This window comes from Mesoplodon bidens (genome assembly GCF_964165515.1).
Source record: "Mesoplodon bidens genome assembly, chromosome: 18".
Taxonomy (NCBI): domain Eukaryota; kingdom Metazoa; phylum Chordata; class Mammalia; order Artiodactyla; family Ziphiidae; genus Mesoplodon; species Mesoplodon bidens.
Window position 1 is genome coordinate 13936067 of NC_138175.1, and position 282554 is coordinate 14218620.

Sequence of the window (282554 nt, forward strand, 5' to 3'; positions counted from 1 at the left end):
ACAGTTGTTTATTGTGTCTCTGCTATGGGCGAAATGCTCGGGATCAAGAGGTAAGGTCCCTGCCAATGGGACATACAATTCACTGATATAGACGAAATCATGTGATCCGGCACTTCCAAACTAGGCGCAGTGCAAGCTCACTCAGTCAGCATCTAAGCCGGGATTCGGGCCCAAAGGGCCAGTTAGAAAGTGCCCGGGGCAGGGCTATTGCCCACCTCTGATTGGCTGGAGCGCCCGGCCTCGGCCAATCGGATACCGTCACGGCTCGAAACTTGGAAGTAAAGAGGTCCCAGGAAAGCCGGCCCCTCACTCCGCCCTTGGTTTTGGGTTTTGTCGCCTGAGAGTTTTCTGGAATTCGGTTGCCCAAATTTGCCGCTTATTAAGCCATATGGTCTTGGAAAGTCAACTTCTCTGAAAGTCAATTTCCTTATTTGTAAAATGGAGAAAACAGGATTGTTGTGAAAATTCAAGTAAATCATGTAGGATGCATTTTTTAAAATGTTAGCTCTTGTTGTCATCTGCCCAGTTTAACTGAATACGACTCAGGGCAGGCTGTCGAGTTCGCAGCTTCATGAGAACGTGCCCTTCTCGTTGGTCTCAGATCTGAAGAGGAATGGGATTCTCAGTGGCTACCAGCGGGATGCTGTCCTTTAGGGATATAAACCTCAGCTGACGAGGGTATTAGCATCCTTGGCAGAGGGTTCCCTGTTGCCCAGAGCTGCTCCAAACAGGCTGGCTGGTTTCACTGTCCCAGCTGGAGCCTCAGCCTGCACCTCCCTGAGAACACTCACCTGGATCAAACAAATGCCAATCACCCTTCCAGTAGGTGCAGGCAGTGAAATAAATTTTAAAAATTTTTAGTAAGCACCCTGAAATCAAATGGAAGGAAAAATCCTATCCTCAATTCCCCCAGAGACCACGTTTATCTCTAGGAATTGTGTTTCAGTGGAAGCAATGTAGGAATCACCCTCTCAGTGCTAGAGCAGCTGCACTTCGTAATGAAACAGCAGTGGAAAGAGGGTAGTGGGCACCCAGACTTCAATATTTGCTCTAAGCAAGATCCTCTGCCTCCATAATAACTTTAAATGGAGTCTTGATACTGCTGCTTTTGACTGTCATGAAAAGTTTTGCTGTGTCTGAGATTAAAAAGAGGGATAGTTGCCTCAAGATCTACATTTTTTTAAAGCGATTGTTATAACAGTAAGACAGAAGGAGCATTTTTCCCTTAGATAACCAACTAGCAGTCTCCCTCAGTGTTGCTGCCCTACGTGGAGTTAGACTGTGGCGCTGTCTCCTAACAAACAATGTAGTCTCTAAGCAGTAACTCCATTGGTGATGTGCTGGGAATTAGACTAGTCACTTGGGAAGACAATATGGCATTCGGCATTCTTACTTCTGTTAGCATAATGTATGCATGCCCTCTGTTTTGATCAGTAGTTAAGAACTGAGAAAACATTCTTACCCTCCCCCCACTTTTTAAAAGTAAAAATAAATGTATTACTACCTCTATTTTTTACACTTTTTCTCATTACATTGCTTTGTTTTATTTTTAATTGACATATACATAGACGTGCAATGCACAAATATTAGGTGTATAATTCTGAGTTTTGACAATTGTATACACGTGTGTAACCACCGCTCCAATTAAGATACAGAACATTATAAAAAAATACAGAACATTTTCATTGTTATCAAATGGGGGTCCTGCTGCTTGCTGCTTACAAAATCAATACTCACAAATGGTAAAAAGGAAAAGTGCCTTTAATCAGAATGCCAGCAATCTGGGGAGATGGTGGACTCAACATACCCCAAAAACCACCTCCGAAGATTCTGCTCATGAAACTTTTAAAGGGAAGGAGGGAAGTAATCTCAGTTCATCATTGAGTTGGGGGTCTGAGCCGTCGCCATCCCCCACTGTGTGCAGGCTCCTCAACTTCTTGTGATCTTCCTCTAGATGTGATCATGTTCACACAGTTTGATCACAGAGTTTATTTGGGAGATTACTGAAGGGGAAGCTAGGGAAGAGATCTGGTCATCTGTTCATCACTTATTCTTCTCTTCTACTTCTTTCATCTGCGGAAAGGACCAACAAATTAGGCAAGGCTTTGTGTGACTAAAAGATTTGAAAGGTGTGCTTGGGCCGTTGATGAGTAGAACATGGGGGTGCTGGGCTTAAAAGTTAGTTACTATACAGCTTTACTGAAGTGACAAGAAAAGGGGCCTCCTGCTGAGGGCGGTCTCCTGCAAGGAGCTGCTTACATTGACTCTCATACAAATGGATTATACAGTATGCATCTCTTGTGTCTGGCATCTTTCCTTCAACATAATGTCTGTAAGATTCATCTATTTCATCATGTGTATCAGTAGTTTGTTCCTTTTCATTGCTGAGAAGTATTCCATTTAATAAATATACCAAAATTTATTTATCCATTCTCCTGTTATTTATTTATTTATTTATTTATTTTTGGCTGTGTTGGGTCTTCGTTGCTGCGCACGGGCTTTCTCTAGCTGCAGCGAGTGGGGGCTACTCTTCGTTGCGGTGCACGGGCTTCTCATTGCAGTGGCTTCTCTTGTTGTGGAGCATGGGCTCTAGGCGTGCGGGCTTCAGTAGTTGTGGCTCATGGGCTCTAGAGCACAGGCTCCGTAGTTGTGGTGCACGGGCTTAGTTGCTCTGCGGCATGTGGGGTCTTCCCGGACCAGGGCTCGAACCCGTGTCCCCTGCATTGGCAGGTGGATTCTTAACCACTGCACCACCAGGGAAGCCCCTATCCATTCTCCTGCTGATGAACATTTGGGTTGTTTCCAGTTTGGGACTATTATGAGTAAATCTGCTGTGAACATTTGTGTACAAGTCTTTATGTTACATTTCTCTTGGATAGTAACTAGGAGTAGAACTGCTGGATCACAGAGTAAGTATAGGTTTAACTTCTTGAGAAACTGCAGAACAGTTATACAAAACCATTATACCATTTTACCTTCTCTCCAGAGGCTTAAGAGAGTTCCAGTTGCTCCTGACAGTTTCCTTGCTTGACCAACATTTAGTCAGGCTCCTGAACCGTCTCCTAGGACCACCTGTGCACTTGTAAAATCTAGTTTTAACAAGAACTGCCCACCCTTGATATCTGACCGCCCTCACTACCTGGTCAGGTTCTTCATCCTCCACCATCTCCCAGGTGTTGTCTGATCATCCTGGCCTGTCTTCAGCAAGAATCCTGTTACATCAGTTTAACAAAAACTCTCCTTAACCCTGATGTTGCCTCTTAGTAATTTTCCATCCACTCCCCTGTTCCTTGGCTATAAATTCCCACTTGCACATGCTGTATTTGGAATTGAGCCAAATTTTTCTCCTCTGGTGCAAAATCCCATTGCAGTCATCCCTGTACTTATGGCGATGGTCCTAAGTAAAGTTTGCGTTATCATCTTTAACAAGTGCCTTTGATTTTTTTTTTTAACATTCCACAACCTTACCAACACATGGTGGGTCAATCTTTAATTTTAGCCATTCTATCCAGTGTGCAGTGGTATCTCATTGTGACTTTGATTTGCATTTCCTTAATAACTAATGATTTTTAATGAGCTCTTTTTCTTGTGCTTACTGACCATTTACCCTTTTTTTTTTTTTTTTTTTTTTGCGGTACGCGGGCTTCTCACTGTTGTGGCCTCTCCCATTGTGGAGCACAGGCTTTGGACGCGCAGGCTCAGTGGCCATGGCTCACGGGCCTAGCTGCTCCGCGGCACGTGGGATCCTGCCAAATCGGGGCACGAATCCGTGTCCCCTGCATCGGCAGGCGGACTCTCAACCACTGCGCCACCAGGGAAGCCCAATCCTTTTTTTTTTTTTTTTTAATATTTATTTACTTATTTATTTTAGCTGCGCCAGGTTTTAGTTGTGGCATGTGGGATCTTTGTTGCAGCATGCGGGATCTTTTTTTTTTTTTTTTAGCTGCGGCATGCATGTGGGATCTAGTTCCCCGACCAGGGATCAAACCCTGGCCCCCTGAATTGGGAGCTCGGAGTCTTAGCCACTGGACCAGCAGGGAAGTCCCTCATTCATACATTTTGACATAAATGTTGCAATGCTTAGAAATGTGTCCTAGAGTAACACATTTTAACTAAAATCTTCATTAGTCTATTCAGCCATACATTAAAAAATATTTATTGGGTGTCTACCATGTGCCATGAACTTTTCTAGGTGCTTTAATCAACTGTGATTAAGACAGATAAAGTCTTTGCTCTTGTTTGAAGAGTTAATATTTTAGTGGGGAGAGACAAAAAGTAAACTGGAGGCAAACAAGTAATATGATTTTTGATAGGATGGAAATGCTCACTGAAGTGTTATCAATTAATAATAAAACATGGAAAAAACCTATATCCCTAACGGCGGGGGAGAAAGGGGACTTAGATAATTTACGTGATATGAGACTGACGGACTACAATGACATTAAATCGACAACTGACTTTAAAAAATACTTAGCCGTATAAAAAGTCAAATTTAAAATTGTATGTGTACTTTGTTTAGGACTATGTAAAACACCTGTGCTACGATGCATATGTACAGAAATTAGAAGGACCCAGAAGGTAAAGAAAACGCTGGGGGCTTTTTTGGTTTTGTTTTTGGTTTTTGTGGTGGAATTATGGGGGTTTAGGGCGTTTGGTTTCGCTTTCTTTTTTGCTGTCTTACACGTTATCTCGTTCGTTAACAGCAGAAACTGGAATCATATAGTTTTCTCCTAGGACTTTCCTTTGCGCAAGGCTTTACAGCTCAGAGACTTACACATTTATTATGAGACGTGGCAGACGTAAAAATAAAATTTAGGTTACTTCAGAGTGACGTAAGGCAAAGAAGTGAGGTCTACGAGTTTCACCCCACAGAACTTACGGATTTCCAGGCACGATGAGGTGGCTCCTAGGGAAGTCCGCGGAAAAAGCGGGTGTGGGCACGAAGAGTGGAAGCGAAACCAGGTGTTAAGCCCTGCGTGGCGCCGCGCGGACGGTGACGTCTCGCCCCGGACGGAAACTGACGTCACCTTCGCGCATCGCCACTTCCGGTCCGCGTGAGTGTGATTCTTGCGCCTGCAGAGAGTTCGGGGCTGGTGTTGCCGTGCGTGCGGTTGTGTTTTTCGCCAGTCGGCCTTCCTCCTCCGGGACCATGGCCACCGATTCGTGGGCCCTGGCAGTGGACGAGCAGGAAGCGGCTGTCAAGTCGGTCAGTGGCTTCAGCTCCAGGCGGGGCGAGCGTAGTAGGAGGGCCCAAGCCGACCCTGCTTGGAGTCCAGGGAGCTCCCTGGGTTGGGCAGGCCGTGGCCCACACACCCCTAAAGGTTTGCTGGGAGGAATCTCTTAGCCTTGATTTGCGGCTAAGGCAGAAGAGACCAGTATGGAGTCTTTTCCTTTGATCTGGGCCAGTTAAAGACTTTTATCCTGTGGCAAATCTGTCCCTGCTATATATGCTGTCTTTTCTGCACTGCACCTCCTCCTCAGTGGGGATTGTAAGAAAAGGCGCAGTGCTGATTCTCTTTTTCATCTGGTTTCTGAGTGATTCTCTGCTACTCTTATTTTACCATTTTTTAGATGCATGCTTAACATGGTTGGCGGTTTGTAGCAATTTGCAGAATAACAGATTCAGGTTTATATTTAGTGTTTCAATCTACTGCAAACGGGGGGAGGCACTACAAATTGTTTCATGTGTGTTTAAAGAGACATTTAATTTCATATACTGGTTCTTTGATTAATGAAGATCCATTCAGTGGGAAGTTAACTATAGTGTAAACTGTGACTCCCCGTTCTTTAAGTTACCTTTGGTGGTAATGGACCATTGATTTTAAGAATATAGGGTTTTTCTGTAGTCAGAAGTCTCTCCCCCCACCCCCCTCGGTGCGGCACCGGGGATCGACCTGTGCCCCCTGCGGTGGAAGCGTGGAGTCTTAACCACTGGACCGCTAGGGAAGTCCCATGTAGTCTGAAGTCTTATGTAACCTTTTAATGCCTAAATTACATTTCTTCTCCAGTCACCTTTTATTGCTTTGGGAGGATTGTCAGTTTCTCAGCAGATAGTTGAAATGGGCTAAATCCAGGGAAGTTTAGGAAGAAGCTTTACAATCTAGTTAGGAAGCTTAGAATGTGGGAGGTGCTGTGAAAATGGTAAGAATAATGTGAGAAATGAACTTTGAATGGGGAGAGGATGTTTATGAGTAGGAAAGTCAGGGAAATTCCTTGTGAAGAAGTTTATATTTGTGCTGGATATTAGAAAATAATCATTTAAGATAGAGATGAAGGTGAACGGCATTTTAGAATAGAATGCACAGAAGTGCTGGACTTGCCTAGAGAACAGGAATCAGAACTCATTTTTGCCACAGCTTAAGGTCATCGGGCTGTAGTAGGAGTAGTACTGAAAATATCGTAGGAATGTCCTTTGGCCCTTAACAAAGAACTTGAATATGAAAAGCTTTATTTGGCTGGTTTGGGGGTTTTTAAGAAGGATACTGACAAGATTAGATCTGAGAGCTAGCAAGATTTATTGGACCGCAGAGAACAGAATATATTAGGAGTGATGTCTAAAGGAAAGGAGATCAATGTGGAAGTTACTCTCATAGCCCAGAGATAGGGGGCCTATGTTGAATGATGAAAGTGAAGATGAGGGGATGGATTCAAGAGATAATTGTGGAGGTATGAAGATTTAAAAAAAAGAAGAGAAGGGAGATGAAGGCAAAGATGACTGTTTTCAACCTGGATCCCACAAGGTGGTATTAATATAGTGCTAATAACAGGGTTAGGGGAGTGGGAGGAACAGCAGATTTGATATGTAGGGTGATGAGTTCATGTTTGGCTGTTCTGAATTTGAGGTAAGGAGGACAACTTGGTAAGTACCTGTGTTGGGAATCACCAAGAGGTGTCCAGGTTCAATGATTTCCTGGGAGAACTCATAGGACTCAGCATATGATTGTACTCACAGCTGTGATGTATTACAATGAAAAGCAAAATTAGCAAAAGGAAAAGGCCTGTGTTGCAAAGTCCAGAGGAAACCAGGCACAAGCTTCCAAGAATCTTCTCCCAGAGGAGTCACAAGCTCCACTTAATTCCTGCTTAATTCCTCTAGCCACAGATTGTAACAACACATATGAAGTGTTGTCAGAGAAGCTCGTTGGAGACTCAGTGCTCAGGGTTTTTATTAGGGGTCTATGACATCGTCATTCTTTGCCTAGCAGGTACCAAAATTCCAGACCCCTGGAAGGAAACCAGGTGTTATCATAAACCACATGTTTTTAGAAAGATAGTTAGTGAACCCCTCAGTGGTTCTGGGAATGGTGGGAACTCTCTCCAAATCCAAGTTTCCAGATGCCAACCAGGGGCCAACTTTGCAAGCTGGCTTTCCTAAGGATAGCAGTCAGACCTGCTGTGTTAACTCTTTTCTATCCAGTGCCCATCAAGCATTTGGAAACGTGGCACTGGAGTTCAGGAGGAATCAGGTCAGAAGTATAAAATTGACAGCCACAAATAAATCAAAAAGTATTATAAAGGATATGATTCTGTACTCCAGAATTTAAATCTAGTATTTAGCATCAGCTATTCCCTAAAAGGCAGTTACTGAGAATTGGTTTCAAATCTTTTTTTAACCTACAACCCTAATGTAGCTGTGTTATTATGAATAACACAAATATAGACCTAAAGATACTTGGTATCTAGTTTCAACCACTCTGCTTATTGGGTGGCTGATATAAGTAAATGTTTTAAAATGTTGCTTCCTGGGAATTCCCTGGCGGTCCAGTGGTTGGGACTCCGCACTTCAACTGCAGGGGGCACAGGTTTGATCCCTGGTCGGGGAACTAAGATCCCACAATGTAGCATGGCCAAAAAAATAAAATTAAAATTAAAAATAAGTAAATATTGCTTCCTAACAATTGGGTAAGACCCTCCCCCCTTTTTTGTTTTACCATTTAGACTTGTGTACATGAGCTTAATAAATGTAGTTAACCATTGAACAACTTGGGGGTTATGAGCCCCCAACCCTCCCTGCAGTTGAAAATCCCCAAATAACTAACACTGTCCTTCCGTATATGTGGTTCCACATCTTTGGATTCAACCAACCATGGGTTGAGTAATACAGTAGCATTTATCCTTGAATAAGTGAACCCTTGAAGTTCAAACCTGTGTTTAATGGTCAATTGTGTAATTCATGGTATTTGGTTATCAGGTGTCTCTACTCTTAAGTGTTTCCTTTTATTCCCATTCAGATGACTAATTTGCAGATCAAGGAGGAGAAAGTCAAACCAGATACCAATGGTGAGTCACTAGTAACTACAAGTTACATGTGCACTTCTGCTTTGCACCCATAGGTGCAACGTGGAAAGGAGCTTTCATTTAGCACATTTGGCAAATGTCAGCACTGGATTTGAGAACCAGTAAATTCGGTTTCATTAATGATGGAGATAGATTCGTTTTCCACATTTTATCTAGCTTCTGACTCCTTAAAATCAAGAATCACTATTGGATTGTACAGTCACTGTTCACTTGATAATGTTTCCTTAAGTTTTTTTTTAGTTTAATTTTTTGAAAGGTTAATCTGGGTTCAAAATTCAGAAAGTATAAGTAAGTGAAAGGCCTCCTTCCCATCCTGGACCACCATTTACCCAGATCCCACTCCCCACCTATATTACTTTGCTAGGGCTCCCACAACAAAGTATCACAAACTAGGTGGTTTAACAACAGAAATTTATTGTCTCAGATCTGGAGGCCAGAAATGTGAGATCAAGGTGTCAGCTGGTTTAGTTCCTCCTAAAGGCTGTGAGGAAGAATCTATTCCATGTCTCTTCCTAGCTTCTGATGGTTTGCTGGCTATCTTTGGCATTCCTTGGCTTATAGGCATTTCTGCCATCATCACCCCAGTCTCTGCCTTCATGGTGTTGTGCATGTCTACATCCAGAATTTCCCTTTTTAATAAGAACATGGGTCATACTGGATTAGGGCCCATCCTAACAACCTCATCTTAACTAATTACATCTGCAGTGAACCTATCTCAAAAGGAGATCACATTCTGAGATACTGGGAGGTTAGGACTTGATCATATGAATTTTGAGGGGGACAGAGTTCAACCCATATACCACCCTATGCCATAAGTAACCACTGTTTTTGGATTTTTAATATTCTTCCAAAGTTTCTTTTTTTTTAATTGAAGTATAGTTGACTTACAATGTTGTGTTCATTTCTGCTATACAGCAAAGTGATTCAGTTATACATACATACACATCCTTTTTTTATATATTCTTTTCCATTATGGTTTATCATAGGATATTGAATATAGTTCTCTGTGCTATACAGTAGGACCTTGTTGTTTATCCATTCTATGTATAATAGCTTACATCTGCTAACCTCAACCTCCCACTCCATTCTTCCCCCAGCCCCCTCCCCCTTGGCAACCACCAGTCTGTTCTCTATGTCTGTGACTCTGTTTCTGTTTCATAGATAGCTTCATTTGTGTCATATTTTAGATTCCACATATAAGTGATCTCATATGGTATTTGTCTTTCTCTTTCTGACTTACTTCACTTAGTATGATAATCTCAGTTGCACTTCCAATGTTTCTTTATGCAAAACAAATACAGATTTTTCTCCCTCTCTCCCTCTCTCTCTCTCTCACCAAAAGATGGCAGAGTATACACAGTGTACTTACTTTTTTTCATTCAACAACATACCTTGGCAAGCTTTCCTTACCAGTAAATGGAGTTTCCTCACTCAGTTTTGTAACTGCATAGTATTACATTGTGTTGATAGACCATAATTTATTTAACCAGTCATCTTTTGATAGATACTTGGGTTGGTCACATTCTTTCGGTGTTATAAAGTGTTTCATGGAATAACCATGAACTTAATTCTTTTTACATGTATGCAAATACGTTTGTAGAATAAATTCCCCCAAAATGGATATCCATGGTCAAAGGCATATGCAATTGTACTTTTTATCAGTATTTTTCAAGGTACCCTCCATAAGTATTATACTAATTTATATTTCTATCAGTAAAGCATGAAAGTGTTTCCCTACAGCCCCACCACAGAATTTTTAGTCAAAAACTTGAAATTTTGCTAATCTGACAGGTAAAACATGGTGGATCAGTGTAATACATTTTGTATTTCATTAATAAGGTTGAATATTTTCATAAGTATAAAGGAATTTGTGTTTCCTTTTCTACTGAGCTTTTTATCTTTTTTCTAAATATGAAGAACTTCATATTTTAAGATTGTGATAGAAGTTGCTAATACTTCAGTCAGTTTTGTCTTTTGACTTTTTTCTTGTGTATTTTTGCTCTGCAAACTTTTTTTTTATTATTAATTATTTATTTATTTGGCTGCGCTGGGTCTTAGTTTCGGCATGCAGGATCTTCGTTGCAGCACATGGGATCTTTAGTTGCTGCATTCGGGATCTAGTTCCCTGACCAAGGATGGAACCTGGGCCCCCTGCATTGGGAGCATGGAGTCTTAACCACTGGACCACCAGGGAAGTCCCTCTGCAAACATTTTTATGTAGTCAGACATATCAGTCTTTTACATTATTATTTCTGGAATTTGAGTCAGTTTTCGTAGTTCAGTCTTTGATCCTTTTGGAATTTTTCCTGGTGTGGATTGCGAGGTATGGATCCAAAGTGTTTTCTCTAGTGTGTTTCACCTTTTTAATTTCAAGATGGCTACAGATTTGTTTCAGTGCCACTTTTGTAATAGTCCATTCTTCCTCTCTAGTTTGAGATCCCACCTGTATTATATACCAAATTCTGCATTTTCTCATCTATCCTATCAAGTTTATTTTGCATATTCATGTACCAGGATCATATTCCTGATTGCTGGAGCATTATGACATGCTTTAATATCTGTGAGTGCTGGTCCCCATTCATTGATTTTTTTTTTTTTTTTTTTTTTTTTTTGGCTGTGCCGCACAGCATGTGGGATTTTAGGTCCCCGACCAGGGATCAAACCCATGCCCCCTGCAGTGGAAGCGCAGAGTCTTAACCACTGGACCGCCAGGGAAGTCCCCATTGATCTTTTTTTAGAGTGTTTCTGGCTATTCTTATTTTCCATACGTATTCTGTTATAGTCAACTTGACTAGTTCTAAGAAGACAAAGAATCTTTTAGTATTTCTCCTAGGACCATGTTACATTTATAACTTAACATCTATATGCTATTAAGTCTTTTTATAAAACCTATGATTAAGTCTTTCCATTTTTTTCACATCCCTTTTTGTGTCCTTTAGGAATGTTTTAATGACTGTAGCATATATGATGTCCCCTCTTTCATTTCTATTACTGGTGGTATGTGTTTGTTCTCTTTTGTTTGTTTGTTTTTTTATTTTTGTTTTTTGTAGTACGTGGGCCTCTCACTGTTGTGGCCTCTCCCATTGCGGAGCACAGGCTCCGGACGCGCAGGCCCAGCGGCCATGGCCCACGGGCCCAGCCGCTCCGCGGCATGCGGGACCCTCCCAGACCAGGGCACGAACCCGTGTCCCCTGCATCGGCAGGCGGACTCTCAACCACTGCGCCACCAGGGAAGCCCTGTTCTCTTTTTTTTGATGAGTCTACCTAGAGACTTATCAGTTTTTTTAATCTTTTCAAAGAGCTGGGCTTCGGCAATGTTAATTTTCTTGAATGTTTGTCTTTTATTTCATCGATTTCTACTCTGTATTTTTTTCCTTCTACTTACTTTGGGTTTACTTTCCTCTTCTTTTTTATCATACACTTCAAATAGTTTCAGTTTCCCTTTTGATTTCTTCATTGGCCCATGGATAATTTAGAAGTGTGTTGTTTGATTTCCAGATATTTGGGGGGTTTCTAGATATCTTATTAATTTCTAATTTAACTCCATTTTGATCAGAAACCATTAAATATGATCCTGCAGTTACTGGATATAGTGTCCTCTAAATGTCAATTAGGCCACCGTTGTTGATAGTGTTAACTCAGATCTTCTATGTCTTAACTGTTTTTTGTTTGTTTGCTTTTTGGTCTAGTTCTTCCAGTTGTTGAAAGAGAAGTGTTAAAATTTCCAACAACAGTTGTGGAATAGTCTTATTTCTCCCTTTAATTTTGTCAGTTTTGGCCTCCTGTGTTTTGCAGATCTGTTGCCAGGTACATTCACATTTATGTCTTCCTGATGAATGGACCTCTTATTAGAAATATCCTCCTTTATCTCTGGTGGTGATTTTGGTCTTAAAATCTGCATTACCTGAGCCACTCCAGCCTTCATATGCTTACTGGTTGCGTGATGTATCTCTTTCCATCCACTGACTTTCAACTTATTTGTGTCTTTATATTTAAAGTGTGTCTCTTGTAGGAGTATAATCTATAAAAATTTTGAATCACTATGTTGTACACCTGAAACTAATACAATATTGTAAATTAACTATACCTCAATTTTAAAAAATTTTAAAATAAAATGTGGCGCTTCCCTGGTGGCGCAGTGGTTGAGAGTCCGCCTGCTGATGCAGGGGACACGGGTTCGTGCCCTGGTCCAGGAAGATCCCACATGCCGTGGAGTGGCTAGGCCCGTGAGCCATGGCCGCTGAGCCTGCACCTCCGGAGCCTGTGCTCTGCAACGGGAGAGGCCACAACAGTGAGAGGCCCAGGTACCGCAAAAAAATAAAATAAAATAAATAAATAAAGTGTGCCTCTTGTAGACAGCTGACAGTTGGATCTTGCTTTTTTATCCATTCTAATAATCTCTGTCTTTAATTGGAGTATTTTATCCATTTGCATTTAATGTAATTATTGATGTGGTTGGGTTTAGGTTAGCAATTTTACTGTTTGTTTGTCCCCTTATATTTTGTTTCTCTGGCTCTTTTCCTGCTTTCTTTTGGGTTAATTGAATATCTTAGAGTTCCATTTTAATTTATTTATGAGCTTTTTAGCTTTATCTCTTTGCATTAGTTTATGAGTGTTTTAAAGTTTTCTTCATATAAGTCTCACATATTTTTTGTTAATTTTATTTCTAGGTGCAATATTTTATCTTTTTAGTTGGTGTTATAAAGAGGATCTTTTCAATAATATCTCTATTTATAAAAGCTACTGATTTCTATTTATTTATTTTGTACCTAGCTCTTTTATCTTTTACTGAGATATCTTATTTTGTAGTCATTTTTAAGTTGATACTCTTAGTCCTGCAAGTTTACAATCTTTTGTAATCTAAAAAAGTGATCATTTTACCTCTTCCTTTTAATTTTTAATAACTTTATTTTCTTTCTCATGTCTAATTGTGTCTGCTAACATAATGCTATATTTTAAATATAGTTATACTAATGCTCTATTTTAATAAGTAAGTCAGAGGTGACATATCTGATCACTCTGAAGTCAGCCAGCATTGCTAGAAATTTGAAATTTTCTTATGCACTAAACTTCCTAGGAATAAAAATCCATTAAACGTATAGAAACACCAACTATTTAAATTTTGATCACTTAAATAAGGTTTGATATTTATATTGTCCCACCTTTTGAGTGGATTTTTAAAAAAAATAAATTTATTTATTTATATATATTTTTGGCTGTGTTGGGTCTTCGTTGCTGTGCACAGCCTTTCTCTAGTTGCAGTGAGTGGGGGCTACTCTTCATTGCATTGTGCGTGCTTCTCATTGTGGTGACTTCTCTTGTTGTGCAGCACAGGTTCTAGGCACGCGGGCTTCAATAGTCGTGGCTCGCAGGCTCTAGAGCGCAGGCTCAGTAGTTGTGGCACACCACTTTAATTGCTTCACCACATGTGCGATCTTCCTGGACCAGGGCTTGAACCCGTGTGCCCTGCATTGGCAGGCAGATTCTTAACCACTGCACCACTAGGGAGGTCCCCTTTTGAGTGGATTTGATACTTGCCTTTCTGATTATGGTAACTTTTCTTGTGTAGGTGTTATCAAAACTAATGCCACTCCAGAGAAAACAGATGAAGAAGATAAAGGTAACTAATCTTTGAAACCCTGTAGCAAGAGACATAGTATCACCTAAGACGTGCCTCTCTGGAGCCAGAGGCATTCTGAGTTATAAGATCAAGGAGATGAGGGGAATCAGCCAAGGAAATTGAAAACAGTGAGATAGAAGAAGAACCAAAAGAGAGTGGTATCCCAGAAACCAAAAGAAGGAAGTGTTTCAAAAGTAGGGAGTCATATATAGGTAATAAGTTGGTTAAGAGAACTAAAAATTGTTCAGTTGATTTAGAGTGTAGAGTCATTGATGAGCTTGACAAGGGCTGTTGAGGTCAGGTGGGGAGGTTAAGTTAAAAAAACCTCTTCAGTAAAGAGAAAGTGAAGACATGAGTATAGACAGCCCTGTCAGGGAATGTTCCATAAAAGGGAGCAGAGAACTGGGACAGTAACTGGATGGGGATGTGGGATAAAGGAGGAAGCACATTTATGATGAAAGGTGTTACAACGTGTATACATGCTGGTGGGAATGATCCATTAGAGGGAGAAACTGATCATGCGAGAGAGAAGGTCACTGCTGGGAGAAATGCCCTTGTCTGAAAGACGGAATGGGACCCATTGTATAAGTAGAGGGGCTAGCCTCAGGAGCATGGCGGTGCATCCATAGTTACAGCAGGGAAGGTGGAAAGGACGCTCACAAACGCAAGTGGGTGTGTGGGTTGTCACGGCAGCGCTTGGAGGCGCTTCTGATTACGTTCACTTCTCAGGGAAGTGAGTAGCAGGGTCATTAGATGAGTGAGAGTGTGGAGAGGTTAGAAGTTGAAGAGAGAAGAGTGAATAACTGGCGTATAGAAACATAAAGTCTTGCTGGGCAGCTCAGCCCACTTGAGTCTAGCAGTCAGGAGTTTAAAGTGAGAGCTTTTGGTGTGATTATGTTTTTCTCCCACCTTGCTGGGCCATTCAGGTGTGATGCAGACATGGGGAGAGAGGTTTCACAAGGGTGGGGTTTGCCCAGTGAGTATGAGGAAGATCTACTGGTTTTTTCCTACAGAGGACAGAGCCGCCCAGTCCTTACTCAACAAGCTGATCAGAAGCAACCTTGTCGATAACACCAACCAAGTGGAAGTCCTGCAGCGAGATCCAAACTCCCCACTCTACTCGGTGAAGTCCTTCGAGGAGCTTCGGCTGTGAGTATCCGTTCCTTTGAACAACTGTTCCTTGCTAGTCCCTCCTTTATAAGACTTAGCATATCAGAGATCTTGTGGGAATTTTACTTTCTACTTTTTTTTTTTTTAAATCTTAGTATATTTACTTTCTTTGACTAATTAATAAATTCACATGATTCAAAAGTTTAAAAGTATGAAAAAGTGATGGTCTCCCTCCACCCTTGTCTCTTGGCTACCCAGTTCTTCTCCTTAGGGATTTTTAAATGCCACAGATTTATTCATCATAGCTGAAAGTCTTTTTTCTTTTATGCTCTTAGAACTTTCAATAAAATATTGGCTGACAGGTGATTTCTGGATGTCAGGAACATTTCTTATTAGGTAAGCCCTTTTGTTAGACTATAGGGTTTACAGTGTTAAGAACAGTTTATCTGCTTTCATAAAATCTGTCCAAGAAGCCTGTGCAGGATTCCCAGTAACTGCAGTGGAAATCAGCCTTCAGTGTTCCAGAATTTTTTAAAAAATCCAGAACCCAGAATTAAGCCTCAAGTGTGCACACTTATGCACTGTGGTGAGAATGACTTCTAACATGTCCTTGTTTTAAAGGCAGAGAATTATGTAATGTTATGACAAGTTTTGCGTTTCCTTCAGTAAGTTAGTAAAGAGGTATTTAGGGTCGTTGGTTTATGTACATGACACTGTGCTGGGTGTTACGAGTAACACAAGACATAGCTACCATTCTTGCTGCCTGCCAGGACTCCAATCATCGACAGAAAATAGCTAGTGAATAAGAAAGTGGTGGAATGCATGGATTCTTTGCCTTGGTTCAGCAAAATCTATCATATGCCCACTGGAGGCAAATAGGGGCCACGTTTCTGCCAACTATTGCCACCACTTTAGAGTAAGGGACACTTAAAATAAGAGAGCTAACTAGAACCAAATCAAGTTGTTAATGCAGCAATAGCTAAGAGCAAGGTTTTTAAAGTGTGGCCTTTTTTTGTGAATATTTTCAGGACATTATACTTTTCTGTGTGTATTTTCTCTGTCAAAGGCTTTTTTCAGCAAGTCTGTCATCTCTGCTTCCATTCATAAATTCTGTCCGAGCAGCTAGTTGCTTTTCCAAGTATCACTGGTCTCTTTAAGTTCCTTTCATTTAAAGGACTGGAGTTCTCAGGTCAACCAGTGATGAACTGTCCTCTTTGAAAAGGCAAGTTCTTTCTGATTTAATTGTTAGTAGCCAAAGGAAACAGAGAATAGAACCTAGGTCACCTAATACACTTGGTCTACTTTTTACTGAGAAGATCTGCAAAATAAAAGAAAAATAACGAGCCACTGAAAGTTCTTGGATCACTTGAGTCCTCTTTCAGTAGTGACTTTGTTTCCTTGGCAACCAAATCAGAATCTGCGAAGCTTCACAACCTTTTCTTCCAAATGGATGTTACTTTTCAAAGTTCTTTGTGTCTGAGAACCACCATATGCCAGAAGAATTGCCTTTTAGAGAGCCTGTTAAACTCTAAGGGAGGCCTAGAGAACACTCTTGACTTGGTTTGACTTTTCTTTAAAAACAGTGTGGTGGGATTTTTGTCAAACACCCTGTCAATTTAGAGGTAGCAGAGAGCTTATTATAAATGTACTACAAAAGTAGCTTTATTTGATATTTGTTGTGTGGCTACTTATGTAAAAAGTTGGTGCTTTTCTAGTTTTGATTTTGACTAGACATAATAAGTAAATCTAATCACTTGTAAAGTTCAGTATGATAACTGAACTCCCTTTACCTATTTACTAGAAACTGGCTGAATCAATTTTCTTACCTCTCAATTGTCCCGAGTTCTTGAACAGCTGGCTTTGGAAGGCCCATGGAACACAAAATGACTGTGGTTCAGTGGAGCATCTGCACTGAGAAATGAAAACTGAAATCTCATCCCCTAAAGGGACTTCTGTATCTTAGCGGCATAGTAAGCAGTGTTTATTTTTAGATATGTCTTTTATAATTTATTTTCTACTATGAATTAATAAGTACCATTCTTCCAGTATCCTGGGAATGTTTGTCATCCAAGGCCAACCAAATTTGTGGGTCTCCTGAAAGATGAATTTCTCCAAGAAAGGAAACTAGCCCAGATTTTATAAATTGCATAATAGTTTCAGATTAAGATTTACTAGGGAAAGATTTTGGTTTGGTTTTGTTTTAGTTAGTATTTTTTAAGGCACAGGAAAATATGTCTGACAGGAAGTATCATTCTTTGCTAGATATAGGGAAAAATAAAATTCTAGGCTTTTAAAACAGTTTCAACAACCAGGAATCCATCTTTCTCTCCCTGGCCTCCTAGGAAACCACAGCTTCTGCAGGGAGTCTATGCCATGGGGTTCAATCGACCATCCAAGATACAAGAGAATGCGTTACCCATGATGCTTGCTGAGCCGTAAGTATATGGACCCTGGTACACCTCTTCAGAACTGGGTTCAACGTCTTCCACCAAGAGCTGTAGTGTTCCTGAGCACAAGATGGGCTGTTCAGAGCAACGTGCTTCTTCAGGGGAACAGCTTAGACAGGTGCAGAGAGAGTCAGATGCAATTCAATACAGTTTCTGCCTTTTCCACTTAATAAAAACTGATAGAAAAAGTTAGTGCTGTTATTCTATGCAGTTTTAAAAACTGTTTTTTTTGTTGTTGTTGTTGTTGCTATTGTTTTTTAATAATTTTGAAAATTTTGAGACCTGCAAAAAATATCAGGAGCAATACCAGGAACATCTCCGTAACCCCATCCTGCCAAGAAATAAAGCTGCCATTAATCTAGTTGGCAGTTGTAGCCCCCATGTAACTCCCTCCATTCACAGCCCCTCCCCCTCCCCCTCCCCCTCCCAAGTGAGCATCACTGATATGGGTCATTATTCTCTCATGTTTCTTTATCCTTTTACTACGTAGTTTGCTTTCATTGTTTTTTTTTTTTTTTTTTTTTTTTTTTGGGCCACGCTGCGTGGCTTGTGAGATCTTAGTTCCCTGACCAGGGATTGAACCCAGACCCCGGCCCTCGGTAGTGAAAGCGCCAAGTCCTAACCACTGAACTGCCAGGGAATTCCAAGTTTGCATATTTTTAAACCTTACATAAATGGTATCATACTTTTTTAGCAACTTTTTTCATTCAACTGTATTATTTTTGTTTGTTTGTTTATATTTTGGCTGCACTACACAGCATGTGGGATTTTAGTTCCCAGACCAGGGATCAAACCTGTGCCCCCTGCAGTGGAAGCTCGGAGTCTTAACTACTGGACCACCAGAGAAGTCCCTCTTTTTTAATGATAAAAATGCCACCTAGGACTTCCCTGGTGGCTTAGTGGTTAAGAATCCGCCTGCCAATTCAGGGGACACGGGTTCGAGCCCTGGTCTGGGAAGATCCCACATGCCGTGGAGCAACTAAGCCTGTGCGCCACAACTACTGAGCCTGCGCTCTAGGGCCCGTGAGCCACAACTCCTGAGTCCGCATGCCACAACTACCGAAGCCCACACACCTAGAGCCCATGCTCCACAACAAGAGAAGCCACCGCAATGAGAAGCCCGCGCACCACAACAAAGAGTAGCCCCTGCTCACCGCAACTAGAGAAAGCCCACACGCGGCAACAAAGACCCAACGCAACCAAAAATAAATAAATTAAAAAAAAAAAAAGCCACCTATTCCCATGACATTGGGTTACCTGAAGTGAAATGTGAAAGTTCCCTCTAAAGCATCTGACTTGTTCTCTTAAATTTTCTGTAAAGATGAGAAAAGGGAGCACATAGTAGGGGCCGAGTCCTGAAGACACATGGCTCAGGGATTTGTCTGGGCACAGATGTTACTCTGCAGTCTTTATTTCCACAGGCCCCTTGGGGTATAAAACTAGGGCACTCTAGCTGTGCTAGAGTCTAGAATGAAGATTTCTTAGTGTGAGCCCATCTAAAATAATCATCATTTCACTTAATATTTAAGCAGGGTTTTTTTAACAACATATAAAAAGTTTATCATTGTACTCAGTGCAGAAAACCTGGATAATAGAAGCATGAAGGGGGAAAATCCCTATTCCTACCACCCAGAAAGAACGTTTGGACACTTGTTTTTTGTTTTGTTTTTAATAAATTTGTTTATTTATTTTTGACTGTATTGGGTCTTCGTTGCTGCGCACAGGCTTTTTCTAGTTGCAGCGAGCAGGGGCTACTCTTTGTTGTGGTGCGCAGGCTTCTCATTGCCGTGGCTTCTCTTGTTGCAGAGCATGGGCTCTAGAACGCAGGCTCAGTAGTTGTGGCACACTGGCTTAGTTGCTCCACAGCATGTGGGATCTTCCCAGACCAGGGCTCGAACCTGTATCCCCTGCATTGGCAGGCGGATTCTTAACCACTACGCCACCAGGGAAGTCCCAACACTTGATTGTTATTAACCAATATTATTTTCATCTCTGTTCTTCCTTCATCCAGCCCACAGAACCTGATTGCCCAGTCTCAGTCTGGTACTGGTAAAACAGCTGCCTTCGTCCTGGCCATGCTCACCCGAGTGGAACCAGCAGAGAGATACCCCCAGGTGAGGGGGTGGAATCCTGGGGCCCCTGGCTTGCTCATCCTGGGAATGGCTGCGCCATCTGGGGGGGTTGTCTAACGAGGGTGCCCCTGGTACAGTCTGAATGCGTCTGATGCCTCAGACTGTTGCTCAGGCAGAGCCCAATGGTGCACCAGGCCCTTACCTGGGTAGAATTGATTTGGAAGCAGCAGCCCTAAACAGTGGCTTCTGAAGGCATCTGCCAAGACAGGGCTCCCTATTGAAGGCTTCTGTCTACAGCTGAAATGTGGGCCTGGTTGACAAGGATGTGGTTTCCTACACTGTTCAAGTGGTAATGACATCAGTGTACTTGTTGCTTTAGAGCCTGTTGTCTGTTACTACAAGCCTCTCCTAAACTCGTCTTCTATGATCTGCCCATTAGTGTCTGTGCCTCTCCCCAACATATGAGCTGGCGCTTCAGACAGGAAAAGTGATTGAGCAGATGGGCAGATTTCATCCAGAACTAAAGCTTGCTTATGCTGTTCGAGGCAATAAATGTGAGTATAAAGGGGCAAGACCTAAGCCGTGAGTTGGGGCGGGTGGTTGGGTATCTGAATTTTGAAGATGAGGTGATGATATTCAACTTTCTAGTTCAGTCTGACCTTGGAGCCCAGTGTTGCCTTTAGCATATCTACTTAAATACTTGCTGATTTGTTAACAATTCTCTCCACTCCTAAAATAAGATTTTAAGTTGTTAAAAAAAAAAAATCCCTGCATGAGTCATGGGGTTCTTAAAGTGTGGAGTATTTCACTGAGGAGCCAGGGTTTGAATTCAGCATCCAGAGTGCTGGAAGGTGCTTACAAGGGAGGGATGAGCACTGAAGATGGTAGGTTGGGTCAGTTCCCTTTCCTTAAAAGTAAAGCACAGCTTTAGTAAGAGTAATCTAAGAGCACGTACAGCTCACTTGCTTTTACCAAATCAGAAATCCTTGCACCAATTCTTTTTTCATGTGTTCTGCAGAATGTAGAAAATATGGGTTAAAATGGGAGGAGGGGCAGGTAGAAAATGGGTAATGGAGAAGTTATCAGAATATATAAAACTACAAATCAATTAGAAAAAAGTAAGCATTCCAATAGGAAAATGGATGAGAGAGGCCCAGTTGAACAGACGCTTCACAAAAGAAGGAATTCAGACGGCCAGTAAACATGAAAAGATGATGGGCTTCATTACTCATCAGGGAAACGTCAGGTGAAACCACTGTATGCCTCTCAGGTGGTAGAAATGAGGAAGTCTGACAAACGAAGTGTTGACCAAGATGTAGAAGAACTGGAAGGCTCATGTGCTCCAGTGGGGAGTATACATTGGCACACTGACTTCCAGAAGCAGTTGGCATTACCTAGAAAAATGGAAAAGAGAGACATCCCTTCAACCCAGCAGTTTATAATCGCCTAGAGCAGCGGTTCTTAAACTTTTTACTCTCTTACACTCTTAAACATTATTGAGGACCCCAAGTACTTACTTTGGAAGGATATGAAGAAAATCTAGCCTTTCTTATAATTTTAGATATTGTTTTTTTGGATGCCATACCAAAATTATTAACAAATGGTAATTACTTAAAAGTTAGTTGCCATGTGATATTTGAAATCATATTAATGAATTCTTCGTACTGTTACATTAAAATTCCTTGGTCTCCCTTGCACTTTGAATGCATCTTTTGCCCAACTGTGATTTTCTAACATCATACCTTGGTCATTTGGAAAATACTGTCTTATTGAGTTACGCTGATCTTCCAAATGTTGACATATTTCATAATACAGAATTTTAAATGCATTTAAAGTGCATTAATATCACCACCAACCAACTCAGAGGAGTTTATACACGGAGAAACTCTCAAACCTACAGCAGCACATAGAAGTGTTCCAAAATTCTAATTTTCCCTTAAGCTGAAACGTTATCATGACAACAAGTAACAGTCAGTTGTTTTCATTTAGAGATAGGCTCTCTTTGTTCATTTTCAACAAAGTGTATATCAAATTCCCTACTTGATTTTCTTTCTTCTTTTTTTTTTGGCTGCACTGTGCGGCTTGTGGGACTTCAGTTCCCCGACCAGGGGTCGAATTTGGGCCCTCGGCAGTGAGAGCGCAGAGTCCTAACCAATGGACCGCCAGGGAACTCCCCCTGTTTGATTTTCTGTAGTTTGTCTGTCAGTCAACAAACAAAAACGGCTAGTACAGTTACCACACAAGGGCTTTTCCTGGAGGAAACCATCATGTTTCAGCATGCAGAAAGAGTACTTTAACCAGAAATTATTAGTATTTTTGTGTGTGTTTGATGTCTTACACTGATAGGTGCAGCTAAGTGTAGTGTACCAGAATCTTGTGACAACATGGATCTTCTCTAGATTGTTTTATAATAACAGGGGACTTCACTGTGTGAAGGATTAGTATATTAACTATTTAAGGTATCATTTTTTTTAAAGTTCAATTTAGATTGATGGGCAGTGGACAGTGAGAACCACAGTGTATTGAAGAGTTCATTTAAAACTTTTCCAATGGAGTTAATGAACTCCTGACCGAAGTCCCTTTCTCCTCGAACTTTAAATTTTGTTTTGAAAATAATTGACATTCACATGTTTCAAAATTGAAAAGGATATATGGTAGAAACTCTTCTTTTCCCATACCCTTCAACCGCCTGGTTCTGCCTGCCTAAAGGCACCCAGTACTAACCCGTTCCTCACATGTCCTACCAGAGATAGTCTGTGTGGCCACAGGCAAGTGATAATGTGATAACGTGTAGGGACTTCCCTGACAGTCCAGTGGTTAAGACTCTGCGCTTCCATTGCAGGGGGCACGGGTTCGATCCCTGGTCGGGGAACTAAGATCCTGCATCCTTCATGGCACGGCAATAGAGATAGATGAGATAGAACACTCACACGCGCATGTACCTATATTACATGTATTCTTTTTTGCCCCTATTGGTATACAAATTGCTCTGCAACCTCTTTTTCACATTTAATAATGTATTTTGGAGATTGTTCCACATCAGTTCCTAAACAGTTTTATACTTTTTTTTTTTTTTTTTTTTTTTGTGGTACGCGGGCCTCTCACTGTTGTGGCCTCTCCCGTTGCGGAGCACAGGCTCTGGACGCTCAGGCTCAGCGGCCATGGCTCACGTGCCCAGCTGCTCCGCGGCATGTGGGATCTTCCGGGATCGGGGCACGAACCCGTGTCCCCTGAATCGGCAGGCGGACTCTCAACCACTGCGCCACCAGGGAAGCCCCCAGTTTTATACTTTCATTGGTGTCATGCATTCGGTGTGTCGTATTTTGCTTAGTTATGTTTTAATGCATGCATATCCTTGCATATATGTTATTTCACACATATTCATGTACATACAGGATTGATTTGTAATAGTGGAAGCACTGGTCAAAGGCTACATGCATTAGTAATTTTGATAGATGGTTATATCAGTTTCAACTCCCACCAGCTATAGTTTGAGAGTAATGTGTTTTTTTCAATCAAAGAGAATTTGTACTTAGGAAAACTGTCTGCACAATTAGAATGTCTAACAAAGCAAAAAATCACTGGGCCAGGATCCTAGGACTCAAAACTACCAATTTACAAGGAAATCAATGAACCATGAGTGAAGGGATGGTATAAAAAGAATAAGTGTTATGCTAAAGAAAAAGAATTGGGTGATGGGGAATTACAGGAGAAAGTAGAAAAAGGGAAACTAACACTCATGGAGGGCTGACTGTGTAGGATTTAATCCTGACCACAGTGCAGTGAGATAGGTGTCATTATGCCCATTTTATAGTAGAAGAACACAAAACTTTTGGGTAACACTCCTGTGTTTTGAAATCTGGAATTAACTTGTTCTAGCTCTGGAAGGATGGGCAAGGAGGCTTTCATTTCGAAAGCAGGTTTAGCCATGGAAATACCCACAGAACACATCTTGTCTCCACAGTGGAAAGAGGTCAGAAGATCAGTGAGCACATTGTCATTGGCACCCCTGGGACCGTTCTGGACTGGTGCTCCAAGCTCAAGTTCATTGACCCCAAGAAGATCAAGGTGTTTGTTCTGGATGAGGCTGACGTGATGATAGCTACTCAGGGCCACCAAGATCAGAGCATCCGCATCCAGAGGTAGGAACTCTTGAGCCAGGAGGAACTTCTCGGCCTCCTGATCTGCAGCGTCATCTCCTTTTCCTTCACCCTCCTCTTCTTGCCCCTGCCAGGTTCTTTACTCTGCAGCTTTCAGAGGCATTTGTTTGGTGGGCCGTTTCCATGTCGCACTGACCATACCCCCAGCCTGCGTTGAGGAAGGAGACTTAGGGACTCTACCACCACCCGTCCCTGCCCCACGTCTGCTCCTCCCTCCTCCCTGCAGTGCTCCTCCCTGCTTTGCCACCTTCCTGGGGACGCAGGTCATCCAAGCCTGGGGAGGCTGTGCTTCTGTTCCTTCCAGTGAAACACTCGGTCGGGGTCATGTCGAACACCTGGGCCTTCCCTTGCAGGATGCTTCCCAGGAACTGCCAGATGCTGCTTTTCTCTGCCACCTTTGAAGACTCTGTCTGGAAATTTGCCCAGAAAGTGGTCCCAGACCCAAACATCATCAAACTGAAGCGCGAGGAGGAGACATTGGACACCATCAAGCAGTATTATGTCCTGTGCAACAGCAGAGATGAGAAGTTCCAGGCCTTGTGTAATATCTACGGGGCCATCACCATTGCTCAAGCCATGATCTTCTGCCATGTGAGTAGCAGCAGCAGCAGGAGGAGGCCTGCGGGGGAGGAGCTCCACTGGAGGGTGTGGCCCCGCGCCCTCCCTTTCAGCCAGCGCCACGTAGTGCTGGGGCACCAGGTTCCTTCCCTGTGGCTGGAAAGGAAGTGGTTTGTGAAGATGTAAGAAACAATTTCTTCTTAGTATCCTGAGGCATATATATAGTCTAAGCATAGAGTCTCCTGAACTTTATATCATTTGTAGGTGATACATTAGAAAACCCAAGTAAATCAACTGATGTTTGTAGGAAAAATAAGAAACTAAACAGGATGGTTGGTTAGAAAATTACTAGAAAATAAGTAGTTTTCCAGTGTCAAACACAAACACTTAGAAAATGGAAGGATAGACCCCATTTATAATAGCCAAAATAATTTTTCAGGAATAGTTAAGATCGCTGAAGAAAACATCAAAATTCTGTTAACTGATGTAAGAATAAGAGAACTCTTACTCTATTATTGGAATACTTGTAGATTAAAAAAAAAATTTTTTTAGAGTGGCATTGTTTTCCCAAACTCAAATGGAAACTTTCAAACCTACAGAAAAGATGAAGAAAATACGAAATGAGCACTTTCATGCCCTTCACCTATTGTCAACATTTGCTTTATCCATAAGCTTTTGTGTGTGAGATATCTGTACTTTTTCCTGAATCTTTTTTTTTTTTTTTTTTTTTTTTTGGCTGCGTTGGGTCTTCGTTGCTGCATGCCAGCTTTCTCTAGTTGTGGCGAGTGGGGGCTACTCTTCGTTTTGCTGCGCAGGCTTCTCATTGCAGTGGCTTCTCTTGTTGCGGAGCACAGGCTTTTGGCGCATGGGCTCAGTAGTTGTGGCACATGGACTCTAGAGCGCAGGTTCAGTAGTTGTGGCGCACGGGCTTAGTTGCTCTGCAGCATGTGGGATCTTCCCGGACTAGGGCTTGAACCCATGTCCCCTGCGTTAGCAGGCGGATTCTTTTTTTTTTATTTAATAAAATACTTTCAGTTATTTTGCTTTGGGATATATATCTAATGCCATATATGGTAGAAAACTGCAGTATAGATCCTTTTGATTCACTGTTTTATTCCAGACATAATGTAACTCAGTATATTTAGAAAGTATGAGTGTATATAAATACTTACTATAAAAAAAACCTTTTGTAAGCATGTTATTTGTCTACTGAAATGTAATTCGATAGAAGCCATGCCTTACATTATTAAATTATCAGGTGATTTGCACCATGTAGCACTCATGATTTTCCATCAAAGAAATTAATCATTTCTCATTTTGTGAAAGTATCGATAAAGCACCTGACAGTTTTAAACAGTAAGAATTAGAAATTCAATATAAACAAATCTTGCCTAATGTAATTATTTTAAATTTGTTGTGTCCCTTTCTAGGGTAAGGGTTTTATGCACATTTTATTATTTTTTAACATCTTTATTGGAGTATAATTGCTTTACAGTGGTGTGTCAGTTTCTGGCAGGTGGATTCTTAACCACTGCGCCACCAGGGAAGTCCCTTGCTGAAGCATTTTAAAGTCAGTTGTAGATATCAGGACATTTCCCACCTAAATGCTTCCTGAGAATGAGACGTGCTCCTGCATGAGCACAGGGCCACTGTCACACCTTTCACAATGATGCAGCGAGTGTCCTCTCTGTAGTCCATCATATGCCACTTTCCCCATGTGTACCAAAAGGGCCTTTATTGCTTTTGGCTGCTGCTGTTAAACCTAAGAGCCAATCAGAGATTGTCTGTTGCATTTAGTCTCTCTTGAGACTCCCTTAATCTATAACAGTTTCTCCACGTTTCATGACATGGACATCTTGAAGAGTCCAGGCTAGGGACTTCCCTGGCAGTCCAGTGGTTGAGACTTCGCCTTCCAGTGTAGGGGGTGCCGGTTCGATCCTTGGTCAGGGAGCTGGGATCCCACATGCCTCGGGGCCAAGGGGCCAGGGCACGGAACAGAAGCAATGCTGTAACGGGTTCAATAGAGACTTCGGAAATGGTCCACATCAAAAAATCTTAAAAAAAAAAAAAAAGAGTTCAGACTAGTAAGTAGTCTTTAGAATGTCTCTGATTTCCCCCCCCTTGTGATTATATTAAGATTAAATATTTTTCTAAGATTAGCACCCAGGTGACATGGTTACTTCTTTATACCCCATCATGTTAACAATTTTAAGACATTTAATGCTTAACTGCTAAGTTTTAGTAGTCTTCCATATCAAGAATATTCTCTTAAGGTACTTGCATTTCTGAAATGTTTTCTTCCTTCCAGACCCGCAAAACAGCTAGTTGGCTGGCAGCAGAGCTCTCAAAGGAAGGCCACCAGGTGGCTCTGCTGAGTGGTGAGATGGTGGTAGAGCAGAGGGCTGCAGTGATCGAGCGCTTCCGAGAGGGCAAAGAGAAGGTGCTGGTCACCACCAACGTGTGTGCCCGCGGTGAGCAGAGACTGTGTCCTGGTCTGCAGGCTCAGGGTAGCGAGAGGGATCCTCGTCTGGGGCACACTCCGGTGGTTTGCGGGAGATCCTGTTCTCTAGGAGAGCCTGTTTGGATTCCCTAGGCAGAGGAGAACTTTCACAGAAGCCAGGAGTCCTGACTTGGTGGCTTAGAACGGCGCCTGCTCTTCTTGGGGCCCCCCGTGAGGCTTTAGCTGCTTCTCCAGATACTGGTATCCAGCAGAGGCTCTCTGGAGCCTGATGGCTGATTTCATAATTTGGTCAGCACCTGCCACAGTTCTGTTTTCTCCCTCTGGGTTCTGCTACCTGCCCCTTTGTCTGAATCCCAGAGCTGGCCCATCCCAGACTGTTCCTTCCACCTGAGGTTGGTGTGTGTAGGCCTGACTGTGGACGACAGTGATTTCTGTCTCCCATCCTTACTCCTGTCCAACTCTCCTTCATGCAGGTATCGATGTGGAACAGGTGTCTGTCGTCATCAACTTTGACCTTCCCGTGGACAAGGATGGGAACCCGGACAACGAGACCTACCTGCACCGGATCGGGCGCACCGGCCGCTTTGGCAAGAGGGGCCTGGCCGTGAACATGGTGGACAGCAAGCACAGCATGAACATCCTGAACAGAATCCAGGAGCATTTCAGTGAGTCCCTGGGAGTGTCCCCTGCTGGGCCCTTCCCTTACAGGGGCAAGTCCAGGGGGGGAGGGGAGGATGAAGGGTAGGTTTTCCTGTGGCCCCGAGAGAGGCCTTTGTCTCTGTCCCATTCCCCTCCTTCCCTACAATGTGGAAGTTCTCAAATGCACACCTGGAGAGCTCAGGGCTCAGGGACTTGAATGACAGTCCCCCCTGGCCAGGCTGAGGGGCCTGCGGCTCTGGCTGTTGCTGTCCGTGTCCCTTGCTCAGTCACTGGAAGCCTTTGGGGTTCAGTGAAGGATCTCTGTGGCCAGAGGCACAGCACGTTCCTAGGCAGCAGAGACCTGTGTTTCCTCCCTCCCTGCTGTGCTGTTCCTTCCCTGAGTGTGTGTCTCTGTAACCCCATGTTGGTCTCTTTGAATTCTCTTTTCCTTCCCCCAGATAAGAAGATAGAAAGACTGGACACAGATGACTTGGACGAGATTGAGAAAATAGCCAACTGAGAAGCTTCTGCAGTCACTGGTGCCACCCTTGGTGCTCCCCCTGCACGGGACACGAGTGCTTTCACGGCACAGGCCTCAACAGTCAAGACAAAGATGAAGGCACGAGGAGAGAGAAACTACCTACCTCATTTTAAATTACGTTTGGACTTGACAGAAATTGCGCAAATGATGGGGGAAGGTAGAAGAAAAAATTTGCATTTTGGAAAATTTAGTCCTTTTCCCCCCATCCCTTTTCAAAGCCACGGTTTCCTCCGTCTTTATAATAACGTGCTCACTATTGGTAATCGCTGGCCCCAGGATCCCCTGCCTGTTTTCTGGCTAGGGGTGTTGAGACCAGCCTCTAGCCGCTGAAGAAACGATAGAGGTATAGGCAGAGGACAGGAAAGGCCCGGGCAGCTCAGCCGTGTGAGCCCTGTGCGTGGGTGGAGCGTGCGGGCGGCGGCAGAGAGGCCTGTGAGCAGCACCCGCATCCCTGACTGAGACTCGTCACGAATGTCTCTTGCCCTTGGCCGCCTTCCTTCTCCTCAAATCCAGAGACGTCCCAGCTGATCCCTTTTACCTCTGTTCTCTGTGCAGAGTATATCCTTCTCTCTCCCTGTGTGAGCATCTTGGCTACCTTGTAAACCCTAGATTTGGGGAGAACCACGGAAGCCAGTGAATCTTCAGAGGGGCTGCTCTGGCAAGAGTGCATGACCTGGGGCTGCCTTCTCCTCCCACAGTTGTTCTGTCTGCTCAGGTACCTGGTGTCACAGAAGCCAAGGGACACCGGGTGGTTTTCTGACACACGTCTGGCCGAGAGAGTTGATTCTCACCCATGGATGTCACACTGTGCCTGGAGTCGAGCAGCAGAGTTTGGAAAGGAAGTTATGATCAAGTGAAAACTCTGATTATGCTGTTCCTCCATAACAGTAGATGAACTTTAATTCATCATTGTCTGTATGAATAAGGATGGAAAATTAGAGCTATACCCATCATTCATCATGTTAAGAAATTTAAAAATAATTATGAAATGCTTTCCTAATCATGATTTGTTTTTACTTGTATTTTTCTGCTTATTAGACTAATATATGCTCATTAAAAAATGTGTGTATGTGTATATATATAAAGTGTAAGTGCTCATCCCCACCTCTCTGGGATCACCATTGCTAGCAGCTTGGTGAACATTCAGTATATTGCCTTCTGTTTGCATATATCACCCCACTTTTCTTTTACAAAAATGAACATTCTACTCACGCTCTTGTGCAACCTGCCTTTTCACTTACCCGTGTATCTTGGACATGTGACATGGATGTGCCTCACTCTCAACAAGCATATTTCCAGTGTGTAGCTGCCCCAGCATTACATCATGGCTCCTAGTGATAGGCACATGGGGGCTTCCACTGTGTTGCTGCCCACGGTGAAAATACCAGTCCCGCTCCTCTCTGAGCCCAGCTGAGACTCACTCAGGATGTATACCTGGAAGTAGAGTTGTTGGGTCAGAGTGGGGACCCTTAACATTTTAACACATTGTTAATATAGCCTGCTGAGAAGTTTTTACCACTTTTTGTTACTGCAGTGATAACAAAGATACCTAGTACGTGCTTACCAACCCCCTCTATTATCAATTTTTAAAATTGCCAGTCTGAGTAGCAAAAATAGATTATATAACTGCTTTTTTTTTTAAATTTAGTGATGTTTGGCAAATTTTCAGTTTATTGGTATTTGTATTTTCTGTTTTGGCGTGTTGCCCATTCCTATCTCACCATTTTGCTACTGGCTTGTTAGTCTTCATTGAATTTTAGCCACCTTTCTATTTTAGGAAAATTAGACTGTCTTGAGTAGTGGACGTTTTCCTTTTTGTTTGTCTTTACAAAAGTTTGTCTTTACAAAATCATTTTTTCTTAATACTGCACAAAAGTTTAATATTGGTCAGAATGGCCATCATTAAAAAGTCTATAAACAATAAATGCTGGAGAGGGTGTGGAGAAAAGGGAACCCTCTTGCACTGTTGGTGGTAATGTAAACTGATGCAGCCACTATGGAGAACAGTATGGAGGTTCCTTAAAAAAACTAAAAGAACTACCATACGACCCAGCAATCGCATTACTGGGCATATGCCCGGAGAAAACCATAATTCAAAGAGTCATGTACCACAATGTTCACTGCAGCACTATTTACAATAGGCAGGACATGGAAGCAACCTAAGTGTCCATCGACAGATGAATGGATAAAGATGTGGCACATATATACAGTGGCATATTACTCAGCCATAAAAAGAAACGAAATTGAGTTACCTGTAGTGAGGTGGATGGGCCTAGAGTCTGTCACACAGAGTGAGATAAGTCAGAAAGAGAAAAAGAAATACTGTATGCTAACACATATATATGGAATCTAAACAAAAAAAATTCAATTCTGAAGAACCTAGGGGCAGGACAGGAATAAAGACGCAGATGTGGAGAATGGAATTAAGGACACGGGGAGGGAGAAGGGTAAGCTGGGACAAAATGAGAGAGTGGCATGGACATACATACAGTACCAAATGTAAAACAGCTAGTGGGAAGCAGCAGCATAGCACAGAGAGATCAGCTCCGTGCTATGTGACCACCTAGAGGAGTGGGATAGGGAGGGTGGGAGGGAGACGCAAGAGGGAGGAGATAACGGGGTTATATGCATATGTATAGCTGATTCACTTTGTTATACAGCAGAAACTAACCATTGTAAAGCAATTACACTCCAATAAAGATGTTAAACAACAACAACAAAAAGTTTAATATTGCTCAGACTTCATTATTAAGAAATCTGGATTTCATGCCATGGCTAGAAAACTTTTCCTCATCTCAGTATTATAAATTATTTACTCATGTTTTTGTAGGTTTTGAAGTGTCGTTTTGCCTGCCTGATTTGCTGTGAGCGATTACGGTTACCTGCGGGTGAGTAGGTGTGTGGGCTGGAGCCAAGACTGAGCGACAGGGTCCAGCTGGGATCGGGTGTGAGAGAAAGTGAGATTGATTGTCCTGGGGGTGCAGCAGGTACGGTGACTGCAGGTGTGTCGGGGGCGCATGCAAGCCACTGGTGCGGGAAGGGGTTCTGAGAAGAAAAGTGGGAGCGAGAAGTGGAGCAAGTTTCCAGAGAGGCCGGGACAAGGCGAGGTGGGGTAGAGAGGAAGCAGTGCGAGGGGTGCTCGGGAGACAGGCAAAGAGGGAGAGGAGGTCGTGTGCAGTGCCAGCATTCCAGATAAGCGACACCCACTTTGACCCCAAAACACAATAGTGATACAGAAAAGGTAAAACTAGAAAACAAAACATCGCCTGACCTGAAAAACAAGATGAATACTTCTGTGGACCAGTAATGGGGAAAAATGCAAAGCTGCGAGCAGGGCTGAAGCCAAAGCTTGCTGGGCTCCCGTCCGGGGACCGAGCAGCTGCAGGCTGTTAGGTCCCGCTCAGCAGAGGGGCCGGGAAGCGAAGCGCTGCACACAAGACCAGAACTCAAGGCAGCCTCGTCGCTTGGAGGGCGCTGGATTGGAGCTTCGCCTGCACACCAGCTGGACAGAGACTTTCATCAAGACGCAGGCCCAGAAAGAAGACAGGAGGATGCGGATCCCCCTGCAACCGGTAACCCACACCATCCTGTCAACTGCCTGCCTGGTCTGATATCCTCTGATCTCACTGAATCAGCACACTTGGCTCTAGAATAAGGGAGAGAGGGGCGGGGAGCTGGATGGAGCCAATTGCTAAATCCACCTGTGGGGCTTCCCTGGTGGCACAGCGATTAAGAATCCGCCTGCCAATGCAGGGTACACGGGTTCGAGCCCTGGTCCGGGAGGATCCCACATGCCGCGGAGCAACTAAGTCCGTGAGCCACAACTACTGAGCCTGTGGTCTAGAGCCCGCAAGCCACAACTACTGAGCCTGCGCGCCTAGAGCCCGTGCTCTGCAACAAGAGAAGCCACCACAATGAGAAGCCTGCTCACCGCAACGAAGAGTAGCCCCGGCTCGCTGCAACTAGAGAAAGCCTGCACGCAGCAACGAAGACCCAATGCAGCCAAAATAAATAAATAAATAATTTTTAAAAAGCAAACCCACCTGTGGATTGTGGGGAGAGAAGAAATTGAATGCAAAGAAAGACGCAAACAATAGAGGGAGGGTGGGGAGGGGCAAGATAGGGGTATGGGATTAAGAGATACAAACTACTAGGTATAACATAAATAAGCAGCCAGGATATATCGTACAGCACAGGGAAATACTTTAAATGGAGTATGATCTATAAAAACATTGAATCACTGTGTTGTACACCTGAAACTAATATTGTAAATCAACTATACTTAAAAAAAAGGTATCAAATTCACCCCAAATAAAATTTATTTTATGGAATGGCCTCATAAAACGCTTAGAGTATGTTTGGATGCTCAAAGAGAAAGCGAAATGATTACATTTCACTGAAAAGAGCAAGAAACTATGAAGTAAATTTGGACAGAACAGTGGTGTGCTGAAACTCACACAAGCTGGCTGGTAAATCACTGGCAGATTGAAACTGGCTGTGCTGGGAATATTTATACCACAGAAATCAGCAACACTATAAATCAGGGGTTTTAGTTTGTTTTCAGAGACAGTTTACCAGCATACCACTGGGCAGAAATAAAACAAGATTAGAAATTTTAGAAATGAGAAAGTTAGTCATTGAAATAAACTCAATAAATGGGAATCCTAGATTTTAAATCCTAATTATACTCTCACTTCAAGGACAAGAATAAGAACACAACCGAATTTCAGTAGATTCACACAATAAAACTATTTCTTGCTCCCATAAACTCTAAACTGGATGTTTCTGATTGGTTGGCTCTTCTGGACACTTTCTCCTGACTCTTTCCATTGAAAAGAGTGGGTTTTTTTTTTTTTTAATAGAATTGATTTTTTAAGAACAGTTTTAAGTTTATAGAAAGAAAAGGCAAAGTTACCTCATAGCAATAGAAGGATTGAACTCAGATCCTTCTGAATGCAGACACCATATGTTCTTTCTACGTCACCAAGCCTTCTCCCTGGAGAGAAGCCATGTTGCCAGAAAGAGCCTGTATTATTCTCAGGAGCAGAAACAGCTGTTAGATGAAAGGTGTTGTTTCTATATTCACGGGGAGCAGGCTGGTCCTGATACCCACAGTTCAGCAAGTGTAAGGGGAGGGGCCATCTTGCATTTTTGTGCGTTAGTTGTCACACAGACAAACTCACCGCAGAAGCTGTGATTTTTCTGGAAGGGTAGTGACAAGGAGCATTGATTCCTAATTCACTCAGAAAGGAATAATTTGATTTTTTAAAGTGTTTTAGGATTTCACCCTTCCCCTCACCAAGCCAGGAATGATGTTTTCCTACTTTGCCAAATATGTCACAGGCAGCAGTTCCTTGACTGCTGAATGGCAGCCCTCAGCCGTTCATTCCTCTGATGGGTAAAATATTTAATTGCTTCCTGCCCTTCCTCTAGCATCCAGCCAGAGTGCCAGCCAAGTGTGTATCCACCACCCCTGGTCAGGCCATAAATCGAAATGTTTCTCTCCAAAGAGCCCTCTGTGTTCAGACTGTATTACTGCTCACTCAAACATGGTGCCTCTTCCAGAGGAACACGCATCCCTGCTAGCCTGAGGCATGGACGTGGGACTTCTCTGACATCAAGGAAATGTGAACTTCTTGACAGAAGCATTCAGAGTCAGCCTGTGGCTCACCAGATATTCTTTTCCTGGCCCTGAAACAACAGATCCACCACAGACGGCACTCCTTTCTGTCTGGGTCCCAGAGTGACCATGATGAGCACAGCCCGTGATGGAAAAGTGGCTTGAGTGAGAAACAAATTTTGTTGTTTTAAGCCACTGCGAGTTTGAAGGGTGTTTGTTACTGTAGCACAACCTAGCTTATCCTGACCACCCTCCCTGCCTTGGAACGGCTGGTTCCCTGTCCCGTCACCCTAAGGTCAACCCAGATCATAGATACGCTCCATCTAGGTACACAAAATTCCCAAGCAGCTTCTTGATCCACTATTTCAGAGGAGAGAACAATTTCCAATTCCCAATTATTTTAAAAGCCTGCATCATGACAGAGAAGGGTTAAATAAACAACCACAAAAAATCAGCTCTGTGGAGACAGAGGAAAACAGAGGAAGAAAAAGGTGTCTGCTAGTATGTGATTAAACACCACACTTACCTAACTTTCCTTTCCAAGAGCTCACTGAATTTATAGGGAAGGAAGGAAAAAGGTATAAACTCACATGGACAAATAAAATGGAAGCAGTTACATTGGAAGAGGGAATTTAACAAAATGTTTAGAACACACAGAAAAATGAATGAAAAATCTCCAATGTTTAGTAATACAGGGAACTATATAGAGCATGAAAAAAATTCCAATCCAAAAACCAGCTACAAAGCTGATAATATTCTGTTTGAATATATCAAAGAACTACTACTTTTAGGGTTTTATTTTTAACATTTAGCTCTGTTCACTTGGCATTTTGGTGAATGGTTTAGGCTATGGATCTAATTTCATCTTTTTCCAGATGGTTATCTAGTTATCCCAATAAAATTTATTTAAATAATCATCTTTTCCTAAGTGATTTGAGAGACCATCTCTATTATAAACCAAATTTCCATGCAGACTTGGGTCTAGGTAATCAGACTAATGAAAGAGAATTGAGTATCCAGAAATACTCAAGTGAATATGGAATGTCACTTGACAGGGTGGTGGTCACCTTCAGGGGAAGGAAGGGGGCTGTGCTTGGCAAGGAAGATGGAACAGGGAGGCCTCTGGGGTGCTTGCACAACCTGAGTGGTGGCTACATGAGTGTTCATCTTAAATTAAGGAACCGCCATACTGTTTTTCATAGTGGCTGCATCAATTTCAATTTCCCCCAACAGGGCACAAGGGTTCCCTTTGTTCCACATCCTCACCGGCGCTTGTTATCTCTTGTCTTTCTGATAACAGCTGTTCTAACAGGAGTGTGGTGATATCTCATTATGGCTTTGATTTGCATTTCCCTGATGATTAATGATGTTGCATATCTTTTCATGTACCTGGTGACCATCTGTATGTCTTCATTGGAGATATTCATATCTGCCTATTTTTTAATCAGATTGGGGTTTTTTTGCTATTGAGTTATATGAGTTCTTTATATATTTTGGTTTCAGGTTTTACATTTAAGTCTAATCCATTTGGAGTTAATTTTTTTGAGTGGTGTGAGATAGGGGTCCAGTTTCATTCTTTTGCATGTGCATATAGAACTACCATATGATCCGACAATTCCACTTCTGGGTACACATCCAAAAGAATAAAATCACTGTCTTGAAGAGACATCTACACCCCCATGTTCACTGCAGCATTATTTACAATAGCCAAGACATGGAAATAATCTAAATGTCCATCAACACATGAATTAATAAAGAAAATGTCGTGCACATATACACAATGAAATATTCAGCCATAAAAAAGGAAATCCTGCCTTTTGCAACAACATGGATGGACACTGAGGGCATTATGCTAACTGAAATAAGTCAGATGGAGAAAGACAAATACTGTATGGTCTCACTTTTACATGGAACCTAAAAAAACTAAATTCACAGAAACAGAGAGCAGATTGGTGCTTGCCAGGGTGGGGGAACGGGTGAAGGTGGTCAAAAGGTATAAACTTCTAGTTACAAGATAAATAAGCTCTGGGGATGTAATGTACAGTGTGGTGATTATAGTTAACAATATTTTACTGTATGTTTGAAAGTTGCTAAGAGAGTAGATATTGAAAGTTCTCATCACACACACAAATATTTTAACTATATGATGTGATGTGTTAACTAATCTTATTGTGGTAATCATTTTGCAATATACACACACATAAAATCATTATGTGTATACCTTACATACATATATAAATTTCTATGTCAATTGTATCTCAATAAAGCTGGAAAAATAAAATTCTAGCTTTTCCAGTTCTTCCATATAACATGTTCAGTCACCTCTTTTTTCTTCAGTCCATTTTGATATCCAAATGCCAGTGGAAATTGCTTTTCCTTTACCACAGGAATTATATAATTCTATCTATTTATAATCTATAATCTATATGTATTATATAATATTCCATCTTTGCTTTACGAAATAAATGTCCATTATGGAGCTTTTAAAAAATAATAATTCATGAAGCTATATATTTTTGTACATTTATTCTTATGCTCTTTTCTGTTTATGCATTATATCCCACAACAAAAATAGTTTTAAAAAATTAATTTAAAAATGTATTAGTCAGGGGCTTCCCTGGTGGCACAGTGGTTGAGAGTCCACCTGCCAATGCAGGGGACAGAGGTTCGTGCCCCAGTGCGGGAGGATCCCGCATGCCGCGGAGCGGCTGGGCCCGTGAGCCATGGCCGCTGAGCCTGCGCGTCCGGAGCCTGTGCTCCGCAACGGGAGAGGCCACAACAGTGAGAGGCCCGCGAACCGCAAACAAAACAAAACAAAACAAACAAACAAAAAATGTATTAGTCGGGGGACTTCCCTGGTGGCGCAGTGGTTGAGAATCCACCTGCCAATGCAGGCGACACGGGTTCGATACCTGGTCCGGGAAGATCCCACATGCCACAGAGTAACTAAGCCCATGCGCCACAACTACTGAGCCTGTGCTCTAGAGCCCGTGAGCCACAACTACTGAGTCTGCACTCTAGAGCCTGCATGCTGCAACTACTGAGCCCACATGCCACAACTACTGAAGCCCGCACGCTCTAGAGCCCATGCTCTGCAACGAGAAGCCACTGCAATGAGAAGGCTGTGCACTGCAACGAAGAGTAGCGCCCACTTGCCACAACTAGAGAAAGCCCACATGCAGCAACGAAGACCCAATGCAGCCAAAAAACAAAAATTTAAAAAACCCCCATCATTTCAAAACAATGTCTTTAAAAAAAAAATGTATTAGTCATGCACCTCTATGCTTCAGAGCAGCACTATTGACAATAGCCAAGACCTGGAAACAACCTGAATCTCCATCGACAGATGAATGGATAAAGAAAATGTGGTACATACAGTGGAATATTACTCAGCCACGAAAAAGAATGAAATGCCATTTGCAGCAACATGGATGCAACTAGAGATTATCATACTAAGTGAAGTAAATCAGAAAGAGCAAGACATATACCGTATGATATCACTTATATGTGGAAGCTACAATGTGACAAAAATGAACATATCTACGAAACAGAAACAGACTCACAGACGTAGAGAACAGACTTGTGGTTGCCAAGGGGGAGGTGGGGTGCGAGGAAGGAAGGATTGGGAGTTCGGGATTAGCAGGTACGAACTATTATATATATAGAATGGATAAACAACAAGGTCCTACTGTATAGTACAGGGAACTATATTCAATATCCTGTGATAAATCATAATGGAAAAGAATATGAACAAGAATATATATGTAGGGCTTCCCTGGTGTCGTAGTGGTTGAGAATCCGCCTGCCAATGCAGGGGACACAGGTTCAAGCCCTGGTCCGGGAAGATCCCACATGCCACGGAGCAACTAAGCAAGTGTGCCACAACTACTGAGCCCATGTGCCTAGAGCCCATGCTCCGCAATGAGAAGCCCGTGCACCGCAATGAAGAGTAGCCCCCGCTCACTGCAACTAAAGAAAGCCCATGCACAGTAACAAAGACCCAAAAGCAGCCAAAAAACAAAAAATGTTAAAAAAAGAATATATATGTATAACTGAATCACTTTGCTGTATAGCAGAAATTAACACAATATTGTAAATCAACTATACTTCAATAAAAAATTTTTTTAATGTAGTAGTGATTGGGGCACCATCTTTAAAGAATTCTGGTGGCTGTTATGTGAGGGTCAGAAAAGAATGGATCTCAGTCTGACAAAGACGAGAAAGCCGTGCCTCCCCACCTGACACAGGGAGGCACATTTACCACAACAATCCAGTTTGGCAATTAGAGTTCTGACCTATAAACATTTGGGACAACAGTTAATCGACCATTAAGGTCCCCAGAAGTAAAACAGATGCTGGGCAGCCTACTAAGGTACAGCTTGATGTGTATGGGAGGGAACATTCTAGGAGTGCCGAGAAGAAACCTGAGTCACAGTGATGGGAATTTTTGGCTTCTTACCCAGTTCCCAGACCAAATCAGGTCACAGGCCTGGAGTCTTTTTCAAGGCGATCTCAGGGTCCTTTGAGGAACTATTCTCTGATGTAGCAGGTATGTAGTGTGGCTCATCCCCCAAGCTTTTCCAGAGGAACCTATTTCCTGGAGTGACAGTGCACTGGGGAAAGGAAAATACCCAGACCATCAGGAGTTATCAGACACTGGCTCTGAGACCCACATGCCAACGTAGTCCACCTTATTATGAGAGTTGGAGCTTACTCTGCCTAATGATAGATGGAGCTCTGGTCCAAGTCCATTTAATGGTGGGTCCAATGAGACCACAGACCCATTTTAAGGTAATTTCCTTAGTTTCAAAAGGAAAGAGAGATATTTACTACCTGGCAAAATCACTGTATTGACAACCAGACCCGTGGAGGGAAGGTGATTATGATGGGATGGGCCTAATAGAAGTTCCTGGAACTATCTCCAACATGGTAAGTCAAACTCAATACCACATTCCAGCAGGATTTGCAGAGATTGGTGCTGCCATCCAAACTGAGCTATGGAAGGGTGGGTGACTTCTTCCTCGGTTCATTCACTCACCATCTGAATCATGGAGAATGACAGTAGCTTATTGCAAAGGTAAACAAGTGGCAATGCTAACCTATGGTTCCAGATGTGATATCTTTGCTGAATCAAAGCAACACAGTCCTTGGCCAACATTAAAAAAAAAAAAAAAAAGACACATGATTTGGTGAGACTCCTGATTCTGGAGGTAACAGGTACAACATCTGGAGTGCTGCTCCCACAAAGTGTGGTGACCCACAACCCATAAGACTGGGGCCCAGATAAGAAACAGTTCTCGGAAGCCCAGGCTATGTGCACGTCATCTGGACGCTGGACCTTAGCACTCAGCCAACCAAATGCTATTGGAGAGTGTCTGTGGCAAAGAGAGATGTCATATGCAGCCTATGGTAACTCCAAATAAGAGAATTACAGCCCAGAGTCCTAGGGTTTTAGAAAAAGACCTACGCCCTCCTCCACCAAAAAGTATTCTCCATTTGAAAAGCAACTCTGGGCTTGCTCTTGAGCATTGACAGAAACTGGATTGCAGGACACCAAGTGACTACAGACTCTAAGAGAGGTCCATCGTGAGGCCCACATTATCTGATCCACCAGACTATGAAATTGTACATTCAGTGGCATTCCGTTGCATGATGGAAGTGGGCTTGAGTGGGTCCAGACAGCCCAGTTAACAGCACAGGCAGTTACCACAGAGCCCTGTGGCACCAGCTCCTACCATTCTGCCAATTCCCTGCCAACCCACACCTATGGCATCATGGTAAGTTCCACAGAACCTGGAAAAGGAGGGGGGAAAAGCCCCATCTTGGTGCCTGCTGGATCTGCATGCTGTGCTGGCGCCTTGCAGTGGACAGTGTCTGCCCTGCTGATCGACTCAGGGGCCCTGAAGGACAGTGGTGAAGGCCACCTTCCCAGAAGGCATAGCTGGCAGCTGGGGGTTGGGAAGCCTCACGTATAAGGAAAGGGTGGGAGTCGTGCCCTCCCCTCTTCACATCCACCCACAACAGTCTTAGCCATTACGTGATCACAACTTCCCACTGACAGATACACCTTTTCACCAGCAAACACATTTCAGAACAAACAAACGACTATATAGTTTCTTTGCTCTTTTTAATTCAGAAAGAGAAAGGGCAGAAAATAAAACAACATTTGTTTAAATAATTGTTGTAGAAAAGAAGATCTGGGCCGGATGCTGGGACCTACCTCTTCCAGAATGGGGATTTATTAATGTTTTAAACAAAACAAAATCCAAACAAAAGGAGAAAAAGGAACAGAAAAGAAATAAATTATTCTGCTCAATACTGTTTGGCATATTGCATTGTTTTTTCATCTTTGAAACACTCAAAAGAGCCTCTTCAGGAAGCACTGAGATGAGACTGGCAAGAATACCTGGTACCTTGACTCTACAATGACAGCGGGAGGTGGTGAGAGAGGCGTTCCGCTAAAGGCCCCCCTAACCCACCCGCATTCTTTACTCCTCCTACTTCTGGAATTGGGAAGGGACAGACTCAAGCTAAGTTCTCAATATATTAACTTTTGGGGGTGCCCAGTGCCCTGCCCATACCCTCTAATACACTCCCCCGCTGGCTACTGTTCCCCCAGCCAGCTGCAGGAACTACACCAATGGCCAGGAGGCTGCCGGGTGGTATCAACTCACCAAGAAAAAAGGGTGCTTTTTGTGTTCGTCACTGTTGGGAAGGGGGATCCTTTTAGTGGTTTGGAAGCTTCACAGAAGCCCTTTCACTTCCCCAACCTTGAAAGGTGAGAACACCTTCAGCAGCCTCCTCTAGGGACTTAAGCTGGGTTCAGTCATGCAAGTAGCTTCCAGCTGTAACCTCTGGTTGTTAGCTTCGCAGCCCTTCTAGAGCTGGAAATGGAAAGTGGGTTAGAGGAAAAAGGCAGCAGGTGAGCAAGGGGGAAGGGATGTGTGGGCAGGGGAGGAGGCATGCAGGGGCAAGTCTACTCCTCCCCAGCTATTTGCATGGCCAGCTTACTATTTGCAAAGAATCTGTTGGCCAGCCACCCCTAGTAACTTCAGGTTAGCTAAATCATGAGCCCAAAGCATCTCCAGCCTTCTTTCCTACGTGTTGCTCCCTCTCCCTAAAGCCAGACAAAGGGGGAAGGGCAGGGAGCAGCAGTGCCCCAATCACAGGGCAAGTTTTGATTTTTTTTTTCCCCCAGAGCAACAAGTAGGCTGGTGAGGGGGCCCAGGGCCTAGGGAGAGACACTTTAAAAAGGTTGTGGGCGAACAACAGGGACCGAGGGTACTCGTGAGTGTACCTTACATCTGATGTGACGGGGCTTCCTTGTCTCCTGCCCTATTCTTACACCTGTGCTCCAGAGTTAAGCCCTAAGCGAATTCCGCCCCCAGCAAGACGTGAAAACAATTCTAGTTTTCTGGTGAGACACTAAATGCCATGGTCAGAAAGGCCATTCCATAGGGTGGCCAAAGGCGGGAGGGGAGGAGGCAGGAGGAGGGGACCCACGTACCCTCTGGATTCTCACCGCATTTCTTTGGTGGGTTTGCACTCACCCATCTGCGCCTGACCAATAAAGGAAATGTAGGGTCTAGTTCTCTCGGAGGTCCAGAGCGGTTTGGGAGGGCTCTAACTTTTCCCCTGGGGAAAAACGCGCTCCTTGGAAACCACCTGACCACCCGCCGACCACCCGCAAGCCTCCGCGAACGCCCCTCCGCCCGCCCCGAGGCCATGAGGGACCCCCGGGAAGGGGAGGCCGGGCCGCTACTGTCCCGCACCTTCCCCACCGTTTCCTCCTCCGCGCCCCCTGCGGGGTCAGGCCGGCCGGCGACTGAGCCGCCTCCGGCCGAGCCTGAGGAAAGTACTTCTTGGGGCCGGAACAAACTTTGAAAGCGTGAACTATCGATAAAATCCTACCCAAAAGCATACGGGAGTGGGGATTGATCGGCCGCCGGCCCGCCTCCGAAGGCCATTGATTGGAGGAGACGGGCCCCAGCGCCGGAAGTTCTCCTTGAGTCGCATGATTGGCTGGGAGAAACAGAGGCTCCGGCCGGTGGCAGCGCTGATTGATGCTAGGCCCAGGCAGCGCCGAGTCTCGTGATTGGCGGAGGATAGCCGGCGCTCGCTAGACTGAAGCATGATTGGTCCAACTGCGGCGGCGTCGCTCCCGATTGCCTGCTGACGCCCAATAGGGCGCCGCGCCCGCGCTTAGGCCACCACCCCCGGGCTGACCCTGAGTCCCGGCTGGAGCGCTCCCCGGCGCCTCGCGGTAGGGCCGGAAGAGTCACGGCTGGGTCTGGCTCAGTTCCCTCGGTAGACCTCGATCTTGCTGGCCTTGGCCAGCATGTCGATGATGTGGGCCTCGAAGTCGGCGTCATGCACGCCCGTCTTCCGGAACTCGCCCGCGTACCGGTTATTCTCCCAGTAGTGGTGCCAGTTGCCCCGGCTGTCGGCCCCGAACCCGTACACGTTCACCTGCGGGGGAGGGCGGCGCGGGTCACCCCAAGTCGGGGACCAGGGAGCAGAGGGCGCGGGAGAGCCTCGGGTCGTGGTGCGGAAGGAGAGGGGAGCCGCGACGAGCCGCCCCCAGCCAGAGGCCGGCAGCTCATCAATTTACAGCGCGCGGTTAGACCGGGAACACCCAGCCCTGAAGCTAAGGACACTGTCCCAGAGGGAGACTGCTGCTCCCTTCCGCTTCTCCTTCCACCCACCCTCTGATTACATCAAGAACACCTCAGTTTGGGGCTAGTCTGTGACAGCTCTCCAACCCTTGCTAACTGTTTTTTTAAAATTTAATGGAGTACTTTTATTGAAAGCTGGTCAAGTACCCAGTACCATACACTGAAGAGTTTACTGGCAAAAGTGGGTGTGCTGGGCATGAACACTACCGTGTATGGCACAGTAGCTCCCCCTGCTAGGAGAGATGGTCTCCTTGAATGACTGACCTACATTTTTAACACAGAGTAGGCCTGGGGGGTCCACAGCTGTGGAAGACACCATCCTGCTGAAACTTAACTACGTTGTTTCCATTCCACTTACGTTTATGCTTATTGTTTACGGCAAGTAATATCAATTATGGTAGTAGTATTCAATTTCCTTTTTAAATAAATTTAACGTTTCAATTAAATGGTTTCAGACTTGGTAAGATCATGAAAGTAGTTAAGTCTGGGAAATGCAGATCTATACCTTACAACCTAGAGATTGGGGGAATGAAAGCCACTTTGTTTTTCCCTGCAAAAACACATTCCCCTTGAGGCACTGCTAAGCCCCGACAAGGGCTGACTCCCTCTCGTCTATGAGTCCCGCTATTTTATCAACTACCCACCTCATCACACACATGCAGAGCAAAGAAGAGTACCAGCATCCCAGTGGAAGGGTACCGCCCATGATGCTCTGTCCACCTGTCGTGGATGTACTTGAAGAAGGCTGGGTTGTAGATCTGGACCTGGGAGGAGAAGATGGAATGAGCACATGAGGGCTTCTGGGGCCTGGAGGCTCAGGCCAGGCTCTGAGCAGCTTTTGCTGGTCCCTCCATGCTTGCCAGTGGACCTGTTCATCAGGGTTCTCTGGTTCCCGCAGCCTCTGTGTGGGGTCAGGCATACCAGCAGATGGGGACTCTGAAGGTTCTAGAAGGGTTTTGGGGGGTATCTGAACCACAAGGCCGGTCTGCACTGTTTCCTCTGGGGTGGGGATGAAGAAGGGGGAGGAGGAAACTTACCTTTTCTTTGTCCACTCGAAGGAAGGACTTCACTGGGGCATAGGTGCTGAAAGCAGAAAGAAAAATAACACTGAGATGGATCCGTGGACCCAGGGATGCCTTTTCTCCCACTGAGGCCCAAGTGATGACAGCCTCACGACAGGCTCCCCTGCTTCCAGACTGCTGTCCCATAGCACATCACTGCAGTTCCTTGCTCAGAAACCTTCAGTGGCTCCCTATGTCCTTCAAGATGAAATAAAGATGTTTTAGACAAGCACTGGGGCCTTCCATAACCCAGACCCAACTTTTCTTCCCACAAGGCTCTGCTGTGATCATCTCACACCCACCATGTTTGTGCTCTTACCTCTGCCCACAATAGCCCTCTTGCTACTCTCCTCATATTTGGCACAAAGCCCTCCTTCCCTATTAGTCAGCCATGGTGCCTGTAACCTACACTCCCATTTCTGAGTATCCACGGGACTTAAACTCTACAGCACTTATTTTAGCCCTTATGACTCGCAAACGTAAGATAAAGTCAGAAAACTTTATACTTTATACTTATACTTCCATGTTTAAAAAATACGTGGTGACAACAGGCAAAAGGTGGCAACAATCCAATTGTCCATTGACAGATGAATGGATAAACAAATCTGGTATATCCATACACTAGAATACTATGCAGCCTTTAAAAGGGATGAAATCCTGACACAGGCTACAACATGAATGAACCTTGAAAACATTATGCTACTGAAATAAGCCAGACGCAAAAGGACAAACACTGTATCATTCCACTTGTATGAAGTACCTAGAATAGTCAAATCATAGAAACAGAAAGAATAGTGGTTATCAGAGGCTGGTGGGAGGGGGGAATGGGGAGTTACTGTTTAGTGTGTGTAGAGTTTTCATTTGAGATAATGAAAAAGTTCTGGAGATGGGCTGTGGTGAGGTTTGCCCAGCCATGTGAATGTACTTAATGCTAATGAACTGTGTGGTTAAAAGGGTGTATTTTGTTACACGCATACATTTTTACACACACACACAAACCTTGGTGAGACAAGAGAGTAGATTAGTGGTTGCCTAGGGCTGGGGCAGGGAGGAGGGAGTGGGGGAGATGGCTAAGGGGTACAGGAGTACCTTCAGATTATCTTCATCTTTAGAACATGCATGTATTCTAAAATTAATTGTGGTGATGGTTACACAACTCTGTAGACATACTAAAAGCCCCTGAACTGTACATCTTCAATGTGTGAATTGTATGGTATGTGAATTATATCTCAATAAAGCTGTTAAAAAAAAAACTACTTGGTGAATTGAATTTCCTGAGGTTCCCAGCTGTGATTGGGCAACTGCCTCCAAAGAAAGTTCTCAGAAGGCAGAGCTCCCACAGTAGGAGCTACCTCCTAGAAAGGAGATCTGGAAAAGTGTCCTTCTCCACCTTTCTACCATCAGTGTGCTGGCTGCCACCATGCAGGGAGTGACCCAAAACAAGCTGTGGCCTCGGCTAACCACCGTTTTGGGCCCTCCCTACCACTGCTTCTCTCCTCACCTGCCCCTCTTGGCCAAAATATTCAATTAAAGGAATTCTAAGATCCGTTCCCTGGACAACTCCTCCCAAGGTGGGCCTGTCACCCATATCCCACTTCTAGCCAGCAGAGGAGCTCACAATCGGATCTGCCCCGTGGACAGGGCGCTGGCGATCCACAGTAGGTCCAGGGCTTTGAAGGGCACCAGCACGAAGCTGACGTTGGCGGGCAGGTTCTTGGCACTCTCGGGGTACATGAAATGGTGGGTGGTTCGGCTGCCGACATCCTGCTCAAAGCCCACGGTTGGCGCCTGATTCATCCTGCAGGGACAAGAGGGTGGCATGAGAAGACACCACTGTGGAAAACTGGTACAAGAGTTTTAGAGGACAGTTTGTTGCTGGCCACCAAACATGTAAATAGGTGTGCACTTACCCAGCAATTCCATTCTTAAAATTTATCCTATAAAAATGGCTGCATAAGTGTGCAAAGGATATCCACTGCAGTATTATTTACAATAGTGAAAAGGAAAACCAATCAAACACTAGAGAACTGGTTAATACATTTTGGTACATTCATGTAACAGAATAGCATGTAGTCATCAGAATGAACAAAGTAGATTTACATGTGCTGGTAAGAAATATGTCCTAGAGCTATTGAGTGAAAAAAACCAAGTGGCGTGAGGAATCTCACTTCTTTCCTTTTAACACATATCTTTTGAATACCTGTGCAGTCAGAGGAAATTACAACACAGAAAAGGAAAACTGAAAATTAGATAGTGTGATTCCATTTTTTGTGAAAGAAAAAAAAGAAAAAGAAAGGATAGAAGGAGAGGGGTAGAGAGAGAGAGAGAGAAAGGAAGGAAGAAAGGAAGGAGGGAAGGGAGGAAGAAAACTAACTTTTGTAAATGAATAGAAAAAAAATGGAAGAGTATTAAAATTTTAACAATGGTTACTCTTAGGGAATGGGATAATTCACTTTTTAAAAGTGTATGTTTTATTTTTAGCTGCGTTGGGTCTTTGTTGCTGCGTGCAGGCTTTCTCTAGTTGCGGTGAGCGGGGGCTACTCTTTGCTGTGGTGCGCTGGCTTCTCACTGCGGTGGCTTCTCTTGTTGTGGAGCACAGGCTCTAGGTGCGCGGGCTTCAGTAGTTGTGGCACGTGGGCTCAGCAGTTGTGGCTCGTGGGCTCTAGAGCACAGGCTCAGTAGTTGTGGCGCACGGGCTTAGTTGCTCCATGGCATGTGGGATCTTCCCAGACCAGGGCTCAAACCCATGTCCCCTGCATGGGCAGGCGGATTCTTAACCACTGCGCCACCAGGGAAGTCCTGGATAATTCACTTTTTAGTGCGTACATTTCTGGGTTTTTTTTTCCCAATAACAAGCACATATTACTTTTATAATTTTTTTTTAAAAGAAAAGACAGCCTTTCACAGCTTACAGCTCACCTGGCTGTTCTGTCCTCTTTCCTAGAAGATATGGAAGCAAGACAAGAAGCTGAAGCACCCCTTCGGCCCCCGGGCGGATGGCTCAGTTCTGCCCGTCTCAGCCACCCTGTCCCTGCACTTTAAGTTCTTGTCTCCCTTTCCACTCCAAGGCCAAGAGGGATGCCTGCGTTCTCACAGAGCCCGCCCTCAGCTGTCCCGGGCAGACGTGCAGTGTGGGGCTGTCTCTCCTCTGCTGTCTTAGAAGAACCTGGAACCCCAGAGCAATCCCCCCCTGCCCATTCCCCAGGCTGTGACACACCAAGAAGGCTTCTAACTCCTTTCAAGTGGTGCAAAACAGGATCAAAGCTCCCTTTTTTTTTGGTGAGCATCTTAAAAACAAGTGATCCAGCTTTAAACACAAAACTGTTGGCCTTTTCTGCTGTGACGCATTCTGAGGACATTCCTATCTTGTGTGGATCCCAATTCAGAATCATACCACCTAGGCGGGTGACTGTAACCTGGGCCTCCACTGGGGACACAGGGATCTGGGAGAGAGGGAGCAAAGTCTCCTCCACGTGCTCTCCCAGCTTTTTATGCCCGTTCGAACGTTCCCTGTCCATAAAGTGGCCAGCACCCCCTAGCTGGGCCCTGTGTCACAGGGGTCCCCCTACTGGCTCCCTTCTGCCCATCTCCCATTGATGGCATGATGTGGTGACAGTGTGTCCAGGATGCCTGCCCCACCCCCCCCCGCCACTGGTCGATGTGCTGTACCTCATGCCTCTCTGGTTCCCTTCCCTTGAGGGACTGGAGGGTACTTTGGGCTGGGAAACCAGGAGTGGCCTGATTTGGAACTAGAGAGTGAGTCTTTGTTCTCAGCCACTTCAGCTGCAGTCTGCTTCAAGCAGAAGCCTAGAAACTTTCCTGCAGCACCAACTGTGCTCTGGCCCCCGAACAGGGATTAAGATCCTGCCTCTCTTCTCCCAAATCCATTTCTTTAGAACTGCCAGTCTGCCTACCGTCTGGGTACTCCTCTGATGTCTTGGTCTTTAGGATTCAGAAATACTGTCTCCTAGAGGGGATGAGAAGTATTTTTCCCATTCATTAATAACAGTTTGCTGGGACTGCTACAGCTCCACACACAGCATTGGTCCTATTGTCACCAAAGCCACGGTCTGGATCTGCCTCTGCCATGACAGCCCTGGGGTCTGTGAGCAGGAACAGAGCAGCTGGAGAGGAAGCGTTAATGGGGATGGTGTTTCTCAGCTGGTGGCTGTGGGTGCCTGGATTTGGCCTAGCATCCCCCTCTCCCCCCACCCCTCAACCATTCTCAACATGAGAAAGGTTCTGCAAGGAATGTTGAAAGCCTCAGAGACATATTGCTGCCTTGGTGTTGCTATGGAGACAGCAACAGTTTCTAAGACAAAGCCCTTCCCCCTGCCTCCTGGGAAACCTGGTCTTTCTGCAGTGCTCATCTTAAAGAGATGCTTAGTGAAAACTGGGCATTTTCAGTATCTTTACTCTTAGGGCTCTTCCTCCACCAAGGAGTGGGATGGAAGGATCCCCACTGTGGCATTTCCTGCCGCAAGTCTAGGGAGGTAAGTCAGAAAACAAGGAAGTTCAGAAGCAGAATGAGCAGCCCATGTCCGGGTCACAAATCTACCTCTTGTCCCTGCTCACACTCGGGCTCCCTGCTCCTGTCTTCGTCTGGAATGAGTGCCCTCCCGGCCCTTCTCTGTTCCTCAACGCTGGGCACAGATGTTTGTAGAATGAATGAGCCCCTGCACAATCGAAATGCTATGAGGTAAAGGTAAGGGATGGGAGCCCAAAGCAGGCACCGACAGCTCCTTTTTCTGCCTAGGACGCCCCTCCTCTGGCAGAGGCATCACCTGTGGCTATTAAGCAAGACACTAGTTTGGGGCCCACACTCCTGGCCCAACTGCTAAAAGGGACCAGGCAGGTGAAAGGGCCTCTGGGGGGAGTTTTCACAAGACATCAGCCAGGAGTCTAGTTTCAGCTCCTTACAGAGGCATTCAGAGTTGGAAGCTGAGCGCGGGCCTCAAGCAAAGTTCAGAATGACAGTCCTGCCTCCTCAGCCACCCGACAAACACAAGTGAGAGATCTGAGCCTCTGTCACAGCACCCCCGGCAGCTGGCCGCTCCTACGCCGGCCGGACAAGGCCAAGGAGGCCAGGGCCCCCTCCTGGAGGCCGGTCCTGGGTCCAGCCTTGAGCTCCCTGGGACTTACCTCATGATGAAGTTGTGCCCGTCCACATCCGGCCCGTAGCCAGAGCCCCGCAGGTTGCCCGAGTTCCCCACCACAGCACAGCGCCGGCACCGGCGGGGGTCCCGGAAACGGTAGGGGTTCTCGCCTGGTACTATCTGGAACAGCTTCTCCAGCACCTCGTTGGTGTTGTGTGACTTGAACTGGGGCTGCAACATCTGGGGAGGGGAGGGGAGAAGAAAGCAGGAGGGGTGTGATCGGGAGGGGACTCCCACCTGCTCCCTCCCTGCCCTCACCCTCCAGGGTCCAAGCAGCGCAGGCCTCCTACCCGGGCTGTCAGGGGGCGGAAGTCCTCCCTGAGCTGTAAGGACCCTCCCCTTGTTCAACAACAGCGCAGTCTCCCTACCGAGACCAGACCAGGGAGGGCCCTGCTTTCGGGAGTAGCTCTAAGGTACTGGTTGGGCTTGGGGGTCAAGGTGCTAGTCAACACCTTCTCCAGGGATCTGCAGGCCTGTGCCGCGAAGCAGAGAGGCCCCTGCTCTGCTGTCCTCTCGGGGCAGCTCTGAGTCTCAGAGTCATTTTGAGGTGCAGTTAACGTGGAAAGCCCCGGGGAGCTTCAGGGGCTTATTCCCAAGCAGCCTGCAGGGGGCGCCCCTTGGACTCAGCCTGAAACTCCAGGCAAGATCCACAGGATATCAGGAGCCCTGAGCCCTGGGGAAAAGGCAAAGAGGCACAGATACTCTTTCAAAGTCAGAACAGCTGGAATGAAACCGGTCCCCCGCACCTCCCACCACCAGTGATGCAAGAGACCATGAAATGAGGCCAGGGCAGCACTTAAACGCCTGTAGTGCCAGGCAGGTAACATGCAGGAGTGAAGAGGCAGGTGGGGCCTACAGCCAACAGGAGCTCCCATCGAAAAGGGGTGACTTCAACCAATTGTTGCCTTGTGGGATTGTCAGCCCAGAGGACCAGATTTTCTGGTTTTTCAAGAGAAGCTGAAAAAACAGATGTCATGTGAAATATCCTGATTCCTAAATGATGGTAACTCATGCAAATAGTTTAAAAACATTGAGTGAGCTGGATTCGGCCCCTGGGCCACCATCTGTAAGGGCTTTAAAATGCTCTGTGGTCCGAGCGGTAACGGTAACGCTGCGGGTTTGCGGCTAAGCAGGAGCTGCTCAGGGGACAGAATGCATGCAGGGGATGGGTGGGCCTGCTTCTCTGCCTCTTCTCTGAGCACAAGAACATGAACTCAGTGTGGAGAAGCAGCTTAGCCCTGAGACAAGAATTTCTAAGTTCACAGCAAAAGAGGGTGGCTGTGGGGAGCAGCAGAGAGGTGGCTTCTGGGGCTTAAACAGCCCTGAGTTCCACCCCCGTGAGCAGGGGGCCTGGCCTGCCTCTCGGTCCACCCCTGCCCAGAGGCCTGTTCTGGCCGTTCGTGGCCACCACTGAGACCTACGACCAAGGCAAGCCCGGGGCACTCTCTGAACCTCGATCTTCCCCGTAAAATGAAGGGTGTGACTATGAGCAACGGGCAGGACCCTTCAAGGGCTCCAGGCTGTCATGCGAAGGGTGTGTGTGGCTCCTGGTGACTCCTGCTCTGTACACTCCCCATCCTTAGGGACTCTGACAGTCCGGGCTGGGAAGCAGGATCTCTGAGCTGCTCTGATAAGCCTGATTGCAAGAGCTCATCCTCACAGCTGTCCTAACTGTGAGAAAAAGGGAGAGTCATCACCCTCCCCATTTGCCAGCTGGGGAAACCAGGGGCCATGAGCTGCCTCCCAAGTCCCCCAGCAGGAAATGCCTGCAGCCTGCAGGCCCCCCTGGGTCAAGTACTGATGCTGTTCCACCTCTGACATGTGTGGCAACCAGATGGCCCTGGCAAAGCCTAGGGAGTGGCGCTCCAGAGATGACAGGGACAAGGTGAAGGGAGCTAAAGCAGCAGCAAGGTGACAGGATCTGGAAGAGAGGGGAGGCTTGGGCACACCTGTCCCCCCATCCCCTCCCCGTCACCTCCCTTAGCCCCCAGAGGAGTTGCTGATGCTTTCCTATCCCAACCCAGAAGAAAGGCTTTTCCAGCAACTGGAAGGAACCAAATGAGTGGCATGGTGTTTCAAATTATTCTGAGCAAATATTTACAAATTAGGATACTGGCTGCATAGCAACCATCACTGGAGCTGAGCCGCTGCCTCCTTTATAAAGGGCAGGCCTTCTTCCTGATGCCATGCTCACTTCTCGCCATCTTCTCCCTGGGGAACCTGTTTCTCCTATCTATTTCACCTCCCTGGCCCAGCAAGGCATCTCTGGTCTATGTTTGGCCGCTACAGGCGCTAGAAAATATTAGTTCTCTTTCCTTCCAGGCAAAGCTCGCTCCCCGCTTCACAATCTGTGATCCTAGGAGCTGGCTCTGGTCCAGTGAGCCTCACACTTTGTCAAGGCTCTGGGGGCCAGAAGACAGACAGCCCCAATCCAAGAGGGGGCTCTAAGGGTGACTCCCAAACCGGGGGACAGACCCCCAGAGAGGAGGCAGGAAGGGCCACAGCTTTCTCACCATCCACCACCTCTGGACCTCTGGGGGCAGGTCCATGTTCTCGCGGGTCCAGACCGGGGAAATGTTGCTGTTGAAGTGGCTATCAAACCACTCAGAGGTGCCGGCGTCGCCCATGCAGCGGCGACAGGCACAGCTCTTGCCGGCAGGCCCCTCCTTGCTGAGGCGCTGAAGGCCGGTGTAGCCGGGCACCAGCTTCACCCGGTGGGTCCCGTCCAGGGCGCCTGAGTCCAGGTAGGGCAGGGTGGCCATGCTGTGGTGGGAGTAGGTGAACAGCAGTGACATGATGAACACCAGCAGGAAGGCCACGGAGAGGAACCACACCCGCAGGGAGCACTTCATGGCTCGGCACCCCGGGGAGCCGGGGCCTCAGCCCGGCAGTCAGGTGGGTGTCACCGTGGCCGCTCCTTTCCCAGCCCGCTGATGGGCCAGCCACAGCGTCGCCTGCTTGTTCTGGTCCCACGCGCAAATGGCATATGGGCAAGTGCCAACCAAGGAGGGGACGGGGCAGAGGTCCCACACCACGCCCTCCCTCAGCGTCAGGAGAAAGCACGTCGGCAGCAGTGGCCCCCCCTGTCCCTGAGCCGCCTGGCCCTGCTTATGGCTTCATTGGGTCTCTCCGTCACTAGCTGGGCCACAGAGGCTCTGCTTCTCCCGGAGCCCTGGCAAGGGGGAGGTCAGTCCATCCCAGCCCTCTAGTCCCTTGGGGTTGCTGGCTGCCAGCTCTGGGGGTCCCCCTCTTTGGCGGCTTGAAACGATCCAGTCTGGAGCATTCGGGGTCCTTGTGGCTCATGAGCAGATGCCGAGGCGGCCCCTCGTCCCCTGCAGCAGGGAAGCCCTTGAACCCCAATCACAGCAGAGAGCACGTGGGCTTCAAGCAGCCTGAATTTCATTTAAGAGTCTTCCCTCTCTCAGCTGGCCCTCAGGGCCCAACCCCTCTGCCAGGGGAGGAGAGGGAACCAAGCCCCGACCCAGAGAGAAGAAACCCAGGAAGCTCTGTGGGTTCCAGAAAACTCTTCAGAGACCAAGATCCTCCTGGCGTTAGGTTCTGCCCTTCTACTTCCCATCCGAGACGCCAGCCCCTTCCCCCGACGGTCGCAGCCCCAACTGCAGTTGTGTAGGGGTGGTCAAACTCCGACTCCTGCTCTGAGGTCCTCTGGGGCCTGGGAACAGCCGCTTCTCAGCAGGGTGTTGCTTCGAATGCCATCAGGGTCAGCCGAGCGAGTGTGAACCGAGCTCCAGGCCAGGGCCCAGGCCTCCGTCTCAGTGCTGCTGGCCCAGGCTTGGAGGCTGCTCTGCCCATCTCCGCTCCCCTGAGGCCTCTGTCTTGCCTTGAGCTAGCAATAATCCCCTGGCAGGTTCCCCTCATTCGTCAGGCGCCAGGCTGCTGCAGCATGACTCTGAAACTGCAGAAAGGAAAAATAATGTGCAGACAGATCGCACATGCACACGTGCTCTCCCCCAGCCCTGCCCCCAAGTCCCAGAGGGGCCAGAGCTGGCAGTAGAGGAGATGCCCACTTAACTGAAGGGTGGACAAGCGAAAGGGCTCTTCCCTCTAACTGCACATAGCATCACTCTGCTCTCCTTAACTCGGGCCTCTAAAGACCAGATTAGCCCACCACCCTCACTCATTAGCCAGAAGGTAAACAAGGACGGAAAGTGATTTCCCTAGAGCCACAGGGCAAGTCACTGGAAAAGCCAGGTTTAAGAAGTTCCTATTCCAGCTATATGAGGTTAATTTCAGGAAACTTAAGAGAAAATGGCCCAGAGAAAAGATCGTAGGGGACTGCAGATATGACCCCCTGCCTGGGCGTTCTCGACCCCTGAGAAGAGGTAGAGAAGCCCCCCCAAAGTGAGGGGGGTGGTTGACCTGAGCCCTGGGATTTGCCCTCTCCCCTCTGCAGTGCGGGCTACAGATGAGGCATTCCTGGGTTAGCTGGGTGATTCATTAACAATCCTTCCAGCTCTGGTGTCAGGGAGAGAACCTGACCGTGTCAGGACGCTCAGCACCACCACCACTCAAGCCCTCTGGACAGCTGCCTTCCTCTGCAGGTTACCCAATAAATGCCACGGGCTACTGACAGCCCGAGGCCCTGTGCTGCCCTGGGCAAGAGCAGGGAGAAGAAGCAGCAGGGTGCTGTGGGGACCCACCCTAAGGAAAGGAGCCGGAATCCACGCCTCGTGCTAGGGAGCCAGGGTGAGAGTCAGGGACAAGGCTGGGAGTGGAGCCCCCGGGCCCTGGCTCCATGCCATGGGGAGCACTGAATCCTAGAGGCCTGCCTGTCCCCACCAGCTCCTCTCCAAGTCCAGCCAACCCTGGCTCTGACCCGGCCCCTGGGCCTCACATTTGCGCTCGGAAAGCCCCAGCTCCAGCCAGCTCCTCCAGCGACTCTGGCTGCTGCCACGAGCTGCACAGAAGGCATCTCAGGCTCTGTGTTCAAGAACCTCTGCCGCCCCCTCCATTCATGGCAGCTCCGATTTCTGGGGCCAAGCCAAACCACAAAGCCATCAGGGAACAGAACTAACACGTTCCAATAAGAAGACATTATTCTGGGGGAGGAAACAATGCTCACAGACGTGAAGGAACTTGCCTAGTCACAACCTCCTGAGTGTAGCTGAGATTTGAGTCCAGGTCTATCCAGTTCCAAAGCCTGCGACTGGCCAGGGCGTAGAAAGCAGCCCATGGGTTCCTTCAACTACCCAGAGGCTCCAGGGTAAGAGGCAAAGAGACACAGAAGTCGGCTTCCCAGGGTCAAGAGTGAAGCTCCGCCCACAGGCCTCACCAGGGCTCCCAGCTCTAACCCACGGGCCCAGTGGCACTGGTCCAGTGTGCTCCTTCCCAAGGTTCTACTGCACCCTTTGGCGTGCCAGACTCCATGCACAGCCTTTGATGGCGCTGTCTGTAAATAGAAGCCAGGTCACTGTCTCTTCTAGGCCTCCCTTTGCTCGTATCTGTGACCAACATCTAAGGAAAAGAACTCCGTTTTGCAGGGTCTTGCTCCCAGCATCCTGTGACCTGAGGAGAGCCAGCCATGAGGCAAGCGGCCCAGGAGGTGGTGACTTTCCAGGCTGAGCAAGGGATGGTGCGAGGGGCCTGGCTGGGGAGACCTGGTTTCTGGTGCGTGGCCCACTGTGGCCCCCGAAGGCGGACTTGGGCAGAAGCCGGCACAGGAGGCTCTGAAGGAAACATCTCTCACGTTGGGGAAGACTTTAACTCCTTGCAGTCTCAACAAAGGGGGCATCTGACGTAACCGGCTGCCTTGTCAGGGGGAGGAAAAGCCCCAGTTTTGTCACTGTGTTTAGGAAGAGCAGAGAGGGTCTTCCCAAACAAGGGTCACCGGCAAAAGCCCTTGCTCTGGGAATCCCAAGTCTGGGCTGCTTCTGGGAACGTGTGCTGAGGGCAACTGAGGGACAGGGCAGAACGGAGCAAGAACGGTCAGAGGCCCCAGACATGTACCCCGAATCCCAGAAGTCACCTGGTTAAGAGCTTTTATGCACGTCACTTGCTCTGGGGTACTCCCCATGCCCTCCAGTTGCCAATGCCTAATTCTCATTTCTCCCTTTCACAGCTGCTGTGATCTTTCACTTTAAGCCCATGCAAACCCCAATGTAAAAGAGTCCGGGGAAGGGCACACATTTGGGCATCAGCTCCCACCTCTGCTGCCCACAGAGGGAAGCAGGCCAGTCTTCCAGGGCCACCTGGCTGGTGCTGGCTTATTTATTCATTCGACAGATACTTAATGGGCCGGCGCAGGGCTGGGGGAACTAGTGTGGGACAGTAAACACACGTCCTGTCCTAATGGAGCTTCTGGTCTAGCGACAAATACAAAGGCAAGGCACAGGGGATTACAAAGTGCCATGATGGGGAAGCTACAGGGTGCTATGAGAGGGAACAGGGTACACAAGGAGGAAACAGCCTGACCTGTGAAAAACATGGCAAGAGGGGCTTCCCTGGTGGCGCAGTGGTTAAGAATCCGCCTGCCCATGAAGGGGACATGGGTTCGAGCCCTGGTCCGGGAAGATCCCACATGCCGCGGAGCAACTAAGCCCGTGCGCTGCAACTACTGAGCCCGTGCTCTAGAGCCCGCGAGCCACAACTACTGAAACCTGTGCGCTTAGAGCCCTTGCTCCGCAACAAGAGAAGCCACTGCAATGAGAAGCCTGTGCACCGCAAGAGTAGCTCCCGCTCGCTGCAACTAGAGAAAGCCCGCGCACAGCAACAAAGACCCAACGCAGCCAAAATTAATTTTAGAAAGCATGGCAAGAAGTCCAGCAAAACTGGGGAGGGTGTCGGAGAGGTAGGCACGAGGGGCCCGGACACAGAGGCCTTTGAAGGGATCAGGATTTATTATTAATCTGATGGGAGGGTTTGGGGGAGGGATGTGTCATGACCTGATTTATATTTTTAAATGGACCCTTGGAGCAAATTTTTTAAAACTAACAGTACTAAGAGTTTAGAGAGGATGCAAAGTATCAAGAACACTCACGCACCACTGGTGAGAAAATAAATGGGTACAATGCTTGGGAGGCTAGTTTGGCATTACTGAAAAAATACGGACGTAAGTGTATCCCAGCAGTATCTCTTTTTAAAGAAAAATTAAAAAACATCTTTCTCACAGAAAAAGATGGAACACTGGGGACACAATGAGAGATTAGAAAGTTCCCCCATTTGTCCTGAGCTAATTTATTTTGTGATGTCCCACGTGAGAAGACATCCTCAGAAAATGGAGTCCTCCTCCAGTTTGGGTGGGAATGAATGGTTTCTCACCCAAAGGTTGAATATTTAGAATCAATGAATTATAAAGCTGGTGAGTTCAGCTTGCTTGTCCTATTAAGCAGATTTAAAGCTTAAGTTGAACTCTGACAACTAGTTGAATAGACTGTTTCATTTTCCCCCAAAATCGTGCCCCTACTTGGGACAATCTATTTTTCTCATTGAGGTTTAATTCACATATAATAGGATGCAGAAGTCTTTCAATGTAGAGCTGGATGCATGTTTACCCACGTGTGCCTGTGTGTAAACGCCCAGTATAAAATACAGAGCATTTCCACCACCACCCCACAACCCCGGAAGTTCCCTTGTGCTCCCTCCTGGTCATCGTTCACTGCTATACTACTTTGCTGAGTCCGGTCACCATAGATTAGGTTTACTTGTTCTTGAACTTCATATAAACACTCCTGCCTGGCTGGCTTCTTTTGCTCAGCACGATGTTTTGGAGATTCGTCCATGTTGTGTATATCAGTAGTTTATTCTTTTCCATGTTTGGACAGTTGAGTTGTTTTCAGTTTTTGGTTGTTATGAGTAAAACTGCCCTGACCTTTCTGTACAAGTCATCTTGTGGACACATACTCTCATTTCTCTGGGGTAAATACCTGGAAGTGCAATTACAGGGTCATAGGGTACATACACCAGTATGTTTAACTTTACCAGAAATTATCAAATAGTTGTCCAAAGTGGCTGTAGCATTTTATGTTTCCACCAGTAACACAGGAGAGTGCCATTTGTTCCATGTCCTGGATATCTGCTATCTTTTTAATTTTAGGCATCCTGGTGGGTATGTAGTAAACTCTAGTATTTCTACAACCAGATACACGTGAACACGTGTAACAAGAGACATACAAGAATGCTCAAGGCAGCACTGGGTAATAGCTGAAAACTGCAAACAACTCAAATGTCCATCAGAATAGGATGGATAAATTGTAGTCCATTCATGTAATACAGTAAAAATGAATGAATTCCAGTTTCAGACATAAACAGGAATGAATATGACCAAAAAACTATTATGTTGAACAAAAAGAGTAAGTCAGGGATGAATACTTAACAGTATGAGTTCATGAAAAGTTCAGAAGTATGCAAAGCTAAGCAAGGAATTGTTTTAAGGCCTCTGTACACATAGACGATAAAACAACAGATAAAATCAGGGAAACACTGTAAAATCCAGGAAATTCCCCTGGACGGGAAGAAGGTAAATTAGACAAGACGAAGGGTCTATAGGGGCTTCAGAAGTACTGGGGAATGTATTACTCCTTAATCCAGAGAGTAGAAACAGAGCATTTAAAATTTTTATTCTTTAAGGAATTTATATGATATATACTATTCTGAATGTGTGATGCATTTCATTATGAAATCTAATTTTTTTTTTTTAGGTTAAAACATTTTTTGCTAAGGGACTACTCTGGCTGCTGTGTAACACTAGCAGGGGACCAGAGAGAAGCTACTTCAATATCCCAGGCAGTGGAGGTGGTGAGAAGCAGCTGCATGTGTTCTGAAGGGTTTAACTGATGGGTGAGATGGAGGGTGGTGGGTGGGAGAGGAAGACTGAACCGGGGGCACAGGGCCTTGTGGCCTGAGCAACCTGGTGGTGGTGGGGGGTTCCATTCTTTCATACAGAAAAGTCAGGAAAGAAATGGGTTTGGGTAAGAAAAAAAAACCAGGAGTTTGTTCTGTTTACAACAGGTTAAATTTGAGATGCCCTTTAAATGTCCAGGTGGAAATGGCAATAGGCAGCAGCACACAGATGTCTGAAGCTCATGGATGAGGTCAGAGCTGGAGGGATACATCTGAGAGTCATCAGAGCACAGTTCATTGTTAAAACTACAGGACCAGAAGAAATTATTGACGGAAGGCCTGGCATAGATAAGAGAAGGCTGTCAGCAGTAACCTTCACAATGGCTGATCCAGAGGTTTGGAGGGGGTGAACACCTGACTGGATGAGAAGTGGCCAACAGGCAGGTGAAAAGGTGCTCAGCATCATGAGTTATCAGGGAAATACATATCAAAACCACAATCAGACGCCACATCCCACTCACTAGGATGGCTATAATCAAAAAGACAGATAATAACAATTATTAGTGAAGATATGGAGAAACTGTAACTCATACATTGCTGGTGAGAATGTGAAATGGTGCAGCTACTTTGGAAAACAGTCTGGCAGTTAAAAGGTTAAACAAAGAGTTACCGTATGACTCAGCAATTCTAATCCTAGGTCTATACCCAAGAGAAATGAAAATATATATCCACACAAAAACACGTACACAAATGATTATAGGAGCATTATTCACATCAGCTCCAAAGTGGAAAGTACTCAAAGTTCCATCAACTGATGAATAAACAAAATGTCAAATATCCATACAATGGAATCTTATTCAGCCATAAAAAGGAAGCACTGATACGTGCTACATGGATGAACCTTGAAAACATGGTGCTAAGTGAAAGAAGCCTGACACAAAAGACTACATATGATGTGATTCCATTTATATGAAATATCCAGAATAGGCAAATCCATAAAGTAGATTAGTGATTGCCTAGGGCTGGGGGTTGGAGGAGATGGGGAGCGACTGAGAATGGGTATGGTGTTTCCTTCTGGGATGATGAAATGTTCTAAAATTGTTTGTGGTCTAATTGCATAACCATGTGACTAGACTAAAACTAACTCACTTGTACACTTGAAATGGCTGAACTGTATGGTATGTGAGTTATATCTCAATAAAAGTGTTACTAAATAAAGGGAATGAGATAAAATAGAATGGGAGATATTACAGAATGTTTGTATACTGGTGGGGATGGTTCAGTAGAGGGAGAAGTTAAAGCTGCAGGAAAAAGAGGATAATTAAGAAGCAGAGTCCTTGGGACTTCCCCGGTGGCGCAGCGGTTAAGAATCCGCCTGCCAATGCAGGGGACACAGGTTCGAGCCCTGGTCGGGGAGGATCCCACATGCCATGGAGCAGCTAAGCCCGTGTGCCGCAACTACTGAGCCTGCGCTCTAGAGCCCGCGAACCACAACTACTGAGCCCGTGTGCCGCAACTACTGAAGCCCACGAGCCTAGAGCCCGTGCTTTGCAACAAGAGAAGCCACCGCAATGAGAAGCCTGCGCATAGCAAGGAACAGCAGCCCCCGCTCGCTGCAACTAGAGAAAGCCCAGCAACAAAGACCCAACGCAGCCAAAATAAATAAATAGATAAATAAAAAAGAAGCAGCAGCAGAGTTCTTGAGCAGCAAGAACGGGGCAGAGGGTGGGGGGAGCCAGTGCCCGCATGGAGAGGGTTGACCTGCCTAGCAGGAGCTGAAGCAGAGCATGGGCACAGGCACAGGGAAGGATGCATCCTTATTGCTGGGGTTGGAGATTTACAGAGATCAGATGTGAAACAGTCCTCTAAGAGAGAAGGAGAGTAACGAGGGAAATTTAGTGGGAGGCAAGGCAATACTAGTGTCTTCTGAGAGGTTTGTGGTCACAAATTTAGCAAATTTGGTGAGACCACTTAACGATAAATACCCCCTGAATGGCTGGCCGAGCTCAAAATGCTGAGGCTGAACAGAGGAACTGGAGACCAGAATCCAGAAGGTCAGGGGCAGCCTTGAAGAACGGATGGTCTTCCCTAGAGCCTTCTACCAATCAGGGGATGCGTGCTTGAACAACTACGCTAATACAAGGAAACAAGGGAAACCAAAGGAGGCCCTGGCCAGCTTGCAGGTGGAAGAAAGGAAAAGCAGGCATATGGGATTGAGCAGCAAAGCTTGCCCCAAAGGAGAATGGACGGAACTGGGTTTTGGAGGCTAGTGTGGTTTTAGAACCAGTCTCTGGTCAGTTCCCAGGAGACAACCCATCAAATTAACCTAATGAAGCACAGGATATAGCACAGCCTCAGACCAGCGCAGCTGAACACAATCTTCTTGGCAGGCAGAGAAAAGAAACGTCAAAATAAGGAGCAGAGGATGGGGGAAGGGAGACTGCTTGAATCTGGAGGGGGTGGAGAGAAAGAAAAAAATCCCAGCCCAAGACGCTGATAAAGCACCCTCTTTCCACCCACTGACGCAAAGCCTAAGGATGTGTCCCAGAGCCTCAATGTAAAGGCATCAAACCACAGATTAGTACTCACATTGCATGGTGTTTTACGAGTTTCTAAGCATTTGCAGGCATAGCTTCTCATTTGGTATTCACAGAAGTCCCAAGACAGCTGAAACAGGTCAGCCAGGCGATAAGTGACAGAGCTTTAATATCATTCCAGGTCCGATGGCTCCAAGGCCAGTGCTCCTTCCAAAAGCTCCCACTGCCTTCCAGAGAGGCTTGTCCCACTAACTGGGGTACAACCATCAAAGGGTTCCCTGTGTCCCAGAACCTTGCCAACCTAGCAACCCAGCAAACTCCCTGCTTGCTGGTGTGGCAACAGCTGACACCAGCAGAAAATGCCCTGGGGTGTCAGTCATTATCTGGAAGAAGAGACCTGACAGCCCCTCCCTCACACTCAACTGAAGCCCAGAGAGGCACATCCTTGATGTGTCTGAGAACTGGTTGCTTCACCTCTGCACGTTTGGCTGACTGAAGTCATCACGTTGCAACATGCTGGCACCACCCTCTGGCACACACCCCTCAGTTATCCTAGTGACTCAGGCCTCCTTGCTCCCCAGTTACAACCCCTCTGGCAGTGTCTTCCTGCAGGACACCTCACTTTGCCTTGATGTCGAGTCTGAGATCTCAGCTCCAGAACTTCTGATGCTGTCCTGAGTTGGCAGCCAGGAAACCAGAAAGCAAGAGCTAACATTTCTTCCAGCCTATGATCATCACTCTGGCTAACTTTCAAATAAGTCCCAGCGAAATAAACCATCAGTCTTCATCGCAAGCGGATCGATGCTGCACCCTAAGAAAGAGGCTCTCAGGGGAGGAATGCTGGGCTCTAAGGCACGGGGAAAGGGTGGGGCAGGGGGACAGCTGGGATGTGGGGTTCCAGTTCTGCACCACACCTGCCCCTTAAAGGAGTCCCAGTGTGATTTGTTGGTGTTGGGCGCGGGGGAGGAGCCCAGGAATTTGTTATACATATCTACAGTAGGCAGGGAGCGATCTAGAAAAATACCGTCTCAGTAGCAAGGCAAAGCCAGACAGAAACTGTTGAGGAGAGGCAGGAAGATGGGGCGAGGAATAAATAGAAAGTTATTTAAAGAACAGAACCACCTGTAGGATGAAGGCCAGGGCGGTTCCTGTTAAGCCCCTGTGTCCACCGACCAGTCTCTCCAGGCTCCAGACCACTTCTTATTTGCATTTTATCCAGTCTGGTAGTTTTTTTCTCTTTAACACATGAGTATAACCCTTTACCCTTATGTATTTGGACTCATGTTACTATCTTTGTTTTCTCTTCACGAGTTTTCCTTTAGTTCTTTTTTCTTTTCCTGACTTGTTGGACTGACACACTATCCCTACTCCCACCACTTTTTTTTCTCCTGGCTTGGAAATTATATTCCTCTTCTTTTAGTGGTTATCTTAAATTGTTAGCATATAGACATTGTCCTAATGAGGCCTACAGTTTTCAGCAGTACTATTCTGTTTAACAAGGCAGAAACTTGATGTGATTTAACAATGAAATTCCCTTCCTTACTTTACCTTATTCTTCCTTGATAAAGTTTTCCTTTTGTAAAATTAAAAAACAAACTAAACACTGGATTTCTGTTTGTGTGTTTTGCTATCTGTGGCAGACACGGTTGGTTGCCTACCAGCAGCCACTCCCCCCTCTTTCCTGCCAACAGAATCCTGATTTTGCTCAGGTAGCAAAGAACCCAGTCCCAGGAGATGAGGCAAGCCTGTTCCCTTTTACCAGGAATTGGTGTAAGAACGAACCGGCTCGGGCCAATGAGACATAAGGAGATGTCTGCTGGGGCCTTCTTGGACAGATTCTCCTTCCCCAAAAAGGGGCGCATTAGAAAGCTTCTTTTCTCTTAGCATCTCCCTGCCTTCCTGCTTGGGAAGCTATAGGGTGATGATATGTTACCTAGAGCAGCAGCAGCCATCTCACAACCATGAGAAGAAAGATCTTATACCCTTAAGATGGCACAGCAGAACAACGGAATGATCCAGGGTTCTTCATGTCAATATGAGACCACTGCCCCAACCCTGGCACTCCCTACCTCCACACTTCTCATTATAAGCTAATTAAATATTTTCTAGAGTTTAAGTCACTGTGAGTGACTTAAGCATCCAGATAGACTGTCTATAGTTAAATTTACCAACATACTATTTCAATTTTTGCACTCAATGTTGGTGCTAGCAACCTCCTCCTTCCCCCGAGTTTTCTTCTTACTGAAGTATACCTTTAGTAGTTCTTTTAGCCAGGATCTATAGATAAAACTGTCTTAGCATGTCCAAAAATATCTTTATTTCACCTCATTCTTGAATGATAACTGGATATAGAATTCTAGTTTCTCTAAGATAGTCCTCTATCATCTCTGGCATCTAATGTTGATGAAATGTCTGTCGGTCTCATTGTTGTTTCTTTGAATTCTCTTATTTCTCTGGTAGTTTTAAATATTTTCCCTTTATTCTTTTATTTTATTTTGGCTGCGCCACGTGGCATGTAGGATCTTAGTTCCCTGACCAGGGATCAAACCTGTGCCCCCTGCAGTGGAAGCACGGAGTCCTAACCACTGGACCACCAGGGAATTCCCATAATTTCCCTTTATTCTCATCTGCAGTTTCACTATATCTAGGTGTTTATTTTGTTTGGTATTCGTGCTGTTTCTTCTATTCTGGAATTCTCAGCCATTATCACATCAAATATTTTTTTGCCATTTCCTTGACTCATATCTGGAATTCCTACTAGACTTGTGCTAAAGCCTATCACATGTCCTCCATGTCTGTGCTGCATTCTAGATTAATTCCTCAGCATTCGCTTCCAATTCATGAGTTCTGTATGTCCAGGCTACAGCTATCCATTGTTTCAAATTCTAATTACACTATTTTTTGCTGCTAGAATTTTTAATTTAAAATTTTCATATTCGCATATTCTTATTTCTTTTACAACTTCCCTTTCTTTTCTTTAATGAATCTCCTGTTTCCCTAATCTCTTTGAGGATCCTTAACCTATTTCTATTAAAGATATTTTCTGATTACTCTGTTATCTTCATTTCTTCTGGGGTAACTTTTTCTTTGCTTTTGTTCTTTTTTCATATTAGTTTTCCTCACATGTTTCTGAATATATAAGCTCATCCCTCCCCCATCTGGGGGTTTTCACCTTTGCCTCCCCAGGTCCTTTGGGTCTCCTGGTCTAGAATCATATCTTGTAGTACCAGCTCAGCTTAGGTCCAGGCTCTAATGTTCTGTCCCCCTAGGTAAGCATCTTCATGATAAGCCATAGCCCCAGGGAATAGGTGACAGCAACTGTTCTCCCAGTCCCTGGGTTCCAGCAGTGGACCAGCTCTAATTCCATGCTTTGTGTTGAGCACTTCATAGCTCTGTTACCCCAGATTTCTAGCCACTTCTGCCTGCATCCAGTCTCAGAGACCAGCAGGCCTGCAGCTTCTGCTCTGCTCTCCCCTGTGTGTTCTTGCTCTATTTCTCATCACAGGGATGTTTATCATTTTGTGGGGGGAGGGAGGGGGAGTATATGACTATGTTTTCATTTAATTTTTTTTTTTTTTTTTTTTTAGATATTGGGGCAAACAGGGGCCACTCTTCATCGCAGTGCGCGGGCCTCTCACTATCGCGGCCTCTCTTGTTGCGGAGCACAGGCTCCAGACGCGCAGGCGTCTCTCACCTCATCTCTCACCATGTCCTACCCTCCAGGGGTTATGAGCTAATTTGGACCACAGGCCCAATCTGGCCCATATTTATTAATATCCTACACAAAACCTAAAAAGACACAGACATGTTTATCTCCTTCACTTAAGCTCTAAGTGTACAGACACCATGTTATTTAATTCACTATCTAGCATTGGCCTTCATATAGTAGGCATCAAAAAATATTTGTCGGGCTTCCCTGGTAGCGCAGTGGTTGAGAGTCCGCCTGCCGATGCAGGGGACATGGGTTCGTGCCCCGGTCCGGGAAAATCCCACATGACGCGGAGCAGCTGGGCCCATGAGCCATGGCCGCTGAGCCTGCGCATCTGGAACCTGTGCTCTGCAACGGGAGAGGCCACAACAGTGTGAGGCCCATGTACCGCAAAAAAAAAAAAAAAAAAAAAAAAAAAATTTGTCCATTGCGGGGAGGGATAATTTAGGAGGTTGGGATTAACATATACACACTACTATATATAAAATAGATAATCAACAAGGACCTACTGTATAGCACAGGGAACTCTACTCAATACTACGTAATAATATGGGAAAAGAATCTGAAAAAGAATAGATATATGTATAACTGAATCACTTTGCTCTATACCTGAAACTAACACAGCACTGTAAATCAACTACACTCCAATATAAAATAAAAATTAAAAAACATTTTGTCCAACTGAATATCACCTCTCTACATAACCCCAGGGTTATAAGAAGCAGAAGAGGGGAGCTCCCTGGTGGTCCACTGGTTAGGATTCGGAGCTTTCACTGCCTTGGTCCGGGCTCAATCCCTGGTTGGGGAACTGAGATCCCTCAAGCCACACGGCATGGCCAAAATAAAAAATACATATAAATTTTAAAAAGTAAAAAATAATAAAAAATAAGCAGAAGAAATAAATGGTAATGAAAAAATGTTTTGAAGCCACTTTCATAAATCACTGTATAAATATGCAGATGGAAGTGATCATTATAATCAGCCCCTACTCTTTCAGCTTTGACATTCTAGAAGTGAAAGCTTTCTCTAACTTCTCGTGGACCACCAAGAAACACGAGGCCTCGGGTACAAACCAGATTTCACAAATCGGAGGCAATGAGAAGGGTGAGTGTGTAAAAGCTAGAGAAGCTGCCGGAACGGTGGGAACAGCTGAAGTGGACTGCTCTTAAGCTTCTGTCAGCAGAGACACACCAGGGCTGCTAGGGACAGTACTCTCTCTGGTGGCTCCCCTAAGCACCGCAGGCTGCTGGCTAAGTCCTCCCTAGCTAGGACTTGTCAGATCTCACAACCATCCACCGCAGCTCAAAGTCCCTTTCCAGTCAAGCCTCCCAAAATGACGAAGGCACTTAGAAACACTTGGCTTCACATTTTGGTTTTGCCACTTGTCAGCTATTAACCATTTAGCCCCTCTGATCCATGCCCTGATCTGTAAAATGGGAGTACCATCTATTTTGGAGGGTTTCTGGAAGGACAAGAGCCAGAAAGCTCCCAGCCTCAGTGCCTGTGCTCCTGGGTTGGGCAGGTGGAGGGCCACGGTTTGGTTAGTCCCAGACCCAGCCTGGCCAGCTTTCTGGGCTGCAGGCCCATGACCCTGGATAAGCACCACAGGTTCCTCAGCACCCTCAGCCCCATTCCAGCCCCGGCTTCCCCAGGCCAGCACCGCCAGGGTCTTGCTCCAGAGCTTCCTTCCCTGCCTAACCACAGGCACCGCCCGCCCATCCCATCGACCCCCCACAGTGGCAGCTTCCAGGGAGGTGGAGTGGGCAGCGTAGACCTGAGGTCTCAGAGCCAGCTCTGCCCCAATGACCCCCACCACCAGGCTGCACAGCGAGCAATGCTGTGTCCATCCTGTGGCAGAGCTTGTGGGTCACGGAGCCTGTCACCTGTTCCCTGGCTTTATCACACTACACAGAACAGAGGCCTGCCCTGAGCTGGTTCTAAACAGCTCACTGAGGTCCATCCCATACTTGGCCACCTCTGTGGCTCTCTAGACACAAGTTCGCAGCAAAATTCTAGAAGAGACACACAGCATCTCACATGCGTTTCATTCTACAGATGACACGCCTGGGAGAACTTTTCAACTGAGAATTTTAAAAGCCTTAGTCTTTGATGTCTTTTTTTAAGTTTTCAAACTGTAAGTACTGGGCTTTGTATTTTGATGAAAACTCAGAATAGTGGCATTTGGGGCCTGTGACCAGTAATCAGACCAAACTTGTAACCGACCATGGATCTGAATAAACCTGTTCTTGGTCCTGAAAAAAAAAAAAAGATTCTAGAAGAGACAAAGTTTATAAGGGGGTTCCTCTAAAAGAGAGAGAGAGAGAGGCAGGAGACAGGCGAAAGACCCTGAAGGTAGGAGATTGGGAAAGAAATCTAAGCTTCTTTGAGGACTTCTGGAGGAAGCAGGGAGCAGGATGAATTAAATGGTGGCCTAAGGCAAGTCAGAGAGGAGCCTGGAGAAGCTGAGGTCTAGACCTTATTGCCCAACTCTCCCTTCCAAGGGCAATTAAACTTGACTACCCCACCCACACCCAGGGTCAGGGGACCATGGTGCTTACAGTCTGATCTGATTTCCTCTAAAGATAAGGTTCAAAGCGTGGGAGGCTTGGCTATTCTTCACGTTTAAGATTCAGATCTCAGTCACGCCAGAGATGTAATGAAGAGCCACAGAAAAGCTGCTGGGCCCTCCTTTTCCTTCTGCACCTTGTCAGGATGCCTAGGGAATCTCAAGAGAAAAGCATAGGATGTGTTCACTCAGCAAATATTTATCCTACCGGGGAGTGGCAGACAGCATGGGAAGAGCCCCAGGTCTCTCCCTCCTTGTATAGCTGCATCCCTGACCCCTTAGCAAAGCTCTTCTCTCTCCAGCCTCGCAGCGCCTGCTGTGTTGAAGAGCAAAGCAATGGGACTCCTCTGTTTTGAGGACGCCCCACCAGCCCCTCTAGTCTGCCCGCCACCCAGGGCTCCTTGGTTTTGCTGGCCAGGCTCCCCCTAGGAGAGCTGCTCTTCCAAGCGTATGCCAAGAGCAGCTGACCCCAGAGACCAGCAACCCAGGTCCCAGCTGTCAGCCTCTCCCTCTAAAGAGGAGGGAGCTGGTGACAGCATAACCCAGAGGCCTTCAGAGGGGCATAACCAGAGCAATACCCACCAGCTAGAGCACGGGTGGAGGGCAGAGCCAAGGGCTTCCAGAAGGAAGAGGTGAGTCAATCCTCAACTTACAGACCCCTTGGGGAGAAGGCTCATGCTTCCTGTCCAACTCACGCTTATCACTGGGAGTCCTCCTTGCTCAGAAACATGGGTTACTCCAATCCTCCTCAATGTTGGCTCCCCCAAACGCACACACCCTCTACCCTGGGGTGGGAGGACTATTGTAGGTTTGATAGATAGAAGGTTTAAAAGAGAGTCTCACTGCATTCCATTGCCCCCGCCAGAACTGGGTGAAAAGAAAGGAGTAAATGGTTTCTCCAGGTAACCTTCAACCCCCGTCTCCCCAACCCATACACCCACGTGGCAGGGGACGAGGCTGTGAAAACCTGTTCCATACACCCAGACAGCTTCCTGGAATACTCCCAGGCAAGGGCATGCAGACTGAGAAGGAAGGTCCAGGGGCTGGGGGCCAAGGGCAAAGGTTCTCCTAAAAGAGCAGATTCATACACATGGCAGAGAGAGGCAGGGCATTCCCTTTCTAACTCCCAACCAGCCCTCTTAGACAGCAACCCCAAGCAACCCTGAATCTGATCTCTCTCGCCCTCACCACTGGGGAAGCGACAGGACTGGTGCTTCTGTTTTCCGCCACTGCCCTGGCTCGCCCCTTCCCAAGCCTGCACTGCACTGCGGCACGGGGCTCTGGACAGGGTCCTCCTCCCTATACTGTAAGCACCGGAAGGTTGGCCACCTGAAGGAAGCTGATGGGGAAGGGCTGAGCTAGGGTCTATACAAGTCCTGCCAGTACACAACCAGGGAAGGGAGAAGCTGTGCTTCTAGAATCTTCCAGGCCACCATCTCTGTGGCTCACAACTCCAGCCAGGTCTTGGCCCAGGCCCAGAGTTGAAGGATTCAACTTAAAACTCCGGCATCTATCCCCACATCCTCTGTGGGATGAGGAGATGGGGGAGAGAATGCCGGGGAAGAGGTCATAACCTAACTGGCCAGCACTGTGACCCTGCGGGAAAGGGGCCCGGGAAGCAGGGTGACTGATGCTTTGCTGGAAAGGAGGGCTGCAGGACCGGTGTCTGTGTAGTTATTGTATGTGCACGACCCAGTAGGACTCCAGGCCTTCAGCAACCAGGGGGCAGACACTAGCCCTTCCTGGGGGGCATACTGGGATGGACCTGGCCCAAAGCTCTGATACACAGGGCAAGCTCTGGCCCTTGACAAGGCTGGTAGAGCTCCTGAGATGCGAAGGTCCAGAAACAGTGCTTCTGGGAGCACAGCAGCCCCCGTTCTGGGGTTCTTCCGTCCCCCAACCCCGGGTGGAAGTCAGGGGCGCACACTCACTCCACTAGGGCCAGCGTCACACTTGAAGGTGCGAGAACAGGGCTCTGTGTCCACAGTGCCAGGACTGTGCAAACCTCTTCCCCTGGGCTGGTATAACCTATGGCTGGAACTCTTCAATCCTCATGGCCCAGCCAAGCCACCCAGGTGGGAAGTCTGCCAGAGCCTCTGGGACCAGGCAATATCATGAAGGTGACAGTCCAGGCTGCAGGCACGGAGGCCTACTTTGTCTGGGGCGAATTTCTCTAAAGGGCTCCAACCTCAGCAGGGTAGCAACAGTGGGCTGTAACTGTCGGCAGACAACCTCCCTTACTCTATCCACCCTGCCCCCACATTTCCTTATCAGGCGGCGGTTCTTCTGATTGTTTTGCTGCTTCATCTGAACACTGATTACGAAATGGGAGCACCTTGCGTGCCGGCAGGCAGCCGTTTGGGGCGTGGACACCGTCTGGCTCCTGGGCACCACTTACACGCCAGGCAGGATGCAGAAGTGGGGCTGCAGGCTGGAAACTCCGCTTTGTGGTCAGGCGCTTATCTCCTTCTTTCATCAAGACTAGATGACTTCACAGTGTTCTTTTTGCTTTTTTTTTTTAAACCAGAACACTCTTTCCCCCCAACCCACCCGAAAACTTCCATCAACCAGGCCAACTTATCAGTTTCTATTCTTGTGGCCCAGTGGGAAGAGGGAGGCTGGTGGTGAGACTTGTATAATTCCTGCCAAGATCAGATGCTGGAGAACCACCAACCCTTTATGGCAGCTTGTGGGCTAAGCTGCGGCCTGAGTGCTGTGTCAAGAGATGGGGCCCTGTTACAAGGCTTACTTAGAATAAATAAGGTGACACTGTTATAGGTACAGTCATGTAGGTGCCAATTCCCTGGGGGACCTCAGGAAGGAGCTATATTCACTCACAGCCAATCAGCCCTGAGTAGAGAGGAGGTGGCCCACCTGCCCTGAAGAGGACTCATGACAGGATGGGTCCCAGGGGTCCTTAGGGAGACAGGTCAGCGCTAGGAGACCAGAGACTCTGGCAGAAAGGCATACAGAGGTGCGCTGGCCCTAGGGGTGGGTATCTCCAGTGGGGAGAGTACCCCAAAAACCCTGGAAACAAACCAGTAACCTGTCCTCTGTGAGCCAGACTTTTTTTTACTCTTCATACACCCTATCTTTAGCTTTCCTTTGTTCTCCTTTTATACTTAGTAACGTCTTTCATCTTTGGGAAAGGTCAGCCTGTGGCAGTTATGCTAATGAAAACCCAAAGGAGGTGTCTGCATCCATGCCTGGACCAGGAAATTAAAGGGAGTAATGTCCCCTCTCTCTCTCCCTCGGGAGTGGAGGTGGAGAGAAGCCCAGAGGTGGGCCCTTTGCTCAGCCTGTGTCCTCTGGAGTCATCTTTCCCACAGAAACCTTGGGAATTGCAGTTAGAGGCCCTGAGCTAGTGCCCAGCCTGGTGCCACAGGGCAACTGCCAGCACCAATCCCGCAGGAAGCACAGCTGCCCTGTGCCCCCGCTAATCCCTGTGTCACTAATATTCAGCTCCAGGAGGCAGAGAGCAGGTGGCTGGTAAACTGTAGAGGCCCGTGCACACCTGCTTTCATTCACCCCTTGCTCTGGCTAAGCCATCTTCCTCGTCACTGAGGAGCTGATAATATGCTGTGACTGACTCAGGCGGGACCCCTGGGAGGAAAGAACACCTCCAAGGTTGCTAGGCAGGTAATCCGCTTTCCCTGCAGGAAAGTGGCAATATCAGCTGCTGTGAGTAGAGCAAAGGCAGCCCTCCCCTTGCCCTGCCTCTGCCCCTCGCCCCTGGGTGAGGGGAGCCAGGGTGGGGGAGCAAGGAGCCCTCCCCAGTCCCATCCTCAAAGAGCGATTCATCCTCCTGGACCTGGCCTACATTATATGTTCCCTGCTAAGATAATATTTGTCATGACATCTATTACTGTTGTCAACTTTGGGGGAACATGGAGGGGAGGAATACACCGACTGGGGTCCATCACGATGGTCCCCAGGGAGTGGTATCTTTTGGCTAACTTTATTATGTATCCTGGGGTTACAAGGGGATGGCCAACATGCTGGTGCTTATTTGGGGCTTGGGCTGTACAGGGTGACCTGGGGGCCACCAAGAGGTGGGGCCCAGGGCCTCCTTTCAAGCCCCTTGCCTGGTGAGACTGGGGCAGCCCCACCTCAACACGTGTCTATGAGTTAACATTTTACAGTGAACTCTAGACTAAACCCAGATGACCTCAATTTCAGGACTGGCTTTGCTCTTCGACAGCTGCATGTCTGGGCAAATCTTACCTCTCTGGGCCTCAGGTCCTCCATCTGTAAAATGGGCATGATGATGCCTGCTGCCCTGCTTACCTCACAGTCCCCATCAAGATGAATAAGCAATGACTATAAGCTTCAAGGCACTATGTACCCGAGGTACCAGTGAATTTCAGCCTCACCGAGAAGAGGGAGTCAGGGACAAGAGTAGGCACGGTGGCTAAGCCTGAGGGAACAGGAGGCCGGACCCAGGCTGGCCAATCTCTGAGAACATGAATCCAGACAGAAACAGGTGGACCAGGGAGCCTGCGGGAGCCAAGCATGCAGGGCAGACACAGCACTCTGGTCAGTCTGGGTTGGCAGACAGTTCAGGAGAGAAGACTGGTTGTCAGCAAGCATATGAAGGGCAGGAGGAAAGATGCATGAGGAGATGGTCAGAATGAAAAAGGAATTCAGCTCCAAACTCCGAAGAGCCCCGCCTTGCTCACTGAGCACCCTGGGGCTGGGGAGAAGTACCCCCAAGCTCCCAGGACCTCCAGCATCTTATTAACATACATGTCACACTCAGGGGACAGCTTTCCCTTTCTAACCAGGGGCCCCAGGGGAGTGACCCACTCTGGGCAAGACACCTGTGTCAGACTGAACTTGAGGTCTCCTCCTGCTAAGGTGAGGCTCGAAGCCCCGAGCACTTTTTTTTTTTTGCTGCACCGCCCAGCTTGCAGGATCTTAGTTCCCCAGCCAGGGACTGAACCCAGGCCCTTGGCAGTGAAAGCACGGAGTCCTAACCACTGGACCGCCAGGAAATTCCCTCAGAGCTCTTTCTACAACACCCCATTCTTGGCTCTGCCAAGCTGGGTCAAACATCTGTACCCTTTACAAATTGGAGGTGACGGGGAACTGAGGCCAAAATTGTGCTATTCATCTCTCTGTACCTGAAACTGGCACCACCATCCTGGGCATTCTCTTCCAAGGGAGAAGACACAGGGGCACAACCCTCCCCAGCAGGAAATACAACGTAATCCAGAAAGCACAGCAGCCCTAGAGCTACATCCTTATCTAGGCCCCAGCAGGAAACAGCACAGAGGAGGGTGAGCATCTAGGAAGCTGAGATGACAGGGGAGACGGGGAGCACCAGGGCAGAAGCGGGCAGACTTGGGCCAATGCCTCCTCTGTTTACTGGGACCTGGTTGAACGCACACTGAGTGAATGTCTCCCTCATCTCAGACAGATGGCCCCGGGCCACCACGAGGAAGGGACCATTTGCCATAACCTGCCTGTGTCTACTCTTTGTCTTGCAGTCCAGGGGATGAGTGACTTTGTGGATGGGCAACCGGGGTATGGGGGCTCCTCCCTAAAAGACACCACTTACTACTGGAAAGAGCCTCCGCCTGCAAGTCAGATGACCTGGGTTCTGGACTCAGTTCTTCTACCTACTGGTTTGAGGAGATAAGGCATATTTCTCAACCTCCACTTCCTGATCTGTAAATAGAATGACTCAATGGTTCTAAGTCCCATTCTCCATGCTAGCATTCAGGTTTTAACAAGGTAAATGAATACAGGGCAATAAATCCTTATAAGTTTGTCTACAGTGGTGATTCTGACATGCACACCTAGCTCTGCCGATTGCCTCAATAGACGAAGTCTTTAGAATGGATGACAACCCCATTTTCCTTTGGGGAGTCATCTCTCCCCAAATTTCCATCCCTGTGCCTGGCCTATCAGAGCACCAAATGCAGCCAGCCACGTACTTGACCCAAGGTTGGGCAAGGACCCTGATTCCAAGCGAACCCAGGACTCCTGTGGCAGTCCTGGGATGGGATGCTGAGAAGACGGAGGCCTGCACTGCTGACAGGCACCTTCTACCACATGGGGACTGAGAATGCTGTCACCACGGAGAAGGGCGGGGTGAGATGGAGTTGTTTGAGTCCCTCATCTTCCCTGTATGTGGCCAGCCATTCCCTCAGGTATGCGTCAACGGATTCCCTTTTATCAAAGCACTCTGAGTTGGATTCTTGGCTGTTGTAATTGAAGAAGTCCAACTGATACAATCTTGCACGCACGTACAACCATTTTCCATTTCATTTAAAGGAATTTTTAAAAGCCACTACAGGGGCTTCCCTGGTGGTGCAGTGGCTGGGAGTCCGCCTGCTGATGCAGGGGACACGGGTTCGTGCCCCGGTCCGGGAAGATCCCACATGCCGCGGAGCGGCTGGGCCCGTGAGCCATGGCCGCTGAGCTTGCGCGTCCGGAGCCTGTGCTCCGCAACGGGAGAGGCCACAACAGTGAGAGGCCCGTATACCGCAAAAAAAAAAAAAAAAAAAAAAAAAAAAAAGCCACTACAGTATCGCTTGCCATCTGGTGCAGAAGGGTTGCCCTGAACCTGGCCCTAAAACCCTGTCCTTCATAGGTCAACCCAGCTCAGAGGCCCATGGGCCCACAGGAACAGAAGTGATTCTGGGATTCCCATCAGTGACTCATTCCTGGCCAGGACCCACACCCTTCTCCAGCTGGGGACACTGCCCAGATGTACAGATGGTGAGACAGCCACTGACATGCATGGCCTTTCTGGGTGGCCTGGGGTCAGGACTGCCCACAGCCAGAGTCCCCACACCACAAGCAAGACTGGAGGGGAGGGTGCTGCCCGGCTGGGCCTGAACCGGCTGAAGTGGTCAGGGAAAGAAAAGATGACCCTGGACATGGAACGCAACAGGAAGTCAGGACCCTAGGTTTCATTTCTTGTCTGGCAATGGATTTTGGGAGGAACCCTTTCCAAACCTGTTTCTCAACCTGTTAAGAGTCATGTCTGGCTTTTCGAATGATGCCAGACACTCCCCTGAACTCCAGACACATCTATCCCACTCATTTCTGGAAGCCGCCCCTTTGATGACATACCTTAGAGGCACCCAAAAGTACCTCAAACTCACCCTGCTCCAAATCAAACTCACGCATGCTCTATAAGCCCCCCAAACTGGACTCCCTTCTGTATTCCCAGTGTCTGGAAAGGGACTTCATCCAGCCAACCCTGAAACCTGGGAGTCATCTATGTCCCTTCCTTCCTTCCACCTCCTGCAGCCAACCTCTTATAAAGTCCACCTGTTTACCACCTAAATCTCTCAGCTTTCTACCTTCCTCCACGTCTGCCACCATCACTCCATCCAAGGAACTGTCACCCTCCACCAGTAGTAGCCCCTTAACTGCTAAAGCCCCAGATCTACTCAAGGGACCCCCCTCCGATTCATTCTCCAGAGAAAGGCCAAATGCAAGTTCCATCAGATCCCCATTTCCACTCCTCCCAGCAAAACACCCAGCCCTCCCAAAGCTCTGGGGCAAAGGTGGGACTCCCTTAAGACCCCATGGTCCCAGGTCTGGCTGGCTGAGTGGCAGGTTAACCTGAGACCATAATGGACCAGGCAGGTCTGGGAGTCATTGCTCAGCCCAGAGCCCTGGCCGCACCCTGGAGTACATCCCACTCCCAGGTCAGGCTCAGAACAGCTCAGTCTTGCCAGGACCCACCCTCCCCCAGTACAGACTTCATCTAACCACAGATGGGAACGGGAGCTGGAGGCCAGGCAGGGGAAGCCCAGCTGGGCTGAAGCCAGGGGCTGTGTATATCAGAAAGAAGAGAAGGTAGAGCAGGGCCACAATAGCCTGTCAGTATCTGTGGCGCAGGCTGAGAGAAGGCAGCTGTCGGGAGGATAAAACTCAAGAAGCCTATCTCTTCCCTCTTATCAGACTGACCCTTGGCAGCCTCACAGCCTGTGGAGAACAAACAGTCATTAACAACCCTTCCCATTCTTCCAGCACAATCGTGTGCAACCAGCCCAGCCCTGGGAAAGCCCAGGCCTTCCCCCCTGCCAGGGTGGTTCTTGGGGCCCATCTCTTGGCCAGACCTCTCCATCCTGCTTCTCCTTCTTGAGCAATGAAATGTTATGCTCTGCTCAAACTGGTCTCCTCGGGGCGTGGTCCCTGCCCATTCAGTTCAGGCCTTTGCATCGTGTTATGTGTGGCCTTTGCCTCACCATCTTCCTTCTCTCCTCTACTAAGAAACTCTACCCAGCCCCCTTCCAGGCGTGTTCTCAACTCCTTGCAGACCCGCCAGGAGCCTGTGCTGCCGGTCTGGCATCTCCCATGATCAGCCCGTCATCCAACCTCCCATGCTGGCTTTGGGGAAAAAATCTTGCTAGAGCAGAGTTAGGGTATAAGGAGGTGAGGGGACTGGGAGCAGAAAGAAAGAGGAAGCCTATAAACAGTCACCCCAAAGCCTAACCAGTACAGCCAGTATAGGAAGGGAAGAATGCAATGAGAGACCAGTTGGGTTTTTCTGCCTGAAGCCAGGATAGAGGCAGAGTGAGGGTTGGGAGGTGGGGATGAGGACAACGGGAGGCACGGGGACAGCTCCCTTGGCTGCAGGAGCCCAGGTTCTCCAGAGAGATGCCGGAGCAGGCTGGCTGCTGTTCAGTACATCCAAGCGGGTTAGGAGAAAGGTCAAACCGATTCCCATGGACGTCTGGACTGCGTGGTGGCATCCTGGGCCCCAGCACTATCTCCTCACTCAGGATATGGCATTCCTCTGTCAGACCTACCAGACGATTTGAGAGCAAATCCCTGAACAGGCCTTTAAATTCTTTATTTACAGATGAGGACTCTGGGGCCCAGAGAGGGGCAGCGACTTGCCCTGGGTCACACAGCCAAACCCCCTGCAGGTAAGTAAAACAGTGAGAATCCTGTATACACCCAGCCAGACTGGGACCTGGACTATGAAAATCATCGGGGCTTCCTGACCAAACAAACCGCTTCCTCTTTGGAAGAGCCAAATAGCCCTGCCCTGAGGCTCTCATTCAGGCCAGGCCCCCACCCTGGCCACAGTGGCAGACAACAGAGGGTCTGCTGGCTCCTCTTCCTGTTTTGCACAGGGTGAATGGCAGGGTAGGCCCACAGATCCAGGATGGGCAGAAATTGCTGGGATGGTGGGTGGGCAGCATGGGTGGAAGAAGACACCTTGTGAAATATCTCAACCAGCTGTAAAGAGGGGTGAGGTATCTTCTGTGTTAATCACAGGAAATGCCACTTGAGAGATCTGAACTCACATTTATCCACTGCTGCTTTAGGGTCAAGCGTGAATTGCTTTTCAGGAACTGAGGAAATCCCTTCATCCCTCAGCTGCCACTGTGGCCTTGGGCTGAACCTCCCTGACATAAACTGCTTGCCCTGCTCCCATTTCATAGCATCTTCCTCTCTAAGGAAGCGCCAACACTGGCTCCCCTACACTGGAAGAGCCTGAACGGGGTTCCCATGCTTCTCCAAACCCCCTTCGGGCTTTCCCATCTCCCTCTACCCGGGGTACCTGGGGTCTCCTCCTGAGCCATGCTGGAGGTCCCAGGAGTCAGCCAGAAGCTACAGAGGTGTGGGTTCAGGGAAATACAGAGCCCTCTGGGACAGGATGGAACACAGAGAAGGCCAACCCCTGGAAACTCCCCTGTGGCCGCCTGGGACTCAGATGGTTCCCCAGAAAACCCGAGAGAGACAGGAACTGGGAGCTCAGGGGCTCTCGCCCCTCCCCTGCCTTCCCGCACAGCCTCAGTCCCTCCGGCTGCTTGCTGTCTGTTCCACTTGCTCGGCCAGAGGACTCAGCACTGGGCCACAGAGACTTTTGTTTCCTCCCGACTCTGGTTCCAGTTTACCATCAGTATCAAATGAGGTATTTTGTTTTCAACTGAACTTGGGTGAGAATGAGGGTTGGAGAGAACTCCACTGACAGGTCAGGGGAGAGTCCCTTGCAAACCCAAAGGGACCCTCCCCACCAGGAAGGAAGGAGGTGGTAACTATGTATGGTGACAGATGTTAACTGATTTGTAGACATTTCACAGTGTATACAAATATGGAATCATTATGTTGTACACTGGAAACTGACATAAGGTTATATGTCAATTACATTTCAATTAAAAAAAAAGGAAGGAAGGAAGGAGTGGGAGTGACGGAGCAGGGTGGAGTTGTGGGAGGTGACATGAGTGGGGAGGGGCAATCCCCACTCCCGCCCTCAGTTCCCTCACTTGTGCCTCTTCCTACAATCCACCTCTCAACTCCCCCTCTCACAACCCACTCCAGCCGCTCTGAATTCCCTTCAGCCACACTAACAACTTGTTGATTCTTCCTCACCAGAAAGGCTCCCTCTAGACCAATTAGCTGTTTGCATTTGTTGCCGATTTTCTTCCTCAGAAGGCTTCAGACCTGCTCAAGCTGGGAGGCTGTTGCCTGCCTGCTGTGTTAGGACTTTACAGCAGAAGGATTCGGAGAGAAAGGGTGAGGGCTGCTCTCTGGGGTCCCTGGGTCACGCCCCAACGCCTCAGGGTCTCCTGCCCTCCCTCAAGCCCCCTTTCAGGCGCAGGATGGGCCTCATGCCTCAACTGCACAGAAGCAGGGCTGCTTTCTGTGTTCCTCTGGCATGTTTCCCTCCCTGATCCTAGAGAGGAAGAGAAGGAGAAAAAAGGAAAAAGGATGCTAATGGGCAAAGGTGATAAACCAGCAAGAGATGAGAAACAGAGGTCTACGGGACAGAGGACAATGCCCCTCCAGGGAGGAGATCCCTGAGCTGCCGACTCCCCTCCCACGCCCACGTCGGCAGCCAGTGGGGTGATGTCAGTCCACCTCTTTCCCTCTCTGGACTTCCTCATTTGCAGAGTCACATCCCCTTGAAGGAAGAAGCCATTTGAGGATGTTTTTCAACAACTGATAGCAGAACTGTTTGTTTCGTTTTAATGTTATGATTTCACAAATACAAATTTAGCACTGACATCAAAATAAAGAAAAGTTACATTTTTCTCTAGATTTCTCTTGTCCCTGGTTCACCTTACTGTCCATGGTGGAATGCACTGCATTCATAGGTGACAAAATATCACATATATTTGAATGCTAACAGCTCTAACTGCGGGGAACAGTCCTCTTCACCCCAGGAAGATGACCTTCTCTCTGAGAATCTGTGGAGATAAGTACTCTTCAGCACTGCCTCTCCTGCCCCACCCCAGAGAGGACCCTGTCCCCTCCCTCCCGTTCCTGTAGGAGGAAACTTCCCCAGTTCTCAGCTAGAAAGTTGGGGTGGCCCGAAGCCCAGCCTACGCCCTGGGGCCTTAGGAGAGATCTGCAATGGCAACATGAAAGCGTGATTGACAATATGCTGTATAATGATTTATGAATAAGCACCAAGAAGTGCTCTAGAATGGCTGCTTAGGGAAACACACAGGCGTCTCTGGTGAGCCCGGCCTAACTGGAGGAAAAGCCTGTTGTCCCCAGAGAGCAGGCAAAGTTCAGACCTTCTCCTTGCAAAATGTCATTTGGAGATGTTTGCCCTAATAGTTAGTGAGGACTTGTTAACAACCATTCTGAGCAGAGAGGGAGGAAAATCTAAAACCTAAGTCCCCAGAGAGCTGGGCCAGGTCCTTTAGTTGGTAAGGGCTCAGGTATTGGGAACACGTGGTGGGGGAGTTTGGGGCATGGGAACTGAGAGTGGGGAAGGGGAAGGAGGAGGAAGGCCACGCAGGTGGAAGTGCGGAGACAGAAGAGATGCAGGCATGTTGAGCCGTGGACAGCAAAGCCCCAGCTGCTTTCAGGATGTACTGGGCCCCTGAAGCTTTGGGGCCCCACCTCCTCAGGGCTGAGGCCCCAAACCTCAGGCAGCATGGAGTCAGGAGTAACGAGCTCACCAGGGTTCCGTGTGCGCTGTGAGCATCCTGCGTGCAGCTCCTCCAAAGCAAAGGCACATCATCTCCTGCAAACTCTTTCTCCTCCTGACTGCCCCATTTCAGCTAAAGGAACCAACCTCATCACCCAAGCAATGAAGTGTCAAACCCTAGCCAACCAAGTGTCTGTTCCAGAAAATATCTACTTTCACAATTCTCTAGAATCAGTCCCTTCTTTTCCATTCCTACTGCCAAGTTCCAGCCTTCATTACATCTCACCTGGACCCTATCTAGTTTTCCGTTTCCTCTCTCCCTTCTTTTCTTGTCCCCTTATGACCCAGCCATACCCTGCTGCCAGCCTGCCCTCTGCCTGCTCAGAAACCTTTCAGAACCAAGCCCTCCCTTTGCTGTCTGCCAATTCGAGTGCTTGTTGAGCACCTTGCTGGACCGATCTCTTGCAGTGTCCACTGCCACTTCTTCTGGGGACTTCAGCTTTTGGATACAGTCTGGGGGGACTGCCTACCATGCCACCAGCCCTTCCCTGGCCAGGGAAGAAGCATGACCCAGCCTGGGCCAAAGAGACGTATCCTCCCTGGGATATGACTCCCAAGCTGTGGTGACAGAATTACAGAGCACAGCTGGAACAGATTTATCCTGGCGACAGTGGTACCCTGAAGAGGCTGGACTTTGGCTCCTGCCTTACCCACTCCAAGACCCTGGAGGGGACTTGGTCCTGAGTCAGCCCTCAGATCCTAGGAGTTCCCATAGCCCTCCAATGAAGTCCTTTCCTGCCAAAATCAGCCAAGCTGTTGCCTGTAACCAAACAGGATCTTCTCACTGCTTTTTGAAATACCTCTCCTATGCTCCAACCAAAAGGGAAAACTCCCTAAAAGTGCCATGATGGCCTCTCTCTGCACCTGTTGGCCTGCACCCTCTCCAGCCTGTAGGCACTGCTGGAACTCTACCTGCCCCTTCAGGGCCCAACCCAAAGGCCTCTTCTGAACCCTCTACGTGGATGACTTCCGCCTCCTTTAAACCCACAAGCCACTGGCTGCCCCTTCTGCCTTCCACTGTGGACACTAGTGTACTTGTCTTATCCCCGTCCCAGCAGACAGTGACTTGGTCATTCTCTCCTCCACAACACCCGGCATAGTTCCAGGCTCTGGGGGCAGACAACCCGGAGGACAATTACAGGTTTTCTGGGCAAGACAGACAGTGAGTGACAAAGCACAGGGTGTGCTGTCAGTAAGGCCTGAGTCTGACTTCCATATCCTCCACTTACCAGCTGTCTGAGCTTGGGCAAGTCTCATAAGTTCTGCAAGGCTCAGTGCTTCATCTATGAAAGACTGACAATAATGCCGACTCCACAACACTGCTGTGAGGATCTGACGAGCTGGCATGTGAGAGCACCTAACCTGGGGACTGGTGAGGAATAAGCACTCAGGGAACAGCAGCCGTTATTCCAGCTCTTCATAGCGACTGGTTTAGCAGATGTTCCATCAGAGGGACAGGTTGGAATCAGGAGCCCTGGGCCTGCTGTGTGACCCTCAGTGCATCTCTGTTTCTCAGTAACCCCGCCTGCGTCTACATCTGCCTTATCAACCTCCTAAAAAACAACAGGTGGAAAATGCTTGGCAAAGTAAAAGCACAATGTAAGGGGTTCCTCCTGTTTTTCTAAATTTCAGAGATTCCCAGGCATCCTGTCCAGTGTGCAGCATGGCCAGCACCCCAGCCTGCCCATTCTGAGGGACAGGGCAGATGAGTGCCAGGTTTGGCGTCTGCTTCTCCATGTCCATGCAGCCACCTCTTTTCCAAAGCCCTGGGGCCTAAATGTCCTGCTTTTGTGGGGCCTTCTTTCAAATAGCCATAGGGCAGTGACTGCTATGTGGTTACAGGGGGATTGGGAGCTCAGGCCCCACAAGTCACCCCTACCATCAACCCAGCCAACACTGGGCAGCATGAGAATGGAAGGAAAAGGCTAATCCAGGGCAGCTGCCAGAACAAGCCTGGGTGGCGAAGCAAGGTAGGAGGAAATCTCTCTTAAGACTTTACATCTGGGGACTTCCCTTGTGGCGCAGTGCTTAAGAACCTGCCTGCCAGTGCAGGGGACACGGGTGCAAGCCCTGGTCCGGGAAGATCCCACATGCCGCGGGGCAACTAAGCCCGTGCGCCACAACTACTGAGCCTGCGAGCCACAACTACTGAAGCCCGTGCGCCACAACTACTGAAGCCGGCACGCCTAGAGCCCATGCTCTGCAACAAGAGAAGCCACCGCAATGAGAAGCCCGCGCACCGCAACGAAGAGTTGCCCCTGCTCACCTCAACTAGAGAAAGCCCGCGTGCAGCAACGAAGACCCAACGCAGCCAAATAAATAAATAAATAAATTTATTTAAAAAAAGACTTTACGGGCCTCCCTGGTGGCGCAGTGGTTGAGAGTCCGCCTGCCGATGCAGGGGATACGGGTTCGTGCCCCGGTCTGGGAGGATCCCATATGCCGCGGAGCGGCTGGGCCCGTGAGCCATGGCCGCTGGGCCTGCGCGTCCGGAGCCTGTGCTCCGCAACGGGAGAGGCCACAACAGTGAGAGGCCCGCATACCGCAAAAAGAAAAAAAAAAAAAAAAAAAAAAGACTTTACATCTGCCTGGATTAATCACCCAAGCAACCGTCATGGCCCCAAACCAGTGGTTCTCAAGTGTTATGGCCAAGAAACTGGGCAGAAATCAAATCAAATCCTACGCCCCACCCAGACTGCCTGAACCAGAAAACTCTGGGAGTGGGGCCCAGCCAGCTGTGCTTTAAACAGCTCTCCAGGGGGATTCTGATGTCTGATCAAGTATGAGAGATCCTGCCCTTTAACTGCAAGACTCTGCACTTTAACTCAAATTACTGAACACCTACTACGCACCAAGGACCAAGCCGGGTGGTGATATTTCATAAATGAGGCCACGTCTGAAGAACTTCCATAGTTTAATGGTGGTCAAAATCAAGTACACAAATACACAAGGCAGGATGGGGTATAGAACAAAGCAACGGAATCAGCTTCCCATCCCTCTCGCCAGACTCCACCCCTCAGATCTTCTCTTGCCATGACCGGGGGAAAAAGAGAACTCCAGTTCTGGGAAACTGGTCCCCTCATGCTTCTATTTTGGACTCCTCATAATTGCAGGTAGTTTTTTGAAGAAGAGTGATCCTCACCCTGAGGCATGTTTCAGGTCCAGAGGTTTGGCTCATGGGGAAATAGCCCACGAAGCCATACCCAGTGGTTCTTAGCAACTTGGAAATTGGCACTATCTAGGGTTTGGGCTCAGAAAGTTCCTAGAGAGCTGTGAGCATGCCACAGCACATCACAACACCGCATTCCCATGCAGGGTCACTCCCTCAGGTCCCTGGCAAGCTTGCACGTGAGTGCAGATGCAGACATAAACACGCACACAGACAGTTGGCCCCCGGCCTCCCTTCCTCCATTCTCAAGTTACAAGGTTAAAGGCGTCCTATTCACAGCCAAGGGGGAGGGATGAGAGAGGGGTGCTGAAGCAGAGAACCATCTGGTTCAGATCAAGATTGCTCATTCAGGACCCCAGCAGAACTCCCAGAGCCTGCCTTCCTGATGGCTCATAGATTTCCCTCCCTCCCCCAACTTCCCACTGGGAAACTGAAGACTGGGCTAGGAAGGGGCGACCCATAGGCAAATCTGCCAAAGGAAGACAAAAAACTGAATTATACACGCAAGTCTGTGCCACCTCTCTGAGCCCTGGCTCCCTCTTTCCTTCAAATCCTGAACACCACGACTAAACTTGAGATCACCACCTACAGTCACTGCATCTTCCTCCACAAACAGCTCAGGGCACCTAGCAGGCATCCTTCCCTGAACCGGCAAGCCCCTCCAAAGTTAGCAGCAGAAGCAAGATGAGGCTTAGGGGTGTGGTCTCCCAGCCTCCTTTTACACGGCCATCTCCACCAATGTAGGAGGTTCCCTCCATCTCAGGGGGACGCTGGAGTCCATCAGGCCTAATAAGAGGAAGGGATGACCAACCAGCTTCCAGACAACTGTCCCAAAGACAAGATGGGAGTGTGCGTTACTGGCTAGGATTGACTCACCCAGGGACCCCATAGTGCCCTGAACACCCCTCGGCAGCTTTGGTTGAAAGAGGTTGCCACTCCCTTTCCACCACCAGCCCCTCTCTCCCCTTTCCCCCCAACACCACCTTAGACTCTGTTCTGCCATGCTTTATAAAGCACTGTAGAGTAAGATGCAGGATGGGAGATGGATGCAGTTGGCAAGAAATAAAAATCAAAAGGCTAACTTGAGTAAACGAGCAATAGGTGGGTGACCCTACAGGCAGAGTAGGCCAGAAGTGAAATACAGGAAGGAGGAGGGGGAAACAGAAGTGGGAGAAAGCCAAAGGGGAGACTAAAGTGAGATCAGCCCAGAGCTGCAGCAGGGAGCTGGAAAGTTTGGTCCCGGCACCTAGGAATGACTGGAGAGAGGAAATGACTCTTCCATGCCAACACATGGGCTCAGACCAGCCCCACAGAACTGGGGCATGGACTTGGCCAAGTTCCTGGTTTATGCCAAGCCTCAGTTTCTCCAAAGTGGGAAGGAGGTCAAGCAGTTAGGTCTCATCAGAGAGAACTGGGCCATTGTGGGTGGCTAGGGGGCAGTGCCAGGTAGGGGAAAGAGGAGAGAGGTGCTGATGGTGCAGAGACATCCTTCGGCCAACAGAAGCGGGGTAGCGGTCTCTCAGTAGTGCACAGGCCAGGAGCGCGCGCGGGGGTTGGCGGCGCGAACTAGACAGTGGACTGAAGTCGGGAGTGGGGCACGGAGCGCTTCCCAGGGCTGGGGCTGGGGGCTGCCACCAAGGAGTGGAACAGCCACGCGTGGGAGCGGCTGGAGGTGCAGAAGCAGAAGGCGGGGAAAGGGGATTGAGGCCAATGTAAGCGGACCCCCGCCCCCACGGGGGAGCCCAGCGCCCCGACCCAGGGGAAGTTGCCAGGGTGGACCGGGCGGGTGTGGGCCGCTGGCCGAGCCAGCTGCCCGCGCAGAGGGGGTTCGGGGCAGAGAGGGGCCCGGGGCGCCCCACATCCCGCCCGCCCTCATCCCGCCCGCGCACCTCAGTCAGCGCCGAGCGCCGCGCGGGCCATACCCGCCGCTCCTGCTGCCGCCTCCGCCAGTGCAGAGAAAGCCGCCGCCGCCGCCAGCGTCTGGACCCGTTATCTCCGCGGCTCCCCAGTCCGCCCGCAGCGGGCCAGTACCGCCCTTGCCCGCCGTGCCCTCCCCAAGCGAGCAGCCGAGCCGCCGCCGCCGCCTCAGCCCGGCCCCTCCCCCCACCCCAGCCCGGCTGGAAGGGAAGGGTGGGGGCAGGGGGGCAACTGCCCCCTCCCCATTCACATCCTCCTGGTCTGTCCCCTCCCACCTCCTCCTTCACGCCCCTGGGCATGCTGGGATATGGAGTCCAGCCTACGCCAGGCCGCTAGGAGTGTCCGGTATCCAGAACTACTACTCCCAGAAGATAGCGCGTGAGCCTTAGGGCTTGTGGGCTTTGTAGTTTCGCCAAGGCTCAGGGATTCTACCGCGCAAGAGGGGAGAGGGGGATGGGAGAGCTCCATTCCCAGAAGGCCGGGCTCGCGATGGTGGAAATAGGATGTGGGGTCTGCGATGCCCCGGACCCGGGTTGAATACCTGGATCTCAAGCGAGATGCAGAGTAGCCGAGGATGCCTCTCAGACACGGCTGTGGTCAGCTGCAGCCGAGCGGGACTAGAGGGGAAGCCTCCGGCCCGAGAACCGCGCCCCGGGTACCGTTCCCATTTGCGCTCGCAAAGAGCCTTGACCTGAGGCTAGCTTGGCTTCGTGCCCGGGCTCCGCAAGCTGGAGCTGCGGTGGGGCCGCTGCGCACAGGCGGGAGAAGAGAGAACACCAGGAGCCACGTGGGCGTGTGGTTTTCCCGACTTGGGAAAAAGGGGCTGAGTGTCTGGGTTTCCTGGAGCGCTCACCCCCTGGGGCACCTTCTCATTCCAGTCTCACTCTCTGGTTGGTGCCCTTATCTCCCAGCTGTTTAGGGCAAAGTGCACACATTTTAAATATTTTTCCACGTCTTCTCTTAGCACGTGCTTCCCCCAATTTCCAAACCTACCTCAATCTTTCTTCTTTTTTTTTTTTTTTTGCGGTACGCGGGCCTCTCACTGTTGAGGCCTCTCCCGTTGCGGAGCACAGACTCCGGACGCGCAGGCTCAGGGGCCATGGCTCACGGGCCCAGCCGCTCCTCGGCATGTGGGATCTTCCCGGACCGGGGCACGAACCCGTGTCGCCTGCATGGGCAGGCGGACTCTCAACCACTGCGCCACCAGGGAAGCCCTCCTACCTCAATCTTAATGAAGCCCCAGGTTGCCCTCCAAGTTTCATCCCCTCTGGCAGAGGGGAGGCCTGTAAACCAGTGGTTCTCTAACTGGCGTCTATCAGATTCTCCTGGAGAGTTTGTTCAAACACAGCTGACCCATACCCCCAGTTGCTGTTTCTTTAACTCCAGGTGGACATGAGAGTTTGCGTTTCTAACAAGTTCCCAGGTGATGCTGGTTTGGGGAACCACTTTGAGAACTGCTGCTATTGGCGTTTGTTGGCTAGAGTTCTGGCATTGTCCTTCAAGGATGGGCCGGCTGTGGAATAATATTAGCCTCTGAAGAACCAGGCTATAGAAAGCGGGGTCTCAGGCTAGTTTACCACAGAAATGCTCTTTTAAATTTAAATAAATAAATCAGTTCATGCAGTAAAAGGAAAATACTACATGGGCCTGAAGGGTGTTCCAGACGTTAGCCCTTAGCATTGTCTCCAAAGCTGGGAAAGTTTTCTGTTTCAAAGAGGGACGGGTGGGGTATTCCTGGTGCTACTCCCCAAGCTCTGGGTGCAAGCCAGGGGTTGAAATCTCAAACCTATACGATAGGGTCAGCTCAGTGGTATCCTATGCTTCTGGGCGTATGATGACCTATAACAGGTCGGAGGATTGAGAGGTGGGGAGGTGGATTCCTGACTTGTCAGGTAGCAGAGAGTGACTCTCACACCTACCCAGGTAGACCCTACTTACCACATGATGTTCTGGGAGCTACAAACCTCAGAAGGGGGAACTTGGTGACCTTCACCCTCAGGCACGATCTCAGACTCTTTCAGCTGTGAGATGACAAATATTCTCTGCTCCACCAAACTCTAGCCAGGCTCCTCTGGGCCCTCTTCTCCAATAGGCCTCAACCTTGGCCTATAAAAACTACACTCTTGGGACTTCCCTGGTGGTCCAGTGGTTAAGACTCCGAGCTTCTACTGCCGGGGGCATGGGTTAAATCCCTGTCGGGGAAATAAGATCCTGCATGCCGCGAGGGGCGGCCAAAAAAAAAAAAAAAAAACCCACAAACAAAACCTACACTCTCAACACAAATAATTTTATCCACCCTCCTCTGCCCACATTAAAAGACTTAAACCCAATAACCTAGTTTCTAACACCTCAAGGCCACATCCCTAGAATGACCCTAACCCCCTTTAAACTGCCTGCCAGAGAAAGCTCCAGAATTTACTGTTTGTTCTAGACAACACCTGTAATAAGCTCCCCACCACCACCCCTTTCTTAGAGCATGTACTAAAAAGGGCTTACAACTGTGACTTCTTCCTGTCCCTTTGAGGTGTATATCAGATGTATATGTATTATGTGTCTTTCTCAAGGACCTGAAAGCCATTCCCTTGAAATGTAATCATTGGAATGGATAGGGCCTCTGTCTCCCAGGCTCTGTGGGTGGGTGGAGTCCTAACTTCAATAATTGCCAGCTAACAAATACAGCTGGCCTAATCAGCATTTACACTGACCAACTCTTTGTAATTTTTCACTTCCCTGACTCCACGGAGCCCCTGCTCACCTCCTCCATACTCCCTCATTCTCCCTTAAAAAGGCCCAGTCACCTCTGTGCAAATTGAAGTTGCAATATACTATTGCGATAGTATATTGGTTAAAATCTGTCCTTACTACTTTAACTAGTGCCCGGCTTTGTTTATCTTTGACAAAGTGGGTATGTGCTATGAGTTCTCGGGCCCCAGGCTCTAGCCTTCCTCCCATCCACCAAGGGCCAAAGGGCAAGTTATTGCTAGGTCCTTGGGGAAGTAGCCAAGAGGCCACCAGAGGCATTGGGCCCTAACTAATGTTGACCCTTGAATGCTTTTCTGGGTTTTTTCTTTTGGAGTGTGTGCATGTGTGTGTGTGTGTGTGTGTGTGTGTCCCCGTCACAGGCCGTAGAGGGGCTAAGTAATCCACATGCAACCCCATGCTCTGCCCCTAAAACCAGCTGCCAGGCCCTTCCTGTAAGGGCTTTGCCTCTGTACCCGAGTCACATGCAATGGCAACATTCCCTCACAGGCAGAAGGTAATTAGCCTTTTTGAATTTACATCCATCTCCCAAAGCTCTGTTAGCAGATTACCCAGGCAGAATTAAGATGTCCTTTCATGGGCAAGACAGACAGACCCTCTCTATCCCTCAACTCCAACAGGAAGCCCCATCATCACCCTGACTACCTCCCAATTAGATGTCAAATCGGTTTTTACCCATTTTCCCTTGCCGGTTGTGTTATCCTCTCCTCTCCACCCATCCAAACTCTGCCTGACTCTCCAAAGTCTACCTTGAGTTTTCCTTCTTCCACAAGGTTCTTCCCAACTGCCTCAGCCGCACAGCCACTGGTGAACATCACCCCTCAGGTAGCACTTGAATTTGCCTCATTCTCTTAAAAGCCTACCTTTGTTGGTGAGCATCCAGAGCAAGGAAAGCAGTGGAACAGGAAGTGAACATGGTGGATGTGAGCACCGGGCTTTGGAGGCAGACAGCTACTAAGTAGCAAGGTGCAAAGTGGAGCCGGCTCCCTCCCTCCCTGCCTTTCTGTTTGACCCATTTGGCAGCTCCCACCCTAATGGCCTGTGTGACCCGGAGCAAGGCACACGGTTTCTGTGTTGTGTTAGTTTCAAGTGTACAGCAAAGTGATTCCGTTATGGATATATATGTATTCTTTTTCAGCTTCTTTTCCATTATAGGTTATTACAAGATATTGAGTATAGTCCCTGTGTTACATAGTAGGTCCTTGTTGTTTACCTATTTTATATACAGTAGTGTGTATATGTTAATCCCAAACTCCTAATTTATAATTTATAAAACGGTTTTTAAAAGTTTAGTCAGGGGCTTCCCTGGTGGTGCAGTGGTTGAGCGTCCGCCTGCCGATGCAGGGGACACGGGTTCGTGTCCTGGTCCGGGAAGATCCCACATGCCGCGGAGCGGATGGGCCCGTGAGCCATGGCCGCTGAGCCTGCGCGTCTGGAGCCTGTGCTCCGCAACGGGAGAGGCCACAACAGTGAGAGGCCCGCGTAGCGTTAAATAAATAAATAAATAATATGTTCATTAAAAAAACAAACAAACAAACGTTTAGTCAGATCTCTACCTCATACCTAGCTAAAAACCAAAACCACAACAAGGGCTTCCCTGGGGGCACAGTGGTTAAGAATCTGTTTGGCAATTCAGGGGACACGGGTTCGAGCCCTGGTCCGGGAAGATCCCACATGCTGTGGAGCAACTAAGCCTGTGTACCACAACTACAGCCCACGAGCCACAACCACTGAGACCTGAGCACCTAGAGCCCATGCTCCGCAACAAGAAAAGCCTCGCAATGAGAAGCCTGCACACGGCAATGAAGAGTAGCCCCTGCTCACCGCAACTAGAGAAAGGCTGTGTGCAGCAACGAAGACCCAACACAGCCAAAAATAAATAAATAAATAAGTTTATTTAAAAAAAAAAAACAACACAACAAAAACCAAGTCAATAGGAATGGAAGAAAAGTTTGCAATTTATATCAGGGTAAAAGGCTCATACAAAGTGGTCTGTAAGTCAGTAAGGAGATGACCAAGGAACAACAGGAAATGTGAAAAGAATGTAAACGGACAGTTCACAGAGAAGGAAACACAAATGGCTGTGACATGAAAAGATGCAAAGCTTCACTCTTTGTTATGTCTTGTTGTTGTTTTTGGCCACACCTCGTGGCATGCAAGATCTTAGTTTCCCTGGTACCTGTGCCCCCTACAGTGGAAGTGCATAGTCTTGACCAGTGGACCATCAGGGGAGTCTGCTTCACTCTTTTTTAAAAAATTGTGCTAAAATACACATAAAACTTACCGTCTTAACCATTTTTAAGTGTACAGTTCTGTGACATTAAGTACATTCACATTATTGTACAACAAACACTACCATTTATCTTCAGAACTTTTTGGTTTTCCCAAACTGAAACTATGTACCCATTAAAGGATAACTCCCCACATTTTCCTCTCCTCCCAGCCTCTGACAACCAGCAGTCTAGTTTCTGTCTCAATGAATTTGACTATCAAGGCATGTAAGTATGAAGACAATATTTGTCCTTTTGTGTCTGGCTTATTTCACTTAGCATAATGTTCTCAGTGTTCATCCATGTTGTGGCATGCGTCAGGATTTCCTTCTTTTTTTAGGCTGAATAATATTCTATTGTATGTATATACCACATTTTATCCATTCAACCATTGATGGACACTTGACTTGGGTTGCTTCCATCTTTTGGCTATTGTGAACAATGATGCTATGAACATGGGTTTACAAATATTTCTTTGAGTTCCTGTTTTCAATTCTTTTGGATATATTCCAAAAGTGAAATTCCTGGATCATATGATAATTCTGTCTTTAATTTTTTGAGGAACCACCATAATGTTTTCCACGGCGGCTGTACCATTTTACATTCCCACCAACAGTACACAAGTGTTCCAATTTCTCCACATTCTAAGCAACACTTATTTTCTCAGAGCTTCAATCTTAATAAAAGAAATGCAAATTAAAACCACACTGAGATATCATTTTTCAACCTATCAGATTGGCAAAGATCAAAAAGCTTGATAGCTATCTTGGCAAGTGTGTGGGGAACAAGGATTCTTCAGCCACTGCCAATGTGGCTGGAAATCCATACAGCCTCTACGAAAAGAGACTTGGTAATATCTTCAAGTTGCACATGCACACACGATTTGACCTAGTAAATTCTAGGAAGATATCCTATCCGCACATGTTCTTAGTTACATATAGAGATGGATATCTGTTATAGCATTGTAAGAGCAAAGATTAAAAATGATCTAACTGTTGATGATCCAGATTAAAGATTAAATGAATGGAACTGGGGAAGCTTCAACTGATGGTGTCTTTTGTTATCATTACTTCACTAGATAACAGACTACTGCAGAGCAGAGGACCGGCTTTTGTAGGTCCAAACAGACCTTCCAGAGATGTTGATTAAATTAATTATTTCTTAGCCTCTGGCAGAATTAAATTGGCAGATAGCTCAGGGAGGTAAAGTGGTTGGTCCAAGGTCTTCCATAGAATGTGTACTACCTATTCCTATGTGTGTACTACCTATTCTTATGTGTGTGCCTATGTGGAAAGCCCACAGGCCGGCACTGTGAAAATGACTGATATAGAAGACTTAGACCCTATCTTCTTGGAGCTTGAAACCTAGTAAAGTACTCTGACAGACTTTAAAAGTGTTAAACTTTTTTTTACAGTCCTTTCAATTATATCAATGGAGACCATTGGTCTGGTGTATAAAGTAAGTCCCAGCTCAGAGAAACAGTTTCTCAAAAGATATACAGAAAGGCAGAAGAAGAGTGCTGATTAAAACAGGAGTCATAGGACTTCCCTGGTGGTCCAGTGGTTAAGGTTCCGCGCTTCCACCGCAGGGGGCTCCTGTTCGTTCCCTGGTTGGGGAGCTAAGATCCTGCATGACCTGTGGCTTGGCCAAAACCAAAAGTCATCCCCCCAAAACAAACAAACAAAAACCCCAAACAAACAAAAACATTTCCACCAATGTTCCATGCGCTGGGTCAGCCTTCTACATTATAGTTCCTGTGAGATGCTCTCAAAAAAAGATTCCCTAACCTGTTTGTGAAATGCTTTATAGGTTAGCCTAGAGGTTCCCCATGCATATAGGTATTTTTTTCCTTAGCTGTGTCCACTGAGAAGGCCTGGGAACAGTGACACCCCATTAGCAACAAGCACACTGAGCTTGTCCTGATTGTTTTTTTAAATTGAGGTGAAATTCACACAACATAAAATTAACCACTTTAAAGCATACAATTCAGTGTATTTAGTACATTCACAATGTTTTGTAACCAGTACCTCTATCTAGTTCCAAAACATTTTTATCATCCCAAGAGAAAACTCTGTATCCATTAAGCGATCACCCCCCCATTCTTCCCACCAGTCCCTGGCAACCATTAATCTGTTTTCTGTCTCTATGGATTTAACTATTCCGGACATTTCATATAAATGGAATCATACAATATGTAGTTATTTGTGTTTGAGTTCTTTCATTTTACATAATGTTTTCAAAACTCATCCATGTTGCAGTATGTATTAGTATTTCATTCTTTTTATGGCTGAATAATATTCCATTGATTTTGTTTATCCAGTATATTGGTTTAAAAGTTGTGGGAAGAAAATAAACCTGTCTACCTTTGTTTAATGGATCTGTACCTCCTCTACAGCAATACTTGTTAACATCCTATAGAAGCACCTTTTGAAAAATACTGCATAAGATATTTGGCAAAGGCAAATCAGGCGTTGGGGAAGATGGGCCACTTAATTATAAAGTACACTTATTAGCTCCCCAGAAAGGGTTAACTATTTGGTAATCCCATCAGGTCTGGGTTTTGATTATTTAAAACCATACCAGGGGACTTCCCTGGTGGTGCAGTGGCTAAGGATCTGCCTGCCAATGCAGGGGCCACGGGTTCGTGCCCTGGTCCGGGAAGATCCCACATGCCGCGGAGCAACTAAGCCCGTGCGCCACAACTACTGAGCCTGCACTCTAGAGCCCGCGAGCCACAACTACTGAGCCCACGCGCCACAACTATTGAAGCCCGTGCGCCTACAGCCCGTGCTCCGCAACAAGAGAAGCCACGGCAATGAGAAGCCCACGCACCACGATGAAGAGTAGCCCTCGCTCGCCGCAACTAGAGAAAGCCCGTGCACAGCAATGACCCAACACAGCCAAAATAAATAATTAAATAAATTTATAAGACCATACCAGGGACTTCCCTGGCGGTCCAGTGGTTAGGACTCTGCACTTCCACTGCAGGGGGCACAGGTTCGATCCCTGGTTGGGGAACTAAGATCCTGCAAGCTGTGTGGTATGGCAAAAAATAAAAGCAAACAAACAAAAACGTATCAGCTGCTTCAATTTCTCCTTGGAAGACCCAGTAGGAGAATTTAATATCCTCTCCCCATTTTCTTCATCCAGCTCCCATCTCTTTGCCAGTCCCCTGGCTGTAAATACTCTTGGTTATATACCTTTACAGGGATGGTTGCACCCATTCCCCTGCTGTTGTGAGTGCTGGCTGCTAATGTCTCATAGATGCACCCTTCTCTGAAGAACTGGTGTCAGTCCCTGTGAGCTGCTTTGCCTGGAGATGCCCTCCCTTCCCTACCTCCCCTTGGCCCGCCCACAGCCCATGAATGACTGATGTGGGGTAAAAAGTCCAGCTCCCTTGCTTCTAAAAGGGATAAACCTTGTGATGTATTTTTTTTTTTTCCGGTATGCGGGCCTCTCACTGTTGTGGCCTCTCCCGTTGTGGAGCACAGGCTCCAGACGCGCAGGCTCCGTGGCCATGGCTCAGGGGCCCAGCCGCTCCGTGGCATGTGGGATCCTCCCGGACCGGGGCACGAACCCGTGTCCCCTGCATCGGCAGGCGGACTCTCAACCACTGCGCCACCAGGGAAGCCCCCCTTGTGATGTATTTTATGCTCCAGAGCTCCCCAGAGGGTCAGACTGAGGCTAGACTTAGCTGAACCGACATCTTTGCTTGGCTTCTTCCCCTGCTCTATCCTGCCTCCCTCACTGCCCTAAGAGATCATTTGCACAAAAATCCCTTTCTCAGGCTCTGAGATTCAACCTAAGGCATCTAGGGAACTCAACCTAAGATATCCCTGTGGGTAGTCCTGGCTTCCAGAGGGATTTCCTGCTACCAGCAGCCTCATATCTCATGCAGGGTCCTGCAGATTGTACTTCCTCCAAGAAGCCTTCCAGACTTGCACCCTTACATTTTGGCAGAATGATTGTTTAATAAGGAAGTTGGATGCCTACTCTGTGCTAGACCCTTTATATGCATTGGCTCATTGAATCCTCCCAACAACCTGGTTAGGCAAATACTGTTGTATTCTGACTGAGGAAGAAAGCTGAGCTCAAAGAATTTGAGTGGCTTGCTCACAGTCAGAAAGTGATGAGAACTGGGGAGGAGTTGTCTGATTCCAAACCCTGTATTTAACCACTAGAATCTACCCTATATTATAGCATCAGAATGTTTTTTCATGGCTCTGTCTACCCCAGACCGTGGGGTGGAGAGCTACATGCTTTTGTGTCTGCTGCTGAGGGCTTTATCTTATTAAAAAGCCTTCTGTGAGTATCTTTGCTAGTGGCCTTGGAGCCACTCCCTACCCGGTCAGCATGCCCGCCCTAGGAGGTGGGGTGAAGCCCTTGGCCTCTGAGCTCCTCGGAGCTGTTTTCCTTGAACCCCCGCCACGCTGTGGCTGCAGGCATCCCTGCCGTCCACTCCACTGCAGAGCGGGGATCTGCGTTGCTGAGAACGGCAGCAGTGGGAGGCAGCTCATCTCTTCCCTGGAGGCCTGCTGGGTTCACAGTAGAAGGGAGCAGGTGCTGAATTTGGGGAAGGAGGATGAGACCTGGGCCCAGTGAAGAGGGGGGATGACTCTAGTGGGAGGAGACTGAGAGAAGGAGAGAGATTTGGGGGAGGAGGCAGGGTAGTAGGAGCTGAGCAGGGGACTGCTCTTTTTTCTTTTTTTTTTTTTTTTTTTTGGTGGTATGCGGGCCTCTCACTGTTGTGGCCTCTCCCGTTGCGGAGCACAGGCTCCGGACGCGCAGGCCCAGCGGCCATGGCTCACGGGCCCAGCCGCTCCGCGGCATGTGGGATCTTCCCGGACTGGGGCACGAACCCATGTTTCCTGCATCGGCAAGCAGACTCTCAACCACTGCGCCACCAGGGAAGCCCAGGGGGACTGCTCTTTATTCATTCCTTCATTCAACAAATTGTTGGGAATTCCCTGTTGGGCGAGTGGTTAGGACTCCATGCTTTCACTGCTGAGGACCCAAGGTCCGGGGTTGATCCCTGGCTGGGGAACTAGGATCCGGCAAGCCGTGTGGTGCGGCCAAAAAAAAAAAAAAAAAAAAAAAAACCCAAATTGTTTTAACCACTTACAATGTCCTAGGCACGTTCTAGTGACTGAGGATACAATAGTGAACAAACCATTGATCCAGCTTTAAGGAGTCCGCATGGGAATAACAACAATCATCATAATAATGGCTAATATTTTCGGAGCATTTACTATGGAGTCAAGAATTTATTTATCTTATCCTCAAAAGAATCTTAGGCATTTGACACTATTATTACCCCATTTTACAGATAAAGACAAGGAGGCAGAATAGCCAAGTGACTGGCCAAGGTTACACAGAATTAGAGCAGAATCCCTCATCTTCTCTGAGACTGACCGCTTGGGCCTCGCAGGCTCCCTATTAAGGACACTAGATTTGGCAAGTATATTCTCATAAGAAAAATTCAAACAATACAAATAAAGCTCAAGTTCTCCCTGCCTATCCCCATCCCTGGCAGTCTCCACCTCAGAGTGTGCTCCTTCCAGTCCGGCTCCTATCCACATGTACTATATGTCCGCATACATTATTTTTGACATGAGTAGATTCCCATACATAATGTTCTTTAACAAAGTGTCTTGAACACTTTTCCCTATTGTACATGTAGATCTAGCTCATTGTTTCTAACTGCTGCATAGTATTCCATTGCATGGGTGTGTCTAGTTTATTTTCCCAGTACCCTGGAGAGAGAGTTTCCAGTTTTCCGCTATTACGAACAATGCTGCCATTCATAACTTTTCCAAAAAAGCCACAGATCTTTTTCCCACTACAGAGTTGAAAAGTTTCTACCGGAAGGACCCACGTAATGAACCCGCGAAAGCATGGCCAATTGCCAATCCAACGGTAGTCTCTTACGCTCGAACGACACCTGTGGGGTTTTTCCTCCGGGTTTGATTTGTGTCTCTTCGGGGAAACGCGGCGGCACCACGCTCCCGACCAGGGGGTTAAACAAGCGAACAAAACACAAACCTGGAACCCCGAGTCTCAGAAAACGAGTTTTGTCTTTACAACGCACTGGTTCCTCTGGGAGTTGTAGGTTGTTGTTTTTTTTTGTTTTTTTTTTTTTTTTTTTTTTTTTGCGGTACGCGGTCCTCTCACTGCTGTGGCCTCTCCCGTTGTGGAGCACAGGCTCCGGACGCGCAGGCCCAGCGGCCATGGCTCACGGGCCCAGCCGCTCCGCGGCATGTGGGATCCTCCCGGACCGGGGCACGAACCCGTATCCCCTGCATCGGCAGGCGGACTCTCAACCACTGCGCCACCAGGGAAGCCCGGGAGTTGTAGTTTTGCTGCCCAGCGGAGCCGCCTTCTCACCTCACCTGACTTCTCGAAGGGAAGAATCACTGCCCTTTAGGAAAGCGCTGCCCTGACCATCTCCGCTGGCCCAGGCGATAGCTCCGAGCTGGGCTTTTGGGGAGGACAAACCGGGGCGAGCGGAGGGCTGAAACTACATTTCCCAGGGTGCGCCGCGAAAGGCACGCACAGCCCCGCGTTAAAGATCCCGCTGCGCAGAGAGCCGGCGGAGGCACGTATGTCAGACCGCGCGGATACTGGTACCGCACACCCAGTGCTCTGCGCCGTTTCTCCGCCTCCCGCCCACACTGTTGGACCCGCAGGACTGAGCCGGGCCACTGGTTGCCTGGTTCCAGATAGGGAAGAGCGTCGGGGAACTCTGCAGCCGCCCCCGGGCGTCCACTTGCTCCAAGAGGCGTCTGCGGGTGCTTCTACCCGTTGGTCTAGGTCTTTCTACAGGAGCTCCGAGACCTGGGGACGCCCGGGACAGGGACCACAGGCAGGTGGGCCTCTGGATGCTGGCGCTGGTGATTTTTCCTTTGAGGTCGCTTTTCCTGCCTCCGTTTACCCCATCGGGGCTCGTCATTATCCACAAATCTCAATTATAGGACGTTTGTGTAATTTGCAATGTAATTTTACTCCCAGTCACCTTCCTTCTGCCTTTTTTCGCTTCCCAGAAGACAAATCAGCTTCCTCCGTGGGGCTGCTTTTTCCCCTTAAAATGCAAAATCCCTGCCCCACTTCTCTTCCAAAAGCAAATATGAAGAGGCCTTACTATTTTATTCTGTCCCTGGCTCCCCTTCCCTATCCTAATTTTAGGCAGCGTGTGGCTGAGGACATTAAGAACTATTTCAACTTGGCCTCAGTAGATAAAGTTCTGTTGGAAGTATGCAGAATATTGGATAGAGGCCTGTATTAGCTAAGATTTCTGTACAAATGTCAGGTATGACAGAGGTTAAAGACTCCAGGAGAGATGTCTTGTTTCTGCAGGGTGGGTAAGAGCAAGAATCTTGGAGTTGGATACACCTGACCTGCCTGTAAAAGCTGTATATGTCCTTGGGCAGCCTATTTCATCTCTTTACGCTACAATTTCCTTATATATAACGTAGGTGTGGTAAAATTCAATTCACAGGGCTGTTGAGTGGGTCACATGAGCTGATACTTCAACGTGTCTTTGGCGTGGTGCCTGAAGAAGACACTCCCTATGCTACCAGTACTGTTCCACCTTTTGTGTTCTCATAATACCCTTTAGTCTGATCGGGCAAGGCATGCTACTTAGCCTTGGTTGATTTTCCCAGGTCTTCCCTGATTTTTTTCTTCTACAGGGGCATCTTTGACCCAGAGAATATACCAGAGCCTTCACTCCAACCTGCTTCAGGGTCAAGTCGAACTCTCCTGTTGCTTTTCCTCACTGGAGAGAACTACCATTCATTGAGCTCCTGCTGTGCGCCACATATTTTTATGTTTTATTTAATGCAACCATCCTAGGAGGTTGGCCCCAGTTTTCAGTTAGGGAACTGAGGCTCAGAGAGGTTAAGTAACCTGCTCAAGATCACACAGGAAGAGGGAGAGTTGGGGACAGCCTCTGGGGGTTGATTCCCAGCCCAGGACTATTCCTCTGCTCCAGTTTCTAGTAGAGAACAGTCCAGATCATGCCGTCCTCCCTCCTCTGCCTGTGACCTGTCATCTGCTCATGACTCTTAGTCACTATGCCAAGACCAAGACTGGGCTCAGACCTTTGGACTCTCCTTGGGGCATTTCTTCCTTGCTCTCTTTTAGCACGTTTGCTTGGGATCAAACATCATTATCTCCATCACCTAAATAAGAATCTGAGAGACCCACGTCCCAGTCATGGATGCAGCATCAACTAGCAGTTGTAAAGTGGACAGAATACTTACTTGGCAGTGGTGTTGTGAAGATGAAAAATCATAGTGTCTTAACTATGGGTCAGAATGGGTGGATGAGCTCACTTCTAGTGGCTGTTATCATTAATGCCATCCCCATTTCATTGTCACATTGTATTGGGCACTTTACATATATTTAGTACGTCTGTTCTTTTTTCCATCCTACAAAGTAGATTCAGTGGAGGGGTTAAGAGAATGGACTCTGGAAAAAAGGTGTCTGGGTTCAAATTTGGCTCTGCCACTTGCTAGCTGTGTGACCTTGGTCAAGTCACTTAATCTCTCCGTGCCTCAGATTCTTCATCTTTAAGGATAAAGAAAGTACTTCCCAGATATTAATTTCGAGGTTCTTACAGTAATTTTTCCTTTGGCAGTCCCAAGGGGAAGATGATAGACGCCCATGTTGGTTTAGCTCCTCAGAGAAGCAGAGAACAAGATGGGATTAGACTTGCAAGAGATTTCTTGGGGGAGGGAAGATGGGGAGGGAGCTGGAGGAAGCAGGGAGAGCTGTCAGTTTTCAGTTCTGCTTCCTGTGACAGCACCGGAAGGAAGAAAGGCGCTCAGACTGCAGTGCAGTTCTAAGACAGTTTGTGTTGGGTTGATGGGGAGTTCTGGAGCCAAGGGTGCCTATCAGAGGATCCCCATCTTGTAGGAGTGGGTCTGTCTTCTTCATGTCATTGGTTGGTGGGAAGCATGGCCTCCGTGTGAACAAGATGGGGGCATCTATCCGTTACACTCCCTACCACAGGAGGCCAGAGAGGGTTAGGGGTGCCGAAGATCACACAGGGAGTTGGTGGCCAATCTGGAATCCCCAGCTACCCCCTTTACTGGGAAGGTCAGATGGGTAACCTGGGGAATGCCTTTGACCTCAGATGCCTGGCCAAGATCTCTAGCTCAGGTTTCCCCTCTGGATATCCCTCCTGAGCTGAACAGGGAACAGAGCCATTTTTGTTAGTGGTGGAAGCTTCCCCTGAAAGCTCGTGGGAGTATGGGTGTTGCTAAGTGGCAATGTCTGTCAGCCTTAACCATAGGCTTGGTGGCATCAGAGTCTGGCATAAGAAGAAACCGTTACTGATGTTCAGGTTTCCTGTTGGCTCCGGCTGGGGTGAGGGTTGACTGCAGATGGACGTGTGCTCAGGGCACCTCTGGGGTGGCATGCAGCTCACTCCACCGGCCCTCCCCACACTGAGCTTTGGGGGCTGGAGGGAAGAGGTGGGGGTGGGCTGCTGCATGGGACAGCAACTGGGACCCTGCCAGAGGTAGATGCCAGCACGCTCCTAGGGACTCGTCCACAGAGGTCTTGGGGAGGCCAGGGCCTCTGCAGTCAGATTGGTTTCTTATCTGGTAGGAAAGGAGTGTTGGGAGATAGGAGTGGGTGAAGCCATAGCTTTGGCTTCACCTTCCCCTCACTTGCTCAGAGTGCCCTGGAGGAAGATGGCTGACAGGTGGGGTTGCAGCCCCCTTCTGGCTTGGAGCCTCTGGGAGGGGAGGTCCCCTCTGAGGTCCCTGTAGTGGGTGCTGTTAGCATGCTGCGCTTGAACAAACTGGTGCACCTCTCCCAGAGCTTCCCTCTTTTCCGGAGAATTGCCCTCAGCCTCAGGAGACTAGAAGTTAGAGCCTCCCTGCCTGTAGCTCAGTGCCAATGACTGGATGATGAGGGGCCTGCGGTACAGAAAGGGCAGCCCCTTGTTTTAAGGTGGGACCCCCCTGTCAACCCCACCCCGCTCCCCTTACTTCCTCTCCTGAGGAAATATCATGCACCCATATTGATGAAGTCAAAGATACACGACCCAGCAATCCCACACCTAGGTGTCCGCCTGGAGAGATGAAGTCTTATGTTCACGCTAAATCTGCACATGAATGTTTATAGCAGCTCTATTCCTGATTACCAAAACCTGGAAGCAGCCCAGATGTCCTTTAGTGGGTGGGTGGAGAAACAGACTGTGCGATGTCTATGCGACGGAATACTGCTTGGCAAAAAAAGAGAAAGAACTATGGATATGCATAGCCAACTTGGCTGAATCTCAGAGGCATTATGTTGAGTGAAAGAAGCCAATCTCCAAAGATTACATTCCAACTATAGCTTTGGAGAACAGATGGCTGGTTGTCAGGGGTGAGGGATGGAGGAGGGTGTGACTGTAAAGGGTTAGCATGTGGGAGCTTTTTTAGATGTAGATGGTGGTAGTAACCACAAGAATCCATACATGTATTAAAATTCATACAACTACTTACAACGAAAAAAATCAATTTTAGGGTATGATAATTTTTAAAACATTCACATATACCTGTATCTCTGCCCTGGAAGCCCCTCAACTTTGGCCAGAATGGAGCAGCCGAAGGGGGTTGATTGGACGGTCATCATCCTGACATGCCAGTACAAGGACAGCGTCGAGGTCTTCCAGAGAGGTAGTTGACCCTCCCTCTCCACTCTGCCCCTAATGTGGAACCCTCTCCCCTTTCCTTGTCACATACCCCTACAGCCCCAGGAGCTGGGCAGACCCGGGTTCAAACCCAGATTCTGCTTCTTCCTAGCCACATGACCTCAGACATAGGTCACTTCACTGAGACTCGGTTTTCTCATCTGTGCAATGGGAGTAATTGTACTTACCTCACTGAGTTGGGAAAAGATCTAATGAGCTACTAGATGAAAAGCTGCTAAGTCAAAGAAGATTAAATAATGGCTGTCAGGAGGTTTGCTTGAGGTGCTTGGGACCAGGGTGGAGAGGCTTGGGGGCAGGTCCCAGTCACGTTCTGACCACAGAGCTGGAGATACGGCAGAAGCGAGAGCAGATCCCCACCAGGACGCTGCTGTTGGCCGTGGAAGACCCTGAGGTTCGTGTGGGCAGTGGAGGAGCCACCCTCAACGCCCTGCTGGTGGCTGCTGAGCACCTGAGTGCCCGTGCAGGCTTCACTGTGAGTGCTCCTCAAGTGCCCCCCTGGGCACAGCAGGGATGGGGGCTTCAAACAGAGCCTTTCCAAGGTCCCCAGCTCTTCGGGCTCCATTTTCCTGCCCAGTTCAGGTTTGGCATCAGTTTTTGCATCTGTAGATTTAGCAGACTCGTCCAGGTGAGGGCAGAGGGCAGGGGCAGCCTTTGTTTTAGAAAGTCAGGGCCAGTATCTAGGAGTTAGGCTTTCGGGCTTACCTTGAGAAATCTCATCTTGCTACCCTGGACTCTCCTTCCCACATAGCAGTGGTTTGCTGGAACTGAGGTGCAGTGGCCCCCAGTGCGTAGAGCGTGGGCCCACGTCCCACACACACCCAGCCACTTCACGAGGTCACCTTGCCTGCATGGCACCCTGGCACAGGCAGTGAGGGTGGTCACAGGCCTGGACATGCTCTGGCAGTGGGGGTGGCACCCGCAAGGGAGGGGACCACTGTGTGGTTGCCATAAAGCTGACTTACTGTGAGTCACCCGCCAGCCAGCCCCGCGTTCTTGCCTGCAGCCTTCCCTAAAAACGGGACAGGGGAGTGGCCCAACTGGAAGGCTGCTGTGCTTCCTTATCCAGGAGTGGCCAGGGCTGCCTCGTGCCCGCTTGTGGCCATTGGTCTTGACCTTGCTGGTTGTTCCTTTGGTTCTTTTTTTTTTAATTAATTAATTTTATTTATTTATTTTTGGCTGCGTTGGGTCTTCGTTGCTGCGCACGGGCTTTCTCTAGTTGCAACAAGCGGCGGCTACTCTTCGTTGCAGTGTGCGTGCTTCTCATTGCAGTGGCTTCTCTTGTTGCAGAGCCCGGGCTCTAGGCGCGTGGGCTTCAATAGTTGTGACTCACGGGCTCAGTAGTTGTGGCGCATGGGCTTAGTTGCTCCGCGGCATGTGGGATCTTCCCAGACCAGGGATCGAACCCGTGTCCCCCTTCATTGGCAGGCAGATTCTTAACCACTGTGCCACCAGGGTAGTCCCTCCTTTGGTTCTTGTGTGGACTTGTGCTGGGGTCTCTCCCTGCACAAGAGGGTGCCATCCGCCCAGACCTCTGTGAACAGTGCTCTTCCACTTTTGATAGGTCGTCACATCAGATGTTCTGCACTCGGCCTGGATCCTCATCCTGCACATGGTCAGTAGAATGCTGGGCAGGGGCCATGCAGAAGGATGGTCAGTCCTCGGGGTTGGATGGGACTTTAGGGGTCTTCTGCCTTTGTGTGCCAGTGTGCATTGTGCAAATCCTGAAGAATCAGAAATACAATTAATCCAGGTGTCCAAAATAGGGAACCGGTTAAATATAAACAGCATATCCTCCTGGTGGAATATTAGACAATGATTGAAAGGTCCATTTAACTCTCTGCACCGACCTGTGCATTGACCAGCTCTGTGACCTGGGGCAAGTCACTTGACTGTTTCTAGGCCTCAGTTTCCTCATCAGTGAAATGAGGATGGCATCAGTTCCTACTTCACGTGGATGTGCTGAGATGACCCATCAAATGCTTAAATTGGGGCCTGGCCTGGCTCACTGGGAGCATCGGTGAATATATTTTCATTGTTCAGTGAAAAAGGCCAGCCGCACAAGTTTGTATAGAATGATCTCAGCCTTTTTAACTGGAAGTTTGATTGAGATCATTGTAGATCCACATTTAAGAAATAATCCAGAGGGAAGCCTCTGTAAACTTTGCCCAGATCTCGCCAATGGTCATATTTTCCAAAACTATAGTATAATTACAGCCAGGATATTGACATTGATATGGTTCCCAGTCTTTCTCCAATTTGACTTGTACTCGTGTGTGTGTGTGTGTGTGTGTGTGTGTGTGTGAAGTTCTGTTGTCTCCATCTTTTTCATTTTTGTAAAAAAAAAAAAAAACAGTACGCATATGAGGTATATGAAAGGGCATAACCTCAAAATGAGGGCAATGGTTATTATCCCTGAGGGACTGTTTTTCTTTTTGTGTATCTGCATTTGCTAATTTTTTACCATAATCATGTAATTTAAAAAATCACATGAGAACACACTTTGTAAAAGTCCTCTAGCTTGCTGGCTTTCTGCCCAGGCTCTCTGCCTCAAGCTCTTCTGCCTGTCCCTGCTCCCGCCCCAGGGCCGAGACTTCCCCTTCGATGACTGTGGCCGGGCCTTCACCTGCCTCCCTGTGGAGAATCCCCAGGCCCCTGTGGAGGCCGTGGTCTGCAACTTGGACTGCTTGCTGGACATCATGAGCCATCGGGTGAGACAGGCAGCTGCCATGGGGCCTTGTCCTGCTGCTTTCCTGCTGAGCCACCAGCCATAGTCTGTGCTGGCTCGGACAGGGGATGCCAGGAACAATGGCTTTGGGTGCCTGGAGTTAATTAGAGCTCCAGGATGTTAGTGTTGGCCACACTGGGGGGAGGTACGGCGCCAGGAAGTAGGCGGGAGGGCTGGCATCGGCACCATGGATATAGGGAGGCCCCTGTTACCTCAGCAGCCCGAGTCTCCCTGGAACAGGCCGAGGCTGTGCTGTGTGGGAGCAGAGGAAGGGCTGGGCCCGGCCACCAGCTTCATCCTCTCTCCCCACAGCTGGGCCCAGGCTCCCCGCCAGGCGTGTGGGTCTGCAGCACCGACATGCTGATGTCTGTTCCTCCAACCCCAGGTGAGCCTGAGAAGGCTTGGGACCGCCTTCCCTAGCCACAGCCAACGTGGCTCCGCTTCTCCTCGCCCACCCCGTCTCCGGCCTGGCCTGCTGCCCTGTTCACAAGGGCAGCTCTGAGGTTTGAAGGACGGAGCTTAGACCAGGGGGCAGGGCTTCCCCTGCCGGGCCAGTCTGCCTGGCCGTAGAGTGGAGATACCCAGCCCTGCCCCCTTTGCCCCGAAGGGCCCTGTGGACAAACTTTGGGGGTGAGGTGTTGTCATTCTCCCAGAGGAATGTCCATTTGGCTTTGGAAACCATATTTTCTTTAGAGGTGCCTGGATGCCCCTGCCCTCCTGCTGGAAGGGATTCCCCCATTCCTTGGGTTGGGGTCCCTGGAGAGCCTCCTGACTCCCCCACCTGCAGGGATCAGCTGGGACGGCTTCCGGGGAGCCAGAGTGATCGCCCTTCCGGGGAGCACGGCCTATGCCCGGAACCATGGTGTTTACCTCACTGACTCCCAGGTAGTGCCCCTGGGGCAGCAGCGTGGGCAGCGGAGCCATCCTGGGATGGCCTCCTGGTCCTGTGCTCTGGGCAGCCTCGTCCTGGACTTTCTGGCACGGTCTGGACCTGGAGGAGTTTCGCCCCATGGCAGCGGCTCTTGTGCTCACTTAGTCTTTTACCAAACATGAATTGCCCCTGATCCCGTGCCAGGCTCTGTGCCCAGGCTTGGGGCTGTGGAGACATTTGAAGCCTGCCCTCCGCTGTCAGGGTGGGGGAGGTCTCAGGCACTTGTATCCCCAGGAATATGCTGGGGCCTGTCAGACTTGCATCCTGGGTTTACATCTGGAGAACACCCTTGCATGCCCTCTTTCATAATCCTCTCTTGCTCCCTTCCCTAACTCTGTTTTCTGCTCCCACGTAGGGCTTCGTTTTGGACATTTATTACCAAGGCACCGAGGCAGAGATACAACGATGTGCCAGGCCTGATGGGCGGGTGCCACTGGTATGGCTGCCAAGGCAGAGCTCCACTCCTTCTGGGGAAGGCTAGAACCAGAATCTGAGGAAGATCTGGAACTGGTATTCAGGGGAGCAGGTGAAGCCAAAATCTGAGGAGCGCGTAGCCTTGGAATTCAGGGTCTTGTCCCAAATGAGAAAGGCTGGAACCAGACTCAGGGGATCCTTCTAGAATGAAGGACAAAGGTACAAGTGGTGGATAAGAGCCTGGGACTAGACTATAGGGAAGATGGAGAACTGGGTTTGGGAGGAGACCTGAAAATTTAGGTGGTCCTAGAGGTTGCCTGCTGAGGGGCCCTTGGTGGAGCTGCCTCCAGTAAGCCTGGAGTCTGGGTGCTGGAGTGGCCCAGAAGATGAATGATCCTGTCCGGTGTGGCAGTCAGCCTTGCTTGGCCCATCTGCATGTGGCCCTCCCCAACTCAGGCACAAGGCTGGCCCCAGGGTCTCCCACCTGACCCTTGTGGGGGCCCCTCCAGGTTTCTGGGCTTGTCTTCTTCTCTGTGGAAACTGCTGAGCACCTCCTGGCCACCCATGTGAGCCCGCCTCTGGACGCCTGCACCTACATGGGCTTGGACTCTGGAGCCCGGCCTGTCCAGGTGACTGGGATTGGGGACTGGCAGGTCCTGGCCTGGGCAAGAGGCACTGACACTGGCAGCCTGGCTGTGTGACCTCAGGCCAGTCCTTTCCCCTCTCTATGTCAGCGTCTCTAGAGATGGAACCGCCCCAGCTCAGCCTAGGAACCCACTAATAGCAGTGCTTCCCACCCTTGTCCCAGCTGTCTCTATTTTTTGACATCCTGCTCTGCATGGCCCGGAACGTGAGAAGGGAGGACTTCCTGGTGGGGCGGCCCCCAGAGATGGGGCAAGGTGATGCGGACATCGCAGGTTATCTGCATGGAGCCCGGGCTGAGCTGTGGAGGGAGCTTCGCGATCAGCCCCTCACAGTGGGTGGGTACTGCCTCTTGGCTCTCCGGGATGGGGAGGCCATGGGAGTGAAGGCCCCCAGAATGAGGCTCCCACCCCACCTGCCGGGCCCCCAGGCTCCTGGACCAGGCAGGCCTAGTGAGTGCATGGACTGGACAATTACCCTCTCCCAGTTCAAAGTCCCCTGCTGAGGTAACTCTCCTCTTCTTCCTTTGTCTCATTCCTGGGCTTCAGTCCTGGTCTTTCTACTTTCTAGCTGTGTGACTTTGGGCAGGTTGCTGAGCCTCTCTGGATCTCGGCTTCCCCATTGGCACAGCGGGCTCATTTCCATGCTTGCCCTCCCAGGCCCTGATGAAGATGTGTCTTCTGGTGGGAGGCCCAGCCTGGTGTCAGAGCTGCAACATGCAGGGTGTTGGGGTCAGTACTTGTATCTTTACAGCATATGTCCCTGACGGCAGCTACAACTACATGACCAACTCAGCTAGTGAGTTCCTGCACATTCTCACATTCCCGGGGGCTCCTGGGGCCCAGGTCGTGCACTCCCAGGTGGAGGTAAGACCTGCCTGGAGGTAAGGCCAGCAGAGGGGCCTACGGGGTACCTGGAGACAGGTAGGAATGGGGGATACAGGGAGGGAAGGGAATAGCTCACGCTTGGGACAGATTATCTACGCGTGTAGGTGTTATTATCCCCATTTTGCACGTGAGTCACTGGAGGCTCAGAGAGGTTAAGTTACTTGCCTAAGACCACAGAGCCAGTAAGTGGCCAAGTCAGGATTCTACATCCAAGTCTGAGTGAGCAGTTAAAGAAGATTTCCGCCCCCCCACCCTTTCTGAAGGGTCTGCTTGGGGATTCAGGCAAATTCATGGTGATGGGGCAGGTAGAGTTCAGAGGTGGCCCTCAGGGTGGCGGGGGTAGGGGTAGCTGGACAGGTGGGAGAGGTTTTCTGGGGGAGCTGTCATCTGGTGGGACCTCCACTACTGGGTGCAGATTTGCTTTGGAGGAGAAGGCAGGGAGAGCGTGCCCCTGGGGGAGCAGCAGCAGTCAAGATGGGATGGGAGTCAGCCTGAGGCTGGGGCCAGGGAGGTATCGAGAGGGATCTGGCTGGCCGACAGGTGCGGGGAGCAGCAGGAATTCTGGCGCTGGCTGTGGAGGAGAATTGGGGCAGCCCCCACCCCGGGCCCTCACAGCTTTCTCCCTGGCTTCACAGGAACGGCAGCTACTGGGGGCCGGGAGCTCTGTGGTCAGCTGCCTGCTGGAGGGCCCCGTCCAGCTGGGTCCTGGGAGTGTCCTGCAGCACTGCCACCTGCGGGTGAGGCCTGAGAGGGCAGGCAGAGGGAGGGCAAGGGTACAGGAGCCAGGGTCCTGTGTGTTTTGTGGGCGTGCTTGGGGTTCCCCTGCCCACGCAGGACGCCTGCCGGCTCCCCTGCCAGGGCCCCATTCACATCGGCACCGGCTGCTTCGTGAGTGGCCTGGACGTGGCCCAGTCCGAGGCACTGCACGGCTTGGAGCTGCACGACCTCGTCCTGCAGGGACACCATGTGCAGCTGCACGGCGCCCGCAGCCGGGCCTTCACCCTCGTTGGCCGTCTGGACAGCTGGGAAGTAGGTGCTCCCCTACCTCCCCTCGCCCCCATTCTTTAGGCTGTGGGGAGCACCGGGGGTCCTAGCCCAGCTTCATTGCAGGGCTCTCTGAGCACTCACCTGAGGGATAGGCAGTGAGGAGAGTGTAGCCAGTAGAGTCTCAACAGGCCTTTACCTCCCTCCTCAGCTGCTCTGACGCAGGCTGGGTGGGGATTCTTATCCCCATTTTTCAGGCCGGAGACAAGGTTCAGAGAGGGAGGTGACCCGCCTTGGGCTGCAGAGCCAGTGACGGAGGGTCAGGCCCACAGCCAGGATTCTGCTCCAAGTTCCAGGCACCCGGGCTGGAATGTGGAAGCCCCAGGACTTGACGCTGTTTCAGAACTTGCTTGCCTAAGTGCCCCTGTCTCTTTTCCTGTCCCCTCTTGAGCAGATCCTGGTCCTCTGGCCTTATTGCCCTTAACCCCTTCCTGTGGCCCCTGCAGCCCTGACTGCTTCCTTCTCTTCCCCCAGAGACAGGGGACAGGAACGTATCTCAACATGTCTTGGAGTCAGTTCTTCCAGAAGACAGGCATTCGGTAGGGTTGGTGGCCCCACGGGCCTCTGTGGGCCTCGGCAGCCAGGGTGGTAGCTGCTTGGAGGCTCATTCTGCTCCTGCCCCACCCCTCACCATCCCTGTGGTCTGGGGTAGTTTTTTTTTTTTTAAGTTATTTCACTTATTTTTGTCTGCGTTGGGTCTTCATTGCTGCGGGCGGGCTTTCTCTAGTTGTGGCGAGCAGGGGCTACTCTTCGTTGCGGTGCGCGGGCTTCTCATTGCGGTGGCTTCTCTTGTTGCGGAGCACGGGCTCTTGGTGCATGGGCTCAGTAGTTGTGGCACGTGGGCTCAGTAGTTGTGGCTCGCGGGCTCTAGAGCGCAGGCTCAGTAGTTGTGGCTCGTGGGCTTAGTTGCTCCATGGCATGTGGGATCTTCCTGGAACAGGGCTCGAACCAGTGTCCCCTGTGCTGGCAGGCAGATTCCTAACCACTGTGCCACCAGAGAAGTCCCCTGGGGTAGTTTTGAGCAGCCTGAGTTGCCCTAGCATCTTCTCCCTGGGCAACTCCAAATTCCTGGCCAAGCTCAGGCTTTGGGATTTTGTTCAGTGGCCTGGGAAAGGAGGCGGGGCAGTGGGCCTCCCTCCTTGAATTGCCTGCTTGTGCTGCCTCTGGAGTTCGTCCTGTCCCCGTGAATGAGCCAACCCCCAGCTGACAGGTGGTCAGGGCTTGGTGACCAGGCAGGAGCACTCGCCTCCCTCCTGCTCATGTGTCTTCTCCCCACATCAGGGACTGGGACCTGTGGGACCCAGACATGCCCCCCATTGAGCGCTGCCTTCTCAGTGCCCGTCTCTTTCCCGTGCTCCACCCCTCGAGGGCCCTGGGGCCCCAGGACATGCTGTGGATGCTGGACCCCCAGGAGGATGGGAACAAGGCCCTGCGGGCTTGGCGAGCCTCCTGGCGTCTGTCCTGGGAGCAGCTGCAGCCGTGCCTGGACCGGGCTGCCACACTGGCCTCCCGCCGGGACCTGTTCTTCCGCCAGGCCCTGCATAAGGCACGGCACGTGCTGGAGGCCCGGCAGGACCTCAGCCTGCGCCCGCTGATCCAGGCTGCTGTGCGCGAGGGCTGTCCTGGGCCCCTGATGGCCACCCTGGACCAGGGTGAGTGTGCTGGGCACCCATGCTGGGAAGCCAGACCCAGCATCACCTGCCCTGTCTGTCCTCTAGGTCATCAACCTGAGGGTACTAGGGAGTCATGAGACTTTAAAACAGGGGAAAGACACAAATGGACTTAACTTTTAGGTTTCTGGGAAGCTCCATCCCTGTTAGTGGGGAGTTTGGTGAGAGGCGGAGGCCTGGGGCTGAGCCTCTGGGTCCTGTGAGTGTCGGCAAAGCCTGCACGTTCTGTGCGGGGGGGGGGCTGGATGTGGGTGAGGAGCTCCAGCACAGCCCCAGGGGGATGTGGCGCGCCCTGCGTGGGACCCAGGCATTCTGGCTGGGGACTCAGCCTTAGCCTCACAGGGACTGCCTCATTCCCCATTTCAGTTATTCACTCACGGCCACACAGCTGGTTGGTGGGCGGCTGAGACTGAACCCAGGTGGTTTGACCCCCGAGCCTGAGCTCTTATTCATTAAGGGCATCCTGGGTGGGGGGTGCAGAGGCATGTCTGGGCTGGGGCTGGTGGGATGAGAACTTTGCCAGGCAGAAGAGTGGGGAGCATTCCCAGGCAGGGATACATCTTGGGCAAAAGCGAAGAGGTGTGAGGAGTCTGGGGTGCTTGAGGGCAGGGGGCATTGAGGGCGGGCCTCCTCCCCAGCTATTCCTGACTTCTGGTCCCTCAGTGGCAGCTGGTGTGGGAGACCCTGGCGTGGCAGCCCGGGCACTGGCCTGTGTGGCGGATGTCCTGGGCTGCATGGCAGAGGGCCAAGGAGGTTTACGGAGTGGGCCAGCTGCCAACCCTGAGTGGGTGCGGCCCTTCTCGTACCTGGAGTGTGGAGACCTGGCGCGGGGCGTGGCAGCGCTCGCCGAGGAACGGGACAAGTGGCTGAGCAGGTGGGTGCTAATGATGTCAAAACCCTTGGAGCAGCCCCTTGCCATCCTTGGAGGTGGAAACCCAGAGAGAGGTGGAGTGTCCTCAGGTCTCCTAGGGCAGTTGGTCCCCAAACCCAAGCAGCCCGCCCCCAGCTTGGGGCTCCATGCCACCATCTCTCCGTTCCCTCCTGGCAGACCAGCCTTACTAGTACGAGCTGCCCGCCACTACGAGGGGGCTGGGCAGATCCTGATCCGCCAGGCTGTGATGTCAGCCCAGCACTTTGTCTCCTCGGTGCCGGTAGAGCTGCCAGCACCTGGGCAGTGGGTGGTGGCTGAGTGCCCGGCTCGAGTGGACTTCTCTGGTGAGCCCCTTGGGGGGGGTAGGGGTGAGGGTATCCACCCCAGAACTGAGCTGGCAGCCCCTGTGACCAGCTGGGTCTTATTCAATTGCCACAGGGGGCTGGAGTGACACGCCACCCCTTGCCTATGAGCTTGGTGGGGCAGTGCTGGGCCTGGCTGTGCGAGTGAATGGCCGCCGGCCCATTGGGGCCAGGGCTCGCCGCATCCCAGAGCCCGAGCTGTGGCTGGCAGTGGGACCTCAGCAGGACAAGATGGCCACAAAGATAGTATGCGGGAGCCTGGATGACCTGCAGGATTACTGCCAGCCCCATGCCCCAGGTCAGGGCACCTGTGAATTGTGCAGGTGGGGATGGCACACCTAGCCAGCTGGGGGATGGGGGCAGAACCCGAGAGACCCTGCAGGCCATGGGTGCCTGGCCTGAGGGTGAGCCAGTCTGGTGGAGGAGCCCTGACGTTACCCTGCCCAGGCACAGGAGGTAGAGCTGGCACACTTGCCAGTGTTGTGGAGCGCAGAGGACCTTTTGTGGCTTGGGGATGGGGTGGGTCTGCACCGCTGCTGGGCTTTTATCCCCTAGATGAGCCCCAGGCCAGGCTGAGATGGGTGGGGTGTCTGTTTCCACCCCTGGAGACCAAATTCCTTGCCGGATGCTGCTCACTCCACAGGGGCGCTGTTGAAGGCGGCCTTCATCTGTGCGGGGATCGTGAGTGTCCACTCCAAGCTCTCGCTGAGTGAGCAGCTGCTGTGTACCTTTGGGGGCGGTTTTGAGCTGCATACCTGGTCTGAGCTGCCCCATGGCTCTGGCCTTGGTGAGCAGGCCCTGTCTCCCTGCTGCTCACCGACTCCATTCTCCATTTCAGCTTTGCCTCCAATCCTCTCCCCAGCCTCTGCCCAGTGGAGAGGGAGGGGGTGGGGCAGGATTGGGCTGGGCAGAGCTGTTTCATGGCTGATACTCTCCTCCATGCCCTGCAGGCACCAGCAGCATCCTGGCGGGGGCTGCCCTGGCTGCCTTGCAGCGGGCCGCAGGCCGGGCGGTGGGCACGGAGGCCCTGATCCATGCAGTGCTGCATCTGGAGCAGGTGCTTACCACAGGTATGGACTGCCCCAGGGCAGAGGGAGGTCACTGGAACTTTTTCAGGGGCCTCCAGGGGCTTCCCTGGACCTGCAGACAGAACTGTGCTGCTCCTTACAATGGTTAGGGCTTCCCTCTTACCACTCTGACACACTCTCTCTGGTGGTTTTCAAAATGAAGTATTTCTACCTCAAAGGACTTGATGTAGGAGCACCTACTAAGTGTTAAGAGTTTGTGCTGCACCTTTCATGTGTGTTAGGTATTCCTCATGTCTCTGTTCCTACCCAGGGCTGTCCCTCAGGGCAGGGCTGGGTTTGGATTAGGGGACAGGACCTTCAGCCTGTTCTTCAGCACCGTGCCTCTCCCTTGGGCTAGGGCCGCTTGTGCCTCGCTTCCTCCACCACATGATGGGGTACCCAGTGCATGGCTGTGATCATACAGAATGTCACTAGCTTCTCCTACTCATCACTGTGGCCCCTTAGCATCAATGCACAATGGAGAGCAGCCAGAGGTTTGTCTGGCTCTAGGGTGCTCTGGTCACCTCAGGATGCCAGGCCTCATCTTCAGCATGACTCTGGGAGGGAAACTGCCACAAAGATGTATAGACGCCCGACTATGGTATCTTCTCTGGCCACTTTGTAGCCTGGTTCCCTCCTTTCATTGTAATGACTCACATCCCATAATAGGTAGTCATTAGCAAAAGGGGCAGATGGGGAAGCTTTTTTAGTTTTCTTTTAAGGTACACTGTTCATATCTCTCATTTGGTCAAATGACACCTATTTATCGAATACCCCCTCTGTATTGGGCCCTGGCAATAAAATGAGCAAAAACAGCATCCCTGCCATCAAAAGTCTTACAGCCTACTGGAGACAAACGCTGATCAATAACCACTCCAATAAATGTATAATTACAAGCTGTGCTAAGTGCTCTGAAGGAGAGGGGTGTAATTAAGAAGTTCTTGACATTCCAGGCCTGACACTAACCACATTTTGGCTGTAAAGTTCCAGATGCCTCCTTCCATTTGCATTTTATACTCGAAATCCTTGCAGGCCCTTCTCTAAATATCAAAGGCCTATCCCAGACTCATCTCAAGTTTTGACATTTTTATATAGCTGCAAGAAGAAAAGAGATCCATACCTTTCATTAGTAAAGCAAAATGTGAACAAGCTATTTTAAATTTGATAAGAGATGCTGAGAAGCTTATTTCCACCATCAACACCCTTTATCAGGCAAGCCAGGGTGCAGGGACTGTTAGGCTGGAGGGAAAGTCCTATGTCATCCCTCCTCAGGAGGAAAGGTTAGTGTAGGTCTTAATCCTTTGATGTGGTTTACCCCAATTCCAAGTACACATTAGGTCTGCAACAAAACTCAGGCCTTGTGCATTCTAAGCTTGGCTCCAGAATGAAGCCCCTTCCATTGCTGGGCTCAACTTGCTCCCAGCGCGGGGGCAGAAGCTGCACAGCTCACCTGGCCCAGCTGAAGTTGTGGGGGGAAGCTGCCTTCCCATGCTGGTCCCTGCCAGGGATGCAAGGCCAGGAGCCTGTACCGGGAGAGGGAAGCTGGGCCAGATAGGCTCCAACAGTGACTTGGCCCGGGCTCTCGCAGGAGGTGGCTGGCAGGACCAAGTGGGTGGCCTAATGCCTGGCATCAAGGTGGGGCGCTCCCGGGCTCAGCTGCCGCTGAAGGTGGAAGTGGAAGAGGTCACTGTGCCTGTGGGCTTTGTCCAGAAGCTCAATGACCACCTGCTCCTGGTGTACACCGGCAAGACCCGCCTGGCCCGGAATCTGCTGCAGGTGAGCCCTGGCCCCAGCAGAAGGGAGGGACGCGAGACGGCTCAGCTAGGCTGAGCCTCACCGCACCCCTCCTGCCCCATCTGTAGGACGTGCTGAGGAGCTGGTATGCCCGGCTGCCTGCCATCGTGCAGAATGCTCACAACCTGGTGCGGCACGCCGAGGAGTGTGCTGAAGCCTTCCGCCAAGGTAAGGCACTCCTTCCCCGGAGCTCAGGCACCAGGAGTGAGTGCCTGTTGCCTGTGGGTCTGACGCCCGGGGCCTTTGCAGACTTGGCACCGGCCCTAGGTATGAAGCCTCTGTCCTCTGCAGGGTCCCACACTTAGGTGGGAGTCACATCTCAGGTCAATACTTGCATCCTGGGGAAGGCCTCCAGCCCCACCTACCAGGAAGCAGATGGAGGAAGAGGCTTGGCTCCATAGCCGAGTTCCAGGGAGTCAGAGCTGATTAGGGTTACACAGTTCAGTGAACACTGAGCCGGGTACCACGCCAACTGCTCTGTGCTCGTTAGTCCACAAACAACCCCGTGAGGTGGGCTTTATCACTCCTGTTTCCAGCCAGTACTGAACCCAGGTTCTTAACTATGACACTGGTTAAGAAGTGCCTCTTGGCACCCCATCCAGTCTACAGATGGGCATTGAGTGAATATCCTGGCTCAGGCACACGACTCCCCTCTCTGCCCCCACCCCAGGGAGCCTGCCTCTGCTGGGCCAGTGCCTGACATCATACTGGGAGCAGAAGAAGCTCATGGCTCCAGGCTGTGAGCCCTTGGCTGTGCGGCGTATGATGGATATCCTGGCCCCCCACGTGCATGGCCAGAGCCTGGCAGGGGCAGGTGGCGGGGGCTTTCTCTACCTATTGACCAAGGAGCCGCGGCAAAAGGAGGCTCTGGAGGCTGTGCTGGCCAAGACTGAGGTATGGTGTGGTCGGGGTATGGTATCTGGTGCGGGACAGCAGCCCTCCCTGTGGCCCACCAGCTAACCAGCAGCTACAGGTGTAAGTCCCCTTGGCCCTGCAGCCACAGTCCAGCCTCCCGAAAGCCTAAAACCCACCCAGGACCCTCTAAGAACCTCCTGTCCTTTGCTCCTAGGGCCTCGGTAACTACAGCATCCACCTGGTAGAAGTGGACACTCAGGGCTTGAGCCTGCAGCTGCTGGGGACTGAGACCTCAGCCTGATGGCCCTTCTCATGAGGCTTGTCCCTCTGCAAGAGGAGAAAGCCTGGAGCTCTAGCAGGCCCTCCCTTCCTTCCGCCATGGGAGCGCTCAGTCTTCTACTTTCCACCCACTTCTTTGTGAATCTGCTTCCAAAGGAAGCCAACCTGAGCTCAGGCCCAGCCCTTTCTAAAAGTTGGTGAAGCACAGACAGTGCTTGGGAATAGGACTGTGACCTCCTGGTTGACAGTGGCCTAGGCTTGATGTCTGCTCCATCTGGACATAGGAAGGTCCTAAGTTCAGTGTCCACTGTGACCTTTACAAATCTGATGGCCCAGCTTGGGCCTTGGCCTTCTCACTCTCCATGAGGGCCTGGAAGAAGGGGATGACAACCAGCCTTGGCAGATGGCTGGGTTCCCTTGGTAAGGCCGACCCTGAAGAGGCCCTTTGAGGCATTTCCTGTGGCCTTCCTTAGAGGTCAGGCTTTTGCCTGAGTAGAGACTTCCTGTTCCACACTCACTCCCAAGCTGACTTAATGGGGGAGTGGGAACAGGGATGAGGGTCCACACTCGTGTCTGTGGCAGAGAGCCAGTACAGTCCTGCAGCAAGTCACTGCTAATCGTGGCCTTAACCAGCAACTCTGCCATGTGCCTGTGGGCCGTGAGTTCTCAGGACTGCAATCTTCTTGGAATAAATTCACTCTGCTCTTCAAGGTTGTCCTCATAAAGATCTTTTTTGTTCCTGCTGGGAGCAATTCCCACTTACCCTGGCACTGTGGGAAACTGCCCCTGGAATGATCCAACTTCTGGTGCTGAGGGCCCAAGAGATGGGATGAGGGTCTGGGATTGGATGAGGCACCTGTTATCATGTGGGTCCTGGTGGTGGCCACGTGCCTCTCTGGGTGTGGGAGGAGGCTGAGGATTTAGGCCTTTGCCTTCACATTTCAGTGCAACTGATGGACCTGTCTTGCTCTGTAGCATCCAGCCCTTCCTGGAAACAGCACACTGGCATCTCTTCAAGGAGTATCTTTATTTAGGGTGATCATAAACATCACAGCCTCTCCTCGGAATAAACCTAATTCCTTAGGTCCCTAGATAAACCTAAGTCCTTTAAGACTGGCAGGGAGGCAGCCCATTTGCTGTAGTGTCCAAGGACGAGAGAATGACTACCTGTGCAGGAGACTGGCTTGCCCTGTCTTGCCCACCTAATTAGGAGCCAAGGGGGACCTACCTCACTTGGTGGGGAGAGACTGTCCTCCAAAGCACCCTGACAGGTCTGAGAACAGAGAGTGGACTGCGTCGGGGCCTTGTTTCCATGCTGCCAGCAGTGCAACAGTCTGGGCTGTGGCCACTTAGGGAATGGGCCCCAAAGCGTGATGGGCCAGGTGGGGTCACCCTGGCAGCTACAGGCGCAGCCTCTTGATGTCCTCGCTGCGGAAGTCTATGCGCAGAGCCAGCACCTGGCGTACTTCAGCAGGAGTGAGGCGCCACGTCAATGGGCCAGAGTTGGCGCCCCAGTAATCTAGGATCTCGGTCACCTACAGGGAAGAACAGAGACGAGTCAGCAAGGAGGGGCTGTCTTGAGAGGCGGCCTTGGGCTCCACCAGAGGCAGAGCAGGGCTGCCCAGGAAGAAGGTGGCCTGCAGGGCTGGGCTGCCGGTGGAGACTTGGTTTTGAGGGAGCGGCAGGGATTCAAATTTTGTCTCTGCCTCTCTTCCCAGTCCCCTTTCCCTGGCTAGGCCAAGGGAGCCCTACATACCCGCTCCAGATTGAGGACTGTGGCCATCTGGGAGAGCCGGGCAAACTTGTCTCGGATGGTCCAGGTGGTCACCGTGGTGAGGTAGGCAATGAGTGACCTCAGTTCCTTGTCAAACTGCAGACCGCCCAGCTGCAAGGGAACACGGGCCCGGTCACTGTTTAAGGCCTGGCCCTCTGGCCAAGCAGAACTGGCCCCCAGTTTCGCTCAGTGCTGGGCTACAAGGCCAGCTGGGCCTCAGATGGTGCCTCAGCTGGCCCCACTGACTCAGGGCAGGACAGGGCCTGGGCAGACAGAGGGGACAGACTTGTCTTCCTTAGAGGGAAAGCAACAGAGCAGGGGGGCCTGTGCTCCCTTGACATTACCCGGTTGAAGGTGGACTTCAGCACCACTTTCTCCAACTCCACTGCGACAAGGCTGGTCGTGAGGCTGGTCAGGCTGTCGTAGATGACTGGAGACAGGCTGGCCTGCAAGCAGGTTAGGCATCAGCGGGAGTCCCACCTCACCCCTCTGCCTCCCAGGAGTCTTTCTCCTGTGGGAGTATTTCTGTGGCCTGGGGCTCAGAAGAGCTTCCTGGGTTCCCAGCAGGAGTGTGATGAGAAGCCTCAGGCTGCTGACTGGGGCAGAGGTGGGTAATTCTATAGGCTGGTCCCAAGACCCCCTGCTCACCTTGAACTCTGCCATTTGCTGCTCCAGATTAAGGATGAACTGTTGTACCCAAGGGTCATTGGCCTCGTAGTCATTGAATTCTTCCTATTATCAGGAAGCAAGGTGGGTCACCAGGGGCGTCTCCAAGAAGGACCATTCACCCCCTCCCTTGTAGCTTATGACTCATCCAGCCTAAAATCAGCTTAAAATCAGGCTGGCAGAAACTGCTGCTGTTTCTGCATCACACTTCTGACCAGCAAACAGCCCTGGGCTGCAGCAGTGGCCCACGCAATATGGCAAAGCTCCTGGCAGTTTATCCCCTCTGTATCTCATGTTATACAGGAATGAAAAGATTAGGCTAGAGGGGCTTCCCTGGTGGTGCAGTGGTTAAGAATCCACCTGCCAATGCAGGAGACACAGGTTTGAGCCCTGGTCTGGGAAGATCCCACATACTGCAGAGCAACTAAGCCCGTGCACCACAACTACTGAGCCTGCGCTCTAGAGCCCACGTGCCACAACTACTGAAACCTGCACGCCTAGAGCCTGTGCACCGCAACAAAGAGTAGCCCCTGCTCACTGCAACTAGAGAAAGTGCACGTGCAGCAATGAAGACTCGGGGGGGGAGGGGGGAGGGGGGGAGGGGGGGAGGGGGGGAGGGGGGGAGGGGGGGAGGGAGGTCCCAAGTCTATAAAATGTGGGGCAAGAAGAGGCTCAATAAATGAGAATGCGTCAGGTCAAGGCAAACTCCCTTTAGATGTCTTTCGGAGCCCTCTGACTGCAGGAACAACCTGTTTCTGGGAGGAACCACCTGTTTCTGGGAGGAACCTAGCCTTCGAGCACGAGAGAAGTGGGCCTGAGAAATATGTAAGGTCTAGTGTGTTCAGACAGCTCCACTGCACTCCAGCTGTGGGCTGGGGAATGAGGGGTAATCCTGGGCTTGGTGGCCGTCCGTGGTCAGGCTGACCTCCTCGATGTTGTGGGAAACAGAGAGAAAGGTGTTGATCCAAGGCTGCACCTGCGGCTTGATGGCTGTGCTGTTTAGCTCCATCAGCCCTTCCTGTAGGACAAGGCAGAGACGCATCAGACACAGAAGACACATGCCTCCATCCCTTCCCTTTCTCCTGCTCTACCCATCCTTTGACTGTCACGGCATCCTTCCAGCCATGAGGCTTTTCTGCAGGCCCTGTCTGAAGTCTAACAGAAATAATGCTAATCAAAGACGCCAGGAAAAACCTGTTCCTTTCCAGATATATTCTGATTCAGGTCCAGGCCAGAGATGAGACCATGGGGTTGGTCTGTTAAACTCTAGAAAGAAGAGATTTGAGTGCCTGGTACTAGGCAGCACCTTCAGCTAAGGCCAAGCAGATCTCAGTACCCACATGGTTCAATTTCCTCTGAGGACCCTTCTGAGGGCTCCTGGCACTGGAGATTCTAGAGGACCAGAATGCAGCTTGTCAACGTGACAGCTGCACTGCTGAGAAACCTTTAGTCTTCAAGGGACTCGCACAAGTTCAGTGGCTTGCACTCTGCTCCCTCGTGCCTCCTCTTCCCCCCTCCCGTTTCCTTATATGCACGAAGCCCATGATAAGCCAGTGACAATATTCTCAGACTCAGACACAGGCCCAGGATTCAGGCAGCAGTTGAACCTGGGGCTTACCTGCAAGAGGTCTCGGAATTTGTTGGACACGGCAACCAAGTCAGAAAGGCAGCTGTCAAACTTGGCCTGGGCCTGCTCCCCTCCAATGCCTTGGTTGAACAGCTTGGTGCAGTCACTCTAGGGGAGAACACCCAGCCATCAGGCTTCTGAGCATGCCTGGGCCGTGGGCATGTGAGGAGGGCGAAGAGGCCAACATGAAACCAGCCATTTCTCCTATTCCAGCCTCCTCTGGGAGCAGCTCTGGTCAATCCGAGGCAAGAACCCTGGCTGGGTCTCAGGAAACCTGAATTTGATCCTGTGGCTAGTCATTTGGCTCCCACTTCCCTCTTTGTAATATGAGGGTATTGGTGTCAGGGGGTGTGAGTAAGAAACACAAATATCAGAAGTTTTTCACACCTTTAGAGTCAGGCATTCCTGGCTTCAAATCCTGCCTCAGCCATGTATTAGTTGAGCGACCTTAGTCAAGTGATTTAAAGCTTCTGAGCTTTTTTTTTTTTTTTTGCGGTATGTGGGCCTCTCACTGTTGTGGCCTCTCCTGTTGCAGAGCACAGGCTCCGGACGCACAGGCTCAGCGGCCATGGCTCACGGGCCCAGCCGCTCCACGGCATGTGGGATCTTCCCAGACCGGGGCATGAACCTGTGTCCCCTGCATCGGCAGGCAGACTCTCAACCGCTGCGCCACCAGGGAAGCCCTAAAGCTTCTGAGCTTTAATTTCCTTGGCCATAAAGTGGGAACACATTCCTGCTCTCATGGTGGTTGTGAGAGTTGGATGAGATGATGCACAAAGTGCTTAGCCCAGTGCTTGGAACGTAGTAGGCACTAAGGAGACACTAACTTTTGTAATAGGATCTGCTTTGTAAATAATTTGGTCTGGCTGCCCAGAGGATATTGTCAGGACCATAGGTAAGATTTAAGTGCTTACTGCGTGCCAGGCCCCCCGTTTTAAGCATTTTACTTTTATTAATTAAAGTACCTTTCTTATGGAGTAGGCACTATTATTATCCCTACTGTATAGATGAGGAAACTAAGGCACAGGGAAATTAATAACTTGCCTAAAGCCACACAGCAGTAAGTCGTGAAGCTGGGATTCAAGCTGGGAATTATGGCTCCAGAGCACCTGTTCCTAATCCCACACTAAGGTCTAGCTGTAGAGAATGCCACAGGGGAAGCTGCTTCAGGTTGGCAGGAGCTGCCTGCATTTCCTATAGCCTCCTAACAGTTGGTGCCATTTTGGCTACAGTAGGAGCAGCTGTGAGGAAGAGCTGCAAAGGGACTGATCTAGCAGGGAGAGGTCCTTGGTCCCCGTGGCAGCTCCAGTACTTACTATCTTTAACTAGCCTTTTAACCTCATCTGTTAAAGGGACGTCACACCACCTGACCTGCCTGTCTCAAAGGACTGCTGACGGGGTTGAGAAAGAATACATGTGAAATGCAAATCTGGGGGGGGGGCGATTTATGGGAATTGTTTTTCCAGCTCTGTTATCCTTCTTTTCATTCACTTGGCTAATTCTGCTGGCTCAGTTCTGAATTCCTAACATTTCCCAAAAATTTACTTCAAAATCCAACAGACTAATTAACGTTAAGGAAAAAGTCTGGAATACAATCTAACGTGCCATGACTTAAAAACAATGACGACAACTACCTTGTTGAACACTTATAACGCGAGAGACACTGCGCTGCTGGTAGTTTGTGAATGCTGCTCTTATTTTATTCCATTTTAAGGCTTTTTTGGGGGTGAATTCCTAATCTGGTCCAGTTTACACTGTAAACCCCCACCTGACTGCTCTCTCCGAGCCTCCCTCAGGAACCCCGTCAGCAACTAGGCCCTCTTCTCATGTGCTGGCTCCCGGCCTCCTCAGTCTGCCCAGCCCTAAAGCCAACACTCAGCACCAGCCTCGGCACTGAGCCCCACGCTTCTGGAGCCAAGCATCTTCCCTGGTATGAGTGTCCGCTGGGGAGGCAGGACTCTGGCTTCCCTCTTCTCCCAGAGGCAGAGTTGGGGAGTGGTGGAGAGCTGGGCTCTTCGTTTTCTAATACTTAACAAAGTGATTGCTCCATGATGTTACGTATAACTACTAATACAATCATTAACTACCACTGCATGCCGCTCATGTACCAGGTGCTTTATATTCTCGTTCAATTCTCACAACAAACCTGTGGGGCAGAGAGCATTACCCCTGTATACAAAAGAGGAAACTGAGGCTCAGGGAGGTTAGAGAACTTGCTTCAGGCCACACAACTGGTCAGTGGTCAAGTGGGGACTTGAACTCAGGGGTATGTGACTTCCAAGCCCAAGCAATTTCCACTGTTATATGGCCTTCCTTTAAAAAAGGACGACAGCAACTGGCTCTGTACAGGGTTAAGTGAACCCTATATCATCTTTTCTTTTTTTTTTTCCGGTCATGCCACGCAGCTCGTGGGGTCTTAGTTCCTCGACCAGGGATTGAACCTGCGCCCTCGGCAGTGAAAGCACAGAGCCCTAACCACTGGACCGCCAGGGTATTCCCCCCATATCATCTTAATCTCAAAATTTATAGAGGGTTTTATCACTTTTATAAAGTGCTTTCAATCCTGTTTTTTTATTGGGCCACCCAACAAACCCAAAGCAGGGCACCATGGAGATCTGTATCTTGTTTCATAGATGAGAGAACTGAAGCTCAGGGAGTTAAGGGATTTGTCCAAGGTCACATGCCAAGTATGTGCTGGAAGAGCTAATTTGAATTTTGATCTCCTAACTCATGGGTCAGAGCTCTTCCCATAGTTCAGAGATGTCCTGCTACCATGTCATTCACTAATGAATCCCCTCAAATGCTGTGAAGAAGAGCTGGCTCAATGCCAGGGAATGCCATAGCCCCCACTAGGAGGAGTGCACAGGGCTCACTCTCAAAAGGAGGCCTGGGGCTTCCCTGGTGGCGCAGTGGTTGAGAGTCCGCCTGCCGATGCAGGGGACACGGGTTCATGCCCTGGTCCGGGAAGATCCCACATGCCGCGGATCGGCTGGGCCCGTGAGCCATGGCCACTGAGCCTGCGCGTCCGGAGCCTGTGCTCCGCAACGGGAGAGGCCACAACAGTGAGAGGCCCGCGTACCGCAAAAAAAAAAAAAAAAAGAGGCCTGGGGAGGCTACAGCCACTGAAAGCTGATAGGCAATTTCCCCCGTACCTCCAGTGTCTTCTTCAAAGTGGAGATGTTTTCACTGCAGACTTCCACGTTGTTCAGGGTCACCTGGGAGACAAGGACAGAAGAATGTGACTTCCTGCTCACTATTATTTGTACCCACTCCAAGGCCAGACTGGCTGACAGCTGCACTCCTGAGGCTGGGGGGGGGGGGTGCTAAGGACCACCCACACCAGTGTCATCAGGCAGGGGGCTCAGGTCTCGGTGGGCAGAATGGTGAACCAGGCTCGCCCTTTCTCCTGGGCTTGACACAAAGGCAGCAAAGCCATCTGACCTCAGAGGTAGTGACCCAAGGTTTCAGGTCTTTTTGTTCCATGTTTAGGCATGCAAGTCTCGGAGAAGTCCTTGGGCTCCAAACCTCCAAGCCCAGGTCAGTGATGCAACGGCTGACGTTGATTAAAGAAATGCTTCCTGAGAGCCTGCCACCTATGAGGCATTTTCTCATCATTAGTTCTTTGGCTCTGTTGAATACCTTCTGCAAAACAAGTATAGTTGACCCTTGAACAACGCAGGGGTTAGGAATGCAGTCGAAAATCAGCATGTAACTTAGAGTTGGCCCTCCGTATCTGCATCTGTAGATTCAACCAACTGTGAATTGTGTAGTACTGTAGTATTTACCATTGAAAAAAATCCACGTATAAGTGGACCTGTGCAGTTCAAACCTGTGTTGTTCAAGAGTCAACTGTATTACCAAGCCAGCTCACAGGTGGAAACATGACTCCTAAGAAGGTGAAATAATTCACCAAGGTCAGTCAACTTCTGATTCAGCAAATATTTAAAGTGCCCACTATGTGCCAGGCACTGTTCTAGGTACTGGGAAGAAAGCAGTTAACAGACAAAATCTATCCCCTCGCAGAGTTTACATTCCAGAAGGGAAGTCAATAAATAAGTGTCAGGTAGTGATAAACACCATGAGGAAAAATAAAGCAGGGTAGGAGGACCGCAATTCAAAGAGTGACAGGATTAGAGCCAGGATTAGAATTTAGGTCTCCCCACTCTAGGCCAAGGGCTCCTTCCTTCATAACTCAACGGCCTTATGAGCTTGGTGCAGAAACACCAATCATAAAAAGCAGCATGTGACAAAAGTGACAATTACGGTAAAAACTGCTATGGTCATTTACAGGAAAGACACAATGTTTTGGTCTGAGGCATTCTAGGAAACTCCATGGTAGAGTAGGGAACTGAGTGGAACTTAAAAGGCTGGAACATAATTCTGATAGGAGAGGAGGGTGAGTACATTTCTCCACCCCCATCGGCCTCCTCTAGTCCAGTGTCCTGTTTGATGTTATCTTAATGGTACTTAGGATTATCTGATATTGTCTTGTTTGTTTCTTGTTTCCCTTTCCTACTAGAATGAGAGCTCCAGGAGGCAGGGATCTAGTCTGTCTTCTCTACAGCTGTATCTCTAGCATAGCACCGTCCAAGAGAACTTTCTTGACGATGGCAGTATTCTAAATCTGAACTGTCCAGTACAGTAGCAATAGCCATGTGTTGCTACTGAGCACTTGAAATGTGGCTGGTGCAACTCAGGAGCTGGATTTTTAGTTTAAAGTTAAATTTAAATAGCCACACCATACTGGGCAGTGCAGCTCAAAAACCTAGAACAGTGCCTGATATATAGAAGTTTCTCAATAAATATTTGTTGAATGAATGAATGAGTGAATGACTGTCTTCTGGAGAAAGGATAACATAAGCAAATGCAGAGTGGCATAAAATCCAAAAAGGTATTTGGGGACCAGCAGAGTCAGTGCACAGACATGTGCAGGGAAATGGCAAGAGGTGGAGCTGCAGAGATGGGTGAAGTCAGACTGGGAATTGGGAGCTATGCTGTCCTGTGGACAATGGAGTGGCACTGACGATTATTTAAAGCGGGTGAATGCCACACGAGCACAGCTCTGGTTTGGGAATACTAATTTAGAGGCCTTGTGTGGGAGAAATTAGAGTTTGAGAAGATCACATTGCCTTTGAACTGGTGTGCTGGTGCCATGACCAGGAAGGCCGAGGTGAGGTAGGGAGGGGCTAGTATTTCAAGAGATGAGTCAGAAGCTTCAGGATTTCAGGGTGAAAGAAGAATCCCATAACCCCAGGGATTGAGATTAGGATGTCCCCCCTGTCTTCCACAAAAATACTGCCCTTGTCAGTGTCCTGCAGCTAATACTACAAGATCATGCTGCTGACAATGCTGCTAAGACCACTTACATGGTGGATGGATGAGACTTGAGGTCTTTCATTAGCATGCCACAGCACAAGGCTGCTAACATCGCAAACTTCCAGAGAAATAACTGCACTGTCATGACAGCTCAAGGACGAAGGCCACAACATAAATGTTTCCAAGGCACTTGAGGGGAGGGCATAAGTAAAATCTGTCATGAGGGAAAAATGGATTTGAGTTCAAATGGTATTGATTTCAAATACCAAAAACTTTGATGTCAAAGTTTCCTTGTACTGACAGTCCTTGTAAGCATGGATTCACTGGGCTTATCCCTAGCTCATGGTGAATGATATGAATGAATCAGCACTGTTGGGGAATTCATCTTGACAGCCAAATGAATCAAGGTGACATAAGAAATAGGTCCTACAATGGGAGTGATGACATTTTAAATACTTGGCATCAGGAAAACCAGAAAACTGTCACCAAGCATTTAGCATCACCTTTTCTTGTTGGCCTTATCCTCTGGGCCCTCAAACAATGAAGCTGTCTGAATGGGAGCAGCGAATGTGTGAACACAGCAGCCAGCCTACTGGGGACACGTGGAGCCAAGGGATGGAAAATAGGACTAGAGTGACAGGATGGGTCAGATTCTGGAGGCCTTCAACAAACTGTCCGGCAAAGATGTCTAGTTTTGATATGGTAGGTAGCAAGGAGTCATTTCTGAGCAGAGAAATGAAAGATGAAAATAAGTTTTATAAAAAATGAAATAGAATGCAAACAAAATGAAAAATTTAAGTCAGTTCATGATCATATGAAGCTGGTTGCCAGAAATTTTGGCAAAGTTCTCCAAAGGTGCCGTATTTCAGAGGCAATAGTTTCTTGGAGTTCATCCTCTTTTTTGGCAACAACCATGACATCCTAAAAAGACAGAACCCATGCTCAGGGAAGATATTTTCAATGACAAGGAGAAAGTAAGGTTTCCTAAATAGACTTCATTGGATCTGTCTGAGGACTAGTTACTGTGGGCTCCCCTGCATAGGGGCAAGGTAGATATTAGCATGTTTAGGCTTCTGTCTCTGAAAGCAACATCTTAACTCTTTTGGTGTTATAGGCCCCTTTAAGAATGATAAAAGCTAAGGACCTTGCTTCTAGAAAAAAAAAGGGTCTACATTTTTGCATCCTACCCCCAGGTGTTCAGAGACCCCATCTGTGGACTGTTGACTGAGAGCTCTGCTATCGGATGCTTCTGTCAGGTCTCTGAACCCCAGAAGTCAAGCAGACTCAGGGCCTGGCCAGTGAGGGGGTGGAGCAGAATGACCTCTGATGGCGCTGTACCCACACACGAAAAGACACCATGTGCCAGAAACGCCTGATCACAGGCCCAGGGCTCATCTGCATTCTTTCTGGCTCATCACAAATTGGTTGTTCACAAATTGGTTGTTACCCTGTATAAATCCCTTCGTCCTTCCACGCTTCTCCTTCCCCAGCTGTCACACAATGGTAAGACTGCCGTTCTGTGTAGCAGGACTTTAAGAAGGTCACCTTTCTGAAGAAACTGAGAGCCTGAGAAGTGTGCTAGAAAAGCAGTTTGGTAGGCCTAATGGGTCAGCCCCAACCCATGTTGTGGGATGTCCTCAGGGAAGTGGTCTGGGGGCCTGGCACAGATGTAATCCAAGCTTGATACTCAGTGGAGCCCCTCAACAGCTGGGTAGTGCTCTTGGGAATAAGCGCTGGGGAGAGCTGAGGCACCTAGCCTTCCAGGCAGGGAACAGTGCAGTGAACGTCCTGGCTCGGGCTGCTGTGAAATAGGTCCCTGGGTAAGAAATGGGTTCACAACCTTCTAGGAGGAGCTCTCCTTAAAGGAGGAGCTTTCCTTGTATATAGACACTGGAGGAAAAGTCTCCAGTTGAAGCCTTGTTATACTGTGGCTTAGAGGACACAGTTCAACCCCCTGAGATAAATTGAGCGGCTCCCAACCTGTGGGGCTACCTACCAGAAAGGACAGCTTGGCCTCGTCAGTGCTCTCGATGCCTTTAGTGTCAAATTTGCCCTGCTGGAGGCTGCTGTGCATGATGTTCACAGCACTTGTCACCCCACGCTGGATGTCCTGAAACGTGGTGGCTGGGAAGCCCATCCGCAGCTTGTTACACAGAACGTCCCTGGGGGACAGATTGGCATATGAGGACTGACAGCACTCAACCTGGCCTCCAGTTCAGCCCCCAAAGGGCTCACCACCCTGACCAGAAGCGTAAGTTGCTCTTTCCAGGGAATAACCAATCCCTGAGATCACCATACGAGACGCCGAGCAGCCAGGGTAGGAGAGGCCAACACCCTCTCAAAGGCACTGATATGAAAGAATACAGAGGAGACTGGCCAACTCTTCACTCCCTATGAGGCTTTCACTTAATGCCACTGAGCTCCAAAATACTCGAGAAGGCAGTACAGCTTGGTGAAAGGCAGTACCGTGTAAGAGTTGAGAGAATAGGTTTTGAACGTCACACTCCACTCCATATTCTACCATTTATGAGATGTGTGATCTCCCCGAGCCTGTTTCCTCATTTACAAAAGAGAGCTAATGGTTCCTACCTCATAGGGTCGCTATTAGGACTGAACAGGAGCAGGAAGTTAGCACAGTGCCTGGGCTGTCGCAGTGGTAATTATCATTGTTAATATTACAACTACTGCCCTCATCTGAGCTGCCTGGTCTCTTTCCTAGGTCTGAGGGCCAATAACTCCTCCAATCCAGTCCAGGGAACACAGATTTGGCCTATAACATATCTGGTTGCTGTACAACCGCCTGGAGTCAAGGATGTTGTGCTACGGATGGGAGCTTATATCCTGTACAGAACTGAACTACAGTCATGAGGAAAAAAAGGAAGAAACAAATTGGGCCTCAGGAAGCAAGCACAACTGGGACCTTTTTGACTCCTAGAAAGCAGAAAGGGTGTTAAGTGTACCTGAAGTCAGACTCCAGCTCTGTGGTGGCGAGGTTGATCATGGCACACAGACAGTCGATGCTGGAGCTAGACAGGGCCCGCCCAATGCACTTCTTCACAATGTAGAAGACATCGTCCACCATGCTGGATGTCAACTGGCCCTTCTCATAGGTGTCCAGAGCCACAGCCTACACAAAAGGCCAAGCACCCAATGAGGGCCCCAGTTCTGTGTGTCACGGTTCTAGATGGTTCTGGAACAGGCCCTGGCTCTGCTCCCTTTTCTGTACCTTGTCCAGGTTTTTCCCAACAGAGCTTATTCTGGTCACAGCTTGGTGTGGTTCTTCCTTGCCAAAATAGCTCACTTCCCTACTGATCACCACGTTAGGAAATTTAAGTATTTAGGGCGTTTGCCTTGGGAACATCTGTTACGTAGGTTGTAAGACACCAGGCAAGGCCCTTCTTTCCCAGGGCTCTTCACCCACATACCTCCAGGGAGGGAGGGAACAGGTAGGTTCCCTGAGGAGCTGAGGTGTTCTTTTGTGATCCTTGGGAAAGAAGTCCCAGTTGGGTCCATAAAGAGCCTGATCACTCCCAAGATGCCCTCTAACTATTCAAAGCAGTACACTCAGTCTGCATGCAAGGGTATTCTCAAAGCAGGACCAAGAACTATGACATGCCTCGGCCATTCCCTTCAGCCTGGCTTCTTGGACAGGAAGCCCCAAGTCCCAGGGATGTGTCCTCTCTCCTACCTTGTTGACAGTCTCCCTCATGAAGTATTCCTCCATGGTAATATATAGACCAATTAGCTCCTGCATGGTGCAGCTCAGTAGGCAGTTATTGAGGAGTTTGTCCAGGGACTTCTGGTGCTCTAGCAGACAGCCAAGAAAGGAATACTCACCCTTCTTCCCCAAGGGAAATAGATCATTTTTTTCAGGTCCCTTTCTAGTCTCTGTTCCAAATCTGTACGTGATTTACATGGTTATCACAGTACCAATAAAATTTTGTATTCTGCTTAAAAATTATATCACAAATATTTCAATGTTTCTACATGGCTTAGTTTTTCTTCTTTTTAGCTTACTTATTTTTAATGGCTGTGTGGTATCTTCTCATGTAGATGGTCTGTTTTTAGACACCTAGGTTATTTCCAAACATTTTGCCATTATTAGAGATAACTGAAAATCATAGTCATTGGAGATTTTAGTTAATGTTATTGTACAAAGAAGTTTTTACTTCTTTTCCATTATTTCCTTAGAATTAACTGGTAAGACTCAAAAGACGTAAGCTTCCAAAGACAAAGACAAATATATTGGGTACAGACCATTTCATTCTCTAACCAGTGCTATCCAACAGAATTTTCTGTGATGACGGAAACGTTCTGTATCTGTTGTCTAATGTAGTACCACTATTAAGTACTTGAAATGTGCTTAATATGATTGAGGAACTGAATTTTTAATTTTATTTAATTTTAATTAAATGGCTTGTGGCTTCTGTATTAAACAGTGCAACTCTGAACACATATGGTTATTATTATAACAGCAATAAGCACCAAACTCTAAATGAGCATGTATCCTCCTTTAAACACCAATTCAGGGAATTCCCTGGTGATCCAGTGGTTAGGACTCCGTGCTTCCACTTCAGGGGGGCATAGGTTTGATCCCTGGTTGGGGAACTAAGATCCCGCAAGCTACGCAGCGTGGCAAAAAAAAAAAAAAGAAAAAACCACCTGGGTCATATAAATAATTCCCTTGCCGTGTATTATTGATACAAGCCATGCAGAATGCCACAGATGTTGGGTCAGTTTCAGGTCTCCAGTTCAGGGCATCCTGCCTATACTCAACCAGCAGGAATTAAATGGTCTTCTTAAAAACGTGGAGAGTCAATCTGTCCATGAAATAGGACTATGGCACACCTTTTTATTCAACATATTTATCCCTTCAAAAATTGCGACTGGAGGAACTGGGAGACTGAGGGAGGGAGTGAAAGGCTTTCTTTATTTATACCATGTACTCTTTTTGTATACTCTTTATACTACATATTCTTTTCTCAATATTATACCTCAATACTACATTGAGGTATAATTTATATACTATAAAATTCACTCACTGTACATGTACAATTCAATGATTTTTTTTAGAAATTCTATAGAGTTTTGTAACAATAGCCACAATCCAGTTTTAGAATATTTCTATCACTCCTTTAAGTTCCCTCATGAAATTATGTATATTTTTTTTGTTCTATCTACCAACCCATCTATCTTGTGCACATATCACCTACTTAAACACCAATCCCTAAATCTGAGCTGCTGAGAAAGCACAGTGTGGGGAAAAGAGCAGAGGAAAATCATTGAACCACTCTTGCCTTTAGCTTTCCTCATCTGTAAAATGATTAGATGGCCTCAAAGAGCCAGTCCAATTCTAAAATCTGGTAAGTCTAGATTTCCTCCTGGGAGTCAATTTGTCCACAGACCCCCCCACAGACTAATAAGCCCCGATTACTTCCTTATTAAAAGATCTGTGACTTAAGTATTATAAAACAGAGCCAACTATACCCCAACCCATCCCAGAGAACATGGGAAATGCCTTTACCTTGTTTTACTTCTTCTGAGGCCATGGAGTCCCCCACCTCAAAATCTGAGCTGATTCTTTTCCTGAGGAAGCGTAAGTACAGCTCACTGCGGGCATTCATCAGGGTGACCTCAGTCAGGATAGGATCCAGTTCCCTGAGACACACGGAGCAGAAAGAATAAGCAGGACACTGGATTCCTTCAGATTTAAGAGCTACAGGGCAAACATAGTCCCAAACTCCCCTTCCCCCTGGGCCCAGAAGGGTCAGCTCTGCCCAATGGACCTCCTGGCTCTGCTGGTCCAATTATAATCAGAGACAGCTGTCAACCACATATCCCATTTACATGTTTCACCTGAACTATTCACCTCCTAAAATCCTGCCTGGGCTAAATAAGAGATTGGGAGATGTATTTTTGTTAGTGGTTTAAAATTATCTATGCTTCATGTGAAAGAAATCACACCTCCTTAAGCCCTCATGTAGCTGTGCTGGGATTTTTTAGGGTACATCCTTAAACTGTGCCTCACACCCGTTCATCTATCCAGATGAATAGCCAAAACAATCTTGGAAAAGTAAGGACTTGGAGGACTCACACTTTCCAATTTTGAAACTTACTACAAAGCTACAGCAAACAAGACAGTGTGGTTTTACTGGCATAAGAATAGACATACAGATAAACTAACAGTCCAGAAATCTTGATGTTTATGGTCAACAGATTTCCAACCAGAATGCTAAGACAATTCAATGAAGAAAGTGTAGTCTTCTCAACAATTGTGCTGGGATAACAAATATCCACATTACCAAGAATGAAGTTGATCCCCTCCCTCACATTATAGACAAAATTAACTCATTTTCCACACTGAAGTCCAATAGATCTTTTCAAAACATAAATCTGGTCATATTGTAATCACATGATTTCCATAGCTCTTAGGATACAAGACACTGAATGGCCTGACTCTAACAACCTCACCAGGTTCATCTCATAGCAGGCTCTTGCCAACTCTCTGCACTTCAGCTATACTGGCCTTCTTTGGGTTTTTCAAATACACAGGGTCTTTGCACGTGCTTTCCCTGCTCTACGTGTTACACATTTCACCTCTTATTCCTATTTACTCTTTCCGTGCCGCGCGGCATGCGGGATCTTAGTTCCCCAACCAGGGGTGGAACCCCTGCCCTTTGCATTGGGAGCCCAGAGTCTTAACCACTGCGCCACCGGGGGGTCCCCTATTTACTCTTAAAGTCTCAGATCTAAGGTCATTTCCTCAGGATTTTTTTTCTTGAACTTCATCAGCTTAGGTTACATCCCTTTATTACATGCTTCCCTGTACTCTATGCTCAGTATGTTGTAATGGTTAACAGCACCAACTCTAGACTCAGACTGCTTGGATTCTATTCCTGGCTCTGCCACTTTCTAGTTGAATGACCTTGGGCAAGTCACTTAACCTCTCCAGGCTTCAGTTTCCTCATCTGTAAAAAGTGTTTATGGATTAAATCAGTGATCTTAACTGGGGGTGACTTTACCTCCCAGGGTACATTCGGCAGTGTCTGGTGATATCACGCTACCAGCAGCTAGTGGGTTGAGGCCAGGGATGCTGCTAAACATTTTACAATGCACAGGTAGTTCTCCACAACAAAGAAATTACCCAGCCAAAATGCCAATAGTATGGAAGCTGAGAAACCCTAGATTAAATGATTTAATATTGGTTAAGTGTTTAGAACAATGTCTGGCAGACAGTACACACTATATACACGTTAGCTATTATTGTCTACTTTATAGACCATAAATGCCACAAAGAAAGAATTATGTCTGTTTTGTTCACTTTGCTTTCTGACATATCCCCAGTACCAAGGACCAGTGCCTGGCACGTAATATGTATAGAGTAAAAATTTACTGATTGAATGAATACACTTTTATGTTTGGCATTTCTTTTAATAAGCATATGTTACTTTTATTAGAAAAAAGTAAAAGTTAAAAATTTTAGGATAGTAGTTACCTTTGGGGGAGGAGAGTCACTTTGGGGAGTTCAAAAGTATTGGTAACGATCTAGTATTCTTTACAAAACACAAATATGTTATACATATGCTTTTGTTTGTATGCTATATTCCATTTAAAAAAAGTCATAGATAAAGTATTTTTAAAACATAAACCACATTGTAAGAGAGCAGTCTCTGAATGATACTTGATTACCAATTCAAACTTCTATGGGCTGAAGAAAAGAGCATTATTACCTTGGTTCTATTTTTTCTGATGTAGAGTTTCTCATCAAGTTGTTCTGGACATGCCGGAACTGCAATATACCACAGAAATGAGAATGCTCTTCCCCTCCCTCCTTCTATCTGCCCCTCGTTGGTCACTCCAAACTTCTGGCATAAGTATGTTTAGGTTTACTTTGTTTAACAGACAAGCCAAAAGTAAGCTCTCAGGATGAGGAGCCAGAGACTTCCTTTTGATTTCTAATGCTAACATTCACCTCTGTTATCACACTTAAAAGTGATGCTAGTGCTGTTCCAATGGACTACTGTCTAGAGTCTCCCAGAGTTCTAGAAATAAAATTGTATGGGGCTACTCCTATTTCTAAGTCCTACTCTTAGTTTATCTGCTCAAAGGAATGGAGAAACAAAGTTCTAAAAAAGAAAATGTTACCTATAGCACTTAAGGAATGAAGGAGAAATTTGAGACAAATTACTTAACACTGAATAGGACCTTAAGAAGTAAAATTCCATTAAATCACTAGAAGGCACTGTTGTACATTCTGTGATAGAGAAGTGGTCTAACGTTTCTGTTGTGTTCCTTTTAGAAGCCCTTTCTATTTCCTTCTCAGTCATGTACTGAGGCCATAATTAACCTGACAACACCTCAAGTCCAAAGTAAGCTGGTGAGGGACAAGATGCGGGCCAGTCTGCATTTGCCATTTTTCTCCTTGCTGCACCTTTTTTCACTCCCCTCCCTAATTTATTCTATTCAGTATTGCTCGCTAATACTGCTACTAAACCACCTATAAGCCTCCCCTGCTCACCTGCTGGTGGTAGTCCCTCTGCTTGATGAACTTGTCTACCACCTTCTCCACCTGTCTGTCACATTCCACCTGCAGATATTTTATCAGGGTATAAAGTCTCCCTGGGCCATAATAGGTTTCCACTATTGGTTGATGGGTCTCTACAATTCGGGCAATCCCTAGAAGGGAAAAAGTGAGAGGGCTGTATTCCAAATATTCTTCCCACAAGATAAACTCCTTTCTTCCATCCAGGACTGACCTGGGGTCTAATTCAACCCTTTTTGGCTGTTTTACTTCCCAAAATGAACACAAATTGTACTCGTCAGTGCCAGGAGGTGCTAAGCAAATCTGTCTGTTAAATATGCACAGTGCTTAGTAAACCAGCAGGCATTTGATAAATTATGTTAATAGTTTCTACAGGAGCGTCTTTGGAAATAAGCATCACTCTTCCCAGTCATTTATTTTGGGATTAAATTCACTCTTAGAGTTTGGGTCTTGAAGACTAAGGAGAATCAAAACATCTGAGAGACGCTAACTAATCTTTGCTAATCAGGTACTGAATTGGGAAGTTAATTCTCCAATAAGTCAACACATAGCAAACCACAGGATTAAATTAAAGGCATCAGGCTAGCGAGGAGAAAAGAAAAGCTAGTGATGCAGGTGTTGTTAAGTGTCTCCAGTCTCCCGAGAGTGGAAAAAGGGGCTTGCCTTCAAACAGAAGAGTGAGTGTATCTGCAAAGATGACTGCAGCTCTTCGATCACTCATGTCTGTCCCTAGAACCAACAGTAGATTCTCCTCAGCTTTACTGGCCACCTGAAAAAGTAGAAAATCCACATTTTTTTTTTAAAAAAGGTTAACCGCTCATATTTCTGTTTTGAACATATATACGTACATATACGCACAAGAAGAGAATGTTAAAGTTATTTTTTCAACTTTTCTTTTTTTATTTTATTTTTGGCTGCATTGGGTCTTTGCTGCTATGTGCAGGCGTTTTCTAGTTGCGGCGAGTGGGAGCTACTCTTTGTTGCGTTGTGCGGCCTTCTCATTGCGGTGGCTTCTCTTGTTGCGGAGCATGGGCTCTAGGTGCGCGGGCTTCAGTAGTTACAGCACGCAGGCTCAGTAGTTGCGGCGCACAGGTTTTAGAGCATGCGGGCTTCAGTAGTTGTGGCTCGTGGGCTCTAGAGTGCAGGCTCAGTAGTTGTGGCACACGGGCTTAGTTGCTCCGCGGCACGTGGGATCTTCCCAGACCAGGGATGGAACCCGTGTTCCCTGCATTGGCAGGCAGATACTTAACCACTGTGCCACCCGGGAAGTCCCCACATATATTTCTTAGACCAAAGACTAGCTTCAGTTTTCCAAAAAGACCTCCCATTGGCTTTCTTTTTCCCTTGATGCTTGAAAGCCTAGGCAGCACACAGGAACATCCCTTGGGGGCTCTGGGTTGTCCAGGCCTCAGGGAAGACAAAGAACTTAACACAGTTGTTAACTCTTCTTCCATTCAGAGGTATAAATAAAGCTTTCCTTTTCTTTGATAACATCTACAGTCATTAAACTCGGGAGAGAGTCCCAAGTTTCAAATATTGTTTCAAAGTATAACTCAAAGTTATCATTATTATTAATGGTGCTTCGTTTAGCAGGGGAAGGAGTCTAGGTACTTGGAAGAGATTTTTAAGGGATTAACAGTAGAAACCATTTCCAGGTTTCAGATGGCAAAGTACTGATTACCAAAAAAAAAAAAAAATACTGATAAAAGAGTACCATAGGGACTTCCCTGGTGCAGTGGTTAAGAATCCGCCTGCCAGCGCAGGGAACACGGGTTCCATCCCTGGTCTGGGAAGATCCCACATGCCGCGGAGCAACTAGGCCCTTGTGCCACAACTACTGAGCCTGCGCTCTACATCCCATGCGCCACAACTACTGAGCCCACGTGCCACAACTACTGAAGCCTGCGTGCCTAGAGCCCATGCTCTGCAGCAAAAGAAGCCACCACAATGAGAAGCCCGCGCACCGCAATGAAGAGTAGCTTCCACTCGCCGCAACTAGAGAAAGCCCGTGTGCAACAACGAAGACCCAACGTAGCCAAAAATAAATAAATTTAAAAAGAAAAAGTCCCATAAAGCAGTTATATTTTATTTTTAGTTAATTAATTTTTAGAATGGGTAAAACATACTTAAACATTCAAAAGAAACAAAGGAGGGTCTGGTGAAAAGTAGTTCTTCATCTTACCTATGTCTCTTGGTCTCCTAAGTCTCCTCTTGAGAGGCGACCACTGTTAACCATTCCAAAAATATCCTATGTTTATATAAGCATACATTTTTACTGCCACTCCCTTCATTTTAAACATGAATGATAGCATACTGTTATTTAACTTAACCAACCACATGTTAGAGAGTAAAATGTGTCAGCACATATGGAACTGTCTCATTTTTCTTAATGGCAAAATAATGTTCCATTATATAGAATTGAGGGAGTGGGGACAGGATGCACTGTGACATATAGTTAAAAAATAACAACAACCCTGTGCACATATGCCTACTGATGTTTGCTTCTCTCCATCTAAGGATGGGCTGGGCAGAGACGAGCTGAGACTAACTGAAGCCTGTTTCTTTTTCAGTTTTAATCTTAAGTGACCTCACCTGCTTCATCTCAATTTTTGAGACATAAGCCTGGGTTCCCCCCTCACCACCAAGTCTTATTTTGAGACTGAAGCTTGGTTATGAAGTCTTAAAACCACTAACTTCTCTGAATGCTCTTAAAATAAGCCAGTCCCTGGTTGACAGCCTGGAAAGGGTGATTCAACTTGTCAGAGAATCTGCATTTTAATTTTCCTATACTTTCACTTGGTCTGTTGGAAATAAATGTACAGCACCAGATGTCCAGGCCATGCCTGGTACACAGTAGACTGGTAATAGGTAAGTGTTGAATGAATGTATGCATCCAGTCCTGCCAGGATACAGCAGAAAAGGGGAGTCAAATCCAGAGGTAAAAAAGTATCCACAGAAAATGTATCCATCCAGTGCCCCAATCTGCAGGTGGAGAACTGTACATTATCCTGCCAAGCAATCAGGAGCCATACCTGCTTGCAAAGGTATTCTGAGAACTTGCTTAGTCCCTCCTCATGCAAACCCAGCAGTGGGAAGATCTTGAAGAAGCGCTCCACCTGGGGCAGATCCCCTTCCTTTGTGGCAATGGCAAACTTCTCTGTGACAATGGCTTTGAGACGCTGCTCAGCTTCCTGCAGCAATTTCAGGTTGGCATCAATCATGCTGCCTGCACAATGGGGAGAAAATGAGAATTAACGTAAAGAATGGTACTATGTCAGGTATATGCCACCTGGTCTGCACATTCCAAAAATATGTATTGAGCACTTAGTGTGTGTAAGATGCTGTACCAACAATATGGATGATTAAGAGATGAATCAGCCATGATCCTATTGTCAGAGAAATTACAATCAACTGAAAGAAATAAGATTTGTGTGCAAATAACTGTAATAAAATTCAGTGTATGATAAGTGTCATAAGAAAGGTGCCCACAAGTCACATTTCTGGTTGAAGTAATCAGAAAAGGCTTCCTAGAGATGATATTCCATCTCTCAAAGACGGGCAGGATTTTGATACCTGAGCAGGGGGAACATACATTCCAGGCAAGGGGAATGAAATGAGCAAAGGATTAGAAACAGAAAGATGCAGAGTATTTGCTGAGTGTTGCAGATAGTACATATCCTGGTATATAGAGGAGCTCAATAAATGTGTGCACAATGGATGGATGCATGAGTGAATGGCATGAAATAAGGCTAGAAAGACAGCGTGGGTTGAGATCATGGAAGGCCCAGAATACCAAGCTAAAAATTTAATTTTAAATTAAAAAAATATATATTTATTTATTTGGCTGCACTGGGTCTTAGCTGTGGCATGTGGGATCTAGTTCCCTGACCAGGGATCAATCCCGGGCCCCCTGTATTGGGAGCATGCAGTCTTATCCATTGGACCACCAGGGAAGTCCCTAATTTAAATTTTTTTTTTTTTTTTTGCGGTATGCGGGCCTCTCACTGTTGTGGCCTCTCCCGTTGCGGAGCACAGGCTCCGGACGCACAGGCTCAGCGGCCATGGCTCACGGGCCTAGCAGCTCTGCGGCATGTGGGATCTTCCCAGACCGGGGCACGAACCCGTGTCCCCTGCATCGGCAGGCGGACTGTCAACCACTGCGCCACCAGGTAAGCCCCCTAATTTAAATTTTATAAGCAGGCAACATGGTCAAGTGTAAAGAACCCACGGGTAGTAGATCTGGATTCAGTTTTCTTTTCCGTAAAGTAGGAATAACAACCTCTGCCTCGTGATAGTCTAGGACCTACAAAGGGTCTAGTACCAGACAAGGAAGTTTCCTAACAGATGTCCTTTTGGTGGTTGAGACTGCCTAGTTCAGATTACAGATGCTTGTATCTAAACTAGAAATTACAGATGTTTAAACTAGATTACAGATGCTTGTAACTAAACTACAAATCAACAGTTTGGGACGCCAACCTTCTTTGCCCTGTCGGCTGAGCTCGATGACTGACTTGTCCAAGCACAAGTAGCGATGAATGTGGGCTGCAGCCTGCTCATAATCTTCATTTCTCAAAGCAGTCTGAACTCCATCCATGCAGAACTTCAGGTCCAAGATGTCATCAGCTCTCTGAATGGCCTGATAGAGGCGATTCTGCAAAAAGACCTGGTGGTTAGAAACAATGTCCTATTCTTTCAAAAATCTCTCTCCAGAAGGTAGAGTTTCAGGAGCTGAATGTGATTAACCAGAGGTCCTTTTCAGCTTTCACTGGTAAACCAAAAAGCACCACCACTACCACTCACAAAACTTGTTGATGATGGTCAATACTACTGATGGGTATCACACAATTTTGTTTGATTGACCGGATCATTTATTTTAATGGAGGTAGCAACGGGGATAATCCATATTTATATTTGGCTTATATTGTTTAATTTATAACACAATCAAAATGTATTTGACATTTTGGGGACATGATATTGTAAACCAGGTAATAAAATATGGAAAATACATGAAAAGTACTTTTGTTTTATTTATTTACTTTTTATATATTATCTTTATCAGTATTTTGTTCTTTTTCTAAGATTTTTATTGGAGTATAGTTGATTTACAATGTTACAGCGTTTCATTTTTTGTTTCTGTTTTTTTTGGCTGCATTGGGTCTTCGTTGCTGCAAGCAGGCTTTCTCTAGTTGCAGCGAGCGGGGGGTGGGGGGGCTCTAGGGCTCACAGGGTCTAGCGCGCGGGCTCAGTAGCTGTGGCTCGCGGGCTCTAGAGCACAGACTCAGTAGTTGCGGCGCACGGGCTTAGTTGCTCTGCGGCATGTGGGATCTTCCCAGACCAGGGGTTGAACCCATGTTCCCTGCATTGGCAGGTGGATTCCTTTTTTTTTTTTTTAATTTATTTTATTTATTTTTGGCTGTGTTGGGTCTTCGTTGCTGTGGGCGGGCTTTCTCTGGTTGCGGCGAGCAGGGGCTACTCTTCGTTGCAGTGCGCAGGCTTCTCATTGCAGTGGCTTCTCTTGTTGTGGAGCACAGGCTCTAGGCGCACAGGCTTCAGTAGTTGTGGCACGCGGGCTTCATCAGTTGTGGCTCGCGGGCTCTAAAGCGCAGGTTCAGTAGTTGTGGCGCACAGGCTTAAGTTGCTCTGCGACATGTGGGATCTTCCCAGACCAGAGCTCAAACCCGTGTCCCCTGCATTGGCAGGCGGATACTTAACCACTGTGCCACCAGGGAAGCCCTCGCAGGTGGATTCTTAACCACTGCACCACCAGGGAAGTCCAGTATTTTTGTTTTAAAGAAGCAATAACATTTAAGAAAACTTTAATATGTGAGTTGGTAGCTGTGTGGCTATAACGTTTCATGGTAAATTATTTTGGCAGAATCTGAACAAATAGATAGGGAAGAGTTACGCTATTTCACAGGGGAAACCTGAGGCTGGGACTGATTTCTTCAAGAACCCAGATCCTGTGCTTGTGTTCAATACAGCAGCTACAAACCACCTGTCGCTAATGAGTGCTTGAAATATGACTAGTCCATGGGGAATTTCCTGGTGGTCTAGTGGTTAGGATTTGGTGCTTTCATTGCCTTGGCCCAGGTTTAATTCCTGGTTGGGAACTAAGATCCCACAAGCCGTGCAGCACGGCCAAAAAAAAAAAAATTAAAATTAAAACTTAAAGAAAAAAAGAGGTATAAATGTGGCAATAAACTATCTTAAAAAAAAAAAAAGGACAAGAAATGGGACCAGTCCAAATGAAGATGTATACGAGTAAAATACATACTGGATTTCAAAGACTTAGCACAAAATAAGGTAAAATATCTCACTGATACCGTTTCATAGTAATTTCTAATATAATGGGTTAAACAAATGTTATTTTTAAATTGTTAAAATTATATTCACCCATTTCTGTTTTGCTTTTTAAAAACGGTCACTGGGAAATTTTACATCACATGTGGGGTTCATATTAGATTTCTTTTCCAATCTGAATGACTTTTATTTCATTTTCTTACGTAACTGCCCTGGCTAGAACTTCCAGTACAATGTTAAAGAGTAGCAGCAAGAGCTAACATCCTTGTTTTGTTCCTGAACTTGGGGGGAAGCACCTAGTCTTTCATCAATAAGTATATTAGCTGTGGGATTTTCACAGACGCCCTTTATCAGGTTGAGGAAGTCTCTTCTATTCCAAGTCTGTTGAGTATTTTTGTCAAAAGGGGTGTTGGGGTTTGTCAAATACTTTTTCTGAGTCTATGAGATGATCATGTGGTTTGTTTGTTTTTTTTAATTTTACCTATTTTTATTTTTGGCTGCACTGGGTGTTTGTTGCTGCGCACGGGCTTTTCTCTACTTGAGGCGAGCAGGGGTTACTCTTCCTTGTGGTGCGTGGGCTTCTCATTGCAGTGGCTTCTCTTGTTACGGGGCATGGGCTGTAGGCATGCGGGCTCAGTAGTTGTAGCACGTGGGCTTAGTTGCTCCGTGGCAACTAAGGGATCTTCCTGGACTAGGGCTCGAACCCGTGTCCCCTGCATTGGCAGGCGGATTCTTAACCTCTGCACCACCAGGGAAGCCCGATCATATGGTTTTTGTCCTTTATTCTATTGATATGATATGTTACATTCATTGATTTTCAGAGGCTAAACCAATCTTGCATGCCTGGGATAAACCCCACTTGGTCACAGTATAGTCTTTTTTTTTATATACGTTGCTGGATTTGATTTGCTAGTGTTTTTGAGGATTTGTATGCCTATATTCATAACAGCTATTGGTCTGGAGTTTTTTTGTGAGACCTTTGTCTGGTTTTGGTATCTTGCATTAGGTTTCTATTGGATGGTGCTACTCTAATTTCTAATGTGGTAGCTTCTCTACTGCCCTCTACTAACTCAAATATCAAAAGCTCAAGGGGATTACCTTGGCCAGGTCAAGCTGACGGACTTTGCTGGACACATTCTCAGCTAGGTTGCAGGTAAAGGTGATCATTCCAGCTAGCTGTTTTGCATCTCCTTCAATCAACTGCAGGTTGGGACTGGAGACACACATTGTCAGCACACATATCCATAGGGGTAGACAGTAGAAGAGATGGAAAAATTTTTTTGCAGATGGAGACTACGTCTTCTACTTCTTTTGTACCTCCCTACAACTCTTAGCTCTGTTCATTCTATTCAAAGCTTTTCCTCAAGAGTGTTTTAGTGAAAACTCAGGCCTATACTTAATAATAAATTAATTTCAATAACGACTAAAGACACCCCTAAATAGGTACTGCCAAAGAACCTAGACTCCCCCAATTGTTAAGTGAGCATAAAACGCACTAACAATCTAAGAGGATGATGAAATCAAAGACCAATTTTTTTTTTTTTTTTTTTTTTTTTAATGTGGGCCTCTCACTGTTGTGGCCTCTCCCGTTGCAGAGCACAGACTCCGGACGCGCAGGCTCAGCGGCCATGGCTCACGGGCCCAGCCGCTCCGCGGCATGTGGGATCTTCCCAGACCGGGGCACGAACCCGTGTCCCCTGCATCGGCAGGCGGACTCTCAATCACTGCGCCACCAGGGAAGCCCAAAGACCAATTTTTATGACTAGAAACTATACAAAATCTGTAAAAACAGGGGTTCTCAAACTTGAGCTATATGTCAGAACCACTTGGTATGCACATTAAGCTAGAGATTCTAGGGCCCCACCCCCAGAGTTTCTGGTATAATAGGTTTGGGCTGAGGTCCCAAAATTTGCTTTTCTAACAAGTTTCCAAATGTTGATACTTGCTGGTCCAAGGACACTTTGAGAACAGCTTAACTATACCCTTAGGTAAACACTTTACCTGGAGGTAATGCTCCTTTTCAATTCAAACTCAACTTGCATTGTATAACAGAAAGTTAGGAAAAATAGTAACTTATCCAGTGGACCCTAATGGAATTAACAATAGGTCTTGCTGAGATGAGACTCACCCCATCCGATGGAGAGTGACCATTTTACTTTCAATGGTGTTTTGCTGCTCTAAAAGAGCATCCAGCTCTCTCTCCACCACTTTCTGAAACACAGAGAAACAACCTGTCATTAGTATGATCAGAAGGAACCTTAAGAGTTATCTAAGCCAACCACTTAGCTGAAGGGTAAATCCCATTTCAAATGTCTTCTTTCCTCTCACTAAGCTCCCCTAGGACTTTAACAAACAATGCTTCATTTTTGCACTTACCATATTACATAATAATGGTTACCTTATGTGTATCTTATTCCGTCTACGAGATGAACACAACAAAGGGAGAACGTAAACTTTTATTCAATTTCATTAGCATAGTGCCTAACACAGGAAGGCATTTAAAATATAAAGGCTCAAATAAACAAATGAAACTTCTAAAGTGGCAGTTATAAAAAGTCTCTTCTAGTGTATAGTCAGTAGCCAGAAGTGATAAATATAATTTCCTCTCAGCCAAGTCATTTACTGCACTACCTTAACTAATGTAACCTTCTTATGCTTGAGTTTCTTCATCTGTAAAATAGGGACAGTAATATATACCCCATACGACTGTTGTGTGAGCCAAACAAGATAACACATATAAAGTTGTTAACATAGCATGTCGCATATGGCTCAACAAAAGCCATTAGTATTAGCTATATGTTTCTACTACAATAGTCCAGTAGGATCCAGAGGAAAACATGTCCTTGACAGTCATCAAATACAAATACAAAACTAATATTGTTTGTTGTTTGTAAGACTGACTTAATTCCCCCCCCATTCATTGAATGCAAGCTCAGTACTGAACTTCATAAAGCACATCTTGCTGAAAAATGTATTAGAAACTGCTAGAGTTGGTGTAAGTTAATATTATATTTGAAAATTCTCAAGATATCAATGACCACCTCTGCTCCAGTATGAAATTGCCTTTTGTGCTCAACCTTAATAAAACTTTGGTTTAGGAAACAGCTACTAAACTTTTAGATTAGAGTTTAGATCTTTCTTCTGACTGCCAAGGAGCCCAAATGGCATTCAAAATTGTATTGACAGCACCAAGTCGCACGGAAAAGTGAAGCAGGCTGCAAGGAATGAATCTTCGACAGAATATAGCCCACGCCCCTCATTTGACACCACGCATGGATACAAGAGATGAAGTGACTTGTCCAAGATTAGACAGTTGTGCCTGAGTCTTAAAATCTCAAGCTTCTATAAGGCCCTGCATTTAACCGAAACACTAAAATTACACCCCCAAATTCATTCCCCACAGGAGGAAATCTTAAAACGCTTCAAGATTATTTGCAATGATTTCTCGCTTAAATGAGATAATGGGGTAAAAGTATACCATAATTTTTAAAATTGCTAAGCCGTTGCAAGAGAGCCTTTACTCTTATTTTGAAAAGCAAGCGAGTCGGCGTATACCCTCAAGTCTAACTTCACTCTGGCGGAGAAACCTAGAGATTAAGGGCCAGGGAAATCAACGGGGGAGTGGGGGCAGATCGCCTAGATGACAGGAAAACATGCTTGGGGGCATCAGACCGAGTAAACAGAGAAGTCACGTCGCCCCAACTACACTCAACTACACGCTTGCTTCTCGAGTAGGTGCTTTTTTGTTTCCTCGGCAAGAAGAGACCTTCTCACAGCCTGCATTTCCCAAGACTGACGGCTCCTAAGCCCACTGCCGCTGCATCCTCCTGGAAAAAGGAGCTCAGCCCCCCACCTCCTCGCCGCAGAGCCGTTGATACACAGCTTCCAGCTCCTGCAGGTCGGTCAGGGAGCGAATGAGTTCAGTGGATATTCCCGAACAGCTGCCTCCTCCCACGCCGTCAGGCGGCGGAGGCACCCCTAACAGCTTCTGAGAGGAATCGAGGTCTGCCATTTTGGTCCCCATTTCTCGCTTCCGGCCCCGCGAGGACCCCCGCCTCGTTGGCGCGTCACGTCTTTGGGGCTGCCCACGGCAGTGCCCAATGAATTTGTAGTTTTTTGTTTTTTTTAAAGTCTACGTTAAAAGGTCAATTCATTTCCTATTCTCCTGGAAAAAGTGACGGTCATAAAGTATATTTAAGTAATTTTCAGTGCTGTGTGGAAGCAAGAAAGAAGCAGTAAAAAAAAAATTATATATACCTTCTTCAGGCGCCGGTTGGGGGACCTTTTTCCGTCGCGCGCCAACCGGAAGGTCCCTGTCTTAGGAGCTAATGGCGGACGCCGGCGCCTTGGAGTTGGTTGTTGTTTAGGGCTTGAAGGAAGCTGAGGATCTGTCGGATATCTACGCCATCCTCCTGGCTGCAGGGTAAAGAAACAGCTCCCCGACCTCCCCGAGACCGGGGAGGCGGATAGCGGCCATGTAGGAGGGTGGGCCGAGCCTGTGGCAGGGGTTTCTGAGGCAGCTAGGCCCGAGAGGTACGGGAAAGGGAATGCTTGGGGCGGCTTTAGGGAATCGTCTCCCGTTTCCGTTCACAGTGTGGGAACCAGGCCTGGCTCAAAATAAGCTTTCTAGAAATTGCGTACCTTTTAGGCGCTGGGGGAGGTGTGAGAAGGAGCAGGAGGGACGTCTTCTGGAGAAAGTAAACGACACACGGGAGGGTGGAAAGATCGAGGGTGTTAAAAGTGTAAGTAATGGAAACAGCCTTTGAAATCAAGACTTTTTGTATTTGTATTTTGGCATTTGGGCGACTTGTTTCCTTCTCTTATCCTCATGCGCTGATGTTCTTTTGGCACATGGAGAAGGGGTGGAGAAGCAATCACAGGCTCATTTCCTAGTATTCACAGGCAGGAGATAGAAGCGGGGAAATCAAAATTTACCAAGTTTTGGTCGTTACTGGTTCCTGGTATATTGTTCTTGGCTGGTCTGCTTCCGGATTGCAACTTCCTCCATTACCCAATATAACAATACTTGGGGAACCTGGATCCAACTAGGTTTGGGGAAAATGAATTCCAAAGATAGTAATGGATAGCATAGGTTGTAAAGCTTTTCCAGGTTTCAGAAGTGGCCTGTGGTTTCCTCTGTTGTTTTCTAAAAAATTCTTTATTTTTAACGTAATCAGTCGTGCAACACGGATCACATTGACAACATGGTAGGGCTTTCACTGTAAATTGTGTTGTTGATAATTGGAGATCTGAAATTATGTTTGAAATTTTATAATAAGAGCAAGATGCAACAGAATAAATTATGTCTGAGAATCACATTCACTACTTTTCAGAGAGCAGCTTTAACACATTCTCTGCCTATTTTTTACCCAGACTTTAAGCTGAGCACAACTTTCCCTGGAAATTTCCCAGTGTCTAAGCCCTTCTGGGTGTGTGTGTATCTACGTCTCTGTGTCTATGTTTTTTCTGTTTTTCTTCTTGTAGGTCATTTCTCACTCCCTTCTTGTTCCATCTCAAGACTTTTTCCTTCTTTCCCTGTGATCCTAGAAGAACATTTCTTGGTTTCCTTGATGTTCCTTGGTTTCAAGTAGGAGAATGTATATCTCTCAGGACCTGTTTCCAGACTGAAGGATCTTTTCCTCTCTTAGGCACCCTGCTCTTGCCCAGCCCCAAAATGATTATTATTTATAAGGACATTTGCTCATAATTTTCTTTTCTCATTTAACAAAACCAAACTCGTACATTAATTACACAGTGATCACTTTGAATTTCTCAAGATTCCTTCTTTTTGTAATTGAGGAAAAATAGCTCAGTTTATTTTCCAGCAGTGACTGTGTATAGATGTAGTTTTGGTAATTCTTTTATGGTAGAAGTGCATCAGTTTGCAGTCTTCATTTCTGTCTGATGAGAAGAATCCTTTTCTGTGACCGTATACTTCTTTGGGGAGGCTTGCTCCTGAAGTGACACTTCAGTTTAGAGATACAGTCATGCACATATGAATGGCCTATATATGAAAGATTTTCTTTGCAGCAGTGTTTATTATAGCAAGAGATTGGGAAGAAACAATGTTCATCAATAGGGTGTTGGCTAAATGAATTGTGATATACCCGTTCAATGGAATACTATGAAGTTGTAAAATAAAAATGAGAAAGCCTTTTGTTTGTTGCTATCTCAAAAGATAGGTAAAGTGATAAAAAATCAGTTGCACTATGATGTGAGTGTATGATATACAGTGCCCAACTTTTAGTTAAAAAGGGATAATAGACAGTATTAATATATGTTTTTCTTTGTACATACAGAAAATATCTGGAAGGACACAATATAACTTGGTGAAATTGATTCCTCCAGGGAGGAAAACTGGATGGCTAGGGAATGGATGGAGTCAGCTTTTTGCTGTGCTTTTGAATTCTGAACCATGTGAAAGTAGAGCCTATTCAACTACAAGTAAATATAGACCTACTTAGTTTCTGTGACAAAGTCAAATAGACAGTGTTGGTTTAATGGTACAGATCCCAGCTCCTAGCGATTTTACTACTTGTTATGTGACCTCAGGCAGACAATTTAATTTCTTAGCTCAATTTTCTTATCTGTAAAATTAGTGTAATATTGAGTACTTCATAGGTTTCTTGTGAGGTTGAAACAGAGTGTATAGTAGCATAGTGCCTAGTATGTAGAAGGCACTCTTAATTATAAGTATGTTGTTCCTCAATAGGCCTTACTCTCCTGGTTCTGCTGTCTTCAGCCAGAAGTTCCCACACAGAAGTGTCTGTTAAAATAACAATTGCACAGCTGATATTTTTCTGCTTCTATGTGCTCTTAGCTTGTTTTGACTTGGTATAACCAAGGCCTGGATTGTGGAGTTGCGGGTGGCTCAGTGTTACTGCTACCATGTTCCTGTACAACTTGACCTTGCAGCGAGCCACTGGCATCAGCTTTGCCATTCATGGCAACTTCTCTGGTAAGTGTTTCTATTATTATCTTTCTGAGCTTAACATTTAAAAAAAATTTTTTTTGGCCACATGACGCGGCTCGCGGGGTCTTAGTTCCCTGACCAGGGATTGAACCTATGCCCCCTGTAGTGGAAGTGCGGAGTCCTAACCAATGGAGTGCCAGGGAATTCCTAGCATTTTTAATATTACTAGTTTTATGCTTCAAATTACTTTTTCAATATCAAACCTTTTTTTCTAAAACAAATTATGAAAAAAATCTTTTAATCATTAGAGAATATTGTGATTTATGTGATGCTTTACAGTTTCTAAAGCACTTTGGAGTACTTGATCTTCCAAAGGACCTTTGGAAAATAAGGTGGCCTGATAAGTGATGGCATTGAGCAAATGAGAATGGATTGAGGTGGGTAGGAGTGGCATATCAGATAGGATAGGAAGTCATTTAGGCATTAAATAGTGAGGATCTGTATTAGGGCAGTGAGGATAGAAAGAAAGAGAAAATATGAGTTTGCAACCTGGGTGGCAGAGAAAATGACAGTAACATTGATAGCAGGTTACTTGAGACCAGAGAGTGTGTTTGGGGAAGGAGGAACTTGGATATTTTAAACATTTAGTTTAAAGGTGATGACAACTCATCTGGGTGGAATTACATAGCAGGGAGAGATGGGGACAAGTTGACTGTTATGTATTTGGAGGTGTTGATTGCAGTTATGAAAGCAAGTGAGCTTTTTAGGAGTCAGTTTAGAAATAAACAGCATATATTAGGTGGTAGCTTTAAAAGGTCTTTGAGATATTACAGCTAACAGCCCAAAAAGTTAATATGATTTCTTAGAACAATAGCCTTAAAGATGGGCTAGAAAGAGCCTTTGGTAATTTTTAATTTTACGAAGCAAAACATCATATGTTTTTTTCTGTTTTGTTTTTAAATTATTTATATTTGGCTGCATTGGGTCTTCGTTGCTGCGCGTGGGCTTTCTCTAGTTGCGGCGAGTGGGGGCTACTTTTCGTTGTGGTGCGCGGGCTTCTCATTGCGGTGGCTTCTCTTGTTGCGGAGCATGAGCTGTAGACGCGCGGGCTTCAGTAGTTGTGGCACGCGGGCTCAGTAGCTGGGGCTCAGGCTCTAGAGAGCAGGCTCAGTAGTTGTGGTGCGCGGGCTTAGTTGCTCCACGGGATGTGGGATCTTCTGGGACCAGGGCTTGAACCTGTGTCCCTTGCATTGGCAGGCAGATGCTTGACCAGTGCGCCACCAGGGAAGTCCCCAAAACATTATATGTTAATATCGTTTGTAGACAACTCCGAATTATGCAGATTGATGGCAAATCTCAGAAAAATACAAAGGAAGTTTAAAAATAACTTGTGTGACCATTTTTGAAAAGTTCTTCTTTGATGCCACTTTTGTTAGATGTTTTAAATTCTGGGAAAAGTACCTTTTTTTTGCCTTTAAATTTATTTTATTTATTTATTTTTGGCTGTGTTGGGTCTTTGTTGCTGCGCGCGGGCTTTCTCTAGTTGCGGTGAGCAGGGGCTACTCTTCATAGTGGTGTGCGGGCTTCTCATTGTGGTGGCTTTTCTTCTTGCGAAGCATGGGCTCTAGGCATGTAGGCTTCAGTAGTTGTGGCTCACGGGCTCAGTACTTGTGGCTTGTGGGCTCTAGAGAACAGGGTCAGTAGTTGTGGCACACGGGCTTAGTTGCTTCGTGGCCTGTGGGATCTTCCCAGACAAAGGCTCGAACCTGTGTCCCCTGCACTGCATTGGCATGCAGATTCTTAACCACTGCGTCACCAGGGAAGCCCAGGAAAAGTACCTTTTTTTTTTTTTTTTTTTTCTTTTTGCGGTATGCGGGCCTCTCACTGTTGTGGCCTCTCCCGTTGCGGAGCACAGGCTCCGGACGCGCAGGCCCAGCGGCCATGGCTCACGGGCCCAGCCGCTCCGCGGCATATGGGATCCTCCCAGACCGGGGCACGAACCCGTATCCCCTGCATCGGCAGGCGGACTCTCAACCACTGCGCCACCAGGGAGGCCCTACCTTTTAAAGTAGAATAAATTAACTTAAAATACTAAGCCGCCAGCTCAGTTATATTTATCTTTTGTGGCTTTTTTTTTTTAAATTAATTTATTTTTTTGGCTGTGGCAGGACTTAGTTGCGGCAGGCGGGATCTTTCCTTGTGGCCCGTGGGCTTTTCTCTCTGGTTGTGGTGTGAGGGCTTCAGAGTGCGTAGGCTCTGTAGTTGTGGTGCGCGGGCTCCAGAGCACGTGGGCTCTGTAGCTTGCGGCATGCAGGCTCTCTAGTTGAGGCGCGCAAGCTCAGTAGTTGTGGCATGTGGGCTTAGTTGCCCTGCAGCATGTGGGATCTTAGTTCCCTGACCGGGGATCGAACTCGTGTCCCCTGCATTGTAAGGCAGATTCTTTACCACTGGACCACCAGGGAAGTCCCTTTAGTGGAATTTTGATCCATTCAGGTTACTAGTTCTGATTGTTCATGATCTTTATTTTTCATGTTTTTCAGGAACCAAACAACAGGAAATTGTTGTTTCCCGGGGAAAGATCTTGGAGCTGCTTCGCCCTGACCCCAACACCGGCAAAGTACACACTCTACTAACTGTGGAAGTATTTGGTGTCATCCGGTCACTCATGGCCTTTAGGTTGACAGGTGGCACAAAAGACTACATTGTGGTTGGCAGTGACTCAGGTCGGATTGTTATCCTGGAATACCAGCCATCTAAGAATATGTTTGAGAAAATTCACCAAGAAACCTTTGGCAAGAGTGGATGCCGCCGCATTGTTCCTGGCCAGTTCTTAGCTGTGGATCCCAAAGGGCGAGCTGTTATGATTAGTGAGTGACTTACTCTGTTGACTTTTTGACTCTTAAAGAAGCTCAGTTCAGGATAACAATGCTGTGATCTTGATAGTGTGCCAAGAAATCACTCAGCTGGGTAAAGTTTGGATCATTTTGGATGTTTAAAGTTTAAAGTTGCTTTTCCTTTTAAAACAATGGGAGAAGTTTTAACACACCTTTTCTACTTCTTATCTAGTTGGAAATGGGTGTTTTTCCATTTCTTCAAGTGTAGCAAAAAGGCTACACTGTAAGATTTTATATTATTAGACAATGAATATGGTTGCTTTCGTCAGCCTGAAGTGATGATTCACATTCATGTCTCTTCTCTGATAAATATCTTGAAGAAAATTCTGTGTATCTGATCCGGCTTCCAGAGGGCAACCTTCTTTGACCAGTCACAAAATCATTAGATCTAATTCAGAGAATAAAGCTGGCAATTCTATGAATTATTGTTTAGTTTGTCATAAAAATTTTTGAAGAGTTAGTGGGATATTAAGATCCCTGTTAGGAAGGAGGGGGGTAAAATTATGCTCTTGTCTATTTTAATGATAGAGAGCAAAATCCTAAAGCATGCATACACTTGTAGAGTTAGTACTGGCTGTTAACGAACTTTCAGAAAATAATTGTGACGTGAATCTAGCTGTTCTGTAGCCTCTGGTTTCATTATCTGGAGTTTTTCTGTGTTTTTTCTCCTTCAACAGGCGCCATTGAGAAACAGAAATTGGTGTATATCTTGAACAGAGATGCTGCAGCCCGGCTTACCATTTCATCTCCACTGGAGGCCCACAAAGCGAACACTTTAGTATATCATGTGGTCGGAGTAGATGTGGGATTTGAAAATCCAATGTTTGCTTGTCTGGAAATGGATTATGAGGTAATGGCGAGGGGGGTCTCCATCTCTCTACCCACCTTTTCCTTCCCCTCCCTTCTCCCCCTCTCCCTCCTTTGGGTTTCTTCCACTCACCTTGGTGCTTTCCTGAGATTGTTTTCTTCATTGTGCATTTCTTATATCTTACTTGCTCACAATTTTTTTTTTCTATTCCAAATACCTTTCTGAAATACTGTGGAGTGTTTCAGAATTTACCTGATTTGAATAGTCTTTCTGTGGAAACAGGGTATTTATTGAGAAAACCTCCCTGAAAAAGGAGGTGAAAGTGTATTTGGGATATTTTTTCACGGGGAGATAGTGAAAGATGAGGCATGCCATTCTTTTGCTTGAGAGGAAAGCAGTATTTTCTAGTAGAGCTAACCCTGGTCTCAGAAATAGAAGACCTGGGTACTTGCTTTCACTCTGCCATTACTTAGTGTGAACTTTGGCAGACCATTTGGCGTCTGTGGACCTCTGCTTCCTCGTTTGTGAAATGGAGGAATCCTGATGCCCTTTCCAGCTATGTTTGTTTGTTTGTTAGTTTAAATAATTTTTATTGGACTATAATTGATTTACAATGTTGTGTTAGTTTCAGGTGTACAGCCAAGTGAGTCAGTTATACATATGCATATATCCACTCTTTTTTACTTTCCAGTTTTGAAAGTTTGATTTTACGGTACTGATTAGTCTTTGTGCCACTGTTATTCTATAGGAAGCAGACAATGATCCAACTGGGGAAGCAGCAGCTAATACCCAGCAGACACTTACTTTCTATGAGTTAGACCTTGGTTTAAATCATGTGGTCCGAAAATACAGTGAACCTTTGGAGGAACATGGAAACTTCCTTATTACAGGTACTTTTCTCTTAGAGCTGCTCTGTACCATTTTGCTTGGTCCATTTTATTTTCAAACTTAGCACTGTTTGCTTAATATGATTTGGAAACTATAATCCATTTGTAGTAAACCTGAGTGCCTTGTCTATGTTTTGGCAAGGTTAGAAATTCATGTGGTTAACTCTTATCCTCTAATGGGGGCAGGGAAGAAAAAGAGAGCAGTCAGCTTGGAATATTGATTACTATTGGTTGCTCTGGTGTCTTAACTGTAGTCAATCTTTCACTGATTACAAAAATCGAAACCTGGCTCTGTGAAAAGACAAATGTAACTGTTACCAAAATTGATCCAAGAAGAAATTAAGAACCTGAATAGACCAGCATTTGTTAAAGAAATTGGAACAATAATCCGAAGTTTTTTCTCTCAGAAGATTTAAGGTCCAGAATTTTCAGGGACCTTAAATTTCTCCAAAGATTAGAAAAAAGAATAAAAACTGTTGTATGAGCCTAATATAAGTTCAGTACCAAAAATAGAGAAGGATAGTAATAAGAAAAATTTGCAGGCTGGTTATACTTGTGACTATGGGTGCAAAAATCTTAAATTTTAGCAAATCAGATCAACAGTGTTTTAGATGCACCGGAGCAAAGTATGATTTTTGTAGGAGCTCAAAGATGTTCACCATGAAGAATAAATATTAGTTTAATTCATATTAAAAAACTAAGTGAGGGCAACTGTATTTGTGGTAATCTAAATTTCATCAGGCTTGAGTAAGACAGTGATGCAGTCCTTTCTGTTTCAAGTCATTTGCACTTGAATTGATGTCTAAAGTGAAATATGTCAGTTGTTGGGGGAGGATTTTAGAGAAGAAAAATACAAAACAGCGCTTGTCTTTGAGCATTAAATCTTAGGAAGAGACTTCTTATATATTAAGCAGAAGAATTTTAGAAAATAGGTTGTATTTAATTACTTGCTGTAATGTATTGTATTTCTCATTTATGAGGGTTTCATTCATTAAAACAAATTTTTACTGAGCCTCTACAATCAATATGTGTAAAATCAGTGTACTGGGCCCTGGGACTGCAGTGATGAAAAATTAGATGTGGTGTCTCCTTTTATGCAAGATTGAGTGTAGTGGTGACTATATGATAGTAACAAAAAAATTGCCAGAGTGTGCCAGATGGTATGACAACATGGAGGAGGGGTCCCTAACCTAGGGAAGGAAGGCAATGCGTCAGAGAAAGGTTTCACAAGGGCTCTCAGCTGAGAACTGGGGACTAGTTAGGAGTTAGCTAAGTGTAACAGGGGCGGAGGAGGAGTTTCTGTTACGGCCAAGTGGAGCAGAATGCACAAAAGCCGAAATGCAGGAAAAAAACATGGTTCATTGAAAGAACTGAAAGCTCATTGTGATTGGATCATTGGAGGTAAAGGGATGGGGTAGAGGTGGGAGGTAGCTACTGAGGGATTTTTAAGCAGGAAAATAATGACATGTTAAAGGTGAACGTTTTTAAAAGATCACATGCTTACATTTTGGTAATGGAATGGAAGATAATAAGCCAGGAGATTGGTCAGGAAGCTGTTTCACTAAACCAAGAGAGATTCACAGCATGAGGACTGCTAAGGAGGGAGAATCACTAGGGCTATGGGAGAGGGGAGAATTGAAGGATGACATCCTTGTTTCTGGTTTGGTCTGTTGGTTGATGACAGTGTTCTTTAAGGTGGAGAACCCAGGAGGTCGTTTGGGAAGGAATTCTGGACTTGTTTATGAGTATGTTCATTTTTAAGCTGCTGTGGAATATCCATGTTGATAGTGTCCAGGAGGCAGTTGGATTATAGGTCTGAACCTAAGAACTGAGTTCTGGGCTTGGAGCTAAACATTTAGATGCATTATCAGAGATCTGGACAGGCTGAGATTCCCCAAATGGTGCCCTATCCTTGTCTAGCATAACTATCAGGGAAAAGAAACACTGAATGTTTATCACCTTCAGGCACACTGTACCTTCAAGTTGTGCTGAAGGAGGGAAGGAATTGAAGGCTAAATTGTAATTCATGGTTATGTCAAATCATTGCTGAGTTTCATTTTCTCTTGACAGTTCCAGGGGGGTCAGATGGTCCAAGTGGAGTGCTGATTTGCTCTGAAAACTACATCACCTATAAGAACTTTGGTGACCAACCAGATATCCGCTGTCCAATTCCCAGGAGACGGGTAAGGTCTTTGTTTGCCATAAGAGAAAATATATTTGTGTTTGTGAAATGAACTTAATTTTTGTAATTACAGTGTGGTCTCTTAATTTATCTGTTAATCAAGTTTTAGTTTCTTTGTAAATGTTGTTTTTAGTAAAGCCAGTAAGATAACAAAAGCGAAACAAAATCTTTGAGAAAGGGAGTTAAAAGTCAACAAAATTGTATGTTGTACACCTGAAACTAGCATAATACTGTAAGTCAATTGTACTTCAATTAAAAAAAAAGCCAACACAGTTTTCATTCTCGAAGAACCTATGGAGATTATCAATTTGAAATTCCTGAAAGTTTCTAGTTTGAAGAATCCAGGTGTATTCATTGGAGATAAATTGTGTTTCATTCTCTCCCACCCCACCCCATTCCAACATACAGAAAAATCTAAAAGGAGAGAATGGTGAATTCCTGTATACCTTTCACTTAGATTCCCCAGTTAATACTGCTTTGCTACATTTGCCTTTTCTTTCTTATGTATCTATAAATTTTTTTAGGTAAAACCATTTGAAGATAGATTGTATGACACTGCAAGAATTTCCTAAGATGTTGCTCCTAAGAAGGGGGAAATTTTCTACACTATCAATATTGTGCCCAAGAAATTTACCATTTTGAGTAATACAATTATCTTACGTACAGTTCTCTCATTGTCTCCCAAAGTTCCCTTATATCTATATTTAGTCTCCTTTAATTTAGAATATTTCCTCTCACCTTTGTTGTTTTTTTTTTGTTTTTTTGTTTTTTTTTTTTTTTTTTTTTTTTTTTTGCGGTATGCGGGCCTGTCTCTGTTGTGGCCTCTCCTGTTGCGGAGCACAGGCTCTGGACGCGCAGGCTCAGCGGCCATGGCTCACGGGCCCAGGCGCTCTGCGGCATGTGGGATCTTCCCGGTCCGGGGCACGAACCCGTGTTCCCTGCATCGGCAGGCGGACTCTCAACCACTGCGCCACCAGGGAAGCCCTGTTTTTGTTTTTTTATGATACATTTTTTTTTAAGAGTCTGGGTTAATTGTCTTGTAGTTTGTCCCATAATCTTTTTCCTCATGATAACATTGATAGAATTATTACTTAGGTGCTGATATATATTTCTCATTACATTACATTACATTAGGGGCACATAATGCTGATTTGATGCAGTATTGGTAATGCTAAATTGATCACCTACTACTTCTCTTTGTTGTAAAGCTACCTTTTCCTTTTTGTAATTGGTGTGGAAACTAGTGTGCTTTGAGACTGTGTAAATACTCTTTTCCCCCAAATCTTTTCACACAGTGGTTTTTCTCTCAATCAGTTACTACACTGGTGGTTGAAAATGATGCTTTATTGCTTTTAATTTTAAGTTTACTGTGGAAATCATTAAGCGTACAATTGGGCCTCCATATCTGCAGGGTTCTCATGCATGGATATGGAGGGCTGACTATTCCTTGTACTACCCCATTTTATATAAGGGATTTGAGCATCCGTGGATTTTGGTATCTGTGGCAATCCCCTGCAGTTATCAAGGGATGATTGTGTATATAATGAACTTCTGTGTACCCAGCTTCAGCAGTTATCAACAGCACATGGGTAATCTTATTTGATCTCTGCTTCCTCAATCTCTTCTCTCACTGCAGATTATCTTTTTAATATTAATGTATAGGTGCTGAGGTTAAATGTTTTAGGACTTAGTTTATCTAGTACATGGTATCTGAGTAAGATTCCATCAATTTTAGAATATCTGGTAAGATTAGCAAGTTAAATTCTTGGTAAAGAGTGATAAGTGATTCCATTTAGTTGATCAGAAATTTATTAAGCACCTGACTGCCAGGTGCTGTGCTTGGCTTTGGGGCTGCAAAGAAGTATAAAACATGTTTTGCTCTTGAACTTACTCTGAGAGAAATACAAAATGTTGGAAACATTAAAAAAGAAAACCAAAGTCCAGCCAAGGAGGAATGTCCTTTGGAAATCAGGGCTGATGATGATGCTTTGGATGGTATTGTCGTGAACATGTAACAGTGTTTTATTCACAGCCTGAAATGATGATTCTTTAAATTTCATGTCTCTTCTCTGACATCTTTCTCTGGAGGTGGTTCTTGCCTTATTGATCTGATTAGGCTGTAAAGCGGAATTGTGGCTTTTTTTTTTTTTTAAACGTAAGCTTTATTATGTATTTATAGTAGACAAGAATTTTTGGTTATTGTGTTTTAGTCCTGTGACTGGCGGGCTGCTGTGGGTCAAAGCTTGCATGGAGAGGCTCCAGATGCCTCTAGGCCTTGGGTGGCCCGTATGATCCTTGTCGGTAAAGTGTTGAATTCCAGAAAAGGAGTACTCATTTCCAAGATGTTGGTTGTGTATTTGACTTTCCTAGAATGACCTGGATGACCCTGAAAGAGGAATGATTTTTGTCTGCTCTGCCACCCATAAGACCAAGTCAATGTTCTTCTTTTTGGCCCAAACTGAGCAGGGAGATATCTTTAAGATCACTTTGGAGACAGATGAAGATATGGTAAGTAGACCATGGAGGGAGGGAAAAAAAGAAAAAAACCTATTTGTTGTGCTTAGTCTAGTTAATGAAACTTTCTAAAGTTGCATCCTAATTTTAATATAATTAAGTAACCTTATTTTAAAAACTGATATGTGCATTTAAGGTTTACAGAGTGGTTTTATAAACCATTTGTTCATTACAACTACTCTGAGATAGAAAGGATAATTTACAAGTTAAAAAAAATGGAAACAGAATGCCTTAAAAAGTGGTTGCCTAAGGTGTTAAAGCTTTTAAAGTTTGGAACTGGTACATGAATGTAGGTTTTCTCCCTCTGGTTAACAGATTTTTGGTCTGATCCCATATAGTGTGAGAATGGGTAATGCTATTTCTAGTGAATAACAAGAGAAAGCTCTCCATGTCTACTGAACACTAGTAATATACATGATCTGTTACTTTTTTCATCCCACGGAGGAGTGCTGAACACCGGGCGATTTCTTAGATACCTGTTTAGCTCAGGAGGTGGCAAGTTTTTTTTTGTAAAGGCCAGGTAGTGAACATTTTTGGCTTTTGTGGGCCATGTGGTCCCTGTCTCAACTACTTATCTCTGCCATTGTGGCACAAAAGCAGCCGTAAGCACCGTGTAAACTGCGTGGCTAGCCTGAGGGTTGTAGTTTGCTGACCGCTGGTTTGGATATGAAGGACAGTATTTTATTTGCTACTTTGCCTATTACACTATCTTATAATACTGGGCTATTTTCCATGGCGTGGCTTCACTTGCCTATACACTGGAATCTTCTTCTCTTTCCACTCCAGGTTACCGAGATCCGGCTCAAGTATTTCGATACTGTGCCTGTTGCTGCTGCTATGTGTGTGCTTAAAACAGGCTTCCTTTTTGTAGCATCAGAATTTGGAAACCAGTGAGTAATCTTTTATTACGCCATTTCGTCCTGGTTACTATAAAAGTTGGGAGGAGGGAGATGTAGTTTCAAGGCTGTGGAGCTTTTCCCAAGAATGTTGTAGTCTCTTCAGAACAAGTTTTGCTCGCTTTCCCCTTTTATATCTTTCTCTTGGTGACTTCCTCTACTTTAGTGGCTTCAATCAATACCTGTGGGTAGCTGCAAAAAAACAGCTTTAAAAGTGATCTCTCCTAAGCTTTTTGCTGGACATTTCATTGAATAAATATCTGTTGAACTACTTAGTATTAAATATATGTTCCACAGTCACTTCACTTGTACAAATCTGAAGTTGAAGCTCATCAGAACCCATAGCTTTCCAGCCACATCACCAACCCTTCCAACTTCACTTTTTTTTTACATTCTTCTTTTAAATATTCTTTTCCATTATGGTTTATCATAGGATGTTTGTATAGTTCTTTGTGCTATGCAGTAGGACCTTGTTTATCCATTCTATATATAAAAGCCTACATCTGCTAACCCCAACCTCCTAATCCATGCCTCCCCCAACCCCTCCCCCTTGGCAACCACCAGTCTGTTCTCTATGTCTGTGATTCTGTTTCTGTTTCATAAATAGGTTCATTTGTGTATTATTTTAGATTCCACATGTAAGTGATGTCGTGTGGTATTTGTCTTTCTCCTTCTCACTGACTTCACTTAGTATGATAATCTCTAGTTGCATCCATGTTGCTGCAAATGGCATTATTTTGTTCTTTTTTTTTTTTAAGTTTTTATTGGAGTATAGTTGCTTTACAATGTTGTGTTAGTTTCTGCTGGACAACAAAGTGAATTAGCTATACATATACATATATCCCCTCTCTTTTGGATTTCCTTCCCATTTAGGTCACCACAGAGCACTGAGTAGAGTTCCCTGTGCTCTACAGGTTCTCATTAATTATCTGTTTTATACATAGTAGTGTATATATGTCAATCCCAATCTCCCAGTTCATCCTACCTCCCTTCCCCCCCAGTATCCATATGTCCGTTCTCTACATTTGTGTCTCTATTTCTGCTGTACAAATAAGTTCATCTGTTTCCTTTTTCTAGATTCCATATATAAGTGATATTATGCAATATTTTTCTCTTTCTGACTTCACTCTGTATTACAGTTTCTAGGTCTATCCACATCTCTGCAAATTGCAGTTTCATTCCTTTTAATGGCTGAGTAATATTCCATTGTATATATGTACTGTATCTTCTTTAAGCATTTTTCTGTCAGTGGACATTTAGTTGGTTTCCATGTCTTGGCTATTGCCATTCTCAGTATTTCTGTTAATGTCTGATGGGGCAGTTCCAGCAACTTGAATGTAAAGTCTCGGTTTTGCTGTCCTCTACAACTTTCAGTTGAATGCCAAGTTGTTTTTACTTCTGTATTCCTTTTTTTTGGTGTTAGTCTGAACTAGTTCCCTAGTTTGCTTATTGCAGTTCATTGTCTTTCCTGTAAAACCTGACCTTTAAAGAGTCATCTCATTAAGCAGACAAGACACAACCCTGACGAAATCATTTCCCCATCCCGTGTTACAGTCTCTGATGGCTTTTCATTGACAGATGGCTTAAGTCTGAACTCTAGCCTTGAATTTAAGACCAGTATTGAAGACTCCAAATTGCTTATGAGATAAGCCGCCATGGTCTTGCTTTTTCTAGTTCAGGTTGTGCTGGTATGTGGTAAAGTGTGTGCAGATCACTTACCTAATGCTATTTCTTCGTAATGAAAATGAAGGTGTTGTCTAGAATTCTGCAATTCTATTCCAATTTTGCCTTGTCTCCAGTTGTTCTCCCTTTCTTTTTTTTTTTTTTTTTTTTTTTTTTTTTTTTCTTTTTGTGGTATGCGGGCCTCTCACTGTTGTGGCCTCTCCCGTTGCGGAGCACAGGCTCCGGACGCGCAGGCCCAGCGGCCATGGCTCACGGGCCCAGCCGCTCCGCGGCATATGGGATCCTCCCAGACCGGGGCACGAACCCGTATCCCCTGCATCGGCAGGCGGACTCTCAACCACTGCGCCACCAGGGAGGCCCTCTCCCTTTCTTTAACATGCCTTTTACTCTTCCTCATTGACTTTATTCCAACTGTCATTTTATTACTCCTTTTCCCAGTTTATATACCTCTTTTGATGCATTTTCCATTTAGCCTGTTATTATGACTATTTTCATCCATTTCTAATTTTTTAGTTTTTTTAACAAGGAATTTTCATTGTAGAAAAGTTAGGAAAGTTCATGTAAGCAAGTATGTCTCCTGTAATCTTTCCACCCAAAGATAACATTTTTTTTTGTGTAGCCTTCCTGTGTGTGTATATATTTAAATGTTTCTACGGAATTGCAACTATGCACTATATATTGTTTTGTAACCTGCTTTTTTTATACAGTAGTAAATAATAAATATTTTTCTTTACCAGTACGTACAGATCTTTAACATTCGTTTTTTGTTAGCACCTTTTCTCTCCCCCACTTTTTTGTGGTAAAATATATATAACAAAATTTCCCATTTTAACCATTTTTAAATGTTCAATTTGGTGGCATTAATTACATTTACAGTGTTGTATAACCATTACTGCCATTTTTCCAAACTTTTTTATCACTCCAAACAGAAACTCTGTACCCATTACGGAATAACTCCCCATTCCCCTTTCCTCCAGCGTCTGGTAACCTAAGTGGAATCATATAACATTTGTGCTTATTCTGTCTGGCTCATTTTACTTAGCATAATATTTTCAGAGTCCATATGTAGTAGCATGTATCAGCACTTTATTTTTATCTCTGAATAATAATGCATTGTATGTATGTATGTACCACATTTTGTTTATTTACCTGTTAATGGACACGTGGGTTCTTTCCACCTTTTTGGTATTGTGAATAATGCAGCATTGGACATTGGTGTGCAAATATCTGTTTTAGTCTTTGTTTTAATTTATTTTGGGTATGTACCCAAGAGTGGAATTTCTGGGTCATACCGTAATTCTCTTTAACTTCTTGTGGAACTGCTAAACTTTTTTATAGCTGCTGCACCATTTTACATTTCTAATGTATGAGGGTTTTTGTGGGTGTTTCATACAAATGCCAAACACTAGTAAGTACTTTTTGTTGTAAGCATTTAGTAAATGTTGACTACTCCCATTTTTGTTATTTTACTCTGATAATTAAGAAAGTTTTGGAAAATGAATAAAAGAGCAAATAAATAATGAAAATCACCCATAATCCTAGTATTCCAGAATAGTTACTTTTTAACATTGTATCTGCTTACAGTGTTTCTACTTTCTTGTATTTATATGTAGTTTTATTTTAGAGAACTGCCTCAGTCTATAAAAAACTATTAGTCGGGCTTCCCTGGTGGTGCAGTGGTTGAGAGTCCGCCTGCCGATGCAGGGGACACGGGTTCGTGCCCCGGTCCGGGAAGATCCCACATGCCGCAGAGCGGCTAGGCCCGTGAGCCATGGCCACTGAGCCTGCGTGTCCGGAGCCTGTGCTCCGCAACGGGAGAGGCCACAACAGTGAGAGGCCCGCGAACCGCAAAAAGAAAGAAAGAAAGAAAGAAAGAAAGCACTAATTATTTAAAAAAAAAAAAAAAACTATTAGTCTACTATTTCAAATACGCAGTATATCCTAAAAATCTTTCCATGTCAATAAGTCTGTATTTTTCACTTAAAATTATTTTGTTTTTTATTATGGAAATTTTCTAATGGGCACATAACAAGAGAGAATAGTATAATTAATGAACTTACGTGTGCCCATCACTCAGCTTCAACAAAGGCCAACCCATGGCCAGTCTTGTTTTATTTATACCTCCCCCAAATAATATTAATTTCTTTTTTTAAAATTAATTAATTAATTGTTGGCTGCATTGGGTCTTCGTTGCTGCACACGGGCTTTCTCTAGTTGTGGCGAGCAGGCTTCTCATCGTGGTGGCTTCTCTTGTTGCGGAGCACAGGCTCTAGGCGTGCAGGCTCAGTAGTTGTGGCGCACGGGCTTAGTTGGTACGCAGCATGTGGGATCTTCCTGGACCAGGGCTCGAACCCGTGTCCCCTGCATTGGCAGGCAGATTCTTAACCACTGCGCCGCCAGGGAAGTTCAGTAATTTCTTAATATAATAAAATAACCAGTCAGTATTCAAATTTCTGTATTGTCTCAATATTTGGTAAGTCTGTTTGGATCAGGATCCCAGTAAGACTCACACACTGCACTCGGTGTAGAGAAGACGTTTTCAGTGGCTACGTAATATTTGACGGCTCTACCTCCTCTTGGTGGATATTTAGGTTGTCTGTACTTCTGCTATTATAAACAGTACTGTAGGTTCTCTCGCCTTCTGAGATGGCCCGCACTCTGTCTGTGGAGTGTGTTTCTGTCTAAATAAATCCACTTCTTACCTATCAAAAAAAAAAAAAACCAGTGTTATAGTGAACGTTGTAGGTGTATCTTTGCATGTTAGCTGAATAAAGCCATAGTTTAACTTTCTATATGTGGGATGAAATTTTGATAGGGAATGCCAAATTGTACTTCAAAAGATGGCATCAGTTTACATTCCCACCAATGGTGTGTGAAATCTTTTTTCTTTTCACTACATGAAAAAGGGAGAGTTAATAAGCTCTTAAAAATCATTGAGTAAAAATGAGCAGTTCAGTCAATAGAAAAATGGGTGCAGGATTTGAGCATGCCTTTCATAGTAAAAGAAATACTGGTGGTCTAGAAGTGTAATACGTAAAAAGATTTTCAAGCTAATTCATAATTGAAGGAATGCCAGTCAAAATGAGGTGTTGGGCTTCCCTGCTGGTCCAGTGGTTAAGACTCTGCCTTCCACTGCAGGGGGCTCAGGTTTGATCCCTGGTCCGGGAAGTTCCACGTGCCTCAAGGTATGGCCAAAAAAAAGAAAAAAAGAACACCAGGAGGCGTTTGTTTTTTCACCTAGCCGATTGGCAGACATTAAAAACTTAGATAATAACCTGTCTTGATAAGGCTGTGGGTGGAGTCAGTAGCTGCAGACTTATAAGGTATTCTATTCTTGCTCATTACCTTGTGCAGATAGTGTGTTTGCTGGGATTTACACATTCTCATTGTTAAGTCTTCTAAAAGTCTTTTTAGAAATAATACAGACAATGATTCCTTTTGTTCTAAAGAATCATAGTGTACATTTGTTGAGCACTTGTCTGTATGTAACAGGCACTGTTCTAAACGTTTTTCTTATATTGTTTCAGTTTGGGCTCCCCTGTAAGCAGAGCCCGAGACAAGGTTAGATTATTGGGAGGTAATTGCAGGAAGCAAGAGTGAGGGATCAGTGGGGAGAGACAGGGAAAAGAGGAAAAGCCAATATTAAGGGCATGTTACTGAGGTTCATGCTGTGGACATTGGAAACTGGCTTCTGTCAAGACCTGCTGAGAAGCATGCAGAATGCCTTTGAAAATTGCCCACCTGAGGGTTAACAACACCAGTTCCTCTCCCTCTTGGGTTGAAGGTTACCCCTGGAGGTATGAAGTCCCCTGTACATCCTGTTGCTCAGGCAGCCTCCAACGGATAGATGTTCTGAGGGCAGAGAATAGAAAGACTGCAGTGCATAGGTGGGATGCTTGTTAGAGTGAGACGGGTTTGAACTTGTGAGAAATTATCCATTACTGTTGCACCTGAAATCTGGAAGACTTAAGAGTGGAGATTTGGGGCATCAGAAACATGTGCTATGGGTGTTAACTCATAAAGCAAACTTATTTATCAATCAGATACTTACTATAGCATTTACTGTGTTCTAAGTACTTTACAAATATTGATGCATAACATTCCCTGTAAGACAGTGCTGTTAACCCATTTATAGTAAGGGCACTGGGGTCACAGAGAGTGTAAGAAATTTGATCACACAACTAAATCTAACTCAAAGCCAGACCACCTAGTTCCAAAGTTCCTGCTCTGAAGCACATTATAATCACAGAAACTGTTTTATTGAGATTCAGCCGAAGCAACCTTCCTTGTGATGGAGGTAGTGAACCCAGCATCCTCTTGGTTATCTGTGAAAGTGTCTTTGATGGGTGATCTTTATCATCTGTATATGGACATCTTGCCTGAATAAGAAGCTTGTATTATTTAACTTTTTCTTTCTTTTCAATGTGTTTGTAAATCATTCAAGGATAATAACCCTATTTGCTTTTTTGTAATTTAGCATAGAATCTGATGAGTTTACCAGAGGGTTATATGCTGAGGTTTATTTGGCTAACATTTATTGAGTGTCTTATGTATTTCAGACCCCGATTTAATCATTTTATCTTGCTCCTAAAAAGCTACACTGGATTGTTCAAAGTGCTTTGTATTGAAGGTTTGATATATGACTTAAAGAATAAATATGACCAGCAGTGTGATTTTATTTTAATTGAGCTGCTTCCCAAAAGTGTGCTCATTGCACACTCAGTTTATGATGGTATATTGTTACAGGTTATCTACTCCCAAATTGCTTTCCCTTTTTAATTTTTTTTTTTGTGGTTTGCCTTTGAATCAGTTTACAGACCCCCAGAGGACAGACAGGAGAAGGGCAAGATGATTTTGTTGCTTATTATCTCTGGATATGTTTATGTTTTGTTTCAGGAATAATACTACAGTATCTGCATACTTTTGTGAAATCACCATTTCTTGTTTTTTGTTAGATTTGGCCTGGTGACTGGTTAAAATAAGAAGTGGTTATAGACTTTCTTTGGGTTTCATTTATCCATATTTCATTTTATTTGACAAAAACTATGCTTACTAGGTGCGATGCAATGTTCTAAGTACTCATTGAATTCTTTAGGAAGGTACTATTCAATTTTATAAATGAGGCAACTGAGGCAAAGAGAGATTAAGTAGTAATATGCAGCTAGTTAAGCGGCAGAGCTAGGATTCAGACCCAGGCACTCTAGTGGAAGTCCAGTACTCTTAACCACTGTGATGCTAAGGTCCTGCCACTCTACCAGTTTGAATTCAGTAGTCTTAATTTCTTTATCCCTCTTTTTAAAGAAATAGAAAACCCCAGTCAGATAAGCAGAGATCTCAAACTATAGATGCTGACTCAATATTAAAGTGATTTATGAGCATTATGTTGATGACAAACATCTTCAGACAAAATATTTTTTAAACGCTATTTGCTTTCTTCCTTCCAGTTTTATCGAGATATAACTGACATATAGCACTGTATAAGTTTAAGGTGTTGCAGCATAATGACTTGGCTTACATACATTATGAAATGGATATCACAGTTCATCTCATTTGGTACAACATTAAAGAAATAGGAAAAAAAAATTTTTCCCTTGTGTTGAGTACTCTTAGGATTTACCCTCTTGACAACTTTCATGTATAACATATAGCAGTGTTAATTATATTTATCATGTACATCAGACAGAAAATATTTTAACTAAAGTCTTTGCTTCTCCCTAGTTACTTATATCAAATTGCACATCTTGGAGATGATGATGAAGAACCTGAGTTTTCATCTGCCATGCCTCTGGAAGAAGGAGATACATTCTTTTTTCAGCCAAGACCACTCAAAAATCTTGTGCTGGTTGATGAGTTGGACAGCCTCTCTCCCATTTTGTTTTGCCAGGTGAGGGTCTTTGCAGTCAATCCATAATGAATAGTGCTAGCCAACTGTTTCTGAATCTGAATGAGTTTAAAGTTTTAACTCCAGGGCTTCCCTGGTGGCGCAGTGGTTGAGAGTCCGCCTGCCGATGCAGGGGACACGGGTTCGTGCCCCGGTCTGGGAAGATCCCACATGCCGCGGAGCGGCTGGGCCCATGAGCCATGGCCGCTGAGCCTGCGTGTCCAGAGCCTGTGCTCCGCAACGGGAGAAGCCACAGCAGTGAGAGGCCTGCGTACTGGGGGGAAAAAAAAAAGTTTTAACTCCAATTAAATTAAGGTTTAGTTTAAGAGGTTCATCAGCATATCTGTGGTATTGCCAGAGTATAAGGGTGAAGCAACTAAAGGTAGTTGGGTAATTAAAAACCATTACATAAATCCTTGGGCTTAAAAAAATTATTTTTAATGATAAAAATCATGTTTTATGAAAATTCAGACTGTACAAAAGATAAAAAGTTAAAAGTCCAACCCCCAATCTTTTCAACCCTCTATTCCACCGAGGCTGTGCCATTAATAGCTTCCTGTGATTGCTTCCAGGCATTTTCTCTGCATCTGTAAGCAATTGTGTGTTATACTCTTTTTAATGTAAATATGCTCATATACTTTACAGTATTCTGAAATAGACCTTTTATCACTTAACAGTCTGTGAATATCTATATCTCATTTTAACACTCACTTCCTCCATGAAGTACTCCAGAGACACTGGGATCAGTCAGTAACAGAATCTTTTTGGGAACCCAAGGTTGCCCAAGATGGGAATTGTGTCTCTCAATTGTGGCACTCAAGTGTAGCAGAAATTTTACCATGCTGTTGCATCCCGGATTCCTGGGGTTCCAGTGACCATTAGGCATCACCCTACCCTGTCTAGATGATTACACTTTTAGTGGAAGAGTTTTGCTCACTGTGCCAGGGACACAGTCAGTATTCAGGCACTCTTCCTGGTAAAATTAGCAGTTATGAAGTTAACTGCTTTTGTTCTTTCTTTTTGAGAAAGGGTTAGTCCTGAGGGCGATAGAAAATAAGTATGTATAATTCCTAATTGGATTTTTACTGATTTTTTTTTTTCCTGCTTTCATTGGAATTTGAGGAGATAATTGTGTAAAGAGTTTGTAGGTCAAGAATAAAATTAACAGGAAGTTCAGGTATCTGTAGCAGGGCTATAAGCATTTTTTGCCATGTATCTCTTTACTAGCCTAGTGAGGCTTCTGGATCCCCTCTGGGAATAATATTTTTAAATGCATATGGTAATAAACATGATAGCCAAGAGAGCAAATTATTTTTTAAATTGTGAAAAATTAGTATATGTGCTTCTGTAATGGGCTTAAAATAACAGGAAAGTGCATTTAAAATAGGTGAGTTAATTTTTTAAAGAAGTCAGTGTGAAGGTTGTATACACTCACAACCCACATGCTCATCCATGTTACAGTAGGCTGCACTGCCTTACAGTCAAGAATTTTCATTTGAATTGTACAGTTTGACAAAACTACAATACAAATAACTTCTTTCCACATGTTGATCAACAAATATTTGTACTGGAAAGCAGCTAGATGTCTGGGGTGACTAGTACAAGAACACATGGCTTCCCCATTTGGTGGCAAACAGCCAAGTGCAGAGTTACCCCGTAATTGGTCAGATACATCATAGGAACATCTGTAGTAGATAGGGCAGCTGTGATCATGTGCGTTCTAACAGCAGATCTAGTAAATGTAATTTTGAAATAGTGATAAGGGAAATGATATTTGGAGGTGTCTATAAACTTTAATATTGGTGACAAAGTCACGGATAACGATAATATAATGTCTATATTTTTAGTTGGAAGGAAATGCTGAGATTTCAGTTTGAGGTTATATAACAATTTCATTAATTGTAAGAAATACTTTGTTAACTCAAGAACTGATACAGGTGGGACTTCCCTGGTGGTCCAGTGGTTAAGACTCCGCGCTTCCACTACAAGGGGCACAGGTTTGATCCTGGTCAAGGACCTAAGATCCCACATGCCACGCAGCATGGCAAAAAAAAACAAGAACAAGCTTTTTTGGTTGGTAAAACTTGCTGCTTCAAACTGTTTGCTTTTTGGAACATTGGGTCTTTTCCACTCCATGCCCCCACGGCCAGTAGCAATATTTAAGCCTAATAAACTAAAAAGTAGTTTGTCGCCCTGAGAACAATCAGGGTTGGGTATGGAAAAGTAGCAGAAGTAGACATTTTTTTCCCCTTTCTCTGTTCAGATAGCTGACCTGGCCAATGAAGACACTCCACAGCTATATGTGGCCTGTGGTAGGGGACCGAGGTCATCTCTGAGAGTCTTAAGGCATGGACTTGAGGTAAGATTGGAGTTTCTAGATCATATGCAGGGTTTGGAGGAAAATATTGACAAAGCAGCCTAAGGCTGTATTTAATGTTTCTATGAAAGAAAAATGTTTTCTTCCTCCCCATTTCCATAAAGTTTAGAGTTTAAATTTCCTATCCTTTAACATGTTAGCACAGTAGGCACATTTTTTAAAATGGCAAATAGGGATCAAAGGGGAGAAACATGTCTGTTAGTTCCAGGTTCAGTCGCCATTACGTGGAAGTTAGGAAATCTGCATGGCACATTTTACTCCGTTTCCTTTTAGTGTTGGTCTTTTTTCGTAGCTTTTAGATACTTAAATTTTAACTATGTTAATATTGTGTATATATTTTTGTATCTTATTACGTTCCTGATTACTGTGTGCTCTTATGTCACGTCATTTTTAATGTTTTTGCAATATATCTCCACAGTGTGTGGATTAGAATTTATTTAATGAATCCTTTATTTTTTTAATTTTAATTTATTTTTTATACAGCAGGTTCTTACTATGTATCTGTTTTATACATATTAGTGTATATAGGTCAATCCCAATCTCCCAATTCATCCCTCCACCCTCCCACCTCCTGCAGTGAATCCTTTATTGTTGGACTTTTTAGGTGATATGGATACTCAAAATTACCTTCGCAAATCCCACAGCCTCTTCTCATCATGGTTCTAGTGTTGATGGCTTTTAGCAAGTGCACTGGACTTGATTTTGTTAGGAGTAAAATAAAGCTTTCTCTGACAGTTTGCTCTTAGAAGTTGGGGTTGAGCAGACTCCAGGCTCTTAGAGGCCCACTGCCTGTTTTTGGAAATTTTTATTGGAACACAGGGAAGATGACCTTGGTTTTGAATTCTGGCTCTACTATTTAATAGCTATTACTAAGCTTTATAGGACCTGCCTTAAAGGATTGTTGTGTGAATTAAATGAGAATGTGTATGAAGCACTTAGCTCAAGTTCTGGCATGTAGTAACTGTTCAATAAATGTTAGCTATTAAAATTGTAGTTTCAGAGACTTCAAAAAATTTTGACTGCCAAAGTATTCATCAGGTCACCAAGTTTTCGATGACTTGAACCCAATTTAGACCTGTAGTTCTTGATTAGTTACTTACTGCCAATTGGATCCTGTCAAGCATCTGATTAAAGCAAGCGCTCAACAAACAATACATACATACATTAACAGAAGGTTCTGTGTACCGTGTGAGAGATGAAGGACCCGATTCAGAACCACTGTTGGTGAGTCCTCTGCTCCCCACTAAGTGTTTCCAACTCTATTAAAAAACATGTTACATAAAACGATTTTTAAATTGTTGGACACTGCTTTCTTCCTGTATATCTATTTGTTGAGCCTTGTTGTCTAGCGAGATTATGGTCTCAGTTGAACAAGGTCACTGTCAGATACTACATTTAGTGTATAGAGTGTGGTATACCTGACATTTACGTTTTACTGACGGTGAAGTTTTCCAAGATTCTCCTGTACCACGATCAGGTACTCCTGCTATTATTACATCAGTAAACCAACAAAAGGGTAATATCTTTCATGTATATACTTGCGTTCTTCCTATAAGATGTAGTTCCACTGTACAGTATAATAGGCTGCCTAATTTTTTATTTCTAGGTCATTTAAAAATACTTAATAAAATTTTTATTTTTGAATGGTTTTAGATTTACAGAAAAATTGCAAAGATATTACAGACAGTGAATGTATAACCCACACCTAGTTTTCTCCTCTAGATCATTTTGAGTTCATCTTACGTATTGCATTTACTCTCGTTTGAGAGCCTATAGGACATTCAGAGGATTCTTGACTCTGACCTTAAGGAGCATAAGAATCTAGTAGGAAGGACAAAACAGTTCCTCAGATCACTTTTTAGGTAAGTGTCCTAAGAGGTAGTGATTATGATTCCTGTGAGAATTTATGAGGAAGAGATGACTGCCAGCCAAGAGAATAAGGGAAGATTTTTCCTAGAGAATGTGGCATTTGAATTGTTCTGTGAAGGTAGATGGAATTTGGCCTTGAGGGAACAAAGAAAAGAAATGGGAGGCTTCCCTGGTGGTGCAGTGGTTAAGAAGCCGCCTGCCAATGCAGGGGACACGGGTTCAAGCCCTGGTCCGGGAAGATCCTACATGCCGCAGAACAACTAAGCCCGTGCTCCACAACTACTGAACCTGCGCTCCAGAGCCCGCGAGCCACAACTATTGAGCCTGCATGCCACAACTACTGGACCCCGCACGCCTAGAGCCTGTGCTCCGCAACAAGAGAAGCCACTGCAGTTAGAAGCCCGAGTACCGCAATGAAGAGTAGCCCCTGCTTGCCACAACTAGAAAAAGCCCGCGCACAGCAACGAAGACCCAACGCAGCCAAAAATAAAACGAATACAACACAATAAATTAAATAAATACGTTTTTAAAAAAAGAAAGAAGAGCAAAAGAAAAGAAAGAAAGAAATGGGATGCTAACTTAGATGGACTGTTTCATTCCCACATGCTCACTTTGAGGAGGATGCAGGCATGTTATACCCAAAGGAAGCGTTTGGCCTTGGCTGCAACAACTGTCCTAGATGTTCCACCACTTCTTGCTGAAGTCTGTTATGGGAATTGCCAGTACCTCTAGCGTTTTGGTTCTTAACGTTCTTTTTGATTAGATGGTTCCAATGTTTTAATCAAGTATACAGTGTGAGCCTTGCTATGTTGGGACTGTATTATCTAGTGTAGTTGTAAGCAAGGAGCTGAGTTTCATGCTCACTGGATCTGTGGTTTGTTTCCTCTCCCTGTCAGGTATCAGAAATGGCTGTCTCAGAGCTACCCGGTAACCCCAATGCTGTCTGGACAGTGCGTCGGCACATTGAAGGTAAGCAGCCCTTTCCCAACAGTCAAAATGAGGGTCTGGGTGCCATTGACAATAGAAGGCTTAAGAGACTGCATTCATAATGCTTCTGTATCGCATCATCTAGCACCATATACTAGAAACTTCTTCTGACTCAACACCATGTTTTTGAGGCTCTCCCAATCAGGGTGCCTTCACTTACTACTTTTTGTACACATGGGTAAGGGGAGCATAGGGTAGCTGTTAATATTCAGTACATATACACTTGAGTATCATAGACAGAGTTGTTGTATGTTGTGTTCTTTGAATGTATTCGTCTTTAAGATACTCTTTCCATTTGTGTGAGGAGTATGGTGTAAGGGAAAGTTCTTGCTTCTTTTTTCTTCAACGATGTTTCCTCTCTTACTGTGCTGAAATCACAGTGAAATTAAAGGTATTATTCTGGATATTAAGAGATTGATAAAGCTTGTTAATGTCCTGCTCAATAGGCATAGTAATTGTGTTTAAGGAAAGCGGAGGTTGATTGAATGGAATCAGAATTTTAGAGTGAGTGGAAAAGAAGGGATGGAGGAAAGAGGAAGTCTGAGCTCCAGAATAAAAATGATCACCTCATCCTAAAAAATTGAAAGTTATGCGAAAATTCATTTCAGTGCAATAGCAGGAAAGTCTTGTGACAACTGAATTTCAGTCCCTTAGAGATGAAACTCAATTCTCATCTTCCCTTTGATTCTTTGGGATCGTAGGTCATTTCTATTCCTAGACCTCATTTTCCTCTTGTTCCCTCAGGAATGTGGGACTGGCCATATACAAAGCTTTTTCAAGAAAACAGCTGGAAATCTTCCTGCTATTTAGATGTTTTGGTTGTATGGGACAAATTTAAGGGAGCTGGGAAATGTGGAGGAGGGAAATCTCATTTCTATTAATAGAGTACACATTTTAGTGGATTTTGTCTTCATGTAAGCATTGGAATCCAATCTGAGTTGAGTAGAAAGAAAAAAAGAAGTGAATAGGAAATTAGTAGGTTCATTTTAGCTGAGAAGGTAATTAATGGATGATTGGTTTTGAAAGATTTCCCCATTTTGTGTAATGTCTTCATAAAGAAACTGGTCACTGTTGACGTTCACCTTTAGCTTGGTGGCAGATTGGCTGGTTGATATTTAGGCTCTTGAAAACATTTCCCAGACTGTTTGAATTAGAAAGAGCCTTTGAGATAAAACCTAGTTTGCTCCTCTTTTTTGTTTGTTTTTGTTTTCACTTATTAAACTTTACTGTAAAGTCAATTTAGATTTGCAGGAAAGTTAACCCCTCATTTTTATGAAGAAGGCCGAAAATCACAGGCGTTGACTGTCCCAAGATAGGGCACCTAGGTAATAGAGACTGAAAGTGGTGTCTCCCGAATCTCAATCCAGTGTTCATTTGACTAACCCTGTAGTGAGTTTGGGTCATGCTCGTTTTCTAGGATAAGTTCAGTATTCTCATCCTGCTACCTTGTAATTAAGATAGGACTCTAGGGCTTCCCTGGTAGCTCAGTGGTAGAGAGTCTGTCTGCCGATGCAGGGGACACGGGTTCGTGCCCCGGTCCGGGAAGATCCCGCATGCCGCGGAGCGGCTGGGCCCGTGAGCCATGGCCGCTGAGCCTGCGCGTCCGGAGCCTGTGCTCCACAATGGGAGAGGCCACAACAGTGAGAGGCCCGCATACTGCAAAAATAAAAATAAAATAAAGATAGGACTCTACTCTCAGGGCATGTGCCATCTAAAAAAAGAAGATAAGTATAAAAAACTGTTTTGGGCTTCCCTAGTGGCGCAGTGGTTGAGAGTCCGCCTGCCGATGCAGGGGACACGGGTTCGTGCCCCGGTCTGGGAAGATCCCACATGCCGCGGAGCAGCTGGGCCCGTGAGCCATGGCCACTGGGCCTGCGCGTCCGGAGCCTGTGCTCCGCAATGGGGGAGGCCATAACAGTGAGAGGCCCGCGTACAGCAAAAAACAAACAAACGAACAAAAACTGTTGTGTGTTCTGATGTGATGAAAGGCACAAACATGTTGCCAGGAGGGGTTAGAGGAGAGGGAACAGGCATGTGTTTGAGAATCAGGAAAGGCTTTTGGGGTAAGTTAGATAAGTTTGTGATCAGTGGTATGTTGCATGATGGAACTTGTAGCTGAAAAGTTTTGTCCTCTAGATACCAAAATCTAGGAAATGATTACATCCTGATAAATTTTACTCTTTAGAAACTATAATTTAGGTGATCACCCACAAAACAGGTCAAGTTCTCTCTGTTCATTCTCTTTCCAGATACCCTAAGTTACTATTCCACATGTCCACTGCTGCAGTCTTCCAGGCAACTACTAACCTTGGCTGGTACTTGGTGATGCACACTACCAATACCAAGCCTTTTTTTCTCTTCCACAGGTGGCTGGTGAAGGTGCTGATCACCACAGGTGTGTACCTTGTACCTATTGCTAGGGTCTACTATGGGGTCTTAGAGATTACCCAGGGAGAGGGACCTGCACAAAATATTGAGGCTGCCCTGGTAGCATCTTTCAGGGGGTAACTTTGCAGTTGGCTCTCCATGTGCAGTGTTAGTGGTGCACACCCATCTGCCTGTATGTTAAATAGTCTGAGGCAGGAATCACTTTCTCCCACAGAATATGGAACATTTGATTAATTTGCCTCTCATTAAGCTAAAAGAGGCTGTAGCTAGAAAATCTTAACTTCATACTCTCCCTTGATGTTTTTGTATGTTTCACGTGTACTGACTGAAAGATTACGTCCTGGAAAAAGCCCCCCTTTTTTCTCTTTTGAGTATAATCAAGACTGTGCTGAGGGAAGACAAGCACTGAGTAGTCTGAGTATAGAGTGAGAGTGAGACATTGGAGGCCTAAATCATCTGGATGGTCACTCACTTTTCCCTTTGGATTAGTGAGCTGTTTTTTTTTTTTTTTTTTTTTTTTTTTTTTTTTTTTTTTTTTCTTTTTGTGGTATGCGGGCCTCTCACTGTTGTGGCCTCTCCCGCCGCGGAGCACAGGCTCCGGACGCGCAGGCCCAGCGGCCACGGCTCACGGGCCCAGCCGCTCCGCGGCATATGGGATCCTCCCAGACCGGGGCACGAACCCGTATCCCCTGCATCGGCAGGCGGACTCCCAACCACTGCGCCACCAGGGAGGCCCTAGTGAGCTGTTTTTTGAGCCTGAGATACTAAGACGGGGGAGAGAAGAAGAAAGCATTCCCTCTTCTGTAGGCTGCTTCCGTATTGCTCAGACAGATAGAAGTCCTGTTTAACTGAGACAAAGATGCGTTCTCATATCCTAATAGATTCTTCACTGAGGTATGAACTAATAGTCTTTTATATGAAATTTGAAACCTCTGGAAGAAGGCAACATAGATTTCATAGTTCATAGTCATTTATCTTGACTGAAGCTTGATTTTGTTCTGAAGTCCACCTTTTAACCTATAACCTGCCTAGGACACAAGAGCAGCTTATCTGTTTCTGGTCCTCCTGGCTATAGAATGGAAAGGGTAGAAGTTACAGTGTGCTTAGTATTTACAGGGTAGTGGATATTCTGAGGAAATCCGTGATGTAAAGCAGCTTTCAGATGTCAGTCATTGCTTTACTCCTTGTTGAACTGCCCAGCAAACGTAAGACCCTATTTAAGTCCACTGAGCATCTCTTTATTTTTATACCTGAGCAGTCTGGGGCCTTGGGTCAGAGGAAGGATAAGGGCCCAGGCAGCCCTTTTTCCTCACTCCCCTCATTCTCTGCATGTAAGTTATAAATGTATGGTTTCTTTTCTGGAAGCTCACCTTTTCCCTTGACTGAAGGAAGAGGCCGAAATCCTGACCAGTTTGAGCCCGTTTTTGTTTGGCTTTAATTTGCTCTGGCACAGCTTTTAACATACAGGGTTTCAGTGTTGAGAACATGAGAAAGAACACAATATTTATATAATGTTAAAATTAAGCAATTCCTGTTACTTTTACATACCAGAAATTTCCAGCTCAAAAACTGAGAGCTGGAGCAAAGCTTCCAAGCTTGGTGTTGTGTGGAGAGTGAAGATGGTTTTGTTGTGCACTATTAAGGCATCCATTTCAGAGACAACCACGTCCGCACTCCATGTTTTATGATGGCGAACAGTGCGGTCTTCTTACAAAGCCATTTTATAAGGTGTCCCCAGGCATGCGATACATGGTGACAGTTATAATAAAGTAATCTAAAACCAATTATCTGCTTGTTCAGTGTTATTCCTTATGATGGAACCCTTGCTCTGGATTCCTGGTGTAGCCATTAGATTATACCCATTAGGAAAGATCTTTGATCCTTGCCTTTCAGCCACTCATTCAGTGCACACGTATCATTAACTGAAGCAACAGTTTTGCAGAATAGTACTTACCCTTACTATGAGGCATCCTCATAAATTATATTTATTTCTATATATTTGTATTTTAAAATGCTGATTGCAATCCACCATATTGATTTTATGTCCTGCTAATAGGTCAGAACGCTACTGTAGGTTATACCAATAATACATTTTCATCTGGCCCCTTTTTTTGTGAAGAGCACTGATTCTGCTGAACTCATTGAGTAATCTTAGTTTAGCTGAATGACCCTTGGAGCAATCAAAATCCAGACTGTGTCCTTGATGTGAGTGGGGTGGATCAGGCCTATGGTGTTGAGCTCTGACCAAGGACTCAGGCAAGCAGGATCCTTCAGCTGCTTCTGCTAAGAGTGAGGTAGCCACTCCAATTTAGTACCTTGTCTACTTGTCATTCTATGCCTTGTTTGCCTGATTTCTGTGTGAAGGGGACAGGAAGAGGGGAATTGATATAGAAAATTCAAATGTAGGAAAATCTCAATTCATCTCAAAAAAATGAACATACATTTATTCAGCATTTATCAAGCTTTATGCCAAACATTGTGCTGGACATGGGAGATACATACAGAAGTTGTTTTATGTTGTAGGGTGGAATGTGTAGGAAGTAGACAACTTTTAACTATGGGATCTGTGTGAGAAACTTTCAGGGTTGCCTGTATACCTCTGACCTCCTTGAAAAACTTGTTGGTGTTTGTTTATCCAAGTACATTTTATTAAATGAAAAGCAAGTTCTAATAGGATTGCTCATGACCATCGAATGGTTATATTTTTACATGTGAAAAACTAGAGTTCAAAGGCTGACAGTATAAGCTACCACCCCACCACCACCACCACCCCTCCCTGGTTATCCAGTGTTCTTACATATTCCTTTTGGGACATCCTAGGATTCTCAGTTTCCAGCCCTAGAATGACATAGTCTCATGGAGGCTTAAGTAATCACTGTTTTATTCATTAAGCCTTGTGTTCCCATATAAGATACTTTCGGAAGAAGAAGGGGACCTTTCTTGGTTATAGGGAGTATCTCTTAAGAATGGATTGTGATTGGCATTTGAAACTCTAGCTTCAGTACATATAAATATTGTATACAAAATTTCCTCTTGCTTTGTTCTCTTGCATTTTTCTAGCAAATGTCTCAAGAAAATATTAATTTTCAAAGGTATTAGATGTGGGCATGTCTACTTTATGTACTGTTTAGCCATTTAAGGAAGCAAAGTATATCTGTAGGCTGTTATGACCTTTAATTATCTTTTGGATCATCCTGTGCTGTTTGCCACATGACTGTGTGTGATGACTACACGTAGAAGAAGTGCCTTGGAAGGTTTCTGAAGAGAATGCTTAGTGTGTCTCATTTGGCTTTGTAACTAATGAGTTCTTGGCTAACCCACTTCTCTTTCCTTTTCAGATGAGTTTGATGCTTACATCATTGTGTCTTTCGTGAATGCCACACTTGTGTTGTCCATTGGAGAGACTGTAGAAGAAGTGACTGACTCTGGGTTTCTGGGCACTACCCCAACCTTGTCCTGCTCCTTGTTAGGAGATGATGCCTTAGTGCAGGTGAGGATTCTCAGAGAGCTACTTAACCTGCTCACCTTACTTTGTCCTTTCTTTGACCTCATTATGGTGTAGATTGCTGGGTTCACATTTAAGGAGCTTTGAACTTCTTTGAGATGGATGCTGCAAAACATGAACTTTTTTTTTTTTTTTTTTTTTTTTCTTTTTGCGGTATGCGGGCCTCTCACTGTTGTGGCCTCTCCCGTTGCGGAGCACAGGCTCCGGATGCGCAGGCCCAGCGGCCATGGCTCACGGGCCCAGCCGCTCCGCGGCATATGGGATCCTCCCAGACCGGGGCACGAACCCGTATCCCCTGCATCGGCAGGCGGACTCTCAACCACTGCGCCACCAGGGAGGCCCAACATGAACTTTTTTGAAGTTAACCTTGCCTGGGACCTCTTAACTCTTTTTTGTCATTGACCCATCTGGTGCCTCAAATACAGTGCCTCTAGATCTGACAGATCTGATAGGTGTGAGGGTCATGCTTGAGTGATGAGTCAAATTGCTAAAGTTGGGTTCCTTTCTGTTAACTGCCTCAAGGTGTATCCTGATGGCATTCGGCACATACGAGCAGACAAGAGAGTCAATGAATGGAAGACTCCTGGAAAGAAAACAATTGTGAAATGTGCAGTGAACCAGCGACAAGTGGTGATCGCCCTGACAGGAGGAGAACTGGTCTATTTTGAAATGGATCCCGTATGTTATTTTACCATTCACTATGGGACTTAATGTAGGGTTCAGAGGTGAAGATGGGAGTTGCAGTCCAGGTATCTAGATTATATATTCATAAGAAAGGGAAATGAACACTACCAAATGTAGAACAGTTGGCTGGTGGGAAGCAGCAGCATAGCACAGGGAGATGGGCTTGGTGCTTTGCGATGACCTAGGGGGTGGGAAAGGGAGGGTGGGAGGGAGGGGATATGGGGACATGTGTATGCATATGGCTAATTCACTTTGTTGTGCACACAAAAAACTAACACAGTTTTGTGAAGCAATTATACTCCAATAAAGATCTATTAAAAACATAAAAAATAAAATAAAATTTTAAAAATGAAAGGGAAATGAGAAGGCAAAGTATCCCAAAGCCCTTTACAAGGGGGTTGGAGGTGGATATGTTTTCACGTCTTTAATTCTGATTGGAGTTACGAAATGCCACCTTAGCAATGAAGCACTTTTTCTGCCCTTCACACTCCAGTTTTCCACCAGATACTTGCCATATGTTTAGTTGCTGCAATCTGAATCAACTTCAGAAATTTTATTTTACTTTTATATATGGAAGGATGTTAGGTGTGTTTAATTATGTTCTTAAGAAGTCTCTGGATGTGGCCAACTTGTATAGTCCAACTGTACTTATGATTGAGGGTTTTTGTCTTTAACTGCCGTATTTGAATTCTCTTTCACCCAGAGTATTTTCATGAACAAATAAACAGTTTTATGTATTTTCATTTCCTGAGAGCTAGGTTGGCTTAGAAAATTTGTAGTGCATTATACTTGTCAAGGGTCTCTTGATTCTCTTGTTAGTAATTTTGCTTTCCATTAGCCTGTAGAGTTTAGTCTTGGAACCTCAGGTAGAGATACTCTTGGTCATTGATTATAGTAAGAGTGCGAGGAAGCAAAAAGGAACTTAACAAGCCCCTTTTGTTCTCCAGGCCCAGGGTTTGGGGGCAAGTTGGAGTGGTTTGTGACCTCTCTCTGTCTTCATTCCTGTAGTCAGGACAGCTGAATGAATACACAGAGCGGAAGGAGATGTCAGCAGATGTGGTGTGCATGAGTCTGGCCAATGTGCCCCCTGGAGAGCAGCGGTCTCGCTTCCTAGCTGTGGGGCTGGTGGACAATACTGTCAGAATCATCTCCCTGGATCCCTCAGTGAGTGTCACTCTCAACTTTAAGGATCTTCTACTTGGAACCTGAGCACCTGACCCATTTTTCATGTCCTTCTCTGAGATCAGCTGGGCTGGACCCTGAAATCTCCACCTGCTGCTTCTCCTGATTATTGTAGCAGCACACCTCAGGAGTCTTCTGCAGTGCCTGCTTCTTTGGCTTATGTCTTGATTCCCTTTTTTAGTTTAAACAGAAACAAAAAATAATCCAAGACTGTGTTTACAGAAAAGGGCCTTGGATGACTTTAAAGAGGTGCCCTTTGCATATTTACTTTTACCATTATCCACTTCTGGGAAAAGAAAAAAGAAAAGAAAAAAGAAAGCACAGTCCCCAGAGATTGTTCTAAGGTTCAGTGTAAATAGAACCCCTCTTCAGGTTTTCCCTGTCCATGAGAAAGAGTTGTTCTTCACTTATAGAATTAGATTTCTCTGGGTAGGTTTTTTCCAAAATTGGTCACTTCCCATGTTTTATTCTTTTCTCTTTCCTTCTTAGGACTGTTTGCAACCTTTGAGCATGCAAGCTCTCCCAGCCCAGCCTGAGTCCTTGTGTATTGTGGAAATGGGTGGGACTGAGAAGCAGGATGAGCTGGGTGAGAGGGGCTCTATTGGCTTCTTATACCTGAATATTGGGCTACAGGTAAGAGATCTAGAAGCTCACATTGTTGGTGTCAAGGCTTTTTTTACTTTCATGACTCCATTGTTCAGTACTGTGCCTATGGTTTCAGTTACCCACCTTATGAGAAGTGAGCAATGCTGCTCTGTGTTCCACTTATTTCAGCTCTAATTAGAACAAATCAGGCCTAGAATAAAGTATTTTTATGAAGAGTTTTTGATAAAAATGCTTAGCAGTCACTGTTCTGTGGCAGAACTAGATGGGGTCCTTAAGAGTTGCCTATAGTTCTTACAGTATGCAGCTTTTGAAACTAATACGGTTGTCCTTTGGTATCCTTGGGGGATTGGTTCCGGGATCTCCCTTGGATACCAAAGTCTGAGGATACTCAAGTCTCTTATATAAAATGCATAGTAATTACATATTCTCATATACTTTAAATCATCTCTAGATTACTTAATTACCTAATACAAGGTAAATGCTATATAAATAGTTGCTGCAAATTCAAGTTTCGGTTTTGGGAATTTTCTGGAATTTTTTTTTTCCCTCAAATATTTTTGATCTATGGTTGGTTGAATCCGTGAATTCAGAACCCCTGGATACGGAGGGTCTCACAGTTCATAATGGGCTCCATTAGCAATAGAGGGCTCCTAGATGTTCCCTGTTGTCAAAGCACCTGAGCTCTTCATGGCCCGAAAGGCAGGAACCTAAGGATCAGAGATTGTCAGGGGTTTTGACCATGTATTGATACTTTTCGTTTTCATCTAGGCCAGGTACTTTTTGCTTTTTAATTTTACTTCCTAATTTAGAATTTCTTAAACATGCCCAGGAGTTAGACTAATGTATTGCACCTCCATGTACCTATTAGCAGTTATCAGCACTTTGTCTTTTCCCCTTCTTTTCTTTTTCCTGGAGTATTTTAATGCAGATCCAATATGGTATATAGTTTCATCTTTAAGTACTTGAGAATGTAGCTGTACTTGAGGGGTTTGTGTGTGTGTGTGTGTGTTGAGGCCTTAATATGATCATGCTCAACAAAATTTAACAATTCCTTTGTTTGTTTGTTTATGGCTGGCTGCATTGGATCTTTGTTGCTGCGCGCGGGCTTTTTCTCTAGTTGTGGCGAGTGGGGGCTACTCTTCGTTGCGGTGCGCGGGCTTCTCATTGCAGTGGCTTCTCTTGTTGCGGAGCATGGCCTCTAGGCGCACGGGCTTCCATAGTTATGGCTCGAGGGCTCTAGAGTGCAGGCTCAGTAGTTGTGGCGCACAGGCTTAGTTGCTCCGCGGCATGTGGGATCTTCCCAGACCAGGGCTCAAACCCATGTCCCCTGCATTGACAGGTGGATTCTTAACCACTGCACCACCAGGGAAGTCCTAATAGCACACTTCTAATTCTGACTAACCACATGTGGCTTGATGGCTATAGTATTAGATAGCACAGACCAAGAGGTTGATTAGATTCAGATGCAGGTTTTTTTTGTTTTGTTTTTTTTGTTTTTGGTGAGGGACAAGAATATTTTTATAGGTGCCATTTGTTTTCCTATTATATCAGGTGGCATATGAAGTCTGGTTGTCCCATTTTAATTTAGTGATGTTAGAATGTTAGTATCTATTTTGAATGATCTGTTTTAAAGCTCCCTGTCCATCTTTTACTTAATAACAGCCAGTGATACACATTGCTTAGATTCATTAGGGGTTGGGAAGTGATGGTTTTCTATTTCATTCTTTAATTAGCTGGAACTTTTCTCTAGAGACAAAATTTGCTTCATATCTTTGCTTACCCTGAAGTACAGTTCATATAGGGAAAGGATAAATATTTCATTTTTTCCCCTTTGCTCACTTATTTTCAGAGTAAGGAGTTGGTGCCGTAGCATACTCCAATGAAGACTGATGAAGTGTTTTTTTTTTTTTTTTTTAAATAACGTTATGAACTTGCAGATTTTATAATATTTGTGCATAAAACTATTGTAGTCTTTGTTTTGGATGCTAAATTGCCACATTTTTGATGAGTGGGAGTTCCCCTTTCAAGTTGGCTCCTTTGTCCTTTCAACATGACCCCACTATCTTTGGGGGCTTCCTTCTGGCACAACAAAGTGCTCCACACACATTTGGAACATTCTTGCTTCAGACCTGAAGAAGCCATTTCTCTTAGGATTCTTATTCTTTTTAAGGGAAATGGTATTTAGAGACCACAATAGGCGTGGATATTAAACTGTGCATATATCTTAAAACTTAAAATTATGAAGAAGAGTTTAACTTACTTGGTAAAAATATTTTTAAGGATATACAGTGAAAAGTAACTGTGCTTTTCACTTAGTAAATACTCAACAGCTATTTGAGTGAGTGAGTGATTTAGGAGAGAGTGAATGAATGGCTCGCTGATCACTATATATTTAAACCACCTAGTCATTTCCTTCCATCTGCTCTGAAATTAAATAAAGTAGCTAAAGAAGCTTCCATTATGTATAGGCTTTAACCACTCCTCTCCTTTTTATTAGAATGGTGTGTTGCTGAGAACTGTCCTGGACCCTGTCACTGGGGATCTGTCTGACACCCGCACTAGGTACCTGGGGTCCCGTCCTGTGAAACTCTTTCGTGTCCGGATGCAAGGCCAGGAGGCAGTAAGTAATGAAAGGGGCCAGATGGTGTTTTTGGATGTTAGTGGCATCAGCTGAGAAAAATCCCCTTGGTATAAATTTTGCTGTCATTAATTCACCAGTGTCGTAGTTAGTTGACATTAGCTTTATCTTGATTAGTTTCCTTCATGTGGGAAGTCTTGGGTCCCTTAATCTAGAGCTTCTTAACTGGATTTCCATGGCACTGTGCCATGATTTGGTTATAGGTGAGTTAGAATATTGATCCCTTCAGTCCTGAGGCTGAGCAAATGGAGTACACTGACAGCTGGAAACCTCCCATGTAGGATACCACTACCCAGGAGCAACCTGGTATCAGTGTCATGGCTTACTGTGTAATGTGAAAGAGGCTGGGGAACACTGTGTCCTTTGTAGCTAAGAATATCAGTGTTGCCGGGTGCTCTGGTAGTTCTTTACTTGTTACTGCATTTTTAATACTTGCAACTATCCAGCCTTGTGATAGTATTCCCAATTTACACATGGGAAACTGGGGCTCAGAGATTGAGTGATTAGTAGGTCATCTGGCTAACAGCCAGTGTTTTAGCAAATAGTAAGCCATACTGCCTCTTCTCTAGGCCTGTTTTTCTTAAGGTAGCCCTTTAGGTTTCTAAAATTCCTTGGGATATTCTGCACACTGAAATTTGGGGATAGGATAATTTGGTTAGCATACCATGTTTGGGCTTTTCCCAAGCTTATTGGAGATGTTTTTCTTTCCTCAGGTATTGGCCATGTCAAGCCGCTCATGGTTGAGCTATTCTTACCAATCTCGTTTCCATCTCACCCCCCTGTCTTACGAGACCCTGGAATTTGCATCTGGCTTCGCCTCTGAACAGTGCCCTGAGGGCATTGTGGCCATCTCCACCAATACCCTGAGGTGAGAGAGTCCCACAGTTGAAGCCCTGCAAGAGGCTGCAGAGAGCTGACTCTTTGCCATGGCACTAGTGTGTTGTAATTGAAACCTTCATTTGGCTCAGGATTTAAGTACCTGGTAGCCAAGTCTTGGTGTTTGGGAGTTTTAGCTTCTGTTTAGACCTTCAGGGCCAAGTTTTTATACTCAGCAGTGTAGTTCAGTCTCTGAGATTTAAGATTCTTGTTTTCAAGGGCCATGCCATTTGGATAGGTTTTAGAGCAGGTGTTGTTGTCTCACTGAAAATCTTTTCTCACTCTGTCTTGCATTTGCAGTGTTATATCTTAAATATTAACCAGTATAAATTATCTAGGCCTTTTGCAGGTTGACAGATTACACTGATCACATTGGAGTGAACACTGTCTGTATTGCAAGATGGAAAATAACCTATTCAGTTTGTCTCAAGTTTTGGCGGTTGGTTGTGTTTGTTTTCTTTTTTAACCCTTTAATGCCACCAGTGTCATACATGTCCTGGTTGTAGCTGTTGGCTGTTTACAGTGGAACTCTGACCTCTTGATACATGAGTCACTTGCTACTTAATCAAGTGAACTGCCAGATTTGTTTGCAAAAACTTTTGGAAGTTTTCAGTCATTGTCGCTCTCTTTCTAAGCGTCAGCACCTTTGTATACCTTATGTGCCAGCAGAACTACTCTCCCTGCATACCTCCATATATTCCTTCCTGGTTTTTTATCTCTGCACCTGTCCTTGGAATGCTTCCCACACACATCTCTGCCTTTCAAGGCCTAGCCTCATCCCTGTATCCTCTAATTGTTTTATCGATGTGTGCTCTCTATCTCCTTGATTCCATATTAATTTTGACAGTTCCACAGGTTTTCAGACTTTTTTTTTTTTTTAGCAGCAGAACATTTTTCCCCCAGGACAATATCAGGGAAGGCTGCTGTGTGAAACATATAAGAAGAATTCTTGGGAACATAGTTTAAACACCACTGTCCATAGTACTTACTGTCAGAACCATTCACTTTCACTTTTGGTTTTTATGAATAACGCTGCTGTGAACACTCATGTACAAGTTTTTATGTGGGTGTATATTTTCATTTTCCTTGGGTATGTACCTGCAAGAGTGGAATTGCTGGTAACCGTTTAACTTTTTGAGGAGCTGCCAGGCTGCTTTCCAAAGTGGCTAGACCGTTTTACATTTTCACCAGTGAGGTTTGAGGATTCCAATTTCTGCACATCTTTACCAACACTTGTTATTATATGACTTTTTGATTCTAGCCATCCTAGAGAGTGTGAAGTGATATCTCATTGTGGTTTAGATGTGCATTTCTTTGATGGTTAATGATGTCGAGCATCTTTATCATTGAATTGTAAGAGTTCTTTTTATGTTTTAGATACAACTGCCTTATCAGATAATATGATTTGCAGATATTTTCTCCTGTGGATTGTCTTTTCACTTTCTTTTCTTTCTTTCTTTTTTTTTTTTTTTTGGTGTTTATTTATTTATTTATTTATGGCTGCGTTGGGTCTTCGTTGCTGCGCGTGGGCTTTCTCTAGTTGTGGCGAGTGGGGGCTACTCTTCGTTGCAGTGCGTGGGCTTCTTATTGCGGTGGTTTTTTTGTTGCGGAGCACAGACTCTAGGTGTGTGTGCTTCAGTAGTTGTGGCACATGGGCTCAGTAGTTGGGGCTCGCGGGTTCTCGAGCACAGGCTTAGTAGTTGTGGCGCACGGGCTTAGTTGCTCCGTGGCATGTGGGATCTTCCTGGACCAGGGCTCGAACCTGTGTCCCCTGCATTGGTAGGCGGATTCTTAACCACTGCGCCACCAGGGAAGTCCTGTCTTTTCACTTTCTTGGTGGTATCCTTTGGCACACAAAAGGCTAATTATTTTTTAAAGAATTATATTTTTAAAACTCCATCTTAGGGACTTCCCTGGTGGTCCAGTGGTTAAGACTGTGCTCCCAAAGCAGGGGCCCGGGTTTCATCCCTGGTCAGGGAACTAGATCCCGCATGCTGCAACTAAGACCTGTTGCAGCCAAATAAATATTTAAAAAAGAAAAACTCCATCTGAGAACTGTCTGAAGTCATCTTAGGTATCAGCAGTGGTATATGCCCCACTTTGACAAACGCTGGCTAGCCTCATGCTTTCCAAGGAAGAATACAACACGGGAGCATCTGTGTCCCTTCCCATGTTATGTTTCTCCCTTAGGACAGGTGCTCCCTCTGTCTGGAGTCTGCCTTTTGGTGTGGTAGAGTGCCTTTATGAAAGCAGGCCAGTGTGTGGGTTGGACTAGAAGAATCAAAACACAGGGGTCGGGCTTCCCTGGTGGCACAGTGGTTGAGAGTCCACCTGCCGATGCAGGGGACACGGGTTCGTGCCCCGGTCCGGGAAGATCCCACATGCCGCAGAGCGACTGGGCCCGTGAGCCATGGCCGCTGAGCCTGCGCGTCCGGAGCCTTTGCTCCGCAACGGGAGAGGCTACAACAGTGAGAGGCCCACATACCACAAAAAAAAACCCCAAAAAACTCAGGGGTTGTGGTTTTTGTTTATGCCGTACTTTTTTTTTTCCTTGCATAATGACAGTTTTTGATGTTTAGCAGTTGATTTTTTTTTTACTCACATGTTAGTAAAGTATTTGATTTAATATCTGCAAATAAAGGGACCTTGCTAATTATTCCCTCAGAATATTTGTATATTTATGGGAGTGGAATGTTGTTAATCATAGTCTATTAAAAGATGTTCTGGTTTTTATATTGTACTCTTTTTTAATGATTCTTTTTATATATATATATATAAATTTATTTATGGCTGCTTTGGGTCTTCGTTGCTGTGCACAGGCTTTCTCTAGTTGTGGCGAATGGTGGCTACTCTTTGCTGCAGTGCGTGGGCTTCTCTTGAAGTGGCTTCTCTTGCTGTGGAGCACAGGCTCTAGGCACACGGGCTACAGTAGTTGTGGCACACAAGCTCAGTAGTTGTGGCACACAGGCTTAGTTGCTCTGCGGCATGTGGGATCTTCCCAGACCATGGCTTGAACCCATGTTCCCTGCATTGGCAGGCAGATTGTTAACCACTGCGCCACCAGGGAAGTCCCTTAATGATTCTTAATTAGCTGTTTTTTTCTTTCAGCACTTTGAAATGGTTTTTCCTATCTTCCATTGTTTTTTAGGTCTGCTGTCAGACTGTATATGATCTGTAGAGAATATTTAAATTAAAAATAAAACTCCATTGTTAGAGACCAAGTGTCTGTCTATTTTTTTAAGAGCATCTGGGTTCTGCTCTTTTGCTCATAATTTGACTTAATGCACATCTCTGTCCCTTCTGACAAAGGTTGTAGAACTCATACTTGCCATCTCTTTGTGCATCATTGTGGATTTCCTAAAGCTCAGGTGATTTTCGTTCAGGATGGCATCCACTTTATTTTATGAAACACTGTCACACAAGTTCCACATATGTTCAGATAATTGCAGTGCTTCACAACAGATTTGGAATTGGTACTACTCTTTTCTTTAGTTAATTAATTTTATTAATTAATTTATTGTTTTGGCTGTATTGGGTCTTCGTTGCGATGCGCGGGCTTCTCATCGCGGTGGCTTCTCTTGTTGCGGAGCACGGGCTCTAGGCTCCTGGGCTTCAGTAGTTGTGGCATGTGGGCTCAGTAGTTGTGGCTTGCGGGCTCTAGAGCGCAGGCTCAGTAGTTGTGGCGCACGGGCTTAGTTGCTCCGCGGCATGTGGGATCTTCCCGGACCAGGGCTCGAACCCATGTCCCCTGCATTGGCAGGCGGATTCTTAACCATTGCACCACCAGGGAAGCCCTGGAATTCGTACTCCTTATATCAGGGTTTGTCAGTAATAATCAAGAGGGAATTTTAACTTTTCACTGTCACATTATCATTGGAGGGATAAAAAATCCTTTGAGGGTTCTAATGTAGGTTTCACTGGTGGAAACTGGAATCACCATGAACAGTGATGGGCTGTTGCTAAAGTAAAGGCCCTCCCCTGATCTCCTTGTCTCTTGTGTGTAATCTTCTACATAAGAAGGCTATTGTTTCTTGTCTAATGCCAACATTAGAGCTTTAGGGATTGATGTGTTTTCTGTGACTGCTTATTGACCATTTCAACACCAGTTTCTTGGTCCTGAGTGGCTGACCTATTAACTCCTTGCCTTTTGCCATAGGATTTTGGCATTGGAGAAGCTGGGTGCTGTCTTCAATCAAGTAGCCTTTCCACTGCAGTACACACCCAGGAAATTTGTCATCCACCCTGAAAGTAACAACCTTATCATCATTGAGACTGACCACAATGCCTACACTGAGGCCACAAAAGCCCAGAGGAAGCAGCAGATGGCAGAGGTAAAGCATTTAACCTTCAGGGTTCAATAAAAAAGGCATTCCTGTGAAATTGTGTTGAAAAGTTTAAACCTCTGTGTAATTGATGGCTGTAGTCTTTGTTATATTTGAAGATCCAGGCTCTTTTCAGGTCCTTCAAGCAGAGCCCTTTGCCACAGTCCTTGGTTTTGGAGGCTTTCTTGTGACTTAAGACTAAAACGCTGAGCTGGGTTTATTCAGTATTCAGCTATTTCTCTGAAACGGTTCTTCAGTCCTGGAACTTCCAAAACAGTCTGTTTCCTGAATTTGGGCCCAGAGGAGACTGCTTTTGTATTCCCCAGAACACCAGCTCCTTCCAGAAATCATTTCCCAGCAAAAAACAAATGGTCCCAACTATGTAAAACCGTATCTGGCCTAGAAAAGAGGAAACAAGTAGTCTTAGCAAGAGAAATCAGATGGGTTAGATAGAAAAAAGGTGTTTTCATCTTCATGTTTCTCAGACCGCCAGTCAAGTATTCGCCACAGCCGATGTTAGTTCTTTAGTTTCCCCTTAGTGATCTTTCCTCTTCCCCTTGTCTGTATACCTCTCCCTTTGATCCTGATTTTGGTGGACAGACTTGGCTACTTTGTGTATTATGAACACTCCCTGGAGGTGTTCTTGCTACTTGTCCACTTCTCACCCAGCACCCACCTCTGAACACACCAACTCTTCCTTGGTTCTTTGGATTTAGGAAATGGTAGAAGCAGCAGGGGAGGATGAGCGAGAGCTGGCTGCGGAGATGGCAGCAGCGTTCCTCAATGAAAACCTCCCTGAGTCCATTTTTGGAGCTCCTAAGGCTGGCAGTGGGCAGTGGGCCTCTGTGATCCGAGTGATGAATCCTATTCAGGGGAACACACTGGACCTTGTCCAGCTGGAACAGAATGAAGCTGCTTTTAGGTAAGGAGCCCGGGACATACAGAGTTTTGAAGACTGGAATGGGAATTCTCTGGGCTGTGACTAATACCTGACTCCTGATTCTTTCTCTGTAAATGCAGTGTGGCTGTGTGCAGGTTCTCCAACACTGGCGATGATTGGTATGTGCTGGTGGGCGTGGCCAAAGACCTGATACTGAACCCCCGGTCTGTAGCAGGGGGCTTTGTCTATACCTACAAGCTCGTGAACACTGGGGAAAAACTGGAGTTTTTGCACAAGGTAGGAACCAGCCAGTGGTTTTCCTGGTTCTTAGGTCCTACTAAACTTTTCCACTTTTGTGTAAGTTGTGGATCAGGTCTTTCTGATTCATCTCTTGGTGGCACGTGGAAAATGCTCCAGTGAAGCTCCGCTGCTTGCTGGTCCCACAGGAGGCCTGTGTGCTAACCACCCTCCATGGGGCATAGATGCATACTGAAGTAGCCCCTTGTTTTCTAGTCTTACTAAGTAGGCAGCAATTTGTGACCAAAATTCAGCAGTTCTAACGAATTAATATTCTCGGGGCAGGGGTGACTGTGGATTTCTGTTTAATGGTTACACAGTTTCCCTTTGGAAAGATAATAAAGTTCTGGGGATGGATAGTGGTGATGGTTGTGCAACACTGAATATGCTTGATGTTACTGAACTATATACTTGAAAATGGCTTAAGTATTAAGTCATGTATATTTTACCATAATTTTTAAAATGGAAGAAATTCCTATTCTCTCTTCCACACTGATGGCACATGAATGTGATTTCCCCAGGCACCCCACAAGGGGAGTGTTCTCTAGGAAGTAGTTACTTCACAGAGGCTTCTTTGTGCTAAATGCATTGTGTCTCCCTTACAACTAAGGTGTCCCTTAAACTAGCACTTCTTTCCCCTCCGTCCATGTCCCACAGTCACTTTTCTGATATTGAGGCTTCACATTTAGTTAATGGTGCCAGTTGAATTCACATGGGTTCTGAAGTGTTCATCAGGTACCAGGACTTCTTGTCACTTGTGGCATTGATCCACTTGCGGAAGTGGAGTGTTTACCCAAACACCCTGTTTTATAGAGACTGTTGTATGTGTGATTTATTTTCTCTGAGCAAAAGGTGATCACTTGCTGTCTGTCTTCCTGACAGATGCCTGTAGAAGGCATTTTGGGTTGAGGGGGTATGGCTGTATGTTTTAATAGCTGCATCACCTGTTTTTCCTCTCACAGACTCCAGTGGAAGAGGTCCCTGCTGCCATTGCCCCATTCCAGGGGAGGGTGTTGATTGGTGTGGGGAAGCTTCTGCGAGTCTATGACCTGGGAAAGAAGAAGTTACTCCGAAAGTGTGAAAACAAGGTAAACATGCTGGTAGAGGGCCCAAATGTAACTAGTGAGGAAGGAGGAGACCTTGGTGGGGTGGTGGACAGCAACTGTTGGAATCATATGTCTTTATCAGGACCTTCTTTGTCTTCCAATGCCAGGTTAAGAATTAGGCCCTTGAGACTTGAGAAGGGGAGGAGTAGGTGGGTTTCTTGACTTCTTTACACTAAGAGCCAGATTTCTCTCCTTGCTTCTGTAAGGAATTTAACTGTGACAGGCATATATTTCCACTATATTAAAACCAGTTAGCTCTTTTTCCCACCTTCTAGGAATTTATTGCTGACTCCTCTTCTTTGGTGTGTGACATTCTTCAGACCATATATATGCTGCAGTCATGGTAACCTGGACTTTGTTGATTCTGCACCCCAAGGTTACACCCATTGTGCTGTCCTTGTTTTTCCCAGCATATCGCCAATTACATCTCTGGGATCCAGACAATTGGACATAGGGTAATTGTATCTGATGTCCAGGAAAGTTTCATCTGGGTTCGCTACAAGCGTAATGAGAACCAGCTTATCATCTTTGCTGATGATACCTACCCCCGATGGGTCACAACAGCTAGCCTCCTGGACTACGATACTGTGGCTGGGGCAGACAAGTTTGGCAACATTTGTGTCGTAAGTTGATGTTTACTTGGGTTACAGTGATGTATAGGAAAGCTGACCCAGTTTGTTTGTGGTAAAGCCAAGGACCCAAGACTGTGCTCTCTGATATGGAAAGTAAAAATGGGTATAAAATTCTTTAAGATTCCCCTACCCACACCCCATTCACCTCCCTCCTCCCCATGCGACATGATTTAATAATGATAGATTTCGTGTGAGCTAAGGACTAATATTTATTTTTACTTTTTGCCAAAATTTTGGCTTATCTTTTAAAGCGCAGTCTGGCTTTTCTTGTTTATGTTCTGTGGTCTCCATTTTTGCTCTTTAGTTTTTTGTTTTTTGGGTTTTTTTGCTTTTGAGTTTGTCACTCCTCGGCCATCAGAACAGGTGCAGGAGACTTGGGCTCAGGCCTCTGCCAAATTCGGGGCCCCAAGGTTTGCGTGCAAGGACCTGGGGCAAACGTTGCTTGGTGACCGAGGTGAGTAGGTTCAGGACCCAGCCCTGTGATTTGTGTCACTTCATTGTAGGTGAGGCTCCCACCTAACACCAATGATGAAGTGGATGAGGATCCCACTGGAAACAAAGCCCTGTGGGACCGGGGTTTGCTCAACGGGGCCTCTCAGAAGGTAAGATTGCAGAAGGCACCACAAAGGAGGGGCACAAGCCTGTGTAGTACGTTCTTCATGACCCTCACCAAGGAAACATTTCTTTAGTGAATTATCCACAGTGCATGTGACTATGTTGAGTGTTCTCCCATGCAGGGTGGGTTTGACACAAGGTGACCAAGTTACTATCCCATTTTTATGACAATAGAATAGAAATTTTTCTGAGACATTTTAGCAGTGTAAATCTCTGCATAGTGGGTTCCTTAGAAAGGATGGTTGCACAGGTTCATTCCAGATACTAACCAGCTCTTCTCTGAAGTATGCTCTGCGCTTTTCTCTTCTCCTGTAGACATACTTCTGTATCTCTGGACTTTTAAAAATAGATCCATTTTAGAGGGCAAGCCTAGAGATAGCTGTTTTTTATACTTTTCTGTGGTTACCTTCTTTTTGCAAACTTGATAATTTAACAAAAAGGTTTTTTAGTTATAAATCAAAAATGATCTAACTTCAGCATGTTTGTGAGGGCATTAAGCTCTAAGTAAATGCTAAGGACATTTCAAAGTATTTTTAAATTTTAGTAATTTTTGAATTTCCAAAGGTGGTGAAATCTGACCTTTGGAGGCACTGTTTGCTCTTGGGAATATAGAACATGCTCCTGAGAGCACATATAGTCACTATTCTGGTTTCAACTTGCAGGCAGAAGTGATCATGAACTATCATGTGGGCGAGACAGTACTTTCGTTACAGAAGACTACGCTGATCCCTGGAGGCTCAGAATCGCTTGTTTATACCACCTTGTCAGGAGGAATTGGCATCCTTGTCCCGTTCACATCCCATGAGGTGACATCTTCCACACTGGTCTGGCTTTTGCCTTCCCAAGGTTGTTTCTTGGTGCTAAATCTGCCTAAGAGGGCAATCCATTTTGTCTCCATCTGTAGCTAGGAGTGTTGTGCAATTTTTATAAGGTGACAGGAGTGCCTGGGGAGATAGGAATCTTGATTTTTTCCCCCCCCTGTGGAAAGCCATCTGGTTTTATACTGTACCAGGGTTTGGTTAGTCAGAGGCTGAAGCCCCAGAACCAAACCCCGCACACCAGGAATGATGGGATGGTGTGGACTGGGCACTTAATGCCTCCTAGAGTTAGCTCTTGGATTGACTAGATTTGGTTTATGTAATTGCAGCCAAGGAAGCTGTGGTTAGGAATCTGACTTTACAAACCACTCTTTGCATATGGTGTTTTCTCTCATGTTTTGCAAATACAAAGGGGTTTTCTTTCAGGTTTTAGCTATCTTGTTGTAGCAGGAGAACCTGTGGTCGTGAGGAACAATTAGATACTTAACATCTCCTTGCATGGTAAAAATCGATAGCTTCTCTGTTCATTGTGCTTTGGAAACTGTAGACTAGTAGTTGAAATCACTTTTTTCTTTTAGTGACAGATTCTTTGTTTCTTTGCCAGGACCATGACTTCTTCCAACATGTGGAAATGCACCTCCGGTCCGAGCATCCCCCTCTCTGTGGGCGAGACCACCTCAGTTTTCGTTCCTATTACTTCCCTGTTAAGGTAGGTCTTTCTTGGAAACTCGAGTTGAAAAGGGGGATCCTCAGCATATTTAACCAGTCTTTTTCTCTGGGCCTCCGTCCCTTAAAAATCGGAACAGTCCTGAATGAAGGAGCATTGAGGATGTGGATTGATGGAGGCAGTAATGTGGGAGAGGAGTAGTTAGTTATATTCAGAGACCTCTTCCCTCAGGGCAGACCATAGCCAGAGAAAGGTTTTCACCCAGTTTTGCTAATCTGAACTCTGGCTACTAAGGGTCAACTTAGAATAGTATTCCTGGCTCTGTAAATGTAGTTCAGGTATCTGAGGGAGAATAAAATGCTTTCCTTGCAGTTGCTGCTTTAGCATGTGCCATTTTCCTTGGGCATCTAACCTTTTTCTTCCTCTCGTTTTTCCATGCCTTAGAATGTGATTGATGGAGATCTCTGTGAGCAGTTCAACTCCATGGAGCCCAACAAACAAAAGAATGTCTCTGAAGAACTGGACCGAACCCCACCTGAGGTGTCCAAGAAGCTTGAGGACATCCGGACTCGCTATGCCTTCTGAGCCCTTCCTTTTCCTGTGGGGCTTGTCAGAGACTTTATTTCCCTCACCACCTGGCTCTGAATCCATGTGACAGAAGAAGGGTGGCTGTATAATTAAGACTTTGTAATATTAAAGCTAGTAGCTCTTCCCCCATCCACTCTTCCCCTGGAGTGACTGGTTTCCCCTAAAATTGGCACTGAGATTTGCTACACTTCTCCTTGCCTGGTACATAATACATTGCCCCCAGGTTCCGGTGTGGAATACAGTGTCCCTTTTCCCAAAGCTTTCTTGCATTGATATTTTTGGCTATCCTCTCTACTTTTGTACACACCCTTAATTTTTAACTGGTTTATCTGTAAATATAGTTTTGTATGGTGTTATCTTTGTGGGAGGCGGGAGACAAGCTGAGGTGGGGACCAGGTTGGATATAGTACAGCTCTGGAGTTCTGCCACCCTGGAACCTAACCAGAAATACAAACCTAGCTTTTAAGGTGGCTGATGTCCGTGTGTCTTTTCTGAGAATCTAGGTGGGAGATTGGAGCCCAAGTTGGAGCAGGAAGAACTGAGTATCCTCCTTCCAGTTACCAACCTGGACTTCTGGCACCCTGTGGCCTCATGCTCCCAGCTCTGTGATGGTTTTTTGGCTTTCTCTAGTCTTTTCTACTATGCAGATGAAACTTGGGCTCGATAGTAATTATATAGTCATCCATACCTCTTCCCATTGGATAGTGAGGAAGGGGGGCTGGTTTCTTCTTCCCTGTTTTAGCTCCCTTCTACTTTGAAGCCTTAGAGTGAAGGAATTCACTGGCATGAATTCCAGCTGCCTAGTCTCTTAATAGATGCTCCTTTTACTTCCACAGCTCCTGAAATGATCATTTGCCATCTGTCTACTAGGAAGGATCAGTAAGTACAGAAGAACCTGCCCTTGGGAATAAAGTCAGTACATGTGGTCCCTTTTTAAAGGCACATGGGTAATGGGGGTGGGGGCGGGGAGGCCTGTCTTCAACAGACATCTTAGGCGGGCTCTGGAGGGCCTTTGGAGTATGTGGAGGCAGCAGCTGGACGTGACCCAGTCTCAGGTGTTCCAATTCACACTTGAGAATTCAGCCTTCCCCTGTCAAACTGTGTGGGAAGCCTTCATGTTCCAGGCAATCCGTCAGCTTCATTGAACATGGAGAGGCCTGAGTCATTTCTTTTCTGAGTACTTCACAGAGTAAAACCCTTTTCTGTTTGTGTGCTCAGCACTTCCATTGAACAGATTCTCTGGCAGGCACTGGGTTAGAGTCAGGAATGGAGGTGGTTAGATACAATCTTTGACCTCTAACAGCCCACATTCCAAGTGCAGAGAGGGTTCCTGATGCTATCCCTGGAACTGTGTATCTCTTTAATCACAGCTTGGTTTTGGATCAGTCAGTAGAGACCTAAGTTTTGCCAGGAATTGAATCCCTAAATAACACTTCATTTTCTCAGTTCATGGGTATACATAGTAGACAGTACTTTTGAATTACATTTGCATAGTCTAATTCCAGGGCTCATTTTTGCTGTGGGGCGCCCCCCCCCCACTTGTTCCATTTAGCCTGTCAGATTGTATGATGTTGATGTGCGGTAGTATGAGAAACTCAGCATCGATATTTGAGCAGTGGCTCCTTGTTCCTAGCCTCTCTCCTGAAATACTTCTTCCTACAGTAGTAGGGGGGTTACATAAGAACCGAAAGCTTGATCTCTGTATAGAATCAGGAATTGCCACCCTTTTTTTGTTTTTATTATGCAGTTTATTGTCCAACCCAGGGGAGGAAGACACCACATGTCACTCAGGGATACTGCATGCCATCCATGCTAGACAACATGGGGGTTGCATTCAGGAACCCAGTAAACATCTAGGGGCTTTGGGAGGCAGGCTTTGTAATATCAAGAGGGTGGAACTTCTGTTCTTGTGGGAAGTTGTGATTGGCTTGTTTGAATAAACCCACAGACTGGCAAGGAACTGAAACCTCCCCAGAGGTGGGCAGGAACTGTGCCTGGTCCTTTGATACAGAGGATTGTTTAACTAGGGAACCTCATTCATGAGAACAGAGTGGGGAGGGAAGCTTGGCGATTAGGCCACTTGAAGCCCTTCTGATTTTATAGCATGAGATACTGGACCTTAATTTTAGATCTTACACCATAACTGGGAATGTGTGGTCATCTGATTATTGCTCCACTGGAGAGCCAGCGGTAGGCCAGGCAAGGGTGAATTTCACATTGGATCATCGTCTTGTGCTTCCAGTGTATTAAAAGATTCTCTTCCATTCCCGGGGAAAATGATACAAACTCAGTGGAATTGTCAGAGAAATATGGGTGTGTATTGGAAAATGTTACCTGATAGATGACAGCAAATCATGAGCTAATACTCTGAGCATTGTGCTAAGCACAGTGAGAAATTCTCAAGGCTCGCTCAGTTGAACTTGACATTCTAGTAGGAGAGAGGAGGCTTACACATGTGAAATAATCAGCCAAATATGTTTATAGTAGAAAGAGAACTAGATTCAGGCAATGTGTCTGATCTGGTTGGGCCAAATAACAGCTGAGTGAATTTGGGCAAGCCATTAAAACTTCTGAGCCCTGGCTCCCCCAACTGTAGAAAGTGAAAGGAGAGATGTAATATATGCTGCACAGAAGTCCCTAAGTATGTAGCGCAACCTGACTTAAAACAGCATCTTAGTTCCTCAGAATCCCAACATTCATCAACAAGTCAGTGACCCTGTATCTCTTGGGAGTACAAATTGTGTTTGTATGTTTGTTTTATTTTTTTCCCCAAATTTTCCTAATCATGAAAATCATCCCTTAGGCCACTCAATAAAAGATATAGATTCCTAGGAGTCTCCCCCTTAAATCTGGAATGGAATTTGTAAATAAGTCTAGACATGAACTCACAGGCCTGAGTTCAGTCAAGTTTCTGCCTCTGATTAGATCCACGATTTCGGTCAGGCCAGTTGGCTTCTCGTGCATAACATGGAGATAAACAGGGTTGATGTCACAATAAAATGAGAGCATATACCTAAAACACCCAGCAGTCAGCCCAGCATGTTGTAGGTTCTTACTGATCCAAACCCCAGCCCTTAATATGTGGGGCTTGGATCAGCACAGTGAAGTCTTCCATTTTCCTTTAGGAGTCACCATGGATGCGGATCTCCTTCCCTTCCCACCCCTCACACATCACAGTGATGTTCTCTTTTCCCCTTCCATTGCTTTACTTTTGATGTGTCTATTGACTTTGTCATGTTCTCCGTTGTGGCCAAATGGGTACTGGATGAGATACGAGTTTTGAAGGATATACAGACAGCATTTCAGCTCCATAACTGAGGGGCCTTCTCTGGACTTGATTCCTCTGAATTCTCACAGCTGGAAAGATTTTCTTTTCTCCAGTTTTATTGAGATATAATTGACATACATCATTATATCTGTATAAGGTATACGTCATAATGGTTTGACATGTATAGTTTAAATCCACCATCTCTTAAATACAATACAAATACAATAAAAAGAAAAAGCAAAAGAAAAACTTTTCTTGTGAAGAGAACTCTTAGGATATACTCTTACCAACTTTCATATATATCATACAGCAGTGTTAACTCTATAGTCATCATGTACATTGCATTCCTAGTACTCATTTATCTTATGACTAGAAGTTTATATCTTGACCACTTTGCTCTGATGTCCTGTCCCCCCCCCATTCTGCCCCCCACGCCTTCCCTCACAAATCTGATCTCTTTTTCTGTGAGTTTAGTTTTTTGGTTTTGTTTTTTTAGATTCTGTATATAAGTGATGTTATACAGTAATTTGTCTTCTTCTGTCTGGCTTATTTCACTTAGCGTAATGCTCTCAAGATTTATCCCGTCCTGCACGCACGTGCACACACACACACACACACATTTTCTTTATCCATTCGTCTGTTGAGGAACACTTAGGTTGTTTCCATAACTTAGCTATTGTAAATAAGGCTGCTATGAACATGGGGGTACAGACATTTCTTTGAGTTAGTGTTTTCATTTCCTTTGGCTACAATCTCAGAAGTGGAATTGCTCTGTCATAAGGTAGTTCTGTTTTTATGTTTCTGACAGTTGTCCATATTCTTTTCTGTAGTGGCTGTACCAGTTTACAATCCCACCAACACTGCACAAGGGTTCCCTTTTCCCCACATCCTCACCAGCATTTATCTCTCGTTTTCTTGATGATGCCCATTCTAACGGGTGAGGTGATTTAGCTCACTGTGGTTTGATTTGCATTTCCCTAATGACTAGCTTTGTTGAGCATCTTTTCATGTACCTGTTGGCCATTCATATATCTTCTTTGGAAAAGTGCCTGTTCAGGTCCTTTGCCCAATTTTTTAATTGGATTTTTTGTGTTTTGCTTTTGAGTTGTCTGAGTTCTTTATATTTTTGGATATTAACCCTTTATCAGATATATGGTTTGCAAATAATTTTTTCCATTCCATAGGTTGTCTTTTTTACTGTTTCTTTTGCTGTGTGACTTTAGTCTAATGTAGTCCCACTTGTTTATTTTTATTTTGTTGCTTGTGTTTTGTGTTTTAGGTGTATCCAGGAATTTTCACCATTGAACTTTCTCTGCATATCAGTGGGTTTGCTTGTTCTCTGCAAAACAGGGTGCTGACAAGTGGAATTTTAGGAGCACAGGCACAAGGAATTAGGCTTGAATATGTTGAGACCAGTTTTGTCTAGTTCATAGTTGTTGCTGTAGGACCTACAGAAAGTGTTTAGTAAAATTTAGTGATTGGATACAGCTAAATTACAAATCCCATCTGTGTGAGTGTTAAGGGGACCACGTCAACTCCTTTGGTTTAGTTGTGCAACCAGGTAAATGGAGAACTCTGTCCTGTTTTGCAAAACACATTAGAGGCTGCCATAGAACTGAGAAGGAAGGCCACCCCACCAAGGCATTTGCTCTTGGTTATTAGGGTTTCTCCTGTTCTGCTGCTGTTAAATCTCTGCAATTTGGGTCTAAAAAAGGACTGAAAAGTTTTTAGCTGCCTCAACTTTTCCCTGACCTCACGAGTGGAGGTTCCACAGATGTTGTTTCATTTGGAAGATCTTTTGCTATGAATAGCATTCCTTTGGGGGAGGGGGGTTCAAGTTGGACTGTGGATGGAATGTTGGCTTTTTTTTTTTTAATGCTAGCAAGACAGCTGCTGGGGCTGGGAAAGACTCTTGGGGTTCACTGACCTCATGGGGAGAGCTCTGGTCTCCAGAATCCATGTTGCTCCCATGGCTGCAGCCTCTCTTGAGGTTATTAGTGGGAAGCCAGGAATGTTGGGGGAATTCTTCAAGTGAATCAACCTGGCTTTCAGTTGTTTTTTTTTAAATTCCTAAATTCTGTTTCTATTCAAAATAGAAATGCCATGTATTTGTGTGAATCGTCCACTTGCTGATTTGCATATGGAATATTCTATGTGAATATTTTAAGTTTATTGCACCCTTAAAATATATTCAAGGGCTGTATCTAGAGCTCTGATGCTGAAGTCAAACCTTGTCCAAAAAAATAACAATGTAGGGATACAGATGACTGGGGTACATGGGTGACGATGTCTGGGGTATATGGGTAGGGAAGAAACACCTCTGTGGTCAGTGGCTGATTTATATTGGGGGATCTGATAACCCACTGTGTGGGCCTTGTATGAAGTTTGAGTGAACTGAAATCAGTAGATACGGACTACACAGCACTCAAGAGAATCCCCTTCACCACTCTGCATTAGCATCACCAAGAGCTTTTCTGTAGAAGCTTTGAAAGTCAACATCAAGAGATATGCCTAATACACTAGAAGATGGTGCTACATTCATTTATTCCACCAATATTTACTGAGCACCTACTGTGTGTTACCTCCTTGAATATCTGCTCTACACCCAGGAGTTTTTAATAACTTGGCATGCTGTTTCTGTCCCTCTGAGTCTGGTGGTGAGGTTGGGTCTGCCAGAGAGCCTGGTGACAAATTTCACAGGATCCTAAGGCCCATGTCTCTAGTTTTCTCAGATAAAACAGGCACAGCCTTGGGATTTCTGGGAAAAGTCAGAAGGTCCCAAGTATGAAAAATGAGGAGGTGGAGAGTAGACAGCCAAAGATTTTAGGTCAGGAAGCTAGGAAATCTGTTGCAGTGGCTTTTCTGTTCTGCTCCAGATTACTCTGCTGGGGGTGTCTGGGCCTCTGTATATTACACAATCTGGTAATAATAATCAAACATGGAAATCACTAGGTGGTTTCCAGGAGAATGAGGGAACATTGCTTCTTGTTTAAAATGAAGCAAAAGAAAACACCAAGTTTGGAGGAGACACAAGGATGGGAGACTCAACTGGACGTAGCTAAAGGCCCCTGTCAGCACCAGCTCACCCTCTAAATCCAGCAGCTCTGTCAGCACCCAGTCAGGCTTGGCTGTAATCCCAGAGGCAAACCCACCCCAGTTCCTCGCCTCTGTCTTTTAGAGTCTGGTCCTCAGATTTTTATCCCACAGGCCCACCCAGCGGAATTTACCCTTTTCTAACTGCAAGCAAAATCTCAGGGAATGAGAGTTGCTTTTGATTAGGCCATTTCAGGAGAGTTTTTACAAGTTAATAATTTGGGGTCATGAGTAAATGTGTATAAGCTAGTGTGACATGTGATGGTGAAAAGTATTAGCATTTACTGTGAGTCATTAGGGGGTCTAGTGCTGTTAACAAGGCACACTGAGGAATCTCTTGCCTTTAAGGAGCTGATGCTGCAACTGGAGAAAGGCGACTTCACGTAAAGCAATCAGAAACAAGATCCCATCTGCCAAAAGCCAAGTAGGAGTGAAGTCCATAGAAAGAACACTGGATATGAAGTCACATGACCTGTGTTCACCAGTCTCTAAGCTTGGTCTCAGCTTCCCTTCTGTAAAATGGGAGAATAAGACCAACCTCTTGTTACTAGGGGTCATAGTGACAGCAAAGTGCTTTCCACTGAGCTTCCAGGGTGTCTGGGGAGGTGTGGCCACAGAACTTGGATCCAAAAGCGCTGGGAGAACTGGAGCCACTTCCATCTTGAATTGTAGCCCTATATGCGATACTTGGAAAGAAAGGGGCATCATTCTAAGACAAGAGGTCCTGGAGAGGGCACAGTGGAGTTTGTTCAGATTTCTGTGAGACCCCAGTGATATGCTGTGGCTGTACCCCCATCACCTCCACCCCACGTGCCCTCCCATGGGCTGCTTGACTACTATGAATCAGCTTGGTAGAAATACAGCAAGGCCTTGCTGACGGTGTGGCCGGTGTAGTCACGGCCTTGGACACAGGGGTGGGAAATTAGCCATAACACATTCCAGTGTGGGCATTATTGTCCTGCTGGAAGTTCCAGTGTGGGCATTATTGTCGTGCTGGCCAAACCAGGAATCTGGTTTTGTCAGTCCAACTGAGAAACAATTTCTTGGGAAGCTTTTCTTGAACAACTACTTTTGCCAGGCATTGACATTCAGAATAAGATATGCTAACATCTTCTAGGCCAGCATTTCCCAAACCAGGTGCTGTGGAATCCTAGATGTTAATAAGGGACTCCTTAGTAAAGGATTCTGTGCTTGCTTTCAGGGAAACATGCAAACTACCTTGGGTAGTTTGATGCTTTGAGCAGAGCCCTTCCCCTGTCCCTTGCTCTCTATTTGTCCGCTGGTGGGGGAACTAAAGGATGCCTTGAGGGAATTGCCTGGCTGTCCAGTGGTTAGGGCTAGCGCTTTCACTGTCGTGGCCCGGGTTCAATCCCTGGTCAGGGAACTAAGATCCTGCAAGCCATGCAGTGAGGCTGGGGAAAAAAAAAAAAAAAAGTATCCCTTGGGGAATTGGCCCACCCCTAAATATTCCAAAAATAGTCTAAGTACATCAGGGAGCTTGTTAGAGATGGAGCTCCCCCTTAAGTTCCCACAGAACTGTGGTAGCAGAACCATTCACAGCTCTCTGACACAGGCAAAGTGAGAGTGCCCCTTGTCCTTGGAGATGGGTTGAGCAAAGGATTTGTGTTTCATGTCATCAGGAACTCCCACAAGTGCTGTGCCAGATCACGTATTACACCAGGACAGGCCAAGTTATGTAAGGAAGGAAGCCCTCTGGCTGTGTGATCTTGGGTTAGATACTTCATCTCTGGGCTCATGTCTCCATCTGTAGACTGGATAATTGACTGGTCCTCAACACTGATGATATTTATCAAAGGCCTTTTCTCCATCTAATGTTTGTCCCCCTATGTACACATGCACTCCAGTCACTACCACATCACCCAGTTTTATTGAGTTTGGTAGAAGGGTTTTTGTTAGAGTAAACGTGTTCTGGAGAGGAGCTGGGGTAGCCCCTTAAAATGACCTAGCCTGCCTGGGAGCCAAGACTTGGTTCTGCGGACTCCCACCATTAACTTGCCACCGTTAACTTGCCAGGCGCACTTGGTCAGAAGAGTTCCAGTCTGATCGTCTGGGTTTGTGGCCCCCTCCTACTCCACTCTCCAAGGCAGGCTGGGGCCACGTGGCCCTGCCCCGCCCTTGCTGGCTCCAGTTTCTGAGTCAGTTGCAGTGGCCTGCTTTCCCCGCCCTTCCCACCAGTCGGGAAGCCTGGATTGTGGGCTGGGGGAAGCCACAGCTCTTCCCACCTGGCACCCACTGCCCCCAGCTCCTAGGTACCTGTGCCAAGCCCTAGAAAACTGCATCCTGGTATGTGAACAGGTAAGAAAGCGGTTGAATTTCTCTCACATGGTTTTCTTTGCCTGACTTGACCACCCCAACTTAGCTGCTTGCTTCCTTAACAGATCACAGCAAGAGGGATTTGAGCTAGACTTGAAAAACACAGTCCCAGAAAGAAGCTCTGAATTGTGTCTCAGAAAAATGGTGTGAATTCTCTGCTCTGGGTTTCTTTTTTAAACCTTTGCTTTCATCAGCCTTGTAGGGAAAAACATCCAAATAACCATAAAGCAAGTTGCTTCTCTCTGCGTTCCCTTCTGAGTTTTGTAATTCAGCAAACCCACTTTCTTAAATGGCTGTCATGGGTTACTGGGGGCTGTTCCACTGGATATTGCTTTAGTTCTTTAGACCTTAATGTACTATGTGCATGAATTATGTACATGAATTACCTATCAAAAATTTATTTAAAATTCTTTAATGGAAAGGAAAAAAATAAAATGGCATACATGAGCCTTCCTCATTCAGTTGGTATTCTGAAATTAAAATGAAGTGTTCTGCTTTTACACTTTGCATTTATTCTAATAAATGCACATAAACCAACTAACTGTGATTTTTAAAGTCCATGTGGTATCTGCCACGTTAACAAGCCCATTCCAGGATATGCAGCCTTTGTCCCTCAATTGTGAAATTAGATTGCTTCCAGGTGTTTTGCAATTAATAATTTGACTTTTATGGGCAACTCTGTGGAAATAACTGTCTTTTAGATTTCTTTTTTTAATCTCTCCTTAGATTTTATTCTACATCCAGAATAAATACTTGAGGTAAACCCAAGAACATTTTTGTAGCTCAGCTCATGTTACACATGGTATTATGAGCTCACTCATAATACTTTTCAGGACCATGATGACATGAGGGAGTGGGTGGGTAACTTGTTTTCTCTGGATTTTTCAGGAAGTGGGATGGAGGCAGTCTAGTGCAGTGGTTAAGACTTGGCCTTTGAAGGCAGGCTAGCCTGGGTTTGTATGCGTAGCTGCCTGACCTTGAACTCTCACGTAATGACTTTAATTAGTTCACATGTAAAATACAGATTATAAAACTCCTTCGGGGTATAGGAAAGGCAGAGATAGTATTTGTAAAACAACATTGGTGCTTAATAAGCACCCCTGGAAGGCTCTTTCAAACCTGGGGCTTTCTCTGGGCCATTTTAGAAGCTGGGTAGAGTTGAGAGTCATCTCAAGTGCATCTTTTTGACCCCTTCCCCTCTTCTAATTCAGCCACCTGTTAGAGGTTCTTTCTTTCTTTCTCTCTTTCTTTTTTTTAACTTGGGCCCTTATCTATGCTAAGGCTGGAGAACTGGGCATCGGGGAACTTGCAGTTTAGCTCAGCCTCTTTCCAAAGGTCTCCAGACTCAGCCACCTGCCATCAGATCTGGATGCCACCAGTCCCATCTCTTAGCCACCTTCCTCAAAGGGCAGGTTTAAGGGATCACTGGACAGAGTGGAGAATTCCTTGGAAGTCTGTGGACACACCTTTTGTTCCCCACTCTGGTAGTTTACTGGGAGGCCACATGGAGGCACAATGGAATACGCATAGGCTGGGTTCTAACCTGGCTGCACAAATTTGCAGCAGCAAAATGGGAATGTTAATACCTGTGCCATAGAATTACATGAGAATATAGGTAAAGCAGCTGGCACTTAAGGGTCCATTACTGTGGAAGATCAAGGCCATGTTCCAGAGCCTTTGAGAAAGTACCAGAATTAGCCATAAAAGACAGGCAGAAAACTCATGTTCATTGCCTCAGTCAATATACATTTATCGGGCTGGCTGGTCATGGTGCTGGAAGCTAGGGAGAGATATTGGGTTGGCCAAAAAGTTTGTTCGGGTTTTTCCATAAGAACTTTTTAGCCAGCCCAATATATAACACAGGCTCCCTGCTCTTGGTACAGGTGTACAGCCCATCCCAAGGGACAGAGGAGACTGAATGCAGCTGCCTGGGCACTTCAGGACAGACCCCTGCTTAAGAAGGAAGAACAGTCTGTTAGGCAGAGATGGGGAGGAAGCAAGTGCTAAAGCCCAATGGCATTTGGGAAAGGGTGGGAAGTTCAGGAGGGCTGCAAAAGGGAGATGAGAGGAAGTGGTGGGGACCAAATTCTGAAGAACCCTGAAAGTCAGGTGAGAATTTGGACTTTGTCTCAAGTATATGGGGATTTAAGTGGCTTTGGGGATGCCTGTTCTGGCAGCTTTGGGGGTAGAGGATGATGTTGGAGGCCTGGAATGCCCCCAGCCTTCCACCCCATTTCAGGGGCTTTGATGGTACCCAAGATAAATAATTGCAGAGAGTGGGATTCTCAAGACAGACTTGGCCTGGGGAAGACTGGCCTGCAAGTTGGGGCCCAGGGTTCTGGGGTTCTGGTCCCAGATCTTCTATGATCAGACCCAGGGTCTCCTCTCCTGCCTCAGCTGAGAGTTCAGGGCAGTCTGGTTTCTTACAGCTCTTGCCTTTTGGAGGTGTGCAAAATGTCTCTGGAGACTGCATTCATCCTATCCCCCCACCCCTGCAACACTGTCCATGGTGGCTGTCCATGACCCAGCCTTGGCCTTGGGAGGAAGAGGCATCTTGTCTGAAGTGGACTGACCCCTTGGCCCTGAGAGGCTCCATGGAAGTCTGAGAACTGTGGCCTGTAGCCCTGTGACAATCCCAGGGGGCTTCTGGGCTCCGACTCTCCTGCACGCTTGCCTGAGGGCCCTGTTCCACAACTGGGGGATGGTGTGCCCTGGAACAGGGCTGTGGACATCCTGGGAACGTACCTCCCAAACTTCCCAGGGGCTGCTGGGAGTGTTCTGTCTGTGCATCTCAGTCAGGAAAGGCTCAATAGCCAACGCCTGGAGAACCAGCCAGAACTTCCCCCTTGGGTCGATCTCAGGTGATGAAGAGGTAGATGAGTGGGGATGTGGCTATAGTTAGCAACGTTGAGGTCAAGGTGAAGAATTTGAAAGGCAAAGAGATGTGGACTTGCCATGTGGGCAGCTATTCAGAAAGGTCACGCCCTGCTCTTCAAGCTTTCTGGGTGCCTGTTATCTGTCGTAGCATGAGAATGTCCACATTCTGGTCCAGGACTCTTTTACCACATCCAAGCCCCCACTTCTGACTTTATCTATCACCCACAGTTCTCCTCAATCTTCCCTTCCCTGCTGCCACATCTGCCTTTCCCTCTTTCCCAAGAGCTAGAACTTCCCTGCTTCTTTGTCTTCCTACTTTCTCAAATCATTAACATCCCTTCATAAGCCCTTTTTAACCATCTTAATCATTTTTTAGTGTATAGTTCCAAGGTATTAAAGTACACTTACATGGTTACAAAACAGATCTCCACAACTTTTTCATACTGTAAAACTGAAACTGTACCCATTAAACAACAACTCCCCCTTTCTCCCTCCAGACAGTCCCTGGCAACCACTGTTCTACTTTCTGTTTCTACGAATTTGACTACTCTTAGGTACCTCACATAAATGGAATCATACAATATTTGTCTTTCTGTATCTGGCTTATTTCACTTAGCATAATGTCCTCAAGGCTTATCTGTGTTATAGCATGTATCAGAATTTCCTTTTGAAGGCTGAATAATATTCCCTTGTATATATACCACATTTTGTTTATCCATTTATCTGTCAATAGACACTAGGGTTGTTCCATGTGACTAGTGCTGCTATGAACATGGGTATACAAATATCTCTTTAAGACCCTGCTTTCAATTCTTTGAGGTATATACGTGGAAATGGAATTGCTGGATCGTATGGTAATTCTGTTTTTAACTTTTAGGAGCCTCCATACTATTTTCCATGGCAGTTGCAGCATTTTACAATCCTACCACAAGTGCACAGTGTTCCAGTGTCTCCATATCATCGCCAACACTTTTTATTATCTGGGTTTTTGGTAGTGGTCATCTTAATGGGTGTGAGGTGATATCTCACTGTGGGTTTTTTTTTTTAACTATTTATTTATTTATTTATTTACGGCTGTGTTGGGTCTTCGTTTCTGTGCGAGGGCTTTCTCTAGTTGTGGCAAGCGGGGGCCACTCTTCATCGCGGTGCGCGGGCCTCTCACTGTTGCGGCCTCTCTTGTTGCGGAGCACAGGCTCCAGACGCGCAGGCTCAGTAGTTGTGGCTCACGGGCCTAGTTGCTCCGCGGCATGTGGGATCTTCCCAGACCAGGGCTCGAACCCGTGTCCCCTGCATTGGCAGGCAGATTCTCAACCACTGCGCCACCAGGGAAGCCCCTCACTGTGGTTTTGATTTGTGTTTTTCTGGAGATTAGTGATGGTGAGCATCTTTTCATTTAGCTGTTGACCATTTGTATGTCTTCTTTGAAAAAAATATCTACTCAAGTCCTTTGCCATTTTTTAATCAGCTTATTTGACTTTTTTGTTGTTGTAGGAGTTCTTTATATATTCTGGATATTAACTCCATATCATATTTGCAAATACTTTCTTCCATTCCATAGGTTGCCTTTTCACTGTGTTGCTGTGTCCTTTGATGCACAAAAGTTTTCAGCTTTGATGTAGTTCCATTTATCTATTTTTGCTTTTGTTGCTTGTGCTTTTGATATCATATCTACGCAGTCATTGCAAATCCAATGTCACGAAGCTTTTTACGTTTGTTTTCTTCTAGGAGTTTTATAGTTTTGGATCTTAAGCCTGTGTAAGCATTTAATAGCTTTATTGTTTTTATGATATGTGCTTATTATAAAAAATATCAACAATTCAGAAAAGCACAAGAAGAAGAGAAAATCTCAATCCCACTCCCCAAAGGGAACCACCCCCTAATAATATTTTACTGGGAAACTCTCCAGACAGTGCCTTACTTCATCACTCCTCAAACTGTAACTTGCACATGAATCACCTGAGGATTTTGTTAAATTCTCATTACAAAGGCCTGGGGTGGGCCCAAGGCTCCACCAGCTCTTAAGTGATTCTACTGCTATTGATCAGGAAACGATACTTGGAGGAGCAGGGGTCTATAAGTATACATGCACACAGCTCTATGTCCTATGGGATCATCTATACTTGACTTTTTTTTTTTTTACTATTTATTTTATTTTTTTGACTGTGTTGGGTCTTTGTTGCTGCACGTGGGCTTTCTCTAGTTGTGGCAAGTGGGGGCTACTCTTCATTGGGGTGCACAGGCTTCCCATTGCAGTGGCTTCTCTTTGTTGTGGAGCATGGGCTCTAGGTGCATGGGCTTCAGTAGTTGTTGCACGTGGGCTCAGTAGTTGTGGCTTGCAGGCTCTAGAGTGCAGGCTCAGTAGTTGTGGCGCACGGGCTTAGTTGCTCCGCGGCATGTGGGATCTTCCTGGACCAGGGCTCGAACCCGTGTCCCCTGCATTGGCAGGTGGATTCTTAACCATTGCACCACCAGGGAAGCCCTCCATCATTCTTTATAGTGGCCACGTACTATCCCACTGCGTGGTCGGATGGTAATTCAGCTAGTTCCTATGGAAGAAGTTCAGGTGCTACCAAGTTATCACTGTTAGAAATGCATTCGCAAACATCGTTGTCACCATGTCTTTGTTTACTTGAAGGAATTACTGTTATGGTGTTTATTTGTCTTTCTAGGAATCAGACCAGAACTAACACATTCAAATGTATTAGTCCTCAGAGTCACCTGGGGGACTGGACACTTAATCTCAAGGCTCTGCCAGCCCACCAATGGTGAGGTGGGACAAGTGTGGGGTAGGTGGAGGATCACATGGGTCTGGGAGGAGGCAGTGGTGGCCAGCACTGTCCATGCCCACTCTTCAGCCAGGCAGTGTGTGTCTGGTGCTCATTTAATGTCCACAGCTCCCTGGTAGGTTTGACTTAGTCTCCCCCGTTTTACAGGTGAAGAAACTGAGGTGCAGGGAGGACTCCTAGCTTCCCACAGTCACTCAGGCGTGATGAGGCAATGCAGAGGACACGCCCGACCCTGCATAGGTCGCTGTCACCTCGTGTGCCCTGCCTCGTCTCCCGAGAGGCCCTACCCTGCGCTCCGGCCTCTGCCGAGCCCCGGTCCCACCGGATTCAAGAGTCTGCGGGCTGCCCTGCGCTGCCAGGGCTGTCCCTGCTCTCGTGCAAGATAATCCAAGCAGCCACCAGCCCGTCAGGCAGCTGTGGAGCGAGCGAGCCCCCGGCCCCTTCCCTGCTCCTGCCCTGAGAGCAGGGACCAACTAGAGGATGCCTCCAGGCTGTCATCTCTGCGGGCCATGCAGGGTAAGGCCTTTGCTGGAACAATCCAGGGGCTGGGGTTAGTTTAGCACTCTGGGGCAGGGTGGGGGTATGTCCAAGGTCACCCCTCCTCCCTGGCCAGGGCTCCCTGGATGGAGCTCAGAGGATGTTGGAGGCTCCAGGGTGGTCACTGATCAGTTGGACTGCAGGGATTTGCTGGGATGGGAGCCGTTGAGAGCACTGGACAGGCTTAGACAGCCTGAGCTTGAATCCAAGCTCTGCCACATGCTGCCTGTGAGACCTTGGGCAAGTCAGGGCACCTCTCCAGTCTCACTTTCCTCAGCTGTAAAATAGGAGTAAGCATAGGATCTCCCTGTACCCTCTCACACCTATTAGGATGGCTACTATATAGAAAGAAAACAAAATAACAAGCATTGGCTGGGATATTGAGAAATTGGAACTCTTGTGCACTGTTGGTGGGATTGTAAAATGGTACAAACCATTTCCATGATACTGTGAAAAACAGTTTGGCAATTCCTAAAAAAATTAAAGCTAGAACTACCATATGACCCAGCAGTCCCACTTCTGGGTGTACACCCAAAAGAATTAAAAGTGGGGTCTCAAAGAGATATTAGTACACCCATGTTTGTAGCAGCATTATTTGCAATAGACAGAAGGGTAGAAGCAACTAAAGTGTCCAGTGACAGATGAATGGATAAACAATATGTATATGTGTATGTATACACACACACACACACACACACACACACTCTGGAATATTATTCAGACTTAAACAGGAAGGAAATTCCGACGCATGCTACAACATGGATGAATCTTGAGGATGTTATGCTAGACGAAATAATCCAGACACAGAAAGACAAATTCTGTATGATCCCACTTATGTACGGTACCTAAGAGTAGTCAGATTGTAGAAATGAAAAGTAGAATGGTGGTTGCCAGGAGCCAGGGGGAGGAGGGAATGGGGGAGTTATTGTTCAATGGATTTAGGGTTTGAATTTCGCAAGATGAAAATATTTCTGGAGATAGATGGTGGTGATGGTTGCACAACTATGTAGATGTACTTAATACCACTGACATGTACACTTAGAAATGGTTAAGATTTTATGTTATATGTATATCACTACAATTTTAAAACTTGGGGGAGAAAGTAATATATGCCTCACAGGGGTTTTGTAAGAGTTGAGTGAGGCAAGTGAACGTGAATTATTATTAATGTCAAATCTGGGAACATCCAAGACTTTTTTGCCTCATGGACCCAGGCATTGGAGGAGATTTGTGTATCCCTGTGGGGAGCAGTTGCGCCATTCTGCATGAGATGCTCAGGATGGGGTTGAAGTCTCTCTTCAGGGGACACTTCCTAGAGGAATGACAGGCCCTGCTCAGAGGGTTCCTAGCATTTGTGGGATGGGTAGATTCCAGACATCGGAAAGTCCCTGGCAAAAAATCACTTCCACTAAGGGGCAGTTTGCGGGGAGGAGATTTTAGCTCCGCCTAGAGGACTTGTGACCAGAGCTGTCCGAATGTGGAACAGGCTGCCTCATGGAGTGGTGAGCTCCCTGTTAGAGGAGGCATGTGAGGAGAGGCTGGGCAAGCTGTAGAGGAGACTCCTGCATGGAGTAGGGGTGGAATTAGAGGGTTTCCTAGGCTCTGCGCCTCTCTAATGTGATCCAATCCAGGCAAGGTTATATGTAACAGGCCTGTGTAAAGGTGGGACCCAAGTAAGAGGGAGGGGGCAGGCAGGTGAGAAGACTTGCTGCCAGCCTTCCCCTAAACAACAGTAATAATAGTTGCCATTTACTCTGGGTACACACTGTTAAATGCTAAACCGGTTTGATCTCAGATCCTCACCACAACCCTGTATGGTGGGTGCTACAGCCATCCCCATTTTACTCCTGGGAACTGAGGCCCAGGGGTTAAATCTCCTGCCCAAGGTCAGCCAGTAGGCAGTGAGCTGGAATTTGAAACCAGGCGGTCTGGTGCTAGCCCTCTCTGTTGGGTGGAAGTCTCCAAATCTGCCTCCGCAAGCTGACTACTCCCTGCCACCCTGCCCCTGGCTGATAGTTCCTGGGTCCTGACACTCACAGGTAGGGATTTAGCAGCTGCCACCTCCCCCTCTGAGTCCTCGCTGCCCCCCTCACTCTGGCTGGTTTCTCTGCGGTGCCAGACCCCACCTGCTTGGGTCTCCAGGGTTCAAGGATAACACTGTGCAGACAACACTGGCCTTATTGGGAGTCAGGCTCCTTGTCACTCAGTGTCCCCCTTCTTCTGTTTAAAGGACCCTCCTTGACAACTCTCTTCAGGGCTCCAAGTCTTTCCCATAGCTGTTGAGTTCATTCTGCCTTTTTTTGCAACTGTGTTTTTTCCAGCCCAGCTCTCTGAGTGCCAAGACCTTGTCCACATGATTCAATTTGTCCAAGTTCCCAGGCTAGCACCCGCAAGTCAATAAATGCTATCCCTAATGGTGGCAATACGGTGGCCTCCTCTGTCTTTGGAATTACAGAGGATGCCCTGGCAGGGACAGCAATTGAGCCAGAACGACCCAGTTAGTGGGGATGCCATTCACACCTTATGAAGATGCAGGGAGCTACCGTTGAAAGACATCTTCATGCCAGGTAGGGTGCTCAGATCTGTTCAGGCACTATCTCACCAAATTCACACAGAGCCCAGGAGGTGAAGAACTGCAATTTTCCCATATTACAGATGAGGCGGCTGAGGCTTGGAGAGGTTAAGTCACGTGTTCAGAAGCTCAGCTCTTTGTCCCCATTGCTGCCTTGGAGGCTTTGCATTGGTAGCTGATCCGACAGCAGTAATATTAGCGCCATTTGCTGCTTGTGGAGAAGCTGTACGATTGCTCTCCTCCTCCCTCCTGGTACCCTCACTGCCACCCTGGGAGTGGGCCTGGGTAGTGCTGTTTTGTGGATGAAGAAGGTGATCAGGGGCTTCCCACGGTCCCATGGTGGAAGCCGTACACCAGAGCAGGGTGGTGATCCTTCTGGCCCCCCTTGCTCTGCAGGCCTCTTCCCATCTCCACTGCACTGGGTCTCAGGCTACGTAGCCCTCCTGCTTGTCTCTTTGTAGGGTCTGTCCCAGGTCCCAGTGAAGCGGCTCTGCACAGAGGCCAGCAGACCAGCTGGCCCAGCAGAGGCTGGGCTGGGGCCAGGTGCTTTCCAGTGTCCTCCTGCAGCTGGGAAACCTTTCTTGGATGACATCTCTGCAGAGGGTGCCTCCTGGTCCTACTTGCCCTGGTTCCCCTCCCAGCCAAGAGAAGACCACTCTTCTCTCTGTCTGTGGAAATCACATAGGCAACATAATTTTTGACTGTCAGGCTGCAGCAACGGAGTTCTGGAACCTGTAAGCCTATAAGGCATGACTGTTAACCCCAGAGGAGGAAGCTGAGGCTGGTTCAGAATCTGGGACTTAAACCCTGGATTGTCTGCTGGCAAAGCCCGTAACATTGACTGAATAATTTTTATTTTATAATTTTTAAGCTTTTAAAAAATAATTAGTGGGAGTTTTTTTAGGACAGTTTATCAATAGATTTACAGAAAGATTGAGGAGAAAGTATAAAGAGCTCCATATGGCCACCCTACCCCAGTCACACAGTGCCCCTTGTTATTAACATGTGTTATTAGTGTGGTAAGTTTGTTACAATTGATGAATCAATATTAATACATTATTATTAGTATATTAAAACATTATTAAAGTTCATAGTCTACATTAGGGTTCACTCTTGGTATTGTACATTTACGGATTTTGACAAATGTATAATGAAATAGTGACAATGTCAGAATAGTTTCACTGCCCTACAAATCCTCTGTGTTACACCTATTCCTCCCTCCCTCCCTGCATCCTCTGACAACCACCAATCTTTCTGCCATCTCTGTAGTTTAGCCTTTTCCAAAATATCATACAGCTGGAATCACACAGTATGTAGCCTTTCCAGATTGGTTTCTTATACTTAGAAATATGCATTTCCAGTTCCTTCATATCTTTTTGTGGCTCAATAGCTCATTTCTTTTCAGTGCCTAATAATGTCCCATTGTATGGATGTACTATAGTTTATTCACTTATTAAGGGATATTTTGGTTGCTTCCAGCTTTTGGTGATTATTAATAAAGCTGGTATAAACATATGTGTGCAGGTTTTTATGTGGACATAACTTTTCAACTCAGTTGGGTAAAAAGAGCATTACCACTGGATCATATGGTAAGGCTATGTTTAGCTTGTAAGAAACCACCAAACTGTCTTCCAAAGTGGCTGTACCATTTTGCATTTCCACCAACAATCAATGAGCGTTCCTGTTGCTCTACGTCTTGTCAGCATTTAGTAGTGTAAGTTTCTTGGATTTTAGCCACAAGTAATAGGTATATAGTGCTATCTCATTGTTGTTGTAAATGTAATTCCCTAGTGACATATGTTGTTGAGCATCTTTTCATATGCTTATTGCCATCCATATATCTTTTTGGTGAGGTTTCTCTTCAGATTTCTTGCCCACTTTTTAATTGGGTTCTTTTGTTTTTTCTTGTTGAGTTTGAAGAGTTTTTTGTATATTTTGGATACAAGTCCTTTATCAGGTCTTTCGTAAATATTTTCATCTTCTTAGCTGTGTCTTTTGCAGAGCAGAAGTTTTAAATTTTAATAAAGTCTAACTTATTAATGTTTCCTTTTATGGATCGTGCTTTTAATGTACATAATAACTCATTACCAAACCCAAGGTCACCTGGATTTTCTCCTATGTTATATTCTAGAAGTTTTATTCTTTTGCATTTTACATTTAGGTCTAAGATCCATTTTGAATTAATTTTTGTAAAAGGTATAAGGTCTGTGCCTAGATTCTTTTTTTTTGTTTGTTTTTGGTATGTGGATGTCCACTCGTTCCAGTACCATTTGTTGAAAGGACTATCCTTTCTCCATTGAATTATCTTTGCTCCTTTGTCAAAGATTAGTTACTTATATTTATGTGGGTCTACTTCTGGGCTCTCTATTCTGTTCCATGGATCTATTTGTCTATTCTTTTGCCAGTACCACACTGTCTTGTTTACTGTAGCTTTTTTTTTTTTTTTTTTTTTTTTTGCGGTAGGCGGGCCTCTCACTGTTGTGGCCTCTCCCCTTGCAGAGCACAGGCTCCGGATGCGCAGGCTCAGCAGCCATGGCTCACGGGCCTAGCCGCTCTGCGGCATGTGGGATCTTCCCAGACCGGGGCACGAACCCGTGTCCCCTGCATCGGCAGGCGGACTCTCAACCACTGCGCCACCAGGGAAGCCCTACTGTAGCTTTATATAAGTCTTGAAGTCAGGTCGTGTGTGTCCTCCAAATTTGTTCTTCAATATTGTGTTGGCCATTCTGGGTCTTTTACCTCTCCATATAAACTTTAGAATCAGTTTCTAGATATCCACAAAATAACTTGCTGGGATTTTGTTTGAGATGACATTGAATCTATAGCTCAAGTTGGGGAGGACAAACATCTTAACAATATTGAGTTTTCCTATCTATGAACATGGAATATCCCTGGATTTATTTATGTCTTCCTTGATTTCTTTCATCACAGCTTTATAGTTTTGATCATGTAGATCTTCAACGTATTTTGTTAGGTTTATATCAAAGTATTTCATTTTGGGGGTGCTAATGTAAATGGTGTTGTGTTTTTATTTATTTAATTTTTTAAATTTTTTATCTGTGTTGGGTCTTCATTGCTGCATGCGGGCTTTCTCTAGTTGTGGCGAGCGGGGGCTACTCTTCGTTGTGATGCATGGGATTCTCATTGCGGTGGCTTCTCTTGTTGTGGAGCACGGGCTCTAGGCATGCGGACTTCAGTAGTTGCAGCACGCGGGCTCAATAGTTGTGGCTTGCAGGCTCTAGAGTGCAGGCTCAGTAGTTGTGGTGCACGGGCTTAGTTGCTCTGCGGCATGTGGGATCCTCCTTGACCAGGACACGAACCCGAGTCCCCTGCATTGGCAGGCAGATTCCCAACCACTGCGCCACCAGGGAAGCCTGGTGGTGTGTTTTTAATTTCAAGTAGATAATACATGTGCACAGTAAAAAAAAAAAAAAAAAAAAAAAAAATCTGGGACTTCTCTGGAGGTCCAGTGGTTAATATTCCATGCTTCCACTGCAGGGGGCATGGATTTGATCCCTGGTCAGGGAACTAAGATCCCACATGACGCACGGCGCAGCTGGGAAAAAAAAAGAAAAAAGTCAAAAGATAAGGTTGGTTTACAGTGAAAAGTAGCTTCCTCTCCGTATCCCATTCCTTAGGACTCTGTTTTCATCTGTCCAAATACGATCACTGATAGTAGGTTCTGTGGGTCCTTCTAGAGATTGAAATATATACTCAAGCTCATATTTATATTTATTATTCATTTGACAGACATCCATGAGCATTTACAATGGGCCAGTCACAGGAGATTGGGCAGAGAACAAAAGGAAGTCCTGCTCTCATGGAGCTTACATTTGTTGCAGTTGGCATCACCAACTAGATCTCCAGTCCTCACAAGAACTCTGCCCAGCAGGTATTATCCCTGTGGGAAGGGCTCAGGATTGAAGGAGGACTCTCTGGGGCCAACCAAATTCTCCAAGAGCTCAAGCAGAGAGGCTGGTCCTGCCAAGAGCTAGGGGCAAGGCTGCTCAAGGCCAGAAGAAGCAGGTTCTTGAAGGGAGGGCTTCTTGTTAAGGCAAATGGGTGGAGATGAGGAGGAGGTGAGGAGGCAGCTAAAGGAGGCTGCCAGCCTGGTCTGGAGCCAGATTCATATCAGATTAATGACTTGGAAGCCCTCTTATTCCCAGATGGCTACATTTTAATTCCTTAGTTTCTTGGTTTCTTCTTAGACACATTCTTCTAGGGTCGAGTCTAACCTTGTTTGGCTGACCTCAGGAGGAAAGGGATTTATCTATACTGTGAGTAACCCTGCCAGGGGAGTGATCAGGTATCCCCAGAGGTGCAGAGGGAACTGTGGTCATGAGAGGTTATGATGAAGAGCCGGGGAGAGGCAGGCAGCTACTGGGATCAAGGTGTCTGAGTGGCACATGTGGGCCAAGTTGGCTTTCCTGCCTGGGTCTCCCTCCCAGGCTGGAGGTGACACTCTTAGACATGGCACTGGGCTCTCTGGCATCCCATTTCCCACGTCTGCCTCAGACACTGGAGCCAAGGGACGCCCTGCAGCCAGATATATGCCACCCTCTACCCATCCCCCAGCCCAGCTAAAATTATCTGTGTTCATTTGCAATGAGGGTGGAGCTGTTCTTATCTGTATGTGTCATACATGTAGTAATAACAGTTCACCACTGACCAGGCTGAGGGCCAATAACCGCACATTTCGTTCCCATTTTATAGACGAGGAAGCGGGAGCTCTGAAGCCAAATAACACTGCATTGCCTCCAGAGGGTCCCAGCACCCAGGGTAGCAGCACACACAGTTGGGGTCCTTCTCCCCAACTTGACACATTTGTTAAGTGCCTCACTCAGGCAGCTCAGGTAGTGCCTGATGTTGACCCTCCTGGATGATCTGAGCCTTTTCCTCTCTCTTAGGTTCTTGGGTGGTTCTCTGGCTCCCACCTTCCCAAGTGGCACTGCTTTGGGCCATTTCTAATTATTTCCTAGGCATCCACCTCTTAAAGTGGAGTTACCCCCTCACAGGTTTTAACTAGTTTTATGGTTCTTGTTACAAATTGCCAGGTAGGACCAATCCAGAAAAATTGGAGTATTTTATCAGTGAGCATGTATCAGACATATGTGTCTCTTACCAAATACATCTCTTTAATTCCTAGAGGCAGAAAGGATTTACTTATATGGTGATTTACACTCTGTACAAATGTAAGCAATGTGTTCTTGAGCCCCTGCATCTGTTAGGTGTTTGTTACCAATTTTACTGAGTAGAGGATGATTCTTCATATAGCTGTACCTCCTGGGAATATACCAGGCAAATGCCTGGGTGGCTCCGGCCCTGAAGGGACAATTCTGTAAAGGGTCTAGGACTCCTTTCCATCTAGGCATGGCTCAAACCGCCTAGAAGAACTGTCCCCCAGGCCCTGCCAGGCACATGAACATCCAGTAGAGACTCTTTAGAGGTCACCTTCTTTCACTGCAGGGCTTGGAGGAATGGTTGTTGTCCTGGCCTCCAGCTTCGGCCTTCAGCTTCGGCCTCCAGCTCATCTTGCACATCAGTGTTCCCTGAGTGAGTGTGTTCACCAGGTCATTCCCCTGCTCACAACCTGTACTGGCTCCCTGCTACCTGACACTCAAGAGCTGCTTGGCTTTCAAGGCCTTCTGTAGTCCTGTGTTGGCCTGCCTGACCAAAGTAGACTCCCATGACACCCTGATGCCGCTTCTCGGCTCCAAGACAAAGGACCTTCTCTGCTGTCCCGAGCATTTGCCATGTGGGCCTCATCTCCACGCTTTGTTCACTTTCTCCCCACTTCTCCCCCCTCAGTGTCTTCTCTTGTCCCCATTTTCCATCCTTCATCCTCTAGTTTAAGTCTCCTTCTCCTTGCCATGAAGCCCACTTTGATCACTTTGGCCAACTTTGATCCATCCCTGCTTCAAACACTTATTACATTTATCGTCCATAAAGACTAGCCTTGAACCATTCTGTATATGTTCTCTCAGCCTGCCTCCAAGACCGCCAACTAGCCTGTGATTTCCATAAGGGAGAAAACTGAATCCCTGAGAGTCTAAGATGGTTCTGGGCATACTGCCTGCTTACTAGCCATTAATAGCGAGGCACTGTATATGGAAACATTCTGTAACTCTCAGACAAGGCACCAAATGCACAATAGGGCTCTTAGTGTTACCATATTCCACTGATTCACACGTTTCCCCCACTCCCCATGTTTTAACATCTCTGAAATCAGGATCAATGACAAATCGCAATTTAACTGATAGATTTTTCCTCCTCTTTCTCAGTGTCATGTAAAATATTGGTGCATTTTATAATCCATTGTGCATTAGACTTGATGAAATAAGGTGTTACTGGTTGATGAGAGAATCTGTTGATAGCTGTTTCTGGATTGGACATGGGAAAAAGCATTTGGGAGAAATGAGGAAATTCTGGGAAAGATGAAGGGACACGGGGTGAGGAGAGAATGCTGGGAAAAGTGGAGGATGCTTGGGGAGATGAGGGATGCTGGGAGTAGTGGGGAATTCTAGAAAAGGACGGGAGGGTACCCTATTGGGCCCAGAAGCTTCCTGAATCATTCTGAATTGATTCAGCTATTCCTTCCTTCCATATTCCTGTCCTCTGTGCATATGCTACTTCAGAGGCTGATTCACAGAGGTAACCTCTGGGTCCTGACTCTGAAGTTGCAGGGTGCTCAGGTTACCCCTCCAACTCCAGAATCTTTTGGGCTCCATCCCATATGCTGGGCCTTCCTTGGCCTCACAGTCAGGCTCTTCCAGCTGCATAAAGCTGCTGGGTGGGGGAATGTGGTCTCCTTTTGCCTTCCGACTGCCCTCTAATGTAGAGTTATCAGCAAGGGCTTTGGGGTCAGACATATTTAGATTTAATGCTTGCTGTCCCATTTGCTAGCTGTGTGATTTTTGGCAACTTGTAGACCTTTCTGAGCTTTGCTTTCCTCATCTTTAAAATGAGGGTGAGGGAATTCCCTGGTGGTCCAGTGGTTAGGACTCCGTGCTTTCACTGCCGAGGGGGCAGGTCAGGGAACTAAGATCCTGCAAGCCACATGGCACGGCCAAAAGAATTAAAATAAAAATAAAAATTAAATAAATAAAATATGAGGGCTAGAATTTCTAATTCTGGTATTGATGTGTGTGTGTGGTGGTGGGGGATTAAATGACATAAAGTGATTAACATTAGCTATTATTATGATGATGATGACGATCGTCATTGTTCCTTTAGTCCTTTTATTCAAGCTCAGGTAGCCCCAGCTTCTCATGGACACTACCTACATTGTCAACCCAGGTTTTATGGGCCCCAAACATCCCTGAAGCAGAGGCAACACCACCTCCGTGGCCATCCCCAGCCATGACTGGGAGCTCTCGCTCTTTTTCCGTCATTCTACTAGTTTTCACTGAGCACCTCCTGTGTGTCCACTGGGGGCTGTGCTGGGTGAACACCAGAGCTCTAGTTTCATTGGAAAAATAAGGCAAAATTCCATGGAAGGTTATGGCTAAAAACCAGTACAAAGAAAAAGAAATGTAAGTGAGGTTCCTTTTCAACAGAATGGAAGATTTGATAGTTTTTCAGGGAAACTCTACAAAAACATCCAGAAACTTAGGATATAAAACAATCAGCAAATTTTTTTATGCATAGCTGAGCTGCATGGGAATAAGGATAGCCCTGGACAAGACAGTAAAGGAAGTTGGGAGGGAGTGAGGCTGCTTTACCTTCCCTGAGTGCCCTTCACTGGTCCGGATATCCAGGGAAGTAGATTTGAGTAGCCATAGGGACTAGAGCCAAAGTTTTGAGCCCACATGAAGCAGGGAGGTAGAAATGAGACCCCCACATACAGCTGGGACCCTTAAGGGTTTAAGATTCTTTTAAGTGAAGTTAGGCCAGAAAAAATTCAACCTCTGGAAGAGGCAGAGAAGGAAGATTTTCTAACCTGGCCTGGGTCTGGTTTGAGAAGGGGAAGACCTCCTCTGAGAAATGTATAATCACACATCTGCCCTCTTTTGGATTTGGGATCAAATTTACACTGCTCATGTGATCCTAGAGTCTCTAGGCCAGGAAGTGATCATAAAAGCTACTCCTGGCTGGAAAATTCATAGAGAAAGAAAGTAGAATGGTTGCCAGGACCTGAGGGGAGGGGTATATAGGGAGTTGTTTAATGAATATAGAGTTTCCGTTTTGCAACATGAAGAGTCCTGGTGATTGACTGTACAACAAGATGAAAATATTTAGCACTCCTGAACTGCATACTTAAAAATGGCTGAGATAGTATATTTTATGTTATGTATATTTTACCACAATTTAAAAAACACACACACAAAAAACAAAAACAAAAAACCCCCAAAACTACTCCTACCTGGTACTCCTTGGAACATCTGGAAGAAGCAAAAGCAAAACCTTCAACCCAGCCTGCTCAGGCTGCCCACAGGATGCCTGTCAAACTTGAACAGTCCAAATTAGAAATGCATGAGGAAGCCAGCCACCATGAGGGAGTCAGCTGCAAGATCAAGAAAGAAAGCAAGAGAATCAAACTTATGGTTACCAAAGGGGAAATGTGGGGGGAAGTGATAAATTAGAAGATTGGGATTAACATATACACACTACTATATATAAAATAGATAACTAATACGGACCTACTGTGTAGCACAGGGAACTCTACTCAATATTCTGTAATGACCTATATGGGAAAAGAATCTGAAAAAGAATGGATATATATATGTATAACTGATTCACTTTTCTGTACATCTGAAACTAACACAACATTGTAAGTCCACTACACTCCAATAAAAATTAAAAAACAGCAAAAACAAAAAAACAAAATCAAGGTGTTGGCAGGGTTGGCATCTTCTAAGGGCTGGATCTGTTCCAGGCCTCTCTCCTTGGCTTGTAGTTCTTCTTCTTTTTCCCATTTCTCTTCATAAAGTCTTTCCTCTGCATCTGCCTCTGTGTCCAATTTCTCCTTTTCAGAAGGATATTAGTCATACTGGGTTAGGGCTCACCCTTACCACCTCATTTTAACTTACCTCTGTAAAGGCCCTGAAACCATGGTTAAATCCATTTCACCTGCCTTCACTAATCAAGGTTATTTTAAGATTTGCAGGGCCTCCAAGGGGCATGTAGCCTTAACAATAAGATGTTTGCCCGAGTTGTTTTCTAGGAACTTGGAGTCAGCTGCGTCTAGATCAAGCTGAGTTGGTTAAGGACTGGCTAGGACCACCCACCCTCCAGCTGGGCATGTGCAATGTCCCCTCAGTGACCTCTTGAACATGCAGAGCTTAGGCCTGCGCAGAACCGTGCACCTTTCTCCAATCAGCTTTCCCCACGCTCTCCTGTGCCTCAGACTGCCCTGCTTTGTTATTTGTTATCCCATCAATACCCTAAGCCCCTTGCCTTCGTGGACTTGAGGTTTGTTCTCCTGAATCCTCGCTGGGCTGCCTTGCAAATAAACCCTCTCTTTGCTGCAAAGAAAAAAAAAAAAGATAAATGTCCCTGGATGTTTACTGTCAAACAAACACCACACCACCACCACCAGAACTGGAAACAAAGTAAAAGTCCCTCAGTCAGGGAATATTATGCAGCCATTAAAAGGTTTGGAGGGGCAATTCCCTGGTGATCCAGTGGTTAGGGCTCCGTGTTTTCACTGCCAGGGGCCCAGGTCAGGGAACTAAGATGCTGAAAGACACGTGGCACAGCCAAAAAGAAAAAAAAGCAAAAAAAAAAAAAAAGATTTGGAGGGATTTTCCTGAAGAATTTTACTATTGAGTGAGAAAAGTAAGAAATAGAGACAGGTACTATTATGATCCCCTTTTTGCAAAGAAACTTCAAATAAAGCCAAACGACCCCAAACCCCACACTTGTATTCAGTGTATTTCTGTATAGGTACATGAGCATGAAGAAGGTGGTGAAGGCTTCCCATCAGGGCTGCAGGTGAAGGAAGAGAAGAAGGAAAAAAAGATTTTGGTGCAAATGAAAATATCTACAATACTCAACCTTCAGCCTCTCTGCTCTGATCCTGTTTATGGAGTAGGAAAACTGATTGTGTGTTTGTATCCACAGGATAAAAAAATTAGAATACTGACTTGCAGATATGCCCACTGTGAAGTGGGGGAGAAAGCAAGTTATATGGCTCTGGCGATTCCATTTTATTCATACAAACAAGCATACCTCCTCCCTATGTATATGGGCTCATGTGTTGGTGTGAGCAAGGAGAAAGGTGTGGAAGGACAGGTGTTGGCAACTGACGTAAAGCCAGACACGTGAGGTAAAGTTGGGGCACGTAATGTGCACCTGACGTTTTATCTCCTACAGTTTTGGACGGTAGCAGTCTGAAATCAAGGGCCATGCTCCCTCTAAAGGCTGGATTCCTCCTTGTCTCTTCCTAGGTTCACTCCTGTGTCTGGGTTTGAGGCCCACTGTGGGAAAGGTGGGGGGAGGGTAGGGGGAGAATGGGGGGGTTGCTGATAGAACCCGAGGCTGCACACTGCTGTGCTCCCTGTTGAGAGATGGACCCGACTCCCAGTCTATGGGCCACTGACTCTGGTAACAGACATTTCCGGAAGTTCTTGAGGAACCCTCCTTACTCAGGCTGGGTCCCCTTGTGAGGGACCTTGAGTGGCTCCTCATCATGTGTTAGAAAGGTTTTGAAGGCCCGCCCCTTCCCAGCCTCCCATCCTCTCTGTGCCTCCCTCTCTCTCACCCACCTGCTCTGTGACCAGGCCTCCCCACCAGTGTCAGCTGCTCCAGGCTAGGCTTGTAGCTTTTTGTCTTGTGTGCCAACCCCTGGCACACGGGAGAGGCTCGGGTCACAAATGCATGTAGAACAGACTTTAACTCTGACTCATTTAACAAGTTTCACGTTCTCATACAGGTGGCATGGGCAAGAGTAGGGATTGTGGTGGAACCAGGGAGGGTCCTGGGTCAGACTGGTGTGTGTGATGAGAGTGGAGGCTGGCAACTCTCCCCTGGCCCCAGACCTCCCCGTTCCAAGTGGCTTGGGGACAGGGGACTGCGTCTGATTCCCCTTTAGCTGTGATATATGCATGTTAGAAAAGACAGACCAGGCCTCCACTGCGGGCCTCCCTGCATTAATTAGTTAACACGGTGATTGAATTCGCCTCATGATAGGCACTAAGCTAGAAATTCAGTGGGGCTTATGTTCCGGTGGGGATGGGGGCGGGGATGGATGCGAAACTACTGATGCCTGTTTAATTACAATTGCAGTAGCTGTTATAAAACAGCTCTTGGAAGGTGTAACAGAGCAAGTTTGATGATGAGCCAGAACAGAGCCTGTGTGCCAGGGCCTGTGTCCCTGCCAGCAGCCTTGTTAGAGCAGGGCTTGAACCCAAACTCAACAAGTGTGAGGCCAAACATTTGCGGGAAGTTGGGCCTTGTGTGACCAAGACGCTCCCCACAGCGGGGACCTCAGCAAACATCCCCATTTCCCCTCCACCGCTCCTCCCTCTCAACTCAGCTTGAAGAGGAGTTTCTCAAGCTCCATTTTTCAGGTGGGTAAAGTGAGACCTAGAGAAACAACCAATTTGCTCTACTAGGTCCCAAATCAGGAAGGAGGAGCCAAAGCCAGGCTTCTCAGCACTGTTTTCAGCCTGCCCAAGTCCTCACAGTCCATCCTCTGTGAGCCAAAAAATGAGAAACAAAGCTGCTCTGTTCACCGAGATTTCTATTTTCTCCATTGTTCTCCACTAGGGACATTCCTGAATTGGTAAAGAAGGGACTGGCGCAGCCCGAGTCCTGGCAGTTGATTGGCTATGCTGTCCCTAAACCAGAATTGAAAAGTCAGGAGACAGAGAGAATTAGGAGAAGTCTGAGACTCTGAGGACCTCCCAGCCAGAGCTGAGACAGTGAATAGATGCTCAGGACACTGTGATCAGGTCAAAGGAAGAGGGTGGGGAGGGGGCATGGGGGGGGAGTACAGAGGGACAGCCCCCTTGGAGAGGGGGCAGCTGGAGCAAGCAGGGGACTGGCCACCTTATGTGGGTCAGGGGCAGCATGTGAGAGGGTCTGGGAGGGTCTGGGTGTGGGGGAGGGGAAGTGGGGAGGAGGGAGAATTAGGCTGGCAGGGGAAGGGGGAAGAGCATTCTGCTCAGGGAACAGCAGGAGCAAAGGGATTGAGGCTGGTCAGTCAGGTCAGTCATCGTGTGGCGGAAAGGGTGGGCTGCAGAGGTGAGAGCCTGACCCCCTGCTGATCCTGGCTCCATGGAGCAAAGGTTCATGAGAGTCTTGTCCTGTGAGAGAGGAAGGTTGTCGGTCCTATGGGAGGAGGGCTGTTCCAGACACCCCTTAGGCTGAGAAAAGCAGAGAACTCTCCTCTTTCCCCTCAAATGCACATGTCCACTTACATGCAATATTTTTTTAGTTACTTTTACTTTTTTTTTTTACTGTGGTAAAATATACATAACATACCATTTTAAACATTTTTAAGTGTACAATTCAGTGACGTTAAGCACATTTACAATGTTGTGTAACCATTATCCCTATTTCCAGAACTATTTTTAAAGGAATATTTATTTATTTATTTATTTTTAGCTACGTTGGGTCTTCGTTGCTGCACGCGGGCTTTCTCTAGTTGCGGGGAGCCGGGGCTACTCTTCGTTGCGGTGCGCCGGCTTCCATTGTGGTGGCTTCTCCTGTTGCGGAGCACGGGCTCTAGGTGCGCGGGCTTCCGGGCTTCCGTAGTCGTGACGTGCGGGCTCTAGAGCGCAGTCTCAGTAGTTGTGGCGCACCGGCTTATTTGCTCCGCGGCATGTGGGATATTTCCGGACCAGGCCTCGAACCCGCGCCCCTTGCATTGGCAGGCGGATTCTTAACCACGGTGCCACCAGGGAAGCCCGAGAAATTCCGTAGATTTTTTTTTTATGTTGATCTTGTGTCCTGCAACCTTGCTGAGCTCGTTTATTAGCTCATCTTGTTCCCAGTTTTAAGGGGAGAACATTCAGTCGTTCACCATGTAAGTTTCTCATAGATGCCCTTTTTCAGGTTGAGGAAATTCCCTTCTATTCATAATTTGCTGAGAGTTTCCTTGAGAGTGGATGTTGGATTTTTGTCAAAGGGACAAAATCTACTACATCTGCTGAGGTGATCATAAGTTTTTCTTTTTTAGTTTGCTAACATGGGGGATTCACAATGCTCCATTTTCAAATGTGAAACTAACCCTTCATTCTTGGTACTGCATGTGAGATTAGAATAGGACGTGGGCATCCACGTTCCTCCAGAGCATCCCGGGCACTGTCCTCCAAGTAAACTGGGTTTAGTGCCCAGTCATCCGGGGAGAAGGCGGGAGGGGACAGAGGGCAAGGGCGGGGCCAGCACGTACTGCCGGACCCAGCTGCCTGCGTCTGCCGCCTCAGGTGAGCCACCCCAGCTGAGCCAGAGGCCAACCTGGGACCCAGCGGCAGCTCCCCACAGCCTGTGTGCTCTTGGGGTGAGGCGGTCCCTGATCTCAGGCTCTCTTGCAGGGTCTCAACGCTCAGCCCTTGCATCTCCTGGAGCCTCGTTCTCTGCATCTGCGAAACGGAGCTGGTGGTGGCTGGGCAGCCAGAGCACACACACACTGACCCAGGAGGCCGCAAGCTGCGGCCAGTCTGCGCGCCCCACGAAGGGTTCCTGAGTGCAGCAGAGACCGCCCACCAGGCCACACGCGTGCCGGCAGTTCCCTTCTGTGTGCAATGAAGGTAATGATCCTTCCTTCCAGGACTGCTCTCTTCAGTGAACCCATGGTGCCAAACCACTTAAATAAACTAGATAAAAGTGGCCGATGGACTATGTTCGAAGCCGATGCCCCCCACTCACTAGCCGTGTCTTTCCGCCAGTGGCTGAATCTCTCAGCCTTAGTCTCCTCACTTGTAAAATGGAGATAATGATACCAAGAGGTGTGGGTACTGATGATAATTCGGTGTCACCAGGCAGATGAGCGAGCGCCTGGCACAGTGCCTGGCATGTGGGAAATGCTGGGTAACATGTGGGGCATCTCAGGTGCCCAGAGCTGGTGCGGCTGCGGTGGAGACTCTTCTGGAGCTGGAGGAGCCACAGAAGCAGCCAGGGGCAGGAATGTACCCTGCCCTGGTTTAAGTGTGCAGTGATGTGCGTTTGCGGTGCCACTGTGCCACGGGCCGGTGCTCTCAGCAACCCTGCCAGGCTGGCATGATCCTTGCGTCCCACCCAGGTACCAGCGGGGAAGGGGAGGCTCAGAGCTAGAGCTAGAATTGGAATCCAGACGCCCTTGGTCGTTTTGAGGGGTTTGTGCCTTTCTAAAAGGTGAAAGATCTCCCCAGGGTTGATGCTAACTCTGGTCCTACGTTGAAGGGTAGTTGAGAGAGGGAGCTGGGAGAGGAGAAGGGAATCATGTAGCCAAAGAAACTCTTGGTGGATTCTGTCCTTCCCCATCCTGGCCTTGGGCGGGGCTTTTCCTCCAGCTTCCTGGGCTGAGGGTTTAGCTGACCTAGTTCTCCTTCTCTGTTGGCATTTCAGCATCTGGCCCAAATGTCCTACTCATTCACTCAGATATTGTTCATCAGATGTTACTGTCTTCTGTGTGCATAGGCTCTGGGGACACAGTGATGAGGTCAGAACGAGGCTCTGGAGGCCATTCTTACAAGATAACATACAAGTGAACACAGCCAAGATAAATGCAGAAGTGCCACAGGGAGTGTGACAGGGAATGACCTGGGCAGGTCAGAGAAGCCTCTCTATGCAGGTGATGTTTGAGTTGACAAGAAAGAGGCAGCTGGGCAGAAATCTGGGGTGGGACGTTCTAGGCAGAGAAAACAGACATCGTCCTTAAGGAGGAGTCGGTTTGATGTGTAGCTGGAGGTCAGTGTCTGCTTGGACAGTGGGTGGAGTTGGGGGAGGGGTCACCTTGCAGTGTGTGGGGGAAGTCAGGGGGAACAGTGAGGACTTATTCTAAGTGCAGATTCCAGGATTCTTCTGAAAATGAAAAAAATGCTTGTATTCTTTTCTCACCTTCTGTCTTTTGTGATTTGGGGGGCCTCTTATTTGGAAACATATTTGAGGGACTCTCAGAACTGGAAGGAAGTATTGATGCCCACCAGGTCCCCTTTAGCCACTGTTGTACCTACTTCCTGGCTGTCACGAACAGCAGACCCCATGTCATTCTCTAAGCCACCTTGCCAGAGTTACTTGGTGGGGTCACACACCCTGGGGCGGGGGAGGCCACTGACTAGTCACGGGTATGAAAACCCAGCCGCCTTGCCCTAGGGTGGGAGGACTCTGCTGTTATTTATTTAGTTATTTATTTTTAATAAATTTATTTATTTTTGGTTGCGTTGGGTCTTCGTTGCTGTGCGCAGGCCTTCTCTAGTTGTGGTGAGCGGGGGCTACTCTTCGTTGCAGTGCGCAGGCTTCTCATTGTGGTGGCTGCTCTTGTTGCGGAACATGGGCTCTAGGCGTGCAGGCTTCAATAGTTGTGGCACGCAGACTTTCAGTAGTTGTGGCTCGCGGGTCTAGAGCGCAGGCTCACTGGTTGTGGCGCACAGGCTTAGTTGCTCCGCGGCATGTGAGATCTTCTGCGACCAGGGCTCGAACCTGTGTCCCATGCATTGGCAGGCGGATTCTTAACCACTGTGCCACCAGGGAAGTCCTCTGGTGTTATTTAAAAATGCTTTAGCACCCCAAGACCTGCCCTTCCCTATCCTCTCCCCTCACTCCTTCACCTGAAAGTTTTCTCCGGCGAGCTCTCCCTCAATAACTCATATAAAAGCGAACCCCGTCTCAGGCTCTGCTTCTGGGGAAGCCAAGCTTAGACAGGCCATTAGAGACCATGTGTTTTTTGGATTAGAAACTGAGGTTCTAGGTTTAGAAACTTCCAGCTCTGAAAGTCCCTAAAACTGTGTGATTTACTCAATCATGTAACAGGTTAGTGGCAGGGCCAGGCCCAGGAACTACCCAACAGCCAGAAGGCATCAGGGGTATGGGGTGAGGTCTGCTGGTGAACGTGGTGCAGAGCCCATGCCGCAGCTGTGGTTTACCGGCAGCTGTGCTCCCAGATGAAGCTTCATCTCAGGTAAGACCCCCTGTGCATGAATTGCTCCAGAGACTTTATGTCCAGAATTCCACCCCCTTTCTCCTGTATTAGAGTAGTTCACACTAAAGTGTGAAAGATTGGCAGCTCAGAGACAATGCATCCTGAAAAGAAGATGCTTGTTAACCCCAATGAATCTGTAATTCAATGGACTTTTTGTCAGGGTGGTAAAGTGAGTTGGGAGAATGCATACAGTGCAATTCTGTAGGGTTTTGAGGGCATGAGGGAGCCATATATCAGGAAATTCCTCAGCTTTCTCAAGGATCAGCTTCCCCACCCCCATTTCTGCTTCTCCTCACCCTCTTCTCCCCGCAGTCAGATACGTTGAGAAGTGCCGGTGTCTTCCTCAGGTTTCAACAGCAGTGCCTGTCAGAGGTGCGAGTCACTGGAGGGGACAGTGACTCAGCTAAAGAAATAATTTGGCCAAAGGTGCATTTTTGTAAAGAACAGACTGGTGATTTGAGCTAAGCTCCCGGTAAGTGACTGATTTCTCAGAAGCACAGAGGACTGTGTATGATTTAGTAAATTTCCATACCATTTTCTAAAGGGCTGGTATCACTTGCTGGCTCAGGCAGGTTTGTGATATAGGTCTGGGCACGGCAGGGAAGGCACTCCTGAGGAATGGCAGCCTCCCTGGATGGGGTTTCACCTGGACGGTGTTTCACCTTACCGTCCAAGTGGCCTTGGGCAAGTCATTTACTTTTTGCCTGGCACAGCTTCCTCATCTAAACAAATGGAGCTGGATATTCCAGAACCTTGGTCCTCAAAGTATAGTCTGCAGACCAGGAGCATCTACAACACCTGGGAGCTTGTTAGAAATTCAGAGTCCTGAGTTCCACCCCAGACCTTATGAATCTGTATTTTAACAAGATTCCCAAGCCATTCGTATACATATCACAGTTTGAGGAGCCCTGCTCTGGACAAGACCACTCAAATGTAGTCCTTAAACCAGCTGCATCATTATCACCCAAGCTTGTTAGAAATGTAAGTTCCTGAGCTCCAGACCTACTGAATCACATCTCTGAGGGTCGGCCCTAAAAGCCTGTGTTTTAACAGCCTCTCCAGGTGATTCTTAAGCACGCTGACCTTTGAGAAGCACCCTCAGTCAAGTAACATTTATTCTAGCAGAGGTTTGGCTGTAGAGCAGCTGTTCGGTGCTGCTTTGCGGTTCTGGAAACGCTCACATTGCACTCCACAGCAATTCTGGGATGTTCTTTTGTCTTTATCTTGCTTTGCCAAAGAGAAAACTGAAGTTTAAGGGAGGTTAAGTGAGTTGCCCAAGATCTTCCTATCTCACAATGTCTTGCATAGCATTATTGATGTAAGATGTTTCTGGCAAAGTCAGCTGTTACAGGGTAATAAAAGTCCTCATAAATATTTAAGATTACCTGTTGATAAATGACAGAGGCTCTTGGAACATGAGCTGGGATAGATTTTGTGGGTCTTGATCAAGGCTTAGGAGCTCATGAACTGCAGCTCTTCTTTTACAGTTTCTTGTTTTGATTAGATAATATGTTCACATGGTTTAAACATCATATAGTAAAGGACTGTAGTCAAAGTTTTTCTTTCACTCTTGTTCCATAACCACCCAGTACCTTCCTCCTCAGGTTAACTGTTTTTGTTTTTTTTAATTAATTAATTTATTGTGGCTGCTCCGGGTCTTAGTTGTGGCACATGGGCTGTTCATTGCACTGTGAGGGATCTTTTTTTTTTTTTTTGCGGTACGCGGGCTTCTCACTCTTGTGGCCTCTCCCGTTGCAGAGCACAGGCTCCAGACCCGCAGGCTCAGCAGCCATGGCTCACGGGCCCAGCCAGTCCGTGGCATGTGGGATCTTCCCGGACCGGGACACGAACCCGTGTCCCCTGCATCGGCAGGCGGACTCTCAACCACTGCGCCACCAGGGAAGCCCTATGAGGGATCTTTTGTTGTAGCATGCGGACTTCTTAGTTGCAGCACGCATGCAGGATCTAGGTCCCCGACCAGGGATCGAACACAGGCCCCCTGCATAGGGAACGCAGAGTCTTACCCACTGGATGACCAGGGAAGTTCCCCACCAGGTAACTGTTTTTAGTTTATTGGATTTAACCTAATTAAAGCTGATCCTTGGCAAAGCTGTGGAATCTCCTGATATATGGCTACCCTCATTACCCCCAAAATCTCTGAACTTGCAGTATATGCATTTTTCCAATTCACTTTATCATCCTGACAAAAAGTCCATCAAATTACACATTTTCTTGGGTTACAAGCATCTTCTTTTAAGGATGCACCATCTCTAAGAGGTTCTGAGCTGCCACTCTCTCACACTTTAGTGTGAATTATTCTAATACAGCGTCTCTTTATACAAATATAAGCATATACAAATATATATATATATGTGTTCTATATCACATATATTAACTATATATAATAGCATATATCACATATATTTAATGCTTTGTCACCTCTGCCGACACAAGTTACAAACTAGAATACACGGTGCTGTTCTGTGCCTTGCTTGTTTCACTGAATATATTACACAGTTCTATTGTGTGATAGCCGTTGTTTCCATTCTGTTATCACAGACATTGCTTGTATAGGTGGCATTTTGCCAGTGCTTATTATGTGTGCAGGATAAATTCCCAGAAATGAGATTGCTAGGTATCTGTATTTGTAATTTCAAGCGATATTGCCAATTTGCCCTCCTTAAGTTAGTACCAGTTTGCACCTCCACCAGCTTTGGATGAGAAGTTTTTGTTTTCTCACCTCTTTGTCAGCTCGTTAAAGTGTCACATCATTGGATTTTTACCAATCTGGTAGGTGAAAAACAGTGACTCAATTGAGTCTTCATTTAAATTTGTAATGAAAGTTTTAAACTTAGAATATGTGTTTACAGAGCATTTCTATTTCTTTTTCTATGACTCTCTTACTATTAGTATTCTGCTTATTTTAAAAATTGGATTGTAGGGACTTCCCTGGCAGTCCAGGGAAGACTTCACCTTCCAATGCAGGGGGTGCGGGTTCTATCCCTGGTCGGGGAGGTAAGATCCCACATGCCTGGAGGCCAAAGAACCAAAACATAAAACAGAGGCAATATTGTAACAAATTCAATAAAGACTTTGGAAATAGTCCACATCAAAAAAAATCTTAAAAAAAATTGTATAGTTGCCTTTTTCTTTATTTCTAGGAACTGATTATCTATTAGGGAAGGTTGGCCTTTCGCCTTTGTTAAAAGTCGTGTCTAATTTAGTGTTTCTCTTTTATTTTGTTGATGGTTGGTTGGTTTTGTTTGCATGTGTTTTTATTTTTTGCCGTCAAATTTATCATTCATTTCTTTTACGGCTTCTGAATGTTGAATCATAGGTACAAAGGTCTGCCCCACTTCAAGATAACATGTTATTTATTTCCTTCTATGATTTTACATCCAAATTTTGATCCATTTGGAATTTATCCTGAGGCATGCTGTAAGGTATAGATCCAACTTTTTTTTTTTTTTTTTCAGATGGCTATCTTTTCTCTGCTGAATTGAAAAGCTACTTTTATCATAAGCTGTTTATCATAAGCTTTTTTTCTCATACATATGTGGGTCTGTTTCAGAACTTGCTACTCTTTTCCATTGGTTTCTCTGTTTATTCATGTTCATTTATGTTCACAGTTTTGCTTGCTACAGTTTACAATATTTAAAAATATCTTTTGGGGCCTCCCTGGTGGCGCAGTGGTTGAGAGTCCGCCTGCCGATGCAGGGGACGCGGGTTCGTGCCCCGGTCTGGGAGGATCCCACATGCCGCGGAGCGGCTGGGCCCGTGAGCCATGGCCGCTGGGCCTGCGCGTCCGGAGCCTGTGCTCCGCAATGGGAGAGGCCACAGCAGTGAGAGGCCCACATACCGCAAAAAGAAAAAAAAAAAAAAAAAAAAAAATCTTTTGGTATATTGAAGGGCTGCCCCTTATTTTTAGATCTCTTTCAGGCTACTCTTGCTTATTTGTTTTTCTATTTGAACTTTGAAATCTGGTATATAATTACACACACACATGTTGGTGTTTTTACTGGAATTGCTTTAATAAAAACTGAAGTGTAACACACATACAGGAAAGGGAACAATTTGTAAGTATACGGCTTGATAAATTATCATATAGTAAAGTGAACTATTACCCAGATCTGGAACTGGAGCAGTACCACCATGGAGAAGCCCCCCTCCGGTCCCCAAGCAGTTATTACTACATCGCCCTCTTCCAAAAGGTAATTATCATCCTCATTTCTTATGTCATAGATTAGTTTTGATGTTTTTTTAAAACTTTATATAAATGGATTCTTTTGTATTTGGCTTCTTTTGCTCAACATTATATTTGTGAGGTTTTTTAAGTCTGTCCTCCTGCTGATGGACAATTAAGTTGTTCCCAGTTTTTGGCTATCATGAATAATGCTGCCATGAACATTGTAACACATGGCTTTTGATGCCCCTATATATACATTTCTGCTGGATATTTACTTACGAGAGAACTTATACATGGGATATGCATATGTTTGACTTCAGAAAATACTGCCAAACTGTGTTCCAAATAGATATGTAACCATTTACCCTCCTTCCAGTGGTATCTGAGAATTCCAGTTATTCCTAGTTCCTGCAACAATTGGTTTTGTTGGTCATTTGGATTTTACTTACTCTGGTGTGTGTGTAGTGGTAATTAATTGTGGTTTTAATTTTCACTTCTGTAATGACTAATGAGGTTAAGCACTTTAAAATATGTATTTGTTGGCTATTTAAATATTCTCTTTCGTGAAATGTACTGGGATTGCTTCAAACTTATACATTAACTTCAGAGAATGGACATATTGATGATGTTGGATGTTCCTATCCAGGAACATGGTATATCTTTCCATTTGTTTAAATCTTCTGTGTCCTTTAGTATTGTTTTTTGTTGTTGTTTTTTTGTGGTATGTGGGCCTCTCACTGTTGTGGCCTCTCCTGTTGCGGAGCACAGGCTCCCTTTAGTATTGTTCGCAGTGTTTTGGTATGGATCTTGCACATTTTTTGATAGGTTTATCCCTAGATATTGTATGTTTTTTATGGAGTCTTTTCTAACTGGCTGTTGTTTGTAGTAGTTTCTTAATTAATTCTTTTAGCTGTTCTAGGCTTATAATCATTTCATCTATAAATACAAATATGTTTCCAATTCCAATTCCTCCTATGCAATTCTTTACTTTTTGTGTTTTTAACTGAGATATAATTGACATATAACATTGTATTAGTTTTGGGTGTACAAAATAATGATTCCATATATGTATATGTGTGAAATGATTACCACAATAAGTTTGGTTAACATTCGTCACCACAAGTAGTTATGATTTTTTCTTATGATGAGAACTTTTAAGATTTGCTCCTTTAGTAACTTTCAAATATACAATACAGTATTGTTAACTATAGTCACCGTGCTGTACATTATATTCCCTCATCCAATTATTTTATCTCTCATTTCTTTAGCTTATCTAATTGCACTGACTAGTACCTCCTGTACAGTGATAGTGTGCACATGTGTGTTATATCTGACTTTAGTGGGAATGCGTCTGGTGTTTGGTGTTTTCTAGTTAAGCAAAATGCTGGCTTTTGACTGAGACTTATACATTTTATCTTATTAAGGAATTATCCATTGATTCCTACTTTGGGATTTTTTTATCAGGAAAGTGTGTTTTTTGTCAAATTTTGTCAAATGCTTATTCAACATTTATGGATTTCCTGGGATCTGTCATTATGTTATACTATATTTAGAAGTTTCTGGCAGTTCCCTGGTGGACTAGTGGTTAAGATTCTGGGCTTTCATGGCCGTGGCCTGGGTTCAGTCCCTGGTCAGGGAACTAAGATCCTGTGAGCCGTGCAGTACAGCCAAGAAAAAAAAAAAAAAAGAAGTTTCTTAATATTGAACCATCCCTGTACTCCTGGAGTAAATTCCCCTTGGTCTTTTCTTTCTTTCTTTTTTGGCCACGCCATGTGGCTTGCAGGATATTACTTCCCTGACTAGGGATTGAACCCAGGCCACCGAAGTGAAAGTACCAAGTCCTAACCACTGGACTGCTAGGGAATTCCCTCCCTTTGGTTTTTTAATGTGCTGTGCCACCCTACTGGAGACGGTTCTTTGACTGAGCCAACAGCTACTGTGGACTCCTCTGGAGAGGATCTAGGGACATGTACAGAGTCAGTACATATGGGCTGAAGTGTCCTTTCCTAAAGTAAGGAACCATCGGTTTGATTCTTTTTTTGTTTGTTTTTTTCTTTTTCTTTTTTTTTTTTTGATTGGTTTTGGTTTGATTCTTTTTTAGCAAACCCAGCTCCAAACTCCTTCCTGCTGTAATGGACAACAGAAACTGGGGTTTTGGGAATCCCCTGGTGGTCCAGTGGTTAGGACTCTGTGCTTTCACTGCCGTGGGTCTGGGTTCAATCCCTGGCCAGGAAACTAGGTCCCACAGGCCATGTGGTGCAGCCAAAAGAAAAACAAAAAAACCCCGACAACTGGGGTTTTCCATCCAGTTGGGAAAAAATGCATGTTTATGATCTTAGCCTTTTTTTCAATTTAGCTGTGTTGTCGTTTGGTTAACTTTCATCTCAAAACAAAATAAAACATTCCAAAACCCAAAAAACAAAATTAAACAACCTTAATCCTGTCACACTCAGTTTTTGTTTATATAATGCTTTGGAGGATGTCCCAGTAGACTTTGGGACTCACTGCTCTATTGTTTCTCAAGAAGGGAAAAAAGTTGAAGGAGTCTGGATATGTAACAAACCTTTGGGTTCTCAGTCACTGGGGAATCCAGTGCCCAATCCAAAGAAGAGGCATCCACTTGGCAGTGCAGCCAGTGGTTAAGACTTCCAGGCCAATTTGTCTGGGCTCAAATCCCTCCTCTGTGTACTGCTGTGTGACCTCAGACAAGTTATATCACCTCTCTGGTCCTCAGTGCCCTCATTGAAAATTAAAGATAATAATGGTCCTACCTCTAGCCTTGTTGTGAGGATTCGGTGAGTTCATGCCTGGCAAGTTCCTTGGGCCATAAATGTGGGGGATCCGGAATGGGGATTAGAGTATCCAGTGTGGATTGGGCCAGGTGGTCTTTGCATTCAGTGACCTTCCTGACCTCTGCTGATGCCAATCCTCATGCAGATATCTGCCAGTGTGGTTAGACAGGTGACTGGCAAGTTCTCAGGGTCAGGGGCTTCTAAGATGAAGCAAAATAATGAAATAAAAATTCCCCTTTTGTAAGTGTCTGGGCTGCAGAAAGCAAAGGAATGGAAGATTCCTTAAGGTTGATATTTCAGATAATAAATTTGTGAGTTACTGAAGAGCTGGGTTAAGGCTCTTGGCCCCTAATCAGGCTTTTCTGCAGCCTTTAATTCTAAGGCTTGGACCTCCCTCAGAAGTGGGTTGATTCATTTTTGAATGGGGCGTCTGCAAGGTGGCTTTCTTAGGTAGTGCTGCCTGTAGTCCCCATAGTATTTGTGTCTGAGGGGGTAAAAGAGGCATTTTGCTGTGGGCAGAGGGAACAGATGTGGAGGGTGGTTGAGTGTGAAGGGAGCCATGGGGAGGGAGGGGATCCCTGGGCAGTGCCCGGTTCTCCCACTAAATGGATTCTGAACGGCATTGCCTGGCTCTCCTTCCGGTGTTCTGTCTAATTTGGTGAAGCAGAAGCCAAAGGAGGCCTCATCACCAACTTGCTGTTTCCAATGAGCTGTTTGCAATTTTTAAAATTGTAGTATAATTACTTAAAATAAAAGGCACAGACCTTAAACATTCTGTTTGATGGTTTGTTAGTTTCCTAGGGCTACTGTAACAAAGTACCACAAATTTGGTGGCTTAAAAGAACAGAAATGTGTTCTCTCACAGGCCTGGAGGCTAGAAATCCAAAATGAAGGTGTCAACAGGGCCCTGATTTCTTTGACCTTTCATTGCCGCTTCTGGTGGTTGCTCACAATTCCTTGGCTTGTGGACATGTCATTCTGATCTCTCTCTCGATCGTCACGTTGTATTCTCCCTGTGTGTCTCTATTTTCTCTTCTTATAAGGACGCCAATCATTGGATTAGGGCCTCCCGTAATCTGGTATGACCTCACTCTAATTTAACGAATTAAATCTGCAAAGCCCCTATTTCCAAATAAGGTCACATTCTAAGATTCCAGTGGACATGAATTTTGGGGGGGACACTATTCATCCCAGTACAGATGGCTTTTGACAATTGTGTATACCCAGGTGACCACCACCCCAGTCAACAACAAGGATATTTCCATCACTATGGATTTGCTCATGCCCCTTTCTAGTCAGTTCCTACCACTACCACCCACCCTAGACAATCACTGTTCTGATTTCTGTAACTGTAGATTAGGTTTTTGCCTGTCCTTGTATTCGAGTAAATGGAATTACGTAGCATGTGCTCTTTCATGTCTGGCCTCTTTTGCTCAAAATGTTTTTGAGATTCATCCATGTTGTTGCATGGATCACCAGTTTGTTCCTTTTTCTTGCTGAGTAGTCTTCTGCTGTGTGATTATACCACAGTTTGTATATCCATTCTTCTATTGATGAACATTTGGATTGTTTTCAGCTTTTGGAACTGCATATTATTCGTAGCATGAATATAGTAGCAATGCTCATTCTTGTTTGTTCTTTTGTGGACATAGATCTTGATTTTTCTAGGTTAATACTAGGAGTAGGATTGCTGCTTCATAGAACAGGTGTATATTTCGCTTTATTAGAATTGCCAAACAGTCTTCCAAAATGATTGTATGCTCCCAAGAGCGATGTGTAAGAGTTCCAGTTGCTTTGTATCCTCATGAACTTGGTTACTTTCTTGGTGGTAGTTATTTTCTTTGATGCATAGAGAGGATAACTCTCTGCAGAGGTTTCCATCCACAGAGCTGTCGAGCTAAAGTCCCTTCAGCTACTGACTTCTGCTTCACTCATTTTTGTTTTCTTTTTTATCGTGTTGCTCCAAGGAATCTTTCAGGCAAAAAGGTCTGCTGGAGTCCCTTTGTCCACTGTCCCTTTTTTCTGAGAAGAGCAAAAGTATGGACCCTCCACACTCTGTTCTTCTACTCTTGAGTCTCCTTGCTTGTTGGAGGTCAGAAGTTGAAGGTCAGAGGTTGGAGTCCTTCAGAAGGACATCAGCAACTTTCTTGAAGCAGGAGCTGTTCAGAGTGTTCAGGGGTCCCACGTGACTAGTTCCACACTGTGTTTGTTTCTTTCTTTCACAGTCAAGTATTTTGCTCACAGATCTCTATTGATGGTACAAAAGCAACAGCAATAAAGGAAATCATTCAGAAATAAAAGAGAGAAGTTCACTGGTCTTGGAATGTATTTGGAGAGTGGGGGTGGATTAGTTGCCTTTAAAGTTAAAACTGTAAAATTACCACTTAATAAAAGCCTGTGCTTTGAAAAAATAAAAAAGAGAAAGCTTAAGTTTTCCAAAACCCATCTTTACTGCAATTTATAATAGTGAATACTAAAAATAGTAAATACTGCATACCATCCCATGTTCTAAGTTTTCCATATATAGAAACTCGGTAAATACTCCCATAACGCTTTGAGGTCAGAATTTTGTATCAAGGCCATTTTACAGATGAGGAACCTGAGGCAAGAAGAGAATGCTGACCTCTCCCAAGGCAAGGTGGAGCCAGAATTTGAACTCAAGGGTTCTAGCTTCAGAGTCTGTACATATCTTACCTGCACATTTTTTCCTTAGGGTCATTCACATTTTGGAAACCTAGTCACATTTATTTAAAAAGGAAACATTGGAACACGGGTTCGAGCCCTGGTCTGGGAAGATCCCACATGCCGCAGAGCCACTAGGTCCGTGCACCACAACTACTGAGCTTGCGCGTCCGGAGCCTGTGCTCCGCAACAAGAGAGGCCGCGACAGTGAGAGGCCCGCGCACCGCGATGAAGAGTGGCCCCCGCTCGCCGCAAATAGAGAAAGCCCTCGCACAGAAACGAAGACCCAACACAGTCAAAAATAATAAATAAAAAAAAAAATAAATAAAAAATAAAAAGGAAACATTATATCACTACCATAAACAGGAGATCCATATCACTTGCCAAAAATAGATGATAACTATAAAAACAAATACTCTGATAACAGTATTATTCTAACTTATTCCTATTGTTTCTCCCCCCAACACCATTTTTTTTTAATGGTTTGTGCTTTTGGTGTCAAATATAAGAAAATTTTACCCAACTCAAAACCACAAATATTTTCTCCTAGAATTTTTATAGTTTTAGGTTTTGCAATTATGTCTATGATCCATTTCAAGTTATTTTTATGCATGGTGTGAGGTAAGGGTTATGCGTAATTATTTTTTTTAAGTAAGGATTTCCAGTAGTTTCTGCAGCATTGGTTGAAAAGACTCCCTTTCCATGTCTTCTCTGAGTCTGACGTTTCCCCCGGGAATGGGAGGATTAATTCTCGCAGTCGCTACAAGGAGAAAAAGGTATAATCATTGTGCTACACTGGATATATACCCATTGGCACACGGTCAGGACTCAATAAACAGCAATTAGTTCTCAGATTATGGTAACTGCTTTCCTGTGGTTTGGCATTTAAGTTGTTTCCAGTTTTCTTTCTTCAAGTGTAAACAGCAATGCAATGGATATTCCAACCGTACTGCTTTTTTTTTTCTTTAAAATTATTTTAGAGTATTTACACATCTTAATCCATACAATTAGTGTTAGAAGTGTTTGGATTCATGCACTCTGACAGAAGCCAGAAGTCAGAAGCCATGAATTGCATTTGAATTAGCTCTGCTTCTAACTAGAGGGAGCTTCTTGGGAGTGCTAAGAACTGCAATCATCACCTTCCCTGGCAACCCCCTGCCACCATCCCCAGTGGGTATTTTCTCATCTTCCCTTTAGCTGCACACACTCCCGTGATACTGTTTTCTACTCATTTATTTACCTCCTTGCCTCCCCCACTGGCCTGTATACCTCTTACTGGAATCACACCTTACCAGTTCCCAGCACAGTGGCTGCACATAGTAGGTGCTTAATAAATGTTGACTGTAAGAACAGCATGCAACACAGCATGAACTAGTACTGCCGCTGGGTCTGTGGACTTCTCCGAGATGAGCTTTCTGATAACATTGTTCTTTTAGCACTGGTGCTTTCGTTCCAAGACATCTCATCATTTAAACAGCTTTTTTCTCTAAGTGTGGATTGTGTGCCATTAGTTAATGTTGGATGGTGTAACATGGTACTGGTACTTGGATCCTGCATTAAATAATATTGAATCCCAAAGTGAGGAAATTTCTTTTCAGTTCTTTTTCAATCCTTCTTACTTCTCTAGGGAAGGGTTTCTCAGCCTCAGCACTGCTGACATTTGAGGGCCAAAAAATTCTTTGCTGTGGGGTGGCTGCCCTGTGCAGGGTAGAATGTTTACGGCATCCTGACCTCCACCCACTAGATGCCAGTAGCACCACCATCCCCAGTTTTGACAACCAAAGATATCTCTAGGCATTGCCAGATGTCACCTGGGGGACAAAATCCACCTCCCAGCTGAGATTGACTGCTCTAGGAGAAAGACTCAGTCTGGTGCTGATATATTTCAAACACCTCTCTAACCCTTGCTAGTCTCCCTTTTCCAAAAAGAGAGAGCAGATCCCTAGTTCAGCAGGCAATGCTTTCTCACTCGAATTTACATTATTTTGCTTTCCTTGATGTTACCTTCTCATTTTGGCAAGTTAGAATTGTTTTCCTCTCAATGTAAGTGTTATGAAGTTTTCTTTACAAATAAATTTCAGTAAAAAGGTGAGTGACTATAGAGAAATATACCTCAAACATGTACATATGGCCCAAATAGCTCCGTGCTAGACACCTGGTCCTAAGGAAACGTTGAGTAATGCATCTTCCTGTTTCAGTGCTTCTGTCGTCTGCAGCACTGGGCAGGCTTTTATGTTTTTCTTTTTTAAAATTAGTTAATTAATTAATTTTTTGGCTGTGTTGGGTCTTCATTGTTGCGTGCGGGCTTTCTCTAGTTGCGGTAAGCAGGGGCTACTCTTTGTTTTGGTGCGCGGGCTTCTCATTGCGGTGGTTTCTCTTGTTGTGAAGCACGGGTTCTAGGTACACAGGCTCTAGTTGTGGCTCACAGGCTTTAGAGCGCAGGCTCAGTAGTTGTGGCGCACGGGCTTAGTTGCTCCATGTGGGATCTTCCCCGAGGAAGGATCGAACCCATGTCCCCTGCGTTGGCAGGAGGATTCTTTTTTTTTTTAAACATCTTTATTGGAGTATAATTGCATTATAATGGTGTGGCAGGTGGATTCTTAACCACTGCGCCACCAGGGAAGTCCAGGTTTTTATGTTTTGCTTCACCTAAGTCAATACTCCAGCTTGGGAGATGCCCTAGGGATCTGGTGTAGGTGCCAAGCCTCCCAGACATGCTAACACTGATCACATACATGCAGCACCTGTCAGAAGTGTACTGCCTGCTACAGGCATTTGGTCTGTGGACCCAGGAGTGAGTCTCAGTTGATAAAATCATTCAGGTAGCTTTGGTTTACAAGGGTAAAGGCAGTGCATGTCTTGATGCCAGCCAATCTTTTTCTGAGAGGCAGGCATTTGAAAACAAATCACACAGGCCTGGAGACTTTCTGATTTCATAGAGAGGTCAGACGTGGGAGGAAAGTACACTATGTCATTCATATCAGATATCTTGGCAAAGCTGCTGACCTGCTACTGACTCTGCTTGCCTCATGCATGGGAAAAGGCTTGATCAGATAGCCATGTGAGTGAGAATATCACACTTAGCAACCTTGATGAATTAATGGGTCTAGGCATTAAGCATTGGTAGCTATCAACATCAGAAAAGAGTGAAAACCAGACATTACCTCCTGTTGGGAGAACCCAGCACCATGTGTAGTCGTGACAAAGGATTTATGCTTGAGTCTGATCCAACCCCCAGTGTGCAAAAGCAGAGAACAGAGGAACGTGTTGAATTGCACAGTGAGTGCAGACTGGGAGCACTCTCTGGGACACATATCCTGGGTTCTTTAACAGATGAATTGTAAAAGAAAGGGATGGAGGAGAAATCCTGTAGATTGTAGATTAAAAGAGGCTTAAAAGATATGAAATTTTAAAAATGGGCAAGGCTGAAAACTAAACTATACTTGTCTAGGGAGGCACACTTGGTTGATAAAACCAGAAAGAAAGCCAACAAAGTGATTGCTGTAATAATTAGGATGCTGGTTACTTTTTTGGCGAGCTATAGTTGAGATGGGGCTCATGGAGGACCTTTTAGGCTGGCTGACTGGGTTCCATTCCTTGATTTCATGGTAGATATAAAGTTTGTTTATCTTATAATAATTCATTAAACTATACATTTGTTTTCTGTTACCTCTATGTTTTATTTTAAAATAGTTTTTAAAAAGCAAGGTGCAAAAGAATATGTGTAAAATGCCACCTTTTGTAGGCAAAAAGAGGAAATATGAAAAATATGCGTGTATTTTAAAATGTAAACAATGTAAGAATAAACCAAAAACTAATGAAAATATTTATCAGGGAGGGGGAAATAAGGGGAGGAGAAAGATAGACCTTTCTGAACATGGCTTTTATAGTTTTTACTTTGGAATGTTGTGTTTTATATAATTAAAACACAGAATTTAAAACAAATCTCTAAAAATAAGAAACAAATGGAAATACATGATCTTTTGTTTTTTTAAAATATTTATTTATTTTATTTATTTGGCTTTGTGAGATCTTCATTGCGGCATGCAGGCTTTTTAGTTGCAGCACGCAGGAGCTTTAGTTGTGGCATGTGGGATCTAGTTCCCTGACGAGGGATAGAACCTGGGCCCCCTGCATTGGGAGCGCAGAGTCTTAACCACTGGGCCACTAGGGAAGTCCTGGAAATACATGATCTTTTCACTGTACATTCCCATTGGGAATATAACCTAAGATGAAAGAACCACAAAGAAATCTTAAACTGCACAGACTTGTTTTATTGTTATCAGTGTTAACTATTGAAATATTTTGAAACTTCTATATATATGAAAGGATAAAGAAAATAATTATCTTAAGTGTCATTAAGAAACAAGATTTTCAGCACAAAAGAGATGCAAATAACAATCTAAAGAAGTTTAAAAACCTTATAATTCTGGGACTTCCCTGGTGGTGCAGTGGTTAAGAATCCACCTGCCAATGCAGGGGACACGGGTTCAAGCCCTGGTCCAGGAAGGACCACATGCCGTGGAGCTACTGAGCCCGTGTGCCACAACTACTGAAGCCCGTGCACCTAGGGCCCATGCTCCGCAATAAGAGAAGCCACCACAGTGAGAAGACCCCGCACCGCAACGAAGGGTAGTTCCCGGTCACCGTGATTACAGAAAGCCCACACACAGCCACAAAGACACAATGCAGCCAAAAATAAATAAATAAATATTTTTTAAAAAGTAAAAGGAAGAGACCAGTGACAGACTTTAGCAACATGGAAGGATCCCCAACACATTTTCTAAGTGAAAGAAGACAGGACAGAAATAGCAACATATTATATGGTGCCATTTATATAATATTCTGGAAAAAATAAAACCCCAGTAACAGAAATTAAGTGATCACCAGAGGTGTGGGGTGGGGAAGAGGATTGACCGCTAAAGGATACAGGGGACCTTTCTGGGGTGATAGTAATGTTCTATATCTTGAATAATGTGTTGGTGTATATAGTTGTGGAAACTCATCAAAGAGGCTGAACTTTAGTGTACATCGATTATACCTCAGTGAACCTGACTTTAAAGTAACTTCAATGCATTGAAATCTAAAAATTAAAAAAATAATGAATTCAAAGTGATACTGAAAAATCATCATTTATTACCTTTGGAAGATGTTAGGGAACAACTCATTCTGAAAGCTGGTAAATAAAGGGAAAGAATCAAGCTTTTATCCTGCTTTTTCTACCCAGACCAAATTTTAAGATAAGAAAATAGATGAGGAAGGAAAGTTCTACTTTATAAAAGAATCACAGTAATAAATATAGAAGAGAAAATAGAATAAGAAAGTCACCACCTAAGGAAGTTACTGGATCAAGGCTATAATCATGAGTATTTGATGAAAGGTAAAATGTTGATGGAGAACTTTGTAATGGATGGATCATGGAGCAAGAACATGACATTAGCTCATTAAAGTGGGACAAACAGAACTTCTGTGCCTCCTGATGTCATGCAGCACCTCCTATGGAAATTATACCTGAGCCCAATGAAGCTTCCTGATCTAAATATTATAAATACAGAGATAAATATGTTAAATGACATTCCAGGGGTGCAATTATCCAAATCCAGAATGTGGGACGTCTACAGGACAAGTGACCCAGTTTCTTCAACAGAAACAAAAAGGGAAAAATAAATTATTATAGATTAAAATGTCTTAAGAGTTCAAAACTTACCAGAAAGCTACAGAAGTCGACAGTGTGGTATTGGCATAAAGATATACATATAGGGACTTCCCTGGCGGTCCAGTGGTCAGGACTTGGCGCTTTCACTGCCAGGGCCCAGGTTCAATCCCTGGTTGGGGAACTAAGATCCGGCAAGCTGTGTGGCGAGGCCAAAAATAAATAAATAAATAAATAAAAATATATACATATAGATCAATGGAATAGAATTGAGAGTCCAGAAATAAATCCATATCTATTTATGCATTTATGGTCAACTGATTTTCAGTAAAGATGCCAAGGCCATTCATTGGGGGAAAGAATAATCTTTTTAAAAACTGGTGCTGAGGACTTCCCTAGTGTCTCAGTGGTTAAGAATCCACCTGCCAACGCAGGGGACATGGGTTCGAGCCCTGGTCCGGGAAGATTCCCACATGCCACAGATCAACTAAGCCCATGTGCCACAACCACTGAGCCTGCACTCTAGAGCCCTCCAGCCACAACTGCTGAAGCCTGCATGCCTAGAGCCTGTGCTCCGCAACAAGAGAAGCCACCACAATGAGAAGCCTGGGCACCACAACAAAGAGTAGCCCTTTCTTGACACAACTAGAGAAAGCCTGCGTGCAGCAACGAAGACCCAATGCAGCCAAAAATAAATAAATAAATAAATTTATTTTTAAAAAAACCAAAAAAACAAAACTAGTGCTGGGACAACTGGATAGCCACATGCAGAAGAATGAAGTTGGGCTCTTGCCTCACACCATATACAAAGATTAACTCCAAATGGATCAAAGACCTAAATACAAGAGGTAAAACTATAAAATTCTTAGAATAAAACACATGTATATCTTTGTGCCCTTGGATTAGACACTAGTTTCTTAGATATGACACCAAAAAGCATAAGTGACCAAAAAATAGAAAAGTAAATAAAAAATAAATTGGACTTCATCAAACTTAAAAAGTTTTGTGCATCGGGGACACTATCAGGAAAGTGAAAAGACAACCCACAGAACGGGAGAAAATATTTACAAATCATACATCTGATAAGAGTCTAAAAAAAAGAGTCTAGTACCCAGAATACATAAAGAACTCTTGTAACTCAAAAATAAAAAGATAAACCAGTTTAAAAAAATAGGTAAAGTATTTGAATAAACATTTCTCCAGAGAAGGTATACAGATGGCTTATAAGCAGGTGAAAAGATGCTCAACGTCATTAGTCATCAGGAAAATGCAAATCAATACCGCAGTGAGATACCACTTCATACCCACTAGGATGGTTGTAATGAAAAAGATAATAACAAGTGTTGGTGAGAAATCAAAACCCTCGTACATTGCTGATGGGAATATAAAATGGTGTAGCTGCCTTGGAAAGCAGACTGGCAGTTCCTCAAAAAGTTAAACGTAGAGTAGCCATATGACCCAGCAACCACATTCCTAGGAATATACCCGAAGAGAACTGAAAACATACACCAACACAAAAACTTGTACACGAATCTTCATAGCAATGTAACTCATAATAGCCCAAAAATGAAAACAACCCAAATGTCCATCAATTGATGAATGGATAAAGAAAATGTAGTATATCCATACATTAGAATATTATATTACAATAAAAAGGAATGAAGTACTGGTCCTGGTGGTAAGATGGTGGCCGCTGCAGAGTGTGATGTGGTAATGGCAGCAACTGAGCCAGAGCTGCTCAACCACAAAGAAATGAAGGAAACAGTCTTTCAAGGAGCAAGAAGGTGCATACTATGTCAAGAAAGATTACAATGACGCTTATAATTATTATATATAGATATCTATATACAGCTATTATATGTAGATATACTCTTTCTATATATACAGTAGCCATGTGACATGTGTGTGTGTGTATGTGTGTATGTATGTATGTAATGGAATACTACTCAGCCATAAAAAGAATGAAATAATGCCATTTGCAGCATCATGGATGGACCCAGAGATTATCATACTAAGTGAAGTAAGTCAGGAAGAGAAAGACAAATACCATATATCACTTATATGTGGAATCTAAAACATGATACAAATGAACTTATTTACAAAACAGAAACAGTCTCACAGGCATAGAAAACAAACTTATGGTTACCAAAGGGGAAGGGGGGTGGAGGAGGAATAAACTAGGAGTTTGAGAGTTCAAGGCATTCTTTGGCGGTCCTGGGAGCTTTGAAGCACCTGGTCCAGGGATTTTTTTTTTTTTTTTCAATTTGACAAATGAAAGGAAACTATTTAGAACCCAGAAAATGCAGACTTGTGCAGTTTAACCTGGAATGTGGACGCAGGTCACCTCCTCCCTTCATCATGTCTCCATGTACTTAGAGCGGTTTTGTTTTCTTAGTTGGATATCCTGTTCCTGTGTGAGTGGGGTGAAGGAAAGGGAGCCAGACTAAAGACTACAGGTCGGGGAGGGAGGCAGAGAGTGAACAGGGAGACAGCTTGTGAATTTTTGTTTTACTGTTTAAATTTATTAAAAAAAAGAAAGAAAATTGAGAATAAAATGTTTCAGCCTTATTTTTTTTAAAAAAAGGAACGAAGTACTGATAGATGCTATGTCTTAGCCTGCTCAGGTTGCCACAATAATATACCATAGCTTTCCGGGCGGCGGGGACGGCGGTGGGCCTGGCGGTCCGCTCGGCCTCCGGGCTGGAGCCCGGGTCCCCGCCCACCCCAGCGCCCGCCGCCAGCCTAGCCCCGCGCCGCCGTCCTGGGTCCCGGTGGCCGGAGGTGCACCTGGGTCCGCGGGACAGGCGGGCGCAGAGGTCGCCTGTGTTGGGTGGGTGGGGTGCGGCGAGGTTCTGGCGCCTCCATGGAGCCCGGTCCGGGGCTGGGGCGCCGCGGCTTGCTATGCTCTCCGCACTCTCCCGGCGGCTCTGAAGCCTCGAGAACACGGCTAGGCAGCAGTAGTTTAATGGGGCGTTTGCCTGCTGGGACCTAGGGGCCTGCTGGGGTCTCAGCTCTTGGCTGGCCCCGGAACAAGAGGTTGCCAGGCGTGTGACGGCAGCAGGTAGGAGTGAGACGCTGGTGCAGTGATGAGCAGGAAAGGAAGGACAGTGGCGGTTGGCCTGTGAACCTAGGCAAGAATGACCAGCCAACACAATCCAGACCAAGGTCCGTGGGCCCAGCTTGGTCCTGTGAGGCTGGTTAGTGGAATAGACCTGCAGGTGTGGCTCTTGTCACTCTAGGACTGGCTTTGGGACAGATCCAGCTGATGAGGCCAGGGCACCATCCTCAGTTCTCCAGGAGAGTGCGCCGGAGTGGAGCCAGGGGGGTGTGCCCAACTCAGCACTGCGGCCACGCATGTCCAGTCTGCTGGCAAGGGCAGTGGAGAGCTGAGGGAAGTCATGGCCTTGGGAATGTCCTCTGATGAAAAAGAACCTGCAGGCTTACAAAATAACTTTTGTGTGGAACGTTGGTGTGTTGGAAAGCAGTTCTGTGTGCTGTTCCCCCTTGGTGTGGATCAGCAGTGCTGAGGCAGCAGGTGTGACACAGAAGTGTGAGCGGAGAGCGTCTGGAGTCCCCAGACTCCAGGGAAACTAGAGAGGACAGCCAGCCTAGTGAAGAGGACAGGAGTTGGGGCCGGGGGCGGCAGCCCAGCAGGCGCCCCTCGTCTCAGGGCCCTAATCCTGGCTCCAGCTGGTGGTCAGGGGAGCTGCAAGGTCTTCTGGGCGAACAGAGCCCACAGTCCTGAGCTGTTCTTCGTTGTGTTTGGGTCATCTCCCCCCATCCAAGGGGAGAAATCTAGATGAGGTTTAAGAATTAGTGCTTTAAGAATGTGGATCTCGGGCTTCCCTGGTGGCGCAGTGGTTGAGAGTCCGCCTGCCGATGCAGGGGACACGGGTTCGTGCCCCAGTCTGGGAGGATCCCACGTGCCGCGGAGCGGCTGGGCCCGTGAGCCATGGCCGCTGGGCCTGCGCGTCCGGAGCCTGTGCTCCGCAATGGGAGAGGCCACAGCAGTGAGAGGCCCGCGTACAGCAAAAAAAAAAAAAAAAGAATGTGGATCTCATAGTTGAAACCTTGGAACATGTGTTTTCAGCCCAAGGTGTTAAAGTGAACGGAAGGATTCAATGCCTTTTCAAGGAGGGTGTCTCCATCTGGGCAGAACTAGAGAATAAATGGGTCTTGAATATATACCATAGACTGGGTGGCTTAAACCACAGAAATTTATTTTCTCACAGTTCTGGGGGCTGAAGTCCAAGATGAGGGTTGGTGGTGTGCTGGGTCTCCCAGAGAGCAGAGGTGGTGTCCCCAGCAATGTGTCTATCCACAGAGGCCTGACTGGGGCCTACATGGCCTCGGGTCAGCAAAGGTGGCCCAAAGTCGAGGAAGGACTAGCCACGGAGGAGTGGTTGGTTTGGTTGGTTTCTGGTGAGTGCTCTCCCCTTGGGTTGCAGACAGCCACCCTCTGGATGTGTGCTCACGTGACCTCCTTTTTATGGGATCATGGAGAGAGAGAGAGAGAGAACAAGCTCTCTGCTGTCTCTTCTTATAAGGGCACTAATCCTATCATGAGGGCCCCACCTTCAGGACCTCATCCAACCCTAATTACCTCACAAAGGCCCCATTTCCAAATACCATCACAATGGGGGTTAGAGCTTCAACACAGGAATTTGGCAGAGGCACAAACATTCAATTTACATGATGAATGAACCCTGAAAATATTATGCCAAGTGACAGAAGCTGGTCACAAAGGATCACATATTGTAAGATTCTATTTACATGAAAGGTCCAGAATATGCAAATCCATAGAGATAGAAAGCAGATTAGTGGTTGCCAGGGGCTAGGGGGAAGAGGAAATAAACAGTGATTGCTGATGACTACAGAGTTTATTTTTAGGTTGGTGAGAATGTTCTGGAATTAGATTATGGTAATTGTTGCACAACTCTGTGAATATACTAAAAATCTCCACTGAATTGTGTCCTTCAGAATGGCAAACTTTATGACACGTGAGTTATATCTTAATTAATTAATTAATTTTTTTAGGTTTTTTTTTTGATGTGGACCATTTTTAAAGTCTTTATTGAATTTGTTACAATATTGCTTCTGTTTTATGCTTTGGTTCTTTGGCCGCGAGGCATGTGGGTTCTTAGCTCCCCTACCAGGGGTCGAACCCCCATCCCCTGCATTGGAAGGCAAAGTCTTAACCACTGGACCGCCAGGAAAGTCCCTTAAAATTTTTTTTAAAAAGAGAGGAAAGAAGACATAGAGACCCATCAATCAGTGGACCAACTTACTGGGCTCTTAATTCAAACAAAGCAACTTAAAGACATTTTTTAAACAACCAGGGAAAATTGAACATGGATTCTTTTTTTTTAATTTATTTTTTAATTGATGTAACTGGTGTATAATATTATGTTTCATGTATGCAGCATTATATTTATACTTCTGTATACACTACAGCCTGCTGACCACCAAAAATTTAGTTTCCATCCATCACCATACAGTTGCCAACCATATAGTTATAACATACGTTACCCATTTTGCCCTTCTCACCCTTCCGCTCTGGTAACTACTCTGTTCTCTGTATCTACATGTTTGTTTTTGTTTGGTTTGGTTTGTTCGTTTGTTTTTTATATTCCACGTGAGCAAAATCATATGGTATTGCATTTCTCTGACTTATTTCACTTAGCATGATACCCTCAAGGTGCATCAGTGTTGTCACAGATGGCAAGATTTCGTCTTTTTAATGGCTGAGTAGTATTCCATTGTATATCTAATATATGCCACATCTTCTTTATTTATTCATCCATTTATTGGCACTTAGGTTGTTTCCATATCTTGGCTATTTAAAATAATGCGATGATGAACATAGGGGTGCATGTTTCTTTTCAAATTAGTATTTTCATATTCTTTGGTTAAATACCTAGAAACGTTGGGGGGAGTTCCCTGGTGGCACAGTGGTTAAGAATCTGCCTGCTAATGCAGGGGACACGGGTTTGAGCCCTGGTCCGGGAAGATCCCACATGCCGTGGAGCAACAAAGACCGTGCGCCACAACTACTGAGCCTGTGCTGTAGAGACCACGGGCCACAACTACTGAGCCTGCGTGCCACAGCTACTGAAGCCTGCACACCTAGAGCCCGTGCTCTGCAACAAGAGAAGCCACTGCAATGAGAAGCCTGTGCACCGCAATGAAGAGTAGCCCCCGCTCGCTGCAACTAGAGAAAGCCCGTAAGCCAGCAATGAAGACCCAACGCAGCCAAAAAAGAAAGAAAGGAAAGAAGGAAGAAAGAAAAAAAAAAGTTATATTAAAAAAAAAAATACCCAGAAGTGTTGGGAATTCCCCGGCGGTCCAGTGGTTAGGACTCTGTGCTTTCTGCCATGGGCCCAGGTTCAATCCCTGGTCAGGGAACTAAGATCCCACAGCCACATGGCGTGGCAAAAACAAACAAACAAACAAACAAACAAAAAAACCCAGAAGTGAAATAGTTAGGTCATATGGTAGTCCTATTCTTAATTCTTTGAGAAAACTCTGTACTGGTAACGCTCTGGCTTTACCAGTTTATAGTTCCACTAACATTGAATGAGTGTTCCCTTTTCTCCACATACTCACCAACACTTGTTATTTCTTGCCTATTTGATGATAGCAGTTCTAACAGATGTGAGGTAGTATCTTACTGTGGTTTTGATTTGTATTTCCCTAATAATTAGTGACATTGAACATCTTTCGATGTGCCTGTTGGCTATCCATATGTCTTCTTTGGGAAAATGTCTATTCAGCCCCTCTGCCCATTTTTTAATCACATTGTTTGTTTTTTTGCTGTTGTTGAATTGTATAAGTTCTTTATCTATTATGAATATTAATCCCTTATTGGACATATGATTTACAAATATCTTCTCCCATTTGGTAGGTTGTCTTTGTTTTGTTGGTGGTTTCCCTTGCTGTGCGGAAGGAAGCTTTTTAGTTTGATACAGTCCCATTTGTTTATTTTTGCTTTTGTTTCCCTTGCCTGAGGAGACGTATCTGGAAATATATTGTTAATACTGATGCCCAAGAATATACTGCCTATGTTTTCTTCTAGGAGTTTTATGGTTTCAGGTTTTATGTTAAAGTCTCTGATCCATTTTGAGTTGATTTTTGTGTATGGTGTGGGATAGTGGTGTAGTTTAATTTATTTGCATGTGGATGTCCAGTTTTCCCAACTCCATTTATTTATTTATTTATTTATTTATTTATTTATTTTTTTGCGCTACGCGGGCCTCTCACCGTTGTGGCCTCTCCCGTTGCGGAGCACAGGCTCCGGACGCGCAGGCCCAGCAGCCATGGCTCACGGGCCCAGCCGCTCCGCAGCATGTGGGGTCCTCCCGGACCGGGGCACGAACCCGTGTCCCCTGCATCGGCAGGCGGACTCTCAACCACTGCGCCACCACGGAAGCCCCCCAACTCCATTTATTGAAGAGACTATCCTTTCGCCATTGTATGTTCTTTGTACTTTTGTAGTGAATTAGTTGTGTGGGTTTATATGTGTGGGTTTATATGAACATGGATTCTGTATTAAGTGATATAAGGGATTATTGATTTGGAAATGTGCAATAGTAGTAATGCGATTATATATTTTTTAAAAATCCTTACATACTGGTAAAATGGCCTGTCTGGAATTTGCTTTAAAATACTCTAGGGAAAAAAATGGAGGATGGGTGAAACAGGAATGACAGAATATTGATAATTTTTGAAGCTGAATAATGAGGATCCATTATCCTATTCTACCTTATTTGGGTTTGTTTAACACTGCTATAATAAAGTTTCAAAACATAAATCAAATATGGCAGAGGGGAAAAAAGTCTTGATTAGTATTGAATTCCAGAAAGTTCATCCTCCAATAGAAGATGCTGAGCTGGGCCCTAGGGCAATGAAAGCACACCTTTGCCCCCAAGGCTTCCTGAGCTTCATTCAGAGGAGAGAAGCCACTGGAACCACTCCCAGAAGATGCTTTGGGTTAGAATTGACCTGGCTTTTTACAGAGCAATTGCAGAGATGATGCACTTTCAGGCTATATCAATTAGTTTTTGTTGTGTAACAGACTACCCCCAAAGCTTAGTTGTTTAAAATAAACAAACACTGATTATTTCTCATGATTCTGTGGGGTGGCTTGGATTCTGGGCTGACTTGGCAGGGGCCAGATGGACTAGTTTAGCATGGTCCCACTCAAATGCCTGAGGCCTCCTATAGGAAGCTAGCCCGGAATTGTTTACATGACATGAAGCTCTCCCAGCAGCAAGAGAGGACAAGCTGAAGGCATAGGCACATCCCACTGGTCAGAGCAAGTCACACGGCCAAGCCCAGATTAAAGGGGGCTAGAAATAGAGCCTCCTTTGCAGATTGGACTTGTACTGAATGGGATATGGGAGCTGAGGGAGCCAGTCAGGGTCTGACTCAGCCCACCTCTCTGAATGAGACTTACTACTCAGATGTGGCCAAGAGTGGGTCCTGTGTTATTCATGTGCCCCAGGTCTAGAATCCTCTTTCCACTGAACAGAGGTGGTGGATGAAATGTTATTCAGAAATATAGACCCTGGGCTAATGGAATTAACCAGAAAAAAAATCATTCCTATGTATGCTTTTGTTTATCTTCTTTTTTCTGTGGCCTCAACTCAGCCCCATTTTTCATCCACCTCCTCCTGAATTTGAGCATCTGTGACTCACTCTACAGGACTGCTAGTTGCTGGAATGTCCCTCCCCACATTCTCAAAGGGCAGAGGGGCTTGATTCACAGGAGGACGATGGGGTTGGGCATGAGGCCTTGGGACAGCTCCCTCTCCCCAGGCCTGTTTCCTCATCTCTGGATGTGGAGGTTGCATGGAGTGTCTCTGAGACCCTCGTGGCCCTGCCCTGCTTACAGGGAAGCTGTCAGGCTGGAGCGGGGGGTCCAGTACTCTGTCCCCTGGGCCTCAGGTCAGGCCTGGCTACTTTGGGGAGAAGAATGCTCTGTGTAGGTGTAATAGATTGGCTGCAGAAGTGGCCCGAATTCTTCACACACACCCCCATCCATAACTTTTTTTTTTGATTGAAGTATAGTCGATCTACAATGTTGTGTTACTTTCAGGTATACAGCAAATTGATTCAGTTATATATATGCTCATGTTGCTCATTCATTTGAGGCACTATCTGTTGACTTCCCACCAAGGAACGTGTAGCTCCTTGTCACCCGCTTCCCTCACCACTCATGTGCACCCTCCCCAGGCCCTTATCCTTCCAGGATCCTTAAGTCGTGCTTCTGTTAAACTAACTTTCACTTTTTACTTGCTACTGTGACTTTGAAAATGCTATTTGCAATTGAATTATGTAGAATAATATTCCAACTTTTACTTGTCCAACTTTTCTCTGCATGAGCTTCTAAAGGGCTGTTCCAAAGGCCTGGGTAGAGTGGGGGTGGGGTGGGAGGGGCCATTCTCAAACTCCTCCCCCTCCCTCTTCCCCACCAGAGAGAGAGAGACAGACACCCCCATTCTTTTTTTTTTTTTTTTTTTCTTTTTGCGGTATGCGGGCCTCTCACTGCTGTGGCCTCTCCCGCCGCGGAGCACAGGCTCCGGACGCGCAGGCCCAGCGGCCATGGCTCACGGGCCCAGCCGCTCCGCGGCATATGGGATCCTCCCAGACCGGGGCACGAACCCGTATCCCCTGCATCGGCAGGCGGACTCTCAACCACTGCGCCACCAGGGAGGCCCTACACCCCCATTCTTTTAGGTGATTTCCTCTGTGCCCCTCCCCCTGAGAGAAGGCTCTGGCTTCTGTGCCATTAGGTACCTCCCACTTTGTGCCTTCCTGGCTTCCGCACATCTCCCCCGTTTCAGTGGATGGGTGGGACCACAGATAGCACCCAGGATTAGGGCTCTGTGGTGTGGCATGAAGGTGACCATGACCCCAGTTCTCACTTTCTCAGCTTCTCCGTCCCGGTCTGGTGGTCTAGGGTGTGTGGTGGGAGCCTTTCTGGGAGATTTCTGAGTGAGGAGGTGGCTAGGAGAGTGTTCTCTGGGGCATGGAGGGGTGCAGAGCCCGATTCTGGGCTTTTTTTTAACCTCCCCACGGTCCAAGCCGTTCATGTACTTTACCTGTGATCTACCGCCTTCAGGAAGCTCCTTTGATTTAACCCACACAGCTCATTCATTCCTTGGTCCTGCTTTTGTTTTGGCCCCAGGCTGTCAGCTGGTGTCATTTTAACTTACTCCTGGGCTGGGGCTGCCCTTTGGTTGTTCTGTCATTTCTGTGTCCCCGAGTAGCCAGCAACCAGGGCAGGGCTGTGCACCTCTGGCCTTCCCCGGTGGTCCCGGCCAGCGGTGGGTGCAGCCTGCACAGCAGGCTCTGCGCGCCCGTGGCTGATGGCTGAGTGGCAGCACTGCTCTTACATAATCAGTTTCTCTCCTCCTTTCTCTTTCCAGAGCCAGATTTCACACTGAGCAGCTGCAGACAGAGAAATCAGAGAAAGCACAACCCAGCCTCAGATTCCGAGGGGCCTGCTGGGGACTCTCTCCTCCTGCTTGGAAGGAAGACCCCGAGGCAGCCGTTTCAGGCCAGGTCTTGGCTGCCATGGGACTCACAGCCACCGCCCCCCGGCTGCCCTCTGCACAGCCAGGCAGATAAGGGTGAGCCCTGCCCAGGAGCACCTGCCACCTCCTGCTGGGCCACTCCTCCGTGACTAGTCCTTCCTCGACTTTGGGCCACCTTTGCTGACCCGAGGCCATGTAGGCCCCAGTCAGGCCTCTGTGGATAGACACATTGCTGGGGACACCACCTCTGCTCTCTGGGAGACCCAGCACACCACCATGCCCCAGGGATTCGCCTGGCTGCGCTGTGAGTACTGGGGGGGTCTGTGGGGACTGCCCAGGGAGAGTTTGGCCCAGAGCCAGGCTTTGCAACCATGGCAACCAGGGCATTCTTCCTGGTGAGAAGTTGAGATGCTTCCCAGCTTAATGGCAGGCACCCTTGGGGACTCCCACGCCGTCTGCCCTGTCTCCAACTGACTGCAGCTCAGATGGGCATGGTGGGTATGAGCCTTAGTCTGGGTGGGCACAGTCAGTGGGTCACAGGGACAGGGCAGGCACTAGGGGTAGGAGGCAGCGTCTCACCTGCTCAGACTCATTGGTGCTCACTGGGGAGTACGGTGGGGATGGAGGTGGCAGAGAGATGATTTCTGGCCTCCCTGGGCCTGACCAGCCAGGGGTGGGGGCTTGTGAAGTTGCCTGGGCCCCGAGACACATGGGAGAGGTGCAACCTGCTCCCTCTGCCTTTCCCTCCATGAAGAGCTAAATCAAAAGGCAGAAAGAGAACAGTGTCGTTGGGGGAAAGAAAAATAGTTGAAATGAGGACAGAAAAAAAGAATTGACACGTCTCTCAGGCCTGCCTGCTGGTGGGAGGGCAGACCAAGCTCCCTTCAGACTCCAAGATTCAATGTAATTGACTTAAATTCAACATATTTTTTTCTGGGGCCACCCACGTGCCCACTGGAGAGACACTGCCATGGCGACAAGGACCTGGGCTATCTCGTGTGTCTCTCTCTAACACCCGGCATGGAGTTAGGTGCTAGGAACTGTGTGCCACTTGCATGAGGTCCGGGGTCTGACCCTGTGAGGGATTCGCAGAGGAGCTGGGTCCACCCTGGCCCCTGTGGAGGGCACTGCAAAGGGTCCGGATGTTCAGAACAGGTGGAAGGACCCAGACCCAGTGTTCTGGAATCTTCCAAGTCCTGAGGAGCAGGGCGAGCAGGAGAAACAGCACGGCGAGGTGCCACTTGAATTGGTCTCAGAGGTGGGTAGGGTTCACACATGTAGCCGTGGGGAGGTGAGGACGGTGTTCCTTCCAGGGCGAGGGAGCAGCGTGAGCAAAGGCTCAGCAGTGAGAGCGTGAGAGGCCAGGCAGGAAAGCTGGTTTGGGCTCAGGTGCCTGAGGCCTTGAAAGCCAGGGTGAAGAGTGGCTAACTCATGAGGTATCAGGGAGCCCTGGAAGGTCCGTGACCTGGGCGTGGGAGCTGAGATTGAGAGTTACTCTGCTTTCGAGAGATCAATCTGGCCGTGCTTTTGGGAGTTGCTGTTACAGCCTCCTGGGCAGGATGTGATGAGGTGATGAGGGTTCCTTCTGGAGTTGGAAGTGAGAATGAAGAGGCCTGGCAGAGGGGACAAAGCTCATGAAAGCAGAGCGCAGGATTGGCAAGGACTGGCCGTGGGGTGAGGGGGAGGGAGGGATGAGGATCAGGGGCTCAGAGAGGGGCTGGGGTGCTGGAAAAGGAGTGGCTGCCGTAACCAATTGCCACAATCTTGGCTTAAAACAGCAGAAATGTATTCTGTCACAGCTTTGGAGGTCAGAAGTCTGAAGTCAAGTTGTCAAGGTTATGCTCCCTCTGAAGGCTTTAGGGGAGGATCCTTCTTGCCTCTTCCAGCTTCTGGTGGCTTCTGGCATTCCTTGGCTTGTGGCTGCATCACTCCAATCTGCCTTCATCATATGTGAAGGCCATATGAATGGTCTTTCCTTACATGTGTCTCTGTGTCCTTTCCTCTTCTTATAAGGACACCAGTCATTGAATTTAGGGCCCACCCTAAATTCAAGAGGATTTCATCTGGAGGTTCTTTTTTGTTTGTTTGTTTGTTTTGCGGTACGCGGGCCTCGCACTGCTGTGGCCTCTCCCGTTGCGGAGCACAGGGCCTCTCACTGCTGTGGCCTCTCCCGTTGCGGAGCACAGGCTCCGGACGTGCAGGATCAGCGGCCATGGCTCACGGGCCCAGCCGCTCCGCGGCATGTGGGATCTTCCCGGACCGGGGCACGAACCCGTGTCCCCTGCACCAGCAGGCGGACTCTCAACCACTGCGCCACCAGGGCAGCCCCATCTGGAGATTCTTAATAACATTTGCAAAGACCCTATCTCCAAATAAGCTTGCATCTGAGGTTCTTGGTGAACGTAAATTTGGGGGTATTTACACACACAGGCACAGATATGGGGGTGGTGGACAAGCCCCATTTGTCATTGCACACAGGACATTACTCTTTCTTCAGTCTCCTCTTCTGTCTTGCAGGCCTCTTAACTGTGGAGATAGGGGGGCACGGCAGGCCTCCCGACCAGGGTTGCACTAGCTGTGGGGCTTTCAGAATGCAGAGGGTACGTGAGGCTACAGCTGTGCTGTCCCTGCCTAGTTACCTGTTTGCTGGCCTGTTTTTCAGAGTGGAGGCCACAGGAAGGGAGCTTAAAACTGGGAATGGTAGTTGGGCTGCAGACTTGGAGGAGGTCTAAGTTTGGGAGAAGGCAGATCATCTATGGACAGAGTTTCTGGGGCAACCCATGTGTGCCAGGCTGGGAAGCACGGAGGCTCTGTAAGTCTCTGCTACGAGGCTAGTGGCCAGGCCCCCAAAGGCTCCAGACTGGGACTCAGATGAGGTCAGGTGGGGTGGGACTTGGGGGTGGAGTGGGCAGCCACAGGGTGACTGCCACATTGGAAAGAAGACTCAGTGTGGACAGGGATACTGATTTTTAAAGAAAAGATGGAAATTTGGATTTTTATGTGAAATCTCTGTGAACCAGAATGTGGCCCTAAGGACACCAATTTGTAAACTGTCACTTTCTGTCAAGTGCGGTCCCCAGACCAGCAGCATCAGTTTTACCTCAGGACTTGTTGGAAATGCAGATTCTCTGCCCGACCACCACCACCCCCGCCGGCCACTACCTCATACCTGCTCACTCAGATACCCTGGGTGAGCCTTTACCAGCTTCTACAGGAGACCCAGGTACCGCTCCCAGCTCCCTGCTCGACGTGCACCCCAAAGTGCTGAGTAACACGTCCTTGCTGTGGTTCACGGTGCTGTGCATTCACACACTGGCTGCTGCGTTGTCTGATCAAAACAATGAGTGAGGGGCTTCCCTGGTGGTGCAGTGGTTAAGAATCCACCTGCCAATTCAGGGGACACAGGTTCAAGCCCTGGTCCTGGAAGATCCCACGTGCCGCGGAGGAACTAAGCCCATGCGCCACGACTGTTGAGCCTGTGCTCTAGAGTCCGCGAGCCACAAATACTGAGCCCACGCACCGCAACTGCTGAAGCCCGCACACTCTAGGGCCTGCGTGCTGCAAGTACTGAGCCCATGTGCTGCAGCAACTGAAGCCCGCGCGCCTAGAGCCTATGCTCTGCAACAAAAGAAGCCACTGCAATGAGAAGCCCGCACCCCGCAATGAAGAGTAGCCCCCGCTCACTGCAACAAGAGAAAGCTCGCACACAGCATTGAAGACCCAAAGCAGCCAAAAAAAAAAAAAAAAAAGGACAATGAGTGAATTGGACAGATGGCCCTAGAGGCAGGGGTTGGTGCTAGAGACAGGGGTTGGTGGCTGGCGTAGGCAGGGGAGCCTCTGGGGAGGGAAGGAGTCTTGGTGAGACCTTGGAAGAGGTCTGCCGTGTGAGAGGATACCCAGGGCAGGGGCAATGTGTGAGCCTAAACCCTGAGGCAGGAATGATCCTGACCAGCAGGGGTGCCAAGCTGAGAGTGTTAATGATGTAGAGACAAGGGAGAAAGCAAGCAGAAACACTGGTTTATCTGTTCCCTTGTCCAAATATTGGGTTGAGAATATGGGAAGAGAGAGACAGAGGAAGTGCAAGATGGATTGCAAGTTTGCAAAAAATGTGGTATCAGACTTCTATGAGGGGAAGGGCTGGTGGGCGGCAGGCCATAAGGGGCATGGGCTTGAGTAAACCTGAGCTTCTGGCCCAGCAGGGGCACAGGCATGGCAGCAGCACTGAGAAGGGGGTGGGAAAGTGAGTGTCAGCAGGCTCAGGCCAGTAAGGGTTTAAGAACAAAAGTTTCCCTAAGTGCCGGGGAAGTGAGGGCAGCAAGTCCAGTGAGTAATTGCTGCTCACAACCAGGGGCGAATCAAAGAGGTGACTCAGCCTGCCTGGCTATTTGGGGGGGAAAAAGGAAGAAAGAGAGAGAGAGAGAGAGGAGGAGGAGGACGGAAGGGAGGAAGGAAGGAAGAGGGAGAAAAGGGAAAAAATTACTGCTTTTGACTATAACAATAATACATACTAATTATAGAATGTAAAAGATATCCTAAAAAATATAAAGAAGAACATAAAAATCTCCCATAGAGATTTGGTGCATTTCTTTCCATTGCATTTTCTATGCACACATGTATATATAATTAACAAAATTCAAGTCATGCTTTATACCCAGATACAGTGTGTTGCATCATGCTTTTTAAAACTTTGCTAAGCATATCAAAAGTATTTTTCTTACCATATAAGCATATCATAAGTATTCTTTGGCAATGTGATTTTTATTGGTTACATTCGTTATTATTGAACATCTAGGCCACTTACAGATGTTCACTATTACAAAATAATACTGCAGAGGAAGTCTTTGTCCACTAATCTTTCGGTTATGTCTCTCTTTTCCTTCACATTTATTCCTAGAAATGAGTGTAATGGGTCAGAGGGCGTGGACAATTTTAAAGCTTAGTGGGTCGAAATGTGTGGGCATTATTAAGTCCATTAATAACAAAAATTGCCAAATTGCTTTCCAGGATAAGAGCATCTGCCTCACTATTTTGCCAGCAGCAAATGTTATTAAAATAAAATAAAACAACAGCAACAACAACAAAGTCTTTCCATTTGGTAGGTGAAACGTGTATCGATTGTTTTGACGTGAATTTATTAGCGAGGTTGAGTTTCAGATACATCTCTTGCCCATCTATATTTTGTTCTTTCTGCTCCCATCAACTTAACCCTTGTTCATGTTTTTTTTTTTTAATGTTTTATTTATTTTTGGATCTGTTGGGTCTTTGTTGCTGTGCGTGGGCTTTTTCTAGTTGCGTTGAGCAGGGGCTACTCTGTTGAGGTGCACGGGCTTCTCATTGCAGTGGCTTTTCTTGTTGAGGAGCATGGGCTCTAGGCGCGTGGGCCTCAGTAGTTGTGGCACACGGGCTTAGTTGCTCCGCGGCATGTGGGATCTTCCCAGAGCAGGGATTGAACCCGTGTCCCCTGCATTGGCAGGCAGATTCTTAACCACTGCGCCACCAGGGAAGCCCCAACCCTTGTTCATGTTTGTTGCAAATTCTCTCAGATAATTTTTGTAAGTCTATTCAGTTACACAGACATCACACTGTTTTTAAAGTCACAGTGACCTGCAGTGGTGAAGGCTGGTAATGTTTGGATCGTTTGTTAGCGAGGAAGAGAAACAGCCTGAGTGAGGTTCGCTCAGCATCCCGGAAAGACCAGACTGGAAGGGCTGCTACAGACCTTCTGGTACCTCTAATTAAGAGGCATGTCAAGGTCAGATAGAGCAGGGAGGACAACGGAGTGGGTCACCCAAGAGTCATTTGTAGAGTTGGAACTAGAATCCACAGTTCCAGAGTCTCTGGATGGAAAATGCAGCAAAAGGCTTTGAAAAATCGTAGGTTCTAGATGAAGGGCAGGGGTTGCCATGGAAAGGAGGCTGTGCCTGCCCCCTGGGGAAGGAGTGGGAAGGAGACTGGAGACCAATCCCAGGGCGTGGCTCCTGGGGGGCTTTGCCAGCCTGGGGCGGGAGGTGGCTGGGCTGGACGGTTCATGCTTGCCTGCATTGCTGTCCTGCAGCCCGGACCGCAGGGAGAGTATTCCTGGCCCTGGGAAGGCCTCCTTGGGACCCTGCGCCTCCCACCCCAACCCTTCCGAGAGGACTTGTGACTGGGAAAAGGGAGGTTGTGTGCACAGCTCTGCGTACCTGGGCAGTGTGGGAGCCACGCAGGTGGCTCACGTGTTCTTGTGTGTGGTCCACAGATCTCGGGATCCTCCTGGGCATGGCCTTGGGGAACGAGGGTTTGGAGGTGTGGCCCTTAACCCGGAGCGAGGAGTGTGCCATCACTGGCTTTCTGCGGGACAAGCTGCAGTACCGGAACCGCCTTCAGTACATGGTAACTACGTGGGCACTTGTTGTGTCCCTCTTTCAAAGCCCTGTGGCTCATGGGATGTAAAGACCTGGAAATTCAGTCCCTCTCCTTGGACTTGTGTCAGGCCTGTGCCTGCCATGGCTCCCTTCTCCCTCACACACACCCATGTGCCTCGTCTGCACTTCCTGTCCCCGCTCCTGCCATCCATCCTTGGGGCCTCCAACCCTCCTATCTGATCTGACCTTTGATCCCACCTCCACGTGGCACTCACCCAGTGACTCAGGAATGGATTCCAGGAAACCTTGGGGGAACCCCAGACACTATTTAGCAGGGGAGATAAGGACCTAGAAATTAGAACGTTTGATTCTTTTTATAGAGTGGACCACGTGGCATGTGGCTCTGTAGGTCTTTTTTTTTTTAACAGCTTTTTTGAGATATAATTCACATACCACACACCTCACCTGTTCAAGTGTACATTTCTATAGCTTTTAGTGTATTTGCAAAGTCATGAAACCATCACCATGATAAGTTTTAGAGCAATCTTTTAAAGTCATTTTCCTCACCCCTGCTAAAGGATATGATTCTCTAGGAGTAGTAAGCCTCTCATCCTATATTTTGGCCCGAGACTTATGCCTTAACATGTTTTGTTTTGTTTCACCTTCCCTGTGTCCCAGAGGAAAGAGCTGTCTTTATCCCAACTGGGAGCCAAGCACATGTTTTCTGTAGAGGACCACCGCTGCCATCAAGGGCTGGTCCTGGGTCCTCTCCTCCTGCATCAAATTCTTCTCCGAGGTTGGGGGAGTCTGAGCCATTTCTGGCTCTGATCTCATCCTTTGTTCTCTTGTATCTCCCCAGAAACACTACTTCCCCATCAACTACAGGGTCAGTGTGCCTTATGAGGGGGTACTCCGAATGGCCAACGTCACCAGGCTGGTGAGAATCCCCCCTCTGGAATGGGGAGGCCCCTGCCTCCTGGGACATTCTGTGGGCCCTGCCTGGAGGCACATTGGTCTGGGCAGATCCTGTTGCCAGGGGTCTTTCCTGGCCCCTCAAGCAAGCCTGCCCTTGGCTCAGGCCCCAGGTGCCCCTCCCACCCCATCCACAGTGGATGCCCGTGGTCTGCCCCCTGTGCAGGACAAATCTGGGGGGCAATCAGAGCTGTGGGGGGCAGGCCCAGAGGCTCCTGTCTGGGGTTTCAATAATTTCTCCTGTCCCTGCAGCAGAGGGCCCGGGTGAGCCAACAGGAGCTGCGGTATCTGTGGGTCTTGGTGAGTCTCAGTGCTACTGAGTGGGTGCAGGAGGTGCTGCTCGAGGGCCATCCATCCTGGAAGTACCTGGAAGAGGTACATACGCTGCTGCTGGATGTCAAACAAGGCCTCCCGGTGAGCCGTGCAGAGGTGCAGGTGGCCGGAGGTGGGGTGGGGGTGGGGTGTGTGTGTGTGTGTGTGTGTGTGTGTGTGTGTGTGTGTGGTGTGTGTGTGTGTGTGTGTGTGTGGCCAAAAACTATCAAGGGAGAAGGTAAAGGCATGGAAAGTTCTGGTGTGTCCTGGAGAGTGTGGGAGAAATGGGGGGGGCAGGGTGGTGGACTGGGCTTGGGGGGCAAGAGATGCGCCTGAGACCCTGTTATGCTCTGCAACCCTGGGCGAGTCATTGATCCCTCTCACTTTATTTCCACATCTAAGAAAAGAGGGAAAGGGGGAGGGATAAATGGGTGGAGCACAGGGGGCTTGAGGGCGATGAAACTCTTCTGTATGATGCTGTAACGGTGGGTATAATTGCATTTGTCAAAGCCCATTGAATGTACAACAGAAAGAGTGAACCCTAACGTAAACGGACCTTAATTAATAATAATAATAGAGGTTCCCGATCGCTGCCTGTTCAGCAGTGTTGATCGGAGGCCTGGGGGATACGTCTTCCAAAAAGCCTAGAGAGTAAGGTGACGGGGTCGGTGTGTATCCTCGCAGGCCATGTGTGTGCCATGGGACCCCTCCCCACACCCCCGCCTTGCCCTACTGACCCCCCCCCCAGCCCTCCTTAGGACCCTGGTACACAACTGCCCTGGGGCCCCACCTGTTGCCCAGCAAGAACAGCCAACAGGAAGCCAACTGTGAGCTTCTGCTGACACCAGGGCTCAGGGCCAGCACCTGCTTTTGCAGCTGCCGAGAACTTTGTGGAGGCTCTCCATTCTGGTGGGGACTGGGAGACCCAGCCATTTCCTTGGTGGCTTTCTTGTGCCTGTGGGCAGGGGGGGTTGGAGCTGACCTGGGGAACGGACTGTGTTCCATCCTCAATTTTCCTTGGGAGTGTCTCTGGCTCTGTGAGCTCTGGGGAGCTGGGAAGGAGATTGTGGGTAGGCTGAGGCCCTGCCCACCTGGGCTCTTCAGATTGAACCAGCTTTTTTTTTTAAAGATTTTTTTTTTTTTGATGTGGACCATTTTCAAAGTCTTTATTGAATTTGTTACAATATTGCTTCTGTTTTATGTTTTTGTTTTTGACCATGAGGCATGTGGGATCTTAGCTCCCCAACCAGGGATCGAACCTGCACCCACTGCATTGGAAGGCGAAGTCTTAACCACTGGACCACCAGGGAAGTCCCTGAACCAACTTTTAACCTCTTCTTTCTCACAATGTCAATGGTTGATGGCCCGTTCCATATGTTCCCAACATCTATGGGGCGGTGGGTCCTCCCTCTAGGGAGAGGGCCATGGGCATGGGCCCCTTTGCCCTCCTGCCACCCTCACTTCTCTCTCTAAGCCTTTGTATATTAGTTTTTTGGGGACTGCCGTCACAAATTACTACCAACTCGTGGCTTGAAACAACAGAAATTATTCTATCGCAGTTCTGTAGACCAGAAGTCTGAAATCAAGGTGTCAGCAGGGCCATGCTCCCTCCAAAGGCTCCAAAGGAGGATCTTTCCCACCTCTTCCAGCTTCTGGTGGCTGATGGTGTTCTTGGCTTGTGCAGCATCACTCCACCCTCTGCCTCTGTCTTCACATGGCCTTTCCCTCTGTGTCCCAGAGAAGGACCTGCTCCCTTTCTCTTACAAGGACAACAGTCATTGGATTTAGGGCCCACCATAAATCCACACTAATCTCATCTGGAGACCCCTGACTTAATTACATCTGCATAGACCCCATTTCCAAACAGGTCACATTCGCAGGTACTAGGGATTAGGCCTTGGACAGAGCTTTTTTAGGGGGGTGTGGGGCAGGGGGACACACAGTTCAACCTAGAACACTTCACTTTTAGGAAGGTCCTTCCCCAGCTCAGGTCCCACGTTTCCTCCTGCTCCATGTCTTTTTTTTTTTTTTTTAAAGTATTATTATTTATTTATTTATACATACATTTATTTATTTATTTTTATGTTTGGCTGCGTTGGGTCTTCGTTGCTGCGCGCAGGCTTTCTCTAGTTACGGTGAGCGGGGCTACTCTTTGTTGCTGTGCGTGGGCTTCTCAGCGGTGGCTTGTCTTTGTTGTGGAGCACGGGCTCTAGGTGCGCGGGCTTCAGTAGTTGTGGCATACAGGGGCTCAGTAGTTGTGGCTCATGGGCTTAGTTGCTCCGCGGCATGTGAGATCTTCCTGGACCAGGGCTCAAACCCGCGTCCCCTGCACTGGCAGGCGGATTCTTAACCAGTGCGCCACCAGGGAAGTGCCGTGCTCCGTGTCTTCTTCGACATTTCTGGCCCCCGCTCTGTCCCTCCCACGGTGCCTGGTGCTCCCCACACCAGGTTCCTTTTGTTAAGTGTTGTGGAGAGGAGCCCCCGAGCTTGGAGCTGGAGACCCAGCCCTGTCAGTGTGCCTAGTGTGCCTCACGATATGACCGACCCTCCGGAGGGTCCTGTCTCTTCTTCATGGGAGTCGGTGTGGGTCTTTACATTCTTCATGGGAGTCGGTGTGGGTCTTTACATACTGAAGGGCAGTGTCCCTGGGATAGGGACTCCTCATGTGGTGGTGGCCGGGCCTGGGCTAGAACAGCAAGGATGCCCCCACCTCCTCCCTGTCTGGCCTGCCCCTAGGAGAGGAAAAGAGAAGCTTCTGTGTGTTGTGCTTGAGTGAGGGACATCGAGGGAGCCCCTCCCAGGAAAAATGGCACCTGCAGGAAGGAGAGAAATTGCTCTCAGGTGTCCTGGTCACAGGGATCTCTTGTCCTCCTTCCAGGCAGGATAGCCACCAACCCGCCGCCCCCCAGAGCTCTCCTGGGATCTCTTCACAGGCTGTGGGTGGCACCTGTGGTCCTAAAGATTTCCTCCCTTTCAGGGTGTGGAGGTCAGCCCCCAGGTGGAAGCAGTGTTGTCCCTCCTGAGTGCCCCAGGAAGCCTGAAGCTGGTGCGGCCCAAAGCTCTGCTGGACAACTGCTTGCGGGTCATGGATCTGTTGTACTGCTCTTGCTGTAAGGAGCTCTGAGGGGCTGGGGGCGGGACACTGGGTGTCTGAGCCCAGGTCGCTGAGCAGAGCTGGGACCCTCCTTGGCATGCCCTCTGCTTCCCAGGGCTACAGGCCGTTTCTGGAAGCTGAGATGGGCCCTGGGTACAGGGAGGACAGTGTGGCTTGGTCTGGGGATGAGCGGGCTGTTGACCACTCCTGCGGTCTTATTTGTGTCTGTGTGTGTGTGTCGCCTGCAGGTAAACAAAGCCCTGTCCTAAACTGGCAGGATTGTGAGGTGCCAAGGCCTCAGCCTCACAGCCCGGAGCCCTCGTCACAGTGTGTGGCTGCCCAGCTATACCCCCTGCACCAGCAGCCCCCCGCCTCCCTGCCCCACCCCCCGGCATCCACGGCTGGAGCCCCAGCTCAGTGAAGCTGCTGAGGGCACAGGGCGAAGGCCTCCTGCCCTGAGTGGCCTGCATGGTAACTGGGAGGGGCAGCTGGAGGAGCTCCTGCAGGAGATGGACTGGGCCTGAGGCTTCTCTGGGTGGTGGTGGGGAGCCCCTCTTGGGAGAGGAGATCCTAGAGGGGTATTTCTCCTTTGAGGGGGACTCAGTGCCTGAGAAGGGTTCAGCTTCCCGCCTTCCATACCTCCCATGGTCTCACCTGGAGCGGTGGGCGCTGGGGGGCACCTGAAGGTCAATGAAGACAGAGCCTATGGCCCCTCCTGGCACTGCCTGGGCTGCCCCCTTCCCTGAGGGCAGGGCTGACCGTCTCCTAGGCCCGAAGAGGTGAGAGCTGTACCGGGTGGGCATGGGGGTGGGGACATGACTCGGCAAGGCCAGGGAGAGGGCAACAAAGCTGGGGAGAGGGCATAGCCAAATGCCACATCTTGCCACAGTTCCCTTTATTTTTTCTATTAAACACCTGCTTTGTTTTGGTTTGTTTTGGTTTGCTTTGCATCTGCAAGGGTGAACCTGGAGAAGGCCCACCTGGAGAAGGCCACTTTCCCCTCCTGCCAGGTGCAGGAGGCAGGAGGAGGGGCGTGGGCTGGCCTGGCTCTGGGGCCTCGGTCTGAGGATTCAGATGTGGAGTGGCCAGGGCCTTAGCCAGGGCCCTGGAATGGTAGATATTTGCGGGACAGAGTTCCTTCCAGCCCTGCCCCAGCCCCTGAAGCCTTAGCCAGCCTGACTGCGGGGGTGGGGGGGTTTATCTCCCACAGTGTGTCCTGGCCACCGCCTTCTCCCCCTCCATTTGGCAACCCCAAGACTGCCCCCAGCAGGGACAGGGCTGAGGCATTCAAAGGCATGGGTCCTGGCACGAGACCTGGCGACTCCTGCACGCCCCCACCCGCCCCCCATCACGGAGCCCTGCAGGGAGCCCCGCCCCCAGCGGGGATCTGGGATGGGATGGGCAAGGGCTGGGGTGCTGGCAGGTGAGCAGTGGTGGAGGAAGCCAGGCGGAGGCAGGGGTGTTAATTACAGTACAACTTTATTAATACTGGAATCTTCACAGTGCATTTGTTACTTGTAGCGGTGACTATTTAAATCAAGGAGAGGGTGGGTTGCAGGGGCGTGGTGGGGGAGGAGAGGATCATTTATCCAAAAACGGACAGAAAGAAAAGAAACAAAATGGTTCAGATGGGATGGGGGTGGTGAGGGGGTGGTGGAGGGAAGAAAAAGTGAGTAGGAACCAGGAGGGGGGGCCTGGGGTGGGGAAATAAATTAAAAAAAGGAACAAGTTAACAGCACCAGAAAAGTTACTTCAGTCAAAAGACACTTTTTGAAAAGAATATTTCTCTGTACAAAAAGAAAAATGAAACAAACGTAAAGAAGTCCCCCAAACCAAAGTTTGTGATGCGGGATGGCTGGCTCGGATCCCAAAGGGGTGGGCCTGCAAGGTGGTCACTAAATGGATGCAAGGCGATCAAGGGGATGGAGGAGTTATGTACAGCCCTGGGTGGGGCTTGGAGGGGAAAGGCGCCACTGGAGTATGGGTGGGTGGGGGGCAGCTGTGCCGCACCCACCCCCTCCCTGGGTCTCCGAAGCCACCCCCCTCCCCAGGGGCAAGCTCTTCCTCATGGGGACTCAGCTCTCCCCCCACCCCACTGCCCCTTACCCTGCTCACATCACATAACCTGCATCTTAAAACAGCCCGCCTGGGCAAACCCTGTGGTGAGGGGCACTGTAAGCCCCGCCCCAAGCCTTCAAATACAGGCCATCTGCTCTCCTGGCCCCATCCTCGCCCGGCCCTCCTCCAGCTGTGGTGCGCTCGGCAAGTCTCCTTTCTCCGACCTAGCGACTTACAGGTACCGTTCTCCACCCGCCTTCGGGGACCCCGCGGGGCTCCATCCACTCAGGGGCATCCTTGGTTCCCCACACCCGCCTGGCTGCTGTGCCTGGACCCCAGTTTCCGGCACAAGAACTACCAGGAGCCCGGGCTCCATCCAGACCAGGAAAAGCCAGCTCTCCTGACCCCGGGAGGGGCCCCTGCCCCATGACCCTGCCGCCCTGGGCTGCCTTGCAGGGCCGCAGGAAGTCCTCCGCTCGCCCTTGGCACACGTGCTTTTACCTGCTTGGAGCTGGCGCGCAACATGGTGTGGGGGCACTCGCCACCTCGCTCCCCGCCGCCCGGACCATCCTGGGAGGGCAGCTCCTCTGACAACAGAGTCAAAGCTAATCTCCCCTGACTGCCCCCCCAACTTGGTCCACAGCAGACTGGCAGGAGGCCCAGCCCCCAGCCCTTTCCAACCTCACTGCGGCTTTGCTCCGGACGCTGGAGAGAAGAGCTGCTCTCTCGGCTCCAGAGCTGTTAGGCCCTCCTCTTGCCACAGGCCCAACGGCCAGTGTGGGCCCCCCCCGTCCCTCAGGCACTCTTGGACACACCCTGTACCGTCTACCCTGTCCCCACAAGCAGTCCTTGTCCGGTCAGCTCATTTTGTGTTCATAAAAGAACCCCCTCCCGTCCCTCCCCCCACCCCCAGCTCCAGCCCCCATCCCCAGAGGTGGCTGAAACCATCACCAGGGTTGGTCACCATGTGCCCGGATGGCGACGGCATCCGAAAGCAGCTCCTGGGGGACTGGCCAGGTGACCTCTAGCCTCTGGACTCCTTCCCTGCTGCCCAGCCCCGCCCTGCCTCCAACCCCAGCCACCCCTGGGGGGAGGGGATGCTGCTTTAGGGTCCCCAGCCTCCTCCAAGCAGGTCCCCTGCATGTTTTCCCCAAGAGGCTTGACTTGGGCCCAGGCCCCTTTCCCCGACGACGACAACGACGACGACGACGACGACGACGACGACGACGACGACGACGACGACGACGGCAGCGACGGCGGCTGGGCTCCCAGCTGCAACCTCCCCCACCCCGCCCCCGCCCCCAACAGCCAGCCATCCCGTAGAGCTTTCTCAGCAAACCAGATACCTTAGCCGGTTGGGCCCCTGGCCCTTGCACAGCTGCTCCCCGTGGGCCCTGCTCCCCGACGGAGAGGAGCCTGGAGAGGCAGAGAGATGAGACGACAGAGGAGGGAGGAGGAGGGGGCTCAGGGCGCGATGGGCTAGCATTCCGGAAGAGCCTGAGGCCACCGTCCCTGGGGAGGTGGCGAGAAGCTGGGCCAGGCTAGCTAAGCGGTGGCACTGCGGGCCCAGCCAGGCTGGTGGGACCGGGAGAGGCTGGCCCGGCCTCGCTGCTGTGGGCGGGGAGCGTGGCTCGGGGGCTCACCCACACCAGGAAAAGGCAGGGCCCGAAAGGAGGAAGAGGAAGGACAGAGTGGGCAAGCACAGGTTGAAACAGGCTCCAAATCCAAGTTCCAGGCCTGCAGGCTCTGTCCTGGCGAGGTTTGTTAAAGTCATTTCCTGTTTAAACCTTGAAATCCAAGATGAGTGTCTCTTTCCAATAAAGTAGCTTTGCCCCGTATCACTTTAAAAAAAAAAAAAAAAGCTTGCCTGGCTCTGCTCTCTCCTGTGCCTCTGCTCTGAGTGGTCGCTGCCCACTGACCAGGCCACTTGCCTCACCCGGGCCAGAGGGTGGGATCACAAGATGCGGGGCGCCGACCTGTCATTGGTGACGGTCCTGCGGAGCCGCACCCCACGCCGGATGGCCACCAGCATGTCTTCAGCCGGGGGGTCGCTGGTGGCAGCGGGGGGCGGGGTGGGAGTCTCCTCCACGGGGGTGGCCGACAGGGCAGTGGGGAAGGGGAACTGGCCCTCGCCCAGGGCATGGGCGCCGGCCACCAGCTCCCCGAGCTTCTCCACCAGGCTGTGCCGGTTGGCGGCCAGCTGCTGCTGCTGCTGCTGCTCCTCGTCGTCCTCGGCTGCCAGCCCGGCCCCCGGCCCCGGGTAGCTGGCGGCCTCGGGGGACGGGCTGCCCCAGGCTGTGTTGGGCAGGCTGAGCCTCTTCGGGGAGGCCCTGGCCAGGTCCGGGGCCAGGGGCGAGGCGGCCTCATCAGTGTAGAAGACGCACTCCTCGCTGCCCGCCCGCGTGGGCCCCACGTAGCCGGGGGAGTCGGGCACCGTGGGTGTCTTCACGGGGACAATGGGCGGCCGGATGGGGATGGGGCCGGCGCTGGAGAGGGTGCGGCGCACGGCGGGCTTGGTGGAGGGAGTGCGGCGGATGGTGGCCACGCCAGGGGGTGCGCCCGACGTGGTGGGCAGCCCGGCGGTGGGCAGCCCCGCAGTGGAGGCCGGGCGCTTGGTCTGGATCAGGCGGCGGTAGTTCTGGGCGATGTTGCTGTTGCGAGGGATGGTGGACGACTTGTCGAACTCGGGTGGGCCCTCCCCGTCTGCGTCCCCGTTCACTGAGTAGCAGTCGTAGTCGGAGCCTGGGGGGCAAGGGATGCGGTGGGCCTGGGGCCCTAGGGGTCTGTGAAGGCCCAGCCGCCTGCCCCCGGCCCCCAGGGCCTACCTTGGGAGGGGATGGTGTCCTCGGAGCAGGAGGGTGTGGTGGTCTGCGTGCTGTAGCCGCTCGAGTACTGCAGGGAGTCCCGGCTGCTCTTCTGGTGCTCCAGGCTCAGGCCGCGGGTCAGCACCATGGCCAGATCACTGGCCGCGGGGGACACCTCCTCACCGTGCTGGGGGTGGTAAGACTGCAGGCTGAAGCCTTGCTCCCCACTTCCCCCTCAGCCCGGACTGCAGGCAGCCCCCAACAGGCTGAGCGGTCTGAGCTGGCCCTGCGACCACTTGCCTGGCCTCCTGGAGCTGACCTAGGAGTGAAGGTGGGGCCCTGGATGGGCTGCCCAGGGAGATGCCGCTTACCTTGGCTGCGATGGTGGCAGGGGACATGCGGGGTCGTGGGGCCTCCTCTCCACTGGGGCCCAGGGTGCCCCCGCTGGCCGGGCCTGGCTCTGTGTCTCGGAGGAGCTCCACTCGGTCCTTCCTCCGCTGCAGGGTGCTGCCTGAGGGCTGCTCGTGGGGGCCGGCCTTGGCCCAGTCCTGCAGGGCATGGCCAAGGGGGCCCTCACTGTTGTTGAGGTTCAGGGTTTCCAGACCCACATGGGGCCTCAGGCTCACAATCATGGCCAAGGACAGAGCACAGAGGGCGCTGTGACACCCCAGTCCTGCCAGGCCCATGGGCAGGATGAGGAGCCCCGGGAGGGGAAGATGTGAGCGTGTGGGGAGTGGCTGCAGGTGGTGCCCAGGAGGCCTGTCTCGCGGGGAGCAAGTGCTTCGTGCACGCCCCTCTGGTTGAACCTGGGCCCTCCCTGTGTCCCGCTGTGGGTGGGAAGCACTGACCGTGGTAGGGGAGCTGCACTCGCTGACGGACTGGCAGGTTTCCGAGGCCTCGGAGGATGCTGAGCTGGAGGACTTCTGCCACGCAGAGGTGAGCAGGCAGGCAGATGGGCGGGGAGGCAGGAAAAGAGGAGGGAATAGATCTGGTCACAGCGCTGGCACGCAGCAGGGCCTGCTGACTCAGCATCCCCACCCCACGCCCTCCAGGGCCACGGCCACGGCCGTGAGCATATGCAGTGGAAGGCAGCACCCAGAGCACACGCCATGGGCAATGACCTGCCCCCCAGCCCAGCCCAATAACCACACACTTTGAGGATTAACAAGAGGACTGGCTGCTGATGGCCTGGATGTGGTGGGCAGGGAAAGAGCGATACTAAGGAGGGCAGCGGGGTGCTGGCTTGAACTGCTGGGTTGATGTGTCACTGTTTTCTCAGAAGGGCAGGCCTGGGGGAGGAATACAGTCCAGAGTTCCATCCTATACATGTTAAGCTGAGCTGCCTGTTAGGTATCTATGCCCAGATGCAATGCAGGCAATTGTATTTACAGTCTGGAGTTTAGGGAGAAGTCAGGTTTGGAACCACAAATCCAGCAGCCGTCGGACAGAATAAGGTCACCTAGGCAGTCAGGATGACGGTGGTTAGAGAAAAGGTTCAAGGACGTCAGGCCGACATTCAGTGCTTTGGAAGAAGAGGATGGCCCAGCGAAGAAGAGTGACAGGAGCTGCTGGTGGTGTGGAGGAAGACCACGAGCAGGTGGTGTCACAGAATCAGGGGAAGAACCTGACGCGCAAAGGAGGGAGGGTCAGTTGTGCTCAGCTGCTGGGGGTCCGTGCAGATGAGGCAGAGGGGTGTGTGTGCAGACCTCCAGAACTGTTTCACAGGATGGTGGGGCACAAGCCCACTGCGGACAGGACCGAGGGTGCCCAGGAGGCTCCTGCTCTGGACAGGGGCAGGAACTAGGTGCCCTGGAGGCCCCCCAACTCAAAACAACCAAGAGGGACTTCCCCGGTGGTCCAGTGGTTAAGTCTCCACGCTCCCAGTGCAGGGGGCCTGGGTTTGATTCCTGGTCAGGGAACTAGATCCCACATGCATGCCGCAACTAAGACCCGGCGCAGCCAAATAAATAAATACATAAATAACAAAAGAACAACAAAAACAAAGAATGAAGAAAAAAGCAAGGGCAGAAACAGGACCATGAGGGTCCTCAGGGCAGAGGCTGGCTTCAGCACTGTGGTTGAGACTGGGCAAGTGGCAAGGTGGAGAGCTCACCCTGTCGATGACCCAAATTAAACCTGGAAGGGAACTAATCAGTAGCACCTCTCCAGATCCTGTACCAGCCAAGTAAGATTCTCTAAATCATCCTGGTTTAGACTCCCAGATCTTTTTAATAGTTTATGATGAGCCAAGATGACTAAAATAAAAGGAACTAAACTCTATAGGTAAGGATTCGGAGGAAATAATAAACACATTTAGAATTTTACCAATATAATTGTTAAGACAAAAATAAAAAATAAAAGGAAAAAAGTATTTGGAAAACTCAACGGAAAAATTCAACACCCATTCATGGAAAACAAAATACTTAGACTAGCAACAGAAAGGAACTTCCTTAATCTGATAAAGAGTTATCCACAAAAATATCAATACTTTTCTTTCTGAGGTTGGAAAAAGATAAGGATGCCCACTATCACCATTTCTATTTAGCACTGGAAATTCTAGCAGTGCAGTAAAGCATGAAAAAGAAGTAAAAAGCAAAAGGATTGGAAAAGAAGAAAATAGTTGTTTGTAAAAGACATGACTGTGTATGTATTATAGAATATTCAAAAGAACTAATATGTGTTTTTAGCGAGGTTATTGGATACAAGATGAACATAGAAAAAAATCAAATTGCTAAATATCAGCAGCTAAAAAACAAGTAAAAGACTCTGAAAAAGCCAAAATAATTTAAAATAGCATCAATAAACATCAAATACCCAGGGCAAAAAATCCAGCAGTAGATGTGCAAGATCCTCACATGAAAACTGCAAAATACTATTGAGAGAAGGTAAAGCCATAATAAATGGAGAGACATATGTAATCCCAGTCAGAATCCCAGGGGTTGTTTTTTGTTTTTTAGTTTTTTTTTTAGTGGAAACTGACAAGCTGATATTAAAATTTATAAGGAAATGCAAAGGGCCAAAAATTGACAAGGTAATATTGAAGAATATCAAAGCTGGAGGACTTTTTTTTTTTTTTTGGGGGGGGGTTCGCGGGCCTCTCACTGTTGTGGCCTCTCCTGTTGCGGAGCACAGGCTCCGGACGCGCAGGCTCAGTGGCCATGGCTCACGGGCCTAGCCGCTCCACAGCATGTGGGATCTTCCCAGACCAGAGCACGAACCCGTGTCCCCTGCGTTGGCAGGCAGACTCTCAACCACTGCACCACCAGGGAAGCCCTGGAGGACTTTTATTACCAGATATCAAGATTTTTTATAACGCTATTAATAATTAAGATGGTGTGGTATTGGTACAAGAACAGACAAATCAACCAGTGGGATAGAATACAAACTCCAGAAACAGCTATGCATTCACAGACACCTGTTTATGACAAAGGTAACACACTACAGTGCAGTGGAGGAAAAGATGGTATTTTCAAAAAATTGTCAATTAGATATTCATATGGAAAAAATGACCTCTACCTCACCACACACACACGCACACACACACACACACACACAATCAATTCCAGATGAGCTGCAGATCTAAATGAAAAAAAGGTAAAACAAAAAGGCTTTTTTTGGAGGAAGACATCTTTGTGACCTTGGAGTACACAAAAATACCTCAAACAGGACAGAAAAAGCAATAACAATTGAAAAAAATGGATAAATTGGACACATTAAAATTAAGAACTTTAGGTCATTAAAAGACCCCATTAAGGGAGTAAAACAGCAACCCACAGAATCAGAGAAGATTATCAGATGAAAAGACTTGTATCCACAATATATAAGAAGTTCTACAAATCAACAAGAAAAAGACAACCTAGGAGAGAAAAATAAGCAAAAGATCTGAACAGGTCCTTCACAAAAGGAGGATATCCAAATGGCCTTTAAAGTATGAAAAGGTGTTCAACCTCATTAGTCATCAGGGAAATACAAATTAAAAACACAGGGCAATATGATATAACACCTATCAGAATGGCTCAAATGAAAAGGATACCAAGGTCTGGTGAGGAGGTGGAATAGCAGTAAACCACTGCTGTGCTCTTCCTGCCCATTTAATTACGGGAAGACATCAGAGACACTCGAGATGAGGGATATTCTACGAAATACATAACCAGTATTCAAAAGTCATTTAAGAGGGACTGAGGAGCCATTACAGACTGGAGAAGCCTAAAGAGAGACAATAATAAAATGCAAGGTAGGGTCCTGTGTTGGATCCTGGACTCCTGGACCAGGAAAAGGACGTTAGTGAGAAAGCTGGCAAAATGTGAAAAGAGTCTGTTGACTAGTTAACAGTATTGTGCCTGTGTTAATTTCCTGGTTTTGAAAATTGTTTGGTAGTTACATGAGATGTTAACATCTGGGGAGACTGTGGGGAGGGTGGGTGGGAACTCTGCACTCTTTTTACAGATTTTCTACAAGGCTAAAATTATTTCAAAATTAAAAAAACACAAACCCTTAATGGATAAGTTAAATAGCTATAAAATAGAGAAAAAGTACATTGGAAGATGAACCTGAAGAAATTATCCAGAGAAACAAAGAGATGGGAAATATGAGAGTAAAGAAACACACAAATGAAAGTAAGAATAAAGAGATAATGGTTGACAGGCTTCCCTGGTGGTGCAGTGGTTAAGAACCTGCCTGTCAATGCAGGGGACACAGGTTCGAACCCTGGTCCAGGAAGATCCCACATGCTGCGGAGCAACTAAGCCTGTGTACCACAACTACTGAGCCTGCGCTCTAGAGCCCGCAAGCCACAACTACTGAGGCCTGCACGTCTAAAGCCTGTGCTCCGCAACAAGAGAAGTCACCGCAATGAGAAGCCTGCACACCGCGATGAAGAGTAGCCCCCACTCGCTGCAACTAGAGAAAGCCCGCGCGCAACAAAGACCCAACTCAGCCAAAAATAAATAAATAAATAAATTTATATATATATATATATATATATATATAAAAAAAGAGATAATGGTTGAAAATTCCTAGAACAAATGAAAAACATGAATACAGAGATAGAGAAACACAAACACACCAAGTGAGGTTAAACAAAAACAAATCCACAATTAGATACATTGTAGAAAAACTAAAGTGGCCAGAGAGAGAAGTCAGATCATTCACAAAGGCACAACAGTGACTGACAGCGGACGTTACAACCAGCCACAGAAGCCAGAACATGGGGGGAATATATCTTCAAAATGTGGAAACGGAGTAACTGTCACCCCAGAATTGCACCCCTGGCAAAACTAACTTTCAAGAAAGAGGAAAAATATAAAGCATATTTACAGATAAACAAAGACTGAGAGTTTACTACTACAGACCCATTCTAAAAGAACTTCTAAAGGACATATTTTACTTTAGAAAGAAGGAAAGTGACCTTAGAAGGAAGATGGGATACAAGGAAAAAATGAACAAAAAAAGTATAAACACATATGGGTAAATCTAAACAGATACTGTATGTATAAAATAATGATAAAATTAAGAAGAAAAATGTCAATCATGGGGACGATTAAAAAGGAGATATATATAGCTAATAAGGGGAGGGAGTGGGTGACTGAAGTTAAAATATATGTTAAGGTCCTTGAATTATTCAGGAGGTGGGGCTGTGACTTTGCTACGGATGCATGGTAAAATTTCAAGGTAACCTGTAAAAGAAATGAAATAAGAAGTATAACTTAAAATCCAGTAGAAGGAAAATAATGGGGAAAGGAAAAAACAAAAAGCAAGAGAAGAGATAAAAGAAGCACAGAAAAAGCAGAATGAATAGAAAGAAAAAAGTAAGACAGAAGTCTAAATATTGCCAGTAATCATAATAAATATGAATGGACTAAAAATGTCAATTAAGAGATTGTCAGATTGGATAAGAAAAGAAAATCTAGGCATATGCTGTTTATAAGAAACTCATCTAAAACATAAGGACACAGTGAGCTTAAAAGCTGAGACAGAAAATGGTACCATAAATATTGAGCAAAATAAAGCTGAAGGAGCGGTAGTAATAACGAAACAGACTTTAAGCTAGAAAACATAAAAGTAACAGAAAATCAACTACATCACATTAGGAGATTCAGTTCACTAAGGAGAGTTAACATTTTGAAGTTGTATGCACCTAATAAGATAGTCTCAAAATATATAAAGCAAACGGATAGAACTAATGGGAGAAATGAACAATTCCAGCTTTTCAACTACTGATAGGTAAAGCAGACAGGAGTGAATGGGGAATGAGGTAGAGGTGGTCAGTGTGGACAAATCTTTTGAGAAGTTTTGCCGTGAAGGAGAGACTAGGTGGCTGGAGGAGAACATGGAGGAAGGGAGGGCTTTTAAGATGGATGATACCAGAGCATGTGTTAGTGTACTGATAGGAATGAGCCAGCAGAGGAGGGGAGACTGGCAATGCAGTGGGGACATCCTTGGGCAAGAGAGCAGGAAAAGAGAGAATGCTGAGCTCAAATGGAGGCACTTGCCATGACGGGGAAGGACAGCACCCTGGGCATGTGGCCTGACCTCCCTCTGTCTCCTGCTGTAGTTCTCTGTTTCCATCCCACTGAGGCTGCAGGATCCGAGCCTGCATCTGAAGAGATTCTTGGGCCAGTCTCTGTGTTCAGAATGAGCTGGCCAAAGTGTGGAGAAGGGGGAGGATGTCTGCAGATCCTGGGGCTCCTGGGGGTACCTCCTAGGGCCAGCCACTCCATCACAGCCAGCCTATGCAGGGGGAGGGTCACAAGGTGCCAGAGCTGGTAAGCTGCTCCAAGACCTAGGCTTGAGGCAGTGAGTTCAGGTTGGTCCTCAATGTGGTGGCCCTGGGGAACTCCAGGGCTAGTCTCAACAGCCATAGGTGGCCCCCGATGTGGATGGCCTGAGGCTGGCATGAGGCCACTGCACCCTACCCCAGGTGGTTCAGCAGATGCCCCCTCACCTGGCTGGTGATGTCTGAAGGCATGGGCGAGGGGGGCTTGGAGTAGGTGGCATCCTGGGAGATGAAGCCAGAGTCGTGGGAGGAGACGCTGGAGAGGCGGGCGCTGGCGGTGGCCGGCTGTGCCAGGCTGCGGTAGCGACAGGTGGAACCAGGTGAGTATGTTTGGGCACCCCCAGGCCATGGGGCTCCTCCACCCTTGGCACTGCTACTGCTGCTGGGGGCGCTGGGGGAGTGAAGGGGGGCGCACAGCAGCCAGACAGGGAGACACAGGGGTGTGTGTGGAAGGGTGACAGACGAGGGTGGGGGAGAGAGGTGAGGGGCAAAGGAAGGAAAAGACAATGTCAGACTACAAGGTCCTGAGACCAAAGTGCCACAGAGGAGCTGGGTTCCAGGACTGTGGGACAGGGTGGGGCCTGGGCAAGGGACCACACTGAAGAGCTGGCCCAGCGCCTGCCCCCGGAGCACCCCAGAGCTACCTCCTACTCTGCCATCAAGAAGAGTAGACCTTAGGTTAACAAGGAGGAAACGGAGTCACCCAGCATCAGTTTCCCAGTTAAGCTACAACCAGACATAAGTCTGATCATGACTGTCTTCTCAAAGTCTGATATTTGCCATCAAATCCTAATTGAACGTCTACTGCGTGGTGACGGTCTGTGTGGGTCTTGGACTCACCATTGCCCTCATCCTTTCCGCCCCCTGAAGGGCGTCCAGCCCTCTGTAGTTCATATCCTCTATGCAACCATTTCATCCCTGGGCAACGTTCCTGGCAATGAAGGTCACCTTCCTCCTGAGCATGACCGGGAAGGTGCCCAGGCTCCACCCTTGGTCGTGGGTGTCCCCTGCAATCAACTCTCTGCTCCTGTGCCAGTCACCCACCCGGGGTCTGAAGAGCCGCCAGTTGACGTGGACCCTCCTCTCGCTGCAGGAGCAGCTGACTGCTGTGCCTGGCTTATTGCCCATGCCCCAGTTGCCCAGCCAAGGTGGATCTGGGGAAAGGGTGCCTGGCACAGAGGGGTCTCCCTGCCAGTAACTTGCGCTATGCTCACTGCCCTCCCGCCGAGGAGCCTTGATCTTAAATAGCTCTCCAAGTCCCACCCAGGAAGTGCTCCTGAGCCTGAGCCTGACCGGTGACTGAGCAAGACCTTTGGCCTCTCGCTGGCTCTGCAAGACCTCAGGGCCCAGCGTAGGCTGAGGTTCGGGCCCGTGGCAGCTGCCCAGGCACCAGCTCTCAGGAACCACCCAGGCTGCAGTGTCCATAAGGTAGTAAGCCTGTAGCCTCAGCACATGTTCCCCGACACCTCCACAGCCCTCCCCATCTTAGATTCTTACTACCGTCCCAGCACAGTGCTGAGCCTGGCAGAGTCTAGTGGTTAAATGCTGGGATTTTGTACCTCAGCTTTCCCTTCTGTGAAATGGAGACAACACCATACCTGATACGGTGGTGTTAGGATTCAATGAAGAAAATGCATAAAGCGTTTAGCACAGCACCTGGTGCGTACTTATTGCTCCATAAACGAAGCTGCTGCCCCTCCGCCCGCCCCCAACACACGCCCGCACTAGCAGCAGTCTTGCGACGAGAGTAGTTTCCCCTATGCTTGCAGATTCCTTGATGACATAGGAGTTGTGTGGATTCTGGGGCCCTGAAGCTATTCTTGATGCAGTTTTGGTGGGACCTTCCCGATTCCTTGCTGCAGTACCCCTGCCCCTCCCTGCACCCCACTTCAGCCCCCCACTGACCTGCACATACTGGACTTCCGGGAGCTGGAGCTGCTGGGCGATGAGGGTGGGGTCTGGTAGGACCAGCTGTAGTCTGAGCCCTTCAAGTCTTTGATCACCTGGATGGGGACATGAATGGGGTCACTGGAAGCAGCCCTGCCCTGCAGAAAGCCTCATCATTTTCCTGGGCCTCCCCTCTGAGGGCTAGTAGGGCCAGAGGCCCCCGGCTGTCTTCCCAATTGAGAACTGGGCCCAAAAGAAGATCCCTGGGAGTCTGAAGCCCCCTGCCCCCCAGCCTTTTCCTAACACAAGCTCCTCACTCAGGGGCAGGAAGCAGGGCTGCCAGAGGGCTGGGGGGGATGCCTGGGGAGATTCTGCCCCCTCTGCTTCTCAGGGAAGCTACGCAGGCCAGGACATGGGAGAACCTGGTGCTCCTGAGGACTCACTGTCGCTGGCAGAGGAGCCAGGCCAGAGTGACCATGAAGGACACCACGGGGTTCAAATCCTGGCTCTGCTCTGCTCTCGGGCAAGTTCCTGGCTCTCTCCTGGGTTTCTCCTGTGAAATGCAGCCAATCATTCCTATTTTAGAGGGCCACTGGGGTGAATAAATGAGGCAACCCATGGGAAGTGCTCCGTGTGGGCTGGGCACACAGTAGGCGCCTAGTGAGAGCAACGCCACGGCGCTGTCAGGTAGGGCTGACCCTAGTGCAATGGGAGCACGGTGGTGAGGTGAAGTGGGCAGGGTGGCACGTGGGGGCAGGAGCGTCTGGGTCTAGGGGAGCTGACGGGTCTGGGTGTGGATGGCAGGTAGGCATCATCAGGCCTTGCTTGCTCAGGAGGATCCTGCAGATCTGGGACTTCTGCTCTTGATATACAAGCCCCCATTGGGTCCTGGGCACACCACCCCTCACCTGGGCAGATGCTCCTAGATCCCCACAGAAGGTGGTCCTCTGTGTCCAGCTGCCTCCCCCAAATGCTGTCCCCTTTTCTCCTCTATCATCCCCAACCAAGGGCAAGCCATCCCCTCCCCTGTCCTGTCCCCAGGGCTGGCCGCACCTGCTCGCTGGCGGGGGGCAGCTTGTGTGGCTCCGCGGTCAGCACCACCAGGTCATCGATGATGCCCTGCAGGTGGGTGATCTCTCCCAGCATGGTCAGCTCGCCGTTCTGATGGAACAGTAAGTCAGCCTCTCGGCCCCGCCCCTGCCCACGCACCCTGGTGGACCAGGCCACCCCGGGTCTCCCCTCCCTCACCCCTTCCCACCAACCAACACTGCTTGGGCTGATGGGGGCTCCCAAATCATGGTTCTTGGGAACCCCTCAACTAGCCCAATGGTGGAAGACGCTCAGAACGCCTCTCTGTCCCCGAGGAACCCACCACCACAGGCTGCAGGAAGGTGATGAAGGTGCAGAAGCGGCCACGCTCCTCAGTCAGGGCCCGGCGCACCGCCTGCTTCTCCGTCTCCTCCAGCAGCAGGTACATGTCGTTCACGTCCTGCAGGGCACTGTCCAGCTGGGGCTGCAGGTCTCCTTTCCCTGGAGGGGTTGGGAGGAGAGGCCACGCTGGGGATGCCGGCCTGGCCCACTGCATCCACAGCTCAGACCCCGTGGTGGTGTCCCTGGCCGTGGGGCTGGGTACTGCCATGGGGGCCAGGGGGTTGGGGAGGGCAGTCGGGATGCTGGGGCTTGTGGAAGGGCTGGTACCCAGAGCAGACAGAGAGGACAGATAAACAAAGCACACAGGAAAGATACCAAAGCTGCGAAGCCACCCAGGTCCTGGGGTGAGCAGAGCCCTGGGCAGCCCCAGGGCCGCCCTTGGAGCAGCTGCGCTCAGGAGAGCCCAGTGGCAGCCTCCACAAGAGCTGAGACTTCCACCCCCCAGGATACCCTCACTGCCCGTGGGGTGGTGGCCCCTCACGTCCCAGGGCACAGGGAGGAGGAAGGGAAGCAGGACAAAGGAGAGCGTGGGGGGCGCAGCTGTAGGCCAGGCCACGAGGGGGTGTAGGGGCCAAGAGGGCTAGGGGCTGGGCCCAGGGGACAGGGAACGGGGTGCCTCCGTATGGGTCCCCACTCAGCTCAGGGAATGATGCACAAGGACAGCAACAGCGACACCAAGAAGCGGCGAGAGAGACAGGGAGAGGCAAGAAGATGATGTAAAGGAGACAGCGAGACAGGAAGTGGGGGGGCAAGAGGTAAGGACTCTGGGAGGGCCTGGTGGGGGCGGGGCAGCCAGGGCCTGTGTCCCCACCCTGCCCGGTCCAACCCCTCTTGGCCTGGCAGACTGACCCAGCAGTGGCCCCGGACTCATCCCTGGCCAGGGGCCCCAGGGGCCCCAAGGGGACTGTGCCCCAGGCCCCTCCCTCGCTGGACCGACCGCCTTCCTCGCTCTTCCTTGGCCTGGAGAGGCTCCTTCCAATGGCCCTGAGCTGGGGGAGACAGACAAATGCGACAAGGACGACAAGGACGGGAGGAGCAGCTGGAGGGATGGACATCTGACTTACCAAGTAGCTCTACAGGAAGGATTGGGACGAGGAGAGGAGAGGAGAGACAGAGAAAGAAAGAATGTGTGAAAGACAGCCGGATGGACAGAGCCGCTCCTGGGGGTGGGGGGGTGGGGCCTGGGGGGGCCTGGGGGCGCCTGGGGGTCCTGGGCCTGTTGGCCTCCTGCTGCCTCCCTGGGAGGGGAGGTCCTGGGTCGGGTCTGGGGTGCAAGGTGCTCCCTCTGCCCCACCCAACAGGTTGGAGGGTCCTGTGTGCGGGATAGGGCCCCTCAGGCCAGGATGATGCCCTGGGGCGCCCCTCAGGGCGGCGGGGAAGACAGAGCGGGGCCCCGTGGGGCTATGCCTCTGTGGGCCAGCTCTGGGCTCTACCTTTGCGTGCTTTCTTCTGCAGCTTCAGCGTGTCTGAAGATTTCTTCTTGATCTCATGCCTGGCTCGTTTGTACTCTGTGCAAGGGATGAGAAAGGAGCCCTGTGACGGCGGTTTCCGCCCAGTGTGGGGCGGGAAGCACGGCCGAGCCCCAGACCCACCTTTTGCGTGGTCCTTGTCCAGCTGGTTGGCCGACTTCTTCCAGTCCTCGATGCGCTCCTGCAGTGGGTTGATGAGGCTCTCCAGAAGCGCACTGTGGGCGGGGGCAAGAGGGTCAGGGCCACCACGGAGGTGTCCCCGTGACACGCCCCCCTCCCCGACCGCAGCGCCCACTCACTTGGTGAACTGCCGCAGCTTGGTCTCGATGCTGCGGTGGCGCATGCACATGCGCGTGAGCGCCGAGCCGATATCCCGCGTGGCCCCTGGCGAGGCAAGCGCGCAGCATGTGAACGGGCCCGCCGGGGCTTCTGCAGTCCCGGCCTCGGGCCACGAGGGGGCGCACCGGCCCGAGAAGGCCGAGCCGGCACCCCGCGCCCCACCCCCCAGCTTTCCGCAATCCTGCCGGCCTCAGCAGGCGACTTGATCTTTTCTCAGTATTTACCAAGGCCCTCCTCCGTACGGGCCCCAGGTCCTGCGCATCCTGGCTATGCCAGCCTCCTGCAGCTGCGGCTGCTCTGCTGGTCGGGCCAGGAGCTGCTCTTCACCCCAGCTGGGAGAGGCTGGCATCAAAGACCAACCAAAATCCCCTCCTGCCCTACCAGGAACCCCCTCCCGGTGTGCCCAGATGCAGGTGTGAGAGTGCCAGCACGCGCCCACTGCCTTGGTTCTCACCACCCGAAGGAGCAGGGGACCCAGGTCCCTGCTACTCAGACCAGAATGCAGAGGAGATGCCAAGGCCAACAGGGAATGTTCACCTGCCCTCTGTGCTCTCAGAACTGGCAGAAGGGGGTGGAAAAGAAGAAGCCACAGTCAAACTCACCGTAGGGAAGCATGAACAACTGTGGCTGAGGGGTCAAACCAGACGCCCAGAAGCGAGAAGGGAACCCCCCTTTGTAACATCCTGTCATCTTTCGCCCACTCCTGCTTGCATGCCTCTAATGACGAGAGGCTCACTCTCTCCACAAAAAGCCCATTCCATTAGGGAGCAGAACTCAAGGTCCCGACTCTGGGCCTGGTGTCCTCTTCCCGGTTTCTATTCCACTCAGCCTTTCCAGCTTCCAAGCCCAACCTGGGGCATCCCCAACCTCCAGCCATGCCCCCTGCCTACCTCGGGTGTTGGTGGCCATGTCAGCCACTTTCTGGAAGGCATCCAGGAAGGCCACAGCAGCCAGCACAGTGGTCCTGGGGAGATGGACAGCGGGATGGTCTGTGGGTGAGGTGTCTTTTCTACCCATTCCCTCCCCAGCTGGGGCACCCTCAGCAGCCTCACCTCAGCTGGGAATGCAGCTTTGTGGCCTTGGAGTTGAAGTCCTCCCAGATGGGGTAGGAGCTCTGCAGAGATGGGAGAGGAAGGGAGACTCCATGAGGACTGCAGGGCTCTACCTGAGCTGGGCTCCCCACATGCCTGGGTCCAGACTCTGGGCAGTTTCTGAGACAGCAGCCCTGCCCCTGTGGAGAGGAAGGCTCCTGGGCTCTCTAGGGGGACAGGCGACCAAGCACAGAGACCTGGGGCATGAAGGAGGCCTGGCCCTGGGAACAGGCACCTCTGCCCATTCCTCCCTTCCTGACGGTCAGGAACTCTGGCCCACTGTCTGCAATGGCGGCCCACATCCTCAACGGAGATGGAAGCAGTGAATGGCAGGTCCTGTCTCCTCGGGGATGGGAGGGGCCTGGCAGGGAATCTGGGCTGAGCCACATGAGGGGCACTATGTTCCCCCGACACAGCCCAGGATGGTCCACATGGCATGGGGGCAGAGGCACAGTGCCAGGGCTCAAGGCATGCCAGGTCTAAACTGGGGCCTCTGGGGCCCCCACCCTGTGCCCTGGAAGCAACTGCCAGCCCGGCCATCCATCCATCCCGGGCCAGCAGAAGTGGCTCCCAGGCCCAGGGAGGCTATGGCTGCTTCAGAGCCTGGCCAGCCTGCCTGGGACAGTCAGGCCCCAGGCTGAATGGGGCCTTGTGCGGCCAACAGAGCCACCTTTCTCCACCCCCGGTTCTCCTCCCCTCCTGGGGACACAGTGTGGCCTTTATCCCAGCCTGGCCCAAAGTTCTGAGTTGGGAGGGGGTTTCCCAGTAGGGAAGCCAGGCTCTTGGTGACCAAATTGTCCAGTGAGATCAAGGGGTTTTTCTGGCTAATGGGCCCTCGCATGGCTGTTGGGTTCTGGCCCAATGGCCCTGTGGAAGACTTGATTCTTGAAGGGGAGCCTCAGGCCGGCAAAGCCCCTGGCCCCAAAGTGCTTCCGACCTTCCCTTCCATGTGGGATGGGATGCTGGGAGCTGGGGCCTTTCCGGTGGAAAGGGGGAAGGCAGAGACCCCAGTCCCCAAGGCCTCAGAGGGAGGCTCTGCCGGGCTGGAAACACAGGGCCAGCCTGCAGGGGTGGAGAGGACAGGGCAGCTTCTGGGAGCCTCAGAAACTCCCTCCCCTCCCAGCCCAGCCCAACCAGTGGCCAGGGAAAGCAAATATTTGAGAAGTTCACACAGGCTGGAGCGGGAAGGGGGAGGCTGTGCGTGGGCTGTCTCCATGCGGCACGGCTCAGGGTAAAGGAGCCCGGGAGGCCGCCCCTGACAGTCCTGAGGGCCTGGTGCCCTCCCTCACCTCAACACCCTCAGCCCTAAGCCTTGCCAAGACCTCCAGGGAGGAGGGATGATGCTGTGGGTACAGGGGTCCAGAGGCACCGTTCTGGCCCCCAGAAAACCTAAGCACCCCCAGCAGCCTCTGGGCAGTCTCAGAGGGCAGCAGGCTGGGAGAAGCTGGGAAGACACAGGTCCCTACCCCATTAAAGTCCCTGGCTGGGGCCCACCCCGACGCTTCTGCCCAGTCAGGATGGCTCCATCCCAGATCCTCACAGCCTTGGCTTTCCCGGTGGAGAGCGGACAGGACGGGGCATGGGGGAGGCCAGGCCCGGCCCCTCCTCAGCAGATGGACAGGAGCACCTGGGTCTCTAAGGACCTGAGACTCCACCCCCCACTGGTAACTCATGAGGACCCCAGAGGTGAGGTTGAGGGGCCGAAGCAGCCAGAGCCCCAGGGGTGTCCTCAGTCTTCACCTGGACCTGTGCCCTCACGTGGGCCACACCCTGGCTGTCAGATTCTAGGACTCTGGTTTGTTATCACTAGTGACAGGGACTGCTACTGTCTGTCGATCAAGAGCGTGTGGTGGGCCAGGCACTGTGTGATCGCATGGAATTCTTACAATGACCCTGTGAAATGAATACTGTTGTCACCCCCATTCTACAGATGAGGAAACTGAGGCTCAGAGAGATTAACCGGCTTCCTCAAGGCCATCAAGTGCCAGGGTCAGGATCTGATCCCGTCTGACTGGTCACTACAAGTCAGGGATCCCCCCCCCACACTTCTGGGATGCGGGGAGACGAATATCTGGGCATCGAGGGTGGGTAGGGGGCAGGAACTACATGGATGGGAGAGACGCCCAGCTCTGCCCCCAGAGCAGTGGGCTGCTCTGGAGGGGAGAGGTTACATGCTCACTAGAGGTGCTCAAGTGCATGGGATGAGACCAGTAGGCAGGCTGCTGGGCCCCAGGCCCCTGGTACCCGGACACTGTCTCTAACCGAGCCCTAGGCTGTGCAGATGAGCGACTCAGGCTGCAATCCCAGAGAGGGGGCTTTCTGGGTGGCCTTGGGCCAGGGCGTCCTCTCTGAGCCTGTCTGCTCACCGGTAAGGTCAGGATGGGAAGTGCACCGATGTCAGCAGGTCAGTATGGAGACTGCATGGAAAGCACTAGCACAGTGCCCAGCACACAGTAAATGCTAGGTTAATGCTGGCGGACAGAGCAGATACTTGACCCCTGCTTCCCTGCCAGGAGCCTCTCCCACCTGGCCAGGGCCTATGTGTCTAGGTGACACTCCCCACTCTCGAGGGCAGGCAAAGATTATGACCCTGTTTTCTGGATGGGCCAGTGCTGCTGAAGGTGAGGCCTGGGGCTGAGGCACAGCCCTGGGTGCCACACCCAGCCCGGTCATCTTGGGCAAGTCCCTGCCCTTCTCTGGGATTTGATGGGCATCTGAGCTAAATGAGGCACAGCAGGCAAGGAAAGCTCCCGAGGGCCCCCTCCCGATCCCTGAGCTACTGTCCTCCTCCAGGCCGCCCCAGGCTCCAGGTGTAGGTCCTCTTCCCCCTACTCTGCCTCTCCCACGCCAGGGTCTGGGCCTCTAGGGGGGCCAGGGTGTGCTGTTGTGGGGCCTGTGGCCGTGCGGTGGCCGTGCTGTGGCCGTGCGGTGGCTGTGCTTGCCCTGTGTGGAGGGGCCTCACAGGTAAGCTCAGTCTCCTCAACCTGGCCACATTCCTCTACGGAAACCCTGCTGCTTCTGTGGCTCAGGCCACAGAAGGAAACAGCCAGAAGCTGTCCCTCAAATCCAGATGATCGACCTCCAGGTGGCCCGGTCCCCTGCTCTGTCCCTGGCCCAAACACATGCATGTGTCGTAGGTATATCAGGACTTGGCATCACCGCAGGTGAAACCTCTCCCAGTTTGCTTCCACACATCAGAAAATCCTGCCTCAGTCACTTGTTACAATCTGGGCCCAATTCCTTCTATCTCATCCCAAAGTGCCTTGCAAATTGCCTGGAGAGGGAGGGAGACAGTCCTGCCCCTCTGCTCTGTGCGAAAGCTGCTGCTCTCTGCAGTGTTTGTGGAGAGGATGCCAGAAGGAGGAGGGTGTGGGAAGGTCCCCCTCTGCCAGCCCTGGGAATGGGTGGGGGAGGGTTGTCTGGGCTGCTTGGTCCCAGGATGGAAACCCGGTGCCAGGGCTGTGATGTCCACAGGGCAGGAGGGGCTGCGGAGGGCAGAGAGAGGCCAGGACTTTTGGGGGCCGGCAGAAGCAGCTTGGAGTGGAGTTGCAGGGGACGGAGCTCTCGGGGGAGCACCCTATACGGGGGCAGTGAGTGGCACCTATGCATGCTGCTAACCCTGTAGTTCCCAGTGCGGGTGGCTCCAGTTCTCTTGGGGGTGGGGGGTGGGGTGCAGGGATCTGGCAGCTGCCCCTGGGGCTGTTCTCCTGGCAGCACTGGGAGAGCCCCCCCAAGGGCCTGCTTGGGCACTGTGGTGTGTCCTCCCGGGGCCTGCGACGTCACGGTAGGATTCTATGTTGTGTACTTGGGAGTGTGAGATAGGCTGTAAGGGCGGGGGTCTGGCGAGGTCCCAGTTCTCTCCCCTGCTCGTCCCCTGCCCCACAGGCCTGCCCCAGAGGGGAAGGGTAGAAATGCTGCCTCCTGGCCCCCGTCGTGTCATCGGAGCTGCCAAACCCTAGCCTCTTTGGGGGAGAGGATCCCCCTCACTCCCTAGACCACCAGTGAGGGATGAGGTCAGGGAGTGTCCAGCAGTCTCCTTAATGACCTTGAGCCATTCCCAGGCCTCAGTTTCCCCACCTGGTGAGCCAGCGGTGGGCCAGGAATTGGTGGCCCGCTGCAGCCTGACCTTGGGCAATCATGGAGAGGGGCTGGAGCTGACAGCCCGGAGCAAGAGTAGCCCTTCCCTGGGGCTGCTCCATCAACCCAACCTTCTCCCTCCTCCTCCCAAGGTGGGGACAGAAGCCTTGGGATGCAGGAACGCTCATCGTGGAGACCTTGGAGTCCTGGAGCTTGTTTTGGGGGACCCAGGCAGCGGGTGAGGAGGCCGAGGCCGGCAGGGAAGGAGTTAACGGTTCCCTGCTTTATTATTTTTCCCTGCTTTGGCGGTGACAGCATTGTCTGGGCTCCCGGGCCGTCGTGGGCGGGGGAGTAGGGGGGATGGTGGTGTTAGGGGGCGGAGGCCGGAGACCCCGGGCCCGTTAAAGGGCCGTGGAGTCGCTCCCGGAGCCAAACCCCATTCATGGTTTGGGGGTCTGGGGCGCGGGGAGCCCGCGTGTGCGCAGGCTCGGGTCTGGTCCCCAAGGGGGCGCTGCGACCCGGGCGACCCGGGGCTTGGACCCCGGACACCGCACGGACACCCCGACACACGAGCACCCACACCCCCAAGACGGGCACCCAGAGACCCGGGCGCACGGCAGTCGCAGGCCAGACGCGCTCAGACAAGGACAAACAGACACGGCGGCGCACGGACACAGCGGGGCACGGCTGCCCTCCGCCACGCGTCCCCAGAGGGGGCACGCACCCGCATAAGCACCCGCGCGCCCGCAGGGTGGCCAGCCCCGCCGCGCCCCGTTACCTTCATGTCGTTGACGATGGCCTGGAAGAGCCCTCCCAGGGCGCCGCACTCCTTCTCCGCCGTCTCCATGCTCGGGCCGGGCGGCAGCGGCGGCGGCGGGGCACAGGCTGGGCGCGGGGACCCGGGCCGCGGCGGCTTTCGCTCCGAGGCCGGGTCGGGCCTGCAGCCTCCGGGCTGCGCTCAGCGGCCGGGCGCGCCGCGCTCGGGGATCGCGGGCCGCCGCGGGGCGGCGCGGGCCATGTCGCGGCGGGGCTGGCGGGCGGCGCGGGGGGCGCGGCGCGGGCAGTTGGCGGCGCAGCCTCGGCGCGGGGAATGGAGCGGCGTCCGTAATCCGAGCCGCCGAGGCTTGGACGTCACGTGGACGCACGGAGGGAGGGCCGCGGGGAGGGGCGGGGCAGGGCCGTGGCGGGAGGGGTCTGTGGGAAAGACCGGGCGAGCTCCGGCCCATTCACCAGGAATGGAGCCCAGGCTTTGAAATCCGAGCCCCGGCGCGGCCGAACCGGTCGGGCTAGAGGGCCCGGCAGGCGCAGGCGCCACCGCGGTTCGGGGGCGGCGCTGGGGCGGGGCTGCCCGGCTTGCCCGCGGGAGTGGGACCAGTGGTTGGGTGCCCGCTCCGGGAAGGTGACTAACACCACCCGGCCCCCCACCCCAGCCTTTGGTCTCCGGCCGGTGCGTGTGTGCGTGCGTGTGTGCGTGCGTGTGTGTGTGTGTGTGTCGGGGGGTGGGTGTTCCCGCGCTTTAAGAAGAGGGGGGGCAGGCTGGGGTCCTCGGGGCGCATCCCGTGGGATGGATACACCACACTCAGCAGGGGCGCACGGTGCCCTGGAGGCCGCCCGCCTTGGAACGTTTTATCCCCGGCACAGAAGGGTTTGGACCCTCCTCCAGAAGTTCTCTGGCTCCTTTTCCAAGCAGTGCCAGTGCTGATGCCACCTGCCTGGGGTGCCCCAGGCCGGGCCTTTGCGGGGGTGGTGGTGTACTGGTCCTCAAGCAACCTCTTTCCTCGGGTTGGGGCCGTGTGGGACCAGCAGAACAGAGGTGGGCCACTGTCCCGTCTCTGACGACAGGGTACCCACATATGAGGATGCATGTGTGTGTACGTTGGCCATGGTGAGTTCAGTCTGTCATCCTGTTCTGGAGACTCCAGGCAGGGAAACCTACCCTCCCGGCCCTATGCTGGGGCTCTGGGGAAAAACCCGCGCAAGATCCTTCTCTTCTATTCCAGGGACCCACAAGAGCCACTTGGGAGATCATTAGGCCAATCTGAGGCTTCCCAAAGCCTGGGGTCAGGTGGACTCTGGCTTATAGGTTTGGTGAGCTAAGGCTCATTTAGCCAAATCAAGGGGCGGGGATGTGGGAAGCCCACCCCCTGCCCCGCCCAACTCCCTGCACTGGTCTGGGCCTTCCCCTCCATCCCCAGTGACCTGGAACGTTCTGCAGTGTGCCCCTTCATTCAGAAACTCCTGAGGCTCAGTTCATCTGTCTAGTGGGGACATGTCCCATGCCCCCCAGGCGGG

At 47.4% G+C, this 282554-nt stretch overlaps 7 protein-coding genes and 2 long non-coding RNA genes across 17 annotated transcripts; 4 read left to right on the forward strand and 5 right to left on the reverse strand.

Annotated features, from left to right (window-relative positions):
- Nucleotides 1–1740: 1740 nt before the first annotated feature.
- LOC308605439 lies at nucleotides 1741–5001 on the reverse strand. Its single transcript, XR_014013688.1, has 2 exons — nucleotides 4880–5001; nucleotides 1741–2073 (listed from the first exon to the last, which is right to left on the reverse strand). It is a non-coding gene; the product is annotated as an uncharacterized lncRNA (long non-coding RNA).
- A 48-nt stretch (nucleotides 5002–5049) lies between these two features.
- Nucleotides 5050–28981, forward strand: LOC308605437 (ATP-dependent RNA helicase DDX19A). Its single transcript, XM_081215469.1, has 12 exons — nucleotides 5050–5206; nucleotides 8232–8280; nucleotides 13868–13918; nucleotides 14932–15067; nucleotides 17371–17463; nucleotides 19487–19589; nucleotides 19987–20101; nucleotides 23512–23689; nucleotides 24061–24298; nucleotides 26574–26736; nucleotides 27200–27391; nucleotides 27824–28981. The coding sequence occupies exons 1-12, from the start codon at nucleotides 5150–5152 to the stop codon at nucleotides 27883–27885; spliced, it is 1437 nt and encodes a 478-aa protein (XP_081071595.1). The 5' UTR covers nucleotides 5050–5149; the 3' UTR covers nucleotides 27886–28981.
- Nucleotides 28982–29056: 75 nt separating this feature from the next.
- LOC308605440 lies at nucleotides 29057–39351 on the reverse strand. The gene is made up of 3 exons (XR_014013689.1): nucleotides 38474–39351; nucleotides 37986–38139; nucleotides 29057–29340 (listed from the first exon to the last, which is right to left on the reverse strand). It is a non-coding gene; the product is annotated as an uncharacterized lncRNA (long non-coding RNA).
- A 285-nt stretch (nucleotides 39352–39636) lies between these two features.
- On the reverse strand, nucleotides 39637–83238 carry ST3GAL2 (ST3 beta-galactoside alpha-2,3-sialyltransferase 2). Of its 5 annotated transcripts, none has more exons than XM_081215471.1 (8): nucleotides 83005–83238; nucleotides 57632–57746; nucleotides 50932–52328; nucleotides 48405–48598; nucleotides 44881–45060; nucleotides 43239–43284; nucleotides 42846–42965; nucleotides 39637–41995 (listed from the first exon to the last, which is right to left on the reverse strand). In XM_081215471.1, exons 3-8 carry the CDS (start codon nucleotides 51268–51270, stop codon nucleotides 41822–41824), a joined length of 1053 nt encoding a protein of 350 aa, XP_081071597.1. In that variant the 5' UTR covers nucleotides 51271–52328; nucleotides 57632–57746; nucleotides 83005–83238; the 3' UTR covers nucleotides 39637–41821. The 5 variants fall into 5 exon arrangements, with proteins under 5 accessions (XP_081071597.1, XP_081071598.1, XP_081071599.1 ...); XM_081215472.1 differs by lacking the exon at nucleotides 57632–57746 and adding an exon at nucleotides 66022–66188; XM_081215473.1 differs by lacking the exon at nucleotides 57632–57746 and having other exon boundaries at nucleotides 83038–83238.
- Nucleotides 83239–94662: 11424 nt separating this feature from the next.
- On the forward strand, nucleotides 94663–113005 carry FCSK (fucose kinase). Of its 4 annotated transcripts, none has more exons than XM_081216674.1 (24): nucleotides 94663–94928; nucleotides 98632–98732; nucleotides 99088–99239; nucleotides 100329–100379; nucleotides 101350–101475; nucleotides 101805–101877; nucleotides 102280–102377; nucleotides 102779–102859; nucleotides 103347–103466; nucleotides 103646–103817; nucleotides 104233–104345; nucleotides 105002–105103; nucleotides 105225–105395; nucleotides 105885–105949; nucleotides 106692–107062; nucleotides 107744–107954; nucleotides 108129–108295; nucleotides 108390–108611; nucleotides 108957–109100; nucleotides 109264–109383; nucleotides 110969–111156; nucleotides 111243–111342; nucleotides 111845–112068; nucleotides 112244–113005. In XM_081216674.1, the coding sequence occupies exons 2-24, from the start codon at nucleotides 98651–98653 to the stop codon at nucleotides 112328–112330; spliced, it is 3240 nt and encodes a 1079-aa protein (XP_081072800.1). In that variant the 5' UTR covers nucleotides 94663–94928; nucleotides 98632–98650; the 3' UTR covers nucleotides 112331–113005. The 4 variants fall into 4 exon arrangements, with proteins under 4 accessions (XP_081072800.1, XP_081072801.1, XP_081072802.1 ...); XM_081216675.1 differs by having other exon boundaries at nucleotides 108957–109022; XM_081216676.1 differs by lacking the exon at nucleotides 108390–108611.
- Nucleotides 113006–113318: 313 nt separating this feature from the next.
- On the reverse strand, nucleotides 113319–140563 carry COG4 (component of oligomeric golgi complex 4). Its single transcript, XM_081216140.1, has 19 exons — nucleotides 140387–140563; nucleotides 138662–138744; nucleotides 137632–137746; nucleotides 134710–134884; nucleotides 133266–133459; nucleotides 130897–131002; nucleotides 130210–130367; nucleotides 129422–129480; nucleotides 127216–127349; nucleotides 125380–125498; nucleotides 124652–124818; nucleotides 123688–123853; nucleotides 119528–119590; nucleotides 116367–116483; nucleotides 115674–115766; nucleotides 114731–114814; nucleotides 114427–114528; nucleotides 114065–114193; nucleotides 113319–113843 (listed from the first exon to the last, which is right to left on the reverse strand). Exons 1-19 carry the CDS (start codon nucleotides 140555–140557, stop codon nucleotides 113709–113711), a joined length of 2370 nt encoding a protein of 789 aa, XP_081072266.1. The 5' UTR covers nucleotides 140558–140563; the 3' UTR covers nucleotides 113319–113708.
- Nucleotides 140564–140822: 259 nt separating this feature from the next.
- Nucleotides 140823–188698, forward strand: SF3B3 (splicing factor 3b subunit 3). The gene is made up of 26 exons (XM_081217381.1): nucleotides 140823–140956; nucleotides 143354–143491; nucleotides 145987–146313; nucleotides 147018–147190; nucleotides 147897–148038; nucleotides 150106–150218; nucleotides 152588–152725; nucleotides 153518–153621; nucleotides 161029–161194; nucleotides 163455–163550; nucleotides 166334–166406; nucleotides 172151–172302; nucleotides 172840–172995; nucleotides 174010–174165; nucleotides 174673–174816; nucleotides 177287–177409; nucleotides 178141–178295; nucleotides 182460–182634; nucleotides 183342–183547; nucleotides 183646–183802; nucleotides 184765–184890; nucleotides 185319–185531; nucleotides 186044–186142; nucleotides 186818–186961; nucleotides 187578–187682; nucleotides 188085–188698. Exons 2-26 carry the CDS (start codon nucleotides 143422–143424, stop codon nucleotides 188223–188225), a joined length of 3654 nt encoding a protein of 1217 aa, XP_081073507.1. The 5' UTR covers nucleotides 140823–140956; nucleotides 143354–143421; the 3' UTR covers nucleotides 188226–188698.
- Nucleotides 188699–192682: 3984 nt separating this feature from the next.
- Nucleotides 192683–259611, forward strand: IL34 (interleukin 34). Its single transcript, XM_081217382.1, has 8 exons — nucleotides 192683–196905; nucleotides 219174–219389; nucleotides 247502–247913; nucleotides 253848–253981; nucleotides 254813–254890; nucleotides 255178–255339; nucleotides 258215–258347; nucleotides 258580–259611. Exons 3-8 carry the CDS (start codon nucleotides 247886–247888, stop codon nucleotides 258750–258752), a joined length of 708 nt encoding a protein of 235 aa, XP_081073508.1. The 5' UTR covers nucleotides 192683–196905; nucleotides 219174–219389; nucleotides 247502–247885; the 3' UTR covers nucleotides 258753–259611.
- Nucleotides 259612–259791: 180 nt separating this feature from the next.
- MTSS2 (MTSS I-BAR domain containing 2) lies at nucleotides 259792–281236 on the reverse strand. 2 transcript variants are annotated; one of them, XM_081215475.1, is made up of 14 exons: nucleotides 281041–281236; nucleotides 276147–276208; nucleotides 275985–276058; nucleotides 275055–275139; nucleotides 274879–274970; nucleotides 274720–274794; nucleotides 273228–273385; nucleotides 272909–273016; nucleotides 271874–271971; nucleotides 270137–270359; nucleotides 264042–264116; nucleotides 263565–263741; nucleotides 263215–263380; nucleotides 259792–263131 (listed from the first exon to the last, which is right to left on the reverse strand). In XM_081215475.1, exons 1-14 carry the CDS (start codon nucleotides 281107–281109, stop codon nucleotides 262344–262346), a joined length of 2250 nt encoding a protein of 749 aa, XP_081071601.1. In that variant the 5' UTR covers nucleotides 281110–281236; the 3' UTR covers nucleotides 259792–262343. The 2 variants fall into 2 exon arrangements, with proteins under 2 accessions (XP_081071601.1, XP_081071602.1); XM_081215476.1 differs by having other exon boundaries at nucleotides 270137–270263; nucleotides 281041–281233.
- Between the last annotated feature and the right edge of the window lie 1318 nt (nucleotides 281237–282554).

Bases quoted from the DNA above. Each gene is read 5' to 3' on its own strand.
- LOC308605437 (XM_081215469.1), top strand. From the start codon at position 5,150: ATGGCCACCGATTCGTGGGCCCTGGCAGTGGACGAGCAGGAAGCGGCT. The intron at 5,207-8,231 runs GTCAGTGGCTTC...ATTCCCATTCAG, and splicing joins AGGAAGCGGCTGTCAAGTCG to ATGACTAATTTGCAGATCAA. The intron at 19,590-19,986 runs GTGAGGGGGTGG...TCTGCCCATTAG, and splicing joins CAGCAGAGAGATACCCCCAG to TGTCTGTGCCTCTCCCCAAC.
- ST3GAL2 (XM_081215473.1), bottom strand. From the start codon at position 51,270: ATGAAGTGCTCCCTGCGGGTGTGGTTCCTCTCCGTGGCCTTCCTGCTG. The intron at 42,966-43,238 runs GTAAGTTTCCTC...TTCTCCTCCCAG, and splicing joins TTCGAGTGGACAAAGAAAAG to GTCCAGATCTACAACCCAGC. The intron at 41,996-42,845 runs GTGGGTAGTTGA...CCTCCCCCGCAG, and splicing joins CTCTGCATGTGTGTGATGAG to GTGAACGTGTACGGGTTCGG.
- FCSK (XM_081216674.1), top strand. From the start codon at position 98,651: ATGGAGCAGCCGAAGGGGGTTGATTGGACGGTCATCATCCTGACATGC. The intron at 105,396-105,884 runs GTAGGTGCTCCC...CTCTTCCCCCAG, and splicing joins GCCGTCTGGACAGCTGGGAA to AGACAGGGGACAGGAACGTA. The intron at 111,343-111,844 runs GTAAGGCACTCC...CCCCCACCCCAG, and splicing joins TGCTGAAGCCTTCCGCCAAG to GGAGCCTGCCTCTGCTGGGC.
- COG4 (XM_081216140.1), bottom strand. From the start codon at position 140,557: ATGGGGACCAAAATGGCAGACCTCGATTCCTCTCAGAAGCTGTTAGGG. The intron at 127,350-129,421 runs GTAATAATGCTC...CGTGTGTCTCAG, and splicing joins TCAGAAAAAATAGAACCAAG to GGAACTGGATCCTATCCTGA. The intron at 125,499-127,215 runs GTAAAGGCATTT...GCTGTCTGCTAG, and splicing joins CTCAGAAGAAGTAAAACAAG to AGCACCAGAAGTCCCTGGAC.
- SF3B3 (XM_081217381.1), top strand. From the start codon at position 143,422: ATGTTCCTGTACAACTTGACCTTGCAGCGAGCCACTGGCATCAGCTTT. The intron at 147,191-147,896 runs GTAATGGCGAGG...GTTATTCTATAG, and splicing joins GTCTGGAAATGGATTATGAG to GAAGCAGACAATGATCCAAC. The intron at 184,891-185,318 runs GTAAACATGCTG...TGTTTTTCCCAG, and splicing joins TCCGAAAGTGTGAAAACAAG to CATATCGCCAATTACATCTC.
- IL34 (XM_081217382.1), top strand. From the start codon at position 247,886: ATGCCCCAGGGATTCGCCTGGCTGCGCT. The intron at 247,914-253,847 runs GTGAGTACTGGG...TGTGGTCCACAG, and splicing joins GGGATTCGCCTGGCTGCGCT to ATCTCGGGATCCTCCTGGGC. The intron at 254,891-255,177 runs GTGAGAATCCCC...CTGTCCCTGCAG, and splicing joins TGGCCAACGTCACCAGGCTG to CAGAGGGCCCGGGTGAGCCA.
- MTSS2 (XM_081215475.1), bottom strand. From the start codon at position 281,109: ATGGAGACGGCGGAGAAGGAGTGCGGCGCCCTGGGAGGGCTCTTCCAG. The intron at 276,209-281,040 runs GTAACGGGGCGC...CCATCTCTGCAG, and splicing joins CCATCGTCAACGACATGAAG to AGCTCCTACCCCATCTGGGA. The intron at 274,795-274,878 runs GTGGGTCTGGGG...TCCCTTGCACAG, and splicing joins GGACAAGGACCACGCAAAAG to AGTACAAACGAGCCAGGCAT.